Genomic DNA, 241,989 nt, shown 5'->3' on the forward strand with positions numbered 1-241,989 from the left:
CTACTAAGTAAGTAAATTCATAATCAATTAAATTCTGAACAGTAATTCGTATTTTATCATAACTTTTAAAATTACAAGTACACACAGTGCCCTGTAGCCCCTACAATGCCATGAATAATAATAATAATAATAATAATAATAATAACACTGTGTTGATGTTTGTTAACATCGGAAACTGAAGCACTACATTTGCGCTCCAGAAAACATCCCGTTCCTCTGCACATTTAAACTTGACCGCTGCTTGAAATTATTGGTAAGAATGAAAAATTTATGAAGGTGAAATGAAAAGATGGCCGCGCTCGTGAGCATAAATAATCTGAAAGGAATTATATGTGAGGGAGTTGAGGGTTTAACTTTGAGGAGGAGGTTGTTCCCTGAGCTGACGCTAGGAGCTGTCCGCGGTGCTGAAGTCTCAGCTGCCTCTTTCCTCTCCATGTGCCACAGCAGCTCCTCTCACACTTACGCACTTACACACACACACACACACACACACACACACAGAGAGAGAGAGAAATCCGGAATCCGCTCACAAAGGCACCTCCGCTTTTCACTTGATTATTCTCGACTCTTTTTCACTCCGACAACAGTACAGGAAGCGCGACAGCAGCTCGAGCGTTTTCAGTTTGTATTTGACAGACACTGAAAACCTCGTTTTGCTTATTTCCATTGTTCTTTAATTCTATTCATGTCCCCCTTTTTAAGCCCTGGAAGTGTTATTTGTGAATATTAGTTCTATTCTTTTTTTTTTTGTCTTTTTTTCCCGAACACAAGGACGCGGTGTGCAGCAACACGCGAAGAGCGACCTCGACTTCTGCAGACATGTGTTTAAGACGAGACTCTGAATTAAAGACCCTGCTCACGGTTTTGGTTTTCGCTGCTGTCGTGGCCAAAATCCACGGACAAGGTAAGAACTTGGGGCTTCCACGCACTTTTACGCGGATTGTTCCGTTGGACTTCCAACAGACAAAGTGTACAAGGCAGAGGTATCTAATCTATACATATGTTAGATTATATATATACAGTATGTATGTATGTATATATATATATATATATGTGTATGTATATATACATATATATAAACAATTTTTGCTTTAAGCTGATTTGGACAGAATGTGTTAACATAGAACATGTAAAAGGAAAAAAAATATAGCTTTTGGGGAAAAGTTATTTACATTAAAGACACTTCTACACCCATTATTAAATCCCCCCCCCCTAAAAACTTACTATAACAATACAACAGACCACTAGGTAAAATCTGTTACAGAACTTACAGGAGCTTCTCAGACTAATTTAAATCCAAATACACACACAAACACACCTGAGAAGGGAAAACAACCTATGCACAAACCAATACTTGTATAGTATAGTGATCAATATCCCTGTGATATTGTTTGCTGAAAGTAAAAATGATGGAGTGGAAAAAAAAAAAAAAAAAAGATAAACTGAGTTCACTGAGGATGACTTGTTTGGGCACGAGGTCTGTGTGACAGACGGTGCTCCCATAATAAGACTCTAATCCTTAGGAATTGCTGGAAGATTATTGACCAAGCTGTTTGACACAGATGAGTGGTATAGTGGGAAGCGGCAGCCACGGAACCAAGCACAGTATAGACTTGTCCTAATTATTTCTCTATTGTGCATCTGCCCGCTCTTCATCGCTACCTCTATCTTTTACTGATTTGACTTGTCTGTACTGTTTTGCAATCAGTGTGGAGTTAATTGTATTGCACAAGGCAATGGACATGTGTCTTTTATTGATCCAAAAGTGGGGAACTCTTGTGTTACAGCAGCACAATAACTAAATAAGTAACACATAAAAAAATGAAATAGATGCAAATACAAATTAGAGGAATACAATAAAACATAGCAAAATAAAATTAAATGAACAGTCCACAGCTACACAAGACTACAATTAACATAAAGTAAAGAAAATACTGAAATAAATAATATTGCGTGTCTGTATGGAATAGAAATATAAGATAAATATTTATGTCTTCATTTTTATCCAAGCAGTATGAAACATTTCTGTAAAAATAAGAATAGTGGCAGTTATTGATAGAGAAAAGTCATTACATCATCACCTCACTGTAACACACACAGTATTATATCACATTGTTTTGGCGCGAGGACAAATAAATGTCATTCTAAGAGATTGAATGTCTCTCTATCTCTGCGTTCTCTTCTCGTTGAACTTTTTTTCTTGAAAGCTCTGTTTCCTGTTAAAAATGAACATTCTAGTTCTGAGGTCCAAGTGATTATTAAACATAACTAAAAATAACTGAAAATGAATTACTTCACCGGTGTGCTTTTCTGGCCCAATGTCGGAAACAACATGTTACACCATCAACAAATATCTCATGGAGGATGTGAAGCATCCTCATGTGTGAGTTTGTTATATACAGTGACACTCCCAGAAGGCTTTTTACGCTGTTTAAATGTTTAATTAACTTTATTTAAATAAACACACACATTCAGCAGTGGAGTGCTGTGAAGTAGGACCAACAGCAGAAGGTGTGTGATAGTTTTTGTCTGTTTGTTTGTTCTCTCCCAGATATCACAAGGACATGCACACAGTTTCCTCAAAATGCTGTAGGAGGAAGGAAAAAGTGCACAGTGCATTTTTTTTGAGTTTAACATCATCTATTAGTGAATTCTCCATTGCCTAGAAAAAACAATTCAGTCTCTTTGTAAATCCACCAAAGATGGGCATTTCAATTTTTGATTCTCACAGGTTTGAAGTTCTGCCACGAGTCGGAAGTTTTGAGTGTGTGAATGTGCAGCAGCGGTGAGTGAAGTTTAGCTTTAGAGGAGGTTTCATATGTGGTGCAGTCTGTTGTCGTCGTCAACTTGCTTCAGTCTGTTACAAATAACCGTACTTCACTACCATTCTTCATGTTTTAGCCGGAACCGTGACATTATCTTCCCAGGGAGCAAGTTATTGTGCAAAAACCAAACTCCTTTCATTTGCTCTCTTCATTATACTCAAAACGTCGAAAGTTGCAAACAAATTGATTGTTTCCAAATGAGTTTTTCTTTTCTTTTCTTTTTTTAATTTTGCAATCGTGTTGTGTTGTTTCTTACACAGTCAGCTTTTTCCTTAACACGCATTGGTCTCAAAAAAATATGTGTGTGTCTGATAAATAATTATGTACTTTTATGCTTTATGTAATATAACATAAAATGTATGTATTCAATAATTAATAATGCATGTATTATGTGCAATTCAACAGAAAGATTCAGGCTCTTTGTTTTTACAACAATGCCCAACACGCTGTCTTATGACAATGAGTATTGAACTATTTTAATTATTTTTATTTGGTGAATTATTCTGACCTTATATTAGTCAGGCCTTTTTTTAAGTCAGAAAATATGCATAGCAATCATCCATTGACTTTTTACTCCTTACAAAACACATACATTTTTAAATTTAAAAAAAAAATTATGAATTCATTAATTACATCTTTAATAATAATAGACAATAGGCATTTTGTTATATTTATTTAATTTTGCTTTGAAAATTCATTGATCCAACATTTGTTGCCTTTATTCGTCCTTAGTATAAGAGGAGGTAATTTCTTTTAAACGTATTTATTTACAACTCTCACTGCAAAAACAGACAAAAACTAAACAGACGAAACTAAAACAGACAAAACTAAAACTAAAATGGACAGACCCTAAATCTCAGTGATGCCTTTCACAAGGCACGTTCATTAGATTGTCCTCAAACCTTTATGTTTTATTAAAATATCACAGGAACTCAGTCATTTGGATTCTTAGCGTTTCCTTTTAACTTCATTTCATGTTTACCACCTTTTAAAGTGGTAAACAGAAAATGTAAATCAAATGTAAATAAAAAAAAAAACAGTGTTTACTTCATCAGAATAAAAATATGATTTAGTATATGTTAATTTGTGCAGTATATGTTGAGCGATGTGCTTTGAGGATGAGATTTCCAGATTGCAAAAAGTCATTAGCACGATGTGAGAATGCTACAGGCATTTCATTATCTCGCTGTGAATCTCTGAGGGACAAAGTGATGGAACTTTTTTTTTAATAATGTTAACTTGCAGAGGCAACCTGAAAGCAACAGCTTCAATGTGTCAGGAATGCTATAAATTCTATTTTACACCACGCACAAAAGCATGTTATTGAAAGTAGTTGGTACGAGAGGACAGGAAACACTGATGGAGCACGCGCCAAATAAATCATCCTAGCGGCTGTGACAAGAAATCATGAGGAGGAAAAAAAATCAAAAATCACTGTATTGACACAATTTTCACTTGTATTCATTCCCAACCAAACAAGTTATTAGAGTCTCAATATGGAAATACTCAAATGAGCATGTCATAAAATACTAAGAAAAACAGACAGACATTTATGCATCCATTCAGTGTGGGGAGTTTTCTGTGGCCTGAGAGAGAAGTCTTACACGATATCTGAAAGATGGAGGAAGAGCTTCAGAATTTATTTCAGGAAGAGTGTGATTTGGTTGTGTCAGATTGAAGATTATCTGCGAGGTTTCATATTAAACAATTACTTTGACTTGACAAATACTAATTATCTCTGTGGGTTCATTATACTACATTCTCCCACACATAATACAATCAATTGAGCAATTTTCTTTATTTAGCACAGTTAATAGAGCAGGTGTATACTCAGTGTGCTTGAGATAAAACATATATTATACTATACATATACTATAAAGAAATAAATAATACCACATTATGTCTAAAAAATATTGTGGATAAACACATGTTTTAACTTTATTTTTAAAAGAAGAGTGGTGGCACGTATCATTTGATGCTCTCAGAGTTCTGTCATGTCGATACTCAGTGATGTAAGATGCAGCCTGGCCATTTGAATGAATGAAGGGATGAGTGAATGGATGAATGAGTAATACTTTAAAATCAATCCTTGGTTTTACTGGGAACACATTCATTAATTCACTTGATTGATGTCAGACACATAGATCCATATCAATATAAAAAGAAATAAAATACATAGTAATATTTACACCACAACAACAACATCAGTGAGATACACAGTACAAATCCACAGTAATTCAGCAAAGAGAGACTGTTTGAGTGTTTCCAGAGACCTTGTTTTTTTGTGTCACTTTTTGTCAGCTCAATTACAGCAATTATGATTCTGTTTTTGGAATCCCTTTATTGACCCATAAATGTTTACATAAAAGTCTTCACTATAGCATGAAAAGTGGAGACATTACTGGTCACAAACAACAAGCGCTTTTCCATCTTCGACCCTTAAATGCCACCTGAGGTTGTTTCATATTGTATGTATACAATGTTGTAATTCAACAATTTCACATGTAACAGTAAACAAGTGGTATTGAGCCACCTGTGGTTAGAAAAAGTAATTCAAAGAGCTTTTGACCATTTGAAAGTGTCTTTGTCAATTTACTTCCAAATAAAGCCTGTTCTTTGGCTACAAAGGGTTCAGACTCTAGAAGTTTTAGAAGTACTTTTCCTCCTGGAACTCATAGAAAACGTGATGCATGAATTGGGTTACATGTCTGTGTTTGTTAGTGACCATAGGTATGATAACTGGCATTAGCTCTCGACATCGCATTTGTTTTGGTCTGACATTCGTGTTCAACTGTGATTACCGTTATTCCATTTCAGATCGTATAAAAAAAAAGATTTAGCCTCCAGTTCACTTGGAAATTGTAGCACAGCCTAATAGAATCTCTCTTCATAGTGGTTTAATTATCTGTTGCATGAAAACATAAAAATCTGTGTTTTTTGAATCAAATTAAAAGTATTTGCCAAAACAGTGTAGTCACTATGACTCTATGTTATAATTAAACTTTACATTTACACACACACAATGAGCATATGAGTGAGAGAGACAGAGACAGTGAGAGAAAAGATCAAGAAGTGACTCTATCTCCTGATATTTATTACATGTCATTTAGCAAACACTTTTATCCAAAGCGACTTATAATAGAATTGAGTACAATCAGCCAGGGGTGGAGTCGAACTTGCGACCATGATGTCTTTTCGCACACAGGGTGCTGAGCCACTCCACTTCATGGTACTTCACTAAGTTATGTGTCTCTAAATTTAGCATTACTTCTCCAGACTGCAGCCAGAAAACTCAGTTGGAGCTGCATGGTGAAGGTAACAGCAGCGGCTGTGACTGGCACATACACTGAGAAGTTAAAATTGTGACTGATTAAACTATGATTGTACTGCTGGACCTCTAGGTTTCTTTTTAGCAGGAGAGTCAATTTCTGAAACCTGTTTTTGGCACTTCATATTGTTTTCAGTCATAGTGCTGTCATTTGAAGCTGTCTCACATAATCTTGCTTTGTTCACCTGAATATCGCCACAGACACAAAAAACAACAACAACAAAAATGCTATTTTTTAGAAACACAGAGACAGTCGTGTGGAGCAGATCAGTGATTTTTAATCACTATAGTGTGAACTCTTTTGACAGTGGTTTGAATATAACAGACATTCATTTATATCTTTAAGGTTTGCACTGCAGCTTTAAGGCGAGTGCAAGAAAGGAACTTTAGCCACTTGATAGCTCCATACTCCATAACACAAACGCAACAGTAAGTATGATGCCAAGAGCTCAGAAGAACAAAAAAGTTAAAAGTGATGCGTTCTAACAAGGACAAGGAGCTGTGTTACCACTGGTGAGTCTTTTCAGCTGTGGAGATCACACAGTCTGATGTAGTGGTCCACTGGGGGTTGTCCCTGTTGTGCTGAAGGCCAGTCCAATATGGTGAGAGATCTGAGACTCCAAAGGCTTGACGATGGATATGTAATTGCAGTCTTTTCAGCTCAGAAACATTACTTTTGCCATTTCACAGAGCCAGTGGGTCAGTATTGTTTGTCTCATTTGCCAGTGTTTGTAACAGCCAATCCCAACTGGTTAGTTGTCACACTGGCAGTGTCACCATTAATGTGTTCTCTGACATTAAATGATCTGCCCACGGACATGTGGCGTTCTTTCCAGATTGCAAAGACACAATATGTTTTGGTGTGATGTTATTTGTTGCAAAGTTGCACCATATTGTTTGCAGCGTGTGTACTAATGTACCAAAAAAAAAATGTTGGATGCATACCAACCATGCTGTATTTGTGTGAATCGTATTTTTTATTGTTTATTTGGATCCTCACTGATCCAAATATAGTTGATATCATAGCACAACTACAAACATCAACTTGCCTTTTAATCATATTTAACTGAGTCTGAGTTTTTGCATGAATATAAACTCTTGGTGTTTGAAGGTAAAATGTTCCAATGAATAAAGGCCTAAAAATGACAGAATTTATAGGTTTTTGTCCTGGGAGGTTCAAGATGACTCTCTGATTTTTTTTATGCACAGGTGATCACCAAAGTACATTAAAGTTTGATAAAAATCTACTCACTGGTGACATCAAAAAGAAAAAAAAGAAATCAAAAAATCTCTATCGCTTATAATGGCAAAAAAAACTGTAAAAAAAAAAAAAAAAAATCTCTGTCGAAAATCATAAGATTTGTTATGCGAAAGCTGGATAAGACTCTCCACTATCGGACTGTGTTTCACCCGCATCTGATCGAGATTAAGGATTTGTCGGCAATTTAGATGTAAATTGGTTTAGTCCCATTGAACAAGTTCAGATGTGTATATCTCAGTGAAATCTTAAGATGAGGATGAGTTTAGTCAGCCTTATAAGTTTCAGAAGTGAATTTTACTTCCAAAATACCAGGTCATTCAGTAGCTTGTTGCAATGCATGCAGCATACAAATTATGTTACAACGTTTCTGTTCACAAACACCCAATCGAGGCAAAATAAAAGTGTCAATAACCACAAAAAAAAAGTAAAAACATCAACAAACGTCACACACTGCAGCTTCATGTTTTCCAGAAACTAATTATGGACTGATGCTTTAAATGCTCTGAATGATGCCATTGTGTCTTTGCCTTACACAAATACACAAATGTTTGGGGGGTGGAGCTTGTAAAAGGAAGAGTTTAAATGTCAACAGTCACAATACAGCATTGCTTGTTTCACATTCAAACAACAGAGAATATTAAACCTGCTCCACTGTCATGGATTGAGATAATGAACTCGGAGATGGTGAACTGACATTTCCATGGTTTTTATAACGACACCTGTTTCTACACCAGCATTTTAATCTACCACTCTGTGTGTGCTCATCTAATTCTATTGTGAGTCTCTCAGTTTGTCTCTCTATCACAAGAGGTCACAACTCGAGTGGAAAGTGTTGCTCACATTCAGCTATTCTTAAAAATATGCCCAGAGATCATCATGGTGTGCTGGGAAATGAAACGGAACATCTTCTAATTCACGGGGAGGTAACAGAAATCTTTCAACACCTGTTTGTTGGATTGCCTGTGATTAACTTCATCAAGGGCTATTCAGCATCTGTGTGCTGTCATAATTAGTTTAACTTTCCCAAGGCTTGTCAATGGTAAATGAGAGTCATTATGCCAGAGTGGCCCTCTTCAAGGCTTGGCGCCTGCCTGCCTGCCTCAGCCCCTCTCTGTGCCTGTCTCGCTCTCTTTCACTGCCTCCTAGGTGGAGCTCACAGCTTGGCTGAATGCGTCTCATTTTCAGCCCTTCATGTGCAAATGCCTCGCTCGCTCCATGAGAATGTTCTGTGCATCCTAATTTGAGACATTGCCTCATAAATGATCAAATGTGTGGTGCTTTATTTGTCGGAGAAAGAAAAAAAAGAAAGAAGACAACTTCCGTAAAGATCTTTTTAGATTTCATCATTGTTTTGTTTGGATTGGTTCCCGAACACCTGGTTTGACTCTATATAGAAAATAAACCTTTGCATATTCACTAAATCAGGCAATACTTTTTCGTAATCCTGATACAGTCAAGTAAATGAATGCATGGTTATTTTTTTTTTCTCTCAAAAATGTCAGTGGCTTAATAATTATGCTTATGCAATGTTTATTAAGTCACTGACATTGCTATAATGCATTAATTTATTTATTAACAAATTACTTAAATATTGAAATTATACCAACACTGATATGGTACTTTATCATCCAATATGTTCCTGGGTTAATTAATGAAGTGCTGGCTACTTAGCCATTTTGCAATTAAACAACTGAAGGCGAACCAAAATATTATAAGCAACTCACAATGGCACTTAATAAGGTGTTAAAACACAGAGAATACAGTTAAAGTGCAACATTATTTCCCTTTATGTTGCAAACATTTATTTTTGGAGCACTGATCTACATTCATAAACACATACATAAATTAGAGTCTGTCCCCCACACCTAATAATATATTTAAAAGTAGTACATTCTGACCCGACTTCTATGTTGTTAAGTAAGGCGGTCAAAAATATAACAATGCTGAGAGAGGAAAGAGGCTTTTTGTTCTTGATAGCATTTCCCCTCCTGTTTGTTTAATCAGCTTGACAGTTCGGACAGACCTGAAATGGGTTCTTGCGCGTAGATAACCATGTGAGAGGTTTCTCCCTCTCACGCACTGTGTTTTTGTCTCAACGCAGCAATCTCTTTGGAGATTTAAAGCAACAGCGTTACAATGAAATTGTCAATAACATATACAGCCCTGGCAGAGGAGAAATGTTTTCTCTGGATTGGCTGCTACACTTGTGTTCCTCTACTTATGAAAGCTCTTACTCTCAGAGAGGAGACTGTGGTTGGGTAACCTTCAATGGTCCAATGGTTAATTTTTTCAACAACATGTGGTCTACATACTTCTTCTTCCCGCAGTGCTAGGATGCCCTTGGCATGGAAGCTTTCATTCTGATGGTCACTTAAGTCCTCAGCAGAAGATATTTCCACTGCATGGACTGCCTTTTTGTCTTTGGCTTGAAGTGGTGGACCCAACCTTCATCCTGGGCTATAGGACATTTTCAAGAAAAGCAGCTGGATCGGCTTCAAAATGAAGTTCTCCTATGACATGACCAGCCTGGTGTGCTTTTGATCAGTGGGCAAAGGCCATATGGTACCCACTGATCCACTTCCGTGTATTGCAATACTTGTAGATATCACATCTGTTTGAGTATTTTTTACAAGTCTGACTGTACAGCTGCTGTCAGCATATTTGTGTGTGTCTGCACAAGTGACAGAGGGAAATAGAGAGAAAATAAAAATCCGAGGAAACTGACTGAATGAACTCAGGCTGCTGTAATATGAAAGAGATCTTAACCACCATAAAAATAAATGATATGATCAGAGTTGATATTGTGAATGAGCAGACCCTAATTGGTGTAAACGCCTCTGAATGAAATTTGTGTGATCGGATCTCAGGAAGCACTAAGTATTGATTGGGAGAGTTCAGGCCTATACTTATGATGGAATCCCTCTGGAGCAATGTTAAAGCTGCAATATTTAACTTCTGGCAATTTCCTTTGGTTTTCATGTTCTTTTTCTGTCTCTGTTTGGTCTTCATGAACAGATATTATGTGACATTGATCTAAAAAACAGATTACTGTCAAGTAATCATGTGTCCTTCCATTCTGAGGAAACATCTGTGTCATTGGTGTTTGCTCTAAGTCAGTAAGTGAAGCTCAGCTTCCTCTAAAATGTGGTCAAATATGTTTTATGTTTTATTAACATTTCACTACTGAAGGTACAATAGAACCCAATTAGAACATGTCACTAGTTCTTTCAGAATCAGCTGTTTATCATGTCATTTTTGTATTCCCGTAGAACATTCCCGTCCCACATTAAAACCACCTGAAGCTCAGCTTCAACTGTTCTCTATGGAGCAGCACTAAATAGTTTTGTTTTTTTTCAGACTAGAAGTCAATGGAGCAATGGGTGAGCTTCTCTTTATTATGGCGTTTCCTTGTTCTAGTTGTTCATTTGCAGAATTTATGTAAGAATCTATGTATAAATAACTGGACCTGAAAATATTTTCCCCTGTTTCAAAGACCAGCAACCACCACTGATTTGTGTCTATGCAGCAACAGTGCAGGAATGAATGGAGACAAGAAGCCTCTATCCTGTCAAACTGCTGAACGACTGGAATTTTTTAGCAGTCAAAATGATCTTGTGGGCGTTTTTTTCTCCAACCTGTTTGTAGTCATTTCACTTTGTAGGGCATTGTTGCTGTTACTTCTGTCTGTCTTGACAAAACCCTTCTGCTACATTGAGAAACACAGGGTGAGACATATGGAGCTAATGGACTTAAAGTGACACAATGCAGTATTTCAACCTTCAAATAGTGAGTCCAAGGTTATAGTCATGGTACATCAACTTACAGGGGGGTGAATGTCACTTCTGTCAAAGCCTGAGGAGTTCTACATTGCCTGAATTGGAACATACGGTTTCATGTCCATGCCCAAAAATAACTACAACATTCTACTTAACAGCCCTCCCCACAATCCTGCACCAAAGGAGGACTAAAATGACGTGACAAAGTTACACAGCTGGAACTATTCATTGAGTGTAGTCATGGCAGAGGTAGTGCAAAAACTGAAGAGGGTTAAGGTGAGTGGTAGAATACGTGGCTGGACAAGGAGGAATATTGGTGTGGCTTTTACTCTCTGGTTCCTCTAGTGGAGGGGAACTTGACCGAGGGTGACCTGGTTCTGTTACTGATGGACTAGTGAGCGTCTGCTTGTCATCTAAATCTAGTAACATGTGAGCCTGCTATGTGTCAGTCCGGGTTATTGAAGTTATCTCATCCTCTAGTCCGGGAATCACCAAATGGTGGACTTTTAAGGTTAAGGTTCTATCTGGGCCCTGTGACCAACTTGTGATAAAACACACAAAGAGAAAATGTAATCTTCGTGGCGCATTGTTTTTTTTCTCCCGATGGTCCCGGCTACAGACTGCAGGCACAGCAAATCCAGTTAATACCATGAGCATAGTGTCACTCAAATTACCCAATCAAATCGATTGTTTCCTGGAAGAGAGACATAGGAATGAGAAGACATGGCTTGTTAGAAAGTGTGGAAAGTTGATTCAGAAAACAGAGTGAATATATGTTCATTCTTCTGACAGCAAGTACCAAACCTTTGTGTCTCATATGCTGTGAAACAGTTGCATTGATCAAAAGTGGGAATGTTAAGTGTCACTACGAGACCAAACACAGGTCCTTCAAGGAAACATGAGAGCGCACAAAATAACCTAGCTGAGAGCACAGTATGAAAGAAGTCATCACACAGTCATTTAGAGCCCAGCAACGTGCATATGAATGTTCACTGAAGAATGCATGGATTGTGGGGAATTCAGTGACGGGACAGTTGTGAAGGAGTGCTTGAACACTGCCGTCGAGACTTAACTTGAAGGTAAATAAAAAGTAGGAATGTATGTGTTTGGTGCCTGTTTGCCTATTTTATTTTACTTGAAACATTGTCTCGACTGTCCTGTGATCATTGTGGTTCAGGTCATACTTGGCTGATTGAACTTTCTGTGTCAGCCTCTATGACTCGACATCCTCCTCGGCTCCTCTCACCTGTGGGGTCCCACAGGGCTCAGTTCTGGGCCCCCCTTTTTTTTTCTCTCTCTATCCGCTCCCACTTGGCTCCATTCTTAGAAAGTATGGCATCTCGCTCCACTGCTATGCAGATGACAGTCAAATTTAAGTGCCTCTTAAAAAGAACGATGCATACTCTTTTAATTTTTTTTAAAAAAGTGTCTTGATGACATAAAGGCTTGGATGCCTCTGAAGTTTTTAAATTTCAATGACAAAAAAACAGAAGTGATGGTTTTTGGTGGCACCAAATGGGACCCCCCATATAGATCTGGGCTCCTTGGCCCAGCTTTTAAAGCCCACTATCACAAACCTCTGGGTTAAAATGGACTCTGATCTGAAGCTTGACAACCAAATCAGGTCCGTTGTTAAATCAAGCTTTTTTCAATTGAGGCAGCTGGCCAAAATAAAGCCAATTCTTTTGAGGCAACACTTTGAAATGGTAATTCACGCCTTTGTCACCACTCGGCTGGATTACTGTAATTCACTTTATGTGGGGGTTAGCGCGTCCTCCATTGCCCGTCTTCAGATGGTAAAAAATGCTTCTGCACGTCTTTTAACTGGCACATGTAAATTTGAGCATATTTTAGCCTCACTCCATTGGCTGCCCATACACTTCAGGATCGATTTAAAAATAATTGTTATTTGTTCTTAAATCCCTGAATGGCCGAGCCCCGCCCTACTTCTCTGAGCTTCTACACCCATATTCACCCGCTCGCTCTCTCAGGTCAGCTGATCAGCTGCTTCTGAGTGTGCCTTAAACCAAGCGGAAGCTCAGAGTGGATCATGCCTTCGCTGTCGCAGCGCCAAATCTTTGGAATGATCTTCCTCTGCACATAAGACAGGCCTCGTCTTTGTCAGTTTTTAAATCCCTCCTTAAAACCCACCTTTTCTCTTTGGCCTTTGATACGTCATGAGGTCATCATCACGTTGATTATTATTTATTTTATTTATTTTAATTTAAATTGATTTAATTGTTTTTTATTGTATGGCTGCTATTTCTTATTGTGTTTTCTTTATGATTTTTAATTTACTTGAAGCTGTTTTATCTCATTTTGAGCCGTTTACTTATTATGTCTTTTATTTATTCTGTACAGCACTTTGGTCCACTCTGGTTTGTTTAAAGTGCTTAACAAATAAAGTTGGATTGGATTGGATTGGAAGAGAAGTAGAAAATAAATGTGAAGACAGGGGCTGTTTAAAGCTCTGTTTGCACTTAAAAAAGAGGCACTTTTTATTTATTTTATTAATCGAGAATTTGGTCATGTTTTCTTTTACATGCAATGTAGGCCTCAAGTTCATTGTGCTACCTACAGGACTAATTGTATGTATGGTACAGACAACCATTTCTTTCCCATATTAAGTGTATCCTAGAACATAAATCAAATGATAAGGAAATGTACAGTTGATTTATTTACAGTTGTTGGATGCAATTTAGACATTATGAGGTCCGGACCTTTCTTCACCTTACCTTTAGCATTGTCTGAACACAGTTGACAATGGAGTGAATGTAATGAATAAGCTGCACACTTCAGTTTAAATACCAGATCTGAATGGGGTCAAAATGTCTACATCGAACAGTTTTTGAAGGTCTTAGTCACTGGCTTACTTTTTGCTCGCTTTGCCTTTGGCCTTGCACCTTATTGATTTAACCAGTCGTACACTAAAGTGTGAGAGTTGAGCGAGAGAAGGAATTGGCATGGTTAGGCTCCCGCAGGCCGAGGCTCCTTTCTGTACCTTTCACGCTCTCGCTGACCGTGTACGCACCTCCCTAATCAGCATTGGCGTGTGTTGTGGTTGCAGTGGGGAAGGCTCTCTGAAACGATTAGGCCCCGGGACAGCTCCAGCTCTCTTCCCCCTCTTCTCCATGCCATATTCCATCTAGAAAGCATTACATCTGTGGCAGTGGAAAGGCTTTTGTTGGGTTGGGAGAGTGTTGTGTGGAAAGAAGCAGGTAATAGGCTGTGTAATGTGGTAGTGGTGGGGAGGGGGTTATAGTTTTAGTATTCACAGTTAGTGCTGACCTCTGGCAGGCGGAGCCACCCCCACAGTGATTTCCCCTGAAAAGATGTAATTGAATTCATCAGGATGAGTAAACATATTATAAGTAGCAGAGGAAGATAACACTGTTGTGGACAGATCAAAGAAGCGGATAGGAGCTCTGTGAGTAATTGGAAACAGCCAAAGACAAACACAAGGAAAGAAAGTGTGAATGAGGGGGAAGTCATTGTGTTTTATAGCTGCATATCATTCCACTGTGCTTTCACATCATTTATGTCTTGATTTTATATCCAATTATATGGGAGCTTATGGCATTACTAAAGACAAAAGCAATTTTATTCTGAATTAACTTTTTTTTTTGAAATCACGATATTTTCTTTCCATTAAAATACTTAATACTTACAATACTTAATGCTTTTTCTGAATTAATGAGATCCTACACAATATAATATTGGATGTTTTCAATTCTTTGTGTAGAAATCCCTCTCTTGACTCAACAGAACACCAGTGTCACATATAGAATAATGTCCAGCTCAGAGGATTGAGCTCATTTGCTACCTTACTTCTATAAAAGTGAGGCAATGTGTGTGTGTTGACTAAATTTCATTCACAACATATTGTTCAGGGAAGGTTAAATCTTTCAAAAAAAAAAAAAATCCTGCTCATTTGTAAAAACAGTCAAAAAAACCAAAACAAATATTTTTACATGAAAAAAGGTTAGTGAATATTTGTTTTAAGAAAGAAAATATTGTTTAAGAAAAACTGCATTTCTTAATGTGTTTTGGGGTGTGAATGCAATATGTTTCCATAGAAATGACTTTCGGTTGAAATTATACCTAGGGCAAAACAGTAAAACAACATCACAGAATTCAAGAATTCATTTGCTAACATGAGGCAGTGTATCTCGGGCATCATTTCCCAAGCATTTTGTTCAACTGATGTCTTCTGTCCTGACATAAACACACACACACACACACACACACACACAGAGGGAGAGCCAGCCACATTATCTGCACTGAGATGGTATTGAAGTGATGTCCCAGAGGACCTTGTGTATAATTTACAGGTTCTAACATCGACCGCCATCTTCAAAATATCGAACATTGTCATTCTGAGCGACTGCTGGGTGGCCAGGCAATTGTCTGTCACTTTTCAAGGCAGTCTCTCTCTCTCTCTCTCTCTCTCTGTATCTGCGTCTCTGCTGCATGAGAGCAGCTCAATGTGGCCCTTTGCATCTACCACAGCAGTGTGATACTGTTCTATAAGAATGGACTACACTTAGCAGGGAACAGCCAGAGCTGTTAGACCACGTCATTGATTGCTGAACTGTAGCTATTAGTGGGAAAAGCTTTTCTGTGCATTTCAGACGAAATAGAGGGATGTCATGCAGCTTTGTATTGATGGAGGCAAAACCATGGACACAATGGAAACCATTCAGGCAAATGTCTTGTATTTTTCCTAAATGACATTGAAATGCTACAGGTACATGAGCATCACATTAGTCATGTGAGATTCATGTATTGAATCACTAAAACAGTGGAACTTTAGTTTGAAAAACCTGTTGTATCAACTGATTGAGCAGCAGTAAAAGTCATATACCTGCAGGATTTTCACTGTGACATTGTCTTCAAGTCATCTTTAGCATTTTGTGGAAGATATTGCTGCCTCAGAAAGAGCCAAAAGCATTTCTGGAGTCTCTCGTCATAATCGCAGTGTCCTCGTCTCTAGTGTCACCTGTCAATATGATTATCCTCTAAGGACAAAGCTGAGTGAAGTGGCCTGCACCTAAATGTGTTTCTCACGATTCCACCGGCCTGTGTCAAAGAGGGGGGAAATAGAAACTGTGGATGAGAGATCTTTGATTTTCTTTTATTCCCTTTAGCTTCATTCTTCATGAGTGGCACTATTATTGTGTGGAAGGTGTGAAATTGTGTTTTCAATAATAGATGAGGAAAGAGTTCTACAAACACAGGTTTATAGTGTCAGTTTATATAGTTTCATGAATTTTGCAATAACAGTCTAATTGTAGGAGTTTATATTGTTTTTTAAATGTCTGGCAAATATTAAAATGCTAATTTCCTTCATTTAGCTGCTTGCAGTTCTGCCTTTTATGTGTCATTTGAAATGTGACACCACTGTATTTGGGGTGAGTGTATGTGTTTGTATGTGTGTGTGTGCATGTCGTTGAAACTTGTCCTCCGTTAGTTTCCTTCTACTTGTTTGTGGCTGATTTGCTTGATTTGGCCTGCAGGCCCATATCCTCACAGAGCATGATATATTTAGATTAATTGATTATTACTCAAGCATATTTGTAATCACTCCTCCATATTTTTTTAATTGAATGAAAGGGTTTATGACTGCCTCCGAGTTTAAAAACAATATTTAAAGGTCAAACACATATTAGCAAAAAAAGTACTGAACAAACATTTAATGCTCGCAATTTGTTGTCAACACAGTTGCGTAACATTTCATACAAAGTAGGATTACTAGGTTTCATCAGCAGGTTTATTATCTATCTACTAATGCAGGGAAAGTATGCATGCATTTCTGTAAATCGCATATAGTGTTAATGGCAATGTTTGGATAAGAAATACAAGAGATATCAGTGGAAACCAAACAGATGCATTGCTAAATTAGCCACCTCCACCTTGACTCACACTGTGCAAAGCGTTTCTTGCAGAATAGTGACAATGACCATTCAAACACATGCACACAAACCTATTTTTATATCTTAGTGAGGGCATATCATAGACATTATGCCTTTCCTAGCCCCATTCCCTAATCTTAACCATCACAACTATAGGTCTTAACCCTGAAAAAGTCCTGAAACGTTGTCGGGCCTTGACAGAATTAGAAATGTTCCGATACCATTTTTTCCCTCCCGATACCGATTCCGATACTTGTGCTGTGGGTATCGGCCGATACAGAGTACCGATACCGATGCCAGTGTGTTATAAAAAAATATATATCATACTACGCCTGCATGACTGTGATATGATTATCATTGGTGGTAAGGTTTGGCTCAGGTTAAACCCTCTGTAAAACATGGACGAATACAGCAAATGGACACCATTTATTTTTACCAGTGATATGTTATTTTGTTTTTCAGCTTGTACGTTTGTTTTGACTCTGGTCCAAACAACGCAGCACTGGCAGAGCTTCATGTTTCCATGACGACTGACCGGGAGAAGAACGCGTGTGACATCATTTTTACATGACTCCAGATTGTTAAAATGAGTCTCTGAAGTAACGCTAAACTTTAAAAACAGAGGCATACATATGCAGGACACAGGTACGCTGGTTAGTTGTCGCGCTGCTCTTTTCGTTTAATAAACGGGCTGCTCCAGTTTGACTGTAGGCGCGCTGACGGAGCTAAATACTGCCAAACCGCCGACATGATGAGGGTTACGTTAGCTCCTTGTCTACAGGTGTCGGGTGATCAGTTCTTCTTCGCACCTCTAAAACAGCACAGCGCAACTGTTTCAAGAGCGGCGAAGAAGAACCGTGTCAGAGCTAACGGAGCTCTAATAAATTATGTGGTATCGGATCGGTGCATGGACTCCAGTACTCGCCGATACCGATGCCCACATTTTCGGCAGTATCGGAGGCATTTCCGATACTGGTATCGGAATCGGAACAACTCTAGACAGAATGTCCCCATAAGGTCGAAATGTTCTCTCAAAGATAGGTGTGTAAGTTTTTTGGACCTCACAAAGTTAGAAATAGAAGTATACACACAAGCTCAAAATACCCCAAAAACAAAGCATGGCACAATATAGTTACTGCACTCTGTGTTTTATTGCATGGCACATAGTTGTTGCTGTCAGATGAGACCTGTTCAGCCAGTTGGCGCTGCAGCTACACATTTATAGTTGTGAGGGTGTTAAAAAAAAGAAAAGAGCTCAGAAAAGAAAGTTTAGACGAGTTTATTTCTAATATCGCTTGATGCAAATTATCCTGAAAGCTTGTTATTAAATTATTGATCAACGCCAAGCAAAACAGAAAAAAAAACAGAAAAAGGAAAAAAAAACAACAACTGCCTGCTGGCAAAATATGCAGCATCACATTTAACAGGGTTACTCACTGACAACAAAAATAACCGAGTCAAACAAAACTGTGGCAACCTATTCAGGGTCTAGCTACATCAGCTGGAAGAGGCTGCAGTCCTCAAAGGATGAAGCTGGATGGATGGATTGATGGAAAAAATGGTTGTCGAAATATATTTATAGCATAGATACTTGTGTGTAGAAAATACAAAGGGAAACAAACCATATCTTAGATTCTGTGAGTCAACAACAACAATCATTCTGGCTTTTCAAAGAATACAAAGTGTCTCTCCATAGTCCATAGTCATCATTTCATCTCTCTCCTCACATAATAATAGACAACCCCGCAATACTGCGAACAATTTATTCTAACCGGTTTTAAGGGGCAGTTTGAAAAGAACCAAAGAAAACAACCTCAGACTTATTGTTGTCAGCATAATACGTGTATGTGTGTGTACATGTTTCAAGTTGGCTGTGAGGACATATTGATTCAAACCATGACTTTGTCATGATACTTTGGCATACATTTAAAGGCCTTTTTGAGGGTTAGACTTGGTTAAGGCATTTAGTTGTGATAGCTAACCTTATGGTAAGGGGCAAAAGAATGCATTATGTCTATGAGCATCCTTACTAAGGATGTTGCACAAACCTGTGTGTTTATTATCAGCTTTAACATCAGAATCATAAAAACATCTCTGATTTCCTTGAGTACAAATTGTTCTGCAGGAACAAAAACAAATCTTCCTGCTTATCAAAGGGCAGATCATTCAAAGGTAAGTTCTTTCGTTTCCTCTTTTTCTATGGCTTTTGTGTGCATGGCATATTCTGCCACAGCCGGATTAACATTTTTTTTTATTCATCAGAGCAAAAGGAATAAACTGAAATGAAATGAAAACATGTGACGAGAACAGCTGTTGAAAGAATGGCTTGGTTAGACCGTCCATTTTAAAGGGACTGATTCCTTATTATCCATGCACACATGAGAGACTTTTTTTGGCATTGGTTGTTTCCACTCAATTCAGAGAAGGAAAAAAAAAGCTGCAAAATAGGAGAACATAAACTGCAGAGGAATAGCTCTGTTTGTTGTTTGTTTTTGAAATGGTGTGTACTTACTAAGTGTGTATGAGGTATTTATGTGTAGTTGGTGTGCTTCATACAGTACACAGCATTCAGGATGCTGCCTGTTTGGAGAAATACATGAGAAATGGAATGGAAGTTTTCCAGGGCAGAATTTCAGTCTGGACAGAGATTCACACAGTAGAATAGTTCTTAGCAGCCACTGCTTGACAATTTGTTATGAACTAAATGCTCGATTAAAAATGACCTTCTTTTTTTATATTCATCATTGGTGTGATAAGAGAAATCCCTGTTCTTACTCTTCACTGTTGTTTGTAGTTAGTGATACTTTGAAATTAAAGAAGCAACTGCAGAGAAGAGAAGATAATCAACTTCCTGTTTAGAGTGGCATGTGCATGTTTTTCTATTTCCTTCATATGTTTTAGGTGTACAGAGATGTTTGATCATTCAGATCATTTGCGTCTGAAAATTAAAATATGGAATGGATGTAGCCTTACAGCAAGACAAGTCAGGGAAATCCTCTCCCCTTGAATCCTTTTCTGGAACATTAGGGAACATTTTACATACACCATTTTATGTAGAGTGGTTTATCAAAACTATTGGAGAACGTAGATCTCCGGACGTCACGTGACTCAGTTTGCTCACAGCGCCATGTTGGCAGGGAAAGCTCGAGCAATATATCACAGAACCTGACAGACTGAGGATCGAATATATCCAATCCTTACAATACACCCAGGTGCATTTCACAAGTATGGAAAGAGCCGGAGCAGACATTATTCCAGACCTCCAGCATTACATCTTCAACTTTCTGATGCACTTCCCCTAATTCTACTACAAAGAACACTTACACACCACAATAAAAGCATGTAAAAGAAACACGATATGCCATTTAATAAGCATTGGAGTCTGTAACAACACTGAAGTTGACATCCACATTCATAGAACCCACTTCTGAGTTCTGAGGTAAATGGAACTCAGCATAAGTTGGAGATGCTGATGAGCAACCAGGTTCTTTGACTGCCTGCACCGCCCTGATGTTTCACCTACTCTACATTGAGATCGCGAGGCTGAAGTGACTCATATCACACAATCGTGACCATAAGTTTAATAAAGGATAAATGACATAAGTTATGTTTCACTTGAGCTTCCCCTTAATTGCAGACCGAGAAGCTGTGAATCTTGATGCCAACTTCAGCATCATGATTAATGACAATACCTGATATAATGTGATCACTCTACACGAGGAATCATGTGGCCTGCGGGTTTATGTCTTTCACACTTGCTTTTAGAGTGTTTTATAGCACTAATCCACCGCTGCCATTCTCTATGTATCTTTGGTGATGTGGGTAAATGCTCTTCCCTTAGCCTGTCCTTGACTGTTTCGGCAACCTGGTGCCGAACATCTCTCCACCATCTTCACTTTTAATGAAAACAGCCAGTGAAGAGACAAGTTGCCTGACGTATTACCTGGTATATATGCTACCAATATACAGTACCTGTCTATGGATGTGAGCAGTGTCATTTCTTGCCAAAAACGGCATTGCTTTGGTTGCCTGACGTCAGATCACAGATCCCTGCATTTTTGTTGTTTACATTCATGAGTTTTTTCCATCCAGAGCAGAGTGTCATATTATTTCATGACCAGGTGCACACAATGAGAAGGGCAGTTGGCAAATAGCCCGTCAATGTCAGTGACCGTTCCTGTTTGAAGGTGACATGTTTGTGCTTGTCTGAATTCATTAGATGTCGCTGTCAAAGCAGTTATGTCCGGCCTGCAAACAAATCCAGATGAGGTTTCAGCAAAGCTGTGAAAAATCTCATCACAAAGGTGCACCACTTGGCTCCAGTGCAATTACCTCCTGTAAATGAAGCTCAGTCTATCCTGTGTGTGGTTCACTCTCTGCGCAGGCAGTTTGCACATAACACCGTCAACAAAAGCAACCCGGGCCTCTGTGTGGAAGGCGCGAGGCTGTTTACCTTTGTTGCTGTGTGGATTGATGAGGTGGCTGAAGCAGAGGCAGGGGCATGATGTGAATAGTTGGAGTAATACTGTGGAAAGAGGTGTTTCCCCCTCAGAGGAGGCTAACTAAGTTTGACAAAGCTGTTTCTGTTGAGAGGCTGCAGGGACGCTCACTGGCTCAGCTCCAGGAGCCCCGGGCTCGGATTGTAGAATCACATCTGAGGTAGTGATGAAAAATAATGTAGAGACAATCGGGGGGAGGAGGAAGTGCACAGTGGATTGACTGTTTTAATAGTGTGAGCCCAGGACACACCACCTCGATGGTCGAACTAGATGCTGCTGAATATTTAAAGTCTTGCTCCACAAAATGGGAGAGCAAGATTTTAATAAGTCAGTTTCAAGGGGCAAGGGGTAAAAATGAGGAATGATATTATCATCATGGAAACACATACAACTTTGTGTCCCAGATTCCACATGACATTGTCAAAAAATCAAAAGCTGTATGATTTCACTTCTCATCCAATAGACTTATTTACTTCAGTTCAGTTCATAGGACAATACAATCATTTGTAATTGTTTTATACATTTCACATTCTGACTTCTATTGTGTTGATGGATATTGGTGTTTTGTCATTCCTCATTGGTCCTTTTCCTGTTGGACAACTGTTACTTTCTTTATGTCTTTGGTCTTGACGTACTTCCTGTCCGTGTCTCGTTTTCCCCCTTCTGTGATGATCCACAACTATATTCAGGTTGAAGTAACTTATATATATGTATATATATATATATACATATACATTTAAGTCCCCATTCGTGTTAAAAAACAATATTGTTGTCATGATTGTGTGGAAGTCTGACTCATCAATTCAGTTTTTTTGTTACGTCTGTGTGGAATCAGTAGAGGTTCAGTTTATCTTATAAGTATCAGTACTTCACTACTGAGAGGCCTTGCAAATAGTTTTGCTGTTGCTGATGAAACATTAGGATGTAAGACACTTGAGTTATGAATGTGAAGCGTCAAATTTGATCTGTGATGAAATCAGATTTGCACATTTTGGCTGGTAACGTCAACATAGCCTTTGTTTCCTCTGCTATTTAGTGAGTTTTTTGTTCCTTAAATGGATTTTTATTTCAAAGTCTGCATTGGGATCCTCCTTCCCTGTGACACAGATAGCTTTATGCAAGCAATGATTAATATTTTTAGCTCTCAAGCCAGAATTATGACATTTAGACAAGATATTGAAAAATTTCATTTCAAAACTCTATGCAAACATGAGGAGAAGGATTCTGAAAGCCAAAAGGTATTTGACCTTTAAATCTCAGCCAAGACAGGAATACAAAAGTTAAATTAAAAATTGAAAAGATTGCTTCATGCCTCACGGCTCGTCCTGGTTTTTACTTTATCCTGTTGATTTCTACCTCCACCCTTTGGCTGCAATGTCTTTTCTTTTAATTTATCGTTCTCTTGTTAGATTGATTAATTCTGCTTCTGGTGCTTTAGAATTGCCTACTTGGATGGCATATAGTCATGACTTTTATAAAAGGGACAAACCACTATGTGATTTTTTTTTTTTTGCACAGCTTCAGGAAATTGGATTAAACGTCTGCAGTGATTTTGGGGTCATTTCATTTTGTGGCCTTTCCTTTAATTGTCTGTATGTGAGCACTCTGTCTCTGTGTCCTTGTCCACTTATGAGGGTGATCTTTGTTAAAAGGTTGAAAAACATCATGTTTTTTTTCCACATTTACTGTGTCCGCCTGTAAAATAAATAAAGGGATACACATTTCATTTCACTGCTAAATCAAGTCTGTCCAAACCGCTTATGGAGGCAAATATGAGGACACATTCAAAGGGACAAGTTCAAACTCATTCTGAGAATCATTTTTTTTAAGTCAACTTTCTAAGCATCAAGATTAACTGATTATATATTGTTTTAAATTACATGTAGCTAGTCTTTGTTCCAATACATACAGTTAAGGACAATTATAATACTGTGGGTAAAAGCCATTACAATATCCTAGTTTATTCTAATTCATTTGAAACCAAAGTCCAATCTTGTCAGACATTAGTATGGAGTTGTTTGCAGTAGTATTTACAGGTGGGACCCAGGGATGAGCACAGGCAAGCCAGTAAAATAACAGATTTATTTTAAAAGGTTAACAAAAAACACTAAAGTCCAAAAGGTGACTCAGGAAGTAAACACACAATCTGCGGGAGGACACACAGGTAAATCCAGGAAATAGGAGTCCTTAAATTTGACTTATCCTTTAGGAGAAGAAAACAAAGTACAGACTGGGTCTGGTGCTGTGATTAAACAAGAGCAGGTGCTTCCAGGGACAAGGCTTTCTTCAGTGTCAGAGGCAGTGGAGGCTGTGGCTCTGTGGTCCAACACATTTTTGTACTGTGTGAATGGCAAGACTTCTGTAGTGAAAACATTCAGACGTAGTATTGGGGAAAAAAAAAAAACTTCTATCACTTGACTCAATAGCAAGCCAGCGTTGTACCATTACATGTCATTTGGCAGACGCTTTTATCCAAAGTGACTTACAATAAGTGCATTTCAACATTTGGATACAAACAAGAGCTAGAAGTAAGTAAGTATTTAAAATAAGCCAAACTATAAAGTGCTAGTCATAAGTGCGATGTACAAGTAAGAGGTTTTCTGCTGTCCGGATGTCGATGGGGAGCTCGTTCCACCATTTAGGAGCTAGGACAGCGAACAGTCTTGAGTTTGGTGAATGCCTCTGCGATCCCCTCAGTGAGGAGGCAGCGAGCCGGTTTGCCGATGCAGAGCGGAGTGGGCGGGCTGGGGTGTAGGTTTTGATCATGTCCTGGATGTGTCCAGTGAAGGGAGCGGAGGAGCGCTGTAGCGTGAGAGAACTTTGGTAAGTTGAAGACCAGTCGAGCTGCTGCATTCTGGACTACCTGCAGAGGTCGTATGGCACACGCAGGCAGACCAGTCAGGAGGGAGTTGCAGTAGTAACTCCACATATGGATAACCAACAACCTGGTGACAAGAGAGCAGAAGACTGGAGCTTAAGCTCAGTGAGCCAACTGCTGCCACAGGTGAGTTGAATGAGCGATCAGTCAGCAATCACAGCACCTGTCAGGAAGTCCAGAAACCAGCAACAGGAAAGGCTACAAAATAAAAGTATTGCAAAAACACAAACCCTCACAGATGTAAGGAAAACAGGGAAAACATTCAACCCCGTTTCTTCAGTTTTTTTCTTTTCTTTTTTTGACTAAATCAGAGTAATTTGTGATATGCATAGAGTAATTTAGTATCTTGTATTTTACTGTATATTAATACAGGTTAAGTCATAATATCAAATTGGGTGATGGGCAGATTTGAGTAACATTTATGCATACACATTTGTGTATGGTTCCGAAAAAACATGAGACATGGCAAAGTACAGCAATAACAACAACAACAACAGTAATGAACCCGGCTGCATGGAGATACTAAACAACCGACACTGTATTAAGGCCTAAAGTGAAAAACAGAACTCAGAAGTTTGCTGAGAAAAACTTAGAGTGGGGTTGAAGTATTCCTCTGTACTGTGACAAAAAAACACTCCTGCTTGTTTACAGCTTTGTTTGGAGCCTTTAAACTAAAACTATTGACCAAGAGACACACTGGCAGAAGTAGCACAGAGGTGTCATATTCACACTTCTCATCGACTCGCGAAAAGATCCTTGGAAAATAAGTGTTTTAATAGAACCCCAGGGAAAAAATATCTTGTTGTTTCCATGGTAATATGGAGGAGGATATTGGCTTCAGGAGACTAACCCCCCACCAAAAAAAAAAAAGAAAGAAATAAGGTGAATTTAGAAGATGGTAAAAGCATCACTGAAGCCTCAGTCCTTCAATTTGGCCGTCTTATCATGACTGAAAATAAAGTGGAACAATAATAATAATAATAATAATAATAATAACAATCAATCACTGAAAGTAGTCTGTACTGTTGTATAGAATATGGCTCAAGGCGAAGTAAGGTGAAAAGGTCGATGCAAAACACACACACACACACACACTGACACTGTACAAGCTAACAGACTCCTGTCATTAGACAAATGGATCTGGACAAGGCACTTCAGTCTGTTTGCTCTTTGTCTGGAGTCGTCTAAGGATTTGAAAACAAACTGCCCCTTGATCTGAAGGCTTCAAACCACAGGGATGATAGATCAAAGCCTAAGACCTTCTGTTTGAAAGTGGAAGATTGAGTGAAGTAGGACAGGGAAATAAAGGATAGACGAGAGAACCAGGTTTGTGTGTGTGAGTGTGCATGCCATACTCAGTGTGTCTAATTGTAGTGTTTTTTTATGGAAAATATGCACGGTGGAAGATGGTTTGGTCAAGAGGAGACACAGAGTGGTACAGGAAAGGGCCCGATAGTGTTACAGATTATTCTTCCCTCCCTCTTCCCCTTCCCCTTGCTGTTGTGACGTAGTTTGAGGGACAATCCAATCCAAAGTGAAAGACAGAGGAACTACATTTATACTCCTTTTCCACAACATTGACATAAATAGAATTATATTTTTATATTGTCAATAAACTGTGTGTACCATAGTTATCAGTGTAACTACTATTTCAATTTAAAATGTTTCCTTTATCCTTTATCAGTCTTTTATACAGCTCCTTTAAAACCTCTTCTTCTCTGACCCTCTTTGTGGGGCCCCTGTTAGAATATAAAATGCCCAAACTAAATAGAGTATATCTCTGCAATTACAAGTCTCAACATAAATATAACACTTGTGAGATTCCACCAGAAGTGTAAGTTTCACTGTGGATACCACTGTGCCAGAGTAAATGCAGATGTGACCCACCATGAAGGATTTTTTCCCTCGCCCAAAGAAATATTGCATTTTAAAAATAAATATCACCTTTAAAAATGTGCATTAGGATCTTAAAAACTCATGGAAGTCATGTAACAACATGTGGACATTAGCTGTGCAGCTGTCTGATGGTGCTGAAGTGAAGTGAAATTACAGAGGTTTTAGTGAAGAGATGCATACGCAACTCTAGTTTGGCACTATCTATGCCATTTAAGATTACTATGGGTAAACAATTATTAAACCCATTTAATTGTATTTACATGTCACTATTGGTCTTATAAAAACTTTGAATTTTTTTTTAATTAAAAAAATAAAATGATTAAAAAATGTACAGTATATATTTGACAAGTCTGAGCCTCAGCCTGTTCAGGGCCATAGCTCTGGCTAGCATTGGCCAATCTGGGTGATTGACAGCTCGTTATTATGCTCTAAGCCAATAGAATCAGGCTGCCGTGTCTAGTTTGACGGACACTCCCCCTTCTCCAATCAAAACAAGCTAATGGCCGTCTGGAATGACCAATCAGACTAGGAACAGGCCCCAAAGCATGCTGGGAAGTCTAGTTCTGTTAGAAGCGTTGTTTTTTTTTTGCGGCTGTGCTATAAATGGTACCGTAATCTGTGAAGTCTCTACTGTCGAGCAGACATGTTGTTTTTTAAACATGACGGCGCTGATTCTCCGGTGCCGCTTTTAAATGTTTACACTGTTATAGTGTTTTTGGCTCATGTTGGTTAGATTACTTGGCGTTTAGTCTGTGTTTGGTGAGTTTCTGAGCGTTCTGTGCATATGCAGCATGTCAATATTGATCAAAGGTAAACGTGTGTTGCAGTGAGTTTCGCTGCCCCCGGTTCTGGGGGCAGCCGGGAGGATATGTATATGTTTGCAAAGTCCATGTAGAAAATCAGTGTTTTTAACTCACAGGGACACATAAGGTGCTGGTCTAATGCTGCCTCATTTAAAAAGTTTAAATCACTTAGGTAATTCTGATTTCAAACAATGAAGTAACAAAATAACACATTTGGACTTACTGATGGAGTGGATCAACAACTCAGCCAGAAAAGGCTGTCTAAGGATGAGATAATGTGCTGACCATGTTCTAAAGATATACCTTCACCCTTCATTTAGTTCTAGAGCTTTGATTTATTTGGCCTTTTCCACATCGTTATGACGTGAGCCTTTGTGTAAGTGGCTTTGTTTCCTTGTGTCTCCGCTGGCAGCCATGTTTTCAGTTACAGTAAGCCTCTGTGTTTCTGTATCATTACCGTATACAAAACACATGAGCAACATACAGCTCTGGGGCCAGATCCGGCCCACAAACCAGTTTTATCCGATCCACGTGATAAGTGATGGATCAACATTGTGATATTAGCAATTGTGATGAAATTATCAGAGCTAAGACGAAGAACAGCCTCAGAAAACAGAAAAGCTGCCTCGGAATATTGCGTTTTTTATCAAGAGTACATCTATGTATTTTTTTGGTTCAAAGTTTGATATGATGAGACATATGAAAAGACAATGCTCAAGATCTGTGAAGCATATCACTGCAAACACAGATCTAACATTTTTTTTCACAAATATTTTCACACATTCACATTAAGTGCATTTAACTAGTGAAACACAAGCCAGACTTTTTTGATTTGAAATTTTGTTATTCAACCACACTTGAATAAACTGGAACGATCCTTTTAAAGTAACACCTTCTTTATCAGCTGACCCCAAACTTTCTTAGTGACATCTTCACAATATTGTAATGTTTCTGCCTTACTCTGTAAAGTGTCTTGAGATAATGTATGTTGTGATTTGGCGCAACAAAAATAAAAGTGATTTGAGTTGAATTGATTTGTAATTGATTTGTAATTTCTGACACTGATTTGAAATGTTGGCAGAGATTAGGATTTTACTCAGTTATGTTTTTAGACCCTTGCAGGTTGTGGGTCATAATGTGTGTACATTTATTGATTAAGCCGAAAGCTGTCATTGTAGTCTTTATTTTAAACCCTTCTAGAGAGAGGGAGACAGAGAAGGGGGCTTCTTAAATTAATTATGTTTGCTTAATGAATAATTAAGCCAAAGGGAAATATAATTTGGTGTTCTGCAGCGAGTGTGGCCATTGTGCATATAAAGGAAGCCTTTGCTCTGATGTGTGCCCGCCTGATTTCACATTGGGAGCGTGAAATGGCAATTAGCAAACAATTTGCCCCCGGTTCCATCCTTCACCATGACTATAACATCACTGCTGATTATGTCTTGACAAGTGTCAATACTGTATGCCTTCTTGTTAATTAAGGTTCCAGTATTGTGGTTTTGAACTGGACACTATTATTGATTGATATAACACATGCTTTTTTGTCAGGTTGTGCAGTAACAGAGGTTGAAGTGCAAGACACATAAACAGACATTAACGGCTTATTTTCTGTGAAGGTGTGACACAGAGGCTAGATGAGACATTTTATTTGCTTAGTTTTGCAAATTGGTAGTGTGTGCAGTATGTGAAAGCCATGGTGCAGGGATTTAACACAGTGATAAGGTTTGTCTCTCAATGCATACATGCTGTTATATGAAACAACCTTTTTTTTTGACTCGGGTTCATGACCGAGGGCCTTTGTGTGCAGTTTTTTTTTTTTCCAGGTTCTCTGGTTTCTTCCCACAGTCCAAAACAGAGGATAACTGAACACTCCAAAATGACCGTAGGCGTGAATGTGAGAGTAAATGTTTGGTCGTGTGTTGGGCCTGATGATCTGTCCAGGGTGTGACTCCATAACATCAAAAGATGCTGCGTCAATCAGTTGATAGTCTATCTTTATCTTTTACTTTGCCACCAATTACCAGGCCATGTTCATTTAGTTTTACATGCCTACTGCATTGTAACAAAGCCACAGACTTTGACACAGACCCAGTTTTCATGCCCGCAGTGATTTGTAGGCCCAACGAGCAAGAGAGAGTAAATGAGTAAGAGAGAGACAGACAGACACTCACCCTTTCTATCGCCTCGCCCTCCCTGCTTAAAAAGACTCACCAAGAAATCGTTGGCTCAACAAGGAGAAGGGCAAATCCTCTTCAGCCAATTTAAATTCTCCTGAGCACTTGGTGCTGACTATTCCAAACTAATTAATAGACATGTTGTGAATAAAAACACTTTGATTATGAAAAGAGGTTGCACTCTGCATCATTTTAGGCTTGTCATTAGTATGAGGACACATGTGGTGAATAGCTGGAGTGTTAGCACCGGCAGCCTGAGACAGCCGCAGATGCCCTCTCTTGATTAAATTTTTCACTCCATGTTTTATTCAGTGCTGACTGCATGGACCCGGTGCCACAGTCTGTGATTAGCCATACCTGTAGCAACAAGAGAGCCAGGGCCAGCAGGAAAAGGAGGGCAAGGCCTGTTGTAAGGGCAGGACACAAAAAGACACGTGACCTCGGAGACCTCACGCACACAAGTGCACTACATCACCCACCAGCCTCCTGCTCCCTCTGTCAAACTGACATACAGTGCACATCTTCCTATTCTACAACACCACTAAAGCCGCACTTGCTCAGTTTTATTTATGTGGCTGCCCTGCACTGTGAAGGCTGAGCACTCCTGAGGCTGGATGCAGTCTATCATTTCTTCTTAGGAAGAGGGAACAAGTAACACGTCAGGAACCAGTCATTTAGATTGCTGAGATTCTGTTCATGTTATTCTCTCACCGGGTGTTAAGTATTTGTTTGCTGCAGCAATGGAGTATGAAGAAGAAACCCTCCAAACACACGGCTGTGCCATATAAATGATATTTATATGGACTGTGTGTGTTCTACATAAACATTTTCATGCTTATAAATTTGTATCATACCATATATTCTGGAAAATGGAAAAATGGCTAACAAACTTAAAATAATGACTTCAGTTAGTCACACCAGATTCAATAATTTCATTCAAATTAAAGTCAGCAAGTTACATACAGATACATTGCTTACTTAAGTTTTAGTGATGATTTTATAATAATAATATAATAATATACTAAACATAAAATATACTAATAATACTAATAATGATAAGAAGAAGAATCATAACAATAATAGCAATATTATAATTGTTGATATTTTATTATTATTACTTTCTTTACAATAATGTTTTTTGTTCTACTTAACCTTAAAAAAATGTAAACATTCGTTGTAACACACAAGTTAAGTTCTTCAAACAGGACTGCAATGATAAAACAATTGTTATTTGGTTCAGTTATTTGCCCACTATTTTAATAACTGATTAATCATGTGTGTTTTGAGTTTAGCGTCTATTTTGTGATATTAGAGTTTTATTTTCTCCTTTACAAAAGAAAATATAAGGGTTTTTTATGGTCATTTTTGAGTTTTGGGAAACACAGATCATAATTTTACACAATCTTCTAACATTTTATGAAATAATCTTTAGTGGCAGCCCTTAAGATTGAGTTAGATTAAGTAATTTGTGTGTCAGTATGTCCAACCATTTTTTCCATGCACAATTTTGGCAGTATATACTTAGAGGTTTTGTTGCATAGTGTTTTCTAGAACTGAAGACATCATACGATATCTTCAAGCAGCCAAGAATGGATAACATTTATGTTGAAGCTGTTAGTATTTCCACTCGACTGCTTTATTGATCCCGCACTACACTAGTTCTCCATCTCAGACATGTGCATGATCTCTGAGTTGCCTGTCAACATGCCGTCTTCCGCCCAGCTGACTTGTCCCTAAGGAGAGCTGCTTGCCGGGGCCCCCTGCAGGAGCCATCTGTATCCTGGACAAGACTATCCATCATCCTTACTGCAACACTCAATTTAGGGATCTACTGCAGACAGCTTGAGGCTTTATAGGCAACAGCTTTACATGTACACTGCAGTAATGAGAGCCCTTGTATCCTGCCTAGTGGCTCTCAAAGCCACACCGAAGAGCTGAAGGGAATCGATGAGTCAACCCTAGAGGCTGAACCCGAGCCCATCGCTCCCGGATTGTTCCAATTGCAGCTTTCAACTCTAAATGTCTCATCGTGGAGACAAACAGCAGCAAACAGCTGAATTTAGAGAACTGAAAGTGATTATTACTGTTAAAGGACACACTACATTGTCCTTGAAAAGCTTCACTTGGAGATTAATTCTGCAAGTGTATTATTTTAATACACACAATTACACAAATACCTCTCCCACACCAGGTCCCAAAATGTATCTGAGAATTGTATCTGCCATGCAGTACAGTACAATACAGTAACCAGTTCTGGAATCACTGCTTAAAGCAGTCTTAAAAATGTGGTCTTGAATGTACAACTAAACACCTCTTAGTTCTCTTGAGTATTTTGATCAGTGTGTAACTCTCCTCAGGGTGCCCCTGCATCACTGATGATTGGTGTTGTTATTCAAAGGAAATTTGCATTGCGTTCTACCAAGTATGTTGACCTTCCATTCCCATCCTCTGAGCAAAAGAAAGTTACAGGGAAAAGGAGGATTATGTACAATTTCTGGAACTGTGTTCACTCGCTGCTTAAGGGCTGCCTGCTGCAACCACAGGAAAGTGTTTCTCATTAATTTCCCAGACTACCCAGATTTTTTCAAGCTAACCCCCAGTCACAAGCCTTCTTTTTTAACCTAAGGCTACCAATGCCCCATTGCTAGGAAACAAAACAATACGTGTCAAACATCCAACTATGTCTTTGATGGAAAAAAGAAAAAAAAAAAAGGAAGCTTTCGTCTGAGCCCTGGAAAACTCAGTTGAGGGGTGTTATCTTTTACAGTCATACCTGTTGTGCACACTGAGAACATCCAACGTGGCTGTCTGTGGTACTATATCAAAGCATGCACAGCACTGCATAAAGTCTGTCCAGCAGGTAGAGGGAGTACAATCCATTCAGACCGTGGTTTTAACACTTGCCAAGTACAGGTCTGAATGTGTGTTCTCAGGTTCTCAGTCATGCAGGTGAGAGTCCTCCTTAGTGCTCAGCTCTGTTGGGGGATCAGCTAATTCATGATGGAGTCAGTTTTATCTTGGCTGGAGACCACATGGCCCTTTGCTCAAAGAGGGTCATGAAACTCAGTCTCTAAAGATCCCTTATCTTTCACATATCAGTGTGAAACCCATCTGACATGTGACCCCAGTTGTCACAAACAATAGAAAAAACAGGATTCCCTTCCTCTTTACTCTCTTCTCTTCTCCTTCTCACTGGAGAACACAGACTCCTCTGCTCTCCCGTACCCTTCTTGGTGGAGGAAGGACACCAACATCAGCTCTTCACAAGCTCCCAGCAGCAAGAGAATTCCCTGCTAATCTCCAAGCAGGCCTGCTTGAAGCAGCCTGTTATCCTCCCATCAGAGGTAGTGACACCAGAGTCTGCCTAAAGGCCCTGGTATACCTCGATGTGCACATGACGCAAATTTGTGTCATCAACGCGCAGGTTGCACGTGCAGCCCAAATTTTGTACATGGACAGCGCATGCATGAAAGCAGGAAAACCATTTCAACAACAGAAGAAGTAGTCGCCAATGATAGTCACTGGTGGACACCCCAACTTCCTGCCCGACGTGCCTTTCACCTGTCAGTCACTCCTGTTTTCAGCCATCTCAACTTATCTAATGAATCACTCCTGAATGCCACCAGGCGACAAGGTCTATCACCACTATACAGAGAAAAAAAAACAGAGTCGTATGGATCTGATACTCAATCAGCATTATGTGGGCTAAATTGACAATGGCTTGAATGTAACAGACATTTACAAGTTATGCACTTCACAAATCTTTAAATTTCATGTTACAGTTCTGTACTGTTTTTTTTATAATTACAGCATTTTTTTTTTTTTTTTTTTAACAAAGCCAGCTTACTTATTTTCTGCTCCAGCTTCCAGCAGCTCACAAAGGGAACGTTAATACTGTGTAATGCATCAGTTTTTCAGAGCTTGTGTAGAGCAGTGTAGTGCTGCTCCTGCATGTAGTAGTAGCAATGATGCTACCAGCTCCCTCCATCCTCCCAACAAGTGCTCCCCCAAGTCAGCCTGCTCAGCTACCCAATGACTTAAATGGCAATGCACCATCTCAGCCAATACTGGGTAGCTACCCAAAGTGTGCATTTGGTACAACATTGAGATCATTCAATCCTGCCTTGTACCGCACACGACCATGGCTAGAGTATTCTGTGGTGCGAGACGCCTGCTTCTGTTTCCCCTGTCACAAATATGGCAGCGCTGTTAATGAGAGGGATGTTGTTTTTACCTTAACTGGTTTTAACAACTGGAAAGCAGCACTTGATCGAGACAAGGGGCTACAGAGGCATGTATCCAGCCACAACCATGTGCATGCTTCAACTGTATGGACTCAGCACAAAAGCAGAGAGGCTACAGGGGGAACTGTTGACTCCCTGTTAGTTGGTAAAACACAACTTGAAAAAAAACATTACTATGTCAAGAGTGTGGGCAGTGCTGTTAAGTTTCTCTGTGTAAATGAGTTGGGGCTCCGTGGGACTGATGAAGGATGTTTTATTTTATTTTATTTTATTTTATTTTATTTTATTCATTTATATTATTTTATTTTTCAGTTTCCCTCACTGAGGGATTGCCACCTTATTGTGGTCAGGGGGTTTGCGTGCCTCAGTGACCTTAAGAGCTATACCAGCAGGAGCTTAGTCTTCAGGTGGGACACCCAAGTTGGACAGGTCTGAAGGTAGAGGCCTGACAAAGTGCAATCCACTTCTCCTGGTTGGGGTTGGACACATAGACCCTTTTCAATGAAGAAAGCATCGTTACTATAAGCACAGAGAAAACAGTGCTGGAGCATGATGTGTACACATGATGCCCCCTTCACATTTCTGACTGCCCCCTCATATATGCCTGCCTAGAACCGGCCCTGCAGTGGTGTGGGTACTGCTTTGATTCACATGTCTCTCCTGACTCTTTGATTCTCTGACTCTCTCTCTTTTTGTTACGTGACCAGACATGATGTCAGTGTTTATTTGAATGCAGGTTAAAGGAAGTCATATCGAGTTTCATGCGGTCTCAGGAGATACTTCCAGGGCGCAGGTGTGACCAGTTGTACCAGTGTACACACCATCCACACGGATTACTGAGGATGAATGTTAATACCGGGTCAGTTGGTGTGTCAGTTGATTCAGAAAGAGCCTCAGGTGATTTGCTTCCTGTTGACGGTGATGTCAGAAGCCGCAGGGTCTTTGGTAAGGAAAGATAGAGGAAGGATGTTTGAAGGTGGGTGTGAAATCTCATAGTCTGATGCCCTGGCCAGATGATGCCGTTATACACCAGGTTGGTGGCTCAAGCCAAGATAGCTACAGCTTTTCATATGTTAGTCTTGAATAAGGAAGCCATGTGGGCATTGCCATGTTTCCTGTTATCGTCCGGAGTCCCAATCTCCACATTACAAATGTAATTTTTCAGGCTGCCACGCCTGAGCTGTCATGCATTTTTCCAATAATCCAACACTGTGGTTGGCGACAAATCTAAATCTCTCTCCTACAGTTCCACATGAGACTTGTTGCAGTGTTTCCTGAACCACATTGAAAATGTCTCAGGAGAAACCTCGGAGGCACGGTATATGCAAAAGGAATGAGTTTGGGAATTTGGGGGAGTTGGAGGCAAAGAAAACACAGACCTCATATGCCTGCAGTCTGTGTGTAAACATGAACATACACCACTGGAATCACTTCTGATTAGGGCTGTGTGTTTCACTGCTAAAATGGAGTGGAATTATCACAAGTGTATGAAAGTTTGCGGAAAATTCAATTATATACAGTATAAATTCAATTGTTTCTACAGGAATTAAGCCATTTTCTTAAGATGGACACGCCATTTTCGGCTGCCACATGCCCACGATTCACTGAGACATAGTTTAATGTCTTAAATCAGTTACAGCTGCAATGTACATACACTGACCCTAAACACACAAAAATTATTTAAAGCTTATCAGGGTAACAGTGGGCTACAAATTGACACATGTGGCTAGCACTGATGCCTCACAGCAAGAAGGTTGCTGGTTTGCGTCTCAGTACGGTTCTTTCTGTGTGGAGTGTGTATGTTCTCCCTGTGTGTGCAAGGGTTTTCTCCAGTTATCTGGTTCCCTCCGACAAGTCAGCTTGGATTGGCACCGTTATTATTATTATTATTATTATATGTATTATCAGGGGTGGAAAGAGTACTAAAAAAAATCTACTCAAGTAAAAGTACTGTTACCTTGTTGATATTTTACTTAAGTAAAAGTAAAAGTACTGGTGTAAAAATCTACTCAAGTAAAAGTAAAAAGTAGCTAATTTAAAATGTACTCAGAGTAAAAGTTACTTAGTTACTTATTTTGGGTGAGTGGGGGGGAGTACAAAAACATACACAAAGCTCAAACTCACTTTTTTATTAAAGCAAACACATACAGTAGATCACAGATAGATCCAGATTACAGTTCCTCTTTAATTATTCAATGAACTTGCTATTTAGTTTGAACAGGAGCTGGTTTTCAGGACTCGGCACCATCAGGTGAGTCAGAAATAATAATCAGAAATAGTATCGTTTTCAAGTTGCACCGACACACCTGTCGCATATTCAGGTGTACAGAGATACACATGTATCAAGAACTGCACAAATAAATCCAAATTTTACAAAATAGTCATGACTTGATTCATGCCTGAGCTTTCATTCACATCTCACTGTATAAGAACTGAAAATCAACAGGAAACTGTCTTTAGCTCATCAAGACATAAAAGCAGAACAAGATTATCCCACAAATAAATGTTTGCAAAACTCAGTTGAAGTGAAAGTCGTCGAAAGTCTTTTCACGGATCCATGATTAATTGCATGTAGCGTTATTTAGCTTCACATGAGGTTATCTTACCTGTACATGCTTGCGCAGGTTGGAAGCAGAGTTTTTGTAGGTGGATAGCTGCGTCTCTTTCGGCATACAAAGTTTACATCACATGATGAAATTGTTGTTATTCCCGGACTTGAACTCAAAGAAGTCCTTTAAGTATGGCCAGGGATTGGCCTCACCTTCTCCGTGCGTGTCTCTATGTTCCAAATTCGACCCTTCTCCATTGATACACTCGTCTCCATCCGTCTCCATCATCTTTTAGCTAGCGCCTCTGTGGCACCAACGTCTCCACGTTTCTGACCTTCTGACGCTGCAGTTGTCCGGAGCCAATCAGATGGACACTTACTGGCACACAGACACGTTTTTTTAACGGAAGCTATTACAAATGTAGCGAAGTAAATTACTTCCAACAATATGTACTTAAGTAAAAGTAAAATTACTGATTTTAAAAATTACTCAAAAAAGTACAAGTACACAAAACTACTCAATTACACTAACGAGAGTAAATGTAACTCGTTACTTTCCACCCCTACTTTGTAACGGAAGCTATTTCAAATGTAGCAAAGTAAATTACTTCCAACAATATGTACTTAAGTAAAAGTAAAATTACTGATTTTAAAAATTACTCAAAAAAGTACAAGTACACAAAAAACTACTCAATTACAGTAACAAGAGTAAATGTAACTCGTTACTTTCCACCCCTGTGTATTATTAACTTGTCAAATGTGCATCTTCACTGATCACCTGACTTGACTCACACAGATGAGCTTTCCACGGGATGGTTTGGAATGATAAATCATAATCTGGCTTGTGTTTCCATCACAGGGTGTGTAAACCCGATGGCCATAGATGTGTCAGCCTGGGAAAAAATTTAACAAAGAAGACAAAATGCAATACAGAAACAATGCTGTTCACTGACTCTTTAAAAAGAAAAAGGCCTTGAATTGTCTCTCCGCAATAATATTTGGTGTATTTAGCACATTTTGAGACATTCCCAATGTCACACAGAAGTTATTTTTCGTCCACCAAGCAACAGACTGCAGTTTCTTTAGCTCCACCCTTTAGATATTGGACCACTGTACTAGGAACCCTAACAGAAGGCTCCAAATATGTGAGATGCTGCAGATCAGTTATTTCAGCCTTTTACAACTTTGAATGTAAACAACGTCACAATCTCGACTTTAGAAAGCAAAGGTGGAATCGGGGATTTAACCACGCCCCCAGTGTGACGTCCTGCAGGCGTGCCAGAGGGGGGAAAAAACACAGTGATGTGGTTGTAGCCATTGTAGCTTGACTACAGGTTACCTCCTCCCACAAACCCAAAGCTGCTGCCAACTAATAGTAACCATGGCAACTGCTGATTTGGGCGACACATCGACCGAACTCGAACCCCCTCCTGCTTCTCTGAAATCAAATGACCAGTTCAGAAATATTTTGCGTTCCCAATGATCCTAAACTACAAATCTAAAAAATGGCAGACCCATCAGTGCAAATTGTGACACCCCTAGTCAATAGACCTATAATGTACCAAACTGAAGTGAAGTAGAAACTGAGCTTTGTATTTAATGCCGTGAATGAAGTAGTGCTGCTTTTTATGTTTGCTGAACGCAATTTTATTTTTGTTAATGTTAATGACACACAAAAAAAAAAACCTCAGGCTTTTTGTGTTCAGAACACAAAGAACATGGGATTAGAAAAAGCCAGATAGCACAGTGTTAGATGTCTCACCGTGGAACCCTTTGAAACCAGTTTTTATCACAACAATTTATATCAGAAGAATTATGAGCTGATTTTTTTGTTGCTATTTTCAGCCAGACGGGCCTCCAGGGAGAGACCCTTGCTTTTATTTTGATCACACAAGAATCCTGATTTTTCCAGTAATGATCCCCAGCCTCTCTGTCTTCATCTGTGAGAGCGACAACAAGACTCCCTGTAGACGAACAGCTAGTCTGAGACATTAAAGGGAACATGTCAACACTGTAGAGACATTGGCAAAAGCTTTATTTAAGACATTAATCATATCGTGAGCTGCCAGGTTTAGTCCATCAGCTCTCCTTTACTGGGAAATACAAGCACCTATGTCACTACCAACATAATTATTCAACACAAAGCCATCATTTATTTTTTGGCTCCGATAATAAAAAGTAGTGTTTTCTTTTAAAAACCATGTGCTCCATCATTTCTAACACCAACCAGTGATTGCTTCACCTATCTACATGCAGTGAATCAGTGAGTGTATGATTACAGTAAATTATTTTGTCCGAGATACTGTTTTTACCACTATCACTGTATGATCTTATAATAAATTACTATAATAATAATAATTTATACTGATTAGTATAGCAGTATTTCCAAGTATAAATACTGTAGTTTACCAAAACTTCACAGTAGTCAAGGCAACCAGTATGTTACTGTATTTACTGTGTGTTTCCCTGTATAAATGATGTATTTAACTGTAAAAGGTAGCTTGAGAAAAACCTTTAAATTAGTTTAAACATAATAATTTCACAATAGATATTGTATTATATTGTGAATTATCGCAGTTAAAGCCTGTGAGATGATGATAATAATGGGCATAATTTAGAGTCTAGAATGAATGCAGTCTGGAAGAATGTAATTTGCGCCATTTTTTTTTTTTTTACACAAGATGTTGGTGATCACACTTGAATGCACTTATATGTGTGTTGTGTTGTTTGTGTCTGGGAAACGTGTGCGCGTCTTGTTCACAGCATGTGCATCTGAGCACTTGAGCATGTGGCCATAAGGAGTGTCACTAATAACAGAAATTAAATTTCTGCAGATAAACATATGGGGATTGCAGGGTGTGAAATTGACTTCAGGCTGTGAAATTAAAGGCAGTATCCACCGAGGTGAAGGCTCTGCTTGTTTGGGGGCGGGGCATATATGCCTCTGTATGCTATGTGTGTGCAATTCAGCTATTCAGTTGGTGCCTTTTGATCATCTTCTTTTGCAAGTCTGATGTGGTGTGATGTGTGCAATCCACACCAGCGAGACAGCGGCTCAATCTTGGGATGATGTTTGATTTATTTGTTCATTAGGAAACTCTCTGTAGTGTCACACCTCTCATCAATCCCTGTTCACATTCATCGAGCACAATCAACCGACGTTCCATTCAATAGCCAAAGAGAAATAAAAGAAATATAAATGACACAAATTCTAGGCATTGATGAGGCCAACATTTTACACTAGCCCGTATAACATAATAATCTCATCCAAAATGGATTAAATATTAAATAGTTTGGCACGTGTGAGGAGGGAGAGCAGGCTAGTGAAATGCCAGGAGGATTAAGTTGGAGCGGATGTAGCGTGGAGGCAGAAGCATCTTATCCAAGGGTTCCTGTTTCTCAATAATAGAAATGTCAGGAAGGAGGAAGGAGAAAAGCAGCGGTGGGTGAGAGGATGCCCTCGCTCCAACCTTTTAGGAGTCACAGAGGAATCATTATTAAGACTACACACTCACACCAGCTTTAAAGCGGCGTTAACCTTTCCTACTGAGGGAATTTCACAAATGTGGTGTAAATTCTCCTGAAACGCCTTTATTTTATTTAGAAGAAAGATTCCCAATAAATACTATAGTTGCCTGTCACATGCTGTCTTTCTTAATTGAAATCAAACATTTTTGCATGTAGCCCTCACAACCGCACACTTGCACGCACACCCGTGCACTCCCACCAAACGCAATAATCCATAACAATCTGTTAATGAGCGCTACCGTTTAGTGAAACAAACATTAAAACAACCTTGCCTTAAGGAGGAAGTGTTATTCATATCCATTTTCATGCTTTATTTTACAATGTTTTTATCTCTCCCTGAGCGATCACTTTGTCAGCATCGGTAATGCCTATAAATCCTACTGTGGAGGAGATTAGTCTGTGAGAATCACTGCTGCCTGCAGTAATTAAAATTCTGCTGGATGGCCAGGGTTCCTCCTGCCGTCATCTCCTCCAAACATCATTCACTGTCTGCCTCGCTCCTCTTTGTCCTTTTGTATCTTTTCACTATAGTTTTAATCAGTTACAATACATTTTGAGCCTGATAACGGATTCCTTTTTATGTTGATGATATGCAGGAGAATTCTATTTGAGATGGAAAAGCAGAGATTGTCAAATGCAGCCATCTAGTTTACCCTGGCTTTAAATCCTATCAGGGATCATGTAGCTGTGTTATCTTAAAGTGAAAAACATCATGTTTCCATTTATGGCTATTGAAAACAGGCAGATGGCAGATAATGATATAGTTTATGTATATTTAATTGTAAAACAATATGGACAAAGATTTACATCAACTTTTATTAATTTTCTATTAAATCAGTGCTTGATGGGCTGATACTGTCTGATACTGTAGCTGCTGCCTGACACTCATCATTTCCCACGGTGCATTGTCTATTTTATTATGGTTTATTGTTAAACAAGAATAATATCTATTGGAAGTGTTAAAAATGTTTGAATTATATTAACTGACTTCTTGCACGTAAAATGGACTGTGTGCTTGACGTTTAATTTATTGTTGAAAATGTTATCATCTAAATATACACGTTGGCAAAATGTGTAACATAAATCCAGTTTTTAGTTATTTCAATATGGACTAAATATTTAAATGAACAGATGTTGTGAACATCACTAACATCTTCTGGTATCTTATACTGAAAGGGGACAAAAAAAACATATTTTAGTGTTAAATTTCATACACTGATTAAACGTTAGTTGCTACATTAATTCTAATAAGTGCTGACATTTTCAGCTGGAAATGGGTTCACACATTATGTTTCTTTATAGTGTAAGTGAGATTGAAAAATATCTCATATATATATATATATATATATAGATATATCGATGATAGGTTGATACTTTATTGTCATTTCAACCATTTGTCATACAGTTCATGCAAACTCATGTAAGTTTTAACCTTAAAGGACTAACTAAAGAACTAACATAACATTTATTTTTAATCTATAAATAGACATATTTCCTGACACTGTCTAAAACCTTAACAGTTCCACTCAGTGAGTAATGGAATGAAATGTGCATCCGATTACAGCATCAGCGTTGTGTGGTCTTTGCACATTCTGTAGCACTAATGACAGTGTGTACATAATCCATGGATGACCTCCATCATTCTGGTCATCTTGGGGGAAAAAAAGGTGTTTTTATCTGATAAAGTCAATAACGTGACATTTAACACTGGTGCAGGATATTTAACAAAGAACTGTAATGAGACCTTGACTCTTACTGCTGTGAATTCTATTTTCTCTCGCATATACACATTAAGGTAGAACGCTGATAGCTAAAAAAACAAAAAAAACAAATGTTATGCATCGTGGGTGTTTCATGAAAGTGTTTTCTCAGCTGTTTTTCACCTCTCAGTCTCTGACATGAAATCCATTAGCTGCCCTATACTTTGTTTGCATGTTTGTTTTAGTCCTTTTAGTTACACACTCATATATAAAAAGCTCACTTGAAGTCAGCATTGTATATATATACAGTGTGTGTATATATATACATATATATATATATATATATATATATATATATATATATACATTCGGCTTCTTATCTAAATCTTTCAGAAGGCAATGACAAAGGTGACTCAGCAAAGTTCGGCAGTGCACACTGAGAGATCCTCGGTGACAATAATCCACCCAGTTTTTTGCAAACTCTGCACACCATCATATTTCAGATGGCACAAAATGGTGCCACTGTTCCTGTCTGTTGTATTTATCCTTGCTCTATTTTTGTCTCTTGTTGTCTCAAATGTCAGCTGTTTTTTTTTTTGTTTTTTTTTGTTGCTCCATTACAGTATTGACCCGCCCTTTGAGTTATAGTTATGGCACATTTGGTCGATAAGTCCACGTCTCATTTATAAGTTCTCAGTGGAGTTATGAGGAGCAAAAAAAAAAATCTGCAGTTTTAATCAACAACCTTGCCTCACTCAGTCGGCAAACCTGGTTTTGTTTATGGCTCCCGTGACCTTTTACAGGCCATAAAACTGTTGCCCGTGTCGTCGGAGGGTCATCACTTCATCAGTTATCTCTTCACCATAACAGCAACATGACCTAAGCTCTCTCTGTCCTCAGCCATCAGACGACTGAAAGATAGATGGTTTTATCTGTGTATGTAGCCATTGCACGGCACGTGCTGACATAAATTCCATACTGATAAGTGAAGCCTGTTACAGAACACTCAGTCGGTCAGGTCTGCTGCTGAATGTCCCTGTGCAACATGAAGAAGACTAGAAATACAATAACAGTACAATAACTAATTATTAAAGTGAAGACCAGTATATATTGGTATCTAGTAATGTTATTATTGAAAGTATAAATGTCATGATAAAAATCTACTGCCTCTCTGGTCAAACACAGCTATTGCATTCAAATATTGCCATTGGCTTACCTAGTCCACACCTGTGTCACTGGTTAATGCCTTTGTCACCTTCTTGGTTGATTAGTGTAAGGCTTGTTGTACCAGACTCCTCCCCCTTTTATAAACACTGGACCTGTGACTTTATCTTTCTCTCTCCACACCTTGAAGGTCAGTGTGAGTGATTTACTGATCACCTAACACAGCTGCCACTCGGTGTGTGATTTCACCACCAGACCACGCCCCCTATGCTCTCCCTCCTTCTATCCCTCACTTAGTTCTCAGCCCAATTCTTTGCATTTTTTCTAAAGCATGAGTGGGTTGAGTCAGCCTCAGAAGAAGTGTTTTTGTTACACTTTAAATGTTTTTTTTTGCTTGTTTGTATTTGTTATATATTTTTAAAAAAAAAAGTAGTTTATAAAATAATTGACTGTATAAAAAAAATGACAATTTAATTCTGGTTGCAAAACAATTCAATTCAATTCAATTCAATTTTATTTGTATAGCGCCAAATCATAACATACATTATCTCAGGGCACTGTACATAGACAACATCAGAGAGAGCAGAGAACCCCAACAGTTCACACAATGAGCAAGCACTAGGCATCAGTGGAGAGAAAAAACTCCCTCTTAACAGGAAGAAATCTCTGGCAGAACCAGGCTCAGAAATGTGCAGTCATCTGCCTCGACCGGTTGGGGTGAAAGGAAAATCGGGGACAGAGGAGAGGTGGAGGACAGAAAGGGGACGGGGGAGAGAAAGGACAAGAGGGAGATGAGGTAGAGACAGAAGAGAGAGAGAGACCAGGAGCAGATACACAACAACTGTATCAAGTTACAAGTTAATACAATTAATGATATCGACTTTTTAATTATAGCACAATAATAATGGTGATGATGTGGGTAGCCTCGAAAACTGGATCTTGGTCCCGCAACCTGCATGATGAGAATACAGAGAGAGAGAGAGAGAGGGAAGGAAGGAAATACACAAACTAGGGAGAGAAAGAGACAAGGTTAATGACATATAAAAAGTCAAAATCATATCCTGAGTGTGAGAGAGTGAATGTGCGTGCACCACAGATAAAAAATCCCCCAGCAGTCTAGTTCTATAGCAGCATAACTAAGAGCTGGTCCAGGTTTCCCTGAACCAGCTCTAACTATAAGCTTTATCAAAAAGGAAAGTTTTAAGTTTAACTTTAAATACAGAGAGAGTGTCCGCCCCCCGAACTATCATTGGGAGCTGGTTCCACAGGAGAGGAGCCTGGTAACTAAAGGCTCTGCCTCCCATTCTGCTCTTGCAGACTCTAGGAACCACAAGTAAGCCTGTATTTTGTGACCTAAGTGGTCTATTAGGGCGATAAGGTAAGATTAAGTTTTTCAGGTATGAAGGGGCCTGACCATTAAGTGCTTTGTACGTGAGGAGGAGGATTTTAAATTTAATTCTAAACTGTACAGGGAGCCAGTGTAGAGAAGCTAACACTGGAGTTATATGGTCTCTCTTTCTAGTTCCTGTCAGAACTCGTGCTGCAGCATTTTGAATTAACTGAAGGGTTCTAACAGACTTGTTGGAACATCCTGATAATAAGGAGTTACAGTAATCTAATCTAGATGTAACAAAAGCATGAACTAGTTTTTCAGCATCCCGTAAAGACAGAATGTTTCTAATTTTCTTAATGTTCCGCAGGTGGAAGAAGGCTGTTCTGGAAATAAGTTTAATGTGTGAGTCAAATGACATTTCCTGGTCAAAAGTAACTCCAAGGTTCCTCACAGTGGAACTGGAAGCCAGGGTGATGTCATCTAAAGTGACAATGTGATCGGAAAGTTTTTCTCTGAGGTGTTTAGGGCCGAGTATAATGACCTCAGTTTTTTCTGAGTTTAAGAGTAGAAAGTTACAGGTCATCCAGGACTTAATGTCTCTGAGACATTCCTGGAGTTGAACAACCTGATTTATTTCATCCGGCCTCATTGATAAATAAAGCTGTGTGTCATCTGCATAACAATGAAAATGTATGTTGTGCTTTCTAATAATGTTCCCTAGAGGAAGCATATATAAGGTAAAAAGTATAGGCCCAAGCACTGAGCCTTGTGGAACTCCACAATTAACTTTAGTTTAGTTTAGTTAATTATCAGTTCAAAATCAACATCATGTTCTATTGAAGAAGAGCTGAAACTAGAAAGACATGAATTATTTGTACAACCTGTGGAGACTCCTGTGGTGGCTAACTGCTACTTCTGTCCTACTTCACTTTTCAAACCATTTTTTTTTTTTTTAAATCTATTTCATTTGGATCTGTTTAAACTTCATCTTGTTCAGTTTGAGGTATTATATATATAATCAGTTCCATGTTCTGTGAACAGGCTATAGCCACTTTGCATAGTTCTCAGCTTGTTGCCCTGGCAAACGATACCTTGGGCACACAATGGAGAAAAGAGCAGACGTTGTGTATGTTACCAATCCCTAGCTGGCCATTATTTAAAAAAAGTGTATTGTAGTATTATATTGTCAAAAATATTGTTATATCATTTTATGCTCATATCACCCCTACTTTCCAAAAAGGTTGGCCTTTTTTCACCTCTCCTGACCACTCTCTGGATTTACTCCCAAAGAAAACTCAGTCTTTGGCTGAAAATATGACCATGGTTAATACTGGCATTCCTGTTATGGAGATCTATACAAGCCACTAAAGGTCCCCAAAATGTCTCTAAATAAGAATAAGTAACTTCATACGCCTGTTTTCATTGGTGTGCAGCAGGAATAGGCATGATACCCAACTTTCATTAGCTACAAAGAGTGATTCTACATATCAGTGAAATTACAAATGTGGCACCTCAAACTTCTCTTAACCCTCTCACACTGTGAGAGGGCACTGTTGTGCAACACATTCCTCATCTTCAGACATAAATCCAGGGACTCAGCCATCAGCAGTGAGTGTGATGGATATGGCAGAGGGCATTGACCGAAGAGGTTTACTGGAGACTAGAGAAACTGTGTGTCTCGGTTGGATTCTCCTAAAGAAAATGCTCCATGGTGAGCTGTACATGATTCTAATTAGATCCAATGGAGCAACACTGACGGCAACATCACTTTGTACAGTCCAAAAACATGCTGACCGTAAGTGTGATTGGGCCATTTCCTACTGAAGGAAATGAGCTTCCCCTGTTTCAAAGACCAGCAACCGTCACTGGCCCAGGTCCAGGGTGGACCCTGCCTTTCATGGCTCCAGCTCGCTGTAACCCACACAGTGGAGGATAGAGCAGGAGACTATGACTGAATGAATGAACAAAAAAGTCAGATGTACAGTAACAGATCAGACTTTACTCTGTATGTTAGAGCCTCAATCATTTGTAAATTATGTTTATTGCATGCGTCTTTTAGAAATTTAGTTTTTCCAAACATAAGCCTCAATTCATGGCTTTGGGGAAGACACATGTTTGTATGGGTCTTTGTTCGGTGCAAATGACGGTGTCAAGGTCTGATGCTCTGAGGCTCCAGGTCAGTATGAGTTATAATTCACTTGTGTTTTTTTTATCCCCAGGAGAAGCTTTGAAACAGAGAAGATATGTTGCTACAAAATAAAAAAAAACCCCGCTCAGACTCTGTAGCATAAACTCTGTGTGAACAGCTGCACATGAAAGTTGTTGCCGTCCTTTTAACCTTGCGACTGGCACTGCCTGCAGCACTGACGCGCTGACATGTCGGAGCATTTGCTTATCCGTCTACCTGCGGGACGAAGCAGACAGGTAGCTGGAGCTACACAAGGGTGCAGGCTGATTGTGTAGTGATGACAGCTGATGGTGTAACAAGCCTGAAACAGTGACCCTGTCATATTCAGGTGTCTAAGTCACCGGCTGCTGCTGGTGCTGGTGCTGCTGCAAAGACCTCGGAAAGTTTGGAGAACTGGATTCATATTTGACATCATTGTCTGAATGCCAAGTATTCAGTTCATATTTTCTGTGGTTTGTGTTGTTGTGGTGAGACACCGTCATATACCCCTCTGTGCCGAAAACCGAGCCTCAGACACAGATGCTTGTCTTACAGATGCTTGAGTGGTTTACAAACTTCAGTTTCTAGTTGGAAAAACCATGAGTGTCATGTCTAACCATGAGAGAATATGGCAAACATGTACTCTTAAGATGTCTTAAGCAGGCACATATATTTGGACGCCCTTTTGATAAGTGGCTAAAAGAAATTCCTCTTTGTGCTGGCAGACATTATTTCAGTGAGAGCAGTTGTCCGTGTCTCAAGCTGCTTCAAAGCACAATCAGCACTGAACTTGTGTCACTATCTCATATAAACTCACTTCAAAAAACTAGCCCCTTAAATGGTGTTCACAACATTTACTCATTTCTCCTACTCCTGCCAAATGGGACAAATGTCAGGGAAAGCCCTTTTTCACAGGAGGCTGAACTAATCAAACATTTAACAAAGAGACAATGCACATCACACAGTATCTGTTTCCGTTAATGCTGCCTGAAATGTTTTCCCTGGTGCTGGTAGCTCTGCCAAGATTTAAAGGATTAGACCAGGGTTTTATTTTTCCATGGTGCTATAACCGCTTAACCTTGCACTGTGGTGACACTGTGGTTTCCACTTAGATTAACCAGCAAACATTCCCATTCAGCAGCTGTACTTTGAGACAGCACATATTTACTGTCCCCATACAGAAGTGAGGATATTTCATTATATTTTGCAGAGTGATTGTGGGATTGCAGGAGAGACCATGGAGACGTACTGTATGAGTTAGCTGAAAGCCGCAGGAAAAGTGAACAGCATGAACACATGTCCACTGTTATCCTTCACAGAATAACACAACTGAGTGGTATCACTGCTACTTGAAAGGTTGGAAAGGTTTTATTCCAAAATGTCATGAATCAATCATTAAAGGTGATGCTGTAGAGGTATTTATTCAGGCATGATCTGACCCTCAAGATAATAGCTGTTTCATAATGTGAGTTCTTGAGGTTGCTCCTCACTTACTGAGTACCCCCTGTACCAATATGTTTCATTTCATGCAAGAGCAGTGTGATTGGAGAGAGCAGAAGGTCTGATAGCTCCTATATCTGGCGTAATCTGGTTTTGCATCAAGCATAACACTTAATCCCAGTAGGGATAATCGTGATTTCTTTTTCCCTTTTTAATCTTAGGTCAAAGCATCAACATGACTGATGTGCAAGATGTGCATTCAGTAAATGAATAAGATTAAAATAAAAAAATACAAATCTCTGCCTTTAAAGAAAGATGTCTGCAGGACAAAATCATTAAAACATTATATATACATATGTAGGGAGACCAGGGACAGTTGTAACACTTTCAGCAATACATCAAAAACCATTTACACTGGAATAACCAATTTGTTTTATTATAAACATCAATCTGTCAACTGTTGAAATAATGTATTCATGTGGTTTTATGAAATATATACAGGTTGCAAAATTGATTTGAATACAGTCTCTCCACTGTTACAACCGTCATAAAATATACATAATAAATTAATAATATAGTCAAAATGGAAAATATTATTTATCAGTCATGTTATTGTGACTATTCATTTCATGTTTTTAAGTAATGTTTACCTTTTTCTCATAATACATGACACAAAAGAAGTGAAGCCGTCAAATTATAATGCAAGAAAATGATTATAATATATTTTATTTGATGGCGCCTTTCATGGCACTCATGAAGTAAAAAAACAATCAAACAATAAGCATTATTATTAGTTCTTGAAATATAAATGAAACGGTTGTAACAGGGCATTACACCCATCCCAGTCCAAGTTGCTACGGCCACTTAATTTGCAGCGGTTTTGTTTCTGACTCGTGTCCAATTGTTTGTTTTTGAGAAACCCAATGTTACTCACAAGTATTCCACGGGACATTTACGTCGATTTATTTGAAGACAAAAAACAATAAAAAAAAACAGAGGTCCGGTACCAGAATATTGCAGTCCCAATTATGAACCCTTGCTTGCTTCCTTATGCAGTTTTATACGCACACACGCACGGTCAAAAACTTACTTATACATCCACGCGTGCAAAATCCTCCATATCCTACCACTACTGCCCACGTGACCAAACTGCCTTGAAGCTCATTTAAGTGTCGTAAAGCTCAACTATAACATGCTTTTATCCAACACAAATCAGTTTCAAACTAACCATAAACTTGACTATATTAACAATGTATTACATATACTACACTACATATACTAAACTTAACGCTACAAAATTAGTTTGAGTGGCTCTCACACTGTCTGTACAGAAGAATTTCCTCCAGCAAAACATCATTAACGTTGACCTGTAACACCAATTCACTTTTATCCAGACCTTAATGGCATACTTCCTATATAGTATGCACACTATGTGGCACGGCTCAGAACTAATACGGAATGACATTTGCGATAAACGCAGTGACCATAAATTGTCACATTGTAGCAGAACCTACCTCCAGGCCTCTCCTGAAGTTATACTCTGCACTCATTCTCTCCTGTCCTGTTCCTGTACGGCCCCTGCAGCACTGCACATGGCTGTATGTGTTGGACTCACACGGTCAGGCTTCACTTTGATTGGAGCTAAAGTGAGTCACTCAGTGGCCAAAGGCATCGGCAGCCAGTGTTAGTCACCATCTCTGCACCTCTTGAACCTAGAAGCAGCTCTAAGTGTTCAGAAAACGTCTTTGAACAAAAAAACGAAAGAGAAAACAAGAGGTAAATCAATAAACCATCATAAAAGTAGAGTGTAGAGTGGATGACACCTGCATTTTTTCTTCATGTCGTATTCATTCATCCAGTTTATCTATTGCTGACAACTTGTCACTCTCCCTGTGTCTTTGTGTCCTTATATATAAAAAAATAAATACAAATCCTTGAATTCACCCTACTTCATGCATGTCACTACCATTGTCAGTCCACATCACTTTGAAAACAGATAGGAGTGAAGTTTTTGGGTCATGTTTGTGAAATTTGCCAGAGGATACTGATGAGCACAGATAAGGAATGTATTTGTATAGAGTCACATCGAGATTTCTTAAGTGCTGGCTATCGCCAGAGCTTTTCTGTGAAACTTCACATGTGATCAGCTTTATGGCAAAGGTCATGTCTGAATTATGTTCACTGTCCTATGACTGAAGCTACAGGAGCCACTTTCCTCCACGTATAACCCATTCCCACAGTTTTTGACTAGTGGGAATATGTTTAATCAGCATTTACTCATCAAATGAATCTGCAATGGATGCAGATTTTATCGGCTTTGGCTCTGATCGACTTTTGAGGGAACGTGCATGTTAATTTCTTCTTTGTCTGCTTCATTTCTGGCGGCGATACAAATTCCAGTGCCAAGATGCTTATTTATCTTCCAGTCATTCAGACAGCTGTAAACCACAAATGTTTTAATGAACCATATACGCTTTACAAGTGGGGATTGCACTCCATATTTTTATTTCATCTTACTTAATTTTGTTTAATTTCATTTGCACCTGAAAATTGCTCCCTTGCTGTTGAGTTTGAGCATGGAACTGAACTGAAAAATACAGAAATTGTGTTTAGGATGTTGAATTTCACAAACCTAAATTTATTTCAACGAGGATTTAAACCCACCAGAGCTTAAACTCAGTGCTCTTTGCATTTTTGTTTTCAAAATCACAAAAGGAACAACAAACCTGAAATTTCCATGAAAGAAGGTATGAAATGATCACTGAGCACAAGCTAAGAGAGAGACTGTGTATGTGTTTTTGCTGAAGACAACCTATGTCTCTCATGTGCTAAAATCAAGAACCGCTGCTGTGTTGCTGCAAAGCGACGTAATAAACAAACAGCTGCAGATGTGAGCATGGGCTTTTGATGCTAGTCTCTTGCATGTGTGATTGCACAAGGGTTGGTTTCTGGCGTGGGTGTTGTGACCACCTGCTGTCTTTAAAAGATCTTGAGGAGCTGCACTAGATTCTCAGCAGGCTTCGAAACGCAGCATATAAAAGAGACCTGAGAGAAGCAAATGAGGGAAGATCTCCGACATTGTCAGAGCACCGTCGGCTGTGTTCCTTCGCACATACCAATCAGGGCTCTTTCCAGCTTGTTTTAGCTTGGTATACTCCAGATGGCATCAATCAGTCATTGTGCTTTGCGTGCAAATGTAGATTTACATCAAAAGGTGTGTACAACAAGGCCGAACGGAGACTGCACTCACAATGTGTTATGACCCTGTTGAGTCTGGAATCATTTCAAAGTCAGTATAATTTCTTATTCTAAGGGTGAGCACAGATAGCTATTTGCATAACAAACACAGAGCAGTGAGCAGGACAGGGACTATGAATCCTTTTGAGTCTGCCAGCTATTTGACTTCACTCTTCAGACATGGCAGGCGAGGACGCCATTTTGGTCAACTTGGAACCTCTGGCGCACTATATTTAGGATAGCGGTGGCGTGGTGTTCCAACTCTGGCGGGATGGCTATACATCCGTGTTGTAAATTGCTGTTGCTAATGTGGTTATTGTTCTCCTCTTTTCTAAAAAAAAAAAATAAAGAAAGCAACACATGGCTTTAAAATAACTTTTGTCAACACGTTTATAATATTGCTTTACGTTGTTGTGGTTTTATTGACATAGTGGTTATTATAGTTATAGAGTTATAATAATGCTTCTGAAGTGAAGCTAGGTTTCATGTAGCATGGATTATTGAAGGCTGCACATGAAAAAATAACAGTGTCATCTGCATACAAATATACATGTCATTGACTAAAAAAGAAAGATATATGTAGCTAAAAAAAACAATTGCAGGTTTTACTTTTGAAGTGTCTATAAGAGTGTTTTGATAGTGGACAGAAATGAATCATTTCAGCTGTGTTATTGGTTTTATAGCTTGAAATATGCTATACCTATGGGGATTAGCTTTACTACTACCCCAGTTTACAACAGTACACAAATGTGTTTTTATTGGTAAGGCATTCATGTATAATTAACAGACCAAGATTAATGATGCAAAAACATGAATGCCATCCACTAAAACAGTTAAAACGTGTAAGTTGTGTGAAGGTGCGTGAAAGTGAAATAACTTGGGGTTTGGAGTTTGAAGATTCCTGCTGAGCTGAATCTGACAAACCCTTAAAAAAATGTATAGTAATACTGATATAAGACGGATGATAACCAGACACTAAAATTGTCTTTCTAGTCATTTAATGCACTCAGGCTAAACCACTTTAATTTTCACTCTTTTATTATTTTTTTCATCCTGTGCTCCTCCATGCAGATTTGCTCTTGCACCACGTGTTCGTCGATCCTCTCAGAGTAGTCAGGCTTGAAATTCAATTTTAGTGAAGCTATAAAGTAAAGTAATTAAAAAAAACAAACCAAATAAATAAAAAGTTTCCTAACCTTGATGATTCTTTTCATTACTGAGATTGGAAACTACTCGGCAACTTTGCAGTGCAGGTGTTTTTTTTTTAGATTGTACTTGTGAAGTTATTAGTAAGGGAAGTTAACTTAATTTGTGAATAACAGCTTGCTAAGAGATTTGTTCATTGTCTGTTTTCTTTTCTTTTTTTTTGTTTATACCATCTGCCAGTACTTCAGATTTATTGGTTCTACAAATTTTCTCCAATTGCATGGTGTTGTAATTAACAGCACTTCATAAAATACCTGCTCTATATACTAGCTGAGTTGTCCTCGGTTTGTCACAATCTGCAGTCTCACCATTCGATGTCGCTACTTCTTACCCACTGCACTGTTAAAACTAGAGCTGAAACGATGAATCGATGAATCGATAATTAATCGATAACTAAATTAATCGACAACTATTTTGATAATCGATTAATCGGTTTGAAGCTTTTTTCGTGATTAAAACAAGATTTCTGATTGTTTAAGCTTCTTAAATGTGAATATTTTCTTCATTTCTTTGCTCTGGATAACAAATTAATCATTAAATGTCAATCATTTTGGTTTGTGGACAAAACAAGACATTTGAGAACATCATCATTTCCAGGTTTGACGAAACACCGATCAACATTTTTTATGGTTTTCTGATATTTTATGGACCAAACCATTCATCGATTAATCGAGAAAATAATCGACAGATTAATCGATTATGAAAATAATCGTTAGTTGCAGCTCTAGTTAAAACAACTATGCTTAGAGGAGGAAATTACTTAATATAAAAAAAGTGGGTGATTACTGTCTTAAGACAAATGAGCTGATATGTTGAATTTAGCAATCTTGGTGAGAACTAAATCAAATTCTAGCTCCAGTGTAAAAGCAGAGGGAGGTCATTTCATATTGATGTTGGAGAGGAAGACTGCAAATCTGTTTTTAAGTTACTCTTTTCCATCCGAGAGGCAGAGTGATGCTTACTTCATGTGTAGCTGTTTGAATACAGTATATATGACTGATGAGCACCAGACACAATGACATACACTGACACATTGTGTGTGTGTGTGGGGGGGGGTTTATTTAGACCACATGTTGCTCATAAGTCATGCAACTGGTGGGTTAGGGTTAGGGTTAGCATAAACAAACAGCAGTGGTTCATAAATAAGTAAGACTGGACATCGATAAAGCCTATTGTTCTAATTGTATATGACAATGCAAGCTGTGCTGCACAGCAAGAATGCGCTTTAAGGTATTTACTCTACAGTGAAAGTCTAGCTCGCAAAATATAAATGACAAAAAACAAACCAAGCTCATTCGTCTTTGTGCAAAAAAAACAAACAAAAAAAAACAACATAACCCATTAACTTGGAATGCAGGTTTCACTTGTGTGTGTGAACACGACTAGACTGGAAGACGATGCTTCACGGCTCTGAAGGGTCCTGTATCTATCAGACCTCTACAGGAAGCAGCATCATCCATCACTGTCAGTGTTAATATTGTTTCTCCTCACCTCCCAATAGGCAGCTTGTGTTTTGGTTCACAGCGTTTATGTTTTCAGACTTGTGTACTCAGAGGCCCTCACCTGGCTTTGCTCTCTGGCATCCTCCTGCCAAAAAGCATAAAACTAATTTCAACATTACATGCAGCCAGCTTATTAAAATGCCTCTGCTCTTAGACATTTCTCTCTTGCTCCTTCTCATCACTCTCTCTCGGATTCCGAGTCTTATTATGTATTGTTTTACTCTTTTGTATTTTATAGTACAAGATTGCTATATATAATCTTCCCTCAAAATTGTTAACATGTGGGCCCGTTACAGGATGGCAGGATTTGTACTGCAGTCGATTGAAATTCCAATTGCTGTAAAGGGTTTTCATTGTTAAGAGGGGACTGACAAGGGTAATATGATAAAAAAAACAAAAAAAACAATGTTACCACTGTCTGAATCAATGCCTCACCCCACGGTTAGTGTGAATGTTAAGGATGGGGAAAAAGATATTTAAACTTTAGAGGTGTCACGATTCTCCAAAGTCCTTGATTCCATCTGATTTTCAATCTTTTTTTCCTCTCTTTTAGCACAGATGGGTCTGCCATCTTTGGACATGTCTAGTTTAGGTTTTATGTCACAATAACTTGTTTATTTTTTTTATTCCCATTTCGATTGTCTACACGGTGACCATCATAATGAAATCAATCATATCAAACCATATGAATGTAACAATAACCAGTCAATTGTAAACTAAGTGTAAAAAGAAGAGTCATAGAGAGTCATGTAGCTCTGCGTAAGGTCCAGCAATCTGTTGTAAAGGTCATTAAATCTGCACTGACCTTCAATAACATTATCATACATGGAAGGAAACACCTTTGTAGTAAGACATGACCTACTTGGCATTTTGTAGCGTGGTTCCAGTATGTAAATTAAATGTTTAAATCCAGTGTTTTCCACCACTGAATAAGGTCACATGTCTGATGCTACAAAAACATCTATAGCGCTAGTTATCGGTTTAGAATTTTGAGCAAGTTTTACTCCAGATGAGGACAGAATCCTTAAAAGAGTTGTTTTCGTAGTTGCATCTACGTCCTTATGTGAATTTGGAGATGTCCTGTGCAATGCTACACACACATTTCATGTGCTTACACACCGTGTTTTTTTTATTTACACACTGGTGATTTCAGGAAGTGGGAGGCGGTTTGAGTTTGGTTGATGTCAAGCCCCAAATCAGAAGTCATTTCCATCAATATTCGATTTACAATCAAGACAGAGACTGTTCCCACATGGGGTTAAAATGCATCCCGGATGTGTCTCCTGTCACCACTTTAGATCAGATTCAAACAGTCAGTATGTTTCCATTAAACGTTAAGTCAATGAGTTGATGATTGGTGCTCGACAATACCATTTGATTGAATTACTGTCCCAGTTTACAGTCTACCCAGTATACTGGTGATAGTATACTTCATTGAGCTAATATTCTACCATACATTCATTTCAAAGTATTTAATTTTTTTAAGCCGAGAAAGCATAAATACTCGTCACCTTCGTCTCTTCTCTTTCTTCTATTGTCCCCAGGTCAAAGACCAGAGGTGGGAATTTCAGAATATGCCCAAAGTGCCTAGACCAGCTCAGGTCCATACATAGTACAATCGGAATTTCAAGTGTATTATTCATAGGGAAATTTGATTAAGTATAATTTCAGTCTGACTAAAAGGTTAGCAGTTTTTCAAAGGTCTGGTTTTAGTCAGAGTAACACAATAATTCCTCATGTAAATTTACTGACTTTTGCGAGAAGGTTTTTTTTTTTAATTAGTCTGACTTTACAGATGTGTCTGATGTTAACATGTGTGTCGGTGTGTGTGCATGTGTGAGTGACAGACACGAATAGTCAAGAGTTAAGAGGAGATCTCTAATAAAGATAGCCTGGTGTGACTGAAAGCGTTCAAACATGATAGATGTAAGAATTCAGGCTGTTTTTCTGACCACAGCCAAATCATCATACTATTTTCTATGTGAATATTGTATAAAACGAGATGTTGTTTTCCAGTATGTGTCTCGTCGTGTTAGAGAGGAAAGAAAATAACATCTCCCTTTAAGAAAGATAACCTCATAGTGGGCCCTTTATTGTCAAAGCCGCTGTCCGTAAAAGATATGTGTCAAAAACCCACCATGACTCGGCCCTTTTCTTTTCTTGCCCTTTTCTTGACCAATTAAGCTTTTATTTTGCTTTGCTCACTTCAGTGGGGTTGACAGAAAATGCTTGATCTGCTCACATTGCTCTAACTCTGGGTTGATATAAGTGCCAAAAAAAGCCTGGAGTGGATTTATTTGATAGTCTGCTCACTCAACTCCTTCCAACCAGTTGAGAAAGACTCTTGAATTTAATCTCCACTGGATACATCAGTGCTGTAAAACTGTTTTTGTCTCCTATCCAAACACAACAATAATATTTAGGAAATTCACAGCATGTTCACAGCCTCCTATAACTTACTGTACATACTCTGTGTTTTAAAGTGTACTGACTGTACCAGAACTGAGTGACGGCAGTAGAATATTAATGTCATGGTTATCTAACAAGCGGTAATGGGGAGCACCAGCCTAAAGCAAGAGTTCAGAACACTGAAACCACAAACATGCACTATGTCACAAAAACGGCTTGACATGATATTCAGAGAAAAGTACCGTAAAGCACAGCACCACAATCTTGAAACATGACTCAGCATGACTATTTTAATGGCCTGCTTTGTCCACCTTTGGGTTGTCAAATGAAGACAAAATAAAATGGTGTTGGCTAATGAGTTGCAAATATGAGAAAGACTGTCACATAAAAAGGGAACTACAGGTAAAACAGGGTGTGAAGCCTGTGTCTGTGTTACTTGCATGTGTGTGTGGTGCTGTTATACTATAAGGGAATACATGGAACAGCTGCTCAGATACAAGGTAAATGGTGCTGGGGCTTAAGTGTGGACTTGCAATAAATAGGTAGGAGACCATCTCTGACTAATACCAATAGGCTTATTTCAACAGAAGATAAATCCCACATAGAGTAAGATTGAGGCTACTATCCACTACATTGTTGCTTAGAATGCATTCTGAATCCACCCGTGGTGTACGATACTGCAAAATGTTGTATTTCATCCAGAAATAAATAAATACATGGTCAGTTTTGCTAATAATACAAACAATACAAAATGTGGATACTTTTTAGTCATAAAAGCATCATAATGTACTTTCATGTAGGTGAGAGCAATGTGTTCTGAATGATTTAGTGATTTTTCCTTTCCATAGTCAACTACTAAATCATTAGGCATAATAAAACTCAAAAAAAAAATAAAATAAAAGTATAATACATTCATCCATCCATCGCCAATGGCTTATCCTCCTTGGGGAAGCGCCCCGTGGCATCCTTACCAAATGCCCTAACCACCCCATCTAGCTCCTTTCCACTCATAAGAGCAGCAGCTTTATTTTGAGTCTCTCTCACTGATCAAGAAATGAAGAAAACCCATTTTGGCCGCATATATCTGCGCATCCAGTATACTCCTCATGATCGCCCTGAGCCTGCAAAAGTGTTGCATCAGGAAAATGTGGCTCATCCCCTGCGGCGGCCCCTAGAGGGGGAGGAGTCAAAAGAAAAAAAATAAACAAAAACACAGCAATTGTATTTACACAACATGAAATCTGGATAAAACTATTTGTAAAACATAGTACTGGAGAAAAATGAATATGATTATTTTTCAGGCAAATGTTTTTGTTCCAAAATACTACAATATCAATTTTAATTGGCACTTTTTTTTCCTAACATAAAGTGCACAAAATGACCTGTGAACCTTACTGTACCAACACAGCCTTACTACACACACTGATGATTGCAACTTTTACCCAGTGAATAAACTGTGATTCAGTTTGACTCTCTCAAAGAAAACTGGTGAAGTGCACGTCGCATATTGCGGTATACTCACGCGTCAGGGTCCTGTAGTATTCCACTTCACCATCAGGTGGCTGTACAATTCTGGACGCAGGGAATAGGACGCATTCCTACCAAAGAAAAAGAGAACAATGTTACAGCTGACACACATGTCACAGATGACAGGCCTGTTGTTCAGGGGAGTCGGGGTGTCGAGGCTCAGATGACTATCCTTGGGGACTACTAGTGCTGTTGTCGAAACTTTTTTTCTGCTTGGTGAACGGGGCTTATACTCCACCTATTGGTGGGGTGGAAGTTCAGTTCACGAGAAGCAGGGTCTTCAGTTAGCATCAAAACTCAAAAGATGTTTAGTTTGTCCACTGTTGGATTCTGTAGACATACATTTTTATATAAGGCAAAGGCTCATTCTGGGGTATTACCCCAGGTCACACAATGAGGTGATTTGTGATTTAAAACATGATAATATGAATTTCACCAATAATGACACACTCTACCTTTAAATGTGCTGTTGTATATGTAACATTGATGTTTTTGGCTTTCATTTTATATCAGCTTTGCTTGGATTACACCCCTAGCCATTCTGCTGCTATACAAAACAAGCAACATAGTCATGAGAATAGTTGAGAGAATGCTTTTTAGCCTCATTATCAAGTCTTTGCCACCTACTGCAATGCATTAAAGCCTGCTGACAACTCGATCAAAAGAAGTTTGCGTTATCACAAAGTAATACACTTTTCAAATGGCCTCTGCTGTCTGGTGAAGAAAAGGGAGACTTTCCTGAGTATGAAAAGCCTCTGATTCAGTGTAGCAGCTCCCTAATGAGATCCACAGTACTGAAGTGGACGTATAAGCTTGTCAGCCTACAGCATGTACACTCATGGTTGAAAATCATCGTGTGTCGTCCTCTAGCAGCTGTGTTCCTTGAGCTGATGCAGTTGTTATGGGGGCTGGGAAATCATTGTGAGAAGGGACGGAGAGCACACCATCAATCAAAAGGCTTGTAAATTCAACACTAATGTCTGTTCTGTCAGGGCGAGAGCCAGATGCTCAACCTGCACCTTCCGAGGAGACATAACATGAATGTACTCAGGTTTACATTATATATTATTTGCTTATATATTCTGAACAGTAAACCATTGGTGTTTTTTGTGTTTTTCACAAAAGTAAACCATAAATGATGCATCTTAAACAAAATACATTTTCTGTGATTTTTTTCTTAATTAAGTTATTTTTTGTATAGGTAAATGCTATATGCTATATGCTTCTGTACAAAATAATATTTTGAGTAGAAAATGTTTATCTTTCTACTTCACAGCTACTGTGAAAGAACGTGGATTTCTCACTACGTCGCAATCCGCTGCAGATTTCAAGTTGTAGGTCTCGTTTCACCCGCAGCTCTCTAATTGACTCCACCATGGAGTAAATGAGAAGAAAATGAAAAGATAAATTACTCTAATGGAAGGAAATGGAGTGTGAAGAGAGACATTCCTCCCAGTATTTTTTTTCTTCCTTTTTTTTCTGGATGCAGCACAATGGTAAATTGAAATACAACAAGGATCCCAGCCTCTATATGAGACAGATTTGGCCATGATTACAGAAATGATGTAATTTGAATGCTTCACCAAGACTCATCGCTGTATTCTTTGTCGAAAGACAAAAATAAACACTTAACGGATTAATCAACAAATGTATACAGGAAGTTGAAACAATGGTGGAAGCAAATTGATTCAGCTAACACAATTTTATTGCCAATTAAGCTACTTTCAAAAACCACATAATTCCAATTTGTCTACAGTTGACCTGGTAACCTGGCTCTGCAGCTTAAGTGCTTTATAGTAGATTTCATGCAAATAGAGGCACTGCTGGGTAACTCTGTTTTTGTAGTGCTTCAGCTTAAAGGTCAGGTCCAATGCGTTTCCCCAGCACCATTAAGAGACAGTTTGTTTAAAGCCCATCTGAAGGACGAGGCTCGATGAAGCGGAACACGGGCCGACCGCATTAAATGAAAGGGGAAAAAAAAGTTTTGGTTCCGCTCGATGAAGTCAAAGGGCAGATGGAGGATACGAGTGCTCATCTGTGCTCTCACCTTAATATGTTGTCATTTTCATGAGTGGAAACCTACAGCTTTGACATTGGCGTCTCGTGAATGCACTTAGTGGTGTGCATAGACGTTCCCAGTGGAAAAAAAGGCCTCTCCTCTGGAGAAAATGATTAAGCCTCAGTCAGTCTTTAGCATTATTAAGAATATGCACATGCTAGTTGAAAGTCCACTCGTTAGGATAACATGTTATTGTATAGACTGAGATAGACAGAAAGCTCTTGTGTTCATTACTTGCCAGTCAGACGCCAATCAGAGCCTGGTGTAGACCAAAACATAGATAATGAACAAGCTGAGTGCAGATAATTCCAGAGAGAGTGTTTTCCTGCTTCTAATGAAATATGTAAAACGTCCTTGTACAGATACATCTGGAGGACTGATCTTCAGAATTGGAGGTAGTGTCAGGCTGTGTACATGCCTTCCCATTGGCCTAGAACACATGTGTCAAACTGGTGGCCCGGGGGCCACATGTGACCCTCGAATCAATTACATGCGGCCCGCCAACCACTGGTGATGGAATAGAGACAGAATATAAGACTAAATGTATTTCCCGGCAATATTTTTTATAATAGTAATAAGACATTCGGTTGTAATCATTGCTTTATTTAATGTATTACACTCAACATGAAATAACATATATTTAAGCTGTTTTAATCACAATTATCCTCATCATTATTTGCTAAATATTCAATTGAATTCTCTCTTTTTGTGCATCATAAATATGTTTTTATTGTGAATTATTTTATATCAAAATAAGCAATTTTACTTTGCAATTCTGTCTAATATCATAATGAATATCTTATATTGACCACCGGCTACTAAATAGTTTTTTCCACTTTTTTTCCTCTATGTCGGCCCCCACTTGACCAGACTAGATGCTCATTGGCCAACAGGTCATTTGAGTTTGACACCCCTGGCCTAGAATATTCAAATCATTTCCTTCACTTTAACTCGCTGTTCTCCAATACCTCATTTGCAAAAATTTCCCAACAGTAGTACTAATGGTACTGACTGAAAATAAAAAAGATGTTAAAATATCACACCAATATGTACTGGTGAGGTTGCATGTTGCAGCTGAAAACCCCTCTTCTCGTCCAAGTATTTTGGAGAAACTGTGCAGCCAGTAGTTTGCAATTCTTACCATATTCTGCTGTGTGAATGAAAAAATGAGGACGCACTGTGTTTTTGTTTGTTTATCGAAAGCCGCTGCTCACTGATTTTAATTCCCTTCATTTGCTTCCTGCTACTTTTTCTTTTATGAGATTGATTTCCACTTTCATGCACCTGTCACACCCCGAAACCGAATTAAATTATCAATTCATTAAGTTGGATAATGGAATCATTTATCATATGTCACTTCCATTTTTTTCCCAGCCGCCGTTCCTCATTTCTTCATGCAAACAAGCGTAGAATTTGCCTGCGCTGAATAAAGAAACACTGCAAATGTCACTAACAGGAAATTTTCACCTTAGGTGCTGAAGTGAATTCATGAGCACAGCGAGGTTCCCGGAAGGAGTCGTGTAGAGTGATCTGAAGGCTTCGTATCTGAGCCCAGAGGAAGCATGTTATTGATTCGCTTGTCTAGTGGCTCTCTGTAATAATAAGGAAATAAAGCCCCTGGATATAAGGAGATTGATGTCAATCAGCAGCCTGCCTCAAGTGTGGCTTGTCCCATCTTATTAGTGCTCCATCCATGCACTGAGTGTTCACTGATGACTGCATTGATATGCAAGTGAAGAGAGGAGGCTGTCTGTAGCCATCCTGACGAGGATTCCCCTGTGATTGCCTTGTCTGTCGCCTCTCTGCACTGAGAGATTTTAGCGGATCCGTGGAAAAAAAAAGGAAAGAACGAAAATCAGAGTGAACTGTGAGCTTTTAACTCCACAAGAATGTCCACACAATCAGTGACTGAACACCATTTATTATGAAAGGGTCAGTAGAGATGAGCGGCAGGTGTTCAAACATCCTTCATGATTTATGAAGCCTTGTGCAAATGCTTTCATTTACTTATTTTGCCCTGCTTTTTAAAGCTTTGGTTAAAGCACATGTTTTTTTTTTTTTTTTTTTTTTTTTTTTAACATTTCTTAATCTGGCAGGGTGTTCAGTATTCTTTCTTTGCAGATTATGAATAGAAATCTTAAAATCATGTACTCATTTTCACCACATCTTTTAATATTGTCTTTTTACTAAACTTTTACTGCCAACCCTGATTTTCCTGAACATTGAACATTACGTTCCCACACAACTAAACTGCATTCACAACATTCTTACAATAAGGAATATTATGTTCATTTTGGACGTTTCACTCTTGACAGTATGTGGAAAAACATGCTTTTTTAAATTCCTAACTAACCTGGGGTCTGTTGCAAGTACAATTAAGATATGCAGGATATGTGAGAAAGTGGGCCTTAACCTATGCTACTAAGTTTATCCTGGCTTAGTCCGTTGCACAAACATCAAACCTGGATGAGGAGACGTGGTTTGGTCAAACCAGATGTAACAGGTTTATCCTGGTAAGTGCACAATCCCGTCTCTTTAAAGTAGACCGTCAGCTCAGTCACAGATTTACTGATGCAGAAGTGGAGAAGACGTGTGTCACCAAGTGAACAACACCTTGTAATGGAAACTTATGAAGAGATGAAACACTTGATATGTTAAAAAAGGAGGATATAGATATAATAAGATCAGAGCAAAAAGAATAACTGAATGTATAAGTAGAACAATATAAAATACTTACAGAGCTGAGATGTTAGTAAAATAACTGTTTTTATACTTTTCTGTACTGTTATATACTGTACACTGAGGTTAGATACATTGGGATTTCCTTTAAAAAAAGAAGAGGTATCCTACAAATAAAACTCCAAATGAGCTCCTTAGTCCCACTGCGCCACTGAAATCATCATATTAGCAATTTGTATATTCCACAAAAGTTTGCCGCAAAACTAAGTCCCACAGTTTCGAGGAAAACCATGGCGACATAAATACCAAACATTTCAAATTTCAAATTTCAAATTTCCACATACAAATGAATGGAAAATGGTCCAATAAACAATTTCAACCCAGCCCATTATGGAGATTCAAAGTGTCGTCATATTTTAACATGGAGACATGGTTGAAACTTTAAAAAAACCTTTTTACACCTAAATTGAAGTTTTGATACCTCTTACAGTTTTTACACAATTGCAGTTTAAGTTTTGTACTTTTTTTGGACCTTGTCTGATTGCGTCTTGCTGAGGTTCATTAAGGTCCATGAGGTCCTTTCCTGTCCACAATTTCCAACAAACATTTTATGTAGTATACACAATATAGTAGTTGTCTAACCGTGTGTGTTGTTTTCACTTTCATATGACTTGTTCATGTGCAACCAGCTGCAAGAGTCAGTCTCTCTCTCTCAAAAATACTACCTTGTCTAAGAACTGAATGTTTTAAAGGTTCAATCCACCCAAATGTTACTCCACTGATACTCCACCAGCTCAAGTCCTGCACCCGACGACAATGACACCAAGATGCAGGCTCAGTCAAAATGTGGCCGCAGAATTTTCTGGATTCAGATTCTATCACATCTAAAAAAGCATTGTGACAGAAACACAGATGACATGAATGAGTGTTTTATATAATTGTCCTCAACACTGACTTGATTGAAATCACCTTTACAACCTCAACTGAAAACAACATTTTGATCAAATACAAACATCACTGTCATTTTAATGCAGGTAAGTAAAATGTAGGTACCTTAGTTTGGTTCTCTTCAGCAGAAACAGTGTTGCATTATAGGTGCTGCATCCTTCATCTGGAAACAGGCTCTGTCAAGCAATACCATCAGACCCGACTGAGGGAGCATTTGTGTTTATACAGCAGCAGTGCAGGGGTGGGTGGGGACTAGAAGCATTTAAAACTCCTGAATGACATATTTTTGAGCAGCAGAATTCACTTCTGCAACTTTTCATGGATGTTTCTTTGTGTTTTCAGTCAAACTCTTACCTGTTTTTAGTCCTCTGGCTTTGGTATTTTATGTACTGGTGTCCCTACCCTGAAGTTTAAAGATAATCCAAAATTCAATTGAATGAGTACATTTTCAGAATGTATACAGTTAACACCTCAATTATTGACAAAGACATGGGTGAACATAATCTCTCAGGTCTTTTTGATACTGGATGCGTGTGCACATTTCAGCTGTGACACATTCCCCTTTTTATTTAGGAACTCATGTTCACTAATGAGACCTTTCTTACTTCTTGCACAAGAGCCATGTGGCTTTTTGTGCATATTAGCACATATAAAGTGACAATTATCATTCTTAACAGTTTTAGCATATATATATATATATATATATATATATATATATATATATATATATATACATACACTGTAACAAATTTCTGTAATTTCTACAGTAAAAAATTACAGAAGCTTGTTGTCCTATCCTTTTACAAGGTGTAACTGTAAATTGCAATGTATTATGGGTAAAAAATAATTACAGTAATTTAAAGCTGTAACACATTTTAAAATTACAGCATGGTTATGTTTTCACTTGGTTCTGACTGTAAATGATACATTTACAGTTAAACACTGTTAGGCTAATATTGGCAGTTTGCAAGAGGATAGGCATTTGATGGCGGGAGGAGGAGAGCGAACCCAGCATTCATCCACTCAATAAAGAGTAAGTATTATGTTATTAGTCTAAACTATTAAAGAGAAACTAGGCAAGATTGTATGCATGGTTATGTTACATTTTACCCGAATTAAACAGTAATTATTTTAGTTTTTAACAATATGACTTTAGTAACCTTTTTTGAGGCTATGCCTTTCACCTGGCATATCATGGCTGGAAACCAACCTTGCTAGTTTCTCTTCAAAATGTGATTCAAGTAATAACATGAAATATGATTTAATCGTGTGTCAACCTGGTTTGCACAACTAAAAATAAAGTTAGCTCAAGAATATTTTTCAAACGAGTGTAATCCCAGGCTCTGCCGTTTAATGGAAGGCTAAAATGTTAGGCTAACATGCCGCTAGCTAAGGTAGTTAGGTGCTACTGTATGTTGTCTAAACTCGGTGTGAGAAAGTTACGTGTGTCGCCGACAGGATCGAATCAACCTGGTGAGGAGAGAAAGCTGAGAGAAAGGAGAGAAAGCTGCAAAAACAACATTTTGGTAAGAATAATGTTTCCTTATTTATTTGTGTGACTAACAGCATTTGGCATCATTTTATTCGCCTTAGTTGGAATATACGGGGTGTGGGACTCAAAACTGCACTGTTTTTTGAAGATGTTAACCAGCAAAAACCACAGAACAGCAAGATACACTAGAGTGTTGTAACTGCTGGATTGTATTATGAAGATTTGTGTGGTACAATTTAGTATTATGGGAATTATTATTACGATTCTTTGTCGCGAACTAGTTCTCCTCGTTCAGTTCATTAAAAGGACTTGCGAATCACGAATGAGCCATTCTCTGACTGCTTCGTCTGGTTCACTTCTGTAACTACTTTCAGACCAAGAATACATCAGATGTTTCAGTGCAGTAGGCTTTGGAGCAGTGTGTTATGTGCACAAAACATTTTTTTTTCACAGTAATATCGACCACTATCATCATTTATCTGGTGAAGGTAGTCAGAAACTTCCTATCGTTCACGAATCGTCCATGAACTCAGGGTGGCCGCAGGTCCTTAAAAAGTCGTAAATCAATTTTCCATGGGTCTTAAATATTTGTGTGTCATGTCACCGCGAAAATGCAGTCAATCTGTTCTGCTATTTCGATTTTTTTTTTTCCGGTAGCCGCTGCGTTGTCTATGGGTTGGTTCAGAGGCTGTAATGCTACGCACCGTTGGGTGACAAGTGAAAGACGAGACCCAATCACTACCGCTGATAGAGTCTGGGTCTCGTCTTAAACTCGTCACTAGCCTAGCCTGCGCAGCTTTTGATGACTTAAGCTAAAGCGGTGGTCGGGGAACGCAGGGGAGATCTATGGGTTTTGTCTTTTGTAAACAATGTATTTCATTAAGTGTCTTTTTCCTGATTTTGTGACTTCAGATGCTTCCTGGGGATCAACCCAACGTCTGGCACAAAGGCCACAAAGTGGATCAGTCCAAGAAGTGGGAAGGTGCAAGAGAAGTGGAACAGCAATGTCAACCTTCATGTCTCTGCACTTCTAAAAAGGTTAATGGACTTTGAATGGCTTTGAGCCCGTTTGCAAAAGAAACAATAATGGCACACTGTTTTGTATAAAAAAAACAAAAAAACAATGGTTCCAAGATGTGGTTATTTTTTACACATTTGACTTTGTTGCTGCAAATTACAGTAGTAAATTTAAAGTTACACTGTGTGGCTGCAAGTATTGTGCAGTCTGGTGTATGTTTATGTGAGTTTGTTCATGTCTGTGTGAGTTTGAAAATATACACATCGGGTATTGAGTGTTAATAAATGTTTTGTATTGTTGCAGCACTGACTCTTGTTTTATTATTATTGTTAATAGCTGAAAATAATTACAATTACAAAAAAATGACAGTGCTTAATTTGCAAAACATGACAAGCAAACCTATATTAGCTGTAAAAACATTCTACAATAAAATAATGAATTATGAACAAGTAACAGCTATTTAGTGGCAAAAATAGTTGGCAGGTAACTCATGTAATTTGAATGGGATACAAGATAATATTGTAAATTAAAATACAATAAATGGTTGTTTATCATATAAAACAATACATTGTTGTGTTTTATATACGGCAAAAACCTGTAAAACGTATCCAGTAATATGTTGTAATTAATGTTTACAGTAATTAACAACACTTTTACAGCACTTTATTGGCAACTTTTTTGCCTGTTCTTTACTGTAAATTCTACAGGAAATTTGTTACAGTGTACATATATATACAGCATAATCTATCTGTCCCATATGTCACAAACACAGCATGTCCTGTTCCTGTTCCAAAAGTAAAAACACCCTAGCTGTTCAGTTCTGACTCCATTTACTTTTTTTCCTGACTATCTTTTTTGTGAAATACTGTAGGTGCAATGTCAAACTGAAAGAGTCCTGGTTTTTAAGTTGAGGAGTATTTAAAGGTGTGTTATGATTTTCAAATGCAACCCCTGGCAGATTATCCTCAACAGATCTGTGACAAGTGAGTAGGAGATACACACTCGGTTGGAAGACACTGCTGCACTACACATCCAGTGTAAAACCGGTTTGGAACACAACAAATGTGACTCAGTTACCACTCATAATTCATTGAAATTCCTAATGAGCGATCAGCCAATTAGATTTGGGAGCGTTTGACAAATTCTGTTGCCGCCTCTGGCAAGAGGACACAATGCATTTTGTATAGTGTGTTTAATGAAGGCTATGCATTAACCCAGCGGAGATGTTCTCTACCGTGTCCTTATTTCAAGTGATCAGTTACATAAAGGATATTAACTTATATATGCAGCCAATGGTTGCCACTCAAGAAAGTAGATTGTCTTTAATTGTTGTCTTATTTCCCTTTTTTGTATTTATTGATTCATATTACATATGTACATTTGATAAATGGCATTCAAAGTTCAGTTTTTTTAATCTCTATTCTAAGAGCAAGGCTTCAATGAAAAGGCTGAGACACGAGAAGAGAACTGTGTATGTCAGCAGGACATGCTCATCTGTAATCACCACAGTGAAGTCTCCAACCTGTACACATTGATCTTGTATTGATCTCAGGATGAGAAACTCGGGTTTAAACCAGTTCTCCATTCTCACTGCCCACTTTCACTCGAAAAATATTCAGTAAAAAGCGGTTAATTCCTGTGTGTGTGTATTTAAGACCCGTCTTTGTGGGCAACCACATATCCTTTAATCATTATGAAGATCTCTGTTTACACTCTTTATTCGTCCCGGTAGTGAGATATGTCAAATATGTTTCGCTTGCCTTGATAGCGCAGCTTTGGCTGCTCTTGTTGTGACAGAATAAGGTTACAAGGAAATGATTCTCCTCCATCTTGGAACATCAAAAGGTCTTTGAATTGCTTCTGTCGCCATGAGAGATAAATGCAGACGCTGTCGCGGCCTCAAGTAAAATGTAAAACCATGTGTCAACTCTGTCAGCCTGTGAGACGCTTTGTAGCAAAAACGGTTTACTCTTCCTCACGAAGAGGCTGATCAAACTTTTATTAGCATGCTGGATGTCTGGAAAATAAAAAAAAGTGCTCCGCATCAGCAAAATACTACAATATCTCTTTTTATGAGCCAAGCGGCTTCTTCTGTGTCACAGTTGATGTTCGCATTTATTCAGACACCAGCTTCATGCTATAATGTACGAGCTTCCTGCTACACTGAACATTTCCTCAAACACTTGTCATCAGTTCAGTCCAAATAATGCTTTAACATCACATTTAGTCATTGTTGTTAAAGCATCACGTTGTAAGTTCTGCCTGACATGGTTTCATAGAAGCAAACCACAACACAACACAACAACCTTTTTGATGATTCCTTTTTGGTAATACTTTACAATGAGGTATGCACACAAATATTGCCACAGAGAGGTTTCCTTGCAGATATCCCTCACAGGCTGGTGTACATTTAAACATATTTGATTGTTAGCATAAAGCACAAAAAACAAACTTCTTCTAATACAGCTGCACTCTCCATGTGCAGCTCTCCTCCTGCTCCAGTTACTTCTGCCAAGACCAAGAGAGATTGATTAATCAACTCACCTCAGCCGAGCTGATCAACTCACCAGGTGCTGCTCCTCCTGCAGCTCTGCCCCGTCTCTCTCTCCTACAGCTGACTGTCAAAACCACACACACCTCCACAATTACCTAGTGATTAACTTATCATTTGGTATTTATTAACATTAGGTTATCATCACCTAATAATGTCATTTGATTACTATGCACCAAACATTAACCGAAGATTGATTCATACTGTTCTGCATTTATTAAGGCTACTATTCATTTACGTATAAATTAAACTCCAGGCAAGTATGCATGAGGAGGTGGATGCAACTCTCTGTGGACAGGGAACGCGGGAAAGTGTGGAGAGGTTTTAATGAAGTTAATGATTAGTTAATCATTAACTTTACTTAGAAATAGCAGTTTAAATGGTGAATAAGCTGTATTTATACAGTGCTTTTCTACTCTCGATCACCTCTCGAAGCTGCTCTACACTGCAGCATTTTGCCATTCACGCATTCACACACACATTCATACAGCACATTTTCCAACACACATCTTTCACAGCCATTTCCATGCTGCTGGCACAGCCAACAGGAGCCATGTGGGGTTGCCTTGCCCAAGGACACATTGGCATGTATAGACAAGAGGAGTTGGGAATCAAACCCACAAAGATGACTCGTTACCACTGACCAAAAGAAGAATGACAATGACTTTTTTGCATTACCATTTTGCAAACTCATGGAATTTGATTACTTTGTACCAAACAAATGATTGGATAAACATGATGAGACTAATGTGTTATAGTTTGTTCAGTACAATAAAGTACATATGTTAGCCACATGTGCTTAAAATCCATACATGTAGATAAGGGACAACTTCATTTTGGTGGCCTTTTAATAAACTTTGCTATCACTTCTGCAACAAACTCCCTTTAAACGTCAGAGCGAGGACGCAGATAGTCATTACTACTTGTTTTTTTGGGATTTATTTTTTTGCATTTTGAGTCTCTGACTGTTTTGCACTTGTCACACTGTTCCCACCTGCTTACCAAACCAACATGATTCAAGGACAGAGGTTCAGGTGCAGAGTGGGAATGAAAGAGCCTCCATTCTCCCCGTCAAAGTCAGTGACCCATTAAAATGATTTTGATGGGCACCTTTAAAATGTTATGTAGAGGTACAAAAAAGCTGAATTGTGTTGCATGCCCATGAACCGTCATGCAGAATGGTGTCATTCTGACACAGGTGATTTTCACTTTTTAAGGATTTTATGAAAAATTCAATGAAGTGTCAAAACCAATTTTGCCTTGAAAAGCATTTGAGAGTGGTGGCAGCTTTGATACGCGACCACATTTGACTTGACTTGTACACAAACACTGAATTACCCGCCTCCAAAGACCATTTTAAATTAACCTTACAGCTGGTTTGATCTCCAGCTGAGGCTCCTTCATCTACTTGGAGCGCTGTAGCTAATAGAAACACTCACCGTGATAATATCTCACTCATTTGCTGCCTGTGTCAACAACATCCTTTCATCTGCGAGCATGAAAAGTGTGCTGGCAGCCTCTCTGCCTCATTAAGGCAGACTGTCACCCAGAATGCAAGCTAATTAAGGTGTCAAAGCAAGATGGCATTGTTTTATGTCGACATACTGTATGCACGCAGACACATAAGAGGATTATGTGAACTCAACCCTTTCACTATTTATTTTGCAATTATTTAAGTCATACTTGGAAGCACATAAAATGATTTTAGGTTAATTTTTCTCCCTTGAAGTGATTAATTAGCCATACACTGTCCAGCTGCACGAAGATGAGGAGGGATTTGTTGGAAGAGTGTGAATCTGTGTATCATTTTTTTCTTTCCATACTCAATTAAAAATGTAAAATCAGAAAATGGAAAAAATGGTTTCATTATTATGATAACTATTATTATTGTTATTATTATTATTATTATTATTATTATTATTATTATTATTATTATTATTATTATCATTATTATTATCAAATCAAATTTCCACATCCAACCCTGTTTTTCTTTTTTAATTTTCCAATTAAGATTAAAGATAGAAAGAAGGCATGATCCATGGATTAATGGGGAACCGTTAAGTGCTGAAAGTTAGATCAAACATAAGGAATCAAAGTCAGCTGTGTCACTTGGAATCAATCTCACCAGCCTAAGATGATGGTGATTTCCATCAACTATTAGATAGAATGAACTCCAACACTGGACAAGATTTGGTAATTTCAGCAGAACTATCCCTTTAAAGTCACTGTAAAGCCATCTTTTCTCATTTAAAATTAAATTTTTAAGATTAATTTATCAGATTTCCCCCCAAACAACTATATGTATGGTGAATGTAGCAGATAATGGGTTAGAATGGTAGTCATGGACTCACAGAGCAAGTGATTTTATTGTCCTTCCTGTCCTTCTGGGGCTGTAAAATACATGGGAATTTGAGATTAGGTTGAAATTAGACTGATTTGGCTTAGAGACTTTTTCTAGATGTTTAATTGATGTTTAATTGATCAACAGTGTCAACATCAAACCACAAGAGTCAGAAATTCATTGCAGAAATCATATTTTCTTTTGGCTTTATCTGAAAAAATGCTATGTGGGACTTTTATATTTCCATGTCCCCGAAAATGTCTTCTGTGACTTGTGATTTTTTATTTTTTTTTATATTAGGGCGACGGTAGCTCAGTGGTCGAGCCAGTTGTCTCTCAACTGGAAGGTTGTGGGCCTGATTCCCAGCTCTGCTAAATTTCTATGTGTCCCTGGGCAAAACACTGTGCCACAGTGCCCCTGACAGCTGTGCCAGCAGCATATGAATTGGTATGAAAGATGTGTGATAGAAAATGCACTGTATGAATGTGTGAATGAATGGGTGAATGGCAAAAGAATGTAGTGTAAAGCAGCTTTGAGGGGTCATAGAAAAAACACTATATAAATACGGACCATATTTATGTGATGCAAACTGCTGGACAATCACATTTTGTCTTTTTTTTTTACGAGTGTAATTTAATCTGCCAATATAAATTTTCATGACAATTGATCAGACTTTCTTGTGGGATTCACTGGTGAAGAACTTTTCCTTTGGGAATTGTATCATTTCCTGCCTTGTGTTTGAACGAGGTGGGTGTCTTGGTGACTAAAACAACACAAAGAATTAAAACAGTAGCCCATGGAAAGAAAAAATGTGCATCCCACAAGTAACTAGTCTATTTCTCAGTGTGTTTCAGCTGTGAGACTTCACTGCCTGTGGGGTGTTATTGTGGAATTTGTCTTTGATAATAAACCTGCTGTTTGAAAGATGCCACTGACCGCTGTTGGCAGCGATTTCCAGAGACTTAACAGTCTTTTCATGACAGTTCAATGAACTGTTCAGCAAAGCATGTCAAGATATATACATACAGTATATAGTACATACAGTATAAAGAGGGGTATCTTTACATTGGACAGCACCCTCTGATGTTCTTGCATGTTCAGAGATGGTCTTCTGCATACCTTGTTTGTCATGGTTATTTGAGTAACTGTTGCCTTTCTATCATCTCAAACCAGTTTGGTCATTTCCTCTGGCCTCAGTCACTAACAAGGCATTTTCGGACCATTCTCTGTATACCTGAAATACTCAGACCAGCCCTTTTGGCACCAAATTTTACAATAAATCCAGTATCCCGGTACTTGCTTTGAACTTAAGCAGTTCCTCTTGTCCATGTCTACATGTGTACATTTTCAAGTGTGCAGGAATAGGGGGTATAAACTATTATATTATTATATTATGGTTGGAGGTCAAATGTCTGAAGGGGTACGGGACTGTGAAAAGTTTGGGAACCACTGTTATAGTGTATGTCAACTCAATAGTGTTTTACTATTATTGAAGATTAGATAGTACAAATGATTGCTTGAAGCAAGTGTAGTACCCTTTCAATCTGTGCATGTTTTTGTGTATTATTGTGTGAGAGGAGGTGGTCCCCATAAGGGTTTTATTTGAGATGACAATATGGGTCCCAAGTAAGTTTGTCCATATGGAGTCCATGCAAATGAAACCATATGGGCCTGCATAATTTGCCCACTTTCACCCTGGTAGCCTGGAAAAGATACACATGGGATGCCCCTGTGGGCAAACATGGGAAACCTGCTTGGGACCCTTATTGTCAGCACAAATATAACCCTTATGGGACCCACGTTGAAATGCTGTCTGCGAAATGACTTGTTTAGTGACATGTCTTGCATTACATTTCAATCAATATATCTTGCATTTCTTATCCAGACAATGTCAAAGTCAGCCCTGCAGACACTTGTGCCAGTAGTAAGGTGCTCACAGACCGACATTTCTTGCATTTATAGATAGATTGTATTATGCATATATAAAGTTCAATTGGAGGAGAAAAGTAAATAAAAAATATATATTTATTAGATTGTAACGAAATCTTTGGTGCTTGGACTCAGTGGGGGAAATTTTGACAACAAAGGCATCTGGCCTGAGCAGCAATTAGGTAACTCCCACCACTACCCACTAATGGTGATGATGGTTAATGATGGATGAAGAATGATGGGTGTAATGGTACTGTGGAGACTGGTGTTGTGACATGTTACAGCAGTACGAACAGACCAAAACAGTAAGAGAACATTTATATTTATAAAGATAGCCGCAAGATTATGGGTTATCAGAGATGGTGTGTTGCTATGCCAGTGACCAGACAAGACCAGTCAATGAACAGCAGCTGATCGTGCAAAGGACAGGAAAGGACAACAGTGCACATATGTGAGAGGAGATAAAGATATAATGGATCATTATTACCATGACCAAAGTACTGTAACACATTTTAAGGTGGTTCAACTTGGACAAAAAAAAAGACTTAGCCGCATGTTGTACTGACTTCTGGGTGTTAAAAGGGTTGTGGATGTCAACTCCTTTTCTTTCTTCTTTTTTTAACCTCAAAACCTACCAACATGAGTTAAATTCATGTCTGTACATTTTGTGATTAGGACATTGTTAATAAATGTGCCTCTAAGTCTCCATTGTTTAATTTACAACCATAAGCGGTTTTAGAGATATAGAATTATTACACAAAACTTGATGGGGTATCACATTTGGGTAAGCAAAGGTCTTCCTCATTGAATGTCCGTCATTAGCTCCATTAGATTATAGGCTGGCAGTGCTGAAACTGCCTGCTGCTGTGTACCGTATCTTCAGTTTGTAGTATACTGAATTGAAATATACTCATCATAACTACATTATCTCCACTTTGTTTCTTCTAGGGCTGGATGAAAACAATGGTATCAGTAAGAGAGCTCTGGATTCAGAGTTTTTCACACACTCACCAACACAGGACACGGAGAGTGAAGTCCACCTGGTCACCACTGCCTCACCAGTGAACATCCCCAACCATCGGCCTGTTCTCCAGGGGCTGCTGCTTCACGAGCACCTCCTTACGAGGGACTTCCAGGGGGACCAGCATTTTTTTAGGAGGGACGACTCTGTGGCTGCATACCCCACCATGCCCGGCTCCATGTCTGCCTTGGAAGCAGAAGACCCTGCCACTCAGCTGGTTCCTCATGAAGATGCACCAGCCTTCTCAGAGATTGCCACAACTGCTACTGTGGCTGCCACATCTTCGCTCACCACATTTTCTCCCACGCCACCTAAACCGCCTATGTCTCTCCCACAAACAAAGTCCACTAAGGAGAGGACCATGGAGGCAGACATGGCAGAGCCAACAACACACTCTCTCACCACTCCAGTGGCTCCAAATAACAGAGGTTCAGGCAGTGAACACAACCAATCCTCACAGAGAACTTGGGCTCAAAGTGGGCGAGCGCTCTCTATCGGCACCACCCTCACACCCTTTACTATGAGGACGGGAAAAGGGGATGCTAAGGAAACACCACTGAAACACAAAACCAGCCCCGATCATCCACTGCCCAAGCAAACCCGAGAAGATGGTAGCAGTAGAACGTCCACAACTGTGACCACAACTACCACCATCACCATTACACAAACTTCAGGTAGTCATCCACACTCATGTTTTCACTGATTATGAAAGATTTATGTAAAGGACAGCGGAGGAGCACAGGAGTACGTGGGAATTTATTTTTGAATGAACACTTTTCTAAGTGACCCCAAAATGCCAAAATTGAAATTAAAATAAAACTAAAACTAAAAAATAGACCTCTTAAAGAGGTCAACATGGTTTAATTATACTCAAGGTAACAAGTAAAATGTTAACTGAACAAAGCCTGACCCAAGGCCACTGGGGTTTAATGGCAGTTGGCATCTTTTGTGTTGTATTACTGCAACGGTCCAGGTTTACTGTCCATCTGTTTAGTCAGATATTCAAATGTACATTTTCTCCTTTGTGTCTCCACATTTGATAGTGTTTGTTGGCCACTCCTCGCCACTGCATTCCTCTATACATTATCCTCCTTTCACTCTCATATGTATTGCATTTGCTAATAATACGTTTCTCTCTCGCTCTCGCTCTCACACACACACACACACTCACTCTCACTCCTAACACAAATTGCATAATCCACTTGAATGTTTATTCAATCTGCTATGTCCAATTCCCATCTGCCTTATAATGACTTGTTCCTGTCTGCTCTTTTCCTTATTTTTTGACTTGAAGTTCTTTTTGAATTTTATGTTGACAAATTTTCCCAATATTGTTGCTATTTTTTTAACAAATTTAACAAAGAGATTTCCAGTGTGGCCAAATCAAATAGCAAAAAAAATAAATAAATAAAAATGGTGTAAACAAAAAGCAAAAGTAACTTAACCCAAATTCCTGGCAAAACATTGCTTTAGTCCAATTAGCTGGCAGCTATTTTTTTTCTTATCCTGGAACACTTGTGCGTAGTTTAGTTGAAAAATACTGGTGTGCTAAAAATGTACCCAATGCGTCGAATTCAAAGGTTGGCCAAAACGACCCATAGTTACTTTTCAGTTCGAGGACAGGTTGAATGAGTGGGTTTTGAAGCAACCTTACCATGTGTGGCCCTTCAAAATAAATGATAGCAGCAATACAATTCCTTTTTTTTCCCCAGTGTAAATTCAAAGTTGTTTCCCTTAATATTTAACACATTCTTTCCAGAGGACAAGAAAAATTAAACACCCAGGTCACCAGCATCACTGCTGTTCATTTCACATGCTGCACACAGCCATTTGACTCTCCATCGGGGATAACAAAGTTGCTCATGTGTCAAAAACAATCTGATTTCTCCATGATGCGTCCTTCCCGTCCTTTCCACTGCCCACCGAGGGCTGAAGGCTCAGATGAGCAGTGTTGGCAGGGGAAATGTGTTGACATAGTTAGAAGGTTACAGGGACAACAGAGACACAGGTGAGTCTTCAGGAAGTTCAGTAATTTGAGAAACAAAGGGAATGACTGTTTTTTTCTGTTTTTATCACTGTCTACTACAGAGCCATGCAGTCTGAATTTCACTGACCCAGAGGGAAACATTGAAATCTTGCAGCAACTCGACTCTGGAATTGAGTGCAACTACTTAGTGACTGTTTATCTGGGATATGGCATCGAGGTTCAGGTGAGTGCTCTTAAAGCTGGTATTGTCCCTTTTAATAAAACTATGAATACCATTTTTCTTAATATATATATATATATATATATATATATATATATATATATATATATACATATATATATATATATATATATATATACATATATATGTATATACACACATATATATATACACATATATATATATATATATAGTATTTGTTTTGTTGTCTATTTGGCTTTTTTTGGCCAGCACACATATATTAAACACTATCACTACAGATAAACACGTAGCCTATATGGGTCAACACTACACACAGTGCACATAGGATTTGTGTCTCAGACCAAGCAAATATTTTAATTGCAATGTATAATGTTCGTTCAACTCTTTAACATCAACCCATTAGGATGACACAAACTTAAAACTGCTTATTGCTCCATTAATTTGACCAGTTACCAGTTACAATGGTATGTCGATTAAAATCAGCTGCATTCATGTATAAAAGAATGTGGGACTGTGCCAAAACATTAAAGTTGTTAGGCATTAAACAAAAATAAATAGGTGAAAGATTCTCTAAATCTGTCATTATAACCTTGAACCTTTAACAATTAATTGTGCTCTCTGGTATTTTTAAGACACTTTTAAAAATAAACTGCACATAGAAGATATTTAGATTGTCACCAGCGACTCCTATGACCCCCAAATTCATTTCCCATTAAAAGAAGATATATGATAATGCACGCTACATATGAGTGGACACCAGTGTGATTGACAGCTAGTATCGCCCAGTAGGAGCCAAGTGAACTTTGCAAAACGTAAATATTGTGCCGGCCAAATCTTATGGACGATATCATCACTACAGGTTTCCACTTTGTGATGAAATATGATGTTCTTGTGAGTGTCCTATTTCTAGGTGGCTAGATTTTAACCACTCCCTCCTCTAAGGGCAAAATGGATAGGGGAATATGTATAGGTACAAATGAGAAATGGGAGTTAGTCTTAGCTGATACAGTCTTTGCTGTTCTTGTGTGAGTTTCTGGAGACAGACAGGCAGCACATTGCTGAGTTGAGTTGAGTTGAGGAGGTGGAGGGGCACCAGTGACGAGGTTTTTTCTCCAGGTTGAATGTTTGCTTGTTCACAAAAGGTTACAAAAATTAACTGTGTGTGTGCTCTGGCATTTGCAATTCTTCAAATGCCTCATTTACCACCGGAGACTCTACAATGTGTGAGCTTTGTCTTGCAGCCTCTGCAGGGCTAAGATAAGTCTTGGCAGAGTATATGTTTGAGAGTGTCTTTTTGTCTGAAAGCTTCCGCTGGGTAACTTAAGTAAATCTTGAACCACTTATGAGCACAGACATACTTACCGCCACTTGTATGCGTACACACATGCACACACACACATTTAAACGTTGCCACTTTTGAGTGTAAGCTCTTAACTTCCACAGCTTCTGCATGAAGTTTCTTTTTAAGACTTTAGAAACTACAAGACCATAAATGGAGGACATACTGTATAGGCTTTTTTATCCTCAAACATCTACCAGGCTTGATAAAGGAGCAGGAGGGAGCCATGTGTGTTTCAGCACTACAATGTGAACAGATGGGACTCGCTGTCTCTCTCCCTCCTACTGCTAAACTTCTAATGATCTGATGGCAAACTATAAAGACAACTTCTTGGCACAGTGCAAGAGAATGAGGAGCCACAGTGTATCTTCTTGGCAAAGACATAAAACCAGCTGACAATAGAAAGATACAATTGAGGTCAAGTATTTGTCGTACCTTCTCATCAGGTGCACGTGAAGTTCTATCCAGGTCTCAGGGCTTTAATGGGGATGCTGGAGATCACAAAGTAGACTGTAACAGCATGTGTGTGCAGAAAATATTATTCAGAACAAGCTTTACATCACACACACATACAGTACATACATACATATATACAGTATATATATGTATATATATATATATATATATATATATATACATATATTCAGCTGCAACATGCAACTTCATCAATGACTTTTTCTAAATCCTACAAACTGTACCTTTAAATTCTATTAACAATGTGTAACTCTGTCATCACTCACCTGTGCAATCGAACAAACTGGAAAAACTTAATGCAACATTTGTTGCGTGAAAGGATTTAATTATAAGGTCTTCACCGTGGAAAGTGCCTTGAGATAATGCATGTTATGAATTGGTGCTACCCAAATCTAATTGAATTGGATTGAATTTAAGGGCCACATGGTGGATAGCACTGTTGCCTCACAGCAAGAAGGTCATTAGTTGGGATCCGGGTTCGACCTTACAGCTAAGCTAACAGCTTAGTCAGCAGATTTGTTTGTTACTTAAAACTATGGCGTAGACATACTTCCACACACGGCTTTTCAGATGCTTTGGTGTCAGCATTTTCACCTCATGAGGACAATATATCACTACCTAATTTTTCTGATGAGCCAAGAGGGCTACACTCACAGCGCCCTCTGCTGGACTTGAATGATGTTTTTAATGTTTGAGTTTTAACTCACACATTTTTGACGAAAAGCCTTTTTTTAGCCTTTTCAGCACTTACAATCACATCAGTGAATTCAGAGGTGGAGCCAGTGAGTGAGACCGACGTGGAGAAACAAAGGGAACAGACAAACATTAGAGAATAGCTTAACATGACGTGACCTGGAACAAGAAAAAGTAGACATCACAAACAGAGATTAAATCAGGAAGGACTTTATTAAAAAAGATAAAAGGGAAGTCATTTTTTACTTTTGCTTCCTAAAAGTAGTCATTTAAAGGTGTTTGTGCATCTAGAGTGCATATTTCAAATATTTCTGTTACTTATTTTGGACCTGAAGGAACGTGCTTTTTTATAATCCTTCAATTTCAAGGTTAAAAAGCAATGCTGTTTTTATTATTTTATTTTATCGCATCTCAGTCAGTTGTTGACAATAGGAGTACATACGATATAAAGGGAAGTTATTAAAAGTACATCATTCAACTGCACTGCACTGTGGTGCAATAAAAACACATGAGATGCTCCAAGAGATGCTGGATGCTTACAAAGCATATACTGGAGACTATCTTTCCAATTACAGTGGTTTTCCTCGCATAAAATGCTTCATGAGATAAGCCAATTAAACATTGTCGATAAATGCGCTGTTTTATGACTCAGAGTCCACTTTTTTTCATATTTCATTTGTAGCCAATCTAAATATCTAAATCATAAGATAGATTTCACCATTAAATAGACTGCTCCCACTTTTCTGATGACCCTGGTTTTTAAGCACACAGAATCTGGAGGAATCAAACTATTTGGTCAGATTATGGACTCTTTTTATATTTCTTTTTTTTCTGTGATACCGCATATGTTTTCACAGAGAGAAATATATGTCACAGTATCCACTTTGATCAGCTGGGCTTTCATACCATTTACCATGCTGAGCATTACCATAGGGGAAAATACTTGTGCCCCAGCGCACTTCAGAGGAGAAGAACTGAGCTGTGGGAGGGGACATTATGGTTGAAGTGCCTGTTCTTGTTTTGGCAGCCAGCCGCCGTTATGGAAGGGAGTCATCATTATAACAGACAGACCAGCAGTTTGCAAGGGCAAAGGAGGGAAATTGGGTGCGGGGGAAAACTGTGAAGGACAGATGCAGAGGCAATATGATAAATATTTATGTTGGTGTACACACTTATACTTCCATGAACAAACATAATAGACATCAGAAATTCTTCAGATTTTCACCAACATTAAAGAATATCACAGACCGGGGAGTTATAAATAAGACTTTTCTTTATTTAGCCATACGTTTTTAGTAGTCTGGCAGTTTGCATGGAGAGGGAGGATGAAAAATGTATCAGGAGAATTTAGTGCCCTCAGCCTGACTGTTCAACCCCCGCTGCCACTGCGGCTAACAGCATATAACGCATCGTCCCATCTGGTGACGCAGGCCACGTTAGGATTTATTTGCAGGATAATTGAGCAAATATTAGGAGGCTGATGTAACAGCCACTTTCGGGACAGAGGAATAGTGTAGTAAACAAACAACTAATGTATTTGGGAAAAAAAAAACACACCTGTGTAATTTGTTGTTTGTATATTAATTATGTGATAAATTCACAGCAGGTGTTATAAGGCTAGTATTTGTTTGGGTTTGATGTATTGCATTACTGATTATTGATTATGAATAAAAAATGTGCATTTTGTTGATACAGGTGTTACACAGGCACTATCTATCTATCTATCTATCTATCTATCGCAATTGTTTGATCACCCCCTATTGCTGATAAAATAGGTGAGATGTACTGTAAATAATTAAAAAAAATCTATATCTGGCAACCTAAATACTGCAGAGCAAAGAGCAAAGTTGTATTTTGAACTGGGTTTGAAGTGCCAATTTTGGATGCTAATTGCATATTTTAAATATACAGTAACCCCTCTGATGAGATACTTTACTGGTAAGGTAGCAATATTACAAGCACATCTTATTTCAGCCCTCCATTTCCATCCTCTACTCTGCCCACGGTGATGAGATTTCAGTAGAGGACAGACAGAGGTTTTTGTTGGCATTAAAGTGCTAAAAATCTATAACGCTTTTTTTTTTTTTTTTTTTTTGAGCAAATAAATCTGGTGGGTTGGCAAGTTATCAGCTCTGTCCAGACCATCTGTCCCACTCTAATTTCTCCATCTCCTCTGCTCAGTGATCTACTACCTGCCTGGGCCTCGAAGAGTTTTACCATCCCAAGCTTTGCACAGGTTGTCCCTGCTCTGTTTCATGGACGCAACATCATCCTCCATCCTCACTGAAAGAGAATGTATTGAGTGACAGACAGTGGATGATACATTTCAGAGGTTAGGAGCCCAGATGGAGTCAATTTCTCCCACTGCCACAAAGGCTGATTGGAGATGTGTGTCTCTTTTTTGACAGGTTTAAAGCAGCAGCATTCAAGAAAATGACCAGAAGAATATTGAGGTCAATACTGTTTCTCTTGTATTGTTCAACATCCTTCTTCAAACTCTTTCACCCACTTGTATTCTTATATTATCAGGTTTTCTATTTATCCAGCTCTTCTATGCTTACATCTTGCTCTTGCAGTCAGTCAGAGAACATTCACTAGCTACTTTATACGGTATAGGAGACCAAATGAGGAATCAGGAGTGGCACCCAATGTGTTCTTCTGCTGCTGTAGTCCATTAGCTTGTCCTCTGAAGTGCTATGTGTTCAGAGAGGGTTTTCTTCATACCTTGGTTTACAACATCAGTTGCTGTTGCCCTTCGATTGTCTTGAACGAGTCTGGTTATTCAAGGCGTTTTGTCCCAGAGAAATGCTGCTCAATGGATATTTTCTCTTTTGTGTAAAGAGAAAATTGTGTAATGTGCATAAAAAGCCAATTAGATCACCAGTTGCTGAAATAATCAGACTGACAATGTTTGCCATGTTTAAATACACTTAAATGACCTTTCTTCCTCATTCTGATGCTCGGTTGAACTTCAGCAGGTTGTCTTGACCATGTCTTCATGTCTACAGGCTTTGATTTCATGCCATGTGATTGGCTGATAAATATGTGCATTATCAAACAGGTGATCAGGTTTATCTAATACAGTGGCTAGTGAGGGTATGACACCACAGGTACAAATTAACATGACTACAATTTCTCTTGCCATATATTTGACTTCTCTTTCACACCTTTGTTTTTATTTTGTTGTTCTATTTATATGAAATATAATTGTATATGTGAAAAAGTAGAATATTGATATGGTTTTTAAAAACATGCTTGGTGGATTACAAAGTCAGAGTTCTGCTAAATGTCGAATTATTCATAAAGTGAAAGACATGCAGTGGCTGTTTCACCAATTAAAGCTTATAGCAAATGCTTTGAGTCTCAGGGGAGGAAATTACAGCTTCCAAGTGTTTCATCCTCACATGAATATTGTTTCAAACAAACCACAATAACTTGGTCAAACAAATAAATGAGCTCGACTCTAATGAGTTCAAACACAAATGAAGCACTACCGGGTGCATCAGTGAACTGGCCCTTTAAAGATTGAGACGTTCCAGAGTTTGCAAAGTGTTTAAAGCTAACCCCAGCTCTCGGGTTAACGATTGGTATTTGATGCTGCTTCTGCACCCATGCTCCTCTGACTCCAATCAATAGTCATGTTAATAAGCTGCAACAATACTTGACACACAGCCTCCTCTAGTGCCGGCTGAATTGCTGTATTGATCATCGCACCCTCATTTTAATTTCAGTATTTCTTACAAAAGGAGCAAAAATGCTGATGGCACTGACCGTGGCAGCGTGTGGCTCAAGAGGAAGGTAATTAAATGTGTTGTGTTGGTGTTCAGTGACAGCCAGTTCTCTCATTAGATGAAAAGGCACAGACAAGTGTTAAGAAGTTTCTCCGAAAGGCACATCTTTATACCTTGTCTTAAAAAAAGAGAAAAAAGTGTAGAATGCAGCAGTGCCTGTAATCCTTTCATCTTTATTTCCCACACTTATACTTCCCATTCCCACTGGTAAAAAAAAAAAAAAAAAAAAACTTTCTGTGAAAGCAACACCCATTTGAACATGCTAATTTGGGTAACCTATGGCAACTTGGCTTGTAACTTCCCGACTCGGGTAAAGGGTTTGGGTACTGTGAGCAAGGTAGCCAACCCCATTCGAGGATGTAGAGGAGGGGTTAAATACAGAGAGCAATTTCCCTATGGGGATCAATAAAGTACAAAAGAAACAAATACTTACTTAATACTTTCTTTTTCATCAGTGATGCAAAATCCAGCATCATTTCTGGTGCAATTATACAGCACATTCATCTTTTGGCTGATAGCATAACTGATACCGATAAACGTTTAAAGCAAAGTCTGCAACATAACATTGTCACTGAGCTCCAAAGTGTCATTGTTGTTTTTCATTCTTTCTCTCAATCATTTGGTTTATAGCGCATGATGTTCAAATTTAGGTGTGAAAAAAACACCACATTGGTGTTAAGAGCCATTTTATTGGGTTCACAAAGGTTACAATAATCTCAGGTAAATCCGCCAAATGTTATAAAGTAATAAATTCATTTTTATCAGACTCAGATTGGGTTTTGTGTGAATGCAAGACCTTGCTGCGTGCTCCTGAGCAAGGCACCTAATCCCCATTTATCCCTGTACATATAAAAGTGCTGCCCACTGCTCCTGCGCCCAGCTTGTGTTGTAAAAAGGATGGGTTAAATGCAGAGGTCAAATTCACTGTCACCATGTGTGTGTGTGTGTGCAAAAATAAGTATTCTAATTCTAAATTTTAAGCAGCAATGCAAATTCCAGCATTGAATGTTTTCAGCCAAATTTTATTTTTCCATTATATGGATCAATTAAAAGAACATTTGAAATGAGGTGTGAATCAGAACTGCAAATGAGAGTGACACATCTGTCTTTTGTGAGTGTGACTGCGTCGATGAAAATGTGGCTGGTCTGTGGGCATGTGTGTGGCGTTTTTTTTTTTTTTTCTTAGAAAAATGACTTTAAACTGTGATGGGAGGATTTGAGCTCCCATGCTAAAGAATTGAGAAGAAGTGGTGCAAGTGCTGCAAATCAAGAAGTGTGGAAGGCAGCATTACACCTAGTGAGGTACATGCCTCACCATGTACAATGGTACAGCATGAGGAGAAGAAAAATAAATAAATATAATGCTCATGTTTTTGTCCTTATGTGACTTTGGTCTGTGGTTGCACAAATGGCACAAGACGTAGCAGATAAGACATATGATAATGAGCCTGACAGAGTAATAGGGGCCAAGACAGGTTTGCTGCCTTTAATCTACTGGAGATGAGGCAGAGGGAAGCCTTTATCAGGTTGTGCCTTAGGGGAGTAAGGCAGGACATAAAGAAGGCCAGCTTGATCCTGATGAGCTTTTTTAAGGTGTCAGGTCTTTGCTGAGATGAGTTTTCATGCAACCAAGCCATCGTGAGGGAAACACTCAGGTGACACTAATTGCTCCTCCACCCAGCTAGCTGTCATAAAGGGAGGAGACACATGTGTGATGGGGGGGGCCATGTTCCTCCTCAGCTCCTTCAGCATCATGATGAGGACGCGAGAGGAAAGCAAATATGAGGAATAATCAGCAATGCGTGAATTTAAATCTGTGAAAAACTGCACACGACAGCAAGACGTCAAAATCCAAGAGACAACCGAGAAAGTGAGAGAGAGAATGAGGGTAAGCTTATGGAAGGGTAAAAAAACATATTTGAGAATATGGTTACTATGGTGGTAGAATTTGGTGATCGATTTGATTTGAAATATTTTTATTATTATTTTTTAAATTATTATTTTTGTTCATATATGCTTCAGTTGTTCTTGTTTTTTTCATGAACGTATGAATAGCACTATTTATATGGCATATGATCTTTCATCAGATTGATTTCTGCTGGTCAGACTCATGACCACTTACGGAAGTGGCCCAAATCACATTTGGAAAAGGGTCAGATTCCATTAGACTTGCACTGTTCACATTGTAATTCAAAAAATACGGAACTGAGTCACTCGGAATCAGAGTCCATATACTGCCGCTCTGACACTGTCCCTCAGCGTTACCTTACAGATGCACAATCCTTCCACATCTGAAAGAGACACATTGGGTGGTGCATTTAGGCGCTCAGATCAGAAAGTGAGCCAACGGTTGACATTCACTAAGCCTAACCCTAACCTCAGTACTTTTCTTGGCCCTAACCTTAACCTCAATCCTTGACTTTTATTTGATCCCTTCTCTGTTCTGAATGTCTAAATGTGTCTAAGTGTACAGTAATCTGATCACACTCAGACAGCAATTGTGCAGGTCTTAATGCATTCGAATCAGCGTGAACACGTCTGATCACAAAAACAACATTAAGAGGTGGTTTGTGGATGCATGTGGCCCTATTCTTCTGAACGTGTGACCAAAATGACGCCCAAGCTAACATTAAAGATGACCTTTTCAGGGTACAGTATGTCATGTTTTATATGCACATTTTCAATCTGGAACCCAGAAAGGAAACAGAAAAAAAAAAAAAGCAATAATTTATGTGCTTGAGGAGGTTGAAAAGATGGTTTATAAATATGTAAATAAATGTATGGAAAGAGTGAATAAAGGATGAAATCACTTCAGTTTATACATTTCACTGCTCTGAGAAAGTGACAAAGATGAGTGTAGACTGATGAGGAAACCACAACATTCCTCTACTTAGTGCAAGAGGCAACTTTTACTCCAATAGTTGGAAGCAGCAACAAAATGCCACCGGGCATCAACAGCCACTTGTACTCTTAATTTGTGTCATGGGAAGGAAAAACAAAAATGCACATTTTATTGTACCAAGGAAAACACATTATAGCAGCTTTCATGGAGCTTTGCTGAGCTCACTCAGCTACTACTAACCTTTTTTTTTTCACTCTTTACTAGTCACTGGTGCCCACACACGCACACACACGTGTTTTTGCATGCAATTAATTTGCACATCAGTAATATTTTCAAACAAGTGCTCAGTCAATGCAGCTTTCTCATCATTGATGGAATTTCAATGATGATTGCTGCTTCTATTTTCCATGATTTTGAAAGGTATATTTTCACCTGCCAATCAGCTATACAATCAAATAGAGCTGAAACAATTAATCGATTAAGCAATTATTAATCGATTAATTGTTTCAGCTCTATTCTCTATCAACTATTTTGATAATCGATTAATCGGTTTGAAGCTTTTTTCATGATTAAAACGAGATTTCCGATTGTTTAAGCTTCGTAAATGTGGATATTTTCTTCATTTCGTTGCTCTGGATAACAAAGAAATCATTAAAAGTTAATCATTTTGGTTTGTGGGCAAAACAAGACATTTGAGATCATTTCCAGGTTTGACGAGCACCGATCAACATTTTTTAAGGTTTTCTGATATTTTATGGACCAAACGATAAATCGATTGATCGAGAAAATAACTGACAGATGAATTGACAGATTATGAAAATAATCGTTAGTTGCAGCTCTACAATCAAAGTGTGTGTTGATGATGATGATGATGTGACATTAAAAGTAGTCAAAAGAAGCAAACACACACAGCTGCGAGTGTGTAACAACATGGACCTTCTAATCTGTAAACTGTCTGTCAGACATCTTTAAGTCTGTTATGAAGCAGTAAATTAGTGAAGTCTAAGCTCCTGAACCAAAGAAGCTCATGCATTTATGATATTTTCATTTTTTAAATTAAAATATAAAAAAAGGTGCCACCTCATCATTGCTAGATACTGAGCTACTTTTTCTTAATTGCGTCACACTTGCTGAGAGCATCCTTTGAAATTAATCTGTATCACTTTACAATAAGGGTACATTAATTGACATTCATTTATGCTGTTATAAGCATTTGCTAACAGTTAATCAATGTTTTAACTAATATATGTGTTATTAAGCTTAATGAAGTTATTAAGCTTTAAGTAACTGAAAATGTTTTTCTTTAGTTAAAATGTATAGTTTTCTGTGTCTGTAAAGTTGAAACTTTGTTTACCTTAAGTGACACTTAATTTATGTATTATAGCACTAAATAAACTTACCTTTGATAAGCATTACTTGAGCATACTTTACCTTTATTAATGCTCCTTGTGGCCCTCTTTGTAAAGTGTATATGTGTACATGTGTAATGTGTAAGTAATGCTTATTCACTGCCTCTATAAACAGTTACCAGTTATTACTGTGTTAAGTGATGTTAATAGTAGCTTTATAAGCTCTTGGATAATGTATGATTTATTATCTTAATTAACCTGAATGACATTGTTGAATATTTACTTAAAACATGAATAAATAGTTAGAAAATGCTCATTGCAGCATTCACTAATGTTAATTAATGTATCACTATTGTAAAGTGTTACCAATTAATATCTTATTGATGTGCAAAGGTCTAAACACATACATCTAAAACAGGAGATTGAAAATGGAAACTCAATCTTGAAACTACAATCTTCAAAAGCTGACATGTTGTCTGAGTGTATTAGCATACAGCACCGGGAAAATAACTTTGGACAACATGTGTCTTGGTTTCTATGAACCACCATCAGGACCAATGCTGGATTCCACCTGTGAGAGTTCATTGTCACTTTAATCAACCGACATATCACAAAGCTTGACTGAATGAATATATTCATTTAACACACACGTTTGTAAGCAGATGGCAAGGACATTATTCCAGATCTGCATCTTCAACTTCCTGATTAACTTCTCTTCATCCTCCTCCAGAGAGTTGCTGTGCAGACTAGCTCTTGGTGAATCTAGTCTGAGTCCGTGATTTTCCAAGAGTTAATCACATAATCTATCACTCCGTCTTCTTCTGCTCGCTGTGAGCACATTTCATAGCAGTGATTCACCTCCACTGGATCTGTGGGAATCTGGTAAAATGCCCTCCTGTTATATTGTTAGCCTGTTACACTATCTCTGACTGTTTAGGCACAACATCTATCCACCTACCTATAAGATCTATCCTAATTTATGTTGTGTAGTATATATGCACCTATAATACCTACAATAGAGGTGAACGGGGTTGCTTTCTGCCAGAGGGCGTTACCTTGGTCATATGACGTCATCTACCACAGTTCTATAGAGATCCAATCACATGTAATGAAGGGAGATGCATCCAGGATGTGTTTGAATGCCATACCGAGGTTCTGAATGGGGCCAGTATTGTATTCTGCCAGTGGCTCCAGCACATTCTCATTAACATTCAGCTTCTGCTGATTGGTAAGGATCCATTGTTTTAGACAGCATGCACGGCAAAAAGGAAATGACTGTTGTCTGTTTTATAGAGAGGTGAATGTTCAATTAAGATAACGTTTTTCATATAACGAGCAGTGGAAGATGGCTGTTATTGTATGAATTTATCAGGGCATGTGCGACTCAAAAAACAAACAAACAAACAAAAAAAAAAAACAAGTGATGCACCACCAAGACTATTTGGCTGATGAGGTAGACAACAGTGCCAAGTGTGCTCCAGTGTACAAATCAGTGGGTTTTATCATAGTAATAATGAACCTGCAGCTGGTGAGTCCAATGGCTGCTGATTTATTGCCCCCAGCTGCAGGGTCATTTCATTTCCATGTATAGTGGGATCGTTTTGATTACATACTGCTCATTTCTGCATCAGCAATGGCTCCTGCGAGTCAGTGTAAATGTTCATTGCGGAGCACCACCAGATGTTTTCAGCAGTAAATTTATCAGTTAAAACACCACACCGAGGATAATAAACGCCTGTGTGATTACAGATACATTAATAGACGACTACATAAAACTATCTGTGTACAAATAGAATCAGGAGATGATTCTGTGTGTGTGTCCATTTAAAGAAAAAAAAAAAACATTTCAATTGCATAATACAGATTATCTCATAGGCGGGAGTGAGTGTATCAGTAGTGGTTGCAGTCACAGATTAAATCAAGTCATCATGTGAGGCTGCCCTCTGTTTGTGTGTGATAAGAGGTATGTTCACCTCTGCCCACTGTTCACTCTCATAGTTTAACACTTGCTGTAAGCACATTGGAAGACCCAAGTGTGTGAACCATCAATGCTGTGACATGAATCTTATTTTGTAGGTTCACTAAGGAGGTTATGATTCTATCAGTGTGGGTTTTTGGCGATATAGACAGATGAATCAGATTTTTTTCTGATGGGTAGGTGACCATCCAAGTTTGTTTCCATTAAGTTTAGGTATAACTCTTCCCACTGATGTCAAATCTTCAAGAAATGTCTATCCCTTCAAACTGTAAAGCGTAAATAGAGGTTTTATGTGTATGTAGGACCAGACAATACATTCGACCAATCCTTGGTTCATCTCGTCTACATGCTGGTGTGCTTGCTGCCATGTTGCTCCTGATGGCTGTGCTAGCAGTGTGTAAATGATAGATGTGTGATAGAAGAAAATACTGTATGAAGGTGTGAGTGAATGGATGTGAATACGTGTGAACGGCAAAACCGTAAAGCAGCTTTGAGTGGTCAAGACTACAAAAGCACGATAAATGCAGTCACTTTACCATAACACTAAAACCAGAATTTCAATGTTATATATACTGTGCGCAGTGTTGAGACTGTCACTTGTACTGCAGGCTGGCAGGAGGATGTGTTCATTATGTAGGTTTGATTGAAAACTCTGAAAGACAGTAGCTGTAGGAGAGAGATGTCAGCCTCTCCTCCTATTTTACCATTTTTATAGCAACAGGAGTGTAGAAAAAAACTGAATGCTTAAACTGAAAGAGGAAGTCTTCCATCTTCTGCGTTGTTCGAGGCTTCCCCCATAACCTTAAAAAAACAAACTAACCAGACAATGTTTCTCCTGTCAACACACAATGGGATAACACAGTGTACAGATTCAGCCTCTGATAATGTTGTTTTTGGTGCAGTTGTGTGCTTGGTCAGCCAAATCCTCAGCCTGTGTGTGCTGAGGCAGAGATGCCAGAGAAGACGACAGAGAAGCCTGCTTTCATTGCAGTCCAACATGCATGTGTGTGTACATACATATGCATGTGTGTGTGTGTGTCTGGGTGTGAGTGTGTGTGTGAGAGAGAGAGAGACAGACAGACAGAGAGAGAGAGTAAGAGACAGAGAGAAAAGCAGACCCTCTGGGGTTTGGCTGCAGCACTGCTGAAGATAAGAATAGTCTGATGTCCCCTGACATGGTCAATGATTCATAATTGAGGCAGGACAGCTGTTGCTGGCTGCACTGACAGGTCCCAGCGTGGATGACGGATGATAGGGCCCTCTGGGGCCAAACTATCTATCAGTCCAAATGTTCACCATTCACTATCTGCTCACCTGTCCTTCACAAGCCTCCATGGTATATGTAAACCAAGCAGTGGTCATGGACCTGCAATCTGTTTGACCACACGATAAATGATACGTTTCTGCAATATCACAGACTGCTTATCATCCTGAGGTGGTGTATCTGCAGCAATCAGGTGTTTGCTACAGATTAAATACTTTAACTTTAAAATGTTTAGATAGGGGACTGCTCTTTTTACTTGTGGTGTTTTATTTCATCGCCTTGCTTTTCCCTCTGCACACTGCATCCATATTAAAACCAATATGAACCTGCATGTGCTGTTCATTCCTTCACCAAATTTAAAGCAAATTTAAAAACAACAGTTGACCAAAGTGCTGTACAGTAGTAAAATTAAAAATAGACGTAAACAAACATGTGCAGACAATGACATCTCACCTACAAAGTCCAGAACAGCAGACTCACACTGTTTCAAATGCAGTATATTTAGATTTAAAATTAGACAGTGAAGACAAACTTCACTGTCAGAGAGGTACGGCAGAGCAAGGCCATTCAGACACTTATACACAAATAAAAGGATTTTAACAACTATTCTGTAACGCACTGGGAGCCAAAGGAGGGAGGCAAGAATGGGGGAAATGTTCCATGAGGGACCCTTTTCACTGCTGCACCACACATTTTCATTGTGTGGTGCATCACACAGTTTTCGGGGCTTAACTAAACAAGTGACTGTGGTAGTAACAGCATGAATGATCAATTGATTCCACCACCTTAGCAGCAAACAAGTCTGAGAGTAACAAGAATGATTGCAGTAACGTTAACAGACACACATTCAGCTACCTCTCTCGAGCTCGAGTGTGCAAAGACACACTCACACTCACGTTGCGTCTTTCGGGGTGCTCGACCACTGGTGCGCACACACACAAACTGCGTAAAAAACATGCATAAGTATAAATCTATATATCGTTAGGGTTAGGGTTACCCTCTATAAATACCGTTGTATACTGTGAAATTGTTGAATATACTGTGAAGTCTTTTGGTCATACTGCCCAGCTCTAGGGAGATGTCTAATCTAGCCTGTGTGTCCTTGTTAAAAGGCGAGTGGCAGCATTCTGGATAAGCTGAAGGCGATAAAGTGAGGCCTGGCTAACCCCAACATCAAGGGCATTACAGCAGTCCAGAGGAGTTTGCGTACAAGCATGAACCAACAGAGCTGATCTGTTTGTCAAGTTTTGAATCACAGTCTATTCTCACCCCTAGATTGGTAAAAGTAGATCTCACTGAAGGAGCCAAGGTCAATAGGTCAGTAGTCAGGAGCAGAACAATATAAATTATTTTTAACGCCATCCATGCTTTAATGCTGTTAACACATTTAACAGTTGCGCACGTGACAACAACATCAGCCCCAGCCACCATCAAGCATTACATGTGATGCTTGATGGGTGAATGCAAAGTTAGGTTATATATATTCACTTGGAGAGAAAGGGAACGTTAAAACATAACTCTAAGACTTTGTCATTGCTGTTGCCCTTGAGAAAAAGTGCATCAAAAATCATGAAACACCTCTTTGTCACTCACTATGACAATGCTGTTTGAAAATGGTGTGACTAAAATACAGAAGCTGCAATAAAAACACCTTTTTTGCCAATAAAAATACATACTTTTGTCACATGTCCACAACATAATATTTACGGTTTTGATTATTTGAACGGATGTTAGACTCTCGGCCACGAGTTTGTCTGAAAAACCTACAGAATGGTTGAGTCTGGTCATGAGAAAAAAACACTATCGATCAAAGTGGCTGACCTCATGGATCATTCTGGAAGAAATCGCTCCTGAGCTCAGGCTCAGAGTGTCCATTAGCGTCTCTGTGTCTGTTGTCAGCTCCCCTTTGACGGAGTGACAGCCTGTCTGTGTGACCAAATTCATTTTGCTGCCACCGTTGTGCAATGTTTTCATCCTGTCCACTGTTTTCAGATTTTCCAGGCTGTTACACTAACACCCCTGCACACACATTACCCCTGGGACATCGGCCTATGGGATGGCAATCCCTTTTTTCTGCTTCAAAGCATACCTGAGACCATGAGCCCATTACATATGACAGCATCAGTTTTCAGAAAAACGACAGGATGAAGCAGATGGTGCACCCGTCTTTCAAGAAGCGATGGGGTCCAATTTGAATCTAAATGATTTTTTGGTTTTTGTATTTTTTATTAAAAATTACAGTGGGCCACACAGCGGTCTAGCGGCTAGCACCGTTGCCTCACTGCAAGGAGGTAACAGGTTTGAATCTTGTTCCTGTGTGGAGTTTGCATGTGAATCTCTGGGTACTCTGGTTTCATCCCACACTACAACAACATGCAGCGTTTCAATGGACACACAAATTGACCAGAGGTGTGTGACCCTGCATTTCGCCCTCCCGGACCCAAACCTTCAGCTTCTTAATTAGCAAATATAAAACCTTGCTAATCATGTCTCTGGACATCTCATTTAAAAGGAAATTGACAGTTTTTCGGTTAATTAAAGTATGGATGGGCACAATACCACTTTTTTGTGTCCAATAACAGTCATCACAAACACAAGTTTCTGTCGATAGCGATATCAGTCATTAAACTATGAAGCTGCTGACAACACATATGTGCAGTTCCAAGCTATTTCAAAGACATAATTCATATTCATATTCTTCTCCCATAAATAAGAAATAAACAGCCCACAACATAACTCAGCTAAAATACTGTTGCTGGTTTTTAATTTATATTTTTAGTCTGTGCATATTGAAGGATGTGATATAATTATGTGATTTTTGGATTTTATGAGATTTAAAATGAATATCTATCTGATATCCAGTATTTCTAACCAATAATGGACCACTGAGTATCGTATCGGCTCATCCTTAAATAAAAGTTACAAATACAGCTGACGGTGAAAGACTTTTTATTTTCCTCAATGTGAATAATAATCATGACCCACTGTTGGATGAACACACTTCTTTTATGGGTCTGTGGGGAATTAGTCTGATTAGTCACCAAAATATGTCAGAACTCAATTATCCAGACAGTTTAACTACATCCAATCCTCCTGAGGTTCCTTCACCAGATTTAGCTGCAGATGCTGCACGGACCTGTTGAAGATATAGCACTTCTGTCACTGTAGCTTACAGGCACACTGAGAACAGAAGCAGGGGGATTCTGTTGTGCCGCAAATCAGCAACTAAACACTCAGACCGATATGAGTGAAGTCTGCAGGAACATGACAACAAAGTGCAAGTAAACGTACCTCCGTAAAACTGTGGAGTCAAGAGCAATGTGGTTGGACTTGTACTATTTTTTAAAGAATAAAATAGAATAGAATGGAAACCTTTATTGTGACACAAGAACAGTATGTTGATAGTCATAATCACATAGTCACATGTTTGTATGCTGATTATTTCATCTTAAAAACTCTGTCAGACCTGGCAGTGTTTGTGTGTTTGAGCAGTAGAATTCACTTCTGAAACTTTTTGTGGGTGCTTCTTTGTGTTTTTCAGTCAAACACCAACCTGTTTGCCATCTTGCTTTACTAGTACAATGTTGCTGCTGCTTTTGTTTGCATGGTCTGCAAAGTTCAAAGTTATCTTTATTATGCCCGGTTGTGTCTATAAATGACAAACTAATTATTCTTCTTCCTGTGAAAACTGTAAAACTTTTGCTTTTACTGCTCGTGTAAATCCTACAAATGCAGCATTTGATTTTCTGGTGAATTTATAAATATATCAATAATGCATAAAAGCAATTAATAGGCTAAATGTTAGTTAACAACTTCCTTATAACTGACTCCTAGAGATTTTTGTGAAGTGTGTACTACTCCAAGAATGTTCCTAGCATGAGATAATAACTTTACATTACATTACATTACATTACATGTCATTTAGCAGACGCCTTTATCCAAAGCGACTTACAATAAGTGCATTTAAACATTTGGGTACAAATAAGAGCTAGAAGTAAGTAAGAGCTTCAAGTAAATCAAACTATGAAGTGCTAGTCATAAGTGCGATATATATATATATATATTTTTTTTTTGTCGTCGTCGTTATCGTCTTAGTCGAGGTAGAGTCGGAAGAAATGTGTTTTTAGTCGGCGGCGGAAGATGTGGAGGCTTTCCGCTGTCCGGATGTCGATGGGGAGCTCGTTCCACCATTTGGGAGCGAGGACAGTGAACAGTCTCGAGTTCTGTAAATGCCTCTGAATAACTGATGTACAAAGGTTCACGAGTAAATACGACACGGTTTCTTTTTATTGTAGGTGCTAAATGTGAGCGTGCTGGAGGGAGAGCAGGTGACAGTGGAGGACACAGGCGGCCGAGAACCCTTCATCCTCGCCAACGAGTCCATGTTGATGAGGGGCCTCATACTACGGAGCCGTAGCAACCAGATCTCAGTCCGTTTCCGTAGTGACCAACAACACATCACTGGCTTTCTCCTGCTACAATACCAAGGTGAGCCAGCCCCAGTGTAACAACTGTGCCGTTAGATTATCTCCAACAGGTCCTCTGCTCAGTGATGCTCCCACTGAATTGAGTAACAAGGACACGCTCACACACTGTCTGAACATGCGAGATGTATGCCATTTTAAACAGGGTGATCAGTATAATCTTGACCATAAAAATACAATGAAACACCTACAAACACAAGCAAAGTCTGTGGAATCACAGAAACACATTCAAAATAAGTTCATAATTTTGGCATTTTGGTGCCAATGTTTGAAGTGTGTGAATCTAATAGGATTCACTAAGTCATTTATCAAGATCACCTCCTCTGGGGGGTGAGCTGTTCAATCCCACAGAACCACAAAGTGGAGATGTCATGATGTGTATCATTGAAGTGCACTGCAAGGGGGGGTAAGCTCTGGACATGAGATTGATGTTTTCATTGTTTTCCCCACATAAACAAGTCCACAGGCGCAGCAGCTCAATTGCAGTAGATCATGTGTGTGCACACGTGATGATGCTTTTACCTGTGTGTGGATGAGAGAAATGATCACTTACACTTTTTGCATGGGGGCAAAAAAAAAAAACTTCAGCCATCCTCTCTGCTGTAATCAGTTATTACACTTGTTATCAGCAGTGGCTGCATTTGAACAAATGAACAAAACAACAACTACAACAGAAATGCAGGCAAGCAGGAATTCCTCTGCTTCACTGCTTATCGTGTTGCAGCTACTCAGCAACAAGATAAGAAGAAGATATAAAGAACTTACTGCATAAAGTAGCCACATACCATATATTTATAGCAAGAAAAAAATATAAACTATACTATAAAACCATACAATCATCAATTTATTTTAAATCATATCCAATAATTATTGGTGCCAAATATAGGATTTTAAGGCCAAATAAACACTAAAATATATGTTTGTTATGACAACAGCAATGTTACATTTAGTTCATTGCCGACTTTGCTGTGTGCTCCTCCAGTGTGCTGGTGGCACTGGGAATCAGATCAAATCATAGAGGATGTTGCACTCACTGAAAACATGGCTGTAACCATGGATGCAAGCTTGAGTGGCCACAGAATCCTATTGTTTTAATCCATTTGTGTGAGTCACTCTTGTAATGACTGAGAGCAATGGACAAAACAAAGGAAAAGAATGTCCAGACGTGCTTCCAAATGATGTCTCAATGTATTGGGTCCTTACAAGGTGGTGTCATGATACAGTAGCTCCACTAAGCCACACCACTAGGCTGCAGCACCTGCCCAATATACAAGATCTGGGTGGGACTTCATCACACACATATACTCAAACTATGAATTAATACACACCACTTCAAACACTCATTCATCCATTCCTAGGGCGGAAGGCAGGGTACACCCTGGACAGGTCACCAGTCAATCGCAGCGCCAACATAAAGACAAACAACCATTCACTCTTACATTCACACCTACGGACAGAGTGTTCAAATAACCTCTGCATGCTCTTTGGACTGTGGGAGGAACCCAGAGAGCAAACGTGCAAACTCCATAAGGCCCAGATCGGTACTGTGTGGCTGTTGTTGCACTACATATTGTAAATGATATATTGATAAAAAAATAATACATGTCATTGACAAAATCATGTTTAAAATAAGTAACTGAATAACAGTGCTTTCATTTTAAACCAACGTTTGTGTTATTGCTGAATTTGACCACATAGACAATGTCCTTGTTTCTGACACGCGTACATATCCTTCATTTAACATTAAAAAGACAAAGAAATAAAGCAGGTATTATCTGAAATCAAAGGTAATAATAAGTGTATTTTAAGATCATCTAATACAGATCATAAATTGTAGATATTGTATTTTAGAGTGTATTTGCAGGGTATTGTCACTCTCCTTTGCGAAGCACAAACATTTCAAAAGAAAACTTTTCATGAGTGCAGAGAAACAACCTATGCAGCTTTATATCCTCATATATCTCATATGTAAGGATAAAGATTAAAATTAAAATATGTTGTGATAGAGTTTTTTTCCCCATACTGCCCAGCCCTACCTGCAAGTGTATGTCTTTTTAACTCACCATGAGAATGTTTGGTCATTTGTCAACTGCTCACTTTCCCATACCAAAATTCATAGGGAAAAATCTGTGTGTTTTGGTCACAGGGACCAGAAGCTGCTGGTCTACTGCTGCTTTGTTTGATAAGTTTGTGTCACTGAGGTAAAACTGAACAAATGATTTCAAGTCATAAACTCATACATTACAACCGACTGGGGAAGACAACATTGGATCAACAACTCCTGTATGCCATGATATAAAATCACTGATTTTCTCTGTGGACTTTGGTGCATGAATTATAAAGTGATTCAAACATCTGTTGCAGTCATAAAAAGGCTGACCAAATGTGGCATAAATTGGTGAACATATTTTTTAAATACAAAATTAATACATGCATTCAATGTTGTTTCTATTTCATGAGAATGTGCACTAAAATTAGACAGGAAGCAAGACAGCTCTCAATTAATTTACATATTCGAGCTAATTTTGTGAGCAGAGGAGCACTCTGATCTTTGCAGGGCTTGGAAGTACTGAACATCACATTAAATCTCATAAAATTTTAACTGCAATAGTAGGAGACAGTGTTAAACCCTATCAGTAAAAAATAATTTAGTTCCTGAACTGTATGTTGCTGGTGAACATGATGTGCCCCACACACACACGCACACACACACACTCACTGACTTGTTTTGTGCTTGACATTGATCTTCCATGTCCGCAACAATGTCTGTTTATCTTAGCAATCACACAAAGTGGCCACCAATTACATGCCCCATCGATTTGAGTTGATGGTGGAAGCCGATGGACAAAACATTCATCCCACCACGTTGCTGTGGCACTTTCATCATCAGCTCGAAAATGAAAGTGAGCATCAAAATACTGTTGCTGACATCAGATAAATCAGCCCCAGCACTGCTGTGTGTATGTGTGTGTGTGGTCAGACTGAATGATGACAGGTCAGTACAGATCATGTGCAGGGTAATGCAGACAGAGGGACAGATGGTGATATAACGTTAAAATATATCACTCAATCAGGTGCATTTTTCACTTTCACTCTCTTCACACTCTCTTTCTTTGCATTTTATGAATATTTCATAAAATATTGCTTTGCATTTAACGTTTTATCACTTCATTCAGGATACTGAATGTGGGCGCATCTAAATGGTTCCTGTTCCTGCTTCAACAGATAGTGCTGGCTGCTGCAACTTGTCCCAAGTTTCATTCACTTACACTGCTTTACTGAAGTGATGGTTCATGTTTTCTGAAGTGTGCTATGAGGTATTGACACAAAGTCAATGCTGACTTTTTCCATGCTTGCTGCGTGGTTCTTGGAACCTCCCTAAGACACAAACAATATATGTCACTGAAAACACAGCTGCCTGTGGGGAAATGTGGAAAAAGACATTTTAGTATACTACAGATTTTCTGCCAGGATAATGTTGAGTGTGTACCGCTCACTTTCCTGCACCAAAGTCCACAGAGAATATCTGCATTTTTAACTTGTCTGCACACTGGACACTGGAGCTGCTGCCTTATTTAGTAAGTTTGTGTCACCATGATAAATCTGAACAAAGAATTTCAAACAGTAGAGTTACAAATGGACACATTTGAACCTACTCTCTTTTTTTCCTTGTACCTCAGACTGGTTCCAGGCCCCATGCGGTGTGTATGGTAAACTTGGTGCTTACTGTGTCAGCACCTCAGAGACCACCACACCTCAAAAAACCTGAACTATCCTTTAAGAACTATAAGTAGCATAGTCTCTCCCTATATGCGGCTGTACCAAATCTTTTATATGATGGGAAGTTGGAAAAAGGTCATTTTTTTCACATACAGGTATGCGATCATGTTTGACCTACTGTTATTGAGCTCCAGGCACATGCGTTATCATTACCATCATCATCTACACGCTGAAATTAATGTGAAATGTGATAAAAAAAGGACATCCTTAAAATGAAAGACACACTAAAATACCTAATGACACAATGACAGCATGATAGATTATAGAATTAAACTCTTCTTCCCTGCAATTAGTCTACTTGTGTAATCTACCAGATTAATGATAGAACATAATTAAAATCAAAGATTTTCATATTCCATATCGAATCCCAAATATATACATAAAACCCATGACATTTTCAATTGACCATACGTCAATTGTAAATGTCCCCATCAACAAATTATTATATGTTTTGTTCAGCTCAGGCTTTAAATTCACATCCAATATCATAAAATTAGTTGGTTATGGGAAGATAGCGATCCTTCCAAGGGCGCCTGAATGTCTGGCCTCAGGCACCATGGTTACGTAGTGTCTTACATCATCCTCCATAGGTTATGTTAGTTCAAAATAATTTATTTCATACCAAGATGGCTTCCTTTGACGTGGACTCTGTTCAGCATGGAGCCTTTATATGATTAAGTGCCCATTCCTGTATCTGATGCCATACACTGTATATCCCTGCATGGGGCACTTTTGTGATATCAATTGTTATTACTCCATAAATCATTTATAAAACACTATCACCTCAACAAGTTTATTGTATTGTTGTCACCAGTGGAAAAGAGAACTGATCAAATATGTGGAATTGTTTGTCCAACATCAACCTTTTTTAAAGCTGATGCTGGTACAACTTTAGTTACACTGATGAGAAAACACAACTGGATCAGCAGATTTCTTGATGATAAGACATATTGAAGACACAGACGATATTTCAATTTGTGTTCCTCCTCTTGGTAAGCAGAGTTAGCAGATCACCTTGTCTTTTATAATGGGCTGTGAGAAATGTGATTGGACAAGTGTGGAGAAGGACACGGGACTGTGAAGAGATGGATCTCAGCTCGGGGTAATTAATATCTGCTGTGGCGTTGGCTCTGCCTGTGATGGCAGACTGATTGATGCGTCTATAACATCAGCAGTAGGCCTGGCACTTTCAACATGATGTATTTTATTGTTTAAATGTAGAGAGTCGGATGTGGGAGACGTGTGGGAGTGGAGAAGGGCAAAGCATTTCCCTTCTACATCCTTATCTTTTCCCTCGGGACACGCATTCAAATATTTCCATCTGGAACAGAAAGTATTAAAATTGCCTCTGTACATTTAATAGTGTCCACAGAGAACATGGCGTTATGTTAAAATGTAGTTGACAACATAATGAATGTGTTCAAACAGCAATTATTTGCTTTTGAGATATCGATCAGTTTAGCACATACAAGGTTTTGGTGAGAAAACAAATCAGAATTCCAATTGATATTGATTTACTCTCTGTCTCTATTTTATTTCTGCATAAAGATTAACTGTGTTCTTGACACAAACACAAACACAATATGAATTAATGACATCAACAATCATTAACCTTTCTCCAGTGTTCTTTAAACCCTTCCTTATTTCAGTGCTTGCGGTCTAATGTGACTCGTTATATTTTACCTGCTCTAACATTAACATAAAAAAATATTAAATATGAAATATATGAAAATATTTTTTCAGCTACTGCCACCTAGTGAGTAAAAGGGAAAGAATGACCAGTAAACCTCTGGACGTCAAGTGTTTTGTGCCGGATTTAACCTGTCAGAGTTCACTGTCACTTTAAATCCACAGAGATGGAACAAAATAACACAAAACTTGACATAATGGATATATGTGATCTTTATAATTCCCCCAGCATACTTTTTACGATGGTGGAGAGGACATTATTCTAGACCTGCAGCATCCTGCTTGCAACTTCCCAATTAACTTCCCTTCATCTTACTCAAGAGAGTTTCTGTGTCAACTATCTCTAGGTAAATCTAGTCTGAGTCCATGATTTACCAATAGTTAACCACAAAACCCATTGCTTGTGTTTGTTCCCCTCGCTCTGTCTTCTTCTGCTCGCAGTGAGCATGTTTAATTGCAGTGATTCACCTCCACCGCCTCTCTGAATCTATGGGGATCCATTAAGATGTTCTTCTGTTAGCCTGTTAGCCTGTATCTGACTGTTTTGGCACAATGTCTGTCCACCATTTTCACTTTTATGATGAAATCAGCCAGAGAACAGACAAGTTGTCTGACAAATTGCCTAATTTACTTACGTCAATAGAGGTGGCCAGTGTAATTTCCTGCCTGATGGCATTACATTGGTCTCGTGACATCCGCTACCAGAGCTCTATATTGTTATTTGGAGTATACAAGTGGATATAGTACATTTGTAGTCACTTGTGTTTGATTGGGCTCATAAGCGTTAGAAAAGGATAGGTTTCTACAACAAGTGTTCAAAATTATACCAGTGGTTCATATGGGGGGCGTGGACACCTGAGCATATGAAAAGGTAGGAGTGGGGTGGCAGTGGGTGCATGTGTGTACTGGAAAGTTTTCCATGTATTGGATGAATACAATACAGACTCAATTCAATTTAGAATGTAAGGAACTGTCTACATTAAATAAACTACTCAAATTTCATATTTGTTTACATGCAAAACATTTTAGCATAACGTAGCATCATGTTAGCATTAGTACCGGGCAGTGTAATGTTGTATTAATATTGCTGTGCAGACTAGCTCTTGGTAAATAGGTTGAGTCTATGATTTACCAAGAGTTAACCACCAAGTCTGTTTCTTGTCTTCTTCTTGAGCATGTTTCATAGCATTGATTCACCACCACCATCTGTGGAAGATATCATGAGGTCCTGAAGCAATAAGATGATTAAAAAAAACAACAACAAAATGTATGCTTTAGGAAAGTTACAAAAACGTCAGGGGAAGGTCTGGGTCAGCAATATTATTCATGACAGAATGCAGATGATAAATAAATTAGAACAAATGATATTTACAGCACAGATTCAGTATCTTGCAAATTAAACTGACAAATATTCCTGCTGTATAGTTTTATTGCAACTTGCTTTGTTAAAATCTATGGACCTTTTTTTTGGAGAAAAGCTACAATTACAGTACAATTAAGCTGAATTATTGTGCTATAGTTCATGCAAGTTATTTTAGAAAAATACTTCATCCTAAGGTTTTAGCTCCCAGATGAGCAAACTCAATATGGAACAGTGAATTATTTTAATCTTTATTATTTTTCTTAAACCATAAACATGGTTTATTGCAGCACTTGCATTTGCAGTATGAAGTAAATGTTTAATCCTTTTTTTTTTCATTTTTACAATACATTTCATTTTGTTTCATCATTTTAAAATAAATACAATTAAGAAAGAAACTGCTTTGTATGCACAAGCACTGTGTGCCGTAATAATAACAATTAAATTAAATTAAGTAATTAAAAATGTATGCAATAATGATTATATCTGACAACTTAACATTTAACGTTAAAAAAAAAATCAAATTATTATTTCAGGATTCTGTGATATAAATGGAAAAGAAAAGTACAGATTATATTAGCTGACTGTAACTAATAAGCTGGGTTGATAAATGAGGTGCGGAGAAAGTTTCCGCCACCGGCTGTAATCCACAATTTGCCACAGTTTCTCAGTGGTGTTGATAAGATGCCGCCTCGAGTCCCGATTTATTCCTCTTTAATAGACTTTATTGAGTAAATGACCATAAAAATTGAGTTTTCAGCTCGACCGTATAAATATCAATGGGCAGGGTAGTGCATTGTTCTGGCTTTGTATAAGTGGATCACTTTCCCTGAGACAACAACACTATTGATCTTCCTGTAAAAGGAAATGTGTGGCTGTACAGTCAGGACATGCTAACTGCAGGACCGCTCACATACTGTATGTGTGCTTCAAAACAGCTACTGACGAGATATATGACCTTTGTGAACGTTTTTTTCCATCCTATAAATATCAATACAGAACATGTTGGATACAATTCATTCCATATACCACCAATCAAGCAATATTGTCAAAAGTATGACCTCCTCTTACAATTAAACAATAGCAGGATCCTGGCTCTTTTAAACATAAATGGAGGAGAACATTAATTGATGCAATAGGTGAAACCTGTATGTTTGACCTGTAAGAGCAACTTGGATTCACACCATTCCATTCAAAGTACCAAATATCTCATAAAATCATATATTTTTTTACATCTGCAAGGCCAACAATAAAGCCAGTGGTAGCTATATAGCACAAAGACTTCTGCACAGCACTGTATATTGTGCCCAACTCAACAATATGTGTCCATTACATGGTTGAAGGGCAGCTTTTTCATTTAGATGTACTCAATCAAATGAAAAATGCTCATCATGACGGAGGTGTGAGTGAATAGTGTCACGTTGATGTCCTAAATTGGTCTTCAGTCACGTTTGACATCCGGGTAAAGGAGCCAATCATTACTCAATCCAAAATATTTCCATATTTCGAACAAGGACACAGAATGTCATCATTTCAGAAAGGTGAAAGAAAGGGGCACGGAGCAATATAAAAAGAAATGATAAAAATGCTTGAAAATCCATCGCTGTTGCACAGATAAGAGAGTGACAGACGGAGACAGTAAGACAGGATGTGTCCCTCTTGAACTCCTGCCAACGAAAAACTGTGAAATGACAAAAATAAAGTAAAAAGAAAAAAAAAACTTAGCTCATGCTCAGGTTTTGATTGCATATTTGTTATGACAAGCCTTATACTCTGTAAACAAACCCTTGAACTTTTGGAACATTTGCACAGGAGACATTGCAGTATTTATGTGTTTCCAGTGTTAACCACATGATGCTCTACTTCAACAAATAAAACAGTGAAACTATAAAACATACACATATGGATGAATATTTTTTTATCGTGCACATACTGTATATATTTATGTATATGTATATATATATTTACATATATATGTATATATATATATATATATTCCCTTCATATATTAAATACTGAACCATTAAGATTACATGTCTAAAGAGGAATAGGAAGAGGTATAAATAATATAACAATATATTCATATATTAAAAAACACACATTTTATCACAGAGAGAAAGCCGTTAGTTCCTATGGCTCATGTTTGTGGAACAGCTTCCCCAAACACCTGAAGGAACTCAAGATACTCAAGATTAATTAAATTTCATTATTTAATAATTGTATGTATCTTATTGTATTAAATTGTTTTATTAATGTTCTCAGTTTGTGTTCCATTGTATTGCTCTTATTCTAGATTGTGTCTTTTAGTGACCTCCCTTTTTAGTCTGTTTTATACTGTTTTTTTATTCATTGTATCTTGCTTTGATAATTTACTCTTATTTCAATACCCTACCTTGTATTTCTGATATTTTTTTACTTTGAGTTGTGTGTATCCATCCTCAGTATTTCCTCGGTGCTGATGGTGTTTCCTGGCAGTTTTGTCTCATTTATTGTCTTTTTGAGGAGGTGGTGTTGGAGTAGCTTTCAATTTTATAGCAATATACATATAAGAACAATGTATGTATAGTTTTTTTTTTTACAATAAACCTGTCACGTTATAACGTGATACTGATCTGTTTTTATTTTGCCGGTCTAATATAATTTCGACCATACAGTGTAAGTGTTTTATTGGTGTACGTGAAAACTTATTCTGATGTATTCAGCAGTAAAACTCTTCTATACTTGATATGCTTTTCCAAATCTCTCTGAAAAAAGCTGCAAATTCATCTGAAACGTTGGTCCAGGCTTGAAGCTGAGGGTTTACTCGCACTAATGTATCACCAATGTAGCTGTTTGGTCTCCTCTCAGAAAGGGAAATAATAAGTGAAGACATAAGCTCCTCATCTGTTTCCTTTTGGCCCTACAGTACCAGCAGCTAATCTTCTCGACTGCCTGTGCTGTGGATCTATTATTTGTAATGGCAAAACAATCAGTCTTTATGGCCCAACACCACATCCACTGGAATGGAAGCGGCGTGTAATTTAATACTTCAGGAATTGGCTCCACTTTTCTCTTTTTTCTTTTTTTGCCTCTGGCTCTTGCACTGCATGCTCAATGGGGATGTAAATGCCGCCATGATAATGGCAATAACTAGATTCCTTGGAGTTAGTGATAAACTATAAATTGAATGGCTGACCCAGGGGCGGCATACCTCGTCCCTGCAGCTCACTGATTTACTGCAAAAAATGGCTTGTTTTGTTATGGTGGAAACCAATGGCTTGTGTAAAAGAAAAACCTAAACCGGAAGATTAAAACATGGGGCGATGGGGGCCATTTCACAGGCTTTTATTGGCGCAACGGCATTAAAGCCTTCTTTCCCTTGAGTTCTAGTTCGAATGCAATATTTTTTTGAATATCCAATTCACCATCAATATAATATGAGTTTAACCACTTGCTCTACATTTGTACATTTATTTTTTCTGTTTCTAATCATATTAATCTATTTCCAGTGTCCTCACCCTAATGTGATCAGTGTCTTTTTACTGCTCTTATATTAACACAAAAAAAAACATTAAAACAATATAATGACATTAAAAGATTTTACAAATACAAAAAACAATGTGTATATTAAAGAAAATAAACTGCATTATGTGCATTTAAATACTGGTCGTTGGTTATATTTAGCGACCGTCCCATGCTTCACTACTTTCATATGAGCTTGGCTCCAATGTTACTCAGTTTATGTGAGATTAAAGTGGTCAGAAACTGATTAAGCCTATGCAATTTATTATTTGCCTTTATCAAGCTTGGCGCTATTGTCTTCTATATGTAATCAGTAGTTTCTGCATATCACGCCACATTAGTTGCACTGTCTGTATATGTGATTTCCAATCCTTTGGATGGATAAAAAGTTGTAATCGTTCATTTGACCAGTATTATCAAAGGTATGAGACAAGGTTGAATAAAACATGCAAAGTTCAGATAGCAAGGATGATATCATCATGTCTTGAGGTATGTGTTTGAATGACACTGTGATATTTGGGGGAGCCCTATTATCAGGTGGCACTAAGCATGTCACACACACACACACAGTGTGACAGCGTGGTCGGTTGCAGAGTACTATGAAAAAATATGTGTCTCTCTGTCTCCCACACATCACGTCACTATCCTGTCAGTTCCCTACTGTCTTACAACTACAAGAAGCAAGCAGGCACCAGTGTGTCTGTCAGTGAGGCCTATTTGAGTGCAGCACCACCATGCCTGTGTGGCAACAGCAGGAAAAGCATTGACAAATCTTTGGAAATTGGTATGTAATGAGCAAATAAACACTTACAGATATATATTCAGGAACCTCATTGAACACGTTAACATGAGACACAAAAATGGACAATGTTTCAGACTGAGCTGCCCTCAGTGTCCCAGAGGAAGCTTTCAGGGGAGTTTGTGTCCTAATCAAACCTTGTCTTGAGGGAATAAAATAATAATAATGAACAAAATAAACACAATGTTTAAGCTTTAGGTAAGTTGTAAAGTGGGTCAGCCTAGACCGTGCACTCACATGTGTGGAACAACAAGCCTGTCGGAAATGTCTCAAGTGTAGCCGCTGCTTCAGCTCTTTTTTTGAGGAGCCCGTGCTAAAAGCTATTGACTAAATGTTTGCTTTGTCAGGACAATTTACATTGGGTGAGGGATATTGTAAACAACCTATAAATAAACCTGCATTGCAACTTTCAATTTCCTTTGCAAATATTAACTTAAAGATGCTGCTAAGATGTCACTATTCCTTCCTCATCGCTTCATGCAAACAGAGGCACAGCTGGCAGTGATTTATGGTGCAGTTCAGTTAAGTAGGAATTGAGTAATGACAGCGAAGAATATCAGGGTTGTGTACAGGCTGAGACCAAACACAACTACAGCTGAAGGTGTAACAGGGATTCTGTTAACACCAAATAACCTCAATCATATTTACATAAGTGGATTAAGATGTTTACCACTACATGGCTCATGCCTGATTACTATCATAATTGCTTTTGGGAATTCAAATACAATTTCCATACAGACAAATCTTTTGCTTGTTGTTTACCTCTGCTATTAAGGCTTCCCATGCACTCCATTAGGGTGAACCATGACATGCAACTTGCCAAAGTTGGATTTAAAGCCATGAATTTTAAAGGTTTCTTTAATTTAGCTGCAAGACAATCACACACGGTTGTAACACAAGCCGTGGTAGTGAGTCCAATTATGTTGCTTGTGATGTTGTTTGCACATTTTGCAGAAGTTTCCAACTTTTAGTTTGGTCATTAAAGTGCCTACACTAATGAGGTAGAACCGTGTGGTTATTAGAAAGGAAGAGAAGGTTGTTTAATGGCTTCCATTACAGACTTGGTTAGTTCACTCCATTATCTGTGTGGACCGCATCCCATCATAGCCCATTGATTTAAAGCAGGGACAGGACAACAATGCAAAGCAACAACAGGAACATTGATCTTACCCTGCAGGAATCACGACTCTTTGACAACCAGCACAGAGGCCATTCCTCTTCCAGTTATTTCATTACACAACCGATGCTGATGCTCAGCTGATGTGCAACATTTCTATTTGTCAAAGTATTTGCAGCAGCCCCACAGTGGACTTTGCAGGGATGTTAATTACTGCGCTGCAAACACGTTTGTGTACATTTGCATATCGTAAACTCCAATTAAATAATAGCGGGCATGTTTATAAGCTTAGGGTTGTTTATAAAGCATGTGTGTGTGTGTGTGTTTGTGCATCTGATTTATTTGTGCAAATATTTCAATGTGCATGTGGGCTGCTCAGCAGTTGTTTGGATGAGCGATGACACGATGGCAACAACACAACAAATCAGAAAGAGTTACACACAACGCAGGACATGGAGGATTATGTTATGAAGCCTGTTTGCTCTGATGACTGTTTATTTTGGCCATGATTGGAGTTTTGTTTGGAATTAAACATTCCAAACAAAGTCCTGGGAAATTATATATATAATTATATACATGTTTGTTGTCAAGTCCTCATTGTTTTGAGTCAAGTTCCAATGTAATATAATAATATGTAAATAATGGGTACCAATATAATATAATATAATATAATATAATATAATATAATATAATAATGTTTTTTTATGTATTTAAATTAAGTTTAAGTATGTTGGTAATACAACAACATAGATGACTTTCTACTGATTAAATTTTGTGTTTTTATTTCAGTTTGATTCCTTGTTTGATTGTATTTGCCTGTGTAAATAATGGTATGTTCAATATTTATGTGAAATGTGCTATACAGATAAATATTAATATAACATGATATATTTATTTCGGAATATATGAAAAACAATTATTACATTTTTATGAAGAGAGTGACTGTTCGACTCCTGAAAATCAGGACTTGACGCATAAATATCATTTAAGTGACATTTTGAAAGAATGAAGCTGGCCATAGTGGATCTGGTGGTGAGGTGACTTATTATGAAAATCATCAGGATAATTCACTGAGAGTGGATATAGTGCAGGCGTCTAATTAAACTGCATTACAGCACAAACATGCTTTCAGTTTTTAAAGCTCTCTCGCAGTTCCCTCTCTGTGTCTAATTACAGCCTAGCATCACAAGTTCACACACACACACACACACACACGCCCTCTGCACCAACCAAAGCAACAAGCACCATATTATTATTATATATATCTTACTAACATCACTAATACAACCAGTGTAGCACATATATATATTATTTCAGATATAGCATATTTCAAATTCAGATTATATCTGGCCTTGGTTAGGATTCATGTACATGTTTCTTTGAGAATGCAGTGTATTTAATGATCCATAATTCAATTATCAGATGTATTTACTCCCATTATCTTTCATTAGTACAAATGGAACAACATAGTTTCAAAGAGCCCATCAAAACAAACAACAACAGGTGTTATTGTTTTCTTTCATTTAAGCTTAATGCCTCCATGAAAAACACAACATGATTATTAGCGATGATAATGAAATAATGGAGTGTTTCCAGAGCAGAGCAAGAGGAAGAAAGCGCCTGCTGATTTTGAAAGAAAATCATTCTTAAACTAAATAAATATATATAAAAAAGAAAATAATATATATGTATATATATATATATATATATATATATATATATATATATATATAAGCATGTACATATATTTTATGTTTAGTGTTGTTCTCCACCTTCATTTCTCTGCATTTCTGTCTCTTTCCTGTCTAGCCTTTGTCCTGAGTTGTGCATTCCCCAAAGAGCCTGCTGGTGGAGAGGTTTCAGTGACGCACCTCCATGCCGGTGGAGAAGCCTATTTCCAGTGTTTCACCGGCTACAGGTTGCAAGGTCCTAAAATGCTCACCTGTCGCAACGCAACTACACCTTACTGGAGCGGAAAGGAGCCCCAATGTGTGGGTAAGATGCATGTTCACTTATTAAACGGTATCTAAACTCGTTTTTCTAAAGCTGACTGACTGATTTTGAAAAAAACAGACCTGAATGAGGAAGAGGAGGAGGGAGGGAGAGTGGGGAACAGTGCAGGGTGTGTGGTCTGGTAGGGAATTGTGCAACCTGTCCGACCAACTGAAAGGTAAAAATGTTATTGGTTAGGGCTAAAAAAGACAGGGCACTGCACTAAGTTACAAGTGGTGGTGAGAGAAAGGTGATGAAGTCTTCTGCTTTTATAAAAGGGGAGGAGTCTGGGACAATGAGAACTTGCACTGATTGGACAAGAAGGTGACAAAACGGAAAGCCTAAGAGAAACTAAGAAAAACTCAAAGTGTAAATGGGCTAGAGAAATAACACACAGAAAAATAGACTTTCCTACAAAGCTGCCCCCAAATTTAAACTATTAAATTTGTATAACAGAAGGGGAAGTCTACCCATTACTTGGTTTAGTGTCTTCTTCATCTTCACAAGCTGGCGATTTCACCAGTCATGCAACAGGGCGAAGGTGAGATTGGCCTTTGATCTTCACCTCCGCTGCTCTGACACAGTCATAATAATCCATGCCCAGACAGGCTTTGACAATTTTGCCAATTGGCCACTGAGCCCAGGGTAGCTGAGAATCAACCACCATTAGGACTTGTCCAGTAGTCAAGTTGTCCGAGTCCTTCTGCCATCTCTGACAAATAAATAACATTCATTGATTCTCAGTTTTCATGTTTCATTGAAGAAATATGAATATAAATCTTAAGTAAAATCCTGGAAAATATTCTGTAAATGAATTGTACATCCCATCTCCCATGAACCATCTGTGAGTCAAAAACAACAATAACAAAAACAACAATACGAGTTCAAATGACTAACAGTACAAAAAACATAAACATACAAATAAGAAATCATAGATCGATATTTAGCACCATAGTGGCCATAAATATATACTTATATGCCACATAGGATCACCAACATGAGGCTGTATTAGTTCAGCAGGTTTTTAACAACTTGAAAAAAGTTGTTATCATATACTAAGAGCACAAATTCATTCAAATTAAAATTTGCACAAACCTTCGACTGAAAAATTGTGGGTAGACCTTTCTTTGGCTTTCCTCTGGAGTACAGGTGGTTTTGATTAACAGAGGCTTTTGCTGCATTGTCTCTTGGTGCATTTATTACTTACAGTTTGAGGGCAGATGAGTGTGTGTGCATGTGATTAGCAGCGCACGGGGGTTATTCTTTGGAGCAAAACAAGGCCGTTGGACCTGCTGCCTTAATTAGAACTGGGCTGCATGACTATCCTTCTCCTGCTGGTAGAGGCTCATCTGCCAGTTTTCAGTATTTCTCCGTGTGTCTGCCTGCAGCTGCTCTGAACTGATAGTGTTAGTGCTGCTGGTTTGCTCTTTACAAGTCCATCACACACAGTCACACACTCTTATAGACCCAGATGAGTCGCCAAGTGCAGCCCAGCCACAGTCCACTGGATATTGATGGTATCTGTGCTCGAACAGGGATTTTTCTCCGAAACCCCTACCATAGCTGAGCTGGTGTCATTACTTTTCCTCATCTCTCCTTCAACTTTTTTTTGTCTTTCACCCTCTCACTTTTTCTTTCCCATACAGCATCCTGTGGGGGGATGATAAAAAATGCTACCTACGGACGTATCGTCTCTCCTGGTTTCCCTGGCAACTACAGCAACAATCTGACATGCCACTGGGTCCTCGAGGTCCCTGAAGGCCACCGGCTCCACATTCACTTTGAGAAGGTGGCCCTGGCAGAGGATGATGACAGGTGGTGTATGCATAATGCTAAAATCACATTGAGATTAAGAGTTAGAGTGTGTGTGTGTGTGTGTGTCTTCTGTGAATGGATGGCACCGGAACTTTAAACTAATTTTCTGAATAACATTATAGCTCTGGATGGGACATTTAAACCCTCAGAGGCTATAAATAAACCAAATGTTTAGGGAGCGACAGATGGATGTGAAAGGACCCTTTATCATTATAATCCGTTAAGTGTCCCATCAAGCGAATGAATTAAAGGGACTACAGAAGGTAGTGAGAGCTGGGAAAAACACAGTTGCATGACATTTTTCTCCACTGATACACATGAATGTCTTCCTCACACACACGCCATTCACCTCATGACCGAGTGGCGAAGTATATTATCGCAATGTAATTACAGCCACCACTGGAACGGTGTGCAGCTCACGGACAGTTTGCAACTTTTATGTGTCTTTTACCTTTCAAGGCTCACTTAAAGGGGCTATATGTAAAAAAAAAAAAAAAAAAGGAAAAACTGCAACCATTGCAGGTTAAATGGATCCTGTTATTACGGTTCAAAATAAAAATGTCGGTTGCCAAGAACCTCTCACAATCAAGGAAACAAGAAGCTGCACTTTTACCCAGTGTTACAATGTGGTCAGTTACAAAACTGCAGAGTCACAGCAGCAGAGATTTATCACATGATGACTGCAAAAACATTATGTACATTAAATAAACACTGACATTGTGTATGAGAGAGAGAGAGAGACCTTGGCTGAAGTGCAAATGCTTAGCTGTTCAGGAGGAAATTATCCACATTTGCATCTGGCATCAAACTAGAGAGGAGGGATGGTGATTATACTAGACAGAGGATGTTGAAGATGGAGCTGACAGGCAGGAAGAAATGAGGAAGACCACAGAGAGGGTTCATGAATGTTGGAGGACGTGATGCAATTTTGAGACTTTCCCACCCTGTGACCTGTTTCCAATAAATAGCATCTCATTGCTACCAAAATGCCAGTTCCATGTGATAAAAAAAAAAAAAATGTTAGTGGATTCACCTAAACTCTAAGTTTTCTGACATCCCAGATGTTGAAGTACCACTGTAGCTGCATTATTGGATGGTTGGCAGTGGGTATGGCAACAGACCAAAACATAAACATTTTTAGGCTTTAAATGAGCATTTATTTGAGGACTGAACCCTTGTTAACAGTAAAGTCAGTATTTCAGTTTAACATATTTCCGTAATCTCTGATGACACATCATGGTCATTTCATCATCATGGTCACTTAACCTTCCTCCAGTGTTTCGGCCGAATCTGGCCAATTTTCCGAAGGCACAAGACCTAATGTTATCATCCAGACGAAACATCTCAACTAATTCCATTACTGATCACTGCTTGCATTGGATTGTGAGTGTTCTTAGTCACACCTTTAGCTTTACCAGTCAAAATTGAATTTAATTCTATAGGGATTAAGTGGGTAAAATTATATAATGTTCATCCAACAGAATGGAAATAATCTCACACATGCACGCACACAAATCCACAACCCTTGTGTCTCTTCTTTGTCGCTTGCAGTTACACACTAGATGATATACTACATTGTTTCATAGAGTAAAAAGGTATAAACCAAATGCAGTGATGATTTATGGTTCTTTTTTTTTTAAACAAGCGCAGTTAAAATTCAGTCACAATGGACCACATTTATTGCAATATATTTCTTTCATACAGTATGTACTTTTAATATATACTGTATATATATATATATATATATATATATATATATATATATATGTATATATGTATAAAAATAATATATACTGTATATATATATATATATATATATATCTATATTATATGTTTGCAGGCTGCTGATAAAGAACGGCAACAACATAGACTCTCCACCTGTGTATGACTCATATGAGGTGGAGTATTTGCCCAATGAGGGTGTTCTCAGCACTGGACGTTACCTGTTTATAGAGTTCACCACAGACGGTACAGTGACGTCCACTGGTGCAGCCATCAGATATGAAGGCAAGTTGATCATGCAGATTATGACTACACATGATATACAAATGTTACGGTAACCCTGTGTTCACTGTGTTTGCAACGTATTCCTATGTGTCTGCAGCTTTTGCAAAAGGCACATGTTACGAGCCCTTTGTGAAATATGGCAACTTCAGCAGCAGTGACTCCACTTACAGCCTGGGTGCAGTGGTGGAATTCTCGTGTGACCCCGGCTACACGCTAGAGCAAGGCTCCGTGGTGATCGAGTGTGTAGATGCAGAAAACCCACAGTGGAATGAAACGGAGCCAGCCTGTCGAGGTGAGTTAACATAAAAATTGCAATATTAAATAGATTTTTTTAATATATATTTATTCAATGAAATACCAGTGATCGTTATTACGTCTCGCCAAGCTCTTTCCTCTGATCCATGATACATTTCTTCTTCAAACTGTAAAATGATTCACTTTGATTCATGGATTTGAGATAGAGATTAAACGGGCATGCAATATTTGTCCTCAGATGAACACTAACAAACCGTAAAATACTTTATCCCCCATACTGAACTGTGGTCTACCCCTTCACCTCGTCAAACACACACACACACACACACACACACACACAAACTGACCTTACTCGCTCTCTCTCTTTGTTGCCAGCAAAGTCTTATTTCCCACATGCAGTGAAATTGATAAGCTCTGTAGTAAAGCCAGATAAGAGAAAATTTAATTTCTGCCCCTGTTGGTCATGGTCACCAAGCGGTTCAGTGGACACATGCAGTTTCAATGTCAGGGAGCTTGAATGCTGCATTTCAGCAGTTTTTTCTCACAAGCATTATAACAGAGGGCCACAGCAGACCAAGTTCATCCTTTTTTTGGGGAGGTTGTGTGGCGTCCTATTAAACTCTGCAGTGTGGCCACAGCACTAGTTACTACCATCTGTAACTCTGTCTCTGTCTCAGCCAAAGCTCCGTCATCACGCTTGTTTAAGTTTAAAGTGAAGTGTTTATGCATTATTTGAGCATCAGCCTGCCCACTGACTGACTCACGTTCATGTATTTGGCTCCTGAATCCAGTTTATATGGGCTCTTTGCACAGCAGTCCCTTTGACAGGTCAGTGGTGACTGAGTTCCGTTTAGCCTCCTCTGTTTCCGAGTGCATGCTGGTTCACTGTCACACTGTCCTGACATCCATGAACCGAACAGAGCCATCATTAATGACCTGCTTTCCCCAGTAAAGGAAGTTTAAATGGCTGCTGTGAAAAGTGCTCATTGCCTTTGTTAACCCTTGTGTGACGGAGCAGCTCATCAGCTTTTGTATTTCCCCTCGCGACCAACTTGCTTGATTCACTCTTCTAAGGAAAGGTGGTCACATGAAAACATCACAGCTCCTTCCCTCACCACTCCCTTGCATCAGGGAACTGCATTTGACTTCATATACCAGAGAGGATGTGGTTCCTCTTTGTTTATGTAGTTAACTTCCACTTTAGAAACAAGGTTTCACAAGATGGGGGCCTTTGTAAAGGAAGTCCCCTTTTACCTAAAGTACATATGAAAAGGTTTATCATGAGGCTACTAAACCCAGATGATTTGTATTTGAAAGTAATAATTCCCTTTACAAACAAACTTATAACATACTTCTTAAATGTTACACACTGGTGGACAAAAACATACACAATATTATATATAAGATACATAAGGTATATTATATATATTATAGAATATATATGTACATATACTGCATAGAGTAGATTATACATATTTACTGTTCACTGATTTTATGCTGCACCAAGACCTTTCAGATACATCTAATTCTGGTTTATACCCCTTAAGTGGCTCTTAAGTGGCATTGTGTATTAGTTCAAACATATATGACCTAACTTAAAAAACAACTTTTCTTGTTAACAAGAACAATTCACAACTATGCAGAAGCCTGAGAGCCGTGTGACGAGGACTTGTAAGCTGTCTATATGTATTCCTTTCTCAGCATATATGTATTTCCCACCACAAACTGGAGGTTTCTGTGTGTTGCAGCTGTGTGCAGCGGGGAGATCACAGACTCTGCTGGTGTTGTGTTGTCCCCTAATTGGCCTGAGGCCTATGACAAGGGGCAGGACTGCATCTGGGGCATCCATGTAGAAGAGGACAAGAGGATCATGCTCGACATCCAAGTGTAAGAGGCTCCACTCAGGTGGAAGACTACAAAATCACACAGAGAGTTCAAACAAGAGGTCAACTCTACCTAGAGATGTTAAACACTTCGTCTCCTGACACACACACACACAGTTTCTGTCTCTTATTTTCCTCTCATCGACATAGACGCATACTTCCATGCACATGGGGGTGGCATTCTGTAGCTGTTGTTGCCAATTAGATATGTTTTCTTTCCCTCACCATTTGCTACATTAACAATTCTGTGAAGCTTCCAGCTCACTCTCTGACCAGATTAGCCAGTAAGCCTCCCTGCTCTCACTTCCCTGGTGTGTGTCTCAGAGTTGGCTTTGAAATGAATATGCTCTGGCAGTGAACTACTCAGAGGCACTTATCCACCCAGGCGTCCCGACTGTAATTCAACACACACTTACAGAAACATGCACCTGCACACACATGCCAGAAACAGTGCACACACATGCATAGGTGCACGCTCTCTCTCAGCCATCATTGTCGGTGTCATTGTCCCCTCAACCACACACACACACACGATGCATCCTTGCTTTCGCTTCCTGATTTAAGTTATTTATCACAAACATTAACAATACTTAAACATGATATGTATGATTCACGTACAACAGTACTGCAATCCCAGTTTAAAATAATGTAAGCCATGGTTCTCAAACTGATGAGAGAGCAAATCTGCCTCCTTGCTTGTACTATTTACGCCACTGTATTTTAACGTTGGTGATAATGGTGTTACTGAGAGAGATCGATATTTTCTCAGGTGGTACAAAAGGTTTAAGAACCACTGCGTTGGTTGCCAGAGGAGGAAAACACAGATAAAAAAACACTCTATTACACTCTTTTTTATTTTATAAACATTAAACATATTATAGTTAAATGTCTCATGTCAGCTAAAGGTAAAAAGTAAGAGTGAAAGTGTATCTGCTCTGAGCAACAGCAGATTGACAGCAGCGGAGACAACTAGGTGACAACAAACAGACTGTGACCGCGTGAGTATGATTCTGGAAAGGGTGTAGTCACCTCCCAATTCCAAGAGGCGTGGCCAACGGACGAAGATGAAAATGCCTCTGTACGCACTTGGATAGACCTATAATCAATCAGACCATAATCAATCAGGATGACGTGTGCAGAGCGACAGAAAGCGTGTCAACAAAGTGCTTGTTGTAGTTTTCTAGGAGCGATCTAGTAAACGCATCTAATGACTTTTGCCCGTGGGAGCTCCATGGAGCACCTTAAAATGGAAGAATCAAAATCAAGTATACCAAAGCTGCTAGATGTCACTTCTCTGTCATCATCACATAAAATAAACTAGCTGTATCAAGCAAGTATTTTAATTTAACAAGTTCTTGATTTGTGATTAATACATTTCTTGGAATGTACCTTTAATGTGTGCACAATAATCTCCATTATGGGTTGCTCCTCTAACACAGCTGTATCATTTTATTCTTGTGGGAATCTGTCTCATAATTTTCCAGTGGGCTTACACCCTATTAGAGCACAAAAACTACATGAGTGATTTGTTTTTGTGTGTGTATTTTTTTTCTTTGTTTTGCTTGTAGCACTTGCAGGCAAGAGGTCATGAAGAGGTTAAAATTTAACCAGCAGGGATACTGCCCGAGGTTGTAGAATAATAGAATCACTCAAACAGTGGCCGTATTGGTGAGAGTGGTCATTTATGCATGCAGGCATCTGCTCCCTCCAGTTTGTTTTTTTCTGCATTCATAATTCATTCATTCTTGTGGTAAGAGTGAATATGTCTGAGGTCTGATGAAATAACAGGGATGCATGAGGTGGATGCTGAGCAGACAGATTTCAGTAGTAGGCACAAGATGTGTTTTTACTTGTTGGTATTTCCTGATTCCTTGAGGCACTAAAACAAAAAGAAACTATTATGAGTTTTATTTTGAGGCCATTTCAGTAGCGGTTGTGTGGTGCCCTAACATAGAGGTTCTCAGGTTTTTCTGAGCCAATGACCCCTTTAAGGAAAAAAAAAACATACTGTATGTATATAGGGACACCCGTATGTGTCTTTCCCTGAAATAATTGGACGATAACTTCTCTAGTAGTGAGTGTGAATGTTTTTGTTTTTTTATCTCTCTGTATGTTGCTCTGGTTATAGGCTGGTCACCTGACCAGGGTGTATCCTGTCTCTCACCCAGCTGTGATTGACTTCAGCTTCATCGTCCCTGGAAGCATAAATGTTAGAGTAAACTGATTTACGAATTGTTGTCCTAAAATCATTTGTGAAAAAAATGATATACTCTGTACACAATAACTTTAATGGATAAAAACTTTGAGCAGAAAGTGCTTCACCGTCATGCTCAGCGAGACTCATCGACGATTTGAATATGGCTTTGTTGACCCATCATCAGTAGCAATGTCCTCCCAAATGTAAATTATTATTATTAGTAATAAAATAGACACCAGTGTCCAAAATCAATCAGTTTGATGTTATGTTGTAGTTTGTATTAAATACAAAATGACAATTGAAGTAACATGGTTAGTACATCATTCAATTAATAATCTTTTCAAGGCGCATGCCATATCCACAAATTCAAAATGGTTGATTTCCAAAACCCTCCTTCAATTAATTTCCTGTCAAAAAATTAATGTGTAATGTGTCACTTTTTATATAATTCATATAAGTTATATAAATATAATATTTTATATAAACTGAAAAGAACCATCATCAATGTGCTTTTCTACCAAAAAATAGGTGGAAAAAATGCTTACATTTGAAATACATTTTTTATATTTTAAATTATTTATTCAACTTATAATTTCTATTAGATTCTATTAGAGCCATCAGCCTTTTAGTTGAACTTTGCACCTCTAAGACTTGGTATTAATCTTTAACCGTAATTGAGTTGCTTTCCCCACAAAGATCTCGATTTTATATCTAAAAATGTACACCCATAAAATCAAATTTACAGGGGGGCGTAATGACCCCCCGAGATTTTAAGGCCCTTCAGTGGGGGTCAGGGTTCTGGCCTCTTTTTTCCAGCAACACATCTATTGGTGTGTTTCCACCTCGCCTCGGCTCGGCATGGCATGGCACGGTTAAGTTGCATGTCCACTAGCATAGTACCTGGTACCAGGTACTTTCTTAGTACCTACTCTGGCGAGGTGCCTCACAGGAAGAGGCATGAGCAAATGTCCGAAACAAGAATCAAGCCGAACAATGCCAAGCTGTAGATCAGTTAAAAAGACTTAACAATCTTACAAATGTGGGTGAGAAATGTCTAAAATCTCTATATTTAAAAGAGGAGTCTGGTGTATTTAGTGACAGCACTGCTAATCGCGAGCGACTGTGTCAGACAGAGTCTGGGCTGTGGTCATGGAGGAAATACTGAACAAATCTTTTTAATTACCTGATTCTAATGATCCAGTTACACTGAAAACGACTGCTTTACAAGTCTCGAGTCACCCGTTTGTGTGTGTGTCGCGTGTAAAACGAAGTCCCGGCAGTTTCACGCAGCCATGCACGTTGAGTAGGTACTATTTTTGTAGTGGAAAACCAACCTAAACTGTGCCGTGCTGAGGCGAGGGGGGGTTGGGACCATAGGTGGAAAGGGGGCTTAAAGTACCCTGATTTCCTCATATACATACTGTATATGTGGCATAGATTCACAGATTTAGGGAAAGTGCCTAAGTTTCTTCATTGTCCCATGTTTTGTATACAGCTGCTGCTTGACCTGCACATAATGGCCCGAAACTGTTTATCCCACACACTTTCAGCCACTGAGATATAAGAGCTCCAGCTCCTCATGGGACCGTTGGAAGGATGAGGATAATATTAACATTAATAGAAATAGTAGGGAAAGGCATGTCATGATAAAGAGTGAGTGCTGAGAAGGAGAAAGAAAGAGAGAGTGAATGAGACAGAGACAGACAGACAGACAGGCAGAGAGATACCACACAGGGCTGGCTGGTGTGGCCCTGCTTGCCTCTGTTTTAGGTGGAGTTTAAGACTCAGTGATTAATGTTGAAAGTCGACCAGTCCATCGAGGGTAAGGATTTTTTTTTTTTTTCATGCAGCAGTAAACAAGTTTGATATGAGGCAAAGTGATTTTCATTCAGCGATTTATTATTATTTTATTTTTTTGAAATGGCTCCAGCCTTGAGTTGGTTTTAATCTGAGCCACATGAGGCCACTCGCTGCAAATGAATGGTGCTGCTGTGGCTGTGGCTCCAGTTCATCTCAAGGTTGGTCATGCATGGCCCAGACAACCCATGGCCTCTCTGATCCCCCGTAGACCCCATCATTACCCTCGTGTCTGCTCTGCTCTGGGTTGCGAATAACTTGCGGTCAACATGTAATTTGTGTGGACGGCTGTTTATTTGTGTTGCGCGTGTGCATTGTGCATTTTTTAAATGGCCCAAAAAAAATGCACTCGTGGACGAGAGTCTCATTATGAGGGTGGGCACACACTTTTCCACATTAATGAGAATGTTTTCTATATTATCATTCATCGCTGTGTCTCTGCTGGCAATTACAGAGGAGCAGTGGTTCATAATGAAGTCTGATTAATTAATTTAGGCTTAACAGGAGGGGAGGGCGCTTCGCTAATTAGCATGGAGCATGACTCGAGACAAGATATAGGTGATATCTTCACCTGTGGAACACGGGAAGGTAAAATGGATCAGATGTGGATTGTGTTTACACACAAATGTCTCACAATTCAAGACACTGAGGTGCAGCAGCGTGTGTGCGTGTGGAGCACAATCAGATAGGGGATGCAGCATTTCGGTTTACAGAGTCCTCTAGTGGAGAATCTGAGCATTACCACAGCAAATCCACTTGTTTTGAATGTGCGTGCCTTCAAACTAAAAGGTTATTTTTATTCGAACAAGCCTGATTCAAAGATGTGTATGAGAAAACAAACAAATATCAACACTGAAAGTAATGTTCATTCCCTTTGAGTTACGGGGGAATGCAGTGGTTGCTGTTGGATTTCACTTGACGTGTCAGTGAAGGCGACAACTCGCCTGGAGGCTTGTACAAAACACAGCTGCCATCCCCTCCGGTTTGAGCTGCTGCGATTGGTTTGCTGATAAGGGTTTTATTTTTTTTTAAAGGAATTCTCCAAAAAGAACGTTTCCTTTCAAAAACAAAACTGAACCTAGCACGGCAATATTTAAATATACAGTATAATATGCAACTTTTCTGCATTAAAATATCTAAAAATGGTGAGACTAATGTTAAATATTTTGAGCTCTTATCTATTTATATACATAACATTATCTTCCAAAAACAGAACTGGACTTATCATCCACTGTGATATTTAAAGACAGAACATGTAACATTTCTTCATTTAAACATCTAATGATGAGACTACGATGAGAACATTTTCCCAGAATTTCTTTTTCAGAATGTTATGACAGCTTTCAAGAGGCAGTGACAGAAAGTACCTTTATAAAGTGCATTCAACTTTAAAAAAAAAAAAAAATCAGAAAAGGAAAGATGAAACTTCAACTGGATGTGAATTTTTTCCTTCAGACTAATTTTAATGGGATCAGTGTACAACAAAAGAGAGAGTGACTGCCTTCCTGACCAGAGGGGAAACCGTTTAAAAAGGAGCCAGGTGGGATGACATTTGGGTGAAGTAATTGCCAGGTTGCTGCATCGTAGGCAGCTGAACAGCCTGCAGTGATTCACCACTGAATGCTGTGCAAGTCTGGACTAAAGGCACTGTTCATTTGGCAACCTCTCGGTGTTGTCACCAGGGTTTTGAATGGACTTCAGAGCGTGGAGCAAATGTTTGGGGTCAGAGGGAAAATCACTGCAGAATCCTTGATTAGTTTATGTGACCCAGGCAGCTATTTTGGAACCCAGACAGGAGGAGAGGTTGCAGGTTGTCAAATGGGAAAGCATGGGCTTCGGGATAGTTTTCAGAAACACCATGGCTGCTCTCCTGACCTTGCCTTTTGTCTAAAAACTGACCAGAATGTAGATGTTTTTGCAGAAAGGAGAATTGGTATTTGTTTTGGTGGATATCAGAAGGAAAAAAAAGGGGGGGGGGGTTTGGTGTTGATGTTGCAAGAATTTAAATTAAGAACCCTTTTTATTATTATTATTATTATTTGTATTATTATTATTTATTTGTACATTGTTGTTGTTTTTTTTGGATAAAGAATAAAAAGTGCCAAAACTGTTTGTGGCATGACCCAACCTGATGTTCATGAAACAAGAAGATGACATGGTGATGGACGTACATAACAGTAGAAGTAGGTGAATTAAATCGTTTACATGCAGAAAAGGACAAAAAAGTCAATAAAATGTGTTTTAGATGGGGAAATGGCTGTTATTCAGTACAGAGCATGTACAGTTTGAATAAATTAGATGATTCTATCGGTTACAGTGAATACAGGGAGACTTTTGGCATAAATACAATGTATTTATAGGCGTCTTTTAAGACTCAAGTTCAAATATTACCGTGCAACAATATAAACACAGAAATAATTCCAATTCTACAAAACATTTTAAAACGCATTTCAACTTATAGTAAAAATTCAACAAGAATACAGTTTGTAATGTCTTGTAAGAGAGCGTTTCAGAGGTGTGGAGTCCAGCGGGTGAAGACTCTCGACCTCATCGTGGTCAAACAAGAAGAGGTTTAGTTGGATGGAAGAATGTGACCTGAGTGCACGACTGGGTGTGTTGATGTGGAGGAGTTTGACTGAGGGGTGAGGTTCTGATGGCCTTGGAAGTGAGGAGCAGGATCTTATACATATTTACGGTTTTTGACAGGAAGCCAGTGAAGTTGCTTTTAGTCAAAACAGAATTGAAAGACCTTTCTATTCAGTTAATTAAAGCTGAAGTGGGTGCATTCCTTTTTTTAAAATGTATTTTCCCTGTAGCTTGTTTCTGCTGCAGAAATTATATGTAAATTGTGTGAGGGGGGTAGTGAATAAGAGACAGAGGAGCGATAGACAGACACAGGTCATTTGTTTCCTTTCATCATCATAAAACTCCTAATTGCCAATCACAAAAGAAGCCGAACCATCACAGGATGCCTTTTGTTTTTTTGTTTTTTTTGTTTTTTCATGTGTATTTTTTTTATTTGTAAAAAATGAAGATGGTCCAGACCTCATGTTCAGCGGTGGAGCATTGTTGGTTCTGGCTGATCTGAGAATATAAAAACAAATTTAATTAGTTTAATAAGAAATGAAATCAAATAAAAAAAAAAAAAAAATCTCTTACAGCTAAATTAACAGTTACATTTTATGCTTTTTGCACAGGGTTGAAGCACAATTTCCTCTTAGGAAAGGGAAGGGAAAGAAAAAAGTCTTAGACCTCAGCAGCATACTGCTATGTGGGTTAACAGGTCAATTAATGTTAACTTAGGAATAAACTTCTTATTCAAAGACCTTAACATCCTGACACTTTTGTTTTTAACATTTCCATATCATGTTTTATTTAGGATGATCACACTTTATATCACACAGCATTTGAGAAGACAATGTCTTGTTTCTTTGTGGGATCACAACCTTTCTACTCAGATGACTCAGAACAATATTTGGCTTCATCTTTAAAACATTATAATGCAAATGTGTTACTTTTTTTTCCCCCCATTTTTCCATACTTTAATGAGGATGCGTCATGCCAGTGTGTTGTAGACTTTGCATTTTAATTGTTTATATACTTTACATGTTCCCTAATGTTTTGACTGTGTTTTTTTACCCACAAGAGTTAGAGATATTTATAGCAAACATTTAATTTTTTTTGTTCTTCAGCAGTTAAGTTATGTTTAGATGAAATGTCAGTGTTGAATGTGTGCAGCTTTTACAAGTGACCTTTTATAAACGTGTATGCTGTTCTATATGGTGATACGCTGCATGTAAAATATCTACAACAGCAACCTTAACACAATTACTGCAATATTTTTCTCCAAAAATGTGGAAATAAGACATTACACTGTGTTACACATATATAGTATATGTACATGTCCCGCTGTGAATCTATTTAGTTAAAATATTTTAATAAATATAAAAATCTGCTACTCCGAAAGTAGCAGAAACCCAAAATAACACAGGATCACAGCTTACTAACCAACATACATATACTAAGATATTAACTTAGGTGCAATATACTCAAAAAAAAGAATAAATAAACAAGTACCGATACAATATTAGAAAAAGTCATTGAACCTAAATAAGTGAACTGCGTATAAGCTAATATAGACATTTAAGTGTTGAAATGTGCAACTACATTGGTACTGAAGGTAAATGCAGAACCACAAACATCTACAATGCCCACGGATATTATTGCTCAGTGTTTTTGACACCGTAGTAATTAGATTCATTGATATTCATAGTTATTCAGTCTAATGACCACGGGCACAGACATGACTTCCTGTGACACTCTGTGGTGCATCTCAGTGGGATCAACTATTTACCAACAAAGTATAGGAGAGCGAGAAAGTGTCAGTTGCACGTCTGTCATGGTCTGTTTTTAAGTTCCTTTTTTTTTTTTTTTTACCATTTACATTTTTACTCATTTCCACTATAGGTTTGAGATTTTTTTTGTGAGGGGCACTTAGGTCCAGTATTCTTAGTATTTCCGACACTAGCCGCTAGCTGTTCTGTGCTCACACATCCAGTGGGTTTACAGGGTGGATGCAAATCAAACCAAAACACATATACACACTTTGTGTGTGTGTGTGTGTGGCCATTTATTTAGTGAAGAGACTGACTGCACTGTTAAAAGTGAAGGCAGTGTTGTTGGTTTTTTTGTTTTTGGTTTTTATGATACATGTTTCCTCAATCTCTGATGACACATCATAGTCACTTTATGTCTCAGTATAATCACCAGCAGACTCAGTTGGGTTCACTCAGGATCTTCTCTGATCTGATGTTCGAGCAGCAGTCAGTTCAGTGCAAGACAATGTAACAACAATGACGGGTTACAAAGAAATACCGATGAAGGGGGATGGAAAATAACACAGTATGTCATCATAATGAGACAGCTACAAATACAATGTTTTACTTTGCACTTAACTGGTTAAATTTGAACAAACCAGGTGGAAGTCGATATAGAGGACAGGTGATTCATGGAATGACAATTGTGTGTGTGGAGAATAGCACATAGTGCAAATACTGACTATAAAATAGTTTTCAGGACAGCTTGTGAATATTAACAATCATCCAGCACATCTGCACAGCTATTCCGACCCTGGCCTTCAGGCAAATAAAGAGCAGCTAGTTTTCCCTGCCTATTATATCGGCAAGGGAAATACAACTTCTGCAGCTTTTTTTTTTTTTTTTTTTTTTTTTCCCCATCATTCCCGTGTGTGAATAAATGTCAAGCTTTACTGATGCTCTATAAAGAGGGCAAGGACACATGAATCACCAGATGGAAAAGGTTAATGCATTCTTAATTTAATCATTTTCAGCAGAGACTCTGTATGGCTGACTCGGCTGCTTTACATTAACTTGTATGTAAACACTGATGTGTACTATACTGTACACTTTGTGTGTGTAAGTCTCGCTCATATATTTTTCGCGTACAGTACATATTCATGAGAGTCATGCTTTGGGGGTCTAATCATACAATATGAATTATTTAGTGTTTACTTCAGATCCTTCTCATATAAACAGATTACATTTTCTGAATAATGCTGACAGTGTTTTGTGTTGTCGGCTTTGGACTGTATCTGCCAAAGACACTTCAGTGTAAAGTTGTAGTCAATGTAAAATTCTTAGCCAGTACACTATTGTACATAGCCACATATAAGAGAGACTTTAAGAAGTGGGTCGCAAAACAAACCTCCATTTTGAAGTCTTGAGATTTGCAGTTTGACTGGCGGATGGATTCCACCTGTCAATCACACTCACATCGTGTTCTATTCAACATTAACTCCTCAGGAAAATGTTTACTGATGTTATAAGCTAATTTTCCCATAGACTTACATTCAAGTAGCCAGTGGAGTCGCCCCCTGGTGGCTGTATAAACTTGGTACTTTATGGTTAGACTCACCCTGCAAACTGAAAGCTATGTCCACTACTGTCAATAGTCAGGAAGTAGGTCTACTTCAGCTGTGCACTATATGAAACGCTTCATATCATAAGAAAGAAATATAACCACTTGCTTTTATTTATTAATGTCTAGCCTCCACATGGGTAAGAATGACCTGCTGACCTTCTACGACGGCGATGACCTCACAGCGAACATCCTGGGTCAGTACAGTGGCACGCGGCCGCGCTTCAAGCTCTATACGTCCATGGCTGATGTCACGATACAGTTTCAGTCGGATCCCGCCACCAACATTTTTGGCTACAACAATGGTTTTGTGGTGCACTTCTTTGGTAAGATTGTGATTTAAAGGTGATTTATTATTTATTATTTATTTATTTCACTGCAGGGAAATGTATGTATATTTATATGGCACCGTTGTAGTAATGATGACCACTCAAAACTGTTTTACAATACAGTATTTGACATTCACCCATTCACTCACATTCATAAAAAGGGCATTTCTTTTCTATCACTCGTCTTTCATATCCATCCATACGCTGTGGAGCAACATGGGGAAAAGTGTCTGTAGACTAGCTGAGCCAGGAATTGAACCCTTGACCTTTACAAGTGATAGCGAGCCAATAAAAACAATACTTTCAAACAGTGTAGAACAGAGCACAAGGCTTTACTTAGATTAATTCAGCTTTCATGAACATCCTTTATTTTACATTTACAGTCATTTAAAGGGACTAATAACATTTATTTTAATAGAAATAAATGTCTGTTAGATAAATGCTCCCTCAGTCAGGTCTGATAGTATTGCTTCACAGACTCCTTCTAAAAGTGCAGGTTTTAGGTGTTTAGTGCACAATGAAGAGACAGTGAATGTTGGGATTTCCCGTGTCCGTTCACAATCTTAAAATCAAAAACATTTATCATGTTAGAAAATGTGATGCGATTTTTCTTCTGTACTTACTTATTTTTTCTTCTCTATCAACACAACCTGCAACAGAGGTGCCAAGGAACGACACCTGCTCTGAGCTGCCTGAGGTCACTAACGGCTGGAAGAGCACGTCCCACCCCGACCTCATCCACGGCACTGTCGTCACCTACCAGTGTTACCCTGGATTCCAGCTGGTCGGCTCTGAGATCCTTATGTGCCAGTGGGATCTCACATGGAGCGGTGACGTGCCAAAGTGTGAGGAAGGTGAGAGGAAGAACACAGAGTCAGACAGAGAGAGTAAATGTGTAGGAAGTCACCAGTCTGATTCCTCTGGTTGTTCTTTGTGAGTGCAATAGATTAAGAAAGCTCTCATGCATGGTTTTAATCTACATATGTTTAATCGGTAAACCTCCAGAGTTTGGTCACTAGCTTCCTCAGAGCAGATGTTGTCAGCTGTTAACACTTTAGTTTCCACTTTAGTTCTCGACAGTGCATGCAAGAGTTGAGACGATATGGACAAAAAGTTGCAGTAGGTATGTGAAAACTCTTCAAATCGTCCACAAATGAAATGAAAGATAAAACCAATGCTTGATCATTTTTCTTAAAAACAACACATACTATATAAATAATTTACAGACATTTTTTTTTTTTCAAACTAAATAGTTATTCCATAAATTGTATTTTATTATATTTAGCCAAGAGGCTATTTTTCATGTTTTGTAATTCATGATACCCCATTGAAAGGATTGTGCTAAAACAAAGAGGAATACAAATAAAAATTCAATAGTCTGAAACAACAACACAAAATAAAATACAGTACATGCAGGAACGTGAATGCTGTGAGCAAGACAGTGACAGGTGATAACAGATGATGCTCGGCACAGAAACACTAAATACATCTTAGTCTATTTAAGTTTTGAGTGCTGGATGAACTATCTACAAGATGGTAAGGATACTTGCTATGGACACGGTGCTTTACTTGGAGTGACCATGGACAGGAATAGAAATTAGCATATATTCCAGGGACAGCTCAGGTTGAATGGTTTGGAGATAAAGTTGAGATAAAGAGAGTCAAGGTTGAGATGGTTTGGTCACGTGCAGAGGAAGGTTAGTGATTACGCTGGACAAAGGATGTTGAAGATGGAGCTGCCGAGAAGACCACAGAGAAGGTTCATGGATGTTCTGAAGGAGGACATGAGGACAGTTGGTGTAACAGAGGAGGACACAGGGGAGAGGACAAGATGGAGGCAGATGATCCAGTGTAGCGCCCCCTAAAGGGAGAAGCCAAAAGAAGAAGAAGAGACCTCCATGCTAATAAACCATTTCTTTAAGTTACTAGATCTAAATAAGTGCAAATGTCCAGGTTCATAGTTATAGTTTTTTATAGAGTTCCATTCTCGTGCCGCTCTCGGCGATGCAGACTGATTGAACACACTTTTTTCTCAGAGGGATAATTGAATCGCCTCTTATGGCACCTCTTGTCATCTAATTTGCAATTGCTTTCTGAGTGGAAAAGAAGTCAGGCCATGGATATATGGTACAGGGATATCAGTGTATATTAGTAGTTGTGATGAAACACTTATAGCCTCAGAAACCAAAAAAAGTTGCCTCAGAAGTGAATATCACGTTTTTAACCAGGATTGGACATCTTAATAAAACATCTCAGCCAGAGCCAACCTTTTGTTTTTTGAAATAGTCGAACGCTAGGGACTGTTTCAGCAAGGTTGCACAGCTAAAAATGTTTTTACTTTTAAAATGCAAATGCTATGCATGTTGCATAAAAGATGAGTATAATGATTATTATGTCTTTAAAACCTTTTATCTGACCGTAACTCTTCCTTTATGTGAGTGTTATTTTATTTATTTATGTTTTTTTCTTGTCATATTTACCTCTCAATTAACTTAACAATGTACACGTTCATGTTGTTGAGATGTTTCAGTGTGTATCCGTTTTCTACCATCACCACCCGTGACACTGACAACAAACTATGGTCATATGTTTCTTTGCCGATGCAGTGATGACATGTCGGGACCCTGGAAATGTGGAGCACAGTCGTAAAGTCATCACAGGGAGCCGCTTCACTGTTGGATCGACGGTGCAGTTCACCTGCAATAAAGGCTACGTCCTGTCAGGCGGCAGCCTCCTCACCTGCTACAACCGCGATTCAGCAGCACCCAAGTGGAGCGAGAGGCTGCCCAAGTGTGTCCGTAAGTGTGTCACACTGTTGACTCACCACACAACCACAATCTTGTGGTTACGAGATACAATTATAGATACATACAGCAGTCAGAGGCTGACTCCACTGAGCCAAGAAGCTTTAGACACAGAAGACAACTCTTACTGAAACCAAATAAAACTAATGTCTGCCTCTAAACAATAGGCTCACCTAATAAAGTCCAGTCCGGACTGGAAACTGACCTTTGTAAAGTACTCACTCTCCCAAACCAAGGTCCATCGAGGAAAAACAGCGTTTATGTGAACTTACTGATGGAGGCAGCATATTAGCATAATATCATTTTCATGACATTAGCTCTCGTCCGTCCACACAGCTGAGAAGTACGAGCCGTGCAGGAACCCTGGTGCTGCCTCCACCAGTGTGCAGAGCTCTGAAAAGGCCTTTTACCAAGCAGGAGAGACGCTGACCTTCTCCTGTCACCCGGGCCACGAGCTGCAGGGTGAGGCCACCATCTACTGCGTCCCCGGACACCCTTCACAGTGGAACAGCACCCCGCCTGCATGCAGAGGTAAACTTTAGACATTTTATTTATTTCATTTTTTTTTTTTAAACTGTGTTCACAACGAGCTACAGTTACAATACCATAAGACGTAATGGTTTTGTTGTATGTTAGTGAGTGCAGACTTATAGACTTATAATATATCAGAACGAGATAGCACTTAATTACAGATGTAACTACTAAGTGTCATTACAGTGCAGTAGCAATTTGATAGAAGTAATATAATAACCATATAGCTTGAACTGAGGGTTTTTGGATCATGTAGGATTTTACTTTTTCTCTAACATACAATCCAGATACTGAATATGGTATCATCTAATCCTGACTATTCACTTGGTAGTGAGTAATAGCTTGTTAATAACAATGGAAATGTGTGTGGGACATAATGGAGGATGAATTTCAACTTCATAATATGGTAATTATCTATTTAGAGTTGCAAACATGTGATGGCAGTGGACAATACGTCTCATTACCAAGCAAACACATGAATATCACTTTGGAAATGACACGGTATTACTGGAAAATGATCACATTACCAAACTATTGGTATCGCCATGGTATTATTTATAATACGTGGTATGACTGTCATATTTTATTATAAGATGTTATTACTGTAATAGTAAATGTTTTGTTTTTTTTTCTATTTAACTTTGTTTCTTTGATTTAAACACTAACTCCTGTATAATTGTGTCTTTGTAGCATCTCCATCCCAGTCTGTGAATGAACATAAACTAGATGGTGAGTTATGTTTTGTTTTGTCTGCTGTTAAAAAAAATGTTAAAAGGGAGTTTTTTTTTCTCTCCACTGACGGCAAGTGTTTGCTCATTGTGTGAATTATTGGGTTTCTCTGCTCTCGACGATGTTGTCTATGTACAGTGCCTTGAGATAATGTGTATGTTGTGATTTGGAGCTATACAAATAAAATTGAATTGAATTATGTTTTAACAAAGTGTTTGTGTGTGTCTTGACCAATTGTGTATCTGTTGTGTTTTGACTTTTTTCCCCCCTCTTTCATTCCAGTTGTCAATAGGGATTACGGTGTGGAGGGAACTAATATTACTGTGGCTATATTTATTCCAACTGCAATCATCTTGGTGGTTGTCCTCGGGATTTATGTCTACTTTGCAAAGTAAGTCGTGGTTTTAAAACTTAATATATTGCATTTGCTGTCAAATGAGTCTTCACGGGATGTTCCCTGGTTCTCTCCTGTTTACTCAGACTGCAGGGAAAGTCCATCAGAATGCCGACGTCCTCGCCACCGTATGACAACATGACAGAAGAGTCGGCGTTTGACAATCCCGCATATGAGAGTGGAGTAAGTACGGACGTCATGAACATGCAGGACGTGGATTCACAGAACACCAGTGTGCTCTCCTGATCCATTCCCATCTGACTGTCACCCCCATGGTCATCATCTCATGTTTCACCAGTAGACGGCACCATCCACTTCATCTTTCCTCAACATGTCCATCACCATCATCAGCCACAGGTTCAACACGATGGTGTTGCTCCTAAGAAGGCTGTCCTGTCATCCAATCATGTGTCCTGTCCTTTCATCTGGATTTCCACTCCATCAACCCAGATGAGAAACTTTATGTATATACATGTATAAGTTACTTCAGCTGTTTGCTGCATTCACCATTGAAGAGAACATTTACGATTTTTTTTCACAGCCTTTTTTTTTTTACTCAAGATTTACATTGTGAATTGAGTCACAGTATTTTGTCAACTTTAAAAAAAAAAGAGTCATCATATAACATTTTTGGGAATAAAAGAGCAGCTGTCTCTGACTGGCTTGTTCTGCTAAACTGAAAAAAGTGTATCACGCTGGAAAAAGAAAAAAAAAATGATTGACGAACTTACAAAAAAAATAAAAAAACGGTACAGTTGGTAACACTCAAATGAAATAAGTTCATCAAGCTCAAGTTAGCAAGTTGTATGAGTGTTTACAATTAGTGCTGGTCCCAACTCAGGAAGGGCATTCGGTGTAAAAAATACAATGCTGTGGTGAACTCTACACAGGTTTGATTGCAGGATTAAACTCCACTTTTCAAGTTTAACAAAACAGAACAAGCAAGAGAGACAGCTGCTCTTTTACTTTGTTGATTTTGAAAAATAAATAAATCTGTGACTACCATTTTTTTCTAAAGATGACAAAATACTGCAACCCAATTGACAATATAAATCTTGAGTAAAAGACTGGAGGAAAAAAAAAAAAACTTGGACACTTTACGAGTGTATTATTAATTTATTACTTATTTATTGCTAGCCCAGTAAATATCGTCCATGTCCCATCTGTGGGTCCTGAGTCAGTCTCTGTGAATCACCGCTTTAGAGCCGTATCTTATCTGAACTTGTCACAGACCCATCTGTGATACAGCAGAGGGTTGCTGTGTGATGAACAACTATATTGATATATTGTACAGTCTTCTGCTGTTCATCATTCTTATCATGTGCTGTTCTCTGGCACATCCTCTCTGCTCTTCCCTCCGCTCCTTCAGCACTGGCAGACTCTTTCTAGATACTAAGCGCAGTCGGTCGGTTCACTTTGGCTGTGCTACAGAACAACTATAAGGTGAGCCCTCCCTTCTTATGCTGAGAGCACATATCATTCACAGCCACATGTTTTTAACCACCCACTTCTCACCTGGTGTCACCTGGTGGCAAAGTTTATATAATTGGCACGTTGATGTGTGTTTTATTTTTCTTTTTTTAATCCTGAGACATTTCACTATTTATATACAACCAGAACCACTAAAGTGAAAAAAAAAAGTTTCACTTTTCTATGACTTTTATAGCTGAACATATTGAGGTTTAACAGCTGTATAGTATAAATTTTCATAATTTATTGATTTTTGTTTTTAGATTACTTTCTTGATGTTATTTGTCCTCTTCATGTCTGGATATAAATTCATTCAAAAAATAATCCATCCTTAAAACACAGGGATCCAAATCACCTGTAGTAATAAAAAAAAAAAAAAACACTTAACAGTATGAAATAGAATTATTAATCAATCCAAATTGTCCAAATAAAATGATTGATCATGTATTTTAACTACTACAGTTTAAACAGACAACTGTATGTAATGATGGCTACCAGCACATGTACACCATTTCAACAAATAACAATAAAAAAGAGTTTAAGATGTCAATTATAAATTATAGCTTTACAAGATATCTGTATATTACAGATACAGCAAAGTGTATAGAAAAAAAGTACATTATGTGCAAATTAAGATACAGACTATACTGGTACACAAGCAACAAATGCTGTGTCAAAAATGAAGACGCAACAACAGTTAATATGTGATAATGAAAAGTAACAGCTGTCCATCTAAAGTACCAACATGTCCAACAGCATTGATCCTGCTCATACTGAATTGTTGACGTCATTAATTGTGGTTAGGGTTATATATCTGGATCATCTCTTCATCAAACACCTCAAGGCTAAATATTAGAAAGAAACATTTAAAATGTTTCGTTTTTTTGTGAGATGTACACATTTTGAATTTATATTTATGTCGGTATGTTCTATTTAATACCTTAAACAGGCGAATACAACATGAATAAAAAGGAGCAGAAAGATCCATCCATCCATCCATTTTCTACCGCTTTATCCTCGACATGAGAGTCGCGGGGGGGGGGGGGGGGTGCTCACACTCATACTGACAGTCCATTTAGAGTGTCCAATTTACTTAATTACCATATTGCATGGTTTTGGTCTGTGGGAGGAAACTGAAGAACCCACGCAGAGCAGAAAGATGGATAATCTAATATGATCTGACCCCTATTACATAAGAGGTTAATTAAAACAAAGCACAAATACAACAGAGGTAAAAGAAAATAATGAAGTCTGACCTCTCACATCCAACTGTTTCTCGAACACATTTTGTAATATTCGACTCAAAATAATTAAATGTAGTCACGACACAGAAGAGAGCATCAACCTGAACAAACTAGTCATTATATTCTCACATATTTGGCTGTAATTGTAATTTTAGATTTAGTTTCTTTAGCTTATTCCACAAACGGATTGCTTTTACACTGACGCATCTTTCCATCACTTTAGTCCTGAATCTGTTCCGTATTAAAGATTCAATACCGTTCAATACATAGACTTTATGACCTTTGTTCTCTAGGTTGTGAATGAATAGAAAAATCCTGCACTTTTAACACGGATGTTTTGTTCTCTTCACTGAGACAGATATCGTGATGTATCGATATACGATTGTCTTGCAATATATTGATTATCACCCAGAATGTGATGTTATTGGTATAGTCGACCATGTATCACGTATCGTATCGTGAGGTACCCTGTGGTTCAGGTCATACCGTCCTCGTTTTAACTGAGTTTGTCTGTCTGGTCTTTTACAGGACAAAGGAAAAAAGATTGATGAGGTGTCCATTTAGAGACGTTAAAGCAAGAGTTGCTCGAGCTTTGCCTTTTAGGACCCTCTCTGCACTGTTCATCCGTTCCTCCAACCCTTTTTTTTTTCTCCTCTTCTGTTGACAAACGTCCCATATTTTACAGTGTGTGGATTTGTGTAAATATGTCCACGGTTAAGCCTGTCAAATCTGTGGGTCACCATGGTGATATTTTTATAAAGTCAATTGCAGATGGCCGTTGGTGATTGTATGTTTTTGAAGACTTTTTGATGACCAGAGCCAGTAGCAGTTACAGATGGAGGGGGATTGTGTTTTGATTGTTAGAATCTGTTGGTTACAAAAAAAATTCCTACTTTCCTTGGAAAATCTACCCATTATCACTTTGTTTTTTTTGGTTTTTTTTCCGTATGTATGGGTCTTCTATTTGTAAATAAACTGCCTGTACAATATGAGTGCCTCACGACTAACTATAACCTGATAATTCCTGATAATCTTTGTAAATGTTGCAGTTATTGGTGCCTGACATTCACGGCTCGCCAAATGTGCTCACGTTTCTTTCTTTCTTTATTTTTTTTAACTCACACAGTTATTTTCTCAGAGAAATGTTATGATGTTGGATATTTTCCTAAACGAAAGGTCCCAACTGCATATGATGATGAGCCATAAGCTTTGTGTGAGAGAAAATTCTAATCTGCCGCCAACTTTAAGTTTAGTTACTCACATATTGGCAGATTCTGGCGAGCAGCGTGCCAGGTCTCATACATATAGTTAGTAAGCCTTAAGAAAGACGCCTATTTTGTGTCTTACCATACGTTATGGCTGTTAAAATTGTACACCAGATCTGCTTATAAGAATATGTGAGTAATTAAACTTAGTTGGCTAAATATTAGAATGTCCTCTCACACTTTGCTTCCCTTATGTCTGCCTCAAAGGATAAGTAGCAACTTGTCCATCTGCTCTATAATGTGTCACCAGAACCTTGGCTTAAACCCAGTGAAATCCAGAATTAAGGACATGATATATACCAATTTACAGATGCAGATTGTTGAATCAAGCGTTGGTTCCTATAAGGCCATAAATAAAATATTGTAGTGTGAATGGATATTTTATTTTATTTTATTTATTTTGTTTAAACTTGTACATAGCCCTTGGATCCTTTACTCGCCCGACAAATCTTTCTTTGAGCATCACAGCTGGCGCCACAGCAGGAAACCAAATCACCTTCATACAGTGTATCTAGTGTAATCTTTCAGTTAATAATAAAATAAATTGTTGTTTACTGTCTTGTTGCATTTTTGTCTTTACGTTTCATCAGAATGTGTTTGTTTTTTTGCACACACACACCAATTAGTGATATTGAATTTGAACTCTGCATTTAACGCGTCCTTATTACACACCAGTAAAGAAAAAAACAACAAAGCAGGATTTGACGGTAGAATGAAATGACAGGTGTAGACTTTGCATTTGTAACTGCTGGCTCAGTGTCACACTGTCTGTCATCATATTATGACATATCATCGATAACATCCTTCCGCCATTCAGGGACAAAATGAGCAAAGTTCACGTTCCACATTATATTATTTATATTTAGAATTAGATTTGCTGCTGTGAAACGTCTCACACTGCAGGTTTCAAATACAGGTTTTTAAAATTTTAAATATCCAGTATAGGATAATGTTTGATTTGATTAAACATCAGAGGATGTGGTCATGTCATTCATCAATCATCTGTTCCATGTGTTCCGTTGTTAATTAACACAAGCAAACACATTCATATGTCAAAACCGATTAAGGAAATGTGTAAACGACATACAAGGGCAACTAATACATGTGTACAGATGTTCGCCTCTAGATGGCAGCATGAGACTATCACAACATTCACTCAAAGGCCTGCATACAGTTTCTTGTCTTAGTTTATTTCACACTTTAATGTTCATACTTCTTGGCCAATTCATATTTTTATTCAACAAATTTGATTTAATCTATTTTCTTGTCTGTGTTTTCAAAATACACACACACACACACACAAACCAACCATCACGAGCATTTGCATCAATCATTTGTAAATAAAATTATATGTTCGGTAGATGTTACAGGAGTGGATTTAAATCTCTTACTAAAGGTGAACAAAAAGTAAGTAACAGAGACAACAATATCATGTGTTACTTCAAGCTGACTTCACTGTAGACAGAGCAGATATCGGATGCTGGTCAGGAACCTGTTTGTCAAACTGTCAACAACTACAGTGAGTTTGTATTAGTTTAATCTCACTGGAATTATTCAGATTCCCATTGGCAGGTGTCAGAAATCATGCCTTGGATGTTGCTGCAGACATTAAACTAACTAAGTGTGTGTCAGGGGCCGAGCAGACAGGTGACAGAGAGAGAGGGGAAATAAATAAGATTCATTCACAGTAATAAAAACATTGAACATTACACCTTGAATAATACTGGAAAAGCAAAAGAGAAAGTAACAGGGTGAGCATATATATAAAAGCAGATGAGGCCCTTTTAACTAAGATGAGGAGAAAAGATTATGGACTTAATTATAACTACGCACTACAAAAATCTGTACATGTCAAAATAATGCATAATAATCAAAGTAAATGTTATGTTACGTGTTGCAAAGAAAATAAATCAAATAATATACCGCTCTCTTGGTTTAGACCAATTCGGGGTTGAGGCCTTTAAGCCCCTCCTCCTCACGCAGCTGCACCTGCGTTGCTGCTCCATCTGACCACACCCCTCCAGAATGAACAGGTGCATGTGCATGTTGTCAGACACTGTATAATAACTGTATAACTGTATAATAACTGTATAACTGTAAAATATCTGAGCCTTGAAAGAAAGACTCAAATCTTTGGTTTGATTATCCTCACGGTAAATAATTTGTTATTTACGGTATATAAGGTTTATTCCTGCTGCTGTTTATGTGGGAGCTGGTGTGTGTCAATCACATGTTCAGGGACCGGCAGTCACCCACCATTTCAGCTGAGATTTCACTCTGATGTGGGGGTGACCAGGCAGCTTGAGCCATTAAAATGTAAATTTCCTGTACAGTCTATAGGAAGAGGACAACAACTGATTATTACCGTGTCTGTCATTTTCCTCTGGCTGTTTCACATGTGAAGGATGTTCTGGATAAAAATAGCACAGAATATAAACTGATGTTTTGTTTTGGTTTTATTTCCCATTTCCAATTAATCTGTTGTTTTAGTTTGTCTGAGCAATAAAATAATAGAAAAATACAGACAGTCTCTACTGCTGTAATAGGACCAGCTTACATGCATACCAACACGCAAATAGCTGAAAATAACAAGATTAACCAATATTTGTTAACTTATACATATATTAAATAGTAAATATTAAATCTAAATGTTAAGTCTAAATATTAATATAAATGTTACATATAAATCTAAATTATAAATATGAATGTACATGTTTAATACAAATATTAATGTTAAATATAAATATAAATGTTAAATATTCATTTTCTAACTAAGTATTTAGCTAATATCAAGATTCACACGGTCGGTAACCTGAAGTACCAAAATATAAGCTTGAGATGGTCAGACTGTGTTTATAGAATCAGATAATGTATTAAAATAGGTGGAAATGATCTTATCAGAGGAAATGAACACTTGAACACACCTTAGCGTGATAAAAACTGCCTAAAATGACCAAAAAAACATGTATAATCAAAAAAATGTTGGTCTAAATGTTGAACAGGTTAACGTTAAACACTTTTTGTAAACATAGTTTGGAGCTAAATGGGGCAAAATGTTGACGTTGTTTTCAGCTTCAGTCACTTTAAAAACTTCACCTCATAAAAAATAATTATGCTAAGGAAAGAAAGAAGTTAACATTAATGTAAAGATTACACATAATGAAAAATCCAGTGAATAAAGGTAAAATCATGTTATGGTCTGTATGATATACAGTAGCTTGGCTCTGGTTTATGTAAAGATGAAAACTTATTTCACATCAGTCACCACTGTACCCCAATCTGTCCTGTATATTCTTAATTCTTAATTGAGGTGTTTGTTTTAATACATTGCCAGTGCCAGCAGGTGGTAGTCTATTCCCTAAACAGCTTTCCATGTGCACTTGAGCTGTGTATCAAGTGCATCATGCAGACCACCACTTACACGCCTACAATGCACTGGTGGCTGCGGATGGCTTACAATTAAACCGAAATGTCCCAACTGACAATCCAATGGAGACCAGGACATGGCAATTAACCCACTAATACAGCAGAGCATCAGAGCTCGCTGTCTGTGACGGCAGCCCCACAGCAGACACTTAACCAAGGAGCTGTGGATGCAAATTACCAGGGACAGTTTTATGTAATGAGCCATTCATGGAGTCGAGTGTCCAGTGTGTGTTTAGGTGCAGCGTTTATGAATATTCAGCTCCATTAATTGTGTGGATGAACGGAAAAAAAGATGCAGAAGTCTCAGCAATGACTTGTGCAGTTCCTCATGCAGAGACACTTCCTCTCTGCGTATTAAAGAAGTAAAGTAAAAAGAAGTGAAGGAACAAATTTAAGAGGAAGAATGGTTTAATATGTGTAAAAAATAATTTATAACTCCAAAGATTAGGAAGGAATTGGTATCCAACCAATAGCCATGTTGGAGAATTTGTGGACACATGACTGCAGACCACACACATGGATTTTGGTCTTGCCAAAAGATTACAGGATACTGGGATAAGATACGGTGGGTCTGAAAAAAAATATTAGGATATCCGTCTATTTTCTACCGCTTTATCCTCCACATGAGGGTCGCAGGGGTGCCAGGCTAATCTCAGCCGACATAGGGCGATAGGCGGGGTACAACCTGGACAGTTCGCCAGTCCATCACAGGGCCACATATAGAGACAAACAACCATTCACTCTCACACTCACAACTACGGTCAATTTAGAATGTCCAATTTACCTAATCCCCATTATTGCATGTTTTTGGATTGTGGGAGGAAGCCAGAGAAAACAGAAAACACAGGAGCCTCCTGAATTTGAACAGAACTGTGCATCATATTAAAAACTGAGTTACAGGAAATGTTATGTGTTATTTGTATTCCTGAAGGTGTTCGCTGCCCTTTCACCCCTGACCCTTTAACCCCACTCCATCATTATACAGTGCCTCCATCATTATGCTACAGTGGTCTGCTCTGACCCCAGCATCCTCACATAAAGACTGTGGCAACAGCATCTTGTAAAAAACAAGACCTTTGTTTTATTCTTATTCGCATTATTCAGGCACTGCGAGAGCAAGTATTATCCATTCACACCAGAGCAGAGGCAACACGGTCAGAGAATCATGCTCATCACTCTAAATGTGTTCATGTGTTCATGTGTATTTCCATTTACAGTATAATTTAACTGTCATAATATACCAATATACCATATAATAATATATCTTTGTTTTGATTGAAGTAAGGTCCTTTATAACAATGAAATGTCCATGTAATTAAACTCAGAAGTCAGCACTTTGAAAACTGAAGCCTATGTATAATGACGTTGACTTAACACGCACTGATTCACTTTTATTTCATGACAAGAAGTCATGCAACATTCAGCAGATACAAAAAAAAATTAACAAGGAACATTTAAATATCAGGGTTTTACTAAATAAAAGGCACATTTATTATTAATTACCTAATTAATTAAAACAACTTAGTTTTACCACTGACTAAGGACAGACCTACAGCCATTATAGTATTAATTCCCTTTACTCTCTTTTTCTTTGTCGTTTTTTTAAAACAAATGACTGTAAACACTGTAGTACATATGCCAGGCCTGTACATGTCGCTGTAACGCTGCCACATACACAAACAATAAAGAAGATCACATTGTGGAGCTCCCCCAGGGTCAAGGTGGGGAAATCTCTCAAGTGGACTTTTGAGTTCCCTCAGAATAAGTTTTGTGTTCTGTCAAAGGCGGAACATGCGTACATGTGTGTTTAAATTTATTAATTATTACAAGTTGAAAAACGACAGTAGATCCTCAAATAGAAAGTTTGAGAAAGCTGTTATAACCAATACTCATGACCACCTGACCAAGAATTTATATAACTGCCTTGATGGAGGTCACAAACAAACTGTCCTTTTTTTCAGAGAAGTGTGGGGGATTTTAACCCCATGAAAATGTTCCCAAAGTGTTGACACCACCCTTGCAACAACCCATTTTCCTGTTCCTGGCTTTTGTTCACCTGCTTGTGTGACATCTTTTGTCCCCTGTGTTGTGTTTACTCACACAAAATTGGAGATGCATTATACCTGAAAAGGCTGACATTTTGTGCCAGGTTGAGTGACAATTCAACCTCATCTTTTCTTTAACAGCTAATACAAGGTATAATGACCCATACTGTTGTTCAAATTTAATATACTGTATGTCTGGGAAAAAATATATATATATATAAATGGCATAATAGTTGTAGTTAGGGCAAATTATTACACTTGTGGGTAAATGTACTTTAAACTGCCATTAGAGGCGAGGAGGCTTTCTGTGAACGGTAAAACAGCACAGAGAGCAGGTCGAGAGGCAACAGGACTGAGCCTGCACAGTCTGCACATAATAACACCCCATTAACACCTACCCATCTCCCATTCTCCTGTGTGATTGTAGTACACTTTGACTGTTTCACCAGTGAAGACTGTCCACTTGTGTTTCCTTTGTATGTTTGTTTTATGTTTTGAATCCCCAGCGTATGTACTTTTACATGCTTTACACTCTTTCACAAGACTTGTCTTCTTTCTTCTTTGTCTATGCTTGTGTTTCAAATTGTTTGCATGTTAATTTAAATCTTTTTTTTTCCCAAAAAAAATGTAACTGTATTTTTGCCTGAAATAGCATATTACTTGAAACTTGTAATATGTATTTATTAAAACTGAATTTATACTGCACAAGTACCGTACGACAGTTATAAGTTGAATTGCTGCCTAATTAACATTGAGAGCTCTTGTAGTTCCTCTCAGTTTTGCTGCGATTGGATTAATTACACACCTAAAGTGGCACTCGTGTAACGTGATCGTCATGGCTGATGCCTGACCCCACTACACACCACAGTACAGCCATGATGAGAGTAAAGAGCAGGCTGAGGTCATGGACGCATGCAGGACATCTCGTCTAATGGTCCTTCAACTGTTGGATGTCCTCGTCATATGACGACAATACACCTAGGTAAATCACTGAAAACCTTCTCATCAATCGTGAAATGAAAGTGAGTGGAAATGCAAGTATAGTTGGAAAAACTAAACCGAGGAAATTATATGAGTATGTGTTTTTGTTTTAGTTTTTAAGTTTGGAAAAACAAGCTGCAAAATGCAAATCCAAATACCATGAGCAGTAAATTCATTTTCTTTTTGTAATCCGAAATAGGTCATACATTTCTTTCAAAAAAGGAATTTAAGTAAAAAAAATAAAATACATGAGGAGGTCCTGGGCACACACACACACACACACACACACATATATATATATATATATAAATGGGAACATCTGCCTTAATGTCAATATATTCTTTCATAAGTTTAAAAATCTTAAAAAAAACAACAGTATTTTTTTCTTTCTCATTATTACACATCTTACAGTTCCCCTTTATCTCTTCTTCATCATTAATTAAACACACAGAGTATTTACGTCTCCAGGAGACTGTGGCACTTTATTTCTCTGTAAATGATAATGACTTGTGATAATGATTGACAGACTCAGAAATACTTCTCCCCCAGCCATGATTCTGTTACAGGTCCCAGTCTCATGTTGTGACAATATTCCTAGCATGATCGACTATTTAATATAATAAGCCTGCTAATTATCAAACAAAAGAGAACCCCCGTTCTATTAATTGGGTTATCTTTGGAAGTGCTGCTGACAGATCTTTGCTGTAAAAGCAAAAGGCCGAAATGGCAGCAAAGCATGAGTGAGGGATAACGTTGTAAGAGACCACGTCTTATCATTAGGCGAGTGTGGTCCTTTATCAAAAGCCTGGACCACTGCAATTATCCCTCCAATCATTTATGTAGGGTCTACATATCTGCATGAGCCGCCTCATATTTGGTATTCGGACTGGTACATAGTGGAATGAAATATAGAGCCACGGTTCAGTTAGAAGAGACGGAGATCAAGAAAATAAATAATTTTAAACGATTTATATATATAATATATAATACATTCACTCAATTTCACTCAATCTGGGACTTTTAGTCAAACGTAAAACTATATAGTTTCAGTTTTTTTTCCCCTCTTCTCTACTGTTTGTTTGATAAATAATTGTATTGTTATGTTTTATATTATATTGTTGTATTTGTTAGTGTTTTTCTTCTTCATTTTTTTCTTTTTTTTGAATGATACAGCCACATGTGCCTCATTTGTAGCTGCAGACTTGACTTGTATTCATCTTATATTCCGTTATATACCTAAATGTAGGGTGATTGAATTGACGTGTTTGGACTGGAGGGGAAGGAACAGTATTGTAATGTAAATTCAGACATTAGTTTGTTGTGCTATGAACATTGTACACGTGATAACATTCCCAATAAATAAATAACTAAATAAATACATGGTATGGTCAAGACCTTACAATACTACTGCACATGTTTTGCTTAAATGGCAACTTGTACATCTTTACAGTGCTCTACTATTGTAGGTTTTATCACAGCAAGTTGTCTAATTATAAGTGATGAGCTTGCAATTTATCAATCCATTCATTATGAATATTGGCTGGTCCATTGCATGGTCATGGGGAAGCCATTTACCTGGCTCTGTGTGTCTGTCTGTTTGTGTTCCGACATTTGCCAATATGACCAACAGAGGCCGACAGAGGCTTTTTGTGTGAATTGGGTTAAGTCTCTGATTGCCTTGTTAGTTACTGTACCTCAGTGTGATGCAGTGTGATCCATTTAGAAATTATTCATGATATAAATTGGCCATAAATGATTATTTTGCAAACAATGGAATCCAAAATTAACTATATTTGTAACATTTATTGCACTGCATATACAGTATATATATGTTTATATATTTCAAATGAAATGCTTTATTGTCATTCTACAGTAGAAGATGTAAAGTGCTACAAATGAAAAGTGCAACAAAAGGTATATATATACGTATAAAGCAACAACAATCATCCATACAGTACCTAAAATCAATATATATAAAAACAAAATACTAATATTAATGAATAATAGTGTCAAATGTCCAGTGTGTCACATTTAGGGGAAATGATTTTCATTTTGCATAAATTTAAGTTAAAAGAATTTATGAGATTTGAGGTGCTGTAGTTCTTGTGTGTTGGACATTCAAACATATGAACACAGGAGATAAATTAGTGGCCACTGTCAAACACCATCTTCAGACATTCTGACTGTTCTCTTAACATTATATCTAAAAACAGCAAAGGACATATCATCACCTACTTGACATAGTTTTGCTGTGGGCATAATTTAATTAAAGATTTTTGTTAATGGAGTCGTGTATTTTCAGCAGAAATTTCCTTCACCTTCCACTGAAACATAAAATGACAAATTATAGTATAATTTGAAAGTATATTTGCTGCCGTGTGATTAATCAAGACACTTGTAAAATATAGTCTGGGACTGTGGTGCCTCCTGGTTAACATATTAAAGAACATGTTAAATTTTAATGTTTAATTATAAGAATGTTTCACATTACACATTCATGACTTTAATGATGAGGGTGATGATTTAAAGTTGTATCTGTAGTGGATTTGTTGCTTCCCCATGCAACTTAAAAAACAAACAAAACAATCTTAATTGACAATTCAAGTTTTTTATATATATATATATATTATAACTCTCATTACTTAATATAGATTAATAGACTGATCTATTAATTCAAATGTGACATACAGATATATTTTTCTCTTTGTTACTGTTAAGTGCCTCAAATAGGCCTCAGGACAGGTGCACACATGTGCACTGCATGCTAATGGTTTAAATGGAAGGAAGTTGACAAATGATCTTGAACCTCAAAGCAACAGTGGAGTTATTAATATTTGAGTATCTGCTCAGCTCAGTTGGAGTGATCTTTCTTCTCTGTCCATTTTCTACAACTTTCACCCTCTCTATTCAACTGTGAGGTTACTGAGCTGCTTTTATCCACAGCCAGGTGTTAGTGGACAATATTTATTCTTAATATATCTTTTTTTTAATACAGCCGCTGTATGTGGGTTGCTTGGTATTTGCACAGAAACACTTCTCTGGTTCTGTAGACTGGGTCATGAATCTTTTACGATGCTTAAGTTAACCTTTTTTATTATGTGGAGCCATGGTTCTCAGAGCACCCTATCATGGTACTTGGAGGAATATCATAAATACCTGCTATGTACTGGGGATGCATGATATTGGACCTTTTGCCGATATACTGACATACCAGCAGTGCTTGGCCAGATAACTCATGTCAATTTTCCCTGCCCCCAATGCAGAGGTAATTTAGTCTCTTTTGTGGTGAAGCAGATGTAGATATAAATTGTCTTTGTTGTACAAAGTAGATAAACACAAAATATAAACAAAATAAGGGTTGGAGAGGGCACCAGCATAGAATTCAAAGAATTAGCAGCCTATTTAACCTACTGTTTCATTCATTAGTCATATTTTGGGATCTTTTAGTGTTTGCTAATATCAAGACATTTCAAAGCAAATATCGGCTGATGCCGATATCTATCATGTTGATAATACTGTGCATCTGAAGCATGTGTAAGGAGGAGGAGGAGGACGACGACCTAGAGTTCTCACTAGAATGCAAACTTTAAACGGGTCACAAGACTTGGGAATTTTCTCACCTAAGACAAAGTTTTGATACATATTACGGTTGTTATACAATCACAGTTTTTTTAGGTTTTCTGATTTTACAATGAGTGTGTGTGGCGTTGCATGGGCGTCGCCAGAGTGACACTGAGCTGAGATCCAGAAAAATAATCACCAAAATCTCTAAACAAACTCTTCTCCTGCCCACAATTTCCAACCTACACAGACAATTTTACATAAAAATGTTGCTATGGTTGTCGTCTAAACCAGTGGGTTGTTTTCATTTTAATATGACTTGTAGTTTTTCTTAAAATCACACACATTTTGGTGTCATTTAGGTGGTGCAGTGATTCTTGTATGTTCTCCCTGTCACTCCTATGTCTTACTAAAACAGATTTTGTTTTTAAACACATGACATGTTTCACACATCAAAATGTTATAGTAAAGTACAACATGAAAGAACAATGTTTACTAAGGCATGGGAGACATACATACGTACTCCACACAGAAATAACCCCAACCTGGGATTGAACACAGTACATTCTTGCAACAGTAAGTGGATCTACTAACCACTACGCCACCATGCCATTCAGGTCTTACAGTGAAATATCATAATTTAGTATGTTGTCCAAAAATGAGACAAAAATGTCATAGTTTAGTATGTCCAAAAAGTCACCAAAATGTCATAGTTCAGTCAAAAAAGGCATAGTATAGTATGTCTTCCAAAATCGGTCGAAAACGTTATAGTATATTATGTCGTCCAAAATCTGTCAAAAAACGTCATAGTATGGTATGTCGTCCAAAATCACCAAAAAAGTCATAGTATAGTATGTCGTCCAAAATCACCAAAAAAAGTCATAGTATAGTACCTTGTCCAAAATCAGTCAAAAATAGTCATAGCATAGTATGTCGTCCAAATTCACTCAAAAAAGTCATAGTATAGTATGTCGTCCAAAATCACCAAAAAAAGTCATAGTATAGTATGTCGTCCAAAATCAGTCAAAAAAAGTCATAGTATAGTATGTCGTCCAAAATCGGTCAAAAAAAGTCATAGTATAGTATGTCGTCCAAAATCGGTAAAAACGTCATCGTATAGTATGTCTTCCAAAATCGGTCAAAAATAGTCATAGTACAGTATGTCGTCCAAAATCACCAAAAAAAGTCATAGTATAGTATGTCGTCCAAAATCGGTCAAAAAAAGTCATAGTATAGTATGTCGTCCAAAATCAGTCTAAAAAGTCATAGTATAGTATGTCGTCCAAAATCACTCAAAAACGTCATAGTATAGTATGTCGTCCAAAATCACTCACAAACGTCATAGTATAGTATGTCGTCCAAAATCACTCCAAAAAGTCATGGTATAGTATGTCGTCCAAAATCGGTCAAAAACGTCATAGTATAGTATGGTGCCAAAATCACCAAAAAGAGTCATAGTATAGTATGGCGTCCAAAATCACTCAAAAACGTCATAGTATAGTACCTCGTCCAAAATCTGTCAAAAATAGTCATAGTATAGTATGTCGTCAAAATTCACTCAAAAAAGTGATAGTATAGTATGTCGTCCAAAATCACCAAAAAAAGTCATAGTATAGTATGTCGTCCAAAATCGGTCAAAAAAAGTCATAGTATAGTATGTCGTCCAAAATCAGTCTAAAAAGTCATAGTATAGTATGTCGTCCACACAACTCAAGAAAGTCATAGTATAGTATGTCGTCCAAAATCGGTCAAAAACGTCATAGTATAGTATGTCTTCCAAAATCGGTCAAAAATAGTCATAGTATAGTATGTTGTCTAAAATCGGTCAAAAACGTCATAGTTTAGTATGTCGTCCAAAATCGGTAAAAAAAAAAATTGTTTAGTATGTCGTGCAAAATAACACAAAAAAGTCATAGTATAGTATGTCGTCCAAAATCACCCAAAAACGTCATAGTGTAGTATGTCGTCCAAAATCGGTCAAAAACGTCATAGTATAGTATATCGTCCAAAATCACTCAAAAACGTCATAGTATAGTATCTCGTCCAAAATCAGTCAAAAATAGTCATAGTATAGTATGTCGTCCAAATTCACTCAAAAAGAGTCATAGTATAGTATGTTGTCCAAAATCACACAAAAACGTCATAGTATAGTATGTCTTCCAAAATCAATCAAAAACGTCATAGTATAGTATGTCTTCCAAAATCAATCAAAAACGTCATAGTATAGTATGTTGTCCAAAATCAGTCAAAAAAGTCATAGTATAGTATGTTGTCCAAAATCGTTCAAAAAAGTCATAGTATAGTATGTCGTCCAAAATCAGTCAAAAAAAGTAATAGTATAGTATGTCATCCAATATCGGTCAAAAAAGTCATAGTATAGTATGTCGTCCAAAATCGGTCAAAAAACTCATAGTGTAGTATGTCATCCAAAATCACCAAAAAGAGTCATAGTATAGTATGTCGTCCAAAATAACTCAAAAACGTCATAGTATTGTATGTCGTCCAATATCGGTCAAAAAAGTCATAGTATAGTATGTCGTCCAAAATCGGTCAAAAAACTCATCGTATAGTATGTCATCCAAAATCACCAAAAAGAGTCATAGTATAGTATGTCGTCCAAAATCACTCAAAAAGATCATAGTATAGTTTATCGTCCAAAATCACTCAAAAAAGTCATAGTATAGTATCTCGTCCAAAATCAGTCAAAAATAGTCATAGTATAGTATGTCGTCCAAATTCACTCAAACAAGTCATAGTATAGTATGTCGTCCAAAATCACTCAAAAACGTCATAGTATAGTATGTTGTCCAAAATCACTCAAAAAAGTCATAGTATAGTATGTCGTCCAAAATCACTCAAAAACGTCATAGTATAGTATGTCGTCCAAAACACTCAAAAACGTCATAGTATAGTATGTTGTCCAAAATCGTTCAAAAAAGTCATAGTATAGTATGTCGTCCAAAATCAGTCAAAACAAAACATAGTATAGTATGTCGTCCAAAATCGTTCAAAAACGTCATAGTATAGTATGTCTTCCAAAATCGGTCAAAAATAGTAATAGTATAGTATGTTGTTCAAAATCGGTCAAAAACGTCATAGTATAGTATGTCGTCCAAAATCGGTCAAAAACGTCATAGTATAGTATGTCGTCCAAAATCGGTCAAAAATAGTCATAGTACAGTATGTTGTCTAAAATCGGTCAAAAAAGTCATAGTATAGTATGTCGTCCAAAATCACTCACAAACGTCATAGTTTAGTATGTCGTCCAAAATCGGTCAAAAACGTCATAGTATAGTATGTCGTCCAAAATCACCAAAGAAAGTCATAGTATAGTATGTCGTCCAAAATCACTCAAAAACGTCATAGTATAGTATGTCGTCCAAAATCACTCAAAAACGTCATAGTATAGTATGTTGTCCAAAATCGTTCAAAAAAGTCATAGTATAGTATGTCGTCCAAAATCAGTCAAAACAAAACATAGTATAGTATGTCGTCCAAAATCGTTCAAAAACGTCATAGTATAGTATGTCTTCCAAAATCGGTCAAAAATAGTAATAGTATAGTATGTTGTTCAAAATCGGTCAAAAACGTCATAGTATAGTATGTCGTCCAAAATCGGTCAAAAATAGTCATAGTACAGTATGTTGTCTAAAATCGGTCAAAAAAGTCATAGTATAGTATGTCGTCCAAAATCACTCACAAACGTCATAGTTTAGTATGTCGTCCAAAATCGGTCAAAAACGTCATAGTATAGTATGTCGTCCAAAATCACCAAAGAAAGTCATAGTATAGTATGTCGTCCAAAATCACCAAAAAAAGTCATAGTATAGTACCTCGTCCAAAATCAGTCAAAAATAGTCATAGTTTAGTATGTCGTCCACACAACTCAAAAAAGTCATAGTATAGTATGTCGTCCAAAATCGGTCAAAAACGTTATAGTATAGTATGTCGTCCAAAATCGGTCAAAAATAGTCATAGTATAGTATGTTGTCCAAAATTGGTCAAAAACGTCATAGTATAGTATGTCGTCCAAAATCACTCAAAAAAGTCATAGTATAGTATGTCGTCCAAAATCGGTCAAAAACGTCATAGTATAGTATGTCGTCCAAAATCACCAAAAAAAGTCATAGTATAGTATGTCGTCCAAAATCACCAAAAAAAGTCATAGTATAGTACCTCGTCCAAAATCAGTCAAAAATAGTCATAGTATAGTATGTCGTCCAAATTCACTCAAAAAAGTCATAGTATAGTATGTCGTCCAAAATCACCAAAAAAAGTCATAGTATAGTATGTCGTCCAAAATCAGTCAAAAAAGTCATAGTATAGTATGTCGTCCAAAATCACTCACAAACGTCATAGTTTAGTATGTCGTCCAAAATCGGTCAAAAACGTCATAGTATAGTATGTCGTCCAAAATCACCAAAGAAAGTCATAGTATAGTATGTCGTCCAAAATCACTCAAAAACGTCATAGTATAGTATGTCGTCCAAAATCACTCAAAAACGTCATAGTATAGTATGTTGTCCAAAATCGTTCAAAAAAGTCATAGTATAGTATGTCGTCCAAAATCAGTCAAAACAAAACATAGTATAGTATGTCGTCCAAAATCGTTCAAAAACGTCATAGTATAGTATGTCTTCCAAAATCGGTCAAAAATAGAAATAGTATAGTATGTTGTTCAAAATCGGTCAAAAACGTCATAGTATAGTATGTCGTCCAAAATCGGTCAAAAATAGTCATAGTACAGTATGTTGTCTAAAATCGGTCAAAAAAGTCATAGTATAGTATGTCGTCCAAAATCACTCACAAACGTCATAGTTTAGTATGTCGTCCAAAATCGGTCAAAAACGTCATAGTATAGTATGTCGTCCAAAATCACCAAAGAAAGTCATAGTATAGTATGTCGTCCAAAATCACCAAAAAAAGTCATAGTATAGTACCTCGTCCAAAATCAGTCAAAAATAGTCATAGTTTAGTATGTCGTCCACACAACTCAAAAAAGTCATAGTATAGTATGTCGTCCAAAATCGGTCAAAAACGTTATAGTATAGTATGTCGTCCAAAATCGGTCAAAAATAGTCATAGTATAGTATGTTGTCCAAAATTGGTCAAAAACGTCATAGTATAGTATGTCGTCCAAAATCGGTCAAAAACGTCATAGTATAGTATGTCGTCCAAAATCACCAAAAAAAGTCATAGTATAGTATGTCGTCCAAAATCACCAAAAAAAGTCATAGTATAGTACCTCGTCCAAAATCAGTCAAAAATAGTCATAGTATAGTATGTCGTCCAAATTCACTCAAAAAAGTCATAGTATAGTATGTCGTCCAAAATCACCAAAAAAAGTCATAGTATAGTATGTCGTCCAAAATCAGTCAAAAAAGTCATAGTATAGTATGTCGTCCAAAATCTGTCAAAAACGTCATAGTATAGTATGTTGTCCAAAATCGATTAAAAACGTCATAGTATAGTATGTCTTCCAAAATCACTCAAAAACGTCCTAGTATAGTATATCGTCCAAAATAACTCATAGTATAGTCAGTCAGTCAGTCATCATCATCTACCGCTTTATCCTCCACCAGAGGGTCGCGGGGGGTGCTGTGCCAATCTCAGCTACATCAGGCGATAGGCGGGGTACACCCTGGACAGTTCGCCAGTCCATCGCAGGGCCACACACAGATACAGACAAACAACCATTCACTCTCACACTCACTCCTATGGTCAATTTAGAGTGTTCAATTTACCTATCTCCACATTGCATGTTTTTGGACTGTGGGAGGAAGCCGGAGAACCCAGAGAGAACCCACGCACACACGGGGAGAACATGCAAACTCCATGCAGAAAGGCCCTTGTTCCAACCGGGGCTCGAACCCGGGTCTTCTCGCTGCAAGGCGAGAGTGCTAACCACTACACCACCGTCTGGCCCTGTCATAGTATAATATGTCGTCCAAAATCGGTCAAAAACGTCATAGTATAGTATGTCTTCCAAAATCGGTCAAAAATTGTCATAGTATAGTATGTTGTCCAAAATCGGTCAAAAACGTCATGTCGTCCAAAATAACCAAAAAGAGTCATAGTATAGTATGTTGTCCAAAATCACCAAAAAGAGTCATAGTATAGTATGTTGTCCAAAATCAATCAAAAACGTCATAGTATAGTATGTTGTCCAAAATCGGTCACAAACGTCATAGTATAGTATGTCTTCCAAAATCAGTCAAAAATGTCATAGTGTAGTATGTTGTCCAAAATAACTCAAAAAACTCATAGTATAGTATGTCTTCCAAAATCGGTCAAAAATGTCATAGTGTAGTATGTCGTCCAAAATCGGTCAAAAACGTCATAGTATAGTATGTCTTCCAAAATCGGTCAAAAATTGTCATAGTATAGTATGTTGTCCAAAATCGGTCAAAAACGTCATGTCGTCCAAAATCGGTCAAAAAAGTCATAGTATAGTATGTCATCCAAAATCACCAAAAAGAGTCATAGTATAGTATGTTGTCCAAAATCACTCAAAAACGTCATAGTATAGTATGTTGTCCAAAATCGGTCACAAACGTCATAGTATAGTATGTCTTCCAAAATCGGTCAAAAATGTCATAGTGTAGTATGTTGTCCAAAATAACTCAAAAAACTCATAGTATAGTATGTCTTCCAAAATCGGTCAAAAATGTCATAGTGTAGTATGTCGTCCAAAATCGGTCAAAAACGTCATGTCGTCCAAAATCGGTCAAAAAAGTCATAGTATAGTATGTCGTCCAAAATCACCAAAAAGAGTTATAGTATAGTATGTTGTCCAAAATCACTCAAAAACGTCATAGTATAGTATGTTGTCCAAAATCGGTCACAAACGTCATAGTATAGTATGTCTTCCAAAATCGGTCAAAAATGTCATAGTGTAGTATGTTGTCCAAAATAACTCAAAAAACTCATAGTTTAGTATGTTGTCCAAAATCACTCAAAAACGTCATAGTATAGTATGTCGTCCAAAATCACTCAAAAAAGTCATAGTTTAGTATGTTGTCCAAAATCACTCAAAAACGTCATAGTATAGTATGTCGTCCAATATCGGTCAAAAAAGTCATATTATAGTATGTCGTCCAAAATCACCAAAAAGAGTCATAGTATAGTATGTTGTCCAAAATCACTCAAAAACGTCATAGTATAGTATGTCGTCCAATATCGGTCAAAAAAGTCATATTATAGTATGTCGTCCAAAATAACTCAAAAAAGTCATAGTATAGTATGTCGTCCAAAATCACCAAAAAAAGTCATAGTATAGTATCTCGTCCAAAATCTGTCAAAAATAGTCATAGTATAGTATGTCGTCCAAATTCACTCAAAAAAGTCATAGTATAGTATGTCGTCCAAACAACTCAAAAAAGTCATAGTATAGTTTGTGTCTAAAATCGGTCAAAAACGTCATAGTATAGTATGTCTTCCAAAATCGGTCAAAAATTGTCATAGTATAGTATGTTGTCCAAAATCGGTCAAAAACGTCATGTCGTCCAAAATCGGTCAAAAAAGTCATAGTATAGTATGTCGTCCAAAATCACCAAAAAGAGTCATAGTATAGTATGTTGTCCAAAATCACTCAAAAACGTCATAGTATAGTATGTTGTCCAAAATCGGTCACAAACGTCATAGTTTAGTATGTCGTCCATAATCACCAAAAAGAGGCATAGTATAGTATGTCGTCCAAAATCACTCAAAAACGTCATAGTATAGTATGTCGTCCAAAATCTGTCAAAAAAGTCATAGTTTAGTATGTCGTCCAAAATCGGTCAAAAACGTCATAGTATAGTATGTCGTGCAAAATCACTCAAAAGAGTCATAGTTTAGTATGTCGTCCAAAATCACCAAAAAGAGTCATAGTATAGTATGTTGTCCAAAATCACTCAAAAACGTCATAGTATAGTATGTCTTCCAAAATCGGTCAAAAATAGTCATAGTATAGTCAGTCAGTCATCATCTACCGCTTTATCCTCAACCAGAGGGTCGCGGGGGGTGCTGTGCCAATCTCAGCTACATCGGGCGATAGGCGGGGTACACCCTGGACAGTTCGCCAGTCCATCGCAGGGCCACACACAGATAGAGACAAACAACCATTCACTCTCACACTCACTCCTATGGTCAATTTGGAGTGTCCAATTTACCTATCCCCACATTGCATGTTTTTGGACTGTGGGAGGAAGCCGGAGTACCCGGAGAGAACCCACGCACACACGGGGAGAACATGCAAACTCCATGCAGAAAGGCCCTTGTTCCAACCGGGGCTCGAACCCGGGTCTTCTCGCTGCAAGGCGAGAGTGCTAACCACTACACCACCGTGTGGCCCTCATAGTATAGTATGTCGTCCAAAATCGGTCACAAACGTCATAGTGTAGTATGTCGTCCAAAATCGGTCAAAAATAGTCATAGTATAGTATGTCGTCCAAAATAACTCAAAAACGTCATAGTTTAGTATGTCGTCCAAAATCGGTCACAAACGTCATAGTGTAGTATGTCGTCCAAAATCGGTCAAAAATAGTCATAGTATAGTATGTCGTCCAAAATAACTCAAAAACGTCATAGTTTAGTATGTCGTCCAAAATCGGTCAAAAATAGTCATAGTATAGTATGTCGTCCAAAATAACTCAAAAACGTCATAGTTTAGTATGTCGTCCAAAATCGTTCACAAACGTCATAGTGTAGTATGTCGTCCAAAATCGGTCAAAAATAGTCATAGTATAGTATGTCGTCCAAAATAACTCAAAAACGTCATAGTTTAGTATGTCGTCCAAAATCGGTCAAAAATAGTCATAGTATAGTATGTCGTCCAAAATAACTCAAAAACGTCATAGTATAGTATGTCGTCCAAAATCACCAAAAAAAGTCATAGTATAGTTTGTCGTCCAAAATCAGTCAAAAAAGTCATAGTATAGTATGTTGTCCAAAATCGGTCAAAAACGTCATAGTATAGTATGTTGTCCAAAATCGGTCAAAAAAGTCAGAGTATAGTATGTCGTCCAAAATGAGACAAAAAAGTCATAGTATAGTATGTGGTCCAAAATCGGTCAAAAACTTCATAGTACAGTCAGTCAGTCAGTCATCATCTACCGCTTTATCCTCCGCCAGAGGGTCGCTGTGCCAATCTCAGCTACATCGGGCGATAGGCGGGGTACACCCTGGACAGTTGTCATAGGATAGTATATCATCCAAATTTTGACAAAAAATCATAGTAAAGTATGTCGTCCAAAATGAGTCAAAAAAGTCATACCATAGTATGTCGTCCAAAACGAGACAAAAAAGTCATAGTATAGTATGTAGTCCAAAATTGGTCAAAAAAGTCATAGTATAGTATGTGGTCCAAAATCAATCAGAAAAGTCATAGTATAGTATGTCGTCCAAATTTTTACAAAAAAGTAAAAGTATAGTATGTCGTCCAAAATCAATCAGAAAAGTCATAGTATAGTATGTCGTCCAAAATGAGACAAAAAAGGCATAGTATAGAATGTCGTCCAAAATGAGACAAAAAAGTCATAGTATAGTATGTCGTTCAAAATCGGTTAAAAAAGGCATGGTATAGTCTGTCGTCCAAAATGAGACAAAAAAAGTCATAGTATAGTATGTCTTCCAAAATCGGTCAAAAAAGTCATAGTATAGTATGTCGTCCAAATTGAGACAAAAAGTCATAGTATAGTATGTCGTCCAAAATCACTCAGAAAAGTCATATTATAGTATGTCGTTGAAATTTTGATAAAAAGTCATAGTAAAGTATGTCGTCCAAAATGAGACAAAAAAGTCATAGTATAATATGTTGTCAAAATGAGACAAAAAAGTCATAGTATAGTATGTCGTCAAAATGCTTTGTTTAAATGTTTTAAATGTTCAATCCACGTTTTCAGATTTTATAATGCAGATTTTTCGAGTACAGGCAGTGGGAGGGGCTTATGAGTAAAGGGTGATTCCACCAAAAAACACTTATTCTAAATACTTCAAATTTTAAAGGTTCAATCCACCCAAATGTTACTCCTTTACCAGAACAAGTCCATCGACATCGGCAGCAAGAACAGCAGGCACGCTCGAAATTTCGCCACAGAATTTTCTAGTTAGCAATAACTCTACCTCCTGCAAAATGACAATAGCTGAATACCTGACTATTAATATAAATATCCCTGAATTGTTGTGTCCAATTCAATCCAAAAAAACAAAAAACTCTTTAAAACACCTACAGTGGAAGTGCTCACATGATAAATACAAAAACATAATAACATAAAGATAAAATTAAACAATAAATAGACTAAATTGAATGAAGAGTGTAAGAGTGAATGGTGGGGAGTAAAGGGGGTTGATAATGAGACGGAGAAGAGATGGGTTTTAGGAAGAGATTTAAAAGCAGACAAGTCTAATGTGCAGAGGCAGAAGAAGTCATGACAGTGAAAGCTCGGTCCCCTCTGAGCTTGCATTTAGTTTTTGGCACATCAAGAGCAGCTGATCAGCTGACCTGAGAGAGCGGGACTTAAAAGCAAATAAAAGTCATAATGGTGCTACTTCAAGAGCTCAATATTTTCCCAGGTGGTTCTTGGCATAAAAAGTTTGAGAACCACTGGTGTAGAGAATGGGAGCGATATGGACTATATATGTATTGTTTTCTCATCTTTGTATCTCACGCGTTGCATTGAGCAGCACATAAAGGTAACATTTCAAATCAGCATCAGTAATGATTACGCATCACTGTACTGAGCTGAAATGTGCGAGCGGACACTAAAAATCAATATGACCCTCAGATTCTTCCCCTCCGAAGCAGGGAGGGGATCTATTATGGAGAATCATGATTAATGTCAACGGTGGGACAGATGTCAGGTTGAGCAAGGGGATGGAGGCACGAGCCAATAATGATAAATGCTCCCGTCCACATAACCCACTGAAGCTCCATCCCTCCACCATGTGTTTCTCTCCTCAGCATCTGTCCCACCACACTGTTGTCTTATCATCTTATGGTGCTACTTTTTCTTATTATACCTGCAGTTAATGTATATATATACATGTATATATATATATATACATCCTCACCAGATAGTTCTCTTCCTCTTCGTTCGTGTGCTGCCCATCTGTTGTTGTCTATCCCATGTGATCTGTCTATGTGGAGATCAGAGCTACTGCTCATGATGGATTCCAATGATCCAGCGCTTTAGGGAAGAAGGAGCAGCGCAGTCACCTTTAAGCTGTGGCACAGCAATCTGTCTCTGTCAGACACACAAACCCCCATACATACATGCAACATGGGCCAGGAGGACGAGGAGGAGGAGGAGACGAGGAAGAGACAAAATGGTGTCCGGGATTGAGATCTTAGAAAAGAAAGTCATTAATCTCCACACCCAACAACAAGTCTAATTGCCATAGAGAAACTAAACAAGATTAGCAAGTGTAATTTGGTTTGCAGGGTATAAAATAATAATAACAATTACTGACTCAATATAGGGCAATATGGCAAAAAAAAAAACTATCACAATGGAAAATTTCAAATCACTCAATATCAATAATTAGAACGTCACCGCACACATTCAGCAGGTGTCTGCTGTGGCTGTGTGGCTTTCATCCTTCTTCACTGTGTGGTGTGTTAAACTGACACAGACAGATAGCAGTCAGGTGTCATTAGTTCTGGCTTAGTAAGCAGTTCATTGGCTGACAGAGGAAAAGAGAGAAATGCAAAGGCAGCAGTGGAGCGGTTTTGAGTTTGGCAAAAGGGCAATAACCTACTGTCACCCTACTTACAGCATTCACTGAACAGTAGCTATGCTAATTTAAAATATGTTTAAAAATCTATGCAACCTTTACTGTGCTATTGTTGGAACTAAGCAATACAGACATAATAGGCTCAGTCCCCTTTTATTATTTTGGGAATTTTGTTTTAAATCTAGCTATATGAAATGGGACACCCTTACAAGGACGTGACAAGGAAATTCAAAATACCATTGTATACTATTGGACCATTTTATGGTATACACAAGAGGCTGCATGCAAGTTTTGTTGTAGTTTTGTAATCTGGAAAATTATTCATAACCCTCCATCGGAAGTGTGACCCCTACACTCTGCCCTTCTTGCATTACAAGAATCTGGACACACTACACATACAGGTGTACATGCAAAATTGGACCTTAGAAGTCAGAACTGTCAGTGAGTGTCGGAGACCAAAAAGTATTTCAGGATAGGCATTCTTAACAATAGCAGTCGATAACAACAGTATATGTTGGATTTTGTGCACACAAACATCCCAAGCAACATGTATACGGTTAAAACTTAACAGTACTACGTAAGCGACTGATTCACTTTTAAATAAATACAATGGAAGGCTCATTAATGGTAAAAATAGCAGTGTTTCACTGGAGTGACTTTGTCACCAACACTGAAGTCCTTAAGCAGGAAGGGGTAATCAGCATCAAGGCCATGATCCTAAAAACACAGCTACGATGGGCAAGGCAAATAATCAAGGCTCAAGAATGGAAGACCATCGCCTACCCAAGATTGAGTTGTATGGAGAACTGACCTCCAGGCGCTGAGACACGGGGGCCCCAAAGAAGCGTTACAAGGACAACCTGAAAAAGACCCTTATCACCTGCCAGATAGACCACCGTCAATGGTCTGTCTTGGCTGCCAACCGTGATGTTTGGAGACACACGGTCCACCAGGCTGTCTCCTTCTTTGAAGCAAATAGATGGGACAGCCGATGTCCTGACACACACCTGTGGGAAATGCGGAAAGACATGTTGTTTGGTAGGAGTCATCTTGGAATCCTAGCCCCGGTCAACGTGAGTTCAGGAGGTGTTCCCATGTAAGGAACACCCAATGACCTTGGAAATTCTGAGCTCCAACAAGAAATGGAACACACCATAAGAGGTATTGGGGCAAGGGGTGAAATGGGATTGAGCCTTAATATCCCTTGGTGCCTTCTCTTCAGCTAATGCTTAAAAAATGCGGGGGTCCCCCAAGGCTCTATTGTGGGATTTTGCCACTGAGAAATATCATGACAGAAGCCAAAAGAAGGAATAGCCTTTCATCTACGTCGATGGTATGAAAACATGATCTTATGATACCTGCCTTCCTGAGAAACTGGTTGTACTGCATAGATTACATCAACTCGTGGACGTGGACACAGCTTCTCACATCATTGTCAGGATGAAACCATATCTCAGCCGAACAATAAAAGATGAATGCGCACCTTTAGTGAGATAGATTACTGCAATGACCAACTCACACTCTTACCACATATTTTAATCTTAAAACCTCCTACTACTTTTAAAGCACAGCATTCTCTTAATGTAAAGGACCAATTTGTTGACTGACATGTTTTAATTGATATCCTCTGCTTTGTATTTGTATTAGTTTGTTTAGCAGCCACGTACTGGACAAGTGAACTCTGGATTGATTTGGGCAGTTTGACCCATCATTTTTACACCTTAGTTTTCTAAATGTAGAATGTTCATTCATATTCAAAGATAACTCCAGCTGCATGTGAAGGTGCATGAGTAAATATGACAGCCTAACTCCATATTTGCCATGTGGCACACAGATATATCCTCCCTGCTCTTAAGCTTCTGTCAACAGGATTGTCTGCTGCTAATTTACATAAGGGATGGAGCGATGATATCCTGGTGCAAATGCACATTGTGTTAGAAATATTAAATTAGCTACCATCTCTCTATTTAGCTTTTTAGATTACTTACACTGTGTATGTAGGTATTTTTAGTATAACCACTCAAAAATGTTTCCTAACCAAAATGTTAAATCAGTATTCAGTACTGCAGGACTGAATATGAATGGATTTATAAACAAACTCAGTTCATGTTTCTATTTCTAAGAAGAATAGTGACTACATTGAAAAAAAACACACATTTATGAGCTTCCCTTCCCAAATAATCAAAGTTATCCGTCCTATGAGTTGTAAAGATATGAAATGTACCGGCGAGGGCTGAACAATGGCAGTGGAACTGGTGCACAAACAGCTTTTGTGAGCATGAACATGATCTAAATACTAATCAAACATCATTTACAGCTGCTTTATTTGAAGGCTCCTGCGAGACTGTCCCGTCTTGCTTTTTCACCATGGTAACCAGGGGTTCATTTCAGAGGTGTCATGCTGCATTACTGTCTCACCGGCTCATCCAGTGCCCCCCTCCCCCCCGCCCCGTCCGCCTCGCTTGCTTTTGTCCCCCCTCCTCCCACCCCTCCCTTCTTTTCTCTTGCCTCAGCCTGAAATCTGCGAGGAGGAAAACATCTCTTATCTTGCTCTTCCTCGGATAATACATCAGTGTGATCTCTCTGCCATTCACGCATACACGTATATAAACACACACAGTGTGCGCACACACACACACACACACACTGACTGAATTCAGAGTGTGAACACAGTTTTAGCCTCTTTTCACTCTTGAGCATAAACAGCTACTTTTTCTTGTCACTGTGCTGAAGCAGACTAATCAGTGATGTTGCCTTAGTAACAAAGTGTGTATCTGAGTCACACAAATACACCTTGCAGTACCACTGTGTAACATTTAGGAGGATTTATTGGCAAAAAGGTAATATACTACCCATAATTATGTTCATATAAGTGTATAATCACTATAAAATGACAAAATGTTGTTTTTTGCAGCTTTGGGCTAATCCTTTGAAATATATTTTAGACAAATCCATATTACTACAACAGCCTGAACAGACAAACCAGCTTTGTGCACATGTTTTGCATTTTGAAGTATAAGCAAACAAAGATGCATGGCTCCACCCACATATGCATGAACCAGAAGAAGAGAAGGAAGAGGCAATGGAATGGAAGAGTGGAGAGCTGAGAAAGAGTTTTTACATCTTTCTGGTATCTGAAGGCCACTGAAGTTCCCTGCCATGCTTGATAAATGGAGGGATGAGCTGAGGAGTCCTCAGTTTGTTGCAATCTGAAGCCTCACCATTGGATGTCACTAATTCTTACATCTGGCCCTTTAAGAGCAAATTTGAGAGTTTTCTTTTAAAACTAATTATTAATACTTTTGTTCTAATAAAGCTGTGGTAAGCTATACAGATTGTACTCAGACAGTTCAAATCAATGCCAAGATTAAGATCTGAATCGAGACCAAACTGCACACTTGTGCAGATCTACAGTATATGAGGCATGATTTATGATCAAAACCTTTTTTCTTCAAAGCATTGGTGACACAGGTATTACAAAGAACAGGTTGAAAACGTGCATATCTGGCAGGGTTAACAGTTTTTGTTGTCATTTTTGCTTTTTTTAATTCCTTAATATGGATCTAAGACACGGCCAGAATTTAATTAATTCTTACTTGGGCTATGACTTCTGTGCTCTAAATGTTTCACCAAGATCCATCCTTTACTTTTTAAGATGTGCTGCTCAAACACAACAGTCAGACAGGGCCACATACATAAGCTCCTAATTTAAGATAAACTGCCTTATGAGCAAGTGAATGGTGTCTAGCTCAAGGACACTTTATTATTGTGTTATTGAGCCACTGTTTATTGAAGGATCTATCCTATTTCCTGCCTGTCAAACTCATTTGTACCTGAAGGTTAAATCATCTTATGTTGATTCTCTTTAGCTTCTCAACAACCTCCCTTTTCAACTCCACCACCATTCAGCACCTTTTGGCATCCATTCATCCTCTCACTCCTCCTTACACTCAGTGTTAACAGTTATTTCTCCTCCATGTTGTGGTTAACCACTCAAAACAAACACTGAAAACATACATTACAGGGACATGTGCACCACAAATCCAAGCTCCAGCTTTATTTTTCATACTTATTTATGTTCAGATTCCATCTATTCATCATCCTAAACATTTAATTTCATCACTGAAAAGCAAAAAAGTGTGGATGTGCATTAATAAGATTGATTCTGGCAAGTATTTCCCATGAGTGGCAGAAGCAAATGCTACGACGGAGAATTAGAATCAAGAATTTCAAGAATAAAGTTGTAATGTCATGTGAAAAAAGTTAGAAAGATTCATGAAGTGGAGCAACTTGTGAAGTTTAGGTTTGGGCATCCCAAATAAGGAAATACTTGTTTTTTTTTTGGCACATCACCACCATATTAGCATCAATATCAAAACAGTCTCTTTGGAAGTAAAAAAAACCACAGACTTGCAGGAAATCCTCTCTTTTGTGGAGGGCGAAAATGCTGAGGAAAAAAAAAAGTTGTAATATTATGACCTTTTTTCTCGTAATGTATTCTCAAAAAAATGTTTTCCCTAATACCCTAATACTCCATCTTAAAGTAAATATACAATAACACAATATATGCTAAAATTGTATTGTACTGTCACTTCACAATGTCGTTTCTCCTTCTCTTACAATCATCAATCATCAAAAATCATACATACGTTTAAGAAAAGTATTTTTCTTTCTCTGTCCAAAGTCAGTCCAGACCAGAGTATGGAGCGGCACTGAAAAGCAGCTCAAACCCGGAACTTGTATGTATGTATGCTATGGAGAGAGATTTGGCATCTTGCTCATGGAACATGTGATTAGGACATGGCTGCCCCCCCCCCCCCCCCCAGCAAACTGAAGTATTTTCATATATGAAAACTTGGCAATGGACAAATAAAGACAGATGAATGTGGATTTGTTTTCTTTAATTTGTAATATTAAAATAGTTGATTGAATTCAATCATTACTCAGTCTAACATCATATCAGTGATTACCAGGCCAGTTAAAGATACAATATGTGACATGTCAGCATTCAAATGACAAGGCTATTATTATAATAGTAATATTATTATCATGTTGTTGTTGTTTTTTGAATAGTGTCAAGACAACTATTCCTATTCCTATTCTGTGCTGTGTCACTACAAAATCAAAACAACTTATTGTCTTGAATGAGAAATCGAAATCCAGGTTTGTATTATGGTGATTTGATTTGATGGATTATTCCTCTTTATGAGTAAAACATTAAACAACTGTTGTATTTATTCATGTACTTCGTATTTCATTAATTTGGAGAAAATGTATCATCTACATTTCAGAACTACATTTAAAAATGTTTTTTCTTTTTTTTTTGCAGTATAAAATGTATTTACGGTTATGGTGCACAGTCAAACCTCCTATAAAATGGAGTGTGGTGGCCCACATATAGTGCAGGTCTATAGGTGAACAAAGGTTAGGTGTGTGAGGGTCACAACCTTAAAGGAGCAACCAACCCTGACAGCAACATTCATTTCTGCAGCACCTGCTGCTGCCTCAAAGGTGACAAGGCTTTAACCTGTCCACGTTCCATTACTGAGTTGACATTTCTCCTGCTGTATTGTCTCAAAGGCACGTTACCCACATTAATAGAGTCATGCTTTAGGGAAAGAAAGGTTTCAGCTGAGACACACAAGTGAAATATAGAAGAAGCCTCATAAATCTGATTAAACTGCATTTATAACAGTAATTGTTTACCTTTTTTTTACGAAAATGGTGTTTTCTGGTCATATTGGTGCATGTAATACATACTATTTATGTTTGTGCATTTAAAATGTTTAAATATATGGTTCAGGTTTTTGCTGATCTATCCTACAGTTAGACATCTCATTTGGTGAATTTGGGTCTCTGAGGGGCCACACGGTTGGTGTAGTGGTTAGCGCTCTTGCCTTTGCAGCAAGAAGCCCCAGTTTCTGCATGGAGTTTGCATGTTCTCCCCGTGTGTGCGTAGGTTTTCTCCAGCTTCCTCCCACAGTCCAAAATCTTGCAATATGGGGATTAGGTAAATTGGACACCCTAAATTGACCATAGGTGAGAGTGAATGGTTGTTTGTCTCTATGTGTGTGTGGCCGTGCGATGGACTGGTGAACTGTTGTTCGCCTGTGAGGCCGCTGGAGCCATATCATGGAAATTCACTTCTTACAGCTGTAAAAAAAAGAGAAGCGTAGTGACAAGTATATAACATGAATACAATAAGCAATTGAATAAAAGTATATAGGTTAGTCTTAAAGGCGACATAGACCGGAAGCTCCAATTAACGCTGCATTTGTGTCTGTGTCATTACCTCGTTTATGAAGCCCTAAGGTTTCAGAACAAACAGTTCAGCCACTGCTGAGAAAATAGGGTTTTATTGTTTTCCTGGGCTCTGCGAAGCGGATCGGCACTTCCCTATGCTGATGATGTCATCAGAAAACCTCACCACTCCTCTCACCACCGTAGCGCCTCCTGGTGCGGGTACTAGTCCGGGCACATCCGGTTGCGTACATTCAACCACAGAAGAAGAAGAACTACTCTCGTTGTAGCTGCTGAGATGCAGAGCATCCACCGTGCCAGAGGGGGAGCTGTGTATCTGAGAGCTGGCCTACCAATTACATCACTTCCAGGTACCTGGCCAATCACAGGACAGTGGGAAAGCTCTCGTTGGCTGGCCAATCACAACACAGTCCACGTTCTGGGGGTGTGATTTTGGTCTGAAACAGCGCGGCTGACGAGAGCGTCAGTGAGGAGATATTTTGATCGGCTCGTTTGCAGCGACTAGGAGGTTTTGAACCATGAAAACAAGTTAATATATGTGAGTAGACCTCCATAACTAACATATATGTGTGATACAAGCATTCTATGTCGCCTTTAAAGTATCTAATATTATAAAACATAAACAAGATCTGAATCTACTGTATTCCAGTGCAGCTTTAGAATAAAGCAAAGGTAAAACATGTCCAATGATGTTTATACATGTTTAAATTCTTTCATATTGCCTTGCAAAAATGCTGGACTTGTGTTGACCAGACATTGAAATGTTGTGGGATAATTTATTTTTATAAGAGATAAGAGATATAACATCCCACTGATGTTTTTAATGGAGGTTGTTTTCCCAGGCAACACTTTATATTCTTGGTGAAATTCATCCACAATAACTATGTGGATAAATACAAATGACACAAAATCTGACACATATTCTACTTAAGTATGAAAATCTGATTTCTGAAATCTGATTTAAAGTCACTTAAATCACTTTTCTCCCTCATTCTGATACTCAGTTTGGGCTTTAATTTTATTATGTTACTATTTTACTGTTTTCTGTTGTGTTGATTTTATGTTTTACAACTTTTATTTAGCTGTGCTTTTAACTCTGTATAGCACTTTGGTCAACCTTTGTGGTTTTTTTAAATGTGCTGTATATAAAGTTGACTTGACTTGACTTCAGCTGCTCATCTTCACCATGTCTTTACGTTCTTAAGGCAAGGCAACTCTATTTTTACAGCACATTTCATACACAGGGGCAACTCAATGTGCTTTACATAAAAATCAAAATAACAGTTAAAAATTGGAAACATTAAAACACAACATGTTCACAAAATCCAATTACAATAGAAAATTGTACATAAAAAGAGAAAGAGTGAAAGGAAAAAGCCGGATTTAAATGTGATAGTGCTGAACTGGTGTTACCTTGTGAGTGTGAGTCACTTGAACATTTAGATGAGGTGGACTGCCCAGTCGTGTTTCCATGGTGTTGAGATGAAAAGAAAGAGGTCACTGAAATCACCAGGGCAAAGAGAGGCTTCTCACGTGCGGACAAAAATAAATAAATAAATGAATGAATGAGCAGTAGAATTCATTTATGACAACCTGTCTGCAGTTGTCTTTCAGCAGCACAACGTTGCTTTTGCCTTGTCTGTCTTGAGATAAAACCAATCACTTCCTGTGTGAACTCGTTTGGGGGCGACAGGAGCTCAGTGGTAGAGCGAGTCGTCTTTCAACTTGAAGGTTGTGGGTTTGATTCCTGGCCCTGCTAGTCTACGCGCCGATGTGTCCTTGGGCAAGACAATTAACCCCATGTTGCTCCTGACGACTGTGTCGGCAGCATGTGAATGGGTATAAAAGATGAGTGGTTTCTAGAAAAGCACTAAATAAATACAGACCATTTAATGGTTTGAATGTACCTGTTGAATGTTAACCTTAACGCTTTGTTTATATTTAAAAGTTACACAATAAAGCTTTAATGAAACATAAAACTAAAACGTTTTTAACTTGTTTACTCATGTTCTATTTGCACCATCTCCTGCTTTAAATGTGTATGTTGTGTGTGTGTGTGTGGGACCTAAATCTGTTTTATATGGGGACGAAAACAAGTCCCAATAACCTAAATTAACAAACATTTTAAGGTGGTTACATGTTGTATGGTTATGAAGAGTTGAGGTTAAGGTTAAGGTAGTAATTATGGTTAAGGTTAGAGTCTCCAGGAAATGAATGTAAGTCAATGTAATGTCCTCTGAAGTAATTGGAACCAGAATATGTGTGTGTGTGTGTGTGTGTGTGTGATACACCTCATGTGCACATGCTGGGAGTCGGTGCCTGTGCTCTGTCCTCCATAGTTAAAGCCATGGAGGAGGTTGAGAGCTCAGACTGGGTAACACCCATAAAGAGCAGGGGGCCTTTATTCATTCTCTTGATCCCTCATTCTTTTCCCATTTGCTTTCCCTCCTCCTCCTGCCATGACAGCATGATTAACCAGCAGACGCACAAAGGAGGCACATGTCCCCATAAAGACACAGCCCGCTCCCTCAGACCTGTACATCCTAATAAGGATTAAGAAAGAAGTTAACAAAGAATGGAGAAGTCTTTCAGGATCTGCTGCTGCTGCTGCTGCTGTGTGTCACTTTTCATCCGGGGTTATTTAGAGCCTTGTGTTTGAACATAAGGTATAATCCTCTTAAATATCAAAGGTGGACAAGTCATATTCATTTAGACATTGCTTCCCTGGCCTCAAGGGCACATTATGCACTCGACACAGAGCCCCAACCTCACCATCTGCTTTCTTTTCTCACCTGCCTCTAACTGCCACCACTCCACATTATACCTCCACTCTTTCCCTCTTTCCCTCAATGTTTTATTAGTTTATTTAATTGTAGGTGTTTCTTTAAATGCCAACATACAATAATATATATATATGTATATATATATACACAATAATTATTGATTTCCATTTTACTAGTTTGTACAATAAATTAAAAAATTGTAAAATATTATTTTTTTTATTATTATTTATTTTGTCTTTTCAAAGAAACTTGGTAAAACCTTTTGTCAAAATTAAAACAAGGTGAATATTTTTCACTGGTTTCAAACCAGATACGATTTGAATGTGACATGCAACAGCAAGTTCTGTATTGATATTGCTTACTGTATTTATAAATCTGTTCGTAATATATTAGAATATTAAAACATTTAAAAAAATATATATATATAAACAATATTATCTCATAAAATGAATGTTTTTGCAGATGTATTATATCATTATTTTTTATTACTGAATTCCTTTATTACTGAAGAGCAGAGTGGGTATTCATTTCACCTTTTATTGTATTTTTCGAACATATTCCTATATTTAATTATCTATTTTTTATATTAGACAGAGATATGTTCTCAAATTCAAATCAATAGTATATTTATTTTTTTGTGTGTAATTTTCCCAAATCCCAATCTTCTTATTTATCTAAATAAAACTGAATTGAAGATAAGAGTGATAAAATATGTATGTTTGCTATACTTTCAAACTATTTCATACACTTTCATATAATTACTGTTTTCATTGTTAAATCAAAACAGAATTTCATTTCATTTTATTTTTTTTCAAATATGCAGGACATTGGAAACATATTTACAATCGGGTCCAACATCAGGGAAAGTCCCAGGCTCATCAGCTTCTCTGTCCTCTTCTTATCACCGGTGTTACATCTGTCCACTCGAGCAACTGACTTCATTTCCACTTGAATCTTATCAACCTTCTGCTGCCCTCTGAAGGAAACAGCACATACACTCTGACATGAATTAGCCCCACACAGACTTCTTTACCCAGGGGGATTTTTGTACAAAGGAGTCCCCTGCTTTCTCTCTCTCTCCCTCGCTCTCTCTCTCTCACACACTCTCCTTTAACACCACAGGCTCAGGTTTGGGTTTTTTTTTCCTCTCCCTCATGCTCGTCCTTGTCACTCACCTGTCTGTGAGACATCAGGCTTCTCCCTTGTTTGACAGACAGGTGCTGGCAATGTCTGATGGAGCAATTTGCCACAAATGTACAAAACATGAATGATGTTTGTTTTTTTTCTCCCGAAACTCATCACAGACACTGACGGATGGTCAGATGTCATTTTACTTGCTTTCTCCGCAGCTCGATTTATTCTCCATGTGACGTCAGCGCTTCCCTCCTCTTAAGAGAACAGCCTCCCTATTGAAAAATGTGTCACAAAATATATTGAAAAGACAATCAAATGCATGTAAAATGCTTTTAAATGGATAGTTTAGTTTTTCTAATGACATTTAGTCAGTGCTGAATATTGTGTGTGTGCCAGGAAACATTCTAATGATGTTGTTTTTCGTCTGTCCCCACTGTTTGCCATGTTGTGAGAGTGTCAGTGCCTCATACAGCACTATACTATATTATATACTATACTATAGCACTAATACTACAGCATTTAATGTAAAAATGTAAGTACATGTGGCAGAGTTAGTTGCTTCACATTTGAAGTAATTGTCTTTCTTGTACAACATTCTGCTACTGGTTTGACCAAAGTGTGCTGCAATGCCATACTTATGCAAAACATGTCTTTGATTTTACTGGGAAGTGATAAGAGGTCATTATCTGTCAGCTTTTGCCTCGGCTACTGTTTGCGAGATAAAGAGTCTGCCACAGGTAGAAAAATCCCATTCTCTCGTCAAATCTGTGGTTCACATATGAGTCATATCTGATTCTGGAACAGTAGTAGCTCAAAATCTCCGAGATGCTGGCACGTCCGTCTGATGGAATCAAGGCCCAGAGAGCCCCCTGCCTGATCCAAATCCCTGTGTGATATGATGCATTGCTTGTCAATGTGCCTGCATCACCCAGGGAAGTTTGACTGTGGCTTACACATCAATAGAATCACATCAGTGGTATTATTGAGTGCATTTCAGCCAAGATGGATTTGCATGAGGATTCATTTCTGAAGCTTTGTTCACACAATGTTAATGCTTTAGAGGATCACAATATGCCAATCACGGATTATCTGGGGTTGCAGAAAGAGACATTGGATGAATAACAGTATTTTCATTTTTTTGGGGTGCAGGCAGGCAGAGGTGGTAATAAATCACAGGACAATAGACTCGGTGAAATAACGCAGCCTAATCCTCTGCATGAGAAATAGAATTAAGAATTATTCTGGGTGGAATGATCGGAATTTACATGGCGATATTATATTACACAAACTCCACTTCCACTTGTTGTTTATTTTAATATTTATCTACATCTCTTGCCTATTTTTCTTAAAAAAAAAAATTTGCAGTAATTAATGTGGGGCAGCCCATGGCCAAGTGGAAGGGAAATGGGCTTGAAACCAGAGAGTTGCCAGTTTCAGCAAGGTACCCAATCCCCATAATTGGTCACTATAAATTAACCCCAGCCACAAGAGGTGGGGGCACATCCAGTGTATTCCCAGTGCTGGTCCCAGGTTGGTTTGTCCACAGAGGCTTCTGTTCAAATATGGGGGACATAATGGCAGTCTCCGTAACGCCAGGTCCTTGCATAGAGAACATATGACTGATTCACCCATAGGTGTCACTTTAACACAGTGGACTGGTCTGATACTTGAGGCTCGAGGTGGCTATCAGAGCTGACCTGTGTCTGTGGCCGTCACGGCTGACTATGTAGCAAGAGTTGCTAATGTTGCTAAAGTCATGATGATGTTTCAATAAAACACACAAATGTGATTTGATTCGCTCGGCGAGTTGAGCACCACTTTTCCACTGATTCACTGACCTCATAATTCAAATTCAGTATTCAATATTCTACACATTTGTAGTATATTTCTACAGCAGGATCATAAATATTTATCATAGAAATGTATTAGAGGACACAGCAGGGGTCAGGTCACCACAGATTACTTCAGAGACGGTAAGTTAAGGCAGCCATGAAGCGGTGATGTGCTTCCTCACTGTGTGAATGAACCCAGGTACTGGGAGATGCGGAGCATAAAGAAGAAATCAATACACAACACAACACTCAGGATCCAACACAAACACCTCAAGCAGGAACCATCTCCCCCCCAAATCTTCTGTGACCATGAAATGACCATAGTGTGCCATTGTTCTCTCATCTCCAATGAGAGGATCAGGGCCACACAAAATTGATTGTGTCTCCACAATGTGGAGATAGACATTGATTTTCCCCTCTTCTTATAAAAAAAAAACCACCGAAAAACAGGAAAGCTTTGTTCAACTGACAAATACGTCTTCCTTTTCTCCCATGCCCAGGATACCCAAAAGCATTCTGGGTAAGCTGGATGCAGTGATGTGTTTGATGATCTGCCTCATGCATGAACAGGAACGAAAGAAAAGACAGTCTCTAGTTCTACTCGCTGAAAAATGTGGATGAAACCTGATCTCATTCCTGTGATATTCAGAGACATGGTTTAGCTTCAGAGACTCCCCGTAAATACAGCATGAGTACATATGCCAGGACTGTAAGTTGCACTGTAAAGTTACACCAAAAACAGAAGAATTGTATACATTATAGATATAATAACAGAAATGGAGACAGAAGGAACCAAGCCAGGGAAAGAAAGATATATGTCTGTTTGTTTACATGCACAAGGTAGAGCTGGGAATCATCGTTTTCCTAAAGTAGCATATTCGCCGTCCACATGAGACCAATCTTTTGAGATCTTCCCACTCTGGGTGGCATTTTCAAAAAATGTAGTTTCATCTCCGTGTGGACGGACCCTTACTCTCCTGAGGCTTGATGCTGATCTCTGATCTCTGACAACTCCTGATGAAGGAGTGTGGAGTCATGATTTCTTTGATCTCTCACTATCTCTGTACAGAGGAGTTAACAGGTGAGCATTAGCACGGCTGCTGTGAAGAGCTGATCACAGGTCCTGTGATGCTATCTGAGGTCAGGGGTGAAGAATCAGTGACTCTCGCTTCTTCTACTGCTTTCATTCTCTCTCACACTCTCTCTCTCTCTCTCTCTCTCTCTCCCTCTCTCTGTCATTCTTTTTTAATGATCACTCATCAGTTGCCGGGAGCTGAGAGGTTACAGCTGATCAATTGCCTGTAAATAGCTTTTATTGACAAGGCAAATGTCAAATCGGCACCAGTGAAGCTGTTTGGGCACATGAAACAGGTGCACTGTCAGATTTATTCAGTTGCTGTGATATAAGATCATGTTTGTTCTAGCATCACCGACGTTCACAAAATGAATTTGAACTTTTAGTGATGTTGTTGCCTTTTCATGACGACCTGAAGATTTAAAATGTCAGTGTTTTAATTTCAGTGCAGTCTCAAACTGCCTGGTACATATGTGTTGTTTTCAATATCAAATCAAGTAGTTCATTTTAGGAGGTTGCCATTTGTCAACTGTTGAAGTTGGCATTATTGTTTTGGGGCTATTCTGAGTTAGGCGGTTAAGTGGTCCTTGGTCTGAAAAAGTTTGAGAAACACTGCTCTAAACAGAACCCAGAGAAGATGCAAAAAAGTTATTGTACAGTTACCCTAAAAAAATAGCAAAACTATTATTTGCTGTACTTAAATGAACCATTTGAAGAAAATAAAATACTATTGTGTGGCTGTAAAGCCTCAGGACGTGCTGGAGGAAAATGGAGGATTAGCACATTAGCATGGTAGGAGCTGAATGAAGACTTCAGGCTCTGCTGACTGTTATAGTGACTGCTGCACACTGATGTCAGCACACAATTACCCAGCTGCTTTTGTGTGAAATAGAAAGAGGATTTTATATCAAACACTCCCACTCTGCCTTTTCCTTCAATATGCTAATGAAACTATACATTTATTGCACAAGATCCACAAAGGTCTGGCTCATGCAACTGTATTTTAAGTGGGAGCGTCCACGTTAAACGTCTCATAAATATCTCAAATGTCTCATAAAAGCTCCCCCTGGACAGTACAAGGTTTCATAGTGCTGTCCACTGTCTCATTTCCGAGTTGTGAGAATTAAAAGAGAGCTCTGTTAGTTGTCCACCTCTCTCCCCTCTGGGCTTTTATGCAGCTACAAATGAGAATTCACAAAATGGCTTTAAGTCTTTAAAGAAGACTCCTCTTTCTCCCCGGGGATATTGACCCTGTCGGTTCGTTCCGGTTGGTTGTGCACTGCAGAGATGTTGGGACTGTCAAAGGAAATATATACGGTCCTTGTCGGGAACCCAGGTGTGCTGAGGCAAACTGTTAAATTTGGTCATTACTCTTGTAATAGTGTTTTATGGTTTGTTCACAAGGGTCATGTGTGCAACTGCTGCAGCAGGTCTCTTGTTGAAGGGTCTGTAGACAAAGACGTATATAGGCTTCAGTTGTCAGCAGCTTCCTATACTCTATATGTCCACGAATAAGACTATACTGGTAAATTCTGAGTGTTGAAAGTATTTAAGAAAATGTATTTTCATAATGCAAAATAACTGACTCTTGTTGACAAGCAATGGTACATCCCAGGCCAAAAGCAAATCTCATTATCATATAATTAATTGGAAATATAGTGTTTTTTATATAGTTTTAAATAATGTGGAAATCCTTGTTTGTTTGTTTTAAGGAATTTAAAAGGTTTAAAAGCAGATTGGTGTTATTATGAGGACTGATGTTGCTTAAAAACCAATTTATTGAAATGTTTTATTTAATATGTATATAATGTAATACAATTTGTGCTGAGGTTTCATGAGGATGATTTTTTTCCCCTTTGTGCACGTAGCAACATCAGCATGTGTGTGTTTATGTTTGTGCTGACTGCATGCCTGGAGGCGTGGCCAGAGGGAGGACAACACACTTCCCATGGAACTTTGATGTCGACAAATGGCTTACAGATGGTCCACTCAATATATTCAAATGAGATATAGAAAACAGGGGAGGAGCTATCAATACGGGGACGGTTCCAGTCCAAGCAGAATAGATTGATCCATCCGCCAAACAGACATGATTTACTGTATGTGTCACGCACAAATGTGAGGAAATGATTTGGTCAACGTCGTATTTAAATGTTCTGTTATGACGTCAACGGCATCATTTTGGAAAGAAATATCAATCTGCCTGGCCCTGTTTGATAATTGTAAGAATGCAGATTATAGTGTTGCATGATGCTGATTGTTTTAAAGCTTATATCACTTCATCGATCAGTTCAACTTTTTCTTATTTTACTTTTCATACACATATGGAATGACGGGCCGTGTACCGCTTTACTCGATCCTTTGAAGTACTTCATGTTCACATTAACAATGCAAAAGTACAATAAAAACATAATGATGAAAAAAAAAAAAACTGTGAAAGAACAGATGATAATGGGAGGATACAGGTAAGAAAATAGCCTTTGGTGGTCATATTACAACTGTGTAAGATCCAGCTGTCTGGAGAGTTTATGACTGAGGAGATAATCGTCTTCATTCAACCATCTCAGTCTGCACACGATGTCCTGCAGCCAAAAACATTCCATACCATCGTGTTCCACGGCTATAAATTGTATTTACCCACATTTCACCTTTAACACTGGGCCAGGAAAGACGCCCAAATGTGATTATGCTCATGGAGGATTAATCCGTAGATGAGCACATGAGGTAATGTATGGTAATTATCCAACAGGATATTCTTACATAGTGATTAGCATATCTGCGAGGCCAGACAGGGACGGGGAGGGCAGTCTGAGAGGGAAGAAAGGACACAGCTGCTGATAAGGAGCCCAGTTTGTTTTCTTCTTCTTTTTTATGATGATGAAAAATGTGGATAGTCTGGCTACAGGCATGTACTCACTCACTCTCTCTCGCTGTCCCTCTATATCTCACATGGACACACACACAGCCTCAAGACTGACCTGCTCTGAGAAAAGACAATGTGGTCGTTCAGGTTGAGGGACTTGTTGAAGCCTCGGATGCATGTGAGCGTGCTTGTATACAGCCACACACACACACAAAATCACAGAAACAATCCCAATCCCAATAATGTAATAATCCCTGAGAGGAAATTGGCATATAAATAGAAATATAATATGTTGAAACATGGCGAGAAATATGTCTCTTATCCTAATAGAAACGTATGGAAACTGTGGATTTCAGGGGAAAACGAAAAAAATCTTATACGTGTGTGTGTGTGTGTGCAGATTTGAAGTGTTTGATTAAAAAATATATAAATAAAAAAATATTTTAAATGCATAATCTCTATTAAACCAGTAGATGTACAGTATATTTTTTTAATTAACAGAACTCTTTCTTTTCTTTTCCTAAATTTTAAAGCTGTAGTATAGGCAGGATCATAAGAACACAAGTGTTTCAACTGCAGATGATTAAAATACTCCCTCCTGAGCGCCTTTCATCATTAGCACAGACAAATATGCTTCTTTTATAAGTGACATATGAGCCGAGACAATCTCTGCATCTGTCAAACTGCTGATGTGGACATGGTGTCTTTGTAACTCTCTTTTAGGGTCTTGGTGTTGCCCTTGCTCGCTCCTGCGCTGCTGTATACACACAAACGCTCCCTCAGTCAGGTCTGTTTTCAGGTGAAGCGGATAAATAACGTCACAGTGATTCTGTTCAAGAAAAGCAAACAGAGGCAGAATGACAACAACAACAAAAATCACCAAACGTTACACACTGCAGCTTTAAAGCAAATAGAACGTGAATATGTAAGATTCTGTGGTATAGTGTGTGTTGCGATGACTCACTGAAGTAACACAGGTTTGCCATCAATACAAACATGTTTAAAGCTGCATTATCTTTCTTTATTTGTATTTATTTATATATTTATTTGTGCCACGACCCCCCCCCCCCCCCCCATATTCACACCGTGACCAGGGATCACTGTATCAATTCTACGTTCGGTATTTAGGTGTAATCAGCCATGTAGGACACCAGCTTGCCAAGAAGCCGCACTCTTTGTGAGACACCCCATCTGTTTAGCGCTTTGGGATGTGCCCGGTCCCTCAGAGGTGCCGGAGTGAAAAGGGAGCGAGCATGTGAAGACCCAGCTGAAAGCACATGGGTGGGCGTCAGCATCAGGACACAGTCTGTCTGAGTCCACTTGTGCCGTCCACTCTTATTCTAATGCAGCATCTCTACGTCTCCCCCCCCCCCGGCCTGCATACGACTCAGAGATCAGAGACTGACAGATGCACCGTGGACATGTGATGCATGCATCCCTCCTTTCATGCATGCAGTCTGTGTTTGTGCCCCCTCCTCCTCCTCCTACCCCCGTTAAGCTGTTTGGCTAATATTATCCTATTGACTCGCCAGTGTACACATTAACCAGCCACGGTGACCTCTTAGAGGGATGTACAAATCAGGTGCTTCCCCATCATGATTGTCTGTATCCAGAGGAAAGCCTAGGCTGAGTGGTCACAGGTGATAAGCTGCTAGATTAGAGTCAAACCATTTCAGGTCGTGTCATGACCCAACAGACTGATTATAAATCACCCACAACTTTTAGGTTTGACTGCCTCAGTGGCTTGTTTTTTGTTTTTTTTTTACGTACGCTCACAGAAATCTATTATATATATGACGACAAACCTTCGTGACCCACTTCACGGTATAAATCTGTAAGATTCGGTTCTTCAGATCCTCTTGGATGAGAAGTAAAACACATCTTGTGGAAATCTAAAACCCTACGAGTAAAAAACGCTGCAAATGTATTTGCCACTTTATGTAATTTGTAACCATGTGCACATGACTATGACTTTATGAGCTATAGGACTGCTTATTATTTAACTACTGGTTGCAAACTAGCTAATAATTGACTGTAATGTATATATAGCAGCCCATTCAACAGGGTTACGGAAAGACAAAAATTATATATAAGAGGAAAATTTAGAATGATAAAATATCAAAATATACAGACAGTTTCAAAAACTCCAACTTATTCAAAGCAATTTAAACACAGTACATTCTATGGTTGTGATTGAGGATTCAAATACAACAAAATAAAATGAAGACAAAAGATAAAACTGCAGCTTTATGGCGGGCAGGTGACCTGCTTGTGAGAGACTCGGCATGTGTTGCGTGGAGGGAGAGCCCTTTTCCTCGGGTGTATGAGGACCATATGCCCCCAAGCTCCCAACAATCCCTCATCCCTTTCTTCCCTCCGCTTTCCCCAAATGTAAACACAGGCACGTTCCCTTTTTTTTATCAGCCGCAGCCTGCAACCCCTTCCTCCGCCCCCACCCCCACCCCCTGGCCACTCGTGATAACTGACAGCAGCTGCATTGATGAGCACAATGCTCGGACCGAGGCAGCTCAGCTGGGGTTCACTCCCCACTTGACACTGGTTTGACCTCTGGCAGCAGAGTCATCCTCACAGAAGGCTGTTCTGCCTTTAGCCTGACACTCTCTCGATCTTCTGTCCCCTCTCACACACACACACACACACACACACGCAGCAGCAGCCAGTGCCTCCTCAGCTCAATTTAATTCAACTTAAGGATGAAAGATGTGTAAATCATGTACAGGAAAAGGAAGTTTGTCTTTTAGCTGCTGTCGGCCGAGAACTATTGATACCACTCACATCCGTACAACTATGTTCTCATTTAAAGCGCCACTCTGTAACTTCTGTCGCTCAAACACTGCTGGCATCTGCTAGCGCTATCTAAATGAGGAGGGCACAGAACGAGCAGAGCAGTGAATCAAAGACACTAAAAGTATTTTCCTGGTCTGGTTTCTCAGTGGTTACAATCTAATCAAACAATCAAATTTAGCGCAAGAGTCTTCTTGCTATTTAAGGCGACGACTTTTATCAAAAAAATACCTTTTCAGGTCCCCTAAAGCGCTGTCTCCTAACACCTCTCCCACAAAAAAAGTATACATATTCAACGCTGAGAAACACAGAGACAGTCGTGTGGAGCTTAATCAGCATTGTGTGAACTCAATATTTCAGTTAATTCTGCTTAAAATAAACTGTTTTCAAATAAAAAAATAAAACAATAATCCCCTTTTTTTGGTCCAAACCAGAAGTAATCTGCATCTGAAGTGCCTATAAATCACATGACTGTTCGCTCAAGTGCAGTGGGCACTTCCTGTTTACACTGATGTGCATATGAGTGTAAACAGGAAGTCGATTCTCTCCTCTGCACTTGTTTGCTTGGATTCAGAAAGTTCTACTCACATGAGAGAAAATGGTGTAAAGCAAGAACAAGATTTATTATATCAGAACGACGACAAGACAAAGTGAATGTAAGTGCTCCAACTGACAAATTTCAGCCATTGGTGATAGTCGAGTCACGGCTGATACGAACCAATCATACCCTGGCTAACACCAGTGATGCAGACACCTGCAGCTGTACACAATTGGACTGATAACCAATCAGACCCATGATCAGGATGACGTATGCACAGCAACGGAAAGCATGTCAACAAACGTGGTTGTCGTCATTTTCTAATAGTGATGACTATCTAGTAATGGCGTCTAAAAATGGATTTTAAGTCGCTTAAAATGGAAGAAACAGCCAGATCGAAAGACAGCTGCTCTTTGGTGGCCACCGTGTTGGATGTATATAAAATGTCCTCGCATTAAGCCCGCCTCTAGCGCACGGGTTTGCAATTGGTTCCATTTCTTTAGGAGATTCTGAAGTTGGCCAAAACAGCGTCCTTACCAGACGTGTCTGTAGAGTGAAATCAAATGGCTCTAAAACACCAGCTGAGTGTGGACAACACGTGAATCCACAGCAGAATGTGTGTGTGTTTTATTTAAAAATGACATAGTATGGATGTAGCCATAGATAGCTTTACAGTGCCTCTCTCTCGTGTGTGTGTGTGTGTGTGTGGGTCTAAATGTATCCTCCTTCCACACACACACACACACACACAAAAGCAACATGAATGCTGTTTTCCAGTATGAGTGAGCGTGAAAGGCTTGTAAATAGCTCTTTTCCCTGAGGGACTGATGACACCAAAGAAACTAAAGAGAAGTTGATGTTGTGACAGAGCAGAGGGGGCGAGGGAGGGTCGCCTCATCGCTCCCGTCTGCCATTCCACTCCTTTACAACTCTACAAAATAGCCTTTTAATTTGCTGCAGCGTCTGAGGCGTCTGAATTGTGCCTGCATCAATCACCATCATCACCCGGGCTGTGGGCCCTCCGTCCCTTGGGCCCTCTCAGGAAACGGCCCCTCCGGCTGATCACTCTCGCTGCCGTCCTCTTCGTGTGGGGAGGGATTCCCTGTCTTTGCATCGTCTCACAATCACGGACCCAATGCTCAACACTTGCTTCTATATGTCACCATGTTTCTATGTCATGTGACGGTGCGCGAAAACGATCGTCTCTGTGTGCAGATTTCGATTGAAAGACTTTTTTTTTTGTTTCAACAAGAGTTAATACTTGTTAATACTCCGCGGGACCGATTTCTCTCTGTTCGTAACAGCTGTTTGATTAAACATATTTTATTATTTTCACAATATGTCCACCACCTCTATCTCATTTTTTTAACAGAAAATGTCATTTTTAAACCGCTCACTCTCCCACGCCAAAGTCCACAGAGAAAATCAGTGTCTCTTAGCTTGCAGTGGATCAGCATGATTTAAGATTGCTGATTTTCTCCATGGACTTTGGTACAGGGACAAAGAAAATACATTTCCAGTTGGAAAGGACTGTCTAACAGTAAGATAAATATAGTGTATAGTATATCACACTAGGTTATCAGAGTGAGGTTTATGTCTATGGCTTTTAATGTGCTTAACTATAGCTGTTTTATGTCAGTGGATAAACCAACATTCTGTTGACTGACATTAGAAAAAAATTAGTTAAAATGTTTATATAATCAGTAAATCCAAAATCTACTAAACCTTTCTCACTTCTTTTCTTTTCTCTTTTTTTTTTTTGCTTATCTAGATGCAAAAACTCAAGCGTAAAAGGAAATGTGTGAATGAAGAATGACAAATTTAGCGGAACAGAGCTATTTGAAGAGTTCTTCTCCAGATCAGTCTGGAAATGCTTAATAAGGTCAAACTAAGGTCAACAAAGTGTCACAACTTATATTGACCATTTAAAGCAAGAGGTTAAACGTCAAGTGTGTAACACGCAGAAGGATTTACTAGCTGAAATGAAATATTATAATTACCATAGGTATGGATGTATCAGGAAATGGTTTGGTTTTCTTAGCCTTGTATATGTACTTCAGGCAAGGGCCTTGTTTTCAAGAGACTGCATTATGAGTCACGATTAGAGCAGAGTTGTCATTTTGTTTTATTAAAAGTGACAGAATATAGTCAGTTCTTCTAAACTTCTAAAGTTATCATTTTATATAATCATCAGTGTAGTCGTGAGGCTCTATCTCTTGTGGAATTGTGTACTTTGTCTTGTCTATGTTTGATTTCACGACTTTTAAACATGTGAAGGGTCTTTTAAAAGTGCTATATAAAAACATGTATACCTCTACTTCTTCTTATCATCATTATTATTATTATTATTGTTATTATTATTAGTAGTAGTAGTAGTAGTAGTATTATTACTATGCATGAGACCTGCTGTTTTTTCCCCTCTCTGCAACGTTCACATCCCACCGCTGCCTAAATCGCTTTCCATTGACTTTAATTAGCATCCAGTAATTAATTTTGTTTCCTACAAATGATGTGTATGAACACTCCCAGTGGGTGGTCTTGTTCATCTCGTTAGGGCCAATTAGCCACAATTAACAAATACTGATGACGTGCTTTTTTTTTTCAGTCCAAAACAAACAGAGTGTGCTCCCTGCCAGATTCCTGAGCTGCACTGCACAAGAGACCGCTTGTGTGCTGTAGTGATGCTGAGGGGGGCTGGTGGGGGGGGGAGTCTAATCAACACCTCTCATGGAGGAGCACAAACTGAGGAGGAGACACTTGTTCACACTGTTCACTCCCAGGAAAGCAAAGGGACAGTTATTGTCCACAGCAGAGGGGATGTTAAGAGGGTGTAATATTTACTTGTAAAGCCTCTTTCACACTGAAATGACTGGCTATTCGGATATTTTTGGAACTGGTGGGTGAATCCCACTAAAAAAAAAAAGTGGTTGCTTTTGTTTCTCTTTTTATTTCTTTTCCACCCATATGTCAAATGTGATGTCACAACCGTGGCAGACTGAAAAGGAGAGGAAGAAGAAAAGCGCAACGCACCGGAGGTCAAAAGGGAACGACTGAACGATTCTAATGAACTGATGATGTGAAATAAAATGAAATACAAAATAGAAAGTGCTGAACCAGCTTTTAAAAAAGTAAGAAATGTAGCCACAATTTGCATCGTTCCCATAAACTGAGCCAAAAAACCTGTTAAAGCCAGGATTAAGTGCATTTTTGATCAACATATCCACTCACGCACACATTTTCTGTTTTGTACATTTTTTTTGAAATGACAAAGCAACTGATGTTTCTGTTTAAACCAAGGGTTTTTTTGCAGTGTACAGATTGAAAGGTCCAACAAGTGATTTATGAATTAGTTCATTAGTTTACAGACGTGATGTCTTCAGCAAGCAAAACTAGGACTTTGTGATAATGATCAAAGGGATTTTTACTTTATATGTATTGTATACATTGTGAGTTGCATCCAACAGATTTATATGACAATGATTATGACTTTGGGATATAAAAACTGTTGGATCTTTGATGCAAATTGATATTCTTTGAAAATTAACTGAATTAGGTATTCATTCATAACTGCACAACTATTATTTTTTAGATACAGATATATATTTGCATCGTATATCATGTCATAATGACATATTGGATTGTTTTAAAGTAGAGATTGATGGATTTTTAAGATGATTAGAAAGGACGAGCAACGAGAGAGATATGTTTTATCTTTTCAACTCGCTGTGATAACATCTGTAGAAGACACGCGGTCCTTATCTCCAAAGATTAGAACCATTAGTGATGATTCTTGTCCTTTCAAACATGCACGAGATCATGAGGGAAACCCCTGAGTTCAGAGGATTTCTTCTTCTTCTTCATCACGTGATGTCATCAGTATCATCACAGTCTCTCTGGAGGTTATTTTACATACTGTGTTAAAACAGTACAGCAATTAATTTCCTTCAAATGTTTAGTTTGAAAGTGTTTTATTTTATTTTATTTTATGCTATTTATTGTGTCCTCACCAGATTGTCTCACAAGTGTGTGTGTGTTGGAGTGAGCTGAAACCTCGTTCTATAGGCTTGTCCTGGCTCTGACGTCACGGGTGTCTTCACGAACAATAGGCTGAGCTTTTAAGAGGTGCGACCATAAAGCTTTCCTCTCCAACTGAGAGTGAAAAGTGACAGAGCTGCATTTGCACTTTGCATGTGTGTGTGTGTGTGTGTTGGGATCATGTCACTGGCTCTGATCTCCACGCAAATACATTTTTTTAAATGTATTTATTGATTTATTCTAAGAAATGCACCCTGACAGTAGCGTGTGCGTGGAGCTGTCGGCCACATGTGGATTCTTGTCGTGCCGTGGAACAGAAGAGCAGGAGATGACACTCGCCCCCGCACGGATGCTGACAGTGGTCATGAGTGAGATTTAGTTGGTTTTTTTTTTGGATGCATTGGATTTGCCGTTGGAGCGACAGAAGACGCGCAGTCACAGAGTGTTTGGGTTTGGGGAATATAAGAGTCCAAACATGCAGACCATGTTCCAGTGTTCCAGCTGTGACAAACCGATCGTGGACAGGTTCCTGCTCAAAGTTCTGGACAGACCGTGGCACACCAAGTGCGTCCAGTGCACCGACTGTAAATGCACTTTGACGGAGAAGTGTTTCTCGCGAGAAGGCAGACTCTACTGTAAGAACGACTTCTTCAGGTGAGCACACAGACCCGCCTGTCCGCGTGCAGAGAAGCTGAACATCACATTCTACAAAATGCAATTTAATTGTACAATATTGGTCTGCAGCGAACAATAATTCCATCATCGTCATATGATAGGACAAAAGGAAGAGAGAATTAAATGTAAAAGAAACTTGGAATTTGACAAAGATGAGTGGAAAAATGCAGATGGTGTTTACTTCTACTGTATGAGGCAATGAAATACGACATGAGAGAAATAAACAAAAAAAATGCAGGGTGAAAACAAACGTGCGATTTAATTTTGCACTTTTAATTTTGGACTGTAACGTTGTTTTCCTACTGTATTAAAATGATGCTTGTAATCTGATCAAAAGATTTGTTGGAATAGTGTCAGAATATCATGGGGGTTGTTTTTTGTTTTTTTTCTTTTGTTTTATGTTGTTAAAAATGCTGATTGCTCTTAAGAATTCTTATTTGAGACCATGTGGAAGTTATTTTTTGATAAAATCTATAGAATAAAAAAAATGCAAATTATGAAATTGTAAAGCATAAATGTACAGTATATGTGAAGTTTTGGGCTGCAGGTAACTATAATAATTATTATTATTTATATGATCTATTAAGCTGTTAAAAACGCACATTGTGTTTATTATTTTATTTAAATAAAAAAACAATTTAATTAAACAATATAGGGCTGCAGCTTTCTCTTCATAACCCATCAATGGGAGATTATTTCCTCAATTAATTGATTAGTTGTTTGGTGCAAATAAAGGTATAATAAGTGCAATAAAACATTTTTTTCCCCAAACCTCAAAACAATAATATCCACATAAATGTCAGAGGCGAAGAAAATCTATATTTAAAAAATATATATATATATATATATATATACACACAATATTATCTATTATAAAACAAGGTTATCTAATGGAAAACACACTGAGACCGATTAATCGGCTGTCATAAAAAGTTGGCGTTAATAAAAAGTTAACATTCAAATTGCGACAATTACAAAATGAATGCACAATACAATACAGTATAAAAATTGGGGGCGATAACATTTGATAGTGTTCTGTTCAGTTCATGATGTTTAAGTGAATCCTTTGGGCACAAAGCATTACATTCAGTGATGATCACGTGTGTGTGTGTATTAAAACCCAGCAGAATGTCACCCCATCATCACCACCATCATCATCCCGATCATCACCATCCTGATCATCATCCTGATCCAGATCCTCTGCCTCTTGTGTGACTGAACAGGAGGTTTGGGACTAAATGTGGCGGCTGCTCACAGGGGATTTTACCCAGTGACCTGGTCCGCAGAGCCAAGAGCAAAGTGTTTCACCTCAACTGTTTCACGTGCGTCATGTGCAACAAGCAGCTGTCCACGGGGGAGGAGCTCTACATCCTGGACGAGTTCAAGTTCGTGTGTAAAGACGACTATCAAAACAACAACAACAACAACAACAGCAACGACAACAATAACAACAGCAACGGGAAAGACACAATCCTCCTGGCAGGTGATTCAAATCAAGCCTTTTATTCTTTGTACTCTTGTGTTTATTTCATTTATTTAACTGTTTAAATGTTGTTTTTTATAGGCATCAAATTTTGTTATTGTTGTTATTAATATAATCTTTTGTTTAGCACTTCTCAATACAACGTGCTTCACGAATTAAAAAAAACAAACAAGTTAAATGAATAATGTTTAGTAATATTGTGTCGTTATTGTTGCTGTTATTATTAGTAATAGAATAGTATACTGGTATATTATTAGTAGTATTGATTGTTGTGTTGTTGATGTAGTGTTATATTTTATATATACAGTGAATCATGACGTTGATGTTAAAAAATGTAAATAATGATGTGTCTGTTATTATAAAGTATTAATAAACGAATGAATATCGTATTATATTATATTATATTATATATTATTATGTTATATGCTTTTCGTTATCTTAATTAAATAGATACATTGAATATGATATTAATATCCTGTGTGACATTTTCTTCTGTATACGCTCCTATAGTCTTTTGTCTTTTTCAGCTATAGTTAAGATCCATCCTGATAATAATAATAAACTTCATATCTCGTTACTCTCGTCTACAGTCACGACGTCCAGTGAGCCCAGTCTGTCTCCGGACTCGCAGCAGGACCCGCAGGACGACGGCAAGGACTCGGAAGCGGGACATTTGTCTGACAAGGACGCGATTTGCAACAACGAGAACGAGGAGCAGGGAACCGCCGGGAAGCGCCGCGGGCCTCGAACCACCATCAAAGCCAAACAGCTGGAGACACTGAAGGCGGCGTTCGCTGCCACGCCGAAGCCAACCAGACACATCAGAGAGCAGCTGTCCCGAGAGACGGGCCTCAGCATGAGAGTCATCCAGGTAACACACACACACACACACACATACACGGAGGATGATGTGTGATGCATCTGCGCCCATTATCGGACAACCAAATGGGTTCCACGTGCGTCATGGATTTAGATCTACTCAAAGACTATTAAGACAAAGACTATAAAGAGTCTTCGTCAATCAATCAAACTACTTACTGTACAGAACATTCATTAAAAGGCATCAAAAATACTAGAATGTGTCAGTAAAAAAAACAAATAATAATAATAATTTAAAAAAAACACCATCTCACCAGTTTATAAATGAGGAAACAGCAGTTTTATGTTTAGTTGTGTATTTGGAATATTTAAACCATATTTCTATTATATATGTGTGTGTATGTACTGGTGAATGTTCAAAAACTGGGATATTTTCGCACCAACCAAACATTTTTTCCAATTTATTACAGTGTTTTAGTATATGTTATTGTATTATTAAATGCTGTAATAACGTCAACCAACATTTTAATAATTAAATGCGTCCATATGTCTTCAGGCATCAGCATGATATTATAAACCACACGATGCTCATGTTGTCCCCGTTTCCCCTCCAGGTTTGGTTCCAGAACCGCAGATCCAAAGAGAGACGCATGAAGCAGCTGAGCGCTCTGGGCACGCGCAGGCACGTGTTCTTCCGCAGCCCGAGGAGAATGAGAGCGCTGGGAGAGAGACTGGAGCCCGGAGAGCTCGGACACTTCCCTTACTATGGAGGTGAGGAGAAGAGTGAATGTTTGAGGGATGAAGGGCTGATATTTGAAGCAGGGGCGTTTGAAGGGACTCTGGGGGCCTCGGGAAAAGGGGGCACTTCATGGTCCATCAGAGAAATAGTAATCACATTTTGATTGATGGATTGCACAACAAAAAATAGTAGTGGATCAGTGGTGGAGTGGGTCATTGTTTAATCAGAAGAGTGAGTTTGATCCCCTTGCTGACATGCTGTAAAATTGTGTAATAAAAAAAAATTCTGCTTATGATTAAAAATATTTATGTGAAACTAAAAAGTCTTGCAAATTAGGCTGTAACGCAGAATAACAGTAAGAGTAGACAATTGAAAACATCATATTATAAACATGTGTTTAGATTTTAGAAAAAAAAAAGATGTCAGATTGTAAATGTTTTTTCATTTTTCTTTTTCATTCTTTAGCGTTTCACTGCAGTTTGTCACAGTAATGTCACATCACTGCCTGCTATAGACCTTACATTAATCCAGCCATTTTATTCTAACCACAGATTACGGCGAGTACTACGGCCCGGGAGGGAATTACGAGTATTTCCAAGGTCCACCATCATCTCAGGCTCAGACTCCAGCAGACCTGGGCTTCATCCCCTCCTCTGTCCCTGCGGGAACCCCATTAGGAGCCATGGACCACCACCATCAGCACCACCACCACCACCACCATCAGGGACACCACTGTCCAGGAGACGTGCAGTGCTTCTCTGACGCACCGGTGTCTCATCACCCGTTGGAATCGCCCAGTCCTGAGCCCGGCGGACCGGGTTCGATGCACAGCATCTCCAGTGACATGTGTGGACCCAGCACACCGTCCTACACCACAGTGTCCCTCAGTGACAACGGATACTCCAACCAGCTGTCGCAGCCGTCCTCGGACATGAGCGAGGGCACCGTCTGGTAACACGTTCAACCACATGGCACTCCAGGATTATGAAGGCAAAATATTTATTTATTTATTCACGTATTTATTTGTTTATTTATTTATGTGGTTATTTATTTATGCTAAACTGCAACGTATTTATAAATGTCTGCATTTGTACATTACTGTGCTAAAGTCCTCGGCCACTACCAGCTTTGATTGTTGGCCTTGCTGATGCTAAATTTGGATGGTTCTGTGACCTTTGACATTTTGAATGACATGAACATCAGCTGCCATCTTCATCAAGCAAAACCTGTTATTTTCTACTAAACTTTTTATAATAGTCTCAACTATTTGACGTTGTTCAAAAAAATGGGAAACGTATGAGATGTGTTGGTTTAAAAAAAATAGTTACTTGAATTTGCCACAGACTTGTCTTAAAAACTGCTCTTTGACTCAGTTCATTTTTTTCAGAATAAAAGGCTCTGAATCCTGCATGACTTTGTCATTTTTGTTAAGATACGCAAATAATAAAATGTTTAAAAAACTTTTTTTTCTTTTTTTTTTTTAAATCAGATTTTTTAATAGGATTTTAATGAATAAAAACTCGACACTTTAACCTGTAAAAGCAGTTTTTTTTCCCTTTTAACTTTTTCTGGTTATTCAGCGTTATATGGCCATTATAGGGTTGAAAAAACAACAAATCTAATGGTAGCTGAAGACTTTTGCACAGCGCTGTACTAGGTTGTTTTGTTTTTATCATTTGACTCGTCACATTCATAAATGCTGTCACACACAAGCAATAAAACAAAATGTACCTGAAATATTAACGTGAACAAACAATGGTTTTACTCACAAACAGCAACCACTTCAATTCATTTATATATCATGTAAAGAAGCTATAATGATTGTCATGTTTAACATATTTGACCAAAAACCCTCTCTCTCAGGACTGTGGAATCCTTGTTTTCATTAGTGCAGCATGTCCCTTTTTAATGATTTGATGTTCAACACGCGTTTGCCTTCACAAAAGGATCACTTTATAAAAACCTGAAAATTTTATATGTTATAAATCGCGTGACATGAGTGAACTCTCGTGTATAGAATCACAGACAACTGTACAGAGAAGAGTCTACTGTTTACGTAAAAACTCCAGTGTTGAGGGGTTTGAATTTCAGCGGTATTGTGAAATAAAAACCTTCATTCAAACCATTTAACACAAACAGAACCAAACTTTTGTAGCTGTTCTATTTATGTGGTGGCTCACTGTGCTAGTTTGTATTATGTCCTCATTTCATAAAAATGGAAATATGAATAAATTGATGCTAAATGACAGACATTCCATTTTGTTCCCTTTATTGATCAAAAACTGTCTAAAACATTGTCTGCATGAGACAAAAAACTATATTTTTCTTGAAAAAAAATACATGATTTTGCTGATTAACTTTATGAAAATGATATTGTTTGCAGTTCAATAGAACACATTATGAGCATTGTTAAATTATTTGTAAATTATTTGGGATGAGCGTTATATTCTTTTTTGTTTAATTAAATAAAAATGTATGTGTAGCTGATTAAAGCATATATTTCAAAAATAGGATGTGAAATATTTGATGCTTTGAGTTGTAGAAAAACGTCTCTAAAAGTTGATGAAAGCAGCTGCATATTTATTATTACTGTATATTTATTGATATACAGTATTTATATATCAATAAATATACACACTCAAAAGTAAGGGTACAGGACAAGACCGTTTCTGTACTTTTGATTCTTTCGATTATGAGAGAGGATGAAAAGTGAATTAAATTGCACAATTTATGTACAAGTTTGAAATTTTCGCATAAATTAGCAATTTTTCATGCAAGTGAATGACGAAAATGTAATTATTGTGTGGGCAATTGTCGTTATTTTGTGTATTTTGAAAAATTAAAGCAGACTTGTACCCTTTCAGTGGGTATATTTGTGTACCATAGTACTGTAACGACATACTCGGGTATTATATTGTGCACAAACTGGTTCAGTTTGATCAAGAATAAGAATGAACTTTCAATAACAGGGACAAAAGGTACAAGCAACAAGTATTTGTACACTCTTGGGTAAACATTGGTACATAATGTGGCTGAAAAAATATATCATTTATGTGGTGTGTTAAATGTTCTCTCTTTATTTGTTCATGATTAACTAAAATGAATACTATAATAATAGTCTTCAAACATTTACATCCGTCCATTTATTGGGTATTTTCCACATAAAGCAGAGTCAGTTAATGTGGATTATTGCAAATAAAGCCGGAGGGTTGCTGGTCCAAGTCCCCCCCCAGTCTTTGATATATATATATATATACACATATATATATATATATATATATATATACACATATATATATATATATATATATATATATATATATATACATACATATATATATATATATACATATATATATATATACATACATATATGTATGTATATGTACTGTATATGTAAATCTCCAAATCAAATATGTGGATCATCTGCTGTGACGCCTCAAGAGGATAAATATCACCTGATTGATGTGTGTTGACGCTTCTCTGTTAGTAAAGGAGACATTGCTGATGACGGAGTGAATATCTTAGAGTGACGGGAGAGTGAGAAGCACATTAAGGAGAACAGGACAAACACTGAATATCGACCCACCGAGCAGCGAAGGAGCAACTCAATGGACTTCTGTCTCTGTAATCTGTCTCTGTAACTCAACCTGCAGGTTTGTTTTTAAAGATTTACATCAAATTGACTGTATAATCCGTTGTATATGAATTCCAAGTTTGGTCAATGGGAGGGTGATGAAGTTAGAGGCAGACCGGGTGGATCACATGACCAGACAAACTTCTAATAAGCTTCGGTTTTGGTTTGCTAATTGGAATCCATGGTAGCAAGGGGGAAGTGAATGTGGGAAAGCCTTTAAAATAACAGAGTGCATGTTGATGAGAATTGAGGAAGACATCAGCTGGTGCAACAGTGGGGCTCACTGATGTGTTTTCAATAGCATTTACAGACTTCCTGACACAGAGGTATTGGCTACAGAAGCAATACTTGTTAGTGGGATTGATGTTTTGTTGGTTTTGCTTTTTTTCCCCCCCCCCAAAAGCTTCTTAATCTCCCTGATACACGGCCTTTTCCACTCTCCTGCACCAAAGTCCATAGAGAAAATCTGTGATTTTAGCTCACAGGGTCACAGGAGCTGCTGCTCTACTGCTGTTTTGTATTGCTTAGTTTGTATTGCTTAGGTAAATTTAAAAAAAAATATTTCAAACACAGAAGTCATTCAACAAAACATCAACATCTCCTGTGTGCCGTGATGTAAAATGTCCCCATCGCTAGTCACTGACACCGGTTGGATCCATGAGGTAATACCAAATGTGACATCCACAAGCCTTGTTTCTTGAGTTGTTGATGTTAAAGGTTTCAGCACATAAACACAGCTACAGCACATATGTTTTTGTTTTTTTCCATATTTTGTCAGCGGAAGCCTGTTAAGCCTCTCATGTTTGAGTGTTCCCTGCACTATGGAGGGATTATGCCATGTTTTTGATCGACATAATCCCCCGTTTATCTGCCCAAAATGCCTTGATTAAGAGCGAGATCTGAAAGTCAAACGTGACGCTGCCAAATCAATTTAAATCTATACCTGACAGCGATTATGGAAATAAAACCCACGATCAACAAAGGCCCATTGTTCACTGAGGAGTGATTTCACAAAGTATGCCTCCAAATATTCCTTCAATCTATTAATCTAATAATCTTATTTGAACTCAGACTTGGCATCTGACACGGTTTTGGCTCCATTCGCTAATTTTAGTCTTCCTCCACTTTTGGCTGGAGGCTCGGTCTAGTCCACTTTTTGCATGAAAATCATTCACACATACAATTTTATAATCAATGCCCACAGTAATAGGATTCCTCTGGCCATGGGCAATTAATACAGCCCCCCCCCCCCCACTTTTTTTTTTCTTCCCTCCTTGTGCTGATCTCAAAGCTACGAGACATTGGCTTCTCCTCATTTACATATTTATTGCATTGGACTCAAATCTGGCGAGTGATTGATGTGGAGCCTGCCTCCTGAATTTTTAGCGGCCCCATTATTATGAAAGCGAGAGAGGAGGAGGAGTGGAGCGCTGCGGCATGTCACTGTGTACTTTTGATTAAAGTTGAAGGGGGGCAGAATCGTAAGAGTTGCCCACCTACTTTTCCCTCCTCCTGCAGTGCTTCATCTGTGAGGAACAGATTCCACGTTACAGATATTGATAAGTCGTCCACCTCACGACAGCAACTGCAGTTGTGCTCGTTTTAAGATTTGAATCCCCGTCTTCTATGCTGTTCATTTTTTAAAGATTGTAGTGGAGCACCCTGACATGTGATCTTCTTTCAGTGATTATAGGACGTACAGTATATGCGCCAAAAGCTTGGAGTATGTGTAAATGTATGTCACAAATCTAAACTGATAAAAAATCACAACCAGTCTGAAGAATTATTCATGGTGTAGCCTTCTTAAAGGCAATAAAATACACCATTTAAATAAAACAGATACCGTCCATTATAAACTCAATTTAAAATACACACAAAAAAAACAAATAACTTGTAAGAGATGTTTGCTCAAATAATTAAAACTCCATTTTGTGCATATACACAGAAACACACACACAGTGATCTTGAAATTTTGCAATTATCCATCCATTATCTACCGCTTTAGATAAGTCGCGGGGGGTGCTGTGCCAATCTATATACATCTTCTTTTTTTTATCTCATACTGTATCATATTATACTGTGAAATTAAGATATTTTAAAATAACATGAGAACACAGCAAATCAGTGACTTTACAGCAATTTCAAATAGGTTAGTTTGCAATTTTTGGTATTTAAAACCCCTTTGACACAAACTACCCAACGAGGCAGCAGTCAGTCAGTCTGTGAGGTACAAATGCTGATTTTCTCTGTGGACTTTGGTGCAGGAGAGTGAGTGGTTTAGTCACTTTTCCAGCTAGAAAAAGGTTGTCTACTGGCGAGTTAAAGCAACAAAGATATAACATTTGATTAGCTCAGCTTCAGGGGCTTTAAGTCTGTTTTTCTCTGTGCCCCATGTTTTCAAGTGAGGGTGAGCCTCTGCGTCTCCGACTGATTCCTCGTGGGACACTGGGGACATGCACAGCACAGTCACAGCTGATTGTGTGTCAACACCTCATACAACCACATAAAAAAAACACAAAAAAATATAAAAAATATCACTGTAAATATGTAGTAATGTCAAATGAACACCAACACAAAGAAATGACACCCACGGAGGGTTGATGCTCTTAAATGTCGGACAGCAACAGTGTCCAACAATGACATCACGCTACGTTGTCAAGCACAATGATTTCCCTGGTTGGTTGCCTTTGTCCTTCAGAGCCAGAGGACACCGGTCACAAATCCAGCCGTTCCACCGGCCTGATGAGAAGCAGTAAACCAACAGTTCCACAGGGAGCTGGCTTTAAACGCTTCACTGCTACCGCTGTAATGTATGAATTTTAATGTGGCGCGACTCTAAAAATGGGCCACTGCTGGACTGATGTTTGCATTCAGCTCAACTCTTTGAGTCAGCAACTCTGTGCAAGCCATAACTCATAAAGGCTTTACAATCCACGTGTGTGCGTCGTAACACTGCATACACACAATTGTGAAAACGTGAAACGCCTGTATCAACAACATGACTCCAAACTGCTGAACTCTACTCAAATATTACAGTTTTCTGAATGTCTGAACACGTTTAGGGACATTTGTTCACCAAGAAATGCAAACACCCGGATTACTAGTTAGTTTCACTCATGTGCAAACTCAATTTCATTATCTCGATGAAGTCTGCACTGATTTGATCTGCATCTGTGTTTCTTGTTATACTTACATAGGTAACATTGACAAATCCTATGTGGATTTGTGTGAAATGAAATGAAAAAAAAATGTGAAACATTTGTGTGGCATGTACTGTGCACATGTAGTTCTGCAAATGCTATTTTGGGACAAAAAAAAGAAACTTATTCCCACACATTTTATGCATTTCTGTATATAATAGGTAGACTTACAGTGCACAAATAACTTTTATGGTTTGAATTCATCACATCAGTGTTTTTTCAATTAAACTTTTAGCTGTTTGTGAGTTGGGTTTTTCTATATACTCTATATTGAGCCATAGTTTATGGAAATGTGTGTAAACATTAGAGCAAATTGACACCAGATTACATATTATATTAATTATGGAATCAATATATAAAGTTATTTGGATTCAATTCAATTCAATCTTATTTGCATAGCGCCAAATCACAACATACATTATCTCACGTCTCTGTACATATTAAGACAGAAACCTTTAGAATATTATAGAGAGAAGAGAAACCCAACAATTCACACAGTGAGCAAACACTCGGCATCAGTGGAGCCTTTAAACAGGAAGAAATCTCTGACAGAACCAGACTCAAACATGTGCAGCAACTGCCTCGACATCTATGCGCCCTCACCTGAGGGGGGGGGGGCTCCACCGAGGTGGTCCGTCCAACCACTCACTGTGTGTCCCATAGTCGATTAGGTGTGAACTGTGTAAATCACATGAAGTTTTAAAGTCTTTCCCAGAAGAATTTAAGATTCTGAGTGAGACTCAGAAAATCAGAAATCAGCCTCCTTTATCCACTTCAACTGGATTCAATTCAGAATTGTTTTATGGTCCAAGAAAATTTTTGAATCATTTATAAAAAAAGAAAAATCCAAAGGTTTCAAAATGAATGAATGAATGAATTAATGAATTAATAAAAAGCAAAGTTTTCATACATAAACATTATAGGCATTCAACTGCTCGGAAAAGTCACCTTCTTCTACTTCTTCAGGGTCTTATTAAAGCTCCAGTGTGTAACTTCTGTCACCAAAACCGCCAGTGTCAGGCGACGGACATCATTGTCCCATAGAGTCAGGTCTGCACCATAGAAACATTTACAGAGCGATACGTGTCCTCTCCCTCTTATGATCTCCGTACCAAACAATGACCTACAGTAATGATTGTGATGTATGACGACCGGTGATGTGACACCTCTGGTTTGCTGACCTTTCCTTTATTCCCATACTGAGCAACCTTCACTGGCAGCCTCTCTCCTCCCTCTTCCACCTCGCTCCTCGCATCTTGTCGCCGGCTTGATGAACGTGGCTCGACACACTCCAGTGGCTCCATGAATGTTAATGTGAGGACAGTGTGTGTGTGTGTGTGTGTGTGTGTGTGTGTGTGGTGGTTGCATTGTGTATACCAGCAGCAGATCCACACAGTTACAGGGAGCTGTGTTTCTCTTATGTTATTATCTCAGACTAGCGTGGCATGATCACACCGTGATACTGATAACAAACACACTGGAGATTAAATGTGATACAAAATCACAGACAACCAAACCAATGGACTGTTCCTTTTTTTTAAGCTTTGCTGAGAGAAATATTGATACATTATAAACGCTGACTTCACTGTTCAAGACGACAAGATAAAAGAACAAATGGATTTATCCACGTTTACTACTTTTTCTGGTCTTTCTGTCTGGAAACTGACATTTATAAACTGCCGTCTCCCTGCACCAAAGTCAATTGAAAAAATCTGCAATGTTATATCATGGCACACAGGAGTTGCTAATCCATTATTGCTTCCTTTAGTAAATTCAAATTTGATATCTTGTGACTCTGGTGTTTGAATCCTTCATCCAGATCTACTTCAGTGACACAAACTTACCAAACAAGGCAGCAGTAGACCAGCAGCCCCTGTGTCTCCTTGAGTTTAAAAACTCTGATTTTCTCTATGGACTTTGGTGTGGGAGAGTGAACGGTTTACAAACATCCGTTTAGTTGAGAGATAAAGCAATCATTCTTGAGATATGGTAGATTTACAGTCATGGCGTACATTTTAGGAGGTGACCTGTAAGTTATGTGTTTATGTTCTGTCCCTGCTGTCCAAAATATATTGTTTTTGTTCTTTTTTAATTCATTTTTTTGTGAGTGGCATATTAATTTATTCTAGTATTGGTTCAGAGGTGCTGTTTATTGTTTATTTATTATTTATTTATTTGAATGTTTAAATCCTGCTTACTGTCTTAATGTTTATATTTCATTTGTGATTACTTTTGTCAAATCTACCTACAGGTACAAATGCTATTTGACTTGGATTGTGCGAAGAGTGAGGATCAAATTAGTGTAAAGAACATTCCCTGTGCCAATAACACAGTAGCATATATGCTTTCTGCGGACAGAAAGCAGTGAGGGACACTGCCAGATCTGCAGGCCAGATGTTGAACTTCATAATTTAGCCTGATCAAAAATCATGTTCAGCTGCATGAAGGAAGCTCACTCACAACACTTATAAAGTATAATAATCACCACCAGTGAGGCTCATAATTCATGCATGTTTTTTCTGTTTCTAATATGGGAAATAAATACATCAATAGATGAAAAATGATAAATGATCATATGATCAATCATTATGAGGGAAAAAAGTCACAGACACTGTGACTGCGCTGCTGTACATGTTCATAACATGTAGAAGAACACATACATGAGCTGAGCTGAGCTGAGACTCTTCAGAAACAGCTGTGGTCTGACTGACTCTCCCTCTGTGATCTCATTTGTCTTCAGGCAGTACTCAGACGCCCTCAGGACTCTGTAAAGACCCTGTTCACTTTCCATCTCAACTGTTACACTCACCGCCACTAATTGGAATCCAGCATCTGGGTCACAGTCATTGTCTCTCAAGTGCCGTCAAGTGACAGACACGCAGAGAAGTGGGATTACAGTCGCCTCAGATCCACCACGGAGTCTCTTAAAGCCTCCATTTTCATCTCATCACAAATGATGCTGTCGAACGAAACGGAAGAAAAAAGAGAAAATAGTAAGACCACATAAAGTACAAATTGAAGCATTAATGACCATATTTATGTCCACAAATATTTGTACAGAACTAAAAGGCTTCTGTATAATCACTCAATCTTTATTTATATAACACTTCATACAAGGCAATGCAACTCTTGTGCTTCACATGATAAAAACATATTCAAGGAAAACAATCCAACAACCAGCTCAATGGTGTGATGTATTCAGACAGAAACATGGAAGAAAGGAAGTGAGGAAAAGAAGAAGTGAAGAGGTGAGGAAGAAAAGGAAGTGGGGAAAATAAGAAGTAAATAAGTGAGGAAATGAATGAGGAAGAAAAGGAAGTGAGGAAAGATTATCATGGAACTCAAAAACAGCCACAAGGGAAAACACTGGAGACTAAAATATCAATATAATAAACATAGGAGTTAAAAGAAGGAAAAAGAAAATTAAAAAATGAAATAGAAGAATAACAGTAAGTAAATAAATAAATAAATAAAGTACTATAAGCAAGATAAACTAGAACATGATAAAATAGAAATTAAAGATTCAGTAAAATGAGACTAAAAAGTTGAAATAAATCATGAAATTCCAGTCAAAGCCAGATTAAAAAGACAGCTCTCTATATTGTTTTGAAACAAGTCTCTGATGGACTCAGGTCTTCAGGAAGACAAGGTCTTAGCTCTCACTTAGGGAATAAGACGTATATAATCTTATCTTAGTTTTAAGGAATTTAATATTTACTTCAACCATAAACTAAAAATCACTTTAAAATTTAAATACTTCTCCTTCCACCCTGAAATCATGAAATAATATAATATTAAAGAGCATATGAATTTTGTTCAGTCGTCTGCGGCGTTGTTTGTACAATAGATAAACGTTAATAAAATATATAGAAATTTAGAATCAGCTTCAATTTTATTTCCACATTTTTGAAATACTATCAGAACAGAACATCACCATACAAACCATATTATCTCTTGGTGTTGCGTTCATGTAAACATGTAAATCAACACAGTTCCACACTGTAAATGAGATAAAAGAAAGAAGTTACCTGCTGTGTATTAAAGGACCAACCTGATGTCACAGTTTGTCTGCGATTAGAGGAAGAATTAGTCGCTAACGCGCCAACACAAATGAGCAAAACCCTCCGGGAGAGCAGTGAGACCGAGCGAGGAGCTTTTCCAATTATACCATCAAATGACTCTTCTTCTTATTGGGTCTGGTATAATTGTGGTGGGTATTGAGAGCCTGCAACTCAATTTGTCTTACATATTTGTTGGTGGGATGGTAATAGAGTTGACAGAGCCGAGGGGATGATATGAGTGAGTGAATGAATGAATAAATGAATGAGACAAAATAAAAAAATAAAAGAAAGGATGAGATAGATCCCTCAATATTTGTTTGATCTTCTTCATCCTCCATCCTTAAGACGGTTGAAGTTTGAAAGTCAGGAAGAATCAGGAGGAATCGTTTAATCATCCGTGGACTGAGGAACGGGAAGTGTGTCCTTACAGGGAGTGATCAGGGAATTCCTCTCCAGAGGAAAAGACTTTGACTTTCCAGTGATGTGATTATCTGACCCGAAGATCATCAACATAAAAAAAAAGAATAATTGACAAATTTAATGATGTACAATTCTTGAAAACTTGAATCTTAAACTTTCTTTAAAAAGTTTTTGCATGAAGAATTTTTTTTTTTTTTTCCCATACCATGATGATCAAGTTTATCAGCTCCACACAACTCTCTATGCCAGAGTGGTGTCAAACTGGTGGAACGTTTGATGGAACCCAATCGATTAGTGGCTCAACATTTTGAAAACAGTAATAAGACATTTGATTATAATTATCACATTAGATGTAGAGGTTCACATTGTTCCATACACACCTGATTCAAATGAACGGCTCGTTATCAGGCTTTTGTAGAGCTTGCTAATCAGCGGACCATTGGAATCAGGTGTGTTGGAGCAGGGCAACATCTATAACATGTAGGAGAGCGTTCTCCCAGGACCAGTATTGAAAGAGTGAGCACTATTCCTTTATTTTTGCTGAAAAACATTTGGGTTTGACATCAGAAGACGAAGACAAGAGATCAGTATTTCAGAGAGTAGTAATAGACTGACAATTCTATTAATTTTCAATTGTGAAAAAAAAAAATCAGTTAATTGCGGGTTGAAAGTTTCAGGTTTTTGGACATTTGGAAATTTGAATGAAGTGTGTACGTTGACGTATGTAGAAGCAGCAAGTGGTAAAATAAAAATATGTGCATCTGAAGTGTTTCAATTCATTCGGATGAGAATTTGTCTCTGAAAAAAGTTGAATATTTCGGAAAGAAATACTCCAAAAAATCTGAATGAACTGAATAATGTCCTCATTAAGACAGACATTTTGAGGTTTGAATGAAGTTCCTAAATAGAAGGGGGGGGCAAAAAAACAAGCTGAAAATCTGTTTCCCAGGGAAAAAAAATGTGCACATTTTAAATATTCCAATTATAAATATAAAAGCAACAATGTCCCAATTGAGCGGAGTGTTCTGAAGTTTGAATATTAAAATATGTGGAAGTGGTTAATGGACAAAATATGGCCACGGCAAAACAGTATAGTTGGAAAGTTTGCAGCAATAACAAAAATCAACAAAAGTGATGTATTACAGCTTTAAAAGCTTCAAACTCAGTTGGGTAAGCTTTATTGAATTTGCACATTTAGAGCTGATCATTATAAATCCAATCTTTGTTCATGTACAAGAAACAAACAGCTACTTATAAAGCAACTGGACGACACGTCGACACCGGCACGTAAAATAAAAGACGCAGCTTTGACCACGAAGACACTTTACATCGTCAAAACTACTCGTCTCAGTGATCAATAGTGTCCAATTCACCACCATTCAACTCACGAAAACAAAACTAAACTTTTAGAATTGTTTCCACAATGTTTACCTCTCAACTCAAGTGTAGAATACTGTGATTTAAGCATTGCTTTCAAAAATTAATATAAAAAATAAGTAACATTAAATGTCCACAAAAAGTACAAACATTAAATAGAGCAGTTAATGTGGATTTCAGTAAAATTAAACATCATCTGACTTTTAACATTAAGTAGAAATCCATTTTTTTTTACTAGAAAACCCCCCAAAAGAACCCATGATTATTAGTTTCACTAACACATCATTACCCATAGTTAATTATCCAGTGTAGTACCATTATTGACTCCCATTGAAACCATTATCACCTTTGTGTATTACCGCTTGTACTGTATCTCTTGTGCGCTTCATGCAGCAGTTAAGCCTTTTTACCTTTTAATGTAAGGGTACATTTATCAGTTAAAGTGCATGTAAAGCAGCATGTGTGTGTGTGTGTGTGTGTGTAGTGTGGGAGTGAGAACAGAAGGGACAGCTGTGGTTTTGTTGTGTGGCAAAACCGCACACTGCTCACTGCAGGGTCACTGTGAAACAGTCCACCAACGTGGTCCCTGCTCCCTGCTGGGCTCTTCCGTCCAAATCTGTCCAAGTGCCTCCCCCCCCCCCCCCCCCCCCACCTTTGTTCAGTAACTAAGTGCTGCCTATGTCCCATTTTTTCCCATCAATGCCCTCAGTAATGTGTTGTCACTGTCAAGCTGGTCTTCAAAACACCGTAGAGTATGTTACGGTTTCATCTTCCTCCTGAGTTCAGTCTAATCTCAGCATCTCTAATGATGTTCCGTAAGTGTAAATATTGTGTTTTCCATCTTACTGCCTCAAGATTTGATGACGTCCTCCACACTAAGCATCTCGACAAATACAAATCCTGAGTCATGCTTTTGGTTTTCCTGGTCAAAAATGAGCGACATAGGAAATGCATAAACAATTCAGTGGTAGTTATGGGAAATGATCTCTCTCGTGCTTACATGCCCACTCCCACGTGGAGTACAATGTAGGATACCTTCTTCTAGACAACATAAAGCTTTCTTTGTACCTTGCAGTTACATATGCTGACAACTAGATGGCACACTGCCTTGCCTTGCCTAGATTTAAAAGGTGTAAAACAAAATGTAGTGATGATTCATGGTTTTAGACATTAGACAAACACTGAAGTAAGAAGGTTAACATGACAACTTATGTCATATTTGAGCCATGAGTGAAAACTCCTAATGGTTGAGATTTTCTTTCCGAGTCATCTCTCAATTGCACTTACAAAACACAGAATCTATGGATTTATCTGAACGCCGCCACACGCGCATGACAATTTCACAAAAATGTTGAGTCACTGAACTCGCTTGCTTGGTGAGAATCATTGCCAACGGTTCATACAGTGACCTGGCAGCTGCCAGGTGCCGTCATGTTGGCTCCTTCAGCCTCAGTTTCCAGCACAGGCCTCAGTTAGGAGCAGCGGCTAAGTCGTCGCTCCTGTGGCTGTGGTCGAGGCCTGAACTGCGGCTCAGCCAGATAGGGAAGGAAGGAGGGAAGGGGGGAAGGAGGGAAGAAGGGAGGAGATGCCAGGCTCCCACTAGGAGGAGGCGGACGTCTCCATAGTGGACAGGATACGGACAACCTCAGCTCTCTGTGTGGGTGAGATGTGCTGGGTCATATGCACAATAGAATCCATGGCAACCTCTGGATTGGCTTGAACAAGGCTGGAGAAATGAAGACAAAAGAAGGCGACATTAATAATTCACATGTGCTCATCAGGTGAACAGATGGATGGAAAGACAGGTGGACGTCACAGTGTGTTACTCTTAAGCACACTGGTTTCAATGGTCACCTGCGGATTTGCTTGAGGATGTGATCACGGCAGATGTACTTGATGTTCTCGTCGATGACGGACCTTGCGCCCTCTTCTTCAGCCAACTGCCTCTCTAGCCATCCCACCACTTCTTCATTGTTGTCCCACAGATAAGCCTAAATAATACAAGGGAGAGAGAAAAAGCTAAAAAATCAACATACTCTATGGTAGATGAGGGAAAAACAACTCCATTTCTAGATGTGTCTTAATTATCTGCTAAAGGTTGTGCTCTCCGTGCGTGGTTATGCTAATAGGGAGAAAACATGGAACACCAGCCACACTTAATGACTTAAGCAATTAAAATAAAATATTTGACAACAAATTCAATCAACACGTTTTTATCAATTGTTGTATTTAAAATACAAATCTTTCTAATCCATCTATTTGTGGTACATCTATTATCACAAGGTGGCAGCAGTAACACGTGTGTTTGCAGAAGTGATGACATTTACCAGGGTCTTTGAATGCACCTTGTTAGCTTCTCCCATTAGCTCAACATGCTGTGAAAGCTGCATTACTTTCACTAGCTTGCATGACCTGGAGTTTAGAAAACTCAACTATTTGACAAATATTACTGATGAATATTCAAATAGCATTTTTCTAGAAATGACAATCCCTGATATGCATATAATGTGTAGGTGAACCACCATGACCACTAGACTGAATGAACACTGCTGTTAGAGGCAAATTGCTGTTGTTTTTTTCTTTTTCCTCAAATATATGTTGCTCCATTCCATTTTTATTAATAAAATATGACAGCAATTATCTGATAATTTAATCAGAGATCATCATTAAGCAACATATTTTTTTTCCATCATTCAATACACATTATGATATAAATCAAATCCAAAATTATTTAAGGCTGAGTGATATGGCTTATAAATAATATCCTGATATTTTTAGTCTCTCAAAGGAGAGTGACAATAAAATAAAATATCTACTGTTTATGATCTGTATTACACGATTATAATTGTCTTTCATTTCAGATAATACCTGCTTTATTTCTTTAAATTAAGATTATTTACGTGTGTTAGAAACAATGACATTGACTATAAATATGGTGAAATTCTGCTATAACACAAATGATTAGGCTTAAAATAAATGATGAGTTATTAAGTGACTTTTTTATACTTTTTTTGGATTCCTTCCATTTTTAATCAATATAAATTAAATTAAATTTGTAATATTTAGTGAATTTCACAAATGAATTCAATACAGGCAACTACAGACTCCCACCCCTACCCTGTAAACAAATGTAAAATGGAAACATTTAAGGCTTACATTAATAGCATTTATAACTACAAAAACGGGTAAACAAAAGTATGATAATAGTCCAACACCAAAAGACATGGATGGACACAGAGTGGAGGCCTGGTGTTCTCTTCACTGGACGTGACAGGAAAATTTGTATTCATGAGAGAGCTGGCATCTGATTCCAAACAAAGCCCGACTGGAGGGCTTAGCAAAGATTTGGGGGGGTGGGGTTAATGGGCTCTTTTCTTCTTTTTTTTTTATAAGCAGTCCTGCATGAGGTCCACAAGAACATTTAATGCTGTTATTAATCATTTTTAATCTGTTTGCTTTTAATTAAGAGACAGTGTGTTGGCTCTGCTATCTGCATGTGCCAGAGCTGTGATTAATTGTGGCTTAAGACAGTCGGGCCCTGATTGGGATATAATATTAGCTAACAAGAAGGACACAAACTGGGTCGGCTCCTGTCTATGAGCCAGAAGGAGCCACATTTATGCATCTCTGAGGGCTGTTTACCTATGATCATTTAAAAAGGAATGATTATTCTTTTTTTCTTTTTTTAAACTGGTCCACCTTGTGAGATAAGGGATTGCAGAGTGGGGATTAGGGCTGCAACTAACGATTATTTTCATAATCGATTCATCTGTCGATTCATTTCAAGAAATTTACAGAGCAATCGTTTGGTCCATAAATAAAATGTCAGAAAATTTTGGTCAGTGGTTTTTCAAACCTGGTAATGATTATGTTCTCAAATGTCTTGTTCTTACCACAAAATAAATTGACTCGGTTTTAACGATTTCTTTGTTAATATGGAGCAAAGAAAGCAGAAAATATTTACATTTAAGAGGCTGAGAAATCAGGAAAAAAAAATAATAATGAAAAAAACAACAACCATAAACCGATAGTTGACGATTAATTTAGCAATCGATTCATAATCAGTTAATTGAGTAATTGTTTCAACGCAAGAGGGGACAAAAGACACTCTCTGTAATCTCCATCAGGGGCTAAAGAGGTGCTCGTCTACTGTAAATGCATCTACTACCCAGGGACACAATAACAATAGAAATATTTATTCAGAATTATTTATAAAACATCCATCAATTTCTACAGTAGAATATTGCAATTGAAAATTACTGCTACTGAAAATATAAGGACATATTATACTCATATTAACTTAATTTAGGTCACTACTTGAATTGCTTTAAACTGCTGTGATTGGTCAACTGCTTGCAGCATGTTTGTAAAGTCTCACACTCATTGACCATTAATGGATGGTATGGATTATACTTATAGAACCCAGAAGCACTGATGTAACTGGACCCATGCTGCAACTCTCCTATCGCTGACCACATCCAGGCGTTACAAGGTAAGCAACCCGCTTCATTTAGCTCTTGTTTGTAATGCAAAGCACATCGACAACGACACACTGCATATTGCATTCATGACTCAAAGATATTAACAGCAGGATCATTTAAGCTAACATTGGTAGAGCAGACAGATCGACTGGATAAACAATCTACCTCCTGTGCAGTCCTGGCCCAGTGGCAGCAGCAGCAGCAGCGGCTACTACCAGGCCAGGCTTCAACAGGCTGCATCTTGCCGGGGCTGTAGCCAGCCTTCCAGTTAGAAAATGCAAAACCAGGTTGTTCAGAAGGATAAGGCAAATGATAGACAAATTATGTTTTTTGGATGCCTTGAATATGTGCAGGGCATGTTAAAGCAAAATACCAAAAACATGCAGTTGAAAGCAGCAAAGAATAGGTAATAAAAACACGGGACTATTCTAAAATGATCACCTATCAGTCCTGATCTTAATCCTATTGAACGTCTACTGAACGATCTGAACAATACAGTGTGGAGAAGGCAAACCTTCTCCACACAAACCAAGAGCATTTTGCATTTTGTTTTACTGTTTGATATCAGAAATGACTGGACCAATTCCAACATTGAATGTCATATCAGCTCACAACTATTTATTCTATTTTATTTATTTAATTATTTATTTATTTATTTATTTAAGTAATAAATGATACTGCACTTTTTTCTTTACATTTTGCCTCTTGTTTTAAGAAAACTTAAAATGTTTGAAGTCATTTTATGCTTTTTGATCCTTTTTGAATCTCACGAGAGCAGTTTGTTTCACAAATAACTTATTGCAACAGTACATGCAGAGAATAGTCAAGTTTAACTTCAACAACATGCTGAACTGATAGGATACTTGTTATGTTATCCTGAACAAACCATACACTTGTGCGGTGGGTTTTACCTTGACGGCTCCCTCGGCCTCCACAAACCAGCGGCGCAGCATAGCTTGGATCTGACCGTCTGTCAGCTCGCCGTTGGCAGCTTGGATCTTCCTCTTCACCGTCTCCTCCAACAGCAGACGCCGCAGACGCCAGTAGAAGAAGTGGCGGGACGTTTGCCATTCCAGGATATCCTGAGCAAGGCAGAAGATGAGCAGCGACTGTTACTTAGAGCTACAAATCATTCAAGTTTTCGGTGGTGTTAAATTTCTTCATACATGGTGTGAATGTTGTATTGACAACTTTTTGTGAAATATTCTTTACCCAAACACTAGAGACATAGTTTCACAAGTATGTGTGGAAGGGATTAGGAATATCACAGAAACTAGACCATTTAAGATACTAAGTTGTGTTTTTTTAGTGTTTTTGTGAGGTCTTTTTTTTTTGCCTCTGAGAACACTGCTGCCTCATTTGGTGAATTTGTGTCCTAAACTAGATCCAAATAAAGGATTAAAAACACCAAAAAAAACAATAATTATAATGAAAAACATTTTAAATTATGGATGGAGGCAGCCATAAATTGACACCTCCTGTATGCCATGATGTAAAATTGCTGCTTTTTTTCTATTGACTTAGGTGTGCAAGATGGAACAGTTTACACACAAGTTTCCAGTCAGAGAAAACTCAATAAAAGGTGAGATAAATTGATGCATATATCACAGTCGATGGGAGATCAGATGATGTGGAACATATAGACCAACATGCTTAGAAATTCTTTGAATCCATATTGTGTGTAAAAATAATACTCTGTCGTTCATCTGTGAAACATGCTTCTGGTCATGTGAGCAAAGTGTGTGTATGTGTATGTGTGTGTGAAATATGGGACTGCAGAGACACAGAATGGGATGGGGCCTGCCTGAGGCTGCTCTGTGGTTGCTAAGGTGATGGACCAGGGTCATCAGAAGATAATTATGAGGACGAGTCTCAGCAGCACAGCAAGACCAAACATTATTCACTAGGCAGGTGCAGCAGCAGCAGCAGCAGCAGCAGCAGCAGCAAGACTGATACTACCCTCTAGGCACTCCAGGTTATTCACATACCACACACTTAGGCAGGAGGCAAAATTTAAAAAATGACTTACACAATTCACACTATTGGCAATATTAAAAAAACACTGAAATCAATTTACCTTATATTTTGGTAGGAAACATTTTTTGCATCACAGATAGGATACATTAATTTTAGTAAACATTTTAAACAAACATAAATAGGATCATTATAAAAAAAATGAGCCAGAGCTGTGATTAATTGTGGCATGATAATCTCAATAATGGAATTAAAACATAATAAAACTATTGTGAGTGTGTTTTATTGCAATTTGTGATAAAAAAGCATGACGTTACAAACCTACCCACATTTTTACTGTAGCAATACATACATACAAGACAGTATTTCCAAAAAAAAAAAAAGTTCTCACCGTGATAACACCTTTCTCTTGCATGCGACCTGGGGTGTCATGAAGGTCAGCAAACTGTACAGCCACCTGGTGGTAGATGGGCAGAAGGAACTCTTCACGTTCCTTCAGCTTGGTCTCTAGCTCTTTGCGATCAGGGGGGCTCAGCTCAGGGGTTCCTAGTGGGAATTTCAAAATATCAGTAAGACTGGGTTGTACGAGATTGTGTGCGGCAAAATAATAATAAAATAATAAAAGTGTTATTTTCTGTTTTCGCAAATAACAAAGACTGAATACTGCACCGGATGCACCCAAAATGCTATACTCTCCTTGTGTGCACTGGACTGGGATACAATAGTTAAATGCAGGCTAGCCCACCTACCATATCACATCAGCAAGGTGTAAGTTAAAAGGGTTAAAAAAAAAAAAAAGCATTATGTCAATAAACTCTGTTAACTCGTTAATACATTTATTTGGTCTCATATATAAAGTGTTTAACATGTGTATATAGTTTTAATAACATAAGCAAAACATCATTTGTAAATATTTATTTGAAATTGTCTGGTTTATTATTGTATAGTACAACATAATATTGTGTTTATTGGAGGTGACAAATATTATAAGAAATAAAAAATATTATACGGTGATCCTAGTGCTTTTTTTTGGTTATCTAAAGCAAATTATCCAGTAAATATTCACTTTCAAGAAGCTGAAAAAAGTTGAAAAGAAATAACTTGTTTCGATTAAAAAAATCATTCAATCATCAAGTGATACATCAACGATTATTCAGTATATGATTTATCGAGTAATTGATTAATAGTTGTAGCCCTAGTATTGATATTTTCTTACCCACAAATTTGCTCTTGTCACAATTTATATTATGTCGCAATGGTTTGTCATCTTTAAAAAGTGGGTCCCTAATAAAAGACTTTGGCAAACACTGCCTTTAATCACATTAAAAACAACAAAACATCTACCAAATACTGTCATTTACAGTAACTGCAAATTTAAATTGCACATGAAACTGTGAACTAACTACTGCTGACAGCATAACTGTCACTGAAGACTGATTTTTGTCAATTCCAATCTGCAAGCTCTCCACAGTTAACCCCCATTCCACCACTTTTGCCCACAGCACCAACCCCCCCCGTTCTGCATCGGACCAAAGTTCCTCGGAGCCACAAGTAAAATCAATAGCCTGCTCAGGAGTGACAGGAGAGCTGGTGATTGATCTGAGCAAGCTGTGATTGACACATATCCCGAGGGACTGCACTGAAGATGATACAATCAACACCAAATAAAGGACAACAGTGAACTCACACATGCTCCCCCCCGACATATGGAGGCTGACTAAAAGCAAGATGGCAGGGAGAAGGTGGGTGGAGGGGGACATTAATAACAACTGGAGGACTCACCCAGTTTTTCAGCCAAGCTCATGTAAACCGGATCCACTCTTCTCATGGTCTTCACCAAGTCCTTCCTCCTAAACTTAATCTCCACTGTTCCTTCAGGCTCCAACACTCCACCTCTGCAGATGAGTGTGATTTCAGTGGGCGAATTCATAGTGATGATTCTTAATCTGTAATCTTTTTTTAAAATCCAACTCACCGGCTATCCTTGTCAGCGTACATCTCCATGTGACGAGGGTTGATGGTGGGATCTATGACCACCCAGGAGCCTCCCCTAAGTTCAGCCTGTGGAGGAATATAAACCAGCACCGGCTGCTTGTATTCCCTCAGCCCGTCCACAATGCAGGCCCCAAACTTCAACACCTGGTCATACATATCTGAGAAGAAACATTTTCAGAAGAGATATGGAAAAGAGATCAGGGATTAACATCCTTGCAGAGACAGGTTCACATGTGGCAATACAATGCGTCCTGAATGCATCTCCCACGACCACATGCAATCGGATCTTCCTTCATCTGAGCTGTATGCAAATACAAGGAAGCCATTTCTGTTTGCAAAGACCAGATGAGGATTTAAATGAGTGTACAGATGTGTGTGTGTGACAGGTAAAGAAAGAGATAAAAAAAAAAGAGCAGAGAAGCTGATTAACTACAATATGCTACTGTACAATGAAATTAGATTTGAATTTTAAAAAATGTCGATCAGTTATCGGTTAATATTTTTGTGGTAAATGAACATATCAGTGGAGATAAATACTGGATAAATACTTTCAGTTTGCTAGGATACTGCAGTAAGGCAGCGGTTGTCAGCTGAGGAGGCGGTCTTTTACGTGTCATGGGGACAGATTAGCATTTACATTATAGACTGTCTATAAAAATGGATGTAGTCTTGTGGTTACAAAATGAACTCCCATTTTCGAAGCCTTGACATTTGCAATTTGATGGCTGCCGTGTAGGTTTTTGAATTTGGAAGTTCACAGACATCACTCGAAACCGGGTAAGAATTATGAAAGGGGGGTACCTTTCATGCCTCCAGAAAAGCCCCTCCAGTTGGCAAACACCATGAGAGGCAGGCCTTCACGGTTCATGTCCTTAATAGCCTGTGCTGTTTTGAAAGCAGAGTCCGGGAACCACACTTGTCCTGCCTGTTGGATGATCTAAGCACACACATCAGAAGATTAGCATCAGTGCCTGTACATGATCAAATACCTGTGCAACAATTAAACGCATAGCGGGTTCCCCTCACCTTAGCTTCTGAGTCCAAATTGGCAGGGTCAGCTGGGATTGACAGCTCCACTGACCTGGTTTCCACAGCAACCACTCCAGTAGGTATCCCACCCAATCTGTGGAGAGAGGCTTTTTAGCACTGACGGCTAAACAAAACAATACCTTCACTGTCTATAATGGACACTGATTACTTTTTTGGGAGCAATCATGTGATGTTGGAACTCATACCTGGCTCTGCCTACCACCACACTCTGAGCCCATGGCTGCATGATCTCCATGAAAGAGCCCTGGTCAAAGAAACCACTCTGCCAGGAACCCTTAGGAGCTTTATATAGAGAAAATAAAGAGAGGAGAGGAACAGAAGAATGTGGAGTCAGTTACTGCCAGTAGGAAATGCAGCTACATCAGCTTTCAGAAAAATGCAAAAATATAAAAAAAAAAATACAAAAATATAAATAAATAAATGCTGCCTGCAGTCAGAGGTTATTTATTTATTTTTTGCTCTGAATCTGTAAACTTGGCAGCAACCATGATGGATGACTGTATAAGGAGGCTTGCTCAGCTCTTTTACTGCCTGTACACCCTGAGAAACATGCCCAGTCTCAGCCCGGGAGGTTACCATTCAATTAAACCTCGCCACTCATCACCACCAGAGACGTTGACTAACCTCCCACACAGTCTCCCATTCTTGTTGCTGTCCACAACTGTAATTACACTCATGTGGAACCTGTTCAGTCTTGACCTGCAGTATCAAACACACTTCAAGCCATTCTTGGTCCTATCTTGATTCTACCTTGGCAATAATAAAATAGTATATAGAATAACTACTTCTGCCAGCATCACTAACAACCATAATTTCATACTTATGGTGTGTTCCATTTGTTGTTGGAATACAGAATTTCCAAGGTTCCTCACACGACCCCTGAACCTGGTGAGGAGCTACCTCACCAACCATGAAATGGAATTCCAAAATGGCTGCCACCATGCAAACACTGCTTCTTTTAACTTTAACAGCATTTCTGTCATATTTGTTTCACAGAAAACCAGTTGTATACATAGTTGTGTTTAATTGTTTAACCTTATACATGTTGCTACACTGTAAACACCACGTAGAGAGTTGTTATTGACTGATATTGATAACAATGGCTAGCCTGAGGTAGGCTTGTGTGTTTTTCAGACTTATTAAACTGGACTTATCAACTTATCATTGCAAAAGTCTTAGGCCACCATTGAATTTGTTGTTTTAGCAATGCTATAATGGCCCTTCAGTATAACTATAATGATTATTACTCAATCACTTTATTTGAACGTATGCATGTATGTGGTCTGTCCTCTCTGTCACTCTTCCTGAGATTTATTCTAATTTTGTCCCCATTGAAAGGGTTTTTTGGAGAGTTGTTTCTTACCGAAACCAAGGGTCTAAAGGACAGAGGATGATGCTTCATGTGCAGAAAGCCCGCTGAGGCAAAATGTGACTTAGGCTATACCAATATATTTGATTTGATGTAGCACAAAACATAATGCATAAATTATCGCTACAGTTACATTTTATAATGATATCGCGTTTCTTATCCAAACAACGTCAAAGTCGGCACTGCACACACTGGTTCCCCAAGTCGGTCTTCTTCTGCTTCCAGTAACCTCTTGGCAGGACTAAGAGGTGCAATGTTGCCCTCCACAGTTGAGGGTCCCCAATCACATTTTAAAATATTTTTTCCCTGTTTCTTAAGCATTCTAGACTCTAATCCAGTTTCCCGTTGTTCTAAATCTCAGTTCCAATAGTATGTCACCAGCCAAGTTTGAAGCCTGTCAAGCCACTGGATTGGACAGTTATGTGATTAACAGAGAGACAAGGAAGATTAGAGTAGAGAAGGACTTGTACATAAGACTGCAAAAAAGAGGTTGTTTCACAGGGCCCAAGCAGAAATTTCAAAGTTACTTGGTTTAATTATCCTCAAACATCAACAACTTTGGGTTTGAAAATAGTGATGAACTGATAAAACACTTGTTACTCACACTGGCTGGGGCGTCCCGCCAAAATCCAGCGAGGATCATATGGAGCCTTTGTAGGAACGAAATCTACTGACCGATCTACGGGATCTTTGGCACTGAGAATGGGCACTGGACTGGATTTACACTTGAAAAAAATAAATAAACATAGCTCTTAACATTAGTCTCCACAGGCACAAATTCATGATGCAGCTTCTGGTTTAAAACTGCTTCTTCATTACCATAGGCATGTAGGAGAGCCATTGCAGAAGATTGAAGACTCCTTCAAAGTCGTCACAAACAGTGGAGTGGGTCACGCCATTGTTGTGCATGATCTGAATTCCACCCAGCTGGTTGTTGGATGTGTACACTTCTCTGCCCAGCACCTGCAGATGGAAAATGGGAAAAACATGTGGATTAGAAATGAACATATCAATCATCATTTAACTTTGGATTAAACCTGCTCATATGGCAACCAAGAGGGCAGTGATGTACCGCGACAAAGCAAGAGCTCTCCGGTCTGTCAGGTGATTGTCCACTTGTCCATACGAGGGCATTTGTCATTATATTTTGTATTTACTGTTAATGTATTTTTCCAGTGATCCCGTCTGCCGCAGCTCCAACAGTGGCATGGAAGGTGCACGTCCTTTTCACCCTTAAAACTGCCAACCGAACACCATAAAACCTCTCACCAGCCCACCATATTTTCATAAGTGGCTTAGAACAGGTGGCACAGCCCTGACATGGCCCCATAAAAATCAGACAGAGGATCAGACCCTAGCCTGAGCGCTCACCTTTTCAGCCATCATTTACTTTCTTTATTACCATTAATGGTTATGTATCTGGCTACAAATCTAGGGCACTCTACTAAAGCTGTCAGGAGAGCCTGCGGGCCTGAGAAACATTGCAATCACCTTGACATACACAAAACCCCAGTGCCTTCAGCTCGTGGCCAGCTTCTTTAAGATTCTACAGTGGAGAGAAGACCAAGGGATGGGATGGGAGGAGGGAAAGAGGGAGATGACTGGGAGGAAGAAAACTAGAGGCCAACTGGATGTTACAGCCCACTGGGGTATTTGCTCTTGTAGTTACTATCCACTCCCTGTGAAGAAAATGAGAGCTTTCAGCAGATAATGAAATGATCTCTGGGTGGCAGCTTCCTACTCTCTATTAAGTTTCAGTTAATAGCCATCAAAGCAAAAGTGACTTTTACAGTTCGTGCCTGTGAAATTCATACTATTTTTGAAATAAACACTGACAGGATAGAATGCACCACAACAAATCACCTACAGTACCATGTAGACATTAGCATTCGCTACGAGTGTAATCACACAAATACAGCTTAACAGTGGGGCCATATAAAACAGTTGAGATTCCAGTGAATAGAAATGCCATTATTGGGCCATTTACATGATTTGTCCTGTTGCAATCTGTCATCTAATTGGAAATGGAGTCATTTTAAATCACTGACAAGGACACAGAATGGAAAGCAAGCAGGGGGTGAAGCGTGAAGTGTGCATATACACTCTCACTCTCTCACACATCAGCTGAATTCAGAAAACAATTTGCCTCAGCAAAACTTCATTTTGATTAAAAACAAATGATATGGGTGTCCTGCATTGCCGCCTCCGGCATGTCACTCTATTTCTATGCAAATACATCTTCATGGTTCGCTTTCAATTATTCCACCATGAGTGGCAGACGGGGCATGTCGCTGGGATCGGAAACAGCAATCCTAGCATGAGAGATGGAGGCAGGAGAAGGCCTGATCACTGAGTTGTAACACGTACCAAAAGCAACACGGATTCCTAATTTGAAAATAAAACTCCACTCATATGGGGCCCTCAGTCGAACTGGGATCCAGACCCGTGACCCTATTTGCTGTGAGGCAACAATTCTAGCCACTGCACCGAGGTGTTCTCTTGTTTAAATATTAAAAAAGAAAAACAGACTGGGATGAGCAATAAGATGATATCAGTTTGAAGCTGGTTTAAAATCGGATATTGGGAAATGAAATCCAACATCCTACATATCATATAAATGCTTTGTGACCATATATATGGTCACATCTGTCTTTACAAAGCATTTATATGATATGTAGGATTTATATGATATGTAGGATGTTGGATATATATGTATATATATATATATATATATATATATATATATATACACATATATACATATACACACACACATTTTTTATGCATATTTATCTGCCCTACACATATTAGCAACACATTTTAGCCAACTAGCCAACTAATGAATTATGTATCATGCATTCCTCATTATTGAACTGGAGAGATTATTAATTTGGTGCTCACTCAGTGATTCACTGTGCACTCAGCACTGTACTCAATTCAAAACATTGAACTAAAATACACATTTATATTAAATACCACATGGAAATCATTTTACCTTGTTGAGCGCTCCAGCTCCCGTAAGAATAATATGAGAGTTTTCCACTTGGATGGTTCGCTGTCCCAGCCTCACCAGATAGGCCCCGATTCCTATGGCTCGACATGTGACCTTCAAGACAATAATGTTTATCTATTAGGGCTGTTTTTTTTTATCCAAAGATTGAACATCCATATGAACTTTTATTTTATTTGTATAATTTGTTATATTATATTTATTTAAAGGTTGTCTTTAGTCTGTTGGCTATTATTTACCTGGCACACTAACTGCATCCAACCTCAGCAGTATTATACACATTTTGCACTTCAGTCTACTTTCTTGGTTGTTCATCTGTCCTAATACATTTTTTAATGGCATATGTTGCTGAGTATTTAAGACACAATACATATTATGAGCTATTTTAATCTTGCACCTGGAAAATACTCCACATTACAAAAAAACAAAAACTAATAAAAACTAAACTAAAACTGAGCATTTACAAAAATAAAAACTAGCTCACTTTAAAAACTAATTAATACCAACTAATTTTAAAAACAAAGTCGAATGTAAATAAAAAGTAAAACTAATGAAAAATCCCCAACTATTATAACCATTGTGGGGGTTACCTCAAAAAGGCTTACAAAAGCAGTCATGAAAAATTAAATTTTGAGAGTTTGCAGTATATCAAATAAAATATCTACTGTTTATGATCTGTATTAACTGGTAAGTAGTACCTGCTGTTTCATCTTTGGCTTTTTAATATTAAATAAAATATATGTGTGTGTTAGAAAGAATGAAATTACCTATAAATATGGTCAAACTTTAGTATATCAAACAAATAATGAAACCTTAAATTCTAGAAGCATTAAGTGATCAGTCAAAATATATATAGTATTTAATTTATATTATATTAAATGTATTTCACAATTGTATTCAACATGATATAGTATATATGATTATTATTAATGCAACAGCCTTTAAAACCAGAAAAAAAAGCATCACAGATAAAATCTAGACCATATCTTCTCATGTCATGATATATCAATATATCTAAAGAGGGCACACTGGGGGAAGTTTGATCATTTTGAATGCCCTTTTGAAGGTTAAGTTGTTTTGTTCGAATTTCTAAGAAGAAATAGCTAGTCAAGTCAAATTTATTAAGACTTCATTTTGAAAAAAGTGACAGCCTGTTGTAAATGTCCTCATATAAATTTAAGAAGTGTTTGTTATAATGATGTGTACAGCTCAGGACTGAGGAGCAGCTACATGCCTGGATGTGTTTTCCGAGCAAAAGCGTGTCCACTTCAGTCTTACCAGGTTCATGGTGATGATTTCCTCGTAAGCCAGAGAGGATTCCCCGGCAATCATTCCAGAGCCTTTCAGATTCTCCACACCAAGCCCTTCATCCTTCCCAATGATGTCGGTGATCTTGTACCTGCAGAACAACACTTAAACTGTATTCACTCTGAGCCACACGTGACCTTTCCACAAGCTGTGCCTCTGTGATCGCACTCCTTCGCATCCGTGTGGACTTTTTAATCTGCGGAGTCACGCACACTTGGCTGATCCATTTCCTCACAAACAAAGTCAAGTGTGTTCATACGTAATGAAAAAGGATGTACCTGGATTCTCCCTCATCCTCCACGTGTTCGCAATGCACAGAGTTCAGGGCTGAAACCTTCTTGTAATCCTGAGGTGTGAGGTAGAGATACTTGAAACCCTACAGGGAGGAAAAAAAATGATGACTGCTTAGTTTTGACAGACAATGATCCAGATGCAGAGAGAGAGAAAAACACAAATGAGACATAGACATACAGACACAGACAGAGAGACAGACAGACAGTGAGCTAAGACTCACAGACCTTATATGGGTCTGTTGGGTCTTGCCAAGCCACATGGAACATGTGTCTTATTTCCTCAGCCAGCCCAATGCGTGCGCCGCTGTTAGCTGCGATGTAGATTCGTGGGATGCCGCTCTCCCGGGCCATCTCGGATGCTCGCAGGAACAGCACGTCCTCCTGAGGCCCAAATGAGCCAATCTTGTGCGTGATGTCATTACTTATGACGATGATCTCACGTCCCAATGGATACTCCGGAGTTCGCAGGGTCATCCGCCAAGCCACCATACCGATCTGGACAGACAAAACAGAGACACTTTTAGTCAAGAATCATTGAATATCTCCATCAACTGGACATTATTCTGTCAATGGTGATATCTGTGTTTCTTTCATCGACTTGAGGGTTAAAATATAAACTGTGAGGTTGAAAGAAATTTGGTGCGAACACATGAACACACGTTTGCTGACTTTATCCGGCACATTAGCTTCAAATATAAAATGTATCCACTGGACACACAAATCCTCTGAGGCTGGAAGTTTGTGTAAAACACTGTGCTCCACTGTGCAGCCACCAACAGCACACTTGTCCCTCCGTGTTGACATAATACCGCTCTTCCTCCCTCGCCTGCACTCTCGCAGGGACAAGGTGGAGCTAAGGTGGAGCTCTCGAGGTAAACTTACTGGTGGGTGGTAACATTCGTGGTGAAATGCGCATGCTGCCGTCATAAGCGCAGGGAATTCAACATTGTGTGTTTTATCGCCTATACTTACACTAAGGGGGACCACAAAAACATGACTGAGTATTCTTTTTCCACACTTTGCCGACTGGTAGGGCCTCCAGAGTCCCAAATATAAGTATTAAAATGGTTAAAAAGTTGATTTTGCATAATATGTCCCTTTTAAGGTATTCCACCTGTAATGCTCTACAGCAGTATTTCACCATTCACTGAACACATTCTCAGTGTACTTTCTATGTGCATTAAGTTAATCAATTTAAAATAAAGTATTAAAGAACACAGCTTCAGAAACGCAGCGACCCAGAGGAAATTGCACCTTTTAAAGGGAATGTGGCTCGATAGAGAAAAAAGTGAAAGTAAATGGCAAAGTAATGAAATGAACTAACCTCGTTGCCTCCTGGCAGTCGGTTCATCTGCACCAGCTGACCCTGGGCATCCAGAACCAGCTCTGTAAAGGTGAGCAGCTCTGAAGGTAACGGGCATTTGGGTAAGTCAGCAAAGGCCTGAACTGAGTGCCACAATTTTTTCAGAGCCTGGAAAGAGAAATGAAATGGTCAGAATAAAATAATTAAGAAATGTTTAAAGAGTAGCTAAACACAGTGCTCAAGTAGTTTTTTTTCTGTGTTTTTTTTTTTTTTATCGTCACCTGTCTGAACATTTCTGGAAAGTCGTAGACATAGGTGGTGCCCAGAGACTGTGCCTGGAAGCGTTTGGACTGCAGCAGGTCCTTGGTGACGTAGGGCGTGTTGATGAGCATGCCATGCAGTGGACCCTGCTTATCTCCATATGCTTGGAACATGATCTGGAAATAAGAAGGTAACAGAGTTACATCACAGATATTCTCTCATCATTGAAAACCTTGGATTGAGGTAAAAAAAAAAAAAAAAAAAAACTAAATATAAAATCATGAGTTTTGTGCATGATGATGATGACTATGATCAATGTTGCGACTGTAGTGGTTTCCCGTCATCCACCGCAAACCAATTTACCCCCTAGAGAGACAATTGTCATCTCTGAAAATGAGCTAATACACAGCAATTATAAAATAAAATGGATACAAAGCATAAAACATATCCACAAATGAGTCAGGTAGTGAACAAGAGTGAGGTTGACACATGAGGTATGGCCAGTGAATTGAAAAGCTACAGTGATGTGTTTGAGGAAAGCATTTCTAATCCAAATTGTGTTGAATTAGGATAGTAACACCCTTAATATTCATCATTTTTTGTGTGTTTGAGCGTGACAGTTGATGGACTTTTTTTCCCCTTCCATTTAGATGTTACCTTTTCAATGTTCACATGATAAAGAATGCATAATGACGGATGGATAGATAGATGGAAGGATAGAGCAGGTCTAACTCAACTCTACCTCAGCATTTTGCACCTTATATTGTATATAGGCTGCTGCTTGCTGCACTTATTATCATTATTAAAGTGGTCGAGCGAGAGAGAGGGAGCAGCACAGCTGAGTGTGTATTTGTTAATGTAAGTAAATTGATTGTCTCTGCAATTACTACAACACTACTTCTTCAACTAAGCCCAAAGCATGTGTGGTGCAAGAGTGAAAAGGGTCCCCCCTCGAACAATGTTTTGCTGTGCCACGTTACGTTTTTCTTATACCTGTCATGAAGTATACGGAATGAACCAGTAACTAGCGGGATGAATATTCTTGAGATATTGTAGATTTATGCAGGCATAGATTAGATTAGCATTTTGTTAAGTGACTAAAACCAGTTTTTCCTTGTGTTCCCTATATTTTTGTTTCACAAACTGGTTTACAGCACTGCTGGCTATTGTGTCATATTATTGTATCTCATATTATTACACTTAAACTTCACTTCACCAAGAAAAGGAGTCAAAATACATTCTGAGATCTGAGGTGTCCAGAATGGAGCTGAAGCCCTCTGCCAATATGTTGATGAGATGGTAGATGAGTGAGTGCCCCACCTGTCGGTCTTTGGGCCCCACCTGTCCCGTTCGGGCATCCGTGACCTCCTTGTAAAGACTGATGTCGAGGTAGTAGCCCGATTCATTGGTAAGAAAGAGGCGGATGGGGATTTGTTTTCCCGTTGGGGTCAGGCGGATGTTAATCTTCAGTTCAGCCTGCAGGACGCGCAGCTTCCACAGCCGACTCCCATAACGCATGACCATGGAGCGGACAGACTCCTCAATCTGTAGTTCGAAGAGGGGGGGGTTAAAGCAAAATCAAGTCATTAATAAAAAGTGAGCTAAATTCTAAAGATGTGCAATACATGTGCATGACTGTTTCACAAACCTTTGATGGGTCCATGATGACAGTGGGAACAAAGTTCAGGAAGATGTGGTTACAGTCAGTTCGCACAGTTGTGTTGTTGAAAGCCACCTCTAGCTCATCCATGGCTTCTAGCAGCAAACGCTCTGCTTCATTGTGAAGGTACTCGAAAGAGGCTTCCTAGTGAAGAAAGGAAGAAAATTCGCTACAAAACATATACAAATTTCGATGGAAAAAAAGAACATTTAGACCAACAGAACACACCCAGGAAATAAAAAGCAATACAAAGAAAATAGAAAAGACAGAAGTACATAAACAGATTCACCAAATTTCAGTAAAAACTCCAAAGACATTTCATTTATACATTATTCGCCAATGACCAAACTCACAAACTGTTAGTACAAGAAAGGTATTTTACTCAAGGAATAACAGCTAAGTAAGGTGGACACAGTGTCACCTTATATTAAAGCAGAAGAGTAAGATGACAAGTTATTAAACAAACGACCCACTTACCCCCAAATGATTGAAATCTACTTAAGTGCAACTTTACTGATTCACATCAAGCACTTTCGAAGTTTATTTACATCTTGTGTTGTAGACAGTTGTAGCTGTAAGTATTTTCAGTATCAAATGTTTTAAACTAACACTATGAATTAATTGTTAAGTAAAAGCTTATTTTACCTTCGACGTCACTGAGGAAATGGGAAACATTTATACACAGTCTATGGATAACCACGTTCTTATTCTCATTTGTTATTAATAATTAATACTTGTAATTATAATTGTTTACCATGTGCCTTGAGATAAATGATTTGGTGTTATACAAATGAAATGTAATTGTTATTCGCATATGTAGTGGAGGTTGACATTATTCAAAAAGCCATTATAGAGTTTAGAAACAACTTAAGTAAGGTTTTTGTGATCCATATACTGGATAAAATACACTTGTTACACCTTTTATTTATGCTTATTTTATACTTTACCCTTTATCAAAATCATTTAAAATGACAGGAGAAAAATGATCAAGAAGATTAAGCTAAAAATGTCTTTGTTCTTTTCCTTGTTTGAACAGTATTCTTACCTTGGTGACGAGATCAGAGTGGCGAATAATGGCTCGCACAAAGAACCGGTAGTCTGTAACCTCTGTGCCAACCTCCACGCGGGCTGCACCCAGGTACAGGTGCATCTTATGGTTGGCACACGGGATGGCAGTTAAGGCAAAATTACGCATGCGGTTGAGTTCCAACTGGAAAGCTAGTGCTGGCTCGAGATGACGATAGATCCTGTCCTCCTCAAACTGTTGACGCAAAGACAGGAAACAATCACAAACAGCAACACTTAAAACTTGTTAATTTGGTTTATTCACACCTCTTTTTCAAAGTTAGGCTTCTCTGCCTCTTTTCCATTAACAAAAGCAATAGAAAAATGCCTGTGAGCCTCACACTGTATTGAGTAAATGAAATCACGGACAATCTCAATCTTAGAACGCTGTTAATGGGCATCATTTCTCCTAAATGGGAGAAATAATTAAACAAGTTCATTACTTTAATGACTTTTAGTGGCATCACTGTCGTAAAAACTATCAGGGGTAACGGAGAGGAAGAGACATCACTGATTGTGATGGAGTGAAATTTCACATTGCCATGGGGGTATAAAGTTGTTGTTGTCTTATAATTACAAGGGGTCTTTAACGGTTTTCCATCCAAGGAAAAATATATATTTAAGTATCTGGTTTTATCATCAGTGTCACAGTAATCTAAAACGTGGACATGAATATGCCTTTGTTTAGTCCAAAAAATTCAGATGTGTAACATTTAGGAGATAGCAGAGTTTGTGTAAGTGTATAACTGGTTAACAATAAAAATAATTTGGTTTTTGCATATACTATAGGCAAGGACCACCATTGAATGAGCAAACCAAACATGGTGTGTGTTTCATGTTTTGAAGCAGAAGATTTCTACACAAATGAAGAATAACATCACTTTTTGATACACAAAGGCCACTGTAGTTCTCCAACTCACTTGGGAAAGGGAGGGGTGAGCAGAGGAGTCCTACATTTGTTACAATCTGCCATCTCATTATTAGATGTCACTAATTCTGTGACACCAATGTGTGCAGTGCCGACTTTGGCAGAGTGTTTGGATAAGAAATGCAAGAGAACGGGTATGGGGACTGCACCAGTACCCTACAGAAGTCTCTCTATCTCTGAAACTATCTGTTGATATGGACACTAATCTTTTATTGCAGTTATTTTGTGACTCTCTTTTATACTCATTTCCCTGTTTTTAGGTTTATATGCAATGTAGGCACATGTTGTCACTGCTGGAGTAGCAATCCAGCCAATAGGACCCCTCTCTGATCATTCTATGTACTAACTGCCCTGTGATTGTTCAAAGCCTCCCATGACTGTACAACCAGCACTGTCACTCACTCATACCAAAACGGCCTAATTCCCTGTGCAATACTGCTAATTATAACATTATAACTTCCCTGAGCTCACGGTTCACTTGTACATACTATGTTATTGTTTACCTTGTTTTTGTTGCCTTGCATGTATTTAATAGTATTTAATAGTCTTTATTTCCTTATCTTATTTTTCTACTTTTCTACATTATCTTATCTTATCTTATCTTATGACACGGCAACTTTACTTGTGAGGCTGTAAACGGACCTCAGAGGAGGTGCAGAAGCGTTGTTATTGTTCACCATCAGATCACTTGATTATGATGAAAGGCTATTATGACATATTTGATTAAATCCAAATCCAAAAATAAATCCTCCCCAAGTAAAGAGCTGATTTGACTCGTGGTTTGTGAAATGTTGATACTCACCTTGTCTCTGGCACGGAATGTAAAAAATTTGGGGAACTCTCTCTGCATGGAAAAAAAAGAAAGAAGAATAAAATTAATAATAAATAAACAATGTCACCATAAAATAAGATGGTTCTTGCACAAACTAACAATAAAACTAATCACAACGCTATTATGGGTCCTGTTTAAGTTCTAATTAAAATAACTATATAATAATAACATTCGATAATGCAGAGTATTTCACAGTGTAGCTTCAGTTTATAGTGGGTCAAACTTTGAAGGATGAATGGGGTCTTGTAATCTACGGCACAATCAGCAGGACATAACATATAACTGCCATGATAGGGGGTTTCATTGCAATGCAGATTTTAGTTATGACTACATGTTTTTGTGGGTTACATAATTTAACTACAGCTCAAAATCCTGCTGCTTTCTTAGCCAAATTGTATTGATTCAGGACAATGGTGCATTATGTTTCCTTTATTCATGCTAGCACAACAGAGGTAAATAAGCTTCCTCTTGAATAAAGGAGCTGACTGGTCGCATATTTAATGGCCACTTTATTTGACAGAACTGTTTTGCAATGGCAAATGCAGCAAAACAATTTTTTCAGAACCAACTGCCCTCATTTCCTTTGTCTCCCTCTACTTACATGAAACCTTTGGTCCACCTCACAGTTGATTTGCTTCCTGAAATCCTGTCATCATAAATGCAGCAAAAGCAAGGCATGCAGGAGGAGATACAGAAACAAACAGGACAATAAGCTAAATTTCAAATGCAAATATCATTACAATTACCAAACTCATGTCATTGACAATTTTATTATTGAAGCATTAGTAATCACAAAAAGACAAATCATGTGTATCACTTGCTAAAATTACTTAATAGCTGACATAAAGGCTGCAACTCACAATTGTTTTTTTTTAATAATCAATTAATCTGTTAAAAAAAAAAATCAATAAACAATCAGTTGCTTGGTCCATAAAATGAAGAAAATGATTGGAAATGTTGATCAGTGTTTCCCAAACCTCAAAATGATAACTTTGTTCGCATAACCAAAAATATTCACAAGTAAGACGCTGAAACTAATCTTTAAATGATTATCAAAGTAGTTGGCAATTCATTTTGTAATCGATTAATAATTTATTAATGTTGCAGCCCTAGGTGACATGCATGGTAGTATCTTGTAAAGACAGTCAGCAGGCAGTGTAAGTTTCTTACAACTCTCACCTTCTGAGCCACAAGGAAAGTCAGCCTTCGGATGCCATGTTCAAACAGCAGGGATTTCTGGGATTGATAGAAAACAAAAGGCACATGTCAAGATGACACGTTCTTTTCTGAACATTTTGAATTCAAAAACCTTTGCTGTAAAAAGCTCCTAACCTTTGAATGAGTGACATCCCTGAACATGGCTGCCAGGCTGTCGTCATCGATGTCACTGTCCGTCTTTATGGCCACATTCAGGATGTGGATTGGCTCATCTAGGACAATCTGGATGAAAAAGCAAACAAGTCAATGAGTGTAAGTAAATCTGACATTTCCATGTACCATGTCGAGCAGAAATACAAATAAAAGATGTAGAAATTAGACAAACAAAGACCGAATTTATTAAGGGCTCGTACAGATTTTCTGAAGTCGTGAGCAAATTGATTATCTTAGAAAACAATGTACGTATGTGGCCCAGACTGTCACTGAAAGGTTTCAGAGTAATCGGTTTCTTATGCGCATTCACATATGTACTTAACCTGATAGATCAGGTTTTTGGTTGTTTGAAGTGCGGCTGTATCAGGTATTGACACATGGGCTTATTTAAACTATCTATAGTGCATGGCAAAAGTGCATTAGTGTGTGTGTCCAACTTTTTTGCCAGTTAAATGGTGCAAAATCTTGGTGCAAAGTGAGGCTTAAGGTGCAAAGGGGTTGTATTAAGTATTAGGTGTGTTCTGGGCATAACATTGATGACAATTAGAGTTTTGCGTGTCATTCACCCTAAAACCCAGGTGCACCTGTATTTGCATATTGCTGTTTAAATGGACTAGTGGGAAACTGGAGAAATGAACGATTCTTTGCTGAGGAGACAGATCTGCTCGTGCACAATGTGAAGGTGAGCGAGCAGATCGAGACCTAGCAACAGAGCAAGAACACTTCACTGAGGGATTGGTATGTGGACCTTGGCCTGTGGAACCTCTGCCTCCACCGTCTACTGACTGCCTGTCCCTTCTGACAGAATGCGCAGGATAAGCAATTGCACTGACATTCAACCTGTATTTAACTGATGAGAAAGGGGAGAAAGAGGGGCACTGAACTCGCCTATACAGGCACATCTAATGGACCATTTAGATAAGCATGAACATATTGTGCCATTGACTTAGCACCAGTTTTTGTTGGTTAATGTATTTTTGCAGCCTAAAGATAGCAATGCACAAACACTGAACCCAACCACACCACAATTTAAGACCAACACTACCTACACGACATGGGCACTGGGTGTCAAAATAACAACTGTATCAGTTGGAAACTTGCCATGATGCCACTTTGCACTGGGTTTAAGTTAGAGCCCATAGTCACAACTGACTGCACCAAGTGCCCCCAGCACTAAAATCCAGCTAAACACACAACCACTTATCCTCACTGAAAACATGGCTGCCAGAGGGAACAAAAGCAAAAACTGATTTTAGTCACAAAACAAGACTCAACAAACTGGAAATTAGCATTTGTATCACTTTACAAACCCTACCAAAGTCCATTGAGAGAATTCAGCAATCTAACCTTAATCATTAAATTCAAATGAGTTACAGTGCCTTGCATAAGTATTCAACCTTGAACCTTTACACATTTTGTCACATTACAACCACAAACTGTAATGTTAATGTTTTGGGGTTTTTTTGTGACAGACCAAACACAAAATAGTGAAATGGTCAAAATTATAAACAAATGAGCTTCCGTGTTTCAAGCTCATTTTTGCTACAGGGGGCACAAAAGGGGTGTTTGCTGACTGTGGGTCAGTAACTCATCCAAATACTTGAAAAAAAAACAAACAATCACTATAAAGCTCTTCACTTTTGATCACATAAATCATTTTATAGGATTTGACTTGTGACAGGGCCTGTCAGAGGTCTGTTCTCATCACCTTGTTGTCCTCTTCAACATACAGCACAGGATTACCACCCTCTGGGTAAGTGGGGCTTGGGGGAGGAGAGTCAGTGAAGCAGCTCAACACATCTGTGATGTTCCTATAAGAGAACATATATACCATTAATCACACTTCTGATATTATCTTCACCTATTAACAAAATATACCCATATCTAGCTCTATTTTCTATCACTAACATGGACTGACCTGGTGAACTCCTGGAAGGACCGGAAAGCGACCATGGCTCCCATGCGCTGACAGGGTGGTGTAAAAGACGTGTCAAGTAGAACATCACTGACGCTGGCTACATGCACCATGCCGTAGTGGTTCAGGTTGGATGAGAATGACATCCTAAAGTGTCAACAAAGAGCAGTTAATAAGAAAATCTGCCACAAAACTAAACTGGCTAGGTAAAGATACCCCAAGACAAAGTTAAAGAGCCTCACTACAGTTTTAATTCCACAGCTTGTTGCTATTTTTTTTAAGATGCTGGGATGTATTAAAACTGTAAGAAAAAATGTAAGGGGGGGGGGGGGTTCAAATTATATTATAAAACAAATAAAAAACCAATTTTAACTGAACACAGTGAAAGCAATGTTACATAATGCCCCCAATTCCTCTATTGAGATAGGCCACAGGTTAGTAAGATTAAACGGAAGAACATTTTCCTTTCACAGGAACAAAGGAACGTAAACCCACCAGGAAAATCCATTTAAAAGATTGACAGATTTCATTTTGTTGGGTGTTAGTCCTTTGATTTGAAGGAAGGCTTCCCAAAAAGACACCCACTGAAAGCACTCAGGAGGTTTTGGGTGTCAAACCTGTCCACAGTTTCCGAATCTGAGACATTTTTCCTCTCAGTGCCATCATCCTTCGATTTACTATCTTCCTGTATTTTAGTTTCCATTTCTTTAAAAGTGTCCAGGATTGGAGTGGAAAATTTTCTGGCGGGACAGTCACATGTTTGAGTTCAGGAGATTTGCACTAGCTTAAAAACATGCATTTCAATTACCTTACACCATATTAATATGGTCATATGGTATTTCAAGTCTCTACAACACATACAATAGGTTAGCATCAAACACTCTTGCACAAAGACACAAACACACACATAGAGACACAAATGATTGACACAGCGGCTGAATGCCAAAGGCCATGCAGTTGTCAGAGACAAGACAGTAACCTTATCAACCAGACTACAGTACAGGTGCTGAAATATTTCTATTTTGGAAAAATGTAAAGCATCAAACAGCTGCATAACAAAACTCCTCGTTGACCTAAAGCTGTAATCTATAGTTGATTTCAAAAACACCTTAGTCCTTCATCGAATTTGTCTGTATCCTCTTCACATCCTGAGAGCCAACACTGCATAAAAAGTTTTTTGTAGCTCTTGGAGCACAACCAATAGGGCTGAGTATTTCGTACATCTTCACGATGTGATGTGCATCATGATACATAGGCCACGATACAATACACATTGCGATACACAGAGCATCAAATCCTCCACCTAATTTACTACAACAGCTGCTTTATTAACCTTTAACAGCAAAGGCAATGGACATGTTCATCTCATATATCATCTCAACTGACCTATACTGCCACCAACTGGTTTTATGACATACTGCACCATCTGCACCCAACACAGCATTTGCAAGTCATCAACAGTCATTGATTGTTTTTACAACTGATTCGGTCAGTATCAATTAAGCTGTCTTCACAGCAGTTTTCCCCCCTCTCTTCTTCAGGCAGTGTGTGTTCATGTGTTCAGCGTGCAAATCTTTGACAAGAGGGCAGAAAGGGAGAGGGTAATGGGTTGCAGTAAAGTCTGCTATTGCAACCATTTAAAGGCTCCAGAAAAGTTTTTGCTGCATGTCCTTTGTTTCCTACACCACTTTCACAGTACACAGTACTTGCACCAACATGTCCATTGATTGAAGTATTTTTATGGTAACCAACTTTGGTAACCAAAATCTCTTTTCAGGTTCTGAACCAAATTATTTTTGGTGTTAATGTAGCAATTGGGTCAAAATTTGGTTCTGAAGCCAAACCAACCTGTGTGAAAGCCCTATGAATACTTTCCCGAGTTTTTTTTTTTTTTTTTTTGGACTGGATGTGAAGAGGATTTCAACAAATAACATTAAAAGAGTGTTTTCAAAACAAATTACGGACTCACGCTTTAAACTCCAGCCGAGTTCATTCTCAAATGAATTACCGTTTTGACCTTGCACCTAATCTACAGTCACTAGTATGTAATGCAATAAAAAAAGATATTTACAATACCTGTTTAGAGTGGGGATGTTCCCTCTGAAATCAAACAACATCAATTACTAAGTGGTTAGTGGCAGGCATCAGGAGAGGAAGACAGTCAAGGTGTGTGTGTGTGTGTGTGTGTGTGTGAACGTTTACATGTTATATCTGTTTCTAAATGATTTACTGAATAGGAATGGAACAAAATGAGAATTTCCTGCCAAGGTTATCCTGACCAAACATAATTGTAAATCCCAATATTATTGTAAAAGTTAGTTTTTTTTTGGCAGTGAAGACAGGGTACATATTTTACATTTTAAAGTGAAAAACAAGAATATTATGATTATTACAGATCACACTATCCTAGAATGACTGGAAAGATGCCAGCTACAATATTAATAATTTCCTCCAATCACAATTACCCCGATGATGGAAATTCATCCAGATAAACTGATTGTGAGTCATTTCTATCTCCATGTGCAATACAAATGTATATCTCTTCATTCCTAGTAGGGCTGCAATGATTATTTGATGAATCGATTATTAACTTAATTAATTGTCAACTATTTTGATGATCAATTAAGTTTGAGTGTTTTTTCAGCTTCTTAAATGTGAATAGTTTCTGGTTTCTTTGCTCCATATAACAAAGAATTCATTAAAACCAAATAATGTTGGTTTGTGGACCAAAGAAGCAATCGAGTAATCGAGAACATAATTGACAGGTGAATCAATTATGAACATAATCTGCAGCCCCAACCCCTAGCAAGAAGTATGAAAAATTAGATGAATAAACACTTCCTGACAGTTCCCTTTTCAACATGCATCATGTGAACCCAATGCCTGTTTGTCATGAGGTAAACTCTTCACAATCTCAACATGAAGGTTAATTCAGACACCTTAAAACACATGCATGCAATGACACAAGACAAAGCACACCAGCAAAACAAAAAATAAATAAATAAAAGTCAACAAGCAACAAGCAAATCATACAGGCGTTCACACCAAACACATTCAGACAGGCAGGATGTGAAATTTGAGTGCTGCAGAAATGCCACAGTGCAGTTTTGTATTTTTTTTTCCAAAAATTCCTAGTTTATCTCTGATGTCTCTCCCAGATTCTTAGGTTCAGTAAAGCATCAGATGAGTTCGTCCAAAATTCACAATGAAGAACAACTGACACTGACTGACAGCTTTGTTGCTCATAGCACTTGCACTTTTGAGATACCGAGGAAAGTATTTTCTGTTTTTGTAAAATATCTTGTTTTTACAAGAACCGAGAACAACGATGAACAATGACAGAGGTGGGAGGGAGGAGCCACAGACAACATTGAGGTTATGACCAAGAGCTTCTATGTGGTGAAGTGGTGGACACCTTTTGTGCGACTACGGCACATCACTTACTTTATAAACACATAGACAACAGTAATACAAGAGTATTAAGCAGATAAAAGAATAAAGAGAGCTATTTAAGCTGATGCTAGCTGTGACTACATTGTTAGGGAGTGGCAGTGATGCGGCCAAACTGCCAGCATCACTGCCACCAAAGCATAATTCTACATCCACTGCTGATATAATTACTGACAGGTGTCCACAATGCCATTTTGGAGAGGGGAGGGCAGGAGAGGCGATGCACAGCACATGAGCATTGTCAGACATTTTCATGCGAGTGTGATACCTGTTGGGATGAGAGGAAGGCAGCATGAACTGGAACTCTACAATGCACGTGTTGTCCCTGAGTTGTCGATGCTGAACGCTGTTGAGCTCGTAGGCAATGTACGCTCTACGCACGTAAACCTGCAATTATGTGAGAGGAAACCACATACAATATTCATTAGATATGTTAAAGGGGATAATTCAAGTTCTTGGAAGTGTGGTTGTAAGAGGTACTGACACATTAGCACCAACTGACATCGTCACCACCTTGGCTTAATTGCAAAAAGCCAAGCAAATAAAATCTCTGCCAGTTTGCATCTACTGTATCTTTTCACTTTCTGAGCTGTCAACAACATCGATGAGTGCACAGAGCATGCAGCTATATACATTAGCAACTATACTGCAAGTTAATAAGTCCGTTCCTTTATCTGAATGTTTGTCAATCTTTTCCAAATAATGTAACTTTGTAAACCACTTACTCTGTCACACCAAATCCCATCAAGAAAATAAGCAATTTTACCTTATAGTAAACAGAAGTTAGTCAGTGCATTAACATGCATATCAAATAAATAAAGTGATCCACCTCTGCCTCCACTAGTTAAGTGTTATTCGGCAGCTTTGGTATTTTAAATAATATGTTCGGATTGACCTGCAGATCCTATGTTGCTGCAAGCTAAATACACAGACTTTAAGATTAGGTAAAGTCAATGATCCGATCAGTGTATGTCTCACCTCTAGCGCAGCCATCCTGACTACCTGATTACTGTGGTAGAAGAAGTTGGGTAGGACATCGAAGATGGACGTCTCTGAAAGGATCAGTTTCTAAAAAGAAAAAAGGATGACTTGAAATCTATTAATGAACATTAGATCAAGCAAAACATGTTATTTAATGTTCTTTGTCACCTACCTGCAGGTTCTCAATGCAGAATTGGTGGCCATACATATCAATGGCAGACAGGAAGATGGACTCCACCTGGTTGTGTCGCAGCTCATAAGAGGGAAGGTGGGAAGCTATCAATACCTGTGTAAAGAAGGCCAAATGTGGAAAATCAATACAGTTCAAGACTGCAAACACACATAATAGTATTTTTAATGTTTAGTAACATTACAGACCTTGAAATCTCATTTGTTTAGTATTTGTTTTCCCTGAGAGGAAATAAATCAGTCACTAAATAGAGTAAACAGTGACATCTGGTGGTGGAATTTTAGTTATGGATCATGGAGAAGAAATCTTTTTTGTTGTCTCCAAATGCCCGTTATTGTGCCTTTAAAAATGAGTTTGTGAATGTCACCCAAAAGTAAGAGGAAACATCTGACCTGCCGAGCACGCAGCGCCACCTTGGCATTGGTCGTCTTGCTGAGCTGGGTGAGTTCAGTCAAGATGGTCATCAGTTCATCTGTCAGAGTGGGATCACGGCCACACAGCTGGTCCTAAACACAAGAAATTACATTATTACATTATTAGTTTGATATTCTAAACCACATATTCATCAAATGCCTGTAATAGACACAGTCCACACATCATGTTACCGAGCCCTTAAAAGAAATAAGCTGATAAAATGTGGACTTTGAAAACACAGAGCTGAAACCAAGGGGGGGTTATAAGGGGTCTCAGTCCCTCAATTGAATCATCTCTTTTAGCTTTATACTTCTACTGATGTGAGAAAGTGGGACACATCTTTTTTTTCTGAGGAATAAAAATTGACAATAAGAAGGGACACTTACAATGAGCATTGTAACCATCAGGTTCTTCTTGGTGACTTGAGCATGGGAGAAGATATAGTTGAGCACGTTGGCCATGTCGCCTTTGTTTTCCTCCCGTAGTGCAAAAACACATTTGTCATAATGCCCTGTTAACAAGCCAACACACTTTGGTAAGATAAACTACGCAGATGAACTGCAGAGTCACAAGTTTAATGTGAAAGAGTGTCACCAAAGGGAGAGAATGTGGAGATGCAATGATTCATGATAAACTCAAGTGCAGAGTACGAAGAAACTACTCAGTTTGACAGTGGGTGTCTCTCAGTTCCTCACCATTCTGAAACTGGATCTCTACTTTCAGGTACTGTCTGAGCAAGTCCATGACCACCGCCTTCATGTGACCTCGTATTCCACTGCGATATCTGAGGGAGAGAAGAAAAAAAAAGGTGAGAGAAAGTCATCATCTCATATGGTTGCAATATGTCACCCTTGTTTCCCCATAGCTATGTGTCCATACAAAGGTAGAAAAAACTACAAAAAAAACTTTTGCAGTAGATTTCAGGCATAATGCATGTAGTTGTTGTCACAACAAGTTACAGCAAGTTGAGACTATTTAATTCAGTTCTGTTGTGTGAACCCAAGGTGTGCCCTGACAACTTTGAAATTGTTTGGATAAGAAATGCAGGAGAACGGGTGCTTCACTGGTAATAATATAACTTAAACAATGTTCTTTAATCACAAATCTAATAATAATGCCAACATTTGACAGTCCACACAACTGGCCAGCAGAAAACTGACAAAACACCATTCTCTGCAGTTAAAACTGAGTGATCTGTACGTGAAACATCATGTTAGGATGCCGAGTTAAACACTCACTTCTGCACCAGCTGAACAATGCTCTGAGTGTTCATGAAGAAGACTTCTCTCTCTGACTTTTTGTTCAGAGTAGCAGCGTGGCTGTCGAGGATATTTGCAATCTGGAAACAAAGCAGATAAACCATATAAGCATTTAATCCAAACAACTGAGGAGACTCATAATTTATTCCAGTGGAATCGTTGACCCTTTAGATCAGCTTGTTCTTGTTATATCCAAGTTGTGTGTGTGTAGATGAACCAGCAGGGAATACAAGGTCCAACCACGGGGTGAAATTAGTGAGAAAAACTAGTTAAATATAATCTGATCATGGCATCACCTTTTCACTTGTACTCATATAATTATACTGGACTGCTTTTGCTTTACTTAAATTAGACAGGAATATCTAATTTGATTGAATATGCATCACTATCACGGTACTCCATACTTTCCATTGCATCATCCTTAGACTTTTACTAAGATCCTGTGTGTCTTCACTCTGAGTTATCTTTTGAAATCATTTGTTGCACAAGTATATGTGCAAAGGGTGAAGGGGGTTCACGGCCTTGTTCTGCTGTGGAGTTGAAAATCCAAATGTAAGTGGATGATACAGTTGAGAAATTTACCAATATTACCACATTTATTTTGCACAGACCTCTAGCTGTCATTTTATGAATGAGGTCATAGAGGACAGTTTAGGTGTGTGTGCGCTTGTATATATAAATTTATGAGGTCCAAAAAATCACACAAATTTATCTTTGTGAGGACATTTTGACATTTTGTTTGGGCCCCACAACTTTAAAAGGCCTTTTCAGGGTTAGTTTTAGGATAAGGGTTAGAATTGAGTTTAGGTCAAGGGTTAGGTTAGGCACTTATTTGTGATAGTTAAGAGGCCAGGGAATGCATTATATCGATGATGTGTCCTCACTAATGTAAGATATAAATACAAGTTTGTGTGTGTTAATTTTCCTTAAGAGGGATTAACTTGTGTTTGTAAAAAACAGGTTTTGAATAGAAAAAGGTTTGAATAGATTGAGAAACTAATTCCTATAATACAGTTCCTGGAGAACTAAACCCCTGGGGGATTTTTAGTCAGTCTTTATATAATATGTGTAAATAAACAAATACAATGAGGCAGTGTTGTGTACTGTACAACATATTTACATACATACTACATCCTGTTCTCTGTAAAGTGGGGTTACTGTGGAAACTAATACTACAGACATAAACAAAATGGCTGCATGACAGGTATTATACTGTAAAACAGTGTTTCTCACATTATAATTTCAATCTATGGCAGAAGAGAAGTTAATTATACACATTATACATTAATTAATTGACGATACACACAACCGGTTCACATGACAGCCTAATAGCACACAAGCACTAAAACACCAAATGACCACCTCTTGAAACTTTGGTGGGGCAAATTAGACTATGGTGGGCCGTCACAGTGTAAATAATATGTGAGAAACACTGGTTAAAGAGAAGCTAGTGTGCAAAGTTAGAATGATGTGATTCACCTGCTGACTGGGAAACTGGCAGAGCACAGAGGTGATGTTGCTGGCATACTGAGCCATCTCCTTCTTGATGGCTTTCTCCACAGCAGGAGGGATGCGACCTGACACGCTGGTCATGATTTCTTGAAGCTCTAGCAGTGGTAAAGAGGGATCACGCATGGTTTTCATCAACCTCTCCACCCACTCCTTCAACTAGGAAAGTCACAAATTTCACACAGCATATATTTATACAACAGTTTCAAGACAAGAGTGATGCTTTTGGTGTGTTCACAGTGGTATGTAGAAAATGCTCACCCTTGCACTGAAGAAAGGTTCTGGAAGACAGTAGCCGTTCATGATGTGAACAAGGTGATCGAGTGTATTATGGAAGACTCTGTGGAGCTTCTCTCCTCTCAGAGCTACGGACTGGAGAGAAGGCAGGACCCCTGTGTGCAGCTCTGCCTACAAGACAAATACATGCCATTGTTTCATATATAGGCATTGAGATAGTAGGAAGAATTAGGGTCTGAAACAGACAAGCAGCCAAATCTAAATCCAAAGAAGCCAGCAGTTAACTTGAAAAAGGTATGTGCAAGTCAATTCCTCAAAGGGTTGAATTTTTTTTTACAAGAGTGGTTGTATGAGATACAAACAAATAATCAGTGCTAACTCTGCCATGCATGTCCCTGGGATTCAGCCTGAGGCATTGTCCTCACTGAAAACATGGCATGGACACAAGGAAAAACTGATTTAGACCCCTTAAAAAATATATCACCTGATAAAATCTACACCTTAATTTTATATTAATATGTTTGTCTGTTCAACAGCCTTTTCCAACTAGAAACTGAAAATGTCCTGCCTTGTTTGGTAAGTTTGTGTCACTCAATTAAATTGAAACAAAGGATTTCAATCACTGAATTCACAAAACAACATATTTTAAAAATTACTGCAGGAGGCAGCAGTGGATTAAGAACTCCTGTGTGCCATGCTGTACAATCACTGATTTTCTCTTTGGACTTTGACGCAGGGAGAGAATGGTTTACAAAGTGACATAAACTTCACTTTCCAGTCAGAAAAGGTCGTCTAAAGGTGTGAAAAAGCAGCAAACATATTCTTATTTTACTGTAGATTTAAGCAGGTGTATATTTTCTTAGTTGAGCCTTTAGTTAAATTGCTAGAATCTATTATTCCTTGCATCCCAGCAACTGTCGACTTGCCCATCCATATCATGTTTGACTTTGTAGCAGGCATATGTCTGAATCCTATCCAGTCACTACATAACACATGTTTATGAAATACCTGCTGCACTCTGCTTGGGTCATCCAGCTGCAGCTTGGCAATGACACAGCCGGGCTCCAGTGCTGCTCCGCCTCTCTTCACATAGTGGATACAACCAGACTCTGCAGCTGTGAGAGTCATGACCATCTTCATCACCTGAAAGTTGGTGGACATCAGAGTTTCCATTGAAAAAAGGCATTCAACAAAATAAAACAGAGCATTAACTGATCTTCCATCTTTCTGCTGGACAACATACTGCACTGTACCTCTATTTCAGCATAGCACTGGCCAGAAAACACATGCCCGCCATCCTCCACTGTGTACTGAATGATTTTTCCTGCTGATGGAGATCGCAGCAGTGACGGATCGTTCTCCTTTTCGAAAACACAAGTCTTGTTTCCGATAGTGATGCGATACCTTTAGATAGAGAAGAAGACTTTGACCATTCCTCGTCTGCAAAAACACTTTTACATACAGATATAACAACCTTGTTATCTACCAATATGATATCAAAAAACATTATTCTCCAAGTGTGTAAGGAGTATTTTGCTACCATAAAGATGAAATACATGACTTATTTAAAATGGTGTTGCTGCCTCTTGTTTACATTTTAACAGCCTGCAGTTAGTGAAGCTTTTATGGGATATTTGGGGTTTCTGGATCATGTCAAGTTTAACTTTATTTTTTCCAAAATTGGATCCAGTTATTTGAATCGGTATCTGAAAGATACTGACACGACTGACTCATCCCTGTTCACAAACATAACAGATTTAATAATCGATTCATTTTAATTTTTGTCTTCTCTTACCTGTCCACCTCCTCCTTCATGTATGTAGTGTAACTGCTGCCATCATAGGACAGCAAAAGACCTCCATCGCTGAGTCGATGGACATCAACCTCAGCAGAGGAGTTGTTCATTATGACCACATAGGAGTTGGGCGACTGGCGTGTCACAGTCAGAACGTACTTGGTGCCTTCGTAGATCAGCTCCACATCCACGGTGTTGAGCAGTGTGTGTGCTGGCAGCACCTGGCCCCTGGAACACAAAGAGTATTATATTCAAAAAAACTATTGAAATCACTGCCTTATATTGATTACCATGCGAGATTATAATCATCACCTTTCCAGAGAATGCAGGAAGTTGGACACACTATTCCTTAGATTAACATCTGCCACGTGAAGAGCCCCACTCACAATTCCCAGCATGGTGTCAGGGCGCTCTGCCTGCACACAACAATCAGCAAATAATGAAGGACTTGAGTTTGACTAGAATTTTAAAGAATAAACCAGAATATAATTATCTTCAAAACTTGAATGTAGTGTTGTTTCAGCACTGATACCATGACCCCGTTCAGATCAAGTGGACATATGGAATACATCCTTGAAGCGTCTTTAAACTGCTGCAGTTTTGCAGTGAATTGAAAGTATTTTTATATCTGTTTTAATGTAATATTTGCACTTGTAGTGTATTGATTTACTCCTCACACTCTTTTTTTTTTTTCTTCTATGTACCCATCATGTTATTTCCTGGTCAGTTTCCATTTGTGGGCATGTTAATCAATCAACATTTTGTTTCCTCTACTCTTTTTTTGTGTATTCTGTTATTAATGATTTGTTATGGCCCTGTACGAGTGAAATTAAAGTGTCTGGTATGCATTTTATGTGTAAGGGAAGTCAAAATAAGTGTGATTGATCAGCATTCAAGGGAAGTGAGATATAATCACAAGAGGTCACAGGAGACGCATTCAGGATCCATTGTAACAGTCGTACATAGAGCTGTCCACTTGTGATCAGCTCTTTCAGGATAGATGTCTATACATGGTCCAAACAGGGGCTATCTCACAAATTGAGTATGTCAAACATGATCTTTTTTTTTTTATTATCCCCCAGTATCTATGGCTGGAACAAGTCTGCATACCTGCATCTTCTCTGAGATGAGTCTGTCTAGCCAGCCTGTGTCAATGCTGTTGTGCTGAAAGCTTTCTGTCTCCAGAAGCTTTATGAGGTATTCCACTGTTGTCCTGAAGTCTCCTCTGATAGACAACTCCTTCAGAGCCACCACCATGTTGCTAAAAAAATTATTAAGACAGAAATAAATACCTTTGATTAGACAACCTCATATATAAAGGAATAAAAAAAAGGTTCCAGAGTGACCCGTCTGAGAAAATTCTGTGTACTCACGAGATGGCTTCTTCGCGATTCTCTCCCCAGGAGAAGCAGTGTCCAAATTGGGAGTCAGCAAACTCGTGCAGACCTCCAGCCGCGGCAACACTAAAGTAGCCCCAAACGTTCTTATTGCTGCGGAAATTCAGCTCCTGCACGGTTCCAGAGCTTGGCTTGAATCCCTGCAATCAAACACAAACATCACATCTTATCTCTTATCTTCTCGATTTAAAAATCAATGGATCATTTAGGAGTAAAACAGAATTGAAAGTATGAATGTGACAACATAAAAAGGCACACATCATAGGGTTTGAGTAAACATGTAGCTTTGGCAAGTATGGAATTTTGAATATGTGGAGGAAGCGAAACATACCTCATCAGGATTTTCACTGGTGATTCGTGCTGCAATGACATGGCCACGTGGGGAGGGGGCAGTAGACAGACCCTCAAAGTCAATGAGACTGTCTCCCCAGGGCTGGACACCATAAAGCATCCTGATGTCTTTGATCCGGTGAAGAGGAATACCCATAGCAATCTGACAGAAGACAGTGTGATAGAATGTAAGGTAAATGTAAACGAGTTTATGAGCAGATTGACAGTCTGTAAACAAACAGAGATTTAAACACATAAGAGCACATAAAGAGTGGGACAAAATTATTTGATCTTGTGCGTGCACCCACTACATGAATAAAATTAATTAATTCTCTATTAAACTCTGTTGTTAGAGACTCACTGTTGTTTCTTTATCAGGTTTCCTCAGAATTATTGTTGTTCTATTTGTATTAATAAAAGAGTTAACAGACCTGATTATTTGATTACAGATCATTAAAACACTATATCTGCCCCCAAAAAATGAATGATGAATGATGAATGAATTTATATCGTTAACTGCTTTAAAATCAAACCTAATCCAACCATTAGGTACCTATAGATTACGAGCCCTATAGCATATACTGTACTATAGGGGCGGTTCCCACGGTGTTGGCCGCCGCCCTCTAGTGGGCCTTAGAGATAACTGAATGTAGTGTGGTGTCAGTGGGCCCTGTGCTGTTTTCACACCAGACGCTATTTTTCACGTCTCTGGCCATCACGCCAAAGGATCATTCTGTACATTTTGTGACGTGATGGGAGCACTGGATGCAAGTTGCCGAATTTTAAACAGAAACATTTCTTTTCACCATCAACCAAAGCATTGTTGCACTCACTGCCCTCAACAGTGAAACTCGCCAAGTTGTGTCTGGCTACAGATGGTGTTGTGAAACCAAACAAGATGGCGGTTGCTTCTCTACAGACGTTTCCACAAGAGATAGAGTGCATATGGCAACTTATGTCGCAGAGCTTCGAATGCCCACATGCAAAAAGTACAAGTTTCCCCTCCATTGTAAGCAGATTTTTCGCTTTATGTTTAGAGGCATATTACCTCTAAAATTGCTAAGTTCCTCTGTACGTGGATTATGAATATATTTACTTTGAATGAACTACTTGAGTTTTCATTGACTGCTGTCAACATCATGTTTTGGGGTATCTAGGCAGTCAATAAAAAAAAGTTAGAGAGTCCTTTTGTTTCAGTGTGTGTGGCACTCCCACAGTAACACCCAATCAGCTCCACTGCACAGTAATCGCAACACCGCCCATCTGCACTGACCTATTTACACACAGCCCCAAATGCTGAACAGACCATGTGACCCAGTGCTTCTACAACCACTGCATCCTAATACAATGTTTTTGAGTGCCGCCTCCTCCTTTAGCCGTTGGTTGCCTAGTGATATGGGGCCCATCGAGTGCAGGGTAGTGAAGCCGGTGAAGCGAACTAACTTGTCTGCTTCAGTGTAGTCACTGACTTGAATGCATGATATAATGTAACTCTTCTAGTAGGAGAAGCGTTGAGAAGTTGAAACTCACCTGGAGCTGAGCAGCAGGTAAGTTGACATCAGCCACCATCTCAGTACAGGGATGTTCCACCTGCAGACGAGGGTTGAGCTCCAGGAAGTAGAAGCTGCCATCCTGGCTGTAGAGATACTCCACTGTGCCTGCACTGACATATCCCACCATCTTAGCCAGGTTCACTGCACACTGCGGGAAGAGAGCAGGTCTGTTCATATCACAATTAAAATTCTGTTGGTCTTAAAACTCCATTATGAGCTTTAGTGTATATTTATTAGGGTTCATACCCTTTCCATATCTTCAAACACGACAGAAGTGGCAATGGTAGCAGGAGCCTCCTCTATGATCTTCTGGTGACGTCGCTGCACAGAACAATCTCGACCAAACAGGGAAATGGCATTGCCATACTGATCACCCAAGATCTGGACCTCCAAGTGGCGGGCATGCTTGGCTAGCTGCATGACAAAAATGGGTGACCCCGGGACTTCTGCCTGGACCTGAAGAACCAAAGTGAGAGCACATCCATTTGTAAGGAAAGGCAAAATGCATTTGTACTGCATACTGTTATCATAGTGTAGAGCAGGGATAGTCATTTAAAATCCCATGAGATCCAGATTAGCAAAGGTTCAAAACATTAGAATGTCTGTATAACAAGTGCAGTTAAACGGTTAAGTCCAATGAACTGTATATTTAAATATGTACGTCATATGCACAACTGATTTTCAAATCACATATAAAACATTACATACAAAGTCAGAAAGATGCTAATTTCACATCAGTCAGACTGGGAGAAGCAAACTGTCCAAAACCCATTGCGATAAGAATAATTTCAATATTTCGATGCACCCCAAGCTAATGAGACCAGGCGAAGCGGGATCAACATCACAGGAAGTGAGAAAGGAAGCTAAAGGAAGACTACTAATGAAATTAAACATGTGTCAGTAGTGCAACCGTTCTCTGTGTGTGCAGGTTTTCTCCAGGTTCCTCTGCTTCCTCCCACAGTCCAAAAACATGCAATATAGGGATTAGGTAAATTGGACACTCTAAATTGACCGTAGGTGAGAGAATGAGAGTGAATGGTTGAATGGTTGTTTATCTCTACATGTGGCCCTGCGATGGACTGTCCAGGGTGTACCCCACCTATCGCCCTATGTCATTGTAAAAATAATACAACTCACATCCCGAGGTAGCATTGTTAGGCCCTGACCTAACTGGCACCCCAGAAAGTAGTCAGACCTTTACAAATCAATTAAATCCTATTCTACAAAGTCCTGAATGATGTTTCATTAAATCCTTAGTGTGAATATCCACCTACCTGTCTGAAAAGGTTAGGGAAATCATCAGCAGTGTTGACTTTGCGGATTCCTTTTCCACCACCACCTTCAGAGGCTTTCACCATTACAGGGTAGCCCACCTTCTCAGCAGCCTGACAAATAAACAAACAAATAAACAAAAAACAGCTTTCCAGCATGCATACATGAACATACCAAAACACATCCAACATTAATTTGGGAATTATGAACCATCAGTGACATGACATGCTTACTTTCAGGCCGTCCTCTACATCTTCAATGCAGCCACACTCATACACGTCCTGAGGAACGTTGATGGTCTTCCTTCTTTGGTCGTTTTCTGTCCATTCTACTGTCAGGCCTGAGAATGACAAGTGACAAACATAGCATGTGTGTGAGTGTGTGTGTGGCTCCTCCAATGGACACACCGCAACGTTTCAAAGCAGAGAACAGAAAGTTTTTCATAATTTGAAACTGACCAAAAATTTATATCACAGTATTTTTCAAAATTTCACAGTATACAACAGTATTTTCTTTATACATGAGCGCTCCAGTTATAGATAAATGGTAAATGGTCTAGCAATTTTCTAGTCTTGATGACCACTCAAAGCTGCTTTACACAACAGTTTTGCCATTCACCCATTCACACACACATTTTCTATCACTCATCTTTCATACTCATTAAGTGATGATTAAGGGGTTAAGTGTCTTGCCCAAGGACACATCAGCATGTAGACTTGCGGAGCCGGGAATCAAACCCACAGCCTTTCGAGTTGAAAGAGGACTTGCTCTACCAATGAGCTAACTTCGCCTACCTACACCTCTAGGTACCAAAAGAGGTGTAGTTGTTTGAGGTGTGTGTGTGTGTGTGTACGCTCGTATTGCACTAGTGGTCGAGCGTGAGAGAGGGAGCGGCGTATTTGTGTGTGTGTCTGTTAACGTAACTACAAACATTCTTGTGACTCTCAAATGTGTATTCTGCTGGTGGAGTAATTTGATCATTCCTGCAGGTACAACCATAGTTACTTCTTCAGCTAAGCCCGCAGTATGTATGGTGCAGCAGTCAAAAGGGTACCCCGTCAAACAATATTCTGCCGTGCCACATTCTGATTTTCATATCCACCGGTATTGTGGTATAAAAAATGGATGTAAAAAAAATGGTATGAATCAGGGCGATGGTAGCTCAGTGGTAGAGCGTCATTCAACTGGAAGAATGGGGGTTTGATTCCCGGCTCTGCTAGTCTACATGCCGATGTGTCCTTGGGCAAGACACGTAACACCAAGTTGCTCCCGACGGTTGTATCGGTAGCGTGTAAACGGGTATGAAAGATGTGTGATAGAAGAATACACATATATGTGCTGCATGAATGTGAGAGAATGGATGAATGGCAAAAATGTAGTGTAATGGAGCTTTGAGTGGTCATCAAGACTACTATATAAATACAGATCATTATACCACCCAGCACGACTTGACACTTCAAACACTAAGCATTTTTTCATTCATTAATTTTCAATCACCCATATTTGGCAAGGTGGTTAGTAAAAATGTTTCAATTCAAGAGATACTTTTATTTATTCACCTTACAATATTTCTAAAACAATGCAATGATTGAAAAAATTATCAACGGCGTCAACAGAAGTCTTTCTTTTGATGCGACAAACTTTGACCTACCTGTTCCGCTCCAGGGTAGAGTTGGAATACCAGCTGTCTGAGCGACAATGGAGGAGGCAATCTTGTCTCCTAAAGCCCACATCGCCTGACTTGGGGGCCCTGAGGAAAGAGAAGACAATAAACATGAAAAAAAAAATGTATTTATGTAAATATAGACAAAGGTCTGTTACATTTAAACCATTGTCAAATTCGTTCAAACAATGCTGAACAAAGCGTATCAGCTTCACATGACTCTCCATGTGGTTCTCAGCCGTGTTTAGATGTCGACCGGCAACATTCCCGCGATGCACACAGGAAGTTATTTGCTCCCGCCCCCCCCCCCCCCCCAGCCCCTGCTCTGCTGCTGTATACACACAAACGCTCACAAAATGCACACAAAAGTCATAAGAAAGATAGGAAAGTTGTCTAACCCATAAAGGCAATGCCATTCTTTTGCAGCAGCTCTGGGAGTTTCGGGTTCTCTGAAGCATGACCCCAGCCAGCCCACACTGCCTGTACAGGTATTCGTTTGGCGATGTCCAGAATGAGCTCCACATTAGCATAGTTGTTGTTGTTGGTCCCTCCAGGCACAGGTACATAATGATCTGCCATTTTGATATATTCTGTAGGGAAAAAAAAAAAAGATGAAAAAAAGAAAACTCAATTATTAATCCTGTACAAACCAATTTTTTGCGTTTCACCCTTGCAACTCTTATTGAGGTTGACAAATACAGGTTTTTCTATGGCCGATGCTGATTTTTAGAAATCAGGTCAGTCGATGGCTGATAATTGATGCAGATGTTTTTGTCCCATAAATTTAACCAATATCCTTCTTTTCCTCCATCTGATCAAGCAAATAACACAAATAAATGCTTAACCAGTGACTGAACAACAGTGAAGGTCTGTCTCTAATATTGACATTTCTAATAATAAAAATAAAACTAAGGCTGCAAGCAGCACTGACTGAAAAGTCCCTCTCACTCCCTGCACATGTCAGAGTGTTGAGTGACAGCAATGGTCATTGTGTGGTGCTACGGGGAGGCACCAATAATTTGTTATATCAGTGTAAAGCAAGTGCAGACCACACCCTGAAAGCTTCATTTAAATAAAACAACGTTTATTACTGAAGGTGTGATTCCTGTTGCCACTGGGTGGTGCAATGCTATGCAGGTTATCACCATGGACCGATTGGCCCTACAAAAAAGGTGACAAAAAATAGAGACGCGGCGAATGCCTGCTGCATGCTATTCCTGCAAACATACTTTTGGCCACCACCATGGTTGCCACGGTAACCCACACAGAGAGGAAGGTGAGTGTGGGGTGTGTTTAGGCAGAAGCTTGCTACATACTATAATTCCTGCAAAATTCACAGAATAGCTCTCAGCCTGATCACAACCTTTGCATTTTCTCATGTTTGGTGAGTTTTCATGCATGACAAGGCCCGCAAAAGAGCACTCAAAGATGACGATGAAGTATTGACAAACGTATAGGTCTACCTCTCAATTCACAGCTTGTGTCTGATTATTGATCCATATTCTTGACAATTAAAAGAATGCAAATCATACACATTGGCAATTGCTATCTAAGAATGAGGGACATCTAATGATGAGACAACATACTGGCTTGCTGACATGTACAACACTGTTGTCACACAGGTATTTTACATGTTAAGACAAATCGTGCTTAAGCTCACCTGCATTGGCTTTCAGATCTTCTGGGGTCACCATGACAACAAAGCGAATTGCCCTTTCATTGCGAAACATCTCGTAGGCCCAGCGCCTTATGGAGCGCATGCATTTGACAGCTGCAATTCCATTGTTGGCAATAAGAACCTGGAAAGGTGAGACAGTTCAATGTACAGCAAAGTAGATAAAACTCTCTGCAATAACAGCATGAAGATAAATTGTAATTTGTAATTTTATGAAAAGGTTTTGTACTGCTTAGCCTATGGTGGCAACACAAGCTGTGGATTAATGTAATAAAGCAGCAGTGGTTGAGAGAACCGCTGAGCAAGCGCTGATAACCAGCAGCAACAAATCAGTTAATTTGATTTAACTTCTTCACTGCACTGGTTTGTGTGGAGTATTAAAACAACTGGCATCACGACTAGCATTATTAGCATGCCTTTATGGCGGCAGTTCACCAAAGAAGAAAATAATTACCTTCTCGATGACCTTGTTGCCACCGAATCTGGTGACGAACTCTGCCGGTGAAGCCACTGTGAAGTCCCTCTGCAGATCGATGCGCCGGCGATCTCTGCCTTGCTTGACCAGGTGTAGCCCTGACATGCTTGGTCTATTTGAAGAAAAACAAAAAATGATTTACTTAAAATCGTTGGGTCATTATTTTTGAGAAAATAGAGTAGATAGATTAGGTAGCTGTAATAATAACAAGGTGTCATGCTGTCATTTGAATTTGAAACTGAAACCTGAAGGAAACTTCAGTGTTTGAATAACAGCTGAACTTTGAAAATGGGTTATCAGCTCATACTGACACCAGGTTATCCAGGGAGCAGCAGCTTGGGCTACTGTCCCTGATCTAAATGTCATGGCTTAGTGTGGGGAGGTTATGATTGAAATAAGTAACCAATCATAGAAATAACAGTAGATCATTAAGGGTTAGCGCATCCAAAATATAGTATGTACCATGGACAGAACTGTTCACTAGTCTTCAGACAGACTTCCAACAGCTCTTATAAATCAAGCCACAGTCCCAGAGGAACCCATATGGGGGAGAGTGTAGCACAGGGGAAGGACTACAGACTGGTGGGTGTGCCAGTGCTCGGGCTCGTTTGTCTGGCTGGCGTCTGTGGCCTGATACTGCATTATTGCGTCACCAAAGGGGTTCCTAGAAAAGCTAATGCAAACTGGAGGCTCTAATTTCAATCCAGCAGTGAAACTGCAAGAGTTTGAACGCTCCTATCAGAGAGGAAATTATGGAGGTGGAGAAGGAAGACTCCTCCCATACAGTATTTCCAGTTTATAAAACTGCAATCTTGTCTAACTTCTGTCAACCCTCATCCTCCATTGTCCTTGTGAAAATACCAACAACAACTGGACTGGACAAAGGATTTCTAGAGAATGCAGTTCCATCAAAACTGAAACTGTCTGTCTCTCATACACGAGTGGAAAAAAGGAATACACAAAGTGAAGCGGCTACATAAAAACTGTACAAAAAGCAAAGGGAGAAGTGTAGGAGATTTTTTGCAGCAAGTTACGAATCATTTTCTAATTTATAAGTGAAAAGACTGTGAAAGCCCTGTGAAAGCCATGTGGCTGGCTGAGAGACTGAACACTGCAGCTCTGTCAGTAATGAATAGTTCCTTTCCACTGAACATTCATGAGTGAACTTTTTCCAACTTTTGCAAACTATCATCCTGAAATGTGTGCCCACTCTCCAGGCCAGGACACAGTAACCCTTTAGCAGTGTGCTGCAAGTGAAGCCACATTTTTCACATGCACTGTATAAAAAAAGGCTACCCTGTGAAGGAGGGGCACAGAACTCCATGAGTAAGCTACACTAAGGTAGCATTTAAATATGCAAGATCCCAGTGTTCATATTTTCTTTAGTATATTTAATAGCCAAAGAGAATAATATGTAATCCAAGGCTTAAGGCAATAATGTCATCAAAAATAAGCCAGGTTTACAAGGTTTCGAAATGAATTGCAAACAATAAAACCTCAAGAATTAATTGTATTTCTTAAAATTAGGGAATCACAAAGGCTGCAATTTAATTATTGTTTTTCTTTTATTGTTCTGCATTTGATGCTAACTTGCATAGTATATCATTTGTTATGTGGGTGGTATTTCATGCTGCACCTTGTTTTAAATATACAACACAATAAATATGAAACTGAGGTTTGACTTTAAAGTTTATATCAAACGTAAGCTCACATTCCTAATACATGTCAGAAAGATCACGAGTAGATATTTTACCCAAATTGCTCAGGCCTACACTAAACTAAAAATATTAAACACCAACAGACTCAATGGGAGGCAGATTAATCAGGTGTGGTTTCTAACCTTAGATTCTGCACGGAGGCATCATTTTGGTCAGAGACTATTTCATACGGGCTGTCTGAGCTGTTGGACGATGGTGACACAGAGCGTGTCTCCTTTCCATCCAGTGGCATTTCCAGCTTCCCTTGGTTTTCATCTTCTGAGTTCTCCTCCGATACTGATCCCACAATAAAGTGGGAGTGCAGCCTGTCTACAGTCGGGTTTTTGTTGGCAGCGCCGTCCTGTTGTGCCATGGTCGGGCGACACGAACAGGCTGCGAATACTGACAGCAGAAAGAAGAGCGGCGGCAGGTTATAAAGGAGCAGACACAGTCCAAACAGTTGGTACGGTGCAACATGAATTACACTTGGCAGCCACGCAATGCCACGCTGTTTGCCATATTGCAAAAGCTGGTTACATAAAGCAAAGTGAATTGATAATGAGACCAAAATTGCAACACATCAGCATCAGTACACGTGTGCAGGTTCTACATATCAATAATTAATGTGATAAATGGCAGCTTGACTTTTGCTCCTAATGAAAAAGTTGAAGAAACCAGACACCTTCTTTATCTGCAGAAGATGTGATCTCTTGTATCAGTGCACAAGTGATCTCTGCACTTTGCACTTTTTTTTATTTATCCTTAGTATTTAGTTATTATTTTAGAAATTTACTGACAGTATGCCTTTTTGTAAATGTCCCAGGGCTCATGTACATCATGTACTAATGATTATTTTCTCAATGTATCTATTAATTGTTTGGTTCATAAAAATTTAGATTGGTTTCCCAAACCTTATGATGATGACATTCTCAAATGTTCGTTTTTGTCCATAAACCAAAAGCAAAATGATTACTTGCTGTATGTAGCAGAGAAACCAGAAAATGTACACATTTAAGAAGCTGAAAAATCTCAAACCATTTAAGTCCTAACCCATTTTGTCAACCCTCTGGTAAAAGCTTTGTAAAGCTTGTTGTAGCTTTACAACATTTTGTAAAATTGTTTAGGTAAAGGGGTTTGGTTTATCGGTTTCTACTGTATCCATGTGCTTCTTCTGAAAGCTTAGAAATAAAACTGAAAGTTGTGTTTCTGAAAATAAGGTAACAAAATTAATGTAATGTTTCCTATCTATAAGTTAATGAATACACGGAACACAAACGGAAATTAAGGTGAAGTGACTCCAGTGTGTTAAAGAGTTAAGAGCATTTAAAATTTTTAACAACAATATTGTAAATCTCAATTATTTTTGTCAATAATTGTGGCAGGAAATACCAATTAAAACAAGTGTAGTTTGCATAATACTGACTACTGAGCACTATATTAATTCATGTAATATTACAAACTCACTTAGTAGCGCACTAGCTTAAGACGTCCAATTCATTTCTAATGGAGAAACATGCTAGCGCTACATTTAATTTTTGTTTCTTTCTTCTTTTTTTGTTCACCGGTCAGTGGTGGGTTAGGGTTAGGGTCTGTGGTAGACTCTCGGTTACTCGGTGACACGGGCAGGCAGGCACACCTTCTGTGCTATGTCTTACCTGTGAAGAGCTGCTTGCGAGACCAGAAAAACAAGCCGAACACTGCAGCCGCACACACCGCATACGTGAGCCAGAGTACCATGACAGAAAGAGTTATGCTGTCAGCTCAGTGAAACTGCTTAGCAAGCACAAACCTCTGCCAACAAGCATGATATTTATTTATTTATTTAATGACACAAGTTGATAACGGCGTTACCTGTCACCGCAGTCAGAGTTAGCTCCAGGTAAAGCTGAGACGATTAAATGACAGTGTAAATGTAAGCTAGCTTAGCGGAGGCTTACACACAGTGTGACGACAGTGCCACCGGCCGGTGTTCAGTACTGTACTGCTCACTACTGTACTGTTCATCACTACTGTACTGTTCACCATTGTACCGTTCACTACTGTACCGCTCACTACTGTACCGCTCACTACTGTAGTGTCCACTACTGTATTGTGCACTGTTGTTGACTACTGTGCTGCCCATGTACTGAACGATACTAACCGTAAACAGACGCGGAAACTCAATCCGACATAAACAGCGAGGCGAGGAACTCACCGGTGGTAATAAACCGACACGTAATCCTGACAGCGTGGAGTCCAAAGGCTCAAATTAGTTCCGGGCGCCAAACACACATCCCCGTCTCCACTGACGATGACGAAGAAGAAGAAGAAAAAAAATCACATCGTGATGGGGTGACGCAGCTCCATAGGACGCTTTAACAGCAGAGAGTGGTGTGATGTGACGAAGAGCAGCCAGGTTACTCCCGGACGTTCACCCCTGATCCCAGCTTCCGCTGTAGAAACAGATGTAGTAGAAGAGACGCTTATTTTGTGATATATTTTATAACGAAGCCGACTTCTATAAAACAGGAAGTGCATCCTTTAATAGACGTTGGATAAGCCTATAACTGTACATATATATAGATATATAGATATATAAATATACATATATAGTGAAAATATAACTATATTTCATCTTCTTGAATGCAAGGTTCTTAATGAATGCAAGGTTTGTCTATTTTTCTACCTATCAAAATATATCCAGGTAGTGTTTATCGTGAGTTATTTGGTTGTGTTTTGCAGTGGAACATTTGCACATTAAGTGCACATCTGCTCCATGTATTAAAAACCAAAGCCATTCAAGTGGTTTACTTGTTTACAGCAAATGTAATGTCTGCTGTTGTTTTTTTGTTATTTTTCAATTCAGTGTCACCACCCTTCACGTTTAATATAAAAATGCTTATTTTTTATTCATTTATTATGAATAAAAACATAATAAAAACACTTATGTCATTTATCTCTGTTTTTGTTATAGATTAATTTTGCATCGTTAATATTTGTTTTTATTGTGAAGCATGCAGTGCTCCATATCAAATCAAACACTTGTACTAATTCTGTAAAATATCATCCTGAATGTCTTT

The 241,989-nt window shown here is 38.5% G+C and overlaps 3 protein-coding genes across 10 annotated transcripts; 2 read left to right on the top strand and 1 right to left on the bottom strand.

Moving 5' to 3' along the window:
- Positions 1 to 413: 413 nt before the first annotated feature.
- On the top strand, positions 414 to 133,307 carry sez6a (seizure related 6 homolog a). 2 transcript variants are annotated; one of them, XM_058627979.1, is made up of 18 exons: positions 415 to 904; positions 73,323 to 74,069; positions 75,484 to 75,605; positions 93,610 to 93,802; positions 107,854 to 108,039; positions 109,683 to 109,851; positions 111,692 to 111,858; positions 111,956 to 112,150; positions 113,862 to 114,000; positions 124,117 to 124,313; positions 124,976 to 125,170; positions 126,923 to 127,114; positions 127,457 to 127,651; positions 128,342 to 128,380; positions 128,663 to 128,771; positions 128,861 to 128,957; positions 130,144 to 130,217; positions 132,017 to 133,307. In XM_058627979.1, exons 1-17 carry the CDS (start codon positions 820 to 822, stop codon positions 130,168 to 130,170), a joined length of 3,054 nt encoding a protein of 1,017 aa, XP_058483962.1. In that variant the 5' UTR covers positions 415 to 819; the 3' UTR covers positions 130,171 to 130,217; positions 132,017 to 133,307. The 2 variants fall into 2 exon arrangements, with proteins under 2 accessions (XP_058483961.1, XP_058483962.1); XM_058627978.1 differs by lacking the exons at positions 130,144 to 130,217; positions 132,017 to 133,307 and having other exon boundaries at positions 414 to 904; positions 128,861 to 129,272.
- A 44,633-nt stretch (positions 133,308 to 177,940) lies between these two features.
- On the top strand, positions 177,941 to 183,761 carry LOC131458478 (LIM/homeobox protein Lhx1-like). The gene is made up of 5 exons (XM_058627606.1): positions 177,941 to 178,461; positions 179,706 to 179,965; positions 180,556 to 180,836; positions 181,399 to 181,555; positions 182,075 to 183,761. The coding sequence occupies exons 1-5, from the start codon at positions 178,283 to 178,285 to the stop codon at positions 182,476 to 182,478; spliced, it is 1,281 nt and encodes a 426-aa protein (XP_058483589.1). The 5' UTR covers positions 177,941 to 178,282; the 3' UTR covers positions 182,479 to 183,761.
- Positions 183,762 to 194,855: 11,094 nt separating this feature from the next.
- Positions 194,856 to 241,328, bottom strand: acaca (acetyl-CoA carboxylase alpha). 7 transcript variants are annotated; one of them, XM_058626658.1, is made up of 54 exons: positions 241,125 to 241,328; positions 239,074 to 239,332; positions 237,213 to 237,345; positions 236,744 to 236,882; positions 235,482 to 235,673; positions 235,072 to 235,170; positions 233,654 to 233,760; positions 233,423 to 233,533; positions 232,395 to 232,604; positions 232,126 to 232,296; positions 230,597 to 230,758; positions 230,242 to 230,405; positions 229,979 to 230,129; positions 229,181 to 229,284; positions 228,869 to 229,096; positions 228,327 to 228,477; positions 228,082 to 228,216; positions 227,098 to 227,244; positions 226,807 to 226,995; positions 225,307 to 225,407; positions 224,764 to 224,852; positions 224,455 to 224,579; positions 224,047 to 224,160; positions 223,637 to 223,750; positions 223,462 to 223,551; positions 222,752 to 222,870; positions 221,110 to 221,133; positions 219,651 to 219,773; positions 219,037 to 219,180; positions 218,827 to 218,929; positions 217,080 to 217,187; positions 216,927 to 216,983; positions 216,349 to 216,393; positions 215,718 to 215,759; positions 213,968 to 214,183; positions 212,911 to 213,066; positions 212,583 to 212,807; positions 211,283 to 211,438; positions 211,023 to 211,169; positions 209,924 to 210,193; positions 209,684 to 209,781; positions 209,376 to 209,496; positions 208,083 to 208,193; positions 205,907 to 206,050; positions 205,692 to 205,812; positions 203,904 to 204,000; positions 203,695 to 203,791; positions 203,470 to 203,605; positions 202,649 to 202,826; positions 202,456 to 202,568; positions 201,065 to 201,219; positions 199,611 to 199,781; positions 196,073 to 196,209; positions 194,856 to 195,944 (listed from the first exon to the last, which is right to left on the bottom strand). In XM_058626658.1, exons 2-54 carry the CDS (start codon positions 239,301 to 239,303, stop codon positions 195,818 to 195,820), a joined length of 7,197 nt encoding a protein of 2,398 aa, XP_058482641.1. In that variant the 5' UTR covers positions 239,304 to 239,332; positions 241,125 to 241,328; the 3' UTR covers positions 194,856 to 195,817. The 7 variants fall into 7 exon arrangements, with proteins under 7 accessions (XP_058482641.1, XP_058482647.1, XP_058482643.1 ...); XM_058626664.1 differs by lacking the exon at positions 239,074 to 239,332; XM_058626660.1 differs by lacking the exon at positions 219,651 to 219,773.
- Positions 241,329 to 241,989: the final 661 nt, after the last annotated feature.

Source organism: Solea solea, chromosome 4 (assembly GCF_958295425.1).
Source record: "Solea solea chromosome 4, fSolSol10.1, whole genome shotgun sequence".
NCBI classification, from domain to species: Eukaryota; Metazoa; Chordata; class Actinopteri; order Pleuronectiformes; family Soleidae; genus Solea; species Solea solea.

What these genes read in the sequence shown, in the direction of transcription:
- sez6a (XM_058627978.1), top strand. Translation starts at nt 820, where the DNA reads ATGTGTTTAAGACGAGACTCTGAATTAAAGACCCTGCTCACGGTTTTG. An exon ending in TCTCCTGCTACAATACCAAG is followed by an intron (nt 93,803 to 107,853) that starts GTGAGCCAGCCC and finishes TTTCCTGTCTAG; the next exon opens with CCTTTGTCCTGAGTTGTGCA. An exon ending in ATCATGCTCGACATCCAAGT is followed by an intron (nt 114,001 to 124,116) that starts GTAAGAGGCTCC and finishes ATTAATGTCTAG; the next exon opens with CCTCCACATGGGTAAGAATG.
- LOC131458478 (XM_058627606.1), top strand. Translation starts at nt 178,283, where the DNA reads ATGCAGACCATGTTCCAGTGTTCCAGCTGTGACAAACCGATCGTGGAC. An exon ending in AGACACAATCCTCCTGGCAG is followed by an intron (nt 179,966 to 180,555) that starts GTGATTCAAATC and finishes TCTCGTCTACAG; the next exon opens with TCACGACGTCCAGTGAGCCC. An exon ending in ACACTTCCCTTACTATGGAG is followed by an intron (nt 181,556 to 182,074) that starts GTGAGGAGAAGA and finishes TTCTAACCACAG; the next exon opens with ATTACGGCGAGTACTACGGC.
- acaca (XM_058626658.1), bottom strand. Translation starts at nt 239,303, where the DNA reads ATGGCACAACAGGACGGCGCTGCCAACAAAAACCCGACTGTAGACAGG. An exon ending in TCCTTCCAGGAGTTCACCAG is followed by an intron (nt 218,930 to 219,036) that starts GTCAGTCCATGT and finishes GTTCTCTTATAG; the next exon opens with GAACATCACAGATGTGTTGA. An exon ending in ATCCTCAAGCAAATCCGCAG is followed by an intron (nt 195,945 to 196,072) that starts GTGACCATTGAA and finishes TCATTTCTCCAG; the next exon opens with CCTTGTTCAAGCCAATCCAG.